A 211,777-nucleotide genomic window follows, 5' to 3' on the forward strand; every position below is an offset into this window, starting at 1 on the left:
CTGTGTTGTAAGATGTGTACATTTTCAACTCTGAATTTTGAAATATGTATACACACATGTAATCATCGCCACAATCAAGATACAGAAAATTTCCATCACCCCAAAGAGCCCCCTGCTGTCCTTTTGGAGTCAATCACCAGGCAAACACTGATCTGCTTGCTGTCATTATGAATTCATTTTTCTAGGATTTAAATAAATGGATTATACCGTGTGTACTCTTGTATGTCCAGCTTCTTCCACTCATGTTTTTGAGATTCATCCATATTGTTGCATGCATTGGTAGTTTGTCCCTTTTTATTGCTGAGCAATATTCTACCCTATGAGATACGATCCATCATATTTCAATGGATATTGTTCATCCATTCACTTGTTGAAGTACATTAGGGTTGTTTTCATTTTTTAGCTATTACGAGGAGAGTTGCTATAAACATTTTAGGAGAGGTTTCTTTGAACCTAAGTCTTTATTTCTAGGGTAAATGGCCAGAATTCATATTGCTAGGTCTTACAGTAAATATATGCGTAACTTTATAAGAATCCACCAAACTGTTTTCTAGAGTGACTCTAACATTTTACACTCCTACCAGTAATGTATTCCAGTTGCCCTTCATCTTTGTCAGCACTTAGTATTGTTAGTATTTTTTTCTGAGCCACGATAAAAGATGTGCAGTAGTATCTCATTGTAGTGTTAATTTACGTTTCTCCAATGGCTAACAATATTAAACATCTTTTAGTGTGCTTTTTGCCATTTTCGTATCTTCTTTGGTAAAGTGTCTGTTCAAGTCCTTTGCCAATTTTTTAACTGGGTTGTTTCTTACTATTGAGTTTTGAGAATTCTTTATATATATATTCTGGATGTACATCCTTTGTTGCACATATGATTTGCAAATATTTTCTCACGGTCTGTAGATGCTTTTCATTCTCTGAGCAGTGTCTTTTTGTTATTTTTTTTAAGGTGGTGAAAATACACATAGGACTACATACACCAGTTCAACATTAACGGTGTCTTTTGCTAGAGCAGAAGCTTTAAATTTGGTGCAGTCTATCTTTTTTAAAACTTCATGGGTCGCGTTTTTGGCATCATGTCTAAGAACTTTGCCTAACCCTAGATCATGAAGATTTTGTCCCATGTTTTCATCTAAATGTTTTATGCCTCACATTGAGATACTTTGAGTTATCTTTTGTGTAAGGTGTGAATTTAGGTCAAGGTTCATTATTTTTGCATATGGATAGTCCAATTGTTCCAGCCATATTTTGAAAGGACTATACTTTCTCCATTGAATTGCGTTTGCAATTTTGTAAAAAATCAATTGACCATATTTGTAGGTCTATTTCTGGATCTCTATTCTACTCCACTGATCTATGTGTATGTCCCTCTGCCAATACCACATTGTGTTGGATACCATAGTTTTCCAACTTGTAACCCTTTGCCATCAAGTTGATTCCAACTCATAGTGGCCCTATAGGACAGAGTAGAACTGCCCATAGGGCTCCCAAGGTTGTAATCTTTATAAAGCAGACTGCTACATCTTTCTCCCGTGGAGCGGCTGGTGGGTTTGAACCACCAACCTTTCAGTTAGCAGGTAAATGCTTGACCACTGCACCACCAGGGCTCCTTCCATAGTTTTAAAGTAGGTCTTAAAATAGGGTAATATGCTCACTTTAGCAGCACATATACTAAAATCGGGTAATATGATTCCTTCAACTTTGTTCTTCAAAATTTTATTTAGCTATTCTAGTTCCTTTTCCTTTCTGAATAAATTTTACAGTCAGCTTGTCTATATCTACAAAGAAAAAAAAATCGTGCTGGAATTTTGATTGGAATTGCTCTAAATCTATAGATCAATTTAGACGAATTGATATCATCACTATGTTGAGTCTTCTAATTCATGAAAATGGTGTGTTTCTCCATTTATTTAGGTCTTCTTTGATTTCTTTCATCAGTATTTTGTAGTTTCAAGCATATAGATCACATACATGTTTTGATAAGTATGTATTTTATTTTGGGGGAGCCATTAAAAATGGTATTTTTTAAATTGACAAAGTGCATAAAAATATGATTGATTTTTATCTCTCAATCTTGTATTCTGTGACCTTGCTAAACTTACTTTTTAGTTCTATAAGTTTTTTTAAATAGATTCCATGAGATTTTTGATATAGACAATCATGTCATTTGCAAATATAGACAGTTTTATTTCTTCCTTTACAACCTGCATGCTTTTTATATAATTTTCTTGCCCTGTTGCACTGGCTATAACTTCTAACACAATGCTGAATAGGAATGGTGAGAGTGGACATCCTTGCTTTGTTCCTGATCTTAGAGGGAAAGCATTTTTTTTTTTTTTTTACCATTTAGTATGATGTTAGCTCTAGATTTCTGTAGATGTCTTTTATTAAGTTGACACAGTTCCTCTCTAGTCTTAATTTGTTGACAGTTTTTATCATGAATGATGTTGAATTTTGTCAAGTGCTTCTTCTGTACCAATTGATAATGATCATGTGTTTTTTTTTCTCTTTGGATTATTAGTATGGTAGATTTCATTGATTAATTTTTGAATATTGAACCAGCCTTGCCTCTTGGGGATAAACTCCCTGGATCATGGTGTATTATTCTTTTTATACATTGACAAACTCAATTTTCTAATATTTTATTGAGAATATTTGCATCTATATTCATGAAGGCTATTGGTTTGCAGTTCCTTTTTTTTTTGTGCATTATCTGTGTTTATCTGTGTTGGTATTGATATCAGGGTAATGCTAGCCTCCTAAATTGAATTGGAAAGTATTCCTCCTCTTAAATTTTCTGGAGAGCTACTGCTTTTTTAAAAGCTGAAGTCATGTTGTAAGCATAACAACTGTACTTTTTTTAATCTATGAAATTATTCCATAGCAGAGGTTTCATTTTCAAAAAGACTCTGCCTGTCAGGAGTGGAGGCACTTTCAGCTACATACAAAAGGAGACTGACTGCTTGCCAAATTTCTGTCCTAATAGTTTTTTTGATTTAAATAATCTTGGGAGACACTAAATACTTCTTGGACCTTTGGTAAAATGACTTCCATTATATGGAATCCTAATTCTGTTAGATTTGGATTTATAGTTTTTAAAGGCCTAATATGTTTCAAAAACAACATAATCTTCATACAAAACCAAACCCACTGCTGTTGAGTCAATTCTGACTCATAGCAACCCTACAGGACAGAGCAGAACTGCCCCCATAGGGTTTCCAAGGCTGTAAATCTTTATGGAAACAAACTGCCACATCTTTCTCCTGCAGAGTGGTTGGTGGGTTCGAACCGCCAGCCTTCTGGTTAGTAGCCAAGCCTGTTAGCCACTATGCCACCAGGGCCAATCTTCATACATGCTTCAGAAAAAAATAGTTTTAAAATATCTATGTAAGAGCAAAAATCAATGGGTCTTATTATCATGAAAAATAAAATCCATGACAATTACTGTGTAAAATAATTGTTTAAAGAGTTTCATTTTTTTTTCTGGAAATGATGACACAGAGAAAGCATTCTCACACAAAGGTATGTGAAATGCTGCAGCATATTAGCGATCAACAAATACTTCCGTTTGCCCTGAGAATCGGATGTACGAAAGGGAGTAGCAGAAAATGGGCAGATTGAGGCTAAGAGCTTTGAATGATAAGCCCTTTGACTTTACTGACTACTCACTCTTAGATTTTGTGCAAAAGAGGTAATAAAAATAGTAATTAAGGGCCCAAAGTCTGGAGTCAGACATACCAGTTTCCAAACCTGATTATGCCACTTAGTTGCTGTTGTTTCCTTTTCAAGAGATTTAATTTCTGTAAACTTCTATTTTCTTATATATGGAATGAGATTATTGATAATACCTACTACAAAGAGCTGTTGTGAAGGTTAAATAAGATAATGTAATATAGAGCCTAGCACCTGGCACATAGCAAATACTCAATAAATATTAGTGACTGTTTGATTTGAGCTGTGTTTCAGGAATATTAACCTGGCAGCAGTGTGTATAATGACGTAATCGAACGGCTTTCATTCCTAAAACAGATCCAGAACCTTCCAAGGTTTGTGCCAAGAATACTTCAGAAAGCAGAATCTCTCACTGGGATGGGATGTCTCTGAAATTGAATTAACAAGATTTAGAAGCTGCTCTGACTGAATGAGGGTCAGGGAAGAAAAGAGTCATGACTGCACTACTGTTTTCTATATTCTAGGATTCCGGTATACTGTGCTATTTTTAAGCACTGAAACTGAGCTATCTTTGTTGGTTTAATAACATTAGACATAGGTCAGTATTTATTCTTTTTGGCTCCCTCTTCAAACCCTCCACCCTTCTCTTGCTCAAACCTCTTCCCCATCAATGACACCCTCACCACAAGCCCTCCCATCCCCTTTTCACCAGCCAAGTCAGTCTCTCTCTCTCTCTCTCCCAACTGGATGTGAATATACAAGCACATGCTCTCAAGACCTATTGGCCACTATTCTGCAACCATGAAGGAAGAGTTTGCTGAGAATGAAGCCAGTCTCAAGGAAGTGGAGCAGAAAAATGGAAAGAGAAAAACCAAGTCCTGGGCACATCATTTGAGTTGCTAGATCAAGCCATGCCTGAAGCCATTCCTTCTGGACTTTTCAGTAAAGTGCACCAATAAATTCTCTTCATTTTTTAGTTAGTTTGAGTAGGGATCTCTGATATTTGTATACAGAAAGTCTTAATGGTATGCACACCTATTACTTGCTAGGCACCGTATTATACCTTAGGCGATAAGATGAGTAACATATGAAGCCTTGTTCCAAAGAATACCCTGTTTAGGCAGGGGAACATTCATTTATCTATTCAACATTTACTTAACATCTACTGTTCAGGCATGATACAAAGTATGAGAGTTAAAAGTTAAATAACATACTGTCCTTACCCTCAAGGAATTTGTAGTTTTGTGGGGGAAACAACAAGAAAATCACACATACACACATGTATAGTTATCTGTATGGTTCTGTATAGGGGAGGGGCATGCAAATCAGACCAGAGGGTTAGGAAAGCTTTATCAGAGGAAGTAAAATTCCAATAGACTCCTGAAAGACGCTAAGGAATTAGCTAGCTAATTGGGGTGGGGTGGGGGGCTGGGAGGGTGAATGGAGTGAGGTAGGGCAGGAATCAAGAATGAAGGAAATATATTCCAGGAAGAGGAAATAAGTGAACGAAAATAGCACATCTCTGGAAAGCTGCAAAGACAGTTATTTCAAAGAGGCTAGGAAAAGCATAGTCACGACCAGAAAAAGTAGGAGAGAAGGGAATTCCCCTTAGCAAACATAGTCAGTTCTTCATTATGCACAAGTGATTACCTGTGACCACTTGGGACCTTCCCCTTCCACTGTTAAATGACTTCTATTCCTCATCTGCTTTAATGGCATCACCTTTTTTTTCTACATATGCTGTAGCTAGAAACTGTAGGTATTCTAAGAGGGAGTACTTGAGATATTTTCTTTCCTTCACCTGTGTGCCCAAAGTCCTCAAGGCCTGCCCATTCTATATTAGGAATGTTTCTTCAAACTCTCCCTACTTTTGGTCCCTTCTGTCTCTGCATTAGTTCAGTCCCTCATCACCTCTCACTTGGACTCTTAGGATAGCTTCTTAGTTCCCACTCTTATTCAATGTGAGGTTCCTGCTGCTTTTGCCTCACTCTGCCAGCTGCCCTGCCTTGATTAAGCCCCAGGGGACTGGCTTGGTCTGGAACAGCAGGGGTGGAATTTCGATGAGCCTATTAACCTGGAAAGCCCAAAGCCATTCTTGAAGATTCTCATTATCTGAAACATAGAATACAGTGAAGAGAAAATTTAGGTTGTTCCTCTTCATTGCTCCTTCTCCCTTTTGTAAAATCTCTTTTTGAGGTTCATGTCATCTATTCATTCATTTTTTCCACTTTCCCAATGCAATTATCTCCCAAACTCTTGGCCATTCTTCCTCTTTCCCCGAAGATCTGAAAGCACTTGGTTCATAGCTTTCCTCTCCATTGAAGTACAGCGATTGGTCTGGAGGCCATAATTGATACTCATTCTATCCTTCCTTCAATTTGCTGTTGTTGTTGGGTGCCGTTTTGAGTTGACTCTGACTCATCACAACCCCATGTGACAGAATACAACTGCCCCATAGGGTTTTCTTGTCTGTAATCTTTACAGGAGCAGATCGCCAGGTCTTTTCTCCCATGGAGCTACTGGATGGGTTCTAACCACCGACCTTTAGGTTAGCAGTCAAGTGCTAACCATTGCACCACTAGGGCTCCTTCCTTTCTCCACTATCCACTGTAAATTCCCCTCACCCTCAGTTATCACCTTAACAGGCCTTGGTGGCTTATGTGAAGTGTGCTCCTTTATTCTTGAGGATCTGATCGTCTGGTAACCATGTCTTTCTCAGGCCAGGGCTGCTATATGTGTTCATTCACAGTTACAATGGGGCAAGGGAGTAGTATCAGGAGATGCCCAAGTGGATCACATGTGTTTTGCAAAAAGCAACATTCCTTCCTCCTACTGATCAGGGTCAACTTACTCCTGCCTTGAAGTGCCCAGCAGCAACCAAAGGTTGCAGTTCAATGGAAACCTTGCTGTGTCCCCCAGCAGGAGTGCACACTCTTTGGGGACAAGAACTCTAGCCCTACAGATCCCAGAGTTGTGGGTATGGGAAGCACAAAATTCTCCAATGGGTCATTGGTAGTGAAGGTAAGTGGGGCCACTTACCTTCTTGGTAACTCCTTGGTTACTGGACCCACATATTCTTATTGAGTTCACAGAGGACTCTGATTTAACATGTATACCATCTTGAACCATAGCACCCCATTTTTTCAGAGTGGTGGCTTTATAAAGGCACTTTACCTGTGCTTTAGAAAGTCATTCCAGCTCTTTCTGAGGTCAGTTTTTATGGAAGGTGTAGTATGACCGGTGGATCCCGTGGTCACGCCCATACTCCCATACTTCTTTTACTATGCTCTTGATCAGACACTGTGTTATGTGGGATTCTATGCCTGTTGAACAGGCATCCCATAAGCTCCCATGGTGCTGGCTGAGGATCTATGGGAAAGAAAGACAAACTCTTAGCCATTACAGATATCTATCCTTGTGAAAATGAACGACTGGCGCCTCTAGGATAGAAGGGGCTCAAAGTAGTCAACGTGTTCACCAAGTGGCCAGTTGGTCTTCTTGAGTAATAGCGCCATACTGGGGGCTCAGCCTTGGTCTTTGATACTGAAAGATTGGACATTTAGAGGCAACAGTAGCTACATCAGCCTTGGAAAGAGAGAGTTCACACTTTTTGGGCTCATACAAAGCCTCCATCTCTGCCACTGTGGCCACTTCATTTATGTGCGCATCATACTGGTTCCGAGGTGGCCAGTAACCAAGGCCGATAATTTCAACTGGCTGTGTCATTTTGTCTACTTCATTGTTTGGTGCCTCTTCCCTTGTGGATATAACAAATGACACAAAAATCTTCACACTTCATGCCCAGCTTGTATATTCATCCACTTGACTATACCCCAGACCTCGTTGTCTTTTTTTTTTTTTAATTAATTAATTTATTTATTGTGCTTTGAGTGAAAGCTTACAAATCAAGACAGCCTCTCATACAAAAAGTTACACATACCTTGCTATGTACTCCTAGCTGCACTCCTCCTAATGAGACAGCACATTCCTCCTCTCCACCCTGTATTCCCCAGTGTCCATTCAACCAGCTCCTGTCCCCCCTTACTTCTCATCTCACCTCCAGACATAGCCTCATGTGTTTACTTGAGCCATGAAGCTCACTCCTCACCAGTAGCATTATCTCTCTTATATAGTCCTGTCTAATCCCTGTTTGGAGAGTTGGCTTCGGGAATGTTTCCAATCTTGGGCTAACAAAGGCTCCAGGGACCATGACCTCCAGGGTCTCTCTAGTCTCAGTCAGACCATTAAGCCTGATCTTTTTACAAGAATTTGAAATCTACATCCCACTGTTTTCCTGCTGCATTAGGGATTCTCTGTTGTGTTCCCTGTCAGGGCAGTGATCTGTGGTAGCCAGGCACCATCTAGTTCTTCTGGTCTCAGGCTGATGGAGTCTCTGGTTTATGTGGCCTTTTCTGTGTCTTGGGCTCATCTTTACCATATGTCTTCGGTGTTCTTCATTCTCCTTTGCTCCAAGTGGGTTGAGACCAATTGATGCATCTTAGATGGCTGCTTGCTAGCGTTTAAGACCCCAGACGCCTCTCACCAAAGTGGGATGCTGACTGTTATCTTAATACATTTTGTTATGCCAATTGACCTAGATGTCCCCTGAAACCATGGTCCCTAGACCCCCATCCCTGATACTCTGGCCTTCGGAGCATTTGATTGTATTCAGGAAACTTCTTTGCTTTTGGTTTAGTCCAGTCGTGCTGACTTCTCCTGTATTGTGTGCTGTCCTTTCCTTTGCCTAAAATAATTCTTGTCTACTATCTAGTGAATACCCCTCTCCCTTCCTCTCCACCTTCATAACCATCAAAGAATATTTTCTTCCATGTTTAAACTTTTTCTACAGTTCTTATAATAGTGGTCTCATACAATATTTGTCCTTTTGCAACTAATTTCACTCAGCATAATGCCTTCCAGATTCCTCCATGTTACGAGAATGTTTCACAGATTCATCGGTCTTCTTAATTGTTGCCTAGTATTCTATTATGTGAATATACCAAAATTCATTTATCCATTCATCTGTTGATGGGTACCTTGGTTGCTTTCATCTTTTTGCTGTTGTAGACAGTGCTGCAATGAACATGGGTGTGCATATATCTGTTTGTGTGAAGGCTCTTATTTCTGTAGGATATATTCCAAGGAATGGGATTGCTGGATGGTATGATAGTTCTACTTCTAGCTTTTTAAGGAAGTGCCAAATAGATTTCCAAAGTGGTTGTACCATTTTACATTCCTACCAGCAGTGTATAAGTGTTTCAGTCTCTCTACAACCTCTCCAACATTTATTATTTTGTGTTTTTTGGATAAATGCCAGCATTGTTGGGGTGAGATGGGATCTCGTTGTAGTTTTGATTTGCATTTCCATAACGGCTAATGATTGTGAGCATTTCTTCATGTGTCTGTTAGCCGCCTGAATATCTTTTTTGGTGAAGTGTTTGTTCATATCCTTTGCCCATTTTTTAATTGGGTTACCTGTCTTTTTGTTGTTGAGTTTTTGCAGTATCATGTGGATTTTAGAGATCAGATGCTGATTGGAAATGTCATAGTTAAAAACTTTTTCCCAGTCTGTAGGTAATCTTTTTACTCTTTTGGTGAAGTCTTTGGATGAGTATAGGTGACTGATTTTTAGGAGCTCCCAGTTATCTAGTTTCTCTTCTGGGATTTGTACATCGTTAGTAATGTTTTATATACTGTTTATGCCATGTATTATGGTTCCTAGCTTTGTCCCTGTTTTTTCTTCCATGATCTATATAGTTTTAGATTTCATACTTAAGACCTTATTGTCTTTGATCTTCCAGTCCTCTTCTTTCCAGGTCCCCTACCAGAGAGTCAGGCCATTGGCCAGTGCCCAGGAATGTGTATATAGACACACTTGGGTCTACTTCTCCTTAAACACAAAGTAGATGACCAGGGACAATGCTTTCAGCTCAACCCACTGGGAATATTTTCCCTCTATGCTGTTTTTCAGTGCCACTCAAGAATATGGTTATAATGCAGCCACTCTCTAATTTTAGCTTGTACCCACATACTAAGCTGACCTATCTATAAACTAAACTCAGGCTTTTCCCCTCCTCCTGAAATTGGTCATATGCTTCCCCCCCAAATATGGTAATAGGTATAAGCTAGGGGAAGAGTATTAGAGCAGTTGTGGTGGGTAACATAGGGGTCTGGGCTGTGTGGTCAGGCAGTTTGCAAGTACACTCTGGTCTTGCTTAGGTTCACTGCCAGTTGTACCATTTCGGTCTCACAATAGATGCTGCTAGGTTTGTTGGAATCAACAGAATCCATTTCATTATAAGCAGTTCTGGACACATGATTACTTGGTGCCCTGTGGTTAATGTTCTGTCTTCACCAAGGCCAAGTATCACATTAGGAGCTCTTTCTCAAAAGGTGTATAATTCTTTGCTGCAGAGAGGCATAACCTCACTCCAGAATCCCTGTGATTCTTCCACTAGGGCCTGCCATAAGCTTCAAATTGTAATCAACAAATTGTAAACTAACAGTTTACTGGAACATGTGGCCCAAGTGGCAGGGACGCTTGTGCTGCTGCAGTCTGGGCCCTCGGATGAGCCCTTGTCCTGGTCTAGGCCCTAAACCTGAAAACCTTCCGTGTCACCTGGTATATGGGCTGTAGCAGTATTGCTGGGTGTGGAATGTGTTGCCCCAGAACATAAAGAGACATATCAGGCCCTGTGCTTCCTTCTTTGTGGTGAGGGATGCAGGATACAACAATTTTTCTTTCACTTTCAAAGGATATAGTCATATCTCTGACCACTGGACCCTTAAAAACTTCAGTGAAATGGCAGGTCCTTGAATCTTTGTAGCATTTTTCTCCTGCACTGGAGCACATGTGTCTGTCTTACCAAGGCCTCAAGCATATTAGCCACCTCTTGCTTGTCCTGTCTAACCAACATAATATTATATTCTGCGGCATGTCCAGGAGGTCTAGATCTCTTCGGACTATATTATGACAGAGGGCATAGAGTTAACATAACCCTGAGGCAAAAAAAAAAAAAAATATGTATATATATATATGTATATATATATATATATATATATATATATGGAAACCCCGGTGGCGTAGTGGTTAAGTGCTATGGCTGCTAACCAAAGGGTCAGCAGTTCGAATCTGCCAGGGACTCCTTGGAAACTCTATGGGGCAGTTCTACTCTGTCCTACAGGGTCGCTATGAGTCGGAATCGACTCGACGGCACTGTTCCCCCCCGCCCCGGGGTTTTATATATATATGTATGTATTTTTTAATCTGCCTGACATGAATATGAACTGTTTCTGACGCTCTTTTCTAATCAGAATGGAAAATAATGCATCCTACAAATCACTGGCCACATACCATGAACCCGATGATTTATTAATCTGCTCTAGCAATAATATCCTGTCCAGCACAGCAACTGTGATTGGGGCTATTACTTGCCGGAGCCTGTGGTAGTCTATGGTCATTCTCCAGGATCTGTGTGGTCTCAGAGGGCAGGATGGCTAATTACACAGAGGTATGATAAAGACCATCCCTCCTCCCCCCATATCCTTTATGTTTTTAATGGTGGTACTAATCTCCACCATTCCCCCTGGTGTGTGACAATGTTTTTATTTACTATGTTGACTGGGGGTGGGAGGTCATTTTCAAGTGTTTCCACTTGGTTTTTTCTTACCTCACTGGCCAAGGATCTAATGTGTTTTTCCAACTGCTGAGTCTATCAATTCCAATTACACACTTGGGAGCTGGGCAAATGACCACTGGGTCGGACCTCAGATTTGGTGGGCCCACTGTAAACTGGACTTTAGCCAGGATTCCACTGATTACATGACTGCATAATCCCGTACTCTAACAAGGGGCCATGATGACTCTTTGAGGCTCAGGATATCTATGTCAACTCAGACCTTAAGTCTAATATTCCTCAATTTATCTGGTTATTTTCCTTTCCCCAGTGTGTACAGTCACTGAAGCAGATGTCTATAGGTCTCTTTGGAGAAGGACTGGGGGAATCATTTCATGTATACTTGCTGCAGTGCTGCGGGGTTCTTTCGAGGTGCTATGGATTGAATTGTGTTTCCCCAAAATGTGTGTCAACTTGGCTAGACCATGATTCCCAGTATTGCGTGGCTGTCCAACATTTTCTTATCTGATGTGATTTTCCTATGTGTTGTAAATCCTACCTCTGTGACATTAATGAGGCAGGATTAGAGGCAGTTAGTTAATGAGGCAGGGCTCAGTCTATAGGATTAGGTTGTATGTTGAGTCAGTCTCTTCTGAGATATAAAAGAGAGAATTGAGCAGAGAGGAGGGGGACTTCCTTACCACCAAGCAAGAGGAGCCAGGAGCACATGTGTCCTTTGAATCCGGGGTCCCTGTACTAAGAAGCTCCTAGACCAGGGGAAGATTGATGACAAGGATCTTCCCCCAGAGTTGACAGAGAGAGAAAACCTTCCCCTGGAGCTGTCACCTTGAATTCAGACTTCTAGCCTCCTAGACCCAGAGAGAGTAAATTCCTCTTTGTTAAAGCCATCTACTTGTGCTATTTCTATTAACTAAGGCACTAGGGTTCTGCCGTCTCTTAAATCAACAGGTTTAAGATCAGAAGAATAGCTCAGATCAGGAAACTGAACAAAAGATAATGACTTTTTTAGGGGGTGACCATCCTGTCTCCTGCTCTTCCACCTTTGTCTTGTACCCTTGTTGCCTTCCTACATTGTACCTAAAGATGCTATGCTCTGTAACCATCTCAGCAAGTGGGTCAAGCCCCCTTGGCTGTCACTCTCGCCAGATCTTGCTGGCTATTATGGTAATTGTGGCCTCCTGGCTTCTGGTGGCTAAGAATCACTAGCAGGCCTCTATTACTTCGTGTGGGGGGCGGTATTTCCATGGTTATTAATGATCCCAGCTCTATGACTGCCTCTCCTATTGTCAACCCAGGACTGCAGAAAACTTTCCTCTCGTCAGAACTTGGTGAATGGCGTGTCTTCTGGGCCCTTCTGTGGAACATTATCCTCTGATGGGTTTTTTGGCCTCATATAATGTCCATTCCAACATGCTCACGTCTCTCATTCTTTTTATTCATTCCTCTATCATACACCAGGGTGATTCAGGTATTTCTACTGTGCTCAGCATTGTCGGTCACTTTCTCCAGGTCTCTAAGAGCCCCCCAGCAGTGAGTTTATTCCATCCCCTGGAGTCTTTGCCAGAGTGTTAAATTCTGCGTCACAAAGAAAGTGCCCCGTCAATGAATTCTTGCTTATCTATTACATTCCAGCCCCCTTAATCAAACAACCACAAAACCCAATCCCAGGAGTCCTCCTCTGCCTTCTATGTGTATATGGTAGCTAATTCTTACAGCTCCTTTGTATAACCTCTTTCCTCCTTTATCAGGCCCACCATGTTCCCAGCTGAGTTATGCTAGGATTTATTCTAATTATTCGTCTGGCAGCCAGGAGAGGAGGTAGGGGCAACTCCTGTGTTAGCTCGTGGGGGAGAGGCTCTAAGGGGGGGGGAGGAAGTACTAGCTCTTACTAGTACTAGACCACCTCTTCAAGCTTTGAAAGTTTCACGAAGGCCTGCAGAGCTAACATCCTCAAGGATGTCCATCCAGATGTGCCATCCTTTGTTTCAGAATCTCAGGTTTTCCCAACCGGGGCCCTAACCTGCTTCAGCTGTACATTTAAATGTCTCTGGAGCTCTGTGACTCTAATTATCATGTCCTGAGTCTGTAGCTGAACGGTGTCAGCTCTTCCATTGCTGGGGATAATAGTCTTTTTGTAAGCTATTCAAGAAGCCCTCTGTCTCTCACACTTGGCCATTAACTGAGGGGGATCTTTGATTTCTCATTATCCCTCTTCAGAGTGTTAATACAATTTAGTAGTAACCAGCCAACTCCACTGACCTTATAGCCATTGTTCTCCCCTTGTATTGCCTGAAATTGTACCTGCCAGGGCTTTCCCCTCTACTGGGATGTTTTCTCTGGTCATTACTGATGAAATCATTAACAATTGGGTTGCCCACCCTGTGCGAGGAACTACTCTGCCCTCATACCACTCAAATGGCATCCTCTTGGGCTACTGGGTAGTGAGTGAGCCAAATCCTGGAACCCCATCTTATCCATTTTCTTGGGCCTCTCCTGGCACCACTTGTGTTACTTTGGGTCCTCTGAGAAGCAGTTGACAGGATTTGATGTGCAGGAGATTTATTGGGGGAAACATCTGTGAAAGATGAATGGGGAGAAAGCAGGAGAAGGTAGGAGAGTTTTCAGACCGTGATGATGTCTGACATCTACGAAGAAGGCAAAGAAAGGAGGATAGGGCAGGCAGAGTCTCAGACAGCACAGTTCACAGAAAGTTTTGGCCAGGCTTATGGGTAGTCTTCAAGCCAAAATTGCTCACTAGAGGAGCCCCAAATTTTGCAGGAATGGGCCTGCATTAGTGCTCCTGCAGTGTTCGGTCACTGATTAAAAACAACAAAAAAAGCCAAACCCATCGCCTTTGAGTTGATTCTAACTCATGGCAATGCTATTTGCTACAGAATAAAACTGCTGCATAGGGTTTTCTTGGCTGTAATCTTTATGAAAGCGGACCACCAGGTCTCTCTTCTGTGGCACTGCTGGGTGAGTTTGAATTGCCTTTAGTTTAATAGTCCAACACAAATCAAGAGGGCTGGTCAATTACTGCAGTCCCTGGGCAGTGTAATGGTTAATGTGCTTAGCTGCTAACCCAAAGGTTGGAGGTTCGAGTTGATCCAGAAGTGCCTCAGAAGAATGGCCTAGTGATTTACTTCCGAAAAATCAGTCACTGAAAACTCAACGGAGCACAGTTCTACTCTGACACACATTCTTTAATACTGAATATTTTATGGACTGCCAAAAGAATGAACAAATCTGTCTTGGAAGAAGTACAAGCAGGATGCCCCTTAGAAGCAATGATGGCGAGGCTACATCTCACATACTTTGGACATGTTATCAGGAGGTATCAGTCTCTGGAGGAGGACATCATGCTTGGTAAAGTAGAGGGTCAGTGAAAAAGAGGAAGACCTTCAACAAGATGGATTGGCAGGATGGCTGCAAAAATGGGCCCAAGCATAGTAATTCTGAGGATGGCGCACAGCTGGGCAGTGTTTCACTCTACTGTACATAGGGTCACTAGGAGTCAGAGCCAACTCGATGGCACCTAACAATAACAACATATTGCTGTTTGTTTTTATTACAAAAAATTTTTTATTGTAATAAAATTTACATAAATTTACCATTTGAACAATTCTTTGAGTGTATAATTCAGTGGTTTTAAGTACATTCAGTATGTTGTGTAACCATAACTACTACCTATTTCCAGATCTTTTTTATCATCCCAAACAAAAACTCTATACCCATTAAACAATAACTCCCTATTACTACCTCCCCTCAACCCCTGGCAATTTCTATTCTACTTTCTTTCTTCAATTATTATTTCGTGAGAGATTTGCAAGAATCAAAGCTAGTTAAACCTTCCAATATGCTTGAGCTAAAAACCTTTGCTATTTTAAAACATCTTAGAAAATGACTGAGGTAAAAAATTACACATGGGGTGAAATAGCTAACTCTAAAATATCTTTTTATGTAAATAACAAATTGTAGCTACAAGAGATAAATGTGGACAGATGGATGTGGGGGATATAACATTTAGAAAGAGTAAAGGGACCTAGATTGATTTCAAGTCACTTAGAAAACTCTTCACGTAAAGTGTATTTTCTGCCATTTACCCAGGAATGTCTGACATAAAGTGATCCTATGTATTTGTTAACACATCTGAGTGTTTTCAATATTTATTGTACTATTAACTTTACCAAACTGTTTCATTTACTTCTAGTGGAGTGGCAAGGCTTCTACTCTACAGTTGGAAAACTATCATGTTTTATTACAATATAGTTTAGACATCTGTGTTTCATCTCTAAAATAATTATGGCAGCTTTCAATTAGATGATTTTCCTTCCTCTGTGAATTTGCAGGAAAAAAGCAAATAAGCAAAATATCTAAGCATTCTAGTTCTGTATTTGGATGTAGAACTCTCATTAATGCCTAAATGACATTTCTCCAGGGAGCAAAGATCTTTCTCATCTCTCAGTATTTTGCCTAAAAAGGTTGTGAACCACAAAATTTTGTCTGTTTTATTTTTTAAAAAAAGGAAAGAGAGAAAAATACTAGTTTTAAAAATTAAGAGTGGCAATCTGAAATACTGGATTCTTTGCTCATTCACCAATTCACACATATGTTAATCTCTACATGACTAGTACACTTCTAGAGTAATAAATAATTGCTGGCTTCCTGGCTGGTGAAATACATTGGATGCACTTGGGAGGGTAGTACATGCCTTTTTGGGACATGGAAGGTTCGTGTTGTAAATCCTCCCTATCCTTGCCTTACGTGTAATTATAACAAATAAATACTTGTTCATTTGCTAAACAAATATTTCTAGAGCATCTACTATATGCCAGGTGGTAGGCTGAATAAGACACAGTACTGGTCCTCAAAGAGCTTACATTTCAATTACTTCACTTTTACATAACTGATTTCTTATCTCATTTATTTCAAAGAGACACCACAAGGTTTTTAAAATTACTTTTTTTTTTAGGTAGTGTCTACAGCATCAAGTTGCCAACTCCCTGCTTTTGCTGCTACCACCTAAAGTTCTAGGTGCTCTCTTTCATGGTTAGTCTTAGGAACATCACCTGAACCTTTTCTTCTGTCTCTCTCTTTATAAGAAGTCATCAGGACATTAACACACATTTTCAGACACCTTTTTGGAAAAGTATAATTTCTAGTTTATATACAATCAGAAATATTTATAAGTTAGACAATTACAAGTACATAAAGGATCTAGTTTGGGGATGAATTCTTACTGGTTCCTTTAGTTGGACAGTGTCTCCAGTCTGCCCTGATCATTCTGCCACAGTTCATTTTGCTCCAGGATCCATGTGTCTAGCTCTCCAAGATGTTTATGTTACCTTTGTCAGTTTCTGAGTCTAGATCATTCTCTCGTGTTTTTACTATATTCTTTCATTTCTGTCTTCAATGGCTCCCCTGGAAACCCTTGTGGCATAGCGGTTAAGCACTATGGCTGCTAACCAGAAGGTTCGATTCTACCAGGCACTCCTTGGAAACCATGGGGCAGTTCTACTCTGTCCTACACGGTTGCTAGGAGTCAGAATCGATTCAACGGCAAAGGTCGGTTTTATGGCTCCTCTATTATTTTTCTCAGAGGAACATCTGGTCCAACTTTTAATGAAACAATTATTTATCGAGCATTCATGGTCAAAACTTTATGCTAGGTGCTAGATTTTTATGACATCACATCCACTCTCTAGAAAGAAAACAAAATTTCCTTTCTTACCCATACCCAGCTACCTGTGGCTACCCTGAACTTTATATAGAGCACAAACACACTTACCCAGAAGAGTTTCCACACTGAAGTACATCCTGTGATACAATTCACTACCTTACCTGATATTAGTAGGAGCTGTAGAGCATCTTACATCCCTCCATGTTCAGGAAATATTATGTTTAAGTATGTATACCCACCCCAAACCCAGTGCCGTCGAGTTGATTCTGACTCATAGCGACCCTATAGGACAGAGTAGAACAGCCCCATAGAGTTTCCAAGAAGCGCCTGGTGGATTCAAACTGCCGACCCTTTGGTTAGCAGCCGTAGCACTTACCCACTACGCCACCAGGGTTTCCAAGTATGTATACAGTCATTTCAAAAATGCTTGTAAAGAGCAAGTGCTGTGAATTTATGACCAACGTTTATGGCCACTGTCATGGATTGAATTGTGTCCCCCAAAAATGTCTGTCAACTTGGCGAGGTCGTGATTCCCAGTATTGCATGATTGCCTACCATTTTGTGATCTGATGTGATTTCCCTGTGTTGTAAATCTTATCACTATGATGTTAATGGATTAGCAGCAGTTACATTGATGAAATCTTCAAGATTAGATAGTGTCTTAAGCCAATCTCTTTTGAGATATAAAAGAGAAGCAAGCAGAGATATGGTGGGAACTCATACCATCAAGGAAGCAGCACTGGGAGCAGAACGTGTCCTTGGGACCCGGTGTCCCTGGGCCTGAGAAGCTCCTCAACCAAGGGGATGATAAGGACCTTCCTCCAGAGCCAACAGAGAGAGAAAGCCTTCACTGATGTACTGAATGGACTTCTAACCTCCTAGACTGTGAGAGAATAAATTTCTGTTTGTTGAATCCATCCACTTGTGGTATTTCTATTATAGCAACACTAGATAATCAAGCAGCCACATTAGCAGATAAGAAAGATAAATAATACTGTTCTTTTTTCTCAGAAATGTAACAGATCCCTAAGGACTGCTGGTTGGAATTTCTGTTTAGTCTAATTAGTGCCACACATCTGATTGGCTTGGGCCCACAAAACTAAATTTCTACTGAATTCATGAAGGAAGCGAGGAAATGAATGAGAAAAACAGATATTAATACCCAAAAGGCATATCTGTACATTTTCCCCACTACTGAAATGCCTTGGTGAGCTACAAACCTAACCTAGGGCCAAGTGTAATCTTTATTTGACAGATACAGGCTGGGAAAGGTTAAGCACTTGACCAGTGGTATCATGTTAATAGCTGGAAGTGGAACCCTGGCATTTCTCCTTCAGTCTTATAAAACCAAAAAAGAAAACACCAAACCTCTTGCCGTCCACCCTACAGGCAACGTAGAACTGCCGGATAGGGCTTACCAAGGAGCGGCTGGTGGATTGGAACTGCCAACCTTTTGTTTAGTGGCTGAGCTCTTAATCACTGAGCTACTTGGGCTCCTTCAGTCATATACTGCCTGTTAAATGACTTAACTATCTTTCTTGAAAAAACAATTCATTTACAGTGTTTTTATGAAGCTGTCAAATTGCTCTTTCACCCCAAGAGAAGGCAAGCAAGAAGGCATTGTCAGCCAATTCTTCGGAAATAACAGAAAAAGCAGTGCGCAATCTGAGTCTCGAATTTAGAGCTCTGGGTTGAAATGTGTGAAACCTGTACTGGGGTGGAGGTCTAAGGAAAGGCTGGAAAAATTACCTTAATTATGCGGAAACTTGAAGATTTTCTTACAGACCAAAACCTACCAACTTTTCTCAAACAAGCCAGGGTAAGGGTTGGCTAAAGCGAATGGGCTCGCCTACGGCGCCCGCTGAGACCTACTTTAGTGCACCCCATCACTGCGCAAGTCGAGTCCTGGGGCCCTCGTCGCAGCACTGAGGACAGAGACCGCGCCAGAGCTCGAAGAGGTGAGGAGGTAGTGAGCATGCAGTTTGAAAAGAGACCAGTGTGCACTGGTTTGGATTACGGGATCCGGCGAAGAACCTATCACACCAGCGTTCAGACAACCGAAGTCTCTGTATAAGGTTCCTGCGTTGCCACTCTTGAGGGGGGAGGGGGTTCACACCTTCCCTAAAAGGCGAGCTCTCCCTCGCGACTCAGGTTCCAAGCGCCCCTAGCAACCAGCAGCCATTGAAACCGGAAGGGTGACCCTTGTCCCGCCTTCCCTGGACCAACTGAAACCTAGCGGGGAAGCACGTTGGCCCAATCACCTCGGCGAGAACTGCGACCAGCCAATAGGAGACAGGCAGAAGAAGGCGGGCTGAAGGGGTCGCGGACGCACGCGCAGTTGGGAGCAGGGCCCTTAGTCCTGGGGCGTGTGTGGGTGATTTGGGTGCTGGTGGAGTCGTGTTGGTCCTTAGAATCTCCAAGTAGCCACTGCCGCCTTCTCCTGCCCTCGCCATGTTCCTCACCCGGTCTGAGTACGACAGGTCCGTGCGGCGGGGGGAGGCTGGGTCGGGGTTAAGGGTGGGCAGGCCTGGGGCCCAGCCTTGGCCTGGGTTCTGCCATGTCATGGGGCGCCCCCAGGAACCGAGTCTGGCCCGGCCGGGGGATTTCTTGCCCTCCCCACCGTCCCCCGTGTCCCCCGTGTTCCCCTAGAGCCGGGCTTGGGCGAGTTGGCCGCACGTGTCCTACCGCTGAGTCACTGCTGGGGTCCTATCTGTGCGGAAGCGAGAAGCTCCGGTTTGTGCTTAGGGAAGAAGGCAGAGGGATCGGGATTCCGACCTTTCACCCGGAGAAGGCCGGGGGTCACTCCCCTCTCAGTTCATCTTTCTCGTGCAGAGTTTTGACTGCCTTTAAACATTTTTTAAAAAATTTGCTGCCTGGAAGAAAAAGCAACTGAAGATTATCAAATGGATTTGATAATTTTAGTTCCCCTCTTATCTGAGAACAACTTCGTTTTCCATTCCTTAATCTTGGGAATAGAGCATGCTGGGATGTATGGTTCCTTCAAAAGAGCAAAGGCATTCTCAGCTGTGCCCAGATGTGTGAAATGACTGAGTCTGATCTTATAGGAACGAGAATTTAGGGTGCTTCTCGAGAGCTTTCTCATCATGCTGATTTCATTTGACCTAGACTTTTTTTTTTACTTTTTCAGTTTCAAAGCAAGTAAATTTTAGTGTGTTTTTGAAGACCAGTCTAATGCTTTCTAAAGTCAAGATTGTGAGATTGTTGTGTTTATTAAAAAAAAAAAAGGATTTGGGGATATTGAGTAATTTTAAATTGTACATGCTCATGCTGTAGACATTTTTACTTTCAGTTTCTGTTTTGATCAGTTTTCACACAGCTATTAAGTTTCAAAAAAGCCAGGTGTTTTCTTTGTGCTAGGTTGCTTGACAAGTTGTATTTTTTGTCAGGTATACAGTTGCCCTGTCAAAGTTTTATCATCTGACTCATGAAAGATGTTTGTGAAGTTTAAAAACTGACATCTTTTCTTACAACTGTTGTACAAAATGACTTAGTCAAATTTAGCTTCCAGAGCTTTCAAGAGAATCATCTTTGGGTGATGTAATTTTGAGTTAGTGTGCGTACTTGATGAAAATTGTTATCCTTATCAGAAACACTTTATTAAGGTTTTGTGATCATTTGTTTTGTGTTACTCATCTTCGTGTCTTCCCAAGAACGCCTAAGATACAGCCCTTATTCACTTAGCTAATGTATTTGGGTGCTTGCTGTGTACAAGACATGAACCAGGTGCTGGTCATACCCTAGTGAACAAAATCAAGATCCTTGCCCTCATACAAAAGAAACTTGCTGCTGTTGAGTTGATCCCGACTCATAGCGACCCTATAGGACAGGGTAGAATTGCCCCATAGAGTTTCCAAGGAGCGCCTGGTGGATTTGAACTGCCAACCTTTTAGTTAGCAGCCATAGAACTTAACCACTATGCCGCTAAGCTTTCCTCATACAAGAGACTGTCTCTTAAAGAGCTGTTTACAAAAGTAACGGTAGTATGAGACAAACATATTAACATCATAAGAGAAACTCAGATCAACACTATAGGTGTTTCCATGAGAGATTCCATTCAATATTAGGGAATCTTGGAAGACTTCCCAAAGGAGCTCATAGTTAAACTGGGTCTTGAGAAAGAGTAGGATTTTAATGAGTAAATAGTTTTCAGGCAGAGATGGGATAAACATAGGAGTGGCAGCGGGAAAGCACAGTGCTCATCTGGGAAAAGCCCAGTCTGATTGGCACATATGAGACGTGTATGGGAATAGCAGGAGATATGGGGAAAAGAGGATGGTGCTAGATATTGGAAGGTTTTTAATATGAGCTTAAGGAGTTTGAGTCTTAGTCTGTAGGCAACTGTGTGCCATTAATTTTTTTTTCAATTTTATTTTGTTGAGAATATATACAGCAGAACGTACACCAATTCAACAGTTTCTACATGTACCATTTAGCAACACTGATTATATTCTGCAAGTTGTGCAATCATTCTCATTCTCCTTTTCTGAGTTGTTCCTCCCCCATTAATATAAATTCACTGCCCTGTAAGGTTCCTATCTGATCTTTCAAGCTACTGTTGTTAATTTGATCCCCTATAGGTAGTTCTTAAGAAACATAATGCTCAAGGCAGGCATTTTCCTAGTTAAGCTAAATTATTGTTGGTTTTGAGAAGACTTCTGGGGATGTTTTTTGGTTTATGGTTTAAAGATTAGGGTAGTAGTTTCAGGGGTTCATCTAACCTTTGTGAACCCAGGAAATCAAGTTCTCAAGTTCCATGAGAACTTGAAATTCTGTTCTGCGTTTTCCCCCTCTGGATCAGGATTCTTCTGTAGAATCTTTGATCAGAATGTTCAGTAATGGTAGCCAGGCACCATCCAGTTGTCTGGTCTCATGGCAAGGAGGCAGTTGTTAATGGAGGCAATTAGCCACACATTCCATATCCTCCTTCTGTTCCTGAAGAATTCTTCCTCTGTTGCCCCAGGGAAATAGAGACTAATTGTTGTTCCTTGAATGACTGCTTGCAAGCTTTTAAGACCCCAGGCACTATACAAAGAACTAGGAGGTAGAACAGAAGCACGAAAGGAGTTATTATGCCAGTTAACTGTGATGTCCTATGAAAGCATGACCCTAAACCTCCAAACCAAGAAACCAAATCCCATGAAGATTTTGGTTGTACATAAGCAGCCTCAGCAGCTGCCCTTTTTTTTTTTTTTTTGGTTGTTGTAATAAATACGACTGCCACACAACTTTTGCCAATATAACTTTTTATAGGTATAGTACAACTATCGACAGCAATTACAGTAATCAGCTGTGCAACCCTATCCTTAATGTGATTTTTTTCCATCATCGTTAAGCCTCCCCCTTTTCCCCTTCCTCCCACCCCTAGTAACCACTAATAAGCTTTGTTCTTTGTACATTTGCCTTTTCTTGCCTTTTTGTATACGTGAGGTCAAATGTCCTTTTGTGATTGGCGTATTTCACTCAGCATAACGTCTTTCAGCTCCATCCATAATGTTGCATGTATCAAGACTTCTTTTCTCCTCCTGGCTGAGTAATGCTGCATTGAATGAACCACATTTTGTTTATCCGTTCATCTGTTGATGGACATTTAGGTTGTTTCCACCTTTTGGCTATTAATAGTGCTGTCGTGAATGTTGGTATACAAGTCTCTTTGAGTCTCTGCTTTCAAGCCTTTTGGGTATATACCTAGGAGTGGAACTGATGGGGTATATGATAGTTCTGTTTTTAATTTTTGAGGAACCACCACACCGTTTTCCACAGTGGCTGTACCATTTTGCATTCCCACCAGTAATAGGTAAGGGTTCCACTTTTCCCACATCCTTACCAACATTTGTTATTTTCTTTTTTTTTAATCTCAGCCATCCTAATGGGAGTGAAACGGTATCTCATTGTGGTTATGTGCCATTAATTTTTGCTTTAAGAAGTTACATCATCATAATTGGGTTTTACAGAGTTTAAGTGACTGGGTTAGAGGAAAGAACGAGTCAATACCAGTTAGGAGGCTATTACAATAGTTAGGTCAAAGGTAATAAGGACATTGAGAATGGAAGGCAGAGAGTGATGAGTTACTGTGGGGGAAGAATTGATGTGAACTGATAGGACTTGACATATGATTGGATATAGGGGAGGCGGGAGGGGGAATGAGATCGTTTAGAACTTTCTAGCTTGGGGAACTGGGAAATTGAAGGTGTTTTAAAATGAAAGTGAAGTAGGAATGGCAGGAGATTAAAATGATTTTGCAGGGGTTATATATTAAAGAGATTATTTCACATTGGAAAAGTGTCCAGTTTTTAGGTGCTAAAGGGACACCCAGTGGCAATGCCCAGCAGGCATTTAGATTAATCAGGAAAAAGGTAAAAGTGGTGATAGAGATTTGGGAGTAGTTAGTGTTTGGTATAGATGAAATAACTCAGGGAGGAAGTAAAGTTGGAGAAGAGGGCAAGAACAGAGCCCATATTAGGGAGGAAGTAGTAATACCTCATTGGGGAAAAGGTACTACACTCATGTAGTACTTTGCAATTTACAAAGTTCTTTCATACACTGCAATTCAGTACTCAATTGTTTTGTGACAGAGGCAGGACAAATATTATTTGTTTTTCAGATGAGGAAATTAAAGATTAGATCAATTAAGTGATCCACTGTGTTCACTTAGCTAGTAAGCGGCAGAACTAGAACTCAATTCCAGGTCTTCTGATGGGAGGCTTCTCTCAGTGATTTTTCAACTGTTGGTTAGAGGCCTAAACTTTCTTGCAAATAACCTCAGGGGCAAACTGGAGGCTCAGGTAGAGGATTCTCCCTCCACCCTGTTTTTGCAGGAATAATTTCCAGAGACAGTATAGTGGAGTGGTTGAGAACTTGGTCTCTATACTCAGATTGCTTGAGTTTTAATTCAGCTCCACCTCTTTGTACTGAGTGGTTTTGGACAAATTATGTAACCTCTCTGTGCTTCAATTTCCTCGTCTGTAAAATAGTATCTACCTTAAAGTACCCACTTTGTATATTGAGGAGTAAGTGAGTGAAATCATTTAAAGGCTTAAAATAGTGCCAGGCGTATAGTAAATGCTCAGTAAATGTCAGCTTTTATTATCTGCTTTACATATTGGGATTGTATATAAAATTTCTTTCAAAAAAAGTTACTTTTGATAAAACATAACTTGAAAACACTGTACTATGTATCATATAGGAAACACTGGTGGTGCAGTGGTTAAGAACTACAGCTGCTAACCAAAAGGTCAGCAGTTCGAATCCACCAGGCACTCCTTGGAAACCCTATGGGGCAGTTCTGCTCTGTCCTGTACAGTCGCTATAAGTCGGAATCAACTTGATGGCAATGGTTTTTTTTTTTTTTTTTAATATATCATGTTACCTGTTACAAAGCACAGACTTTATAAGTCAAGAGTCATACCATTTTCATTCACTTGTTGAAGTACTTTTAAAGTGTCCATTGGGTGCTGGGAGGAGCCCTGGTGGCGCAGTGGTTAAGTGCTTGGCTGGTAACTGAAAGGTCAGTGGTTCAAACCCACCAGCCATTCCACGGGAGAAAGATGTAGCAATCTGCTTCCATGAAGAATATAGCCTTGGAAACCCTATGGGGCGGTTTTACTTTGTCCTGTAGGGTTGCTGTGAGTCAAAATCGACTCGACAGCAACAGGTTATAGCTAAGACCACGACTGGTGCTTCTCCATAGGGATTTCTGACAAACTAGAGCAAGAAGGTGAGGAAGTGTTTTGGAGGAAAAGCAGTCTGGCGTGTAATATGTATGTGTGTGGAGTAAATGAACAAGGTTAGGCTTTAGGAACTATACTAACCTCAGTCTATTAAGATGACAGTACTAACTCATAAAATAAGTAGAGAAACGTACCTGTGATTAACTTTTACTAAAAAGTGAGGTAATAACATCAAATGCATGCAATGAGAAGAGGGTAAGGATAAATGCATATTTTCCTGGGAATTTCCTCATAATTTGGGATGTGAAGTTACCATAAGAATTCCAGATTGATTCAGGATTGAGGCAGAGGAGTCAGTTGTTACCATCTGATCAGTTTGGGAGGAGTTTCTGGGGCAGATGAGGGTTCTACATATAGGTTCCACTGTGAACTTACAAAAATACAGACTGCAGGTGGTTGTTGCCCAAGAAGAGAATAATGACAACATGCACGTCTTGTAGCCATCTGAGCTAGATGTCAAGGAACTTGAGTTCAGTGCCTTTGTGATTAGTGTTTCTGATAATTTTTTAATGCCTTTTTTTTTTTTTTAATTATAGGGGCGTGAATACTTTTTCTCCTGAAGGAAGATTATTTCAAGTGGAATATGCCATTGAGGCTATAAAGGTATAGTAGCAAGCGGCAGACTTCTTGAAATTTCATGGCAGCCTTACACTTTGCTGGCAGAACATTTGTATTAAATGTGTTCTGGCTATTAGAATATGTTCTCTGTCCCAACCATTATTAATCATTTTAAAAACAATTTCAATCCTATTCCAACATCTATTTCAAAACTTTTTGGGCACACAGGTGACTGCTTCATAGTTAATATAGAAGTAACTTTTTCTTGGTGGAGGGTAGGGAGGAATATTTGTATTTATAATTCACTTGGGTATAAAGAAGGATGTAGAAATCTGGCGTTAGCACTTGCATTATTTTTTTACTTTGTTTTCTCAAGCAAGTTCTTTAATTGATCATACCTCTGTATTCTTGTTGGTAAGGTTGTGAATGTGTATTACGGACTTCAGGGACTGAGTAAGAGATGTGTTCTGCAATCTAGTAAGGTAAACCTGAGTAGTTCAAACCAGTATTCAAAAAACCAGTTAGAGTGTAAGTTATCTGTATCTAAAGTTAGTTATCAAGTGGGATCTACATTTGTTGGATTACGAGTAATCCAAATAGCTTTTCAGAAACCTGGCAGTAAACACTAATAGGAAATGCAGATACCTAATATCTCGAAATCTAATATTGAAAAGGAATCAGTGAAGGATTATTAAAGGTGGGGGAGGGATACATAGTTCCCACGCTAGAAATCCTGATTTAGGTTGTCTGGGGTAAGGCCCAGGCATCAGTATTTGTAAGGACACCTCCAGTGATCCTGATGTGTAGCCAGGGTTGAGAATCACTGATCTAGCCCAATCCTTCACTCTGGCTAAATCGCCACTATATCCCGAAACAGCCTCTGTTTGTATAATCTCTATTTGGAGAGCTCTAGTGGCAGAATTTTAGAAGATAGCTCATTCTACTTGAAAACAGTTCATAATGGTTTGGAAATTTATTCTTGTATTGAGTCAAAAATTTAGCTTCCTGCGGTATCCTTCAGTTTACTCTAGTTTTGCCCTTTGAACCACACAGGGTGTTTAAACCTCTTCAGAAAGATAGATCTTCACACAATTGAAGAGAGCTATTGTGCTTCCCTCTAGATTACCTCTTCTACAAAGAATATATTGGGGAAGATATTTGTATGAGAATCTGAAAAAGGACAAAGGCGATTCTGATGAGTTGACTACATAGAAGTGAAGATGGAAGCATTGTGATAGATCCTCATTGAACCTGTTGCCATCCAGTTGATTCTGACTTATAGCGATCCTATAGGACAGAGTAGAACTGCCCCATAGGGTTTTCAAGGAGTGACTGGTGTATTGGAACTGCCAATCTTTTGGTTAGCGACAGAAAAGGATGAGCCAGCCACAAGTGTCTATTGCTATTTCTGATCATCTTTGCCCTGTATTGAAAGCACACATTACTATGAAGTGTGAGACTCACAATTCCAAACTGTAGCATTTAGTTTGAGCCTTAGCTAAGACAGCAGTTCTGCCCAAGTGTGTGTGCTGAGTAATCCTCAGCTTTTTGGGTTCTGCTTTTAAGCTCCTTGGGGCTAGTGATTGCCAGATTGCCCAGAGAAGGTGAGAAGGTATCTGATCTCTGTAGCCCTAGATTGGGCTAGAACAGAAATAGTGATGTGGCCTTTAATGGGTGTGGCTTAACCTGTGTGAAAATTCAGGCTCTTTGGAGTTTCAACAACCTGGTTATGAGTGGCCAGTGAGAAAACAATTTGATAAATGTAAGGCTTTAATAGTATGAAAGGAGGTGGTGAAAGACTAAAAGTGGCTGACAAATAGAAATTATCACCTTGAGGTACCTTAAAGATAGTGTCAGATATTTTTCAATTGTTTCCTCTCATTCCCTCTCCCCAGTCCCCACCAAACCAGGGATGGGGGGATTTAGACAGAATTGTAATACTGAGATATCTAAGGGGAAAATGTAAGTGTACAAAATAAAATTATCTTGAATTTTGATTTTTTTAAAATAGCCTGTCTCAAAAATATTGACCGTTTTTTGGTGTGGAAACTTACGAGGCCGAATCACATCCTCCACAAAATAATGACAGTATCCAGGGACTGTTGACCATTTGGGCTAGATAATTGTTTATTGTTGAAGCTGTCCTGTGCGTCCTAAGGTGTTTAGCAGCATCTCTGGCCTCTACCCATTAGATACCAGTAGCAACCTCCCCACCGCCCCAGCTGCTGGACAGCTAAAAATGTCTCCAGATTTTGCCAAATTGCCTCTTGGAGGCAAAATGGCCCCTGGTTGAGAACCACTGGGCTAGATAAAATAAAAAAGTAGACATGAATTCTGTTCTGCCCTGTCTAATTGGGAGCTCAAGATCAGTATACTATATATAAAACAATTAGAGAACAACCAAGTGCTAAATTAAATTCTGTGGCAGTTGTTGCTCTTAGGTGCCATTGAGTCACCTCTGACTACTGTGACCTTATGTATAACAGAACAAAACATTGCCCAGACCATCTTCATGATTGTTAGCATGTTTGAGTCCGTCGTTTTGACTATTGTGTCAGTCCATCTTATTGAGGGCTTCCCTCATTTTTGCTGATGCTCTACTTTACCGACCACAATGTCCTTTTCAAGCAATTGGTTTTTGCTGGTGACCTGTCCAAAGTAGGCAAGCTGAAGTTTTCCCCATCCTTGCCTTCTAAGGAACGTTCTGGTTGTATTTCTTCTGAGATGGTTTTGTTCGTTCTTCTGTCAGTCCATGGTGTATATTCAGTATTCTCCATCAACACCACAATTAGAATGCATCAGTTTTTCTTCTGTCTTCCTTTTTCAGTGTCCAGCTTTCCCATGCATATGAGGTGATTGAAGAGACCATGGCTTGGGTTGGGGCACCTTAGTCATCAAAGTAACATTTTGCTTTAAAACTTTAAGTCTTTTGCAGATTTGCCCAGTGCAATACATGATTTGATTTCTTGACTGTTGCTTCCATGAATGCTGATTGTTGATCCAAGAAGAATGACATCATTAAGTTCAATTTCCTCTTCATTTCTCATGATGTTGTTTAACAGTCCAGTTGTGAGGATTTTTTTTTCTTCACATTCAGGTGTAAGCCACAGTGAAGGCTCTAGTCCTTGACCTTCATAAGTAAGCACTCTTCAGTTTGTCTTCATTTTCATTTTTGGCAAGCAGAGTTGTGGCATCTGCATATTGCAGGTTGTTAATGAGTCTTGCTCCAATCTTCATGTGATCCATCTTCTCAGATTATTGCTCAGCATACAGATTGAATAAGTAAAATGAAAGGATGTAATGCTGTCAGACACCTTTTCCAATTCTGAACCTTGCACTATACCCAGTGATAGAAGTTTCTGACTTCTGTTTTTTTGAAGTATACATGCATGTAGTTTTAGAGTCATAAAGTAAAATAGTTCTATAAACCTCATAACAAAAACAGCAATCCCTGATACCCCACTCCTTTTTCAGTTCTCCACAGGCAATACTTTAAACTCTTTTAGCTGCTAATTTTCTTGGGATTTATTTCCATATCTTGGCTTATGATTTTTTGTTTGGACATTATCCATTGACTTTTCATTAAGAAGGATGAGGATTTCAGTGCCCCCCACCCAAACACACACACTTTCCTCCTGGGGTGAGGGTGGGGCCACCCTCTCCCTCTCTCTCTATGTATATCCTATGTATCATAATTTTTTTAAATCATTATTCAACAAATTTGTTAGTATGACTATGTAAATAGTCATACTGAACCATTTTGTGTTCTCTGATTATTTTTCTGTTTCTGCACAACATTGTTTTCCTGGGGGTTAGTAATTCTCTTTTTAAAATTTGCTTAATATAGTATATAGTATGTATGTGCATATTAGTAATTCATTCCCAGAGTCTCTCCAAATTATGTAACTATCCTCTCAAAACAGTCAAGCACGTTAAGCGTATTAAGGATTCTTAAAGAGGTCTTAGAGCCTCCTGACTGCTCCAGTCAGGACTGGTTGTTCTCTGGGCCTGCTGCGCGGACTTGGGACCTTCTGTTGGCATCAGCCTAGGGATTCAGTTCACTCCCCCTGTGTTAGGTCCCATGTCATCTTCTTTCTTGATTTAGTCCCTCCATTTAGGTGAACTGCCTCATGCATCCATCCTAGTCTCTAATTCTCCAATAGTTTCATAAGAAACTATTTTTAAATTTAAAGCTAGATATTATTCCCCCTTATTAGCATCCTGTTTTTGTTTTATGGATGAAATATCTTATTTTTCTTCAAGGATCAAAAAAATTCTTTTCTCTTTCGAACTGGTCACATTCTTTGCAGCTATGTTTTTCAACTCACTAGTGGGTATTGGAATTACTGTAGTGGGTCATGAGGAACTTTGGTTTTTTTTTATAATAATTTTTATTGAGCTTTAAGTGAACGTTTACAAATCAAGTCAGTCACATATAAGCTTACATACACCTTACTCCTTACTCCCACTTACTCTCGCCCTAATGAGTCAGCCCTTCCAATCTCTCCTTTCGTGTCAATTTTGCCAGTTTCTAACCCTCTCTACCCTCCTATCTCCCCTCCAGACGGGAGATGCCAACACAGTCTCAAGTGTCCACCTGATACAAGTAGCTCACTCTTCATCATCATCTCTCTCCTACCCATTGTCCAGTCCCTTCCACGTCTGATGAGTTGTCTTTGGGAATGGTTCCTGTCCCGGGCCAACAGAAGGTTTGGAGACCATGACCGCCGGAATTCCTCTAGTCCCAGTCAGACCATTAAGTCTGGTCTTTTTATGAGAATTTGGGGTCTGCATCCCACTGGTCTCCTGCTCCCTCAGGGGTTCTCTGTTGTGCTCCCTGTCAGGGCAGTCATCGGTTGTGGCCAGGCACCATCTAGTTCTTCTGGTCTCAGGATGATGTAAGTCTCTGGTTCATGTGGCCCTTTCTGTCTCTTGGGCTCATAGTTATCATGTGACCTTGGTGTTCTTCATTCTCCTTTGCTCCAGGTGGGTTGAGACCAATTGATGCATCTTAGATGGCCGCTTGTTAGCATTTAAGACCCCAGACGCCACATTTCAAAGTGGGATGCAGAATGTTTTCATAATAGAATTATTTTGCCAATTGACTTAGAAGTCCCCTTAAGCCATAGTCCCCAAACCCCCACCCTTGCTCCGCTGACCTTTGAAGCATTCAGTTTATCCCGGAAACTTCTTTGCTTTTGGTCCAGTCCAGTTGAGCCGACCTTCCGTGTATTGAGTATTGTCCTTCCCTTCACCTAAAGTAGTTCTTATCTACTAACTAATCAGTAAATAACCCTCTCCACCCTCCCTCCCTCCCCCCCTCGTAACCACAAAAGTATGTGTTCTCAGTTTATACTGTTTCTCAAGATTTTATAATAGTGGTCTTATACGCTATTTGTCCTTTTGCCTCTGACTAATTTTGCTCAGCATAATGCCTTCCAGGTTCCTCCATGTCATGAAATGTTTCACCGATTCATCACTGTTCTTTATCGATGCGTAGTATTCCATTGTGTGAATATACCACAGTTTATTTAACCATTCATCCAATGATGGACACCTTGGTTGCTTCCAGCTTTTTGCTATTGTAAACAGAGCTGCAATAAACATGGGTGTGCACATATCTGTTCGTGTGAAGGCTCTTATTTCTCTAGGGTATATTCCGAGGAGTGGGATTTCTGGGTTGTATGGTAGTTCTATTTCTAACTTTTTAAGAAAACGCCAGATAGATTTCCAAAGTGGTTGTACCATTTTACATTCCCACCAGCGGTGTATAAGAGTTCCAATCTCTCCGCAGCCTCTCCAACATTTATTATTTTGTGTTTTTTGGATTAATGCCAGCCTTGTTGGAGTGAGATGGAATCTCATCGTAGTTTTAATTTGCATTTCTCTAATGGCTAATGATCGAAAGCATTTTCTCATGAATGATCGAAAGCATTTTCTCATGTATCTGTTAGCTGCCTGAATATCTTCTTTAGTGAAGTGTTTGTTCATATCCTTTGCCCACTTCTTGATTGGGTTGTTTGTCTTTTTGTGGTTGAGTTTTAACAGAATCATATAGATTTTAGAGATCAGGTGCTGGTCGGAGATGTCATAGCTGGAAATTCTTTCCCAATCTGTAGGTGGTCTTTTTACTCTTTTGGTGAAGTCTTTAGATGAGCATAGGTGTTTGATTTTTGGGAGCTCCCAGTTATCTGGTTTCTCTTCGTCATTTTTGGTAATGTTTTGTATTCTGTTTATGCCTTGTTTTAGGGCCCCTAGGGTTGTCCCTATTTTTTCTTCCATGATCTTTATCGTTTTAGTCTTTATGTTTAGGTCTTTGATCCACTTGGAGCTAGTTTTTGTGCATGGTGTGAGGTATGGGTCCTGTTTCATTTTTTTGCAAATGGATATCCAGTTATGCCAGCACCATTTGTTAAAAAGACTATCTTTTCCCCAATTAACTGACACTGGTCCTTTGTCAAATATCAGCTGCTCATACATGGATGGATTTATATCTGGGTTCTCAATTCTGTTCCATTGGTCTATGTGCCTATTGTCGTACCAGTTCCAGGCTGTTTTGACTACTGTGGCTGTATAATAGGTTCTAAAATCAGGTAGAGTGAGGCCTCCCACTTTCTTCTTCTTTTTCAGTAATGCTTTAGAACTTTTTTTTTAAAGAAGTGAAATAAAGCAGTAGATATCAAAATGCCTTGCCCATAGTTTTGAGTATTTTTTGTTGAGACTTCGGTTCTGTTATATGTATATATTTGTATCCAGTTGTGTGTTTTGGTTACGATATAAAATGTATTTCGTAGTGTGAATTTTGGTCAAAAACTTTGAAAACCACTGCTCTAGAGAAAACTGCCTCTTTTCATGCCTGGAAGGTATGTCTGGCTACTGGTTTCTGAGTTAGGTAGGGAAAGAAGGCTGGGTGGGTTCTTAACATTAAGTTTATAAGTTTTTACTTCATCCCCGGTTTCAGTAAAATAAGGTACCCAAGTGACGCCAGCTGAAAAGGTTGGCAGTTAAAATTCACCCAGCAGCACTGCAGAAGAAAGACCTGGCAGTCTGCTTCTGTAAGATTATAGCCAAGACTACCCCGTGGAACACAGTTCTATTCTCAAGCACACGGGATTGCAGTGGATCGGAATTGACTAGACAGCAACAGGTTTTCAGTGAGATACCCCTGCCTTCAGCTGTGTCTGGTGTCCCCAGGCCAAAAGCCCCCTGTGTGACCGTGGAGTCTTCTAGACGGAGTGGGGCCAGTCTAAAGGAGGGCCCTGGAAATGTTTCTTAAGCAGGCATTATACTAATCTTTCAGTTTTTATCTTCTCCTTCATTTCTAATTCCAGAGGTCCCTGTTGTCACTGTTTCCTCAGCCTTTTTAGGGGTCCTGTGATACGTAAATTGGGTTGTTTCTTGACTTCCCCCACTGTTACCTTAAGGATTCAAATTACTCAGTTCTGCTAAGTAAATTATCACTCAACCCATCAGCTTTCCAGCTCCTAAATTTTACTGCTGTGTCTTCTGTCATTCTCTTTGTTCCAGTGAATTTATGCCTGTCTTTTTTTGTTACATTTTGTTTTAAGCCTTTTAATCTTACATTATCAGGCTTGAGGAAGGAACAGAACTAATGTATGTGTTCAGTCCATGCCTTTAATTAGAAGTATGAACACTCTTTTTTTTTTTTTGGCAATTCATTTTCTTTTGTTATACCTGTATCTGTTGATTAAGAAAATACATTATAAAAAGCTGGTATACATTTAGTAGCACTTCTAAACAAAGGTACAGCTTTGTTTACACACTGAAAAATAATACACGTGAGACACGATCATTCAGTCTGCAGACATGTTAAACATACATAAAGATTTATGGAATTTTGAAATCCTTTGCAGTAACTGAGGCCTCCAGGAGTCTGAGGCTTGCACTTGGCAGTTATTGCTCTAGAGAAGTAACAAAATGTAATGAAAATTTGGAGGAGAGAGTATACATAATCATGGAAGGCTTTGTGAATGATGGGTGGGATTTGGATAGGTAGAGGGAAGAGTGTATTCCAGGCAAGGGGCACAGCATGAGCAATGGTGCAAAGGTAGGGAGTAATATTATATGAGAAAATGGGTGGGGCGATACCTGAGGAATTTTGTTGGAGAATAATGAATAATAAGGGTGAGAAACAAAAACGGCATTAGGTTATGAGGGTTTTGGAAGCTTATTTGGATTTTATGTTGTAGACAGTTATGTTATAGGAGATGGTTAGTTTTTGAGAGAAGAAACATAATGAGAATAGCATTTTACTAGATCAGTCAGGCCATAGTATAAGAAGTACATTGGAAGAGTTAATTAAAAATGGGGAGACCGGGTAGGTGGCTATTGACGTAATCCAGACACGTGATAAGAATCATGCTTGTTGCTCTTATGTGCTAGGCACCATTGTATGTGATAATGCATTTAATCTCTTGATGTAGGTGTTGTTATCATTATTCCATTTTGCAGATAAGGAAACTGAAGCATAGAGAGGTGGGTGATTAGGATGGTGGCATGGAGATTGAGATTGTGGACTACTAATGATTCAAGTTAATGTTTTTATGTTCGTAGTGACACTGGTGTTGATTTTTTCTGTTCTTTTTTTTTTTTTTTTAAGTAAGTTACTTTTTTTGGAGGTCACATAATTTTGGGAAATACCACCTTTCGGGATAGACCAAGATAACAGAGATGAAAAGAGATCAGCTCTAAAAAGAAATTAGAATTTGATAACTTTCTTGCCTATGTTTGGAACTTTGGAATTTCAGCCAAAAAAATATTGGCATTAGAGTTGATCTTTTTTGAGATGCTTTTAAGACCTTATTGAACGTTCCCCTTAGAAGCACAAAATTCTGTAAATTCATGCTTTTGCCATTGACAGAAACAGTACAGTCCTTATTAGGGTGTTCCTTGTTCTCTCTGCGTACTAGATGTGGCTGATTGAAGCTTCTTTCTTGTGAAGATATACAAAGATTCTTGGTGAGTATATTAGACTGTTCTTTGACCTCTACTTGGTAACCACAGCATGTATCTCTTTAGCTTGGTTCTACAGCCATTGGGATCCAGACGTCAGAGGGTGTGTGCCTAGCTGTGGAGAAGAGAATTACCTCCCCACTCATGGAGCCCAGCAGCATTGAGAAAATTGTAGAGATTGATGCTCACATAGGTAAGGAGTCAGGGAAAGCCGTTCTGCAAGGTCTGACCTGGATCTTCCATGATTAGTTTTCCATGATTGTCCAAAGGGAGATTCATGAGTTGAAAGCCTTATCTTCTTATTAACTGTGGTTTTCCAGGCAGTAGGCCAGTGTTGCATAACTATAGGAGTAGGAAGCAGCAGCAGGACTCAATTGTGTTTAAACTACTCCTGGAAGTTCCCTTCTCCCTTAAATAAAGACTTGGCAAACGGGGGAGCTGTTGAAATGTGTAAAGGTTGAATCATAGAGCAGCTCCCTATGATGGGTGGGTCTTCACTGACGCATAATGTTAGCCCTGGTCGGAAGCCACCTGCTATAGGAGCAGAGGATTTTATGTAGGAAGCTAGGGGTATCAAATGAGAAAACGGGAATTCTCAAAGCTCTTCAGAGTGACCAAAGTTCAGAGAGTAGAAGAATAATAGACTGTGAGCTGACCAGTCTTCTTCCTCTCTTTGCAGATTTATTTTTCATACCTTCCCTCTCCCCTGCCCCCTGCCTTTTTGTTGCTCTCTGTTATAATTCCTCTACCTTGACTTTTGACATCATTGTAGCATCCCAGGGTGCGTAGTTCTACTTATTTATAGCATTTTAATTGGCTGTCCAAGTTCTCTTAATCTGTTTAGTTATCTAACTAATTAAACATTGGTAAAATAATCAGCCACTCGGCATCAGAACTAAATGCACAGTAACTGAGGGAACTTGACATTATCTTTTTCATAGATAAAGAAATCGAGACATAATATTAAGATTATGTAGAATATTATGTCTACTTTTTCTCAAGTCATCTGTCTCTTGGAGGTAGGTCATTGTCCCTTCATGTAACAAATTGAGAACATACTGTGTGCCAGACATTGTGTTAGATACCAGGGATACAGAAAAGAATAAGATATACTTTTTGGCTTCCAAGAGCATACAGTAATCACGGAGGTGGACATGTAAATAAGTAAATGCAATTACGTGATAAAGGCATTAAGAAAGACTGTACTCTGTGCTCCCTAGGAGTAAAAAGGAAAAAACTAGTTTTGTCTGAGGTCAGCCGTAGTGGACGCGGTGCAATGGATCGCTTTCGTATGGCCTTTCTTACCATGGTCTTATAACTCCCACCCAAGTGATTAGGTACCCCCTTGCCAATGAGTTGATTCCGACTCATAGCGACCCTTATAGGACAGAATAGAACTGCCCCATAGGATTTCCAAGGAGTGGCTGGTGGATTTGAACTGCCAGCCTTTGGTTTAGCAGCCAAATGCTTAACTATTTCGACACCAGGGCCCCACGTGATTAGGTGGGATTGTGCAAATAAGGCAGTTGTGGCTTACCAAGGGGACTGGTCAGTTTTGCCTTAAAAGAGTGCCAATTCCAGAGCAGAAAGAAGACCCTACCATCATCAAGGAAGAATAGCCAGGAGCAGAGAGCATGTGTTTTGGACCTGGGATCCCTGCGCTGAGAAGGTCCTGGACCCGGGAGACAGAGAGCTGTAATACTGAAGACAGTGGAAAGCTGCGGCAGAGAGACAACGGGAGACGGCACATTGGGCTTCCTGGCCCATGGAGCAAGAAAGCGAGTGCCTTTGGGCAGAAGCCTTGCTGGAGAAGTAGGGGCTTCCAGGCACTTGGTGGAGCTAGGTTCGCCAACCCACAGAGCTAGAGCTGAGTGCCTTTGGGCCGAGGCTTACTGGCAGAGTGGGGTGCCTCTGGACACTTCTTGGCAGGGTTTAAAAGCTTTGTAACACTTGCCTGAGTAGGGCAGAGGCCTAGGGCCATAGAGAGGTATACCTGTGAGCACAGCTGAGAAGAGGCTGTCCTAATGGAAGAACTGTATCCTGAGCGTTTCTGAACCTGAATCGTAATCTGTTACTTCCCTAATAAACCCCATAATTGTGAGTATAGTTTGTGAGTTCTGTGTGGCCATTGCAGTGAGTTATCGAACCCAGCAGAGAAGTAGAGAGTGCCGTAGGAGGGATGGTTGGTGGTGGTATTTGCACAATCCCACCTAAACCAGCCTAGTGGTTGGTGTCAGAATTGGTAAAAATGGTGGAGAGAGGAGGCGTGCCTGACCTCCGCCTCATAGGAATCAGCCTTGGGCTGTTGATCTTGATTTTCCTTCACCTTTGTGAAGTTAGGGGAGATGACATGCAGCTTTCAGAAAAGGATCCAAAACAGGGCTTTGGGCTGGTTCTGTCCAGTTTGAATCCCTGCTGGGAATTTTCCATTTCTAACAAGTTCCAAGGTGATGCTGATGGTGGGTAGGGACCAATTCTGAGAACCACTAGTGGAGCCCAACTCTAACCCACTGCTGTCTAGTCGATTCTGACATAGTGACCCCATAAGTTTTCCAAGGCTATAAATCTCTACAGAAGCACACTGCCACAACTTTCTCCTAGCGGAGTGACTGGTGGTTTCGAATTGCCGACTTTCAGTTAGCAGTCAATTGCTTTAACCACTGCACTACCAGGGATCCTTACTAGTAGAGCAGTGGTTTTCAAAATTTATTATATGTAAGAATCACCTGGGGATCTTGTTAAACTGTAGATTCTGATTCAGTATATCTGGGATGGAAATGCAAATTCTCAGTAGGGGTTCGAACCAGAACCAACTGGTTGGATGCCTTGATTCAAAGAAGGTGGTGCTTCAGCTGAGTTGAATTCTGAAAGATAAGAACATGTTTACCAGTTGAATAAGTGTCTGGGTATAGCATGGGGAAAGCATCCTAGTCAGAGAGTAGAATGAGCAAAGCCTTGGTGATGTGGAATACCAGTGTACAAGCAATTCAGTATGACTAGGAGGTGGAATGTGGCAAGGGATGAGTCTGGAGTTGGACAGTGGAAGTCCTTTTTTACCATGCCAGAGAGCTTGAACTTGATCCTTTTGCATTGATGGGAAAAGTTTTAAGCAATGAGATAATGCGATCATATTAGACTTTTAGAAAGACTGCTCTGATAACTGTTGTTGAAGGTGATCTAAAGACAGGCAGACCAGCTTTTAGATTTAGAATAGTTCAGACAAAAAGATGATGAGAGCTTTAACCAAGGCAGTGGCAGGGGAATGGAGAGCAAGGGCTTGATGCTAGATTATTAACCAGGTAGAGAAGACACACTTGGGATCTGATTGGTTTTGAGGGCCAAGGAGTCTAGAAGGGACATGAGGTGAGTTGAGGAGTTTGTGTTATATCCAAGTAGATACAGTAAGAGGGTCATTTGCTTTTATAGCTCTGAAAGTTAGGAGAAGGACCTAGACTGGAGGTTTAGATTTATGTCACTGGCATGTAAAGTAACGGTTGTAACCGTCATCTTGGTATATTGGACCACCAGACAGACTTTCTCTCTAACTAGTTGGTTTGTGTTTGGGACAGGGAGGTGAAAAGGCTTTTGACTTTATGTTCTAGAGACTTGTACTGTAGCCCATCGCGAGGTGATTACTTTTTCCTGATTTCTTTAGTGTTTGCTTAGTTTGAAAGTGCATCAAGGTCTAGAAAGTGCACTAAAGGGATGCTTAACCCCCTGCCGTCAAGTGGATTCCAACTCCTAGTGATCCTATAGGACAGGGTGGGACTGCCCATTAGGGTTTCTAAGCAGAGGATACCAGAAAGATGTTTACCTGTGTTTTATTGACTATGCAAAGGCGTTCAACTGTGTGGATCATAACAAGTTATGGATAACATTGCCAACAATGGGAATTCCGGAACACTTAATCATGCTCATGAGGAACCTGTACATACATCAAGAGGCAGTGGTTAGAACAGAACAAAGGGGATACTGCATGGTTTAAAATCAGGAAGGGTGTATGTTCGGGTTGTATCTTTTTATCATACTTATTCAGTCTGCATGCTGAGCAAATAATCCGACCAAATGGATTATATGAAGAAGAATATGGCATCAGGATTGGGGGAGGACTCATTAACAGTTTGCAGTATGCAGATGACGTGACCTTGCTTGCTGAAAGTAAAGAGGACTTGAAATTCTTACTGATGAAAATCAAAGACAACAGCCTTCAGTATGAATTACACTTCAGCGTAAAACAAAAATCCTCTCAATAAGCAACATCCTGATAAACAAAAGATTGAAGTTGTCAAGGATTTCATCTTACTTGGATCCACAATCAATGCCTATGGAAGCAGCAGTCAGGAAATCAGACGATGTATTGCATTGCACACATCTGCTGCAAAAGATCTCTTTAAAGTGTTAAAAGGCAAGGGTAACGCTTTGAGGACTAAGGTGTGCCTGACCCAAGCCATGGTATTTTCAGTTGCTTCATATGCATTGTGAAAGCTGGACAATGAATAAGGGAGACTGAAGAAGAATTGATGCCTTTGAATTATGGTATTGGTGAAGAATATTGAATATACCACGGACTTCCAGAAGAATGAACAAACCTGGCTTGGAAGTACAGCCGGAATACTCCTTAGAAGCGAGATGGCAAGACTTTGTCTCACATGCTTTGGACCTGTTAACAGGAGGGACCAGTTCCCTGAGGACATAACGCTTGGTAACGTGGAGGGTCAGCGAAAAAGAGGAAGACCCTCAATGAGGTGGATTGACACAGTGGCTGCAACAGTGGGGTTAAGCATAACAAAGATTGTGAGGATGGTGCAGGACCGGGCAGTGTTGCGTTCCGTTGTACGTAGGTCACTGTACTCCATGGCAGCTGACACCAGCAGCCCTTACAGGAGCAGACTGCCATGTCTTTCTCCTGCGGAGTGGCTGATGGCTTTGGACTACTGACCCTTTGGTTAACAGCTGAGTGCTTAACCACTGTGACACCAGGGCTTAGGAATGTTATACGTGGGAAATAGTTTCTGTGTGTTTGATCAGCTTCTCCTCTCTACCTCCTATCTTAACAGCTGGATTTCTACTGTGTTTGTCATGAATGGTTTTTCATTTGTTTGTAACATAATTATACTTGGGTTCAGTGCAGATCATTTCCCATCTAAGCTATTGGATTTATTGCCATGTGGTTGCTGAATGGCTGCTATGGCATGCTAGTCATCTAGTGCTGCTAAAACAGAAATACTACAAGTGGATGGCTTTAATAAAGAAAAATTTGTTTTCGCACAGTCTAGTAGGCTAGAAGTCCAAATTCAGGGTATCAGCTCCAGGGAAAGGCATTCTCTGTTAGCTCTCGAAGAAGGTCCTTCTCATCTATCTTCCCCTGGACTAGGAGCGTCTCTGCGTAGGAACCCTGGGCTCAAAGGATGTGCTCTGCTCCCGGTACTGTTTTTTTTGGTGGTTTGAGGTCCCCAACTCTCTGCTTGCTTTCCTTTCGTTTTTATCTCTTGTAAGATAAAAGGTGGTGCAGGCCACATCCCAGGGAAACTGCCTGTACATTGGATCAGGGATCTGACCTGAGCAAGGGTGTTACATCTCACCCTAATCCTCTTTAACCACAGGCAGAGATGATGATTTATAACAAGTAGGAAAATGACAAAATGGAGGACAACCACACAGTATTGGGAATCATGGCCTAACCAAGTTGACACATATTTTGGGGGGATACGGTTCAATCCAAGACACATGGTGTCACTCCAGAATTTCAGTAGTTCCTGAGTGGGTGAAAGAGTTTTACAGAGATTTGGCCACCGGGTCACTGTTGTTTTTATATTGCAGGTTGTGCCATGAGTGGGCTAATTGCTGATGCTAAGACTTTAATTGATAAAGCCAGAGTGGAGACACAGGTAAAATTAACATCATCTCTCCTTTTTACCATGATGCCTGAGTTCCTTCTCAGTGTTGATATAGCTGCCTGGGCTGTATTGCTGGTATCTGTGTCAGTATCAGTTATGGCTCTCAATATCTTCCGGGTAATTTTAGGTAGAACCTCCAGTTCTAGCTCCCTGAAGCTTAGAATCTAGCCATCCAGCCTTAGCCTTAGGAAGTCCTGGTCAGTAGTGCTGACATTCCCTTGCTTCTTTTTGACTTGTTGTACTTTAATATAAAGCATGCAGTCACTGCATGTGGTTCCCTAAGGGACTTTTTGTGGGAGCCCCATAGCAGGAGGTGATCGGAGCTAAAGGACTTTCTCCCCTTGATTGCCTTTGCTGCCGGACTTGCAAATAAAAACTCTCTGTAGTGACTAAGGAAACCCTGGTGGCATAGTGGTTAAGTGCTACAGCTGCTAACCAAGAGGTTGGCAGTTCTAATCCGCCAGACGCTTCTTGGAAACTCTATGGTGCAGTTCTGCTCTGTCCTGTAGGGTTGCTATGAGTTGGAATCGACTTGACGGCACTGGGTTTGGTTTTTGGTAGTGAGTAATGATTTGTACCAGGTGACTAGTCAGGAGCACTGATAGTTTTCTGACTGAGCACCTGCTGCCTAGAGAGTAGCCTAATGAAAAAAAAAAAGTCTGATTGGCAAAATTTCTTACACGTATTTGCAAGTTTGCTGTCAGTGCTTCTGTAAGAACAAGTCACTCAGCTTAAACAGCGACAGAGTGAGAAGACAGGGCCTCTGAGGCGAAGAATATCAGTGTGTTATTTTGTGAAAAGACTAACTTGGTGCTTTGAGGGGTTCACGCAATTTCTCAAGGAGTAGTCTCTGTCATGGCTTAGACTCCTTTTGATATAAGTTTATTTACAGAGCTATTGCCCTTCCGCTCATTCAGTCCGAAGCATTTGAGTTTAACTGACCTTTCTACCCTGGTTCCATTAAGGAAAACATACTTGAGCCTTCAGTTTCCAGCCACAGTTCAAAGGGATGTGTGTAGTGAAGTGGTGAACTGCTTTACTGCCTTTCCTGTTAGAAGGGTGGACCATGCTTTGCTCTTCTTGTAGAACCATTGGTTTACCTACAATGAGACGATGACAGTGGAAAGTGTGACCCAGGCTGTGTCCAACCTGGCTTTACAGTTTGGAGAGGAAGACGCAGATCCAGGTGCTATGGTGAGTGTTACGCTTGTGTGAAGTTTTTTTTTCCTGTTCTATGAGACCAGGACACGTGTCCTATGAATATAACTTTTCCAGCCCCACTGCCCCCTAACTTTGTTGCCATTTTGTTAATACCTCTTGCTCTTTGGTTCTAGTCTCGTCCCTTTGGAGTAGCACTATTATTTGGAGGAGTTGATGAGAAAGGGCCTCAGCTGTAAGTAGCATTTTACCTGTTTTTATCTCCCCTTGCTTCTCAGGTGTTGGGTGGTGGGGGCAGGGGTTCAATTTTAATTTCGAATGGAGACTGGTAGTTTGTCAACAGAAGATTGTGGAGTTGTAAAAAAGAAGGGCTTCTAATTCTAAAGTTCAGTGGTTTTATGCTGTTTATAAAAAGACAAATTGGAGAATTCTAGGAAGAACTTCCCTACTGGAACCAGTCCTAGTTCTGGAAATAATTAGAAGTAACTGTCACTCTAGCTAGGATGCGTTTTATAGCTTTCCCCTGGAATGCTGATCTGACCCTCATCCTCATGTATTATTTAGATAGGCGTCCACAACTGCCTTACTTATACATCCCTGAGGAAGGTACTAAAAAAAAAAAAAAAAAAAGTTTTCTTAAACACTTTTAAAGGATTTGGTTTCTCCAGACATCAGACACATTTTGGATTAGTGACCCAGTGTTTCAATGGCGTTTCCTAGCTGCCGAGACAAGCAGCTGTACTTCTCTGAATGAGAAGCTTGTTACATAAAATGCCACCACCCTTAAGCATTTTACTTCATTTGGGGGTTTCGTAGGTTTCATATGGACCCATCTGGAACCTTTGTACAGTGTGATGCTCGAGCAATTGGCTCTGCTTCAGAGGGTGCCCAGAGCTCTTTGCAAGAAGTTTACCACAAGGTAATTCAGCATTTTAACAGCATTTATTGTTTTTTTTTTTAAAAAATATCAAGGTATGATAATATAATAAAATGTACAGATCTGAAGATTTCAGTTGTACTAGTTTTAGCCATGTATCCACCACCTAAAACAACATATGGGACATTTCCAGCACCCCCCAAAGATGCTGTCGCTTTCTAGTCAGTCTCTCCTCCTCCACTGCAGCCATGTTCTGTTAGTTTTTTTTCTGTTCTTATACAGTTTTATAGATAGAATCATAAGTTTATATTTTTGTGTCTGGTTTTTTTTTGTTCAACATAATTTTTATGAGATCCACTCGTGTTGTGCGTGGCACATATCAATTCGTTTTTATTGTTGAGTTGTATTCCGTGGTATGGATATACCGCAGTTTATCCTTTTACCTTCACAGCTTTATTCAGCAGTTTATACTTCCTAGTCGAGCTCTTGAAACAGGTGGGTGTTTGGCAACTTTTGTGTGAGATAGCAAGATTTGGTTTTGGATGACTCATCAGTGTGGTTGGCTGTGTGGTTGGAGGCTGCCATATTTATGAGGTGGTTCATACTGGGATGCCTGTTCACATTAACCCTTAATAGTATTGATTTTATATGTAAAGAACAAAACCAAAACCTGTAGCCGTTAGGTCGATCCAACTCATAGCAACCCTATAGACAGAGTAGAACTGCCCCATAGGGTTTCAAAGGAGCAGTTGGTGGATTCGAACTGCCAGCCTTTCAGTTAGCAGCCAAATGTTTAACCACTGCACCACCAGGGCTCCAATACAAAATGGGGTAAGAAAAGAACAGGATTTTCTAAGTCATTGGGCTAACTTCTTAGATCATTTGGGCATTCTTATTTATTGGATATCACCAATATTTTCTTATAAATTAAAGAAGAAAACTAGAGAAGTATAGCCCTTTCATCTTCCTCAAAGATTACTTTCTATACAAAAGTTGAGGACTTCGTTGTGGCTCAAAATAAGGCATTTTTTCCCTCTGAATTAGTATATTCTACATATTTATCATTTACTTGAATTCTGAAGGTACTTGTAATGCACTGTACTAATTAAGATGCTTGATTTGTCAATATTTGCTGAGTCATTTCTTCAGGGAGATAAAGGGGAAATCTTTAAAGGAAGGAGGAATTGTGCCTAATTAATGCCTAATCTTCTCACCCTGTTTGTTTCAAGTCTATGACACTGAAAGAAGCCATCAAGTCGTCACTCATCATTCTCAAACAAGTAATGGAGGAGAAGCTAAATGCAACTAACATAGAGGTATTTTTCTGTTTTATTGTTTTCTACTCACCTATCATAGTTTCCAATGCTGAAGACTGAATAAAGATAATCACATTTTTATATGCTCAGGTCTCAGTAAGTTATTGATATCCTTTGAATAAGAAACTTTATTAAGTTGTAATGGCAGAAGCCAGAACTCGATGAGTTAAAGAAAGGGAGATGATAAAAGGGAGAAAACAAGAGGACCTTGCGTTCTCAAAGGGTTGATTAGTGTCAGCAGAAGGTAGAATTAAAGGAAAGGGTTTTTATCTTTTTAAGGATGGGAAAAGACTTGAAAATAACATATGTAGACGAAGGAGAAATCTGTGAGTAGAAAAGTGTTAAAAGAAATAAAAGCAGGGGTTACAGAGTGAATGAAAAAGTTCCAGAAGAGGGAAGGCATAGTACAAATGAAAAAGTCAGTGTTGAAAAATAGCATTATATTATGTGCCCATTATCCAGGTACTTTGCTAAATGCCAGGAATACAGACACAGAAAATTCAGTTCGTATTCAAGTAGGTAGTGTACTGTGTAGTGAAGGGGGCATACAGATAATAACAGCTGGGGGGTGTTAATATAACAGCAGTAAGAACATATTGCCATGGAACACACAACTTTAGACTAGGGTATTAGGAAAGCTTCATGTGTCTGGGAAAGGAAGGAGAAAAATACTCCAGGAAGAGGGAAGAGACTCAAGAGATGTAAAATAACATTGTGTGTGAAAAGGAACATTTAAGGGTTTGTCTGACCGTTGGGGCGTGGGTTGTGTAAGTAGGATACGGGGCTGGGAAGACACCAAGACTGGAGAGGAATCGAACAGATTCTGAATGTCGTGTCCTTATATGGAATGCTAAGAGTTGATAGGAGAAAAGGAGGTAATAATGAGTGAAGATAAGGTTGGTGTGGAGGTGAATTGGGAGTGATGTCCTGTATTTCCATGGTGTCTTCTAAGAGTGGGTGAATGCAGCAATGAAATTAAAGAGAATGGAAAAAAAGAAAACAGGGGTAAGTAAAAGAATTGCTGAGCTGCATTAGAATACCAGCTGAGGCCAGAATCACAAAACAAATTGATATAAAAAGTTAAGATAGTGGTTGCTCTTGGAGGTATAGTATTTCAATTAAAAATTTTTCAAAAGGCCAATGGAAGCTGCAGTCATAAATTAGTAAGTAAACCAGTCAGCATTTACTAGGATATTTGTCAGCTGTATTCAGCATAGACTGAGAAAACAGATGAACTGGTTAAGGGCAGAAGAACGGAGGGTACTAGAGAGTGTTGTTGGGCTGATTGATCACAGGGTCTAGACTGAGTGGAGTAAAAAAAGAAAGGTAATGGGAGAAGTTGTCACATTTATTTAGAGCTTACAATGTGCTTGGCTTTGTGCTAAGTGTTGATTATTTCATTTAATCCTTATAACAGTCCCAGGGTTGGTTATTATCCTTATATAATGGATGAGGAGACCAAGGCACACCGGTTGAGTACCTTGTTCAAGGTCACTCAGTCAACTAAAAACTGGTAGAGCCAAGATTTGAACCCAGGCTGTGTAATTCTAGAACTGCACTGTTAAACATCTCCAAGAGGAAGAATGAAGTATTAGAGGTCTCAATAAATTGGGAGAACAGGATTGGAAGGCATGAGCATATGGCACAGTTGGGGTGACGTGATCAGAGAGGAAAATTTCAGAATTCAAGATTTTAGAAATGAAGCCATTGTGGTATGCATGTGGATTGCTGAGATGGAGTAGAGGAGGTCAGAGAAATGTGAGGCTAGGAAGTTGACTGGGTCATCACTGGGGTAGACAGGTCTACTGGGAATCCAGGTTGAAAATCCTCAACAGATGTGAAGATAATGAGTTTAGGGGAAGCATGCTCTCTTAGTGACAGGGACTTGGAAGAAAGAGTGGTTACTGAAGGAAAGTTGGTATTGATAATGTGGTGGGGGCAGAAGCAAGCCACCACTACCGCCTGGCTCCAGCTTTTAGAAAACAGTGGAGAGAATGGACTGTTTTTGAGAGGATAGTAAGCAAAAAAGTGTTGAGGAGATACACATTTCTGAAAAGGTAAGGAAATAGAGATCTAGAGTGTACTGGAATGCCTCACCAGTAGAACCAGCCAGGTTACAGAGTTTACGGTGAAAGGGGCAAAATTGGATGCTAAAACAAAAGTCTGGCTTAGAAGTGGGAAGGTCTGAGAAGAGTTTGAAAGAGGATGGTGGTGGGGGTGGTTGGTTTGTTCCTTGAGCAGTAATGTGAGGAAGGGGAGTTAACATGGCTCTTTAATGAAACAGCTTACTTTATAAATACGCTGTTTTTTCACCTTCTTAACAAAGATTTGGAAATACTTCACCTTCTATTTTTATCATTGGTGATTCTGCCAGTCTCTGAGATGATGGGGTACAACAAAAGCAGTGACATTTCCATTTTGACCTCCAGGAGGGATTTTGTCAGTTCCTTTCTTGTAGTACTTTACTTTCTTTGGCACTAACAAGCTAGAGTCTTGGCATTTCTATAGAGACTGTCTCCTTGGCACCCTAGAGGAATTCACATGTAGCTCTGCTGATTTCACAGTGAAGGCTCTAAGGGCTGTTTGGTCAACTGAAACTCTAAAATTCTTTTGTAGCTCATTCAGTTTCAGTATACCTACAGTGTTGCTTTGAAAAGAGCATCAAGTTAAGAGCCCGGATGCCTGGGTTGTGGCTCATTCAGGCTGTTATTAACCACATTTGGCCTTGGTATTAATTTAATCTCCCTGACTATAGCTTCTTCACAGTAAAATAGGGCATTCCTCTTGTCCATGACTAATTACTCCACTGATGTTCTAACTTACGGTTCCCAGACCTGGCTGTCCCTCAGAATCTTTGGAAATGAGGCCCAGAAATCTATATTGTTGAAGGTTCCTTAGGTGACTCTGATGGTCAGACTAAGAAGAACAGACATTTGTGAGCCACTGTCCTAGGCCTCGCGGAAACCCTGGTGGCATGGTGGTTACGTGCTACAGCTGCTACCCAAGAGGTCAGCAGTTCGAATCCGCCAGGCGCTCCTTGGAAACTCTATGGGGCAGTTCTCCTCTGTCCTGTAGGGTCGCTATGAGTCGGAATCGACTCAACAGCAGTGGGTTTCGGTTTTTTTTTGGGTCCTAGGCCTGGAAGATCCCTGGATGGCACAGTCTGTTTGCGCTAGACTACTAGCCTAAAGGTTGGTGGTTTGAATCCACCTAGTGGTGCCATGGAAGAAAGGCCTGGCAGTGTGCTTCCTTAAAGGTTACAGCCAAAAAAACCCTTTGGAACAGTTCTACTTTAACACATGGGGTCGCCATGAACCAGAATCAACTTGATGGCAACAAGTTTGGTTTTCTGATTTATACTCCAGATCCTGTCTTCCTTGCTCTATCAGTGGGTCCCTTGGATCTTCATCCTCTCCTCTCTACCAGTTGCTTCCCCTCAGGAAAATATCCAGGTTGCATCTTAAAAAACACAAAAAACCTTTGTTAATCCCTCCATCTGTCCTTTTTTTAAATACCAACTTTATTGAGGTATGCTTTTATGTATAGTAAGATGCACCCATTTTAAGTGAATCTTGACAAATGTATAACCCCTGTATCTACCACTAAAAAAAAAATAAAAACCACTAGTCAAGGTATATTTCCATCACCCCCAAAAGTCTCTCTTGTCCCTTTTTAGTCACCCCCCCACCCCGCTGATCTGCTTCCTGTCACTAATTTTTTTCTATTCTGGAATTTCATATCAATAGAGCCATGTAATATGTACTCTTTTTGTGTCTACCTTCTTTCACATAGGATAATATTTTTTAAAGATTCATTTGTTGCATGTATCAATAGTTGGTTACAATTCCATTCATCCTACCTATTTTTTAACTTTTATTGCTAAGCCTCTCCAAAACAGAAATCTGTAGTCAGTATCTCCACTGACTCACCTCTTGTTTATTCCTCAGTCACTACCATTTGTTTCTGCTTCTTGGTAAGGTAACTCCTGTTTATCCCATCTCTTGGTCACTTTTTGAACCTTTTCTTATTTTTCCTTTCTGAAGTAGACACCTCAGATTTAATAATCCTAAAACTAAACTTATTATCTTTTCTGAAAAACCATTTCCTCTTCGCATATTTATAGTCCTGGTTGATGACACCGTCAGTGTACCTGTCATCAACACCAGAAACTTGGATGTATTTGATTTCCCTGTCCCTTCACTAAGTCATATCTTTGTTCCCTTATATAAATAACTCATATTAATGATCCCTCTCCATCCCTACTTCAGTGCCAGTTCAGGCCCTCATTTTCCCCTTGCCTTGTACATTTTCGAAGGTCTCCTACTAGTCTTCATGGCTTCAGCTTTGCCCTCCCCCTTTTCAGTCCTTTTTTTTTTTTTTTTTTAAGCCATTGTGTGACTAGAGTGGATTTTCTAAACTGCATGTCTGATCTTGTTTGTTCTCCACTTTAAAAAGCTTTTCTAACTCTGCCTATAAGATAAATTCCAGACTTTTTTCATGGCATGATAATTCTCCATTCCCTATGTCATTGTGTGTTTACTCTGTTAGACAGTTTGCTAAGTAAGCATTTTGCATGCAATTACTTCTTTTAATCCTCACAACAACCCTGTGAGAGATCCTCCTAATTCCATTTTACAGGGAACGAATCTGCAGCTTTGAGAGGGCAGGACTTTGCCCAAAAATACCAGAACTGATAAATGGCGGGGTCAAGATTTGACTCTTGGTCTGATTTTAGGTCTTGTACTTTTATATACTGCCTCCCTGTGAGCTCAGAAGCCTTGCTTCTTCTCCATTTCATCTCATATCCTACAACCTCTGCTCAAGCCACGAGGAATTACTTTGTTTTGCAAATACATCATATTGTTTTATGCTTCTATGCATTTGCACATTGATTCTGTTCAGATGTCCTTCTTGTTGGCTTACCCATTCTTACCATGCCTTAAGATACAATTCAAAGGTGCTTTCTCCATGAATCTTTCTTGGACTCCTCCATCACTCTTTTGTGCCTCCAGCCTGCATGTGCTTATCTCTATTATAACACTGACATTGAAAGCATTTGGGTCTATTACCCAGAGACTTTCTTCCTCTTTAGATCTCTAGTGCCTCTTACAATCTTAACTAGCAAACAAATGCTTAATAATTGATTATTGATTGAATAAGAGAAAGAAAATATCCGTTTTACCTGCCTCACAGAAGCTTTTTAACAACAAAAAAAAAAAACCGAACCAGTTGCTGTCCAGTCAACTCCAACTCACGGTGACTCTATGTGTGTCAGGGTAGAACTATACTCCAAAGGGTTTTCAGTGACTGATTTTTTAGATGTACATCATCAGGCCTTTCCTCTGAGGTGGTGCCTCTAAAGAGATTATAAATGGAAAAGTATCTTTCATACTTCATTATATAAAATACATTCATCATTATGTAAATATAAGAGGCTATTTTTACTCATTTAGTGATGAGCTAACTTCCTGGAGGCAGTACTTAGTTCAAATCCTATTAGTGTTGATTTGCAGCCGGGTTCTATAGGACTGTTCTATTTAAAGTTTGCCCAGTTCTGTTTTTTAGTCCTGTAATGTTTTGGGAGGGCTAGCCTGTGAGCCATGAGTGATCTGACAAAAAATTCTGTGGCCTTCGCTGTCTAGGTTATTGACCTTATATCCTTCGGTCTTCATGTCACTGATCATCAAGTAAAGATATTGTACTTTAAGAGTGGTAGTAACATTTTTTTTTTTTTTTTTTTAATTTCCTTGGAATAGAACTCATACTCTACTTGGACCTGAGTAAATTATATACACATACTTTGTAAATATATTTGGGACTTTTCTGACAGTTCATGTAATTAGATGTATCTTTTGGGAGAATCTAGTGGGGACTGTAGGCTTTTTTAATTTATTTTTATTATGATTTAGGTAAAAGTTTACAGGGCAAATTAGTTTCTCATTAAACAGTTAATACACGAATTGTTTTGTGACATTGCTTGCCAACCCGGTGAGGTGTCAGCACTCTCCTCTTCACCCCAGGTTCCCTGTTTCCCTTAGTCCAGTGTTCCTGTCCCTTCCTGCCTTCTTGTCTTTGCTTTTGGGCTGGTGTGCCCTTTAGTCTTGTATGTTGTTGTTAGGTGCCGTCGAGTCAATCCTGACTTATAGTGACCCTGTGTACAACGGAACGAAACACTGCCCAGTCCTGTGCCATCTCCACAATTGTTGTTATGCTTGAGGCCATTGTTGCAGCCATTGTGTCAATCCATCTTGTTAAGGTTCTTCCTCTTTTTCACTGACCCTCCACTTTACCAAGCATGATGTCCTTCTCCAAGGACTGATCCCTCCTGATAACATCTCCAAAGTATGTGAGACATAGTCTCGCCATTCTTGCTTCTAAGGAGCATTCTGGTTATACTTCTTCCAAGTCTTTAGTCTTGTATACATGATTGAACTATGAAGCACAACCCACAAGTGTGTTATTGTTGGCACTATACCAAAACCAACCCAATCCTTTGCCATCGAGTTGATTCCAACTCATAGCGACCCTATAGGACACAGTAGAGCTGCCCCATAGAGTTTCCAAGGAGTGCCTGATGGGTTTGAACTGCCAGCCTTTTGGTTAGCAGCTCTAGCACTTAACCACTATGCCACCAGGGTTTCCATTGGCTCTATAGACCTGTCTAATTTTTGGCTGTAGGGTGAACCCCTGAAGTGACTTCAGTACTGAGTTAAAAGGGTATCTGGGGGCCATACTTTTGGGGTTTCTCCAGTCTGTCAGACCATCAAGCCTGGCTTTTTTTTTTTCTAGGACTGCAGGCTTTGCGAAAACAATATTTTAGTCTGTTCTAGACTGTTATCTTCGGGGTGTAAGATGTGTGGTAGTCTTTCTAAATTTTACCTGTGATGAGGAAGAGAATATTAAACATCACGTAACTGGGATATGCTATGTATGTCTGGCAGCTTTCAAATAATATTAAATATCAGTGATAGAGACACTCATGGGGTGCTTTAGTATGTTTAATTTTAAAGTTTTTCTTTCTTTTTTTTTAAATGACACTTAAAACAAACACAAAAGACCTTTAGGTAAATGTGAAGTGGCAGCTGTTCCTCAGTATTGCCCAAAAGCATGGAAGTGATCAGATGATGGGCAAACTGGTAGTTTTAGTTACATTTGAAACTAACCATCTTCTGACTCCAGTATGGCATTGCTTAAACAGATTGTCATCTGGACCGGTGGTTTTTACGGATATCATCAGTCACAATGGATTTCTTGTGTCAGTGTTAATGGAATCTTTTTCATGGCCAGTCTTTTTAAAAAAACAAAGCAAACCTTTTTGTTGTTAAGTTGCCACATGGACAATTTTAGAGAAAATTATACCTAGTAATAATAATTAACAATTACTTAGCGCTTATGTTCTAGGCATTTTACAGATATTAACACATTTAATTCTCACAACAACTCAATGAGTTAGGTACTACTATTATCCCATTTTACAGATAAGGTAATTGAGGTACGCAGTGGCCAAGTAAACCCAGGTCACAAACACAGGCTCAACTTGCAAGTGTGTAAATATGTTTTAAGTAGATCTCTCACAGAATCTTTAACAGAAAAAAGCACTGACCCTGTGACTTTGCTACGGCTTTTATGATCTTTATTGAAGTAACTTCAAGAAATGAGAATGACGCCAGAGATTTGATTAACTATTATGTGTGTTGGTTAACCTCAAAATAGAAAATTTGGTCAATAAGAATTTTTATTTTGGAGTCAGAGAGCTATTTTAGGGACCTGCAGCATGGAAAGGATATCCCTGGGACAGCAGATCCCTTAGTTCCTCATGAACAGCTGCTTCACCAACACGGCTTCTCCTGACCCTGCTAGAGCCATCAGCACGGTAACTGAGCCCAGCTTATTAACCCTTGCCTGTTTTCTTTCCAGCTAGCTACGGTGCAGCCTGGCCAGAATTTCCACATGTTCACAAAGGAAGAACTTGAAGAGGTTATCAAGGACATTTAAGGAAGCGTGATTCTCAGGAACTTCTCTGGGACAATGTCAGTTCTCCTAGTTGTCCTCAAATTTTATTTCCAGCTCCTATTCTTTGGGAAATCTCCAGTGTATGTGCATTTTTTTATGATGTCTGTACATAAAGCAAGTTCTGAAATAAAGAGAATTTTAAAATATTTCTTAATAGACTTATAAAGCAGTCTTTTGTGTGAAATGTTTGTGTTAGGGAACAGAAAGGGTAGTGATATTCTCTATGAGAGTATCTATTCTAAAATTCTTTTAATGACTCTTTACAACAAAAGCAGCTGTGGTATATCCATGAATCTTTAGATGTTGGCAAATGAACTCAAACTAGTCCAGCTCCCCCTGGTGGTTTGTAGATGTTAATACCACTGTAAGCCCGTTCAGTGCGGTAATTCATCTTGAGTGAATATTTTTGCAGCTTTTCTTCTATGAAGGAGATGTTACTAATTGACCATCAAAAGAACACATTTTGAAGCCCTCCCCAAAACTCTGATGGGTTGAAGTAAGCCATCTATGCTGTTGTACCTTGACAGACATTTGTGTTATATCTGTCTAGATATAGGGTATAATTTGGAAAGAAGTTTTCCTTTTTTATGAAGTTAAGCACTACAGAAGAATTAAATTCATGATCTTAGCCTCACTGGCAACCAACTGCAAGTCTCAGCTATATTAATAAGAGAAGTATGTAATTCAGAAGTAATTTATATTAAACTTTGGAATGTATTATGAACTTCCCCCATTAGAGCTGCCATCATATGATTGGTTGACATTATTTAGAGACTCAACTGTTTGAACCTCAAAAATGACCATATGAGAATGAAGAACACTAAAGACACAAGGAAAATATGAGCCCAAGAAAAAGAAAGGGCCACATAAATCAGAGACTCCCATCAGCCTGAGACTGGAAGGACTAAATGGTGCCCGGCTACCACCAATGACACTCCTGACAGGGAATACAACAGAGAATCCCTGATGGAGCAAGAAAAAAGTGGGATGCAGACCTCAGATTCTAGTAAAAAGACCAGACTAAATGATCTGACTGAGACTAGAGGTCATGGCCCCCAGACTCTTTGTTAGCCCAAAACTAACAGACAAAGATGAGACTGGACTATAAGACATAAAATGATGCTGGTGAGGAGTGTGCTGCTTAGCTCAAGTAGATGCATGAGATTATGTGGGCAGCTCCTGACTGGAGGTGAGATGAGAAAGCAGAGGGGGATAGGAGCTGGTTGAATGGACATGGGAAATACAGGCTAAAGAGGAGTATGCTGTCACATTGTAGGGAGAGCAACTAAGGTCACATAACAATGGGTGTGTAAGCTTTTGTATGAGAAACTGACTTGAATTGTAAACTTTCACTTAAAGCACAATTTTTAAAAAGTGACCATATAGTTATCTATATAGGTGGTATAGTTATCTACATAGATGAAGAATCAGGCTTATGTGCTCACAGACACACAAAAAATTAAGCTGTTGGGACTTGAAATCAGATTTTCTGGTTTCAAATCACCTCCTGTTGATTTTACAATGCCAGGGCCCTTGATGCCTAGATACCTGCTGAGTAACAGGGAGAAATCACATGGAGATTTGAAATGTATTTGTAATATCCACAACATGGTTAATCTACATGTGGATAATGCAGAATTGATTGACTGTAATTCAGCAGTGAGAACCCTACAATTAAACTTGCCGGGTTTTGTGTGTTGTCAGCATTAACATCTGCAAGAAGTTGTACTCTGATGTAAAATTAACGATTGTTTGAGTAGGCTGAATTCCTATCAAATACATAGCGTACTTCAGGCAAAAAGCAACTTGTGCTTGTATACATTTGGAAACCGCAATGACAGGAAACAAATTTGGAAGAAAAGAATTTTGCCCAGACAAACATAAACATAAGGAAAGCAGAGAACTAGCATATATTGTCACCAGTGTTCTGGAGAGTATTCCATTGATTTTAACCTGTTACGACGTCACTGAATGTAACTGATCATGAGATGAGTTTCTCTCATGATCACCTTATTTTATTAAACCCTAATAGAAAACAGCTTTGAAAAATCCTTAGCTCAACTTCTGTTTATTCACTCAACAGATATCTTGAGTACCTACTATATGCCAAGTTCTGTATTAAGCTTTGGAGATAGAGCTTTGAACATGCTAGATACGGTCTGTGCTCTCATAAAGCTTAAATTCTAGTGGGGAAAGTCAGACTATAAATAATACTCCCTTTTTACTCAGTGTAGGCCAATGCAAAAATGAACAAACCACGTGCTGCTTCTGGGAGAGGTGAGAGATACGCATCTCTCTGAATCACATGCATTATGTAAGGAAGAAAACATACTAAGGAGTAGCTCTTAGCCCATCTCAAACTGCCAACCTTTCAGTTAGTAATCAAGCACAAACTTTGCCCTACCTGGGGACCTAGCTCCAGCTTGTTTTCTCCTTTCCACTGTCTTGGGGGTTTGTACCTTAGACTGCAACTGGTAAAACAGTAAGTTTCATAACCTCTCTAATTATAATGTGTGTTCTTCAAGAGGTAGAACTTTGGTTTTCTGTAAATACTAAAAGCCTTCTACAAAGTTTCTTCTGTGTCCACCGGAATAGAATCAGAGAAACGATCTTACTAGGAAAAACAATAGTTCCGTGATGTGTAGGTTAATTGCTTTCTGTTCATCTTTCTCTGACAGAATTTATCTTGGAGAAAATTATGGTTTTTAATAAGATCAATTTATGTACTTTGGTCATGCATGTAAGATAAGATCTTATGTGCAGTATTTCATAAAGGAGAATTTACAGTGCAACTTCTTGTATTTAGTAGTGCCTATGTCATTAAACGCGGAAACCCTGGCGGTATAGTGGTTAAGTGCTACAGCTGCTAACCAAAAGGCGGGAGTTCAAATCCACCAGGCACTCCTTGGAAACTCTATGGGGCAGTTCTGCTCTGTCCTATAGGGTCATTATGAGTCGGAATCGACTCGATGGCAACGGGTTTGGTGCCTTGGGAAACCCTGGTAGCATAGTGGTTAAGAGCTACGGCTGCTTAACCAAAAGGTCGGCAGTTCGAATCCAACAGGTGCTCCTTGGAAACCGTATGGGGCAGTTCTACACTGTCCTATAGGGTCGCTATGAGTCGGAATCGATGGCAATAGGTTTTTTTTTGTTTTTTTTATGTCATTAAACAGAAGTGAATTACTAAAACAATTTACTCAACATTTTCTGTGCCATATACAAGGTAACATGTCCCCAGCAGCTGATACACTTTGAGGAAGGAGCCCTGGTGGTGCAGTGGTTAAGCACTCAGCTGCTAATCAAAAGGTTGGCCGTTGGAACCCACCAGCTGCTCCACAGGAGGAAGACGTGGCAGTCTGCTTCTGTAAACATTTACAGCCTTGGAAACCCAATGGGGCAGTTCCAGTCCTATAGGTCGCTATGAGTTGGAATCGACTCCATAGCAATGGGTGTGGGTTTTTTTGGTAAGCGTATGTTGATACCTAAAAGCAACATATTAAAAAGTAAAGGTACAGATAATTGCCACAATTGTTATTTGCATGGAATTCTTTTAATCTTTTATTAACTGTATTTGGTAATTTTTCCAGGAGATGGCACTGTTGAGTTAGCTTTCTTCTCTTCAGACGGTAAAACAATAGACCATTCATCTTTGTGTCACCCAAACAAAGAAATATTCCTTTATAACTGCTCTTCTCCCCACTAATCACATGCTACAGGAACTGACTGTCTTGTGATCTACTCCATAGTTGGCATAGATTAAAAAATAATCTGTATTTTAAAATTATTCTGACACATGGTAGGTACGGAAAGGAACAATTGATCACCAGTTTTTGTCAAGCTTTATCTTGTCAGTTCAGTAGATAAGAAGTTGGAGGGCTATTCTAGCGATTTTACCATGCTGCTCAGATGCCATTCAAAAATATTTTCCATTTCTCATGTCTTCTTATGGTTGTTCTGGGAAATGCAAATTTGCAAATCTTTTTGTTTGCAAATTGAGTAAATAGGACTTTGATGTAAACACTGAGCTGGGTGCACTGCACCATTTTGCTGTACAATGAATATACTCATCTGGGTTTACTGTCCCTTTGTAGTTACAGGTAATTTTCAGTTGCTTCATTTTTTTTTTCTTCATTTAGGTGTAATGGTATGCATATTTTGTATCTTTCTACCTTTTCCACTGATCAACTTACAGCATGCTGAAGGGATGGAGTCAGTAGAGTTGAGGATCCAGAACTGGGTTTACCTGTGCGGCATGTTCAAGAAGTCATGTGGAGGGAACAGTGTAGGGTTTTGGTTTATTTATTGGGGGCAGGGTGCTAATTTGGGGGGACTTCAAATACTGAAAACCAAACTTGTGCAATGCACTCACTGCAAGGTTAAGGCACTTTAGTAAAGATAAATGTCCATCTATGAAGTGACCATGTATAAGCAGTGGGCAACCCCCTTGCCCCTTTTTCCTGCCCCTAATGTCTAAACTATTTTCTAACTCCAGAAAAACCAAAAAGTAATTCCGCCTTTGGCCGGCCTCCCTGCAGAACAGGAGGTGAGTGAGGCTATACGTGGTGGAAAGACTTAAGGCTTGCACGAGTCACAGATGTCCTGATGTCCGTTTGCCTCTGTAGGATTAGGCCCACACAAAGTTCGCAGTCACCTTCTTGGCAGCGAGGCTGCTGCTTCAGCAGACAGTGGGCAGCCAGGTTAAAAACCTGAAGCACCGGCTCCGCCGAAGCCCCCCTTTCCAGCTGAGAGAGCTCAAGAGCTCAGGGATTCCCGGAGCAGCTTCCCTGGGCGCTGCGGCAACCGAAGAAATTTTAGGGGTGTCTCGGAGGGCTACTAACCCAGCCCCAACTTGAAGGTGACGCAAGGGGAAGCGAAGGCGATGGGCGTCAAGGCTCGCCCTCTCGCACGAAGCCGGACTCCCCGTGAAGGTGGATAAGCTCCTACGCTAACTCTGGAAGCCCAGCCCCGGAGACGCCGGGAAGGGGGATGACCTCAGCGTCTCTGCCACGTTCCAGCCAATCAGTCCCGCATCTTGGCATCCGAATCCAGGGTCCCAGGAGCCGGAGGCGACGCGAGCCAATGAGGAGTGGGCCGGGGTAGAAGGACAGGCAGGCAGCCTATGGGGGCGGAGAGGCCCGGCTGCGCGTATCCAAGGAGCGCCGGGCTCCGGCTCGGGGGTGTGGCGCGGCGCCGGCGGGGGTGGGCGGGCGCGCCGGGCGGCAGGTGTCGGCTTCGTCGGCATTCCGCGGCGATGGAGCGGCGCGGGAGAGCTGTGGCTGGCCTCTCGCGCTGGCCCCACGACCTCGGCCTTCTCCTCCTCCTCCTCCAGCTGCTGCCGCCGGCGACCGTTGGCCAGGACCGCCTGGACGCGCCGCCGCCGCCCGCTGCGCCGCTGCCGCGCTGGTCCGGCCCCGTCGGGGTGAGCTGGGGGCTGCGCGCAGCCGCGGCCGGGGGCCCGTTTCTCCGCGGCGGCCGTTGGCGCCGCAGCGCGCCCGGAGATGACGAGGACTGCGGCCAGGTCCGGGACTTCGTCGCCAGGCTGACCAACAACACGCACCAGGTGAGGGGGCCCCGGGCCCGGGCACCGCCGGGGCTGCGAGGTGCCGCCCCCGGACTCCTCGCGGCCGCCTCTCCCCCTCGCGCGGCCAGCCCACCTCTCCTCCCCGCGCGCCTCGCGTCTCTGCGAAGGAGGAGACCCCGGGCGCTCTCGGCCCTGCCCGGCCCGCGCCTCCGCACCCCCGGCCGCTGCCCCGAAACCGCGGCGGGCGGAGCCGGGCTCGGAGGGTCCGGGGACGCCGCGATCCGCACGGCTGTGTTTCGTCACAGGGGGGGCAGTCTTAGACTTTCACGGCGTTCTTTTCTTTCTTTTTTTTTTTTTTTAAGTTGTCAAAACCAAGTGAACATCATTGTTTTCCTTCTTGTATAAATAATCAGGATCCAGTAACGCTTGTTATCCACTAGGAAGCTGGAGGGATAATTACATCTTAAGTGCTTGGAGGAGAGTTGGGCTGCGCAGAAGCAAAGGTGTGTCCTTTCTGGATCAGTACTTTCGGGGTGGTTAGCGGGTGTTCAGGAATCCCAAGAGCCCATGTTAGAGGCCACTTCGATGTGTGTATTTTCGTCAAGGAACAGTTTGGAAATAGATGGCAGTGTATGTGTGTTCCTCTCTCTTACTCCTTCTGCCATGTTATCGAACTTTAACCCAGGACGACTATATCCTGTTGTAACAAGACTTCCAACAGCCAAGAAACTGATTGCAGGTGTGCTGCATTGAGCCAGTTCCTAGTCAAAAGACTTTCAAAATTGTGGCAATTCCTTTCTCCATGTGGGACCAGCAGCTCAGCCTTTGCACACGACTGGATTGATAAAGGCAGTTGTTAGGAATATCCTGCCTGGCCCCTGGCTTCAGTACAACTGGCATCTTCCTCAAATACAGGTTTTTATAAAATTGATGACTTAATTGTTTAATTTAGTTTAATTAATAGTTTCATAGCATTTTCTATTTAATATGTTTTCTCTGTTATATCCTTTCCTGTTTTCTCCGCTGTACTTTTTATGATTGTGCTCTTTTCTCATTCCAGGAGAGTTGCACATGGGGCCAGAGATGGGTCACTAGTGCTCTGTAGCTTCATTTGTCCTTGTATGACCACATTACCCATCAGCTGAGACTCAGTCTCCCCTTGGCCTATCTTTCTTCCTCTGCCTTGGGCCATACTTGTTATCTGTGACATAATTCTCAGATCTGAGGACCCAGGGGGCACTCACAGTCAAGGTCCAAGTATTCAGGGATATCTCTGCTTAATATAGTCTAAGCAGCTACATAGAGAGAGCCAAGTTAGTGCTGAAGAGTGGGACAGTTTTTTTCAGGTTGGGTACAGATAGGTTGGCATCATTACTGGCAAGTCTTCCTATTTGAGGAGGAAAAAAGTAATCGCATAGACTTCCTTCTCACGGTAGGAGGTTGAGAAAGACTTTACAACACTGAGGCTTAAATTATCCCAGGACTACTTCCTTCCTTGAATCAGCTGGACTCTGAGTTCTCACTTCACTTTTCACATTCTTCCTTTCCGGCTGACCCACTTTTAGAAATCTGTTGCTTCTCCTGGATTGGCCGCCTTAGTCTGAGTTTTCCCCAGTTAATTTGAATTGATAAGTCATTTGTTGATTTCTGAAGTAAAAGGTGAGAAAATTATTTAGCTACTGTTTCCAGTGATTTTTTTTTTCCAGTTTTCTTTCTGTGATCTAACTTAAAATAGCTATTTTTGGATTTTTTTAAGTGTCCATGGTCTTGTTTTCAGAGATGTCATCTTTTTTTGTAACTTGTATATCTAGTAAAAAGTAGAGCCATTGTTGGCTGACTTCACCTTAAAAAACCAAACCCTTTGGCGCAAAGTCGATTCAGACTCATAGTGATCCTATAGGACAGAGTAGAACTGTCCCATAGGGTTTCCAAGGAGCAGCTGGTGGATTTGAACTGCTGACCTTTTGGTCACAGGGGCGCTCTTAACTACTGCACCACCAGTGCTCCAGACTTCACCTTATCAAAAACCAAAAACCAAACCCAGTGCCATCTAGTCGATTCCGATTCATAGTGACCTTATAGGACAGAGTAGAACTGCCCCATAGAGTTTCCAAGGAGTGCCTGGCAGATTTGAACTGCTGACCCTTTGGTTAGCAGCCCTAGTACTTAACCACTACACCACCCAGGTTTCTGACTTTACCTTAAAAAAAAAAAAAAAAATTTTTTTTTTTTTTTTTTTTACCTTAGAAGTGGTTAAATTAAGTCACTCATGAGAGGTTCCACTTCCTTAACTAATTGTTATCTAGTAGTCTGTTTTGCTTTTTAGTTCTGTGTCTTTAGAAGTCATGAGTAATTATACTGAACTCTATTGAAGAGATCTAGTATTTCTGGATCCCTTTATAAACAGTATGAAATAAAAGTATCAGCATGGGAAAATGATTTTTTATCAGAGGTATTGTATACATCTGTACAGTTGGGGAAGGAAAGTACCATTTGGAGCAGTTTTTCCTCTATAAGATAAATGGAGTCAATTCCCATGAACAGTCAAAGGTTCTTGGTTCTCTTCTTGTTTCTGCTAACTTGATGCTGTTCATTTTTGCCACATTAATGTATATAATCGGTTAATGGGAGTGCCAGCCAAACACTCAGCTCTCTGCTGGGCATTGGGAGTGCCATGATAGAAAGAAAAGATCATTCAGTTTGGAGATTGGGAAGCCACCGAAGATTTTATCAAATCTCTTAGACATCTTCCTATGCCTTCTTTGGCTTATGAGACTACATTGGCATTTAACTAATCTTTTTAAGAAAGTGAAATAAAACCAAAGAATGATAGTGCTTTTACATTCTTATGGCTTTAGACCTGTGCCCTAATGACATGTGACTGTGGCTTCTTCGCTCATGAAATCCAACAGGTTATCCTCTTTGCCCTAGTCTCCCTGGTTTTCTCTGAGAGATTTCCTTTCACACCATTTCTTTTCAATCTTTTGATTTTAAATCTGATTCAAATGTATTGGGTTTATTGTGAACAGTGTATATTTTTCATATAGAAGTCACAATGATTAAATGCTGTATTTTAGGATTTGAAAAAAGAGAGGACAACATTTTATTTTCCAGTTATAGTGTTATAAATAATTTATCGATGGAAGGCAGGAAATAAAAGATGGAGATAAAAATATTGGCTGCTACAGAAAACAGAAAACAAAAGGAATGACCAGAAAACAAAAGTAGAAGGTAACTACTGAGACCCTGCCAAAAATTATGCTCCCTCATTTTGTTCTGAGGGTTTGATGTATTAGGAAAAGGGAGTATAGCACTGTGAGGCAGGCTCAAGGGCCGACCCGTCTGTATTCACATCCTGGTTCTGCCATTTATTAGCTGTATGATTTGGGGTAGGTTACTTAAGTTCTCTGTGTCTGAGTTTCTATAAAATGAAGATAATAAGTATACTTAATTCATAGGGTGGCAGTGAGAATTAAATTGGTGTGTTTATATATATTTTATATATATATGTGTTCATGGCATTTATTTACATGTATTGTTAGAACAGTGGCTGATACGTAATTGTTGTTAGATACATAATTGTCGTTAGTTGTATCAAATCGATTCCAATACATGGCGACCCTACTTGTGCAGAGTAGAACTGCTCCATAGGGTTTTCGAGGCTGTGACTTTTAAAGCACATCACCAGGCCTGTCTTCTCAGGTGCTCCTGAGTGGGTTTGAACTGCCAACCTTTCAGCTGGTAGTCAAGTGCTTAACTGTTTGAGCCACCCAGGGACTCCACAGTATGTAATTAGCACTAGGTAAATAATTATTACTTTTATTTTTAGGGATCATTTATCAATGCTCTTTTCTCAGAATCAGTAATTAGTCTTTTACCTTTAACCCCAAACTATTTTCATGCCACACTTTTAGTTGATTCTTTCCTTCAAGGGCCTAAAGTGTTAGTGACATATGTAACCTTTGTACATGAGAATAGTTGAGCAAGCCTGTAAGATTTTATTAATGTTGGTTGCTAAGTTGGGTTGCTTCAAAATATTCCTCCTATAAGCACCCCCTCGGAGGGTAGGCATGAAACTCTCCTAAACAGATGAATTGCCTTGGCCAGGGTCACAGTGGTGGCTGACATAATTTCCTTACTTCTCATTCCTGTGTTCAGACCATTTGACAATTTCCTTAAAACTTTTTAAATTTAGAATTAATAAAGCCAGGAACTGTTGCTCATTTTCACTTCTCTCCCTGCCCCGTCACTCACTACTTCATTACACATAACTTCCCAACCTCTACCCCAACATCAAAGCATCTGGCTTCTTAAACAAACAGGCCTGTAGAGAGGCCGTGTTATGCAGGGCGTCAGCTCTGAGAAGAATGCATGTATTTGTTTGCCGGCACTGGCAGGGCTGGATCCAGGCCGGCGGAACTGAATGTGCCTGTCGGAAGCTTCGAGGAGCTGCTTCACTCTGCTTGTTGTTGGGGAGCACAGACATTTGTAACACCCAGGACTCCGTAGGTCGGTGCCTTTGAATGCCCCAGAGCTTCCTGATGGTCTCATTTGTTCTGATACTTAGCCTCTCCTCATACCACCTTCCCCAGTGCCCCCACCCAGCCCTCAAGCTTATTTAATCTGCCCTTGAGCTGAGCTCTGTTTCTTCTGTTTGTTCTTGGGTCAAGGACTAGGGATTCTGGAAGGTCTCCTTCTTGGTCCTGGTTGAGCTGAGTGAGCAAAGGCCTCAGGAAAAGCCCTCGTCTGTGCAGTGCACTGGTCAGACCTTTACCCCCCAGATAGGTAGTAAAGTGGCGTCCTGCATTGGGAACTAGGAAGTGCCAGCGAATTTGATGAAGTATAATTTATGTGGGGAAAGGCAAGCCTCCATCTGAGGTTTGGTTGGGGTGAGGGTGGTGAGCCAGCCAGGTATGACATGGTCTGAAGGGAATGCCGTGGGACAATTAAGGTAGTTGTCTGCTGACTCAAATATCTGGCTCTGTGCATAGTGATTTTCAGTTAGAAATCTGTGTGCATCTCCTGTCTGTGGAAATAACTGGAGGAAGGTTTATGTTCTGGTTAATATCTGATTGGTATTTTCTTTTTAGTAATAGTAATAATAGGCTCTCCATCTGATCTCATCGTTCATGTCAGGTTCACAAAGGCTGTTAACAGTTTCTTCTGCCCTCTGTCAATTTCCAGTCAGCTCTTGGTAACATGCATTGGCTTCTCAGTGGATTCAAAGTGCTCCCCAATTCTGTCTTAGTTGGGTTGCTACCCTTGGGTGATCATCACATACAGGGCAGTGCTCCGTGGTCAGAGCAGGAAAGGAGCGTGTCCTCTTCTCCCACCCTCTCTTCCCACCCCAACCCCTGCCCCCAAATTTCTGACTTTATAGAAAGTGAGCCCTGTTTTGAGGCTGGAGAAATGATGCTCAGATGTTTTATATGAGCAGGAACTCTAGTACTAAGGCAGACTCACCCACCGAAACACATTGCCATCAAGTTGATTATGACTCATGGTGACCCCATAGGACAGAGTAGAACTGCCCCACAGGGTTTCCAAGGCTCTAAATCTTTACAGAAGCAGACTACCACATCTTTCTCCCATGGAGTGACTGGTGGGTTCGAACTGCCCACCTTTGGTTAGCAGCCAAATGCTTTAACCACTGTGCCACCAGGGACTCCTAAGCCAGACAAAAATACCACATTTGGCGTGCGTGGCGTCAGCTCCAAAAATATTATGAAATCGATACTGCATTTGTAAATTTCAATTCAGTTCCATTTTCTATCCCTTTTTAACCACTGTTTCTATTGCATATTTTACCCCTCTTCTTGCAAACTCGCTGAAGCTTGTTCTTCCCACTATCTCTGTGGCCTCATTGGTCTGTATGTAGGTGGGTTTGAGGAGTAATGGGGCTTGAGGAACAGTCTGCTCTATTTCAGGCAGTTCTTAGCAGCTCTTCTGTTGTTGTTTTAATGGTGGTTACAATCAAAGTTGGTTAGGAATATGCGACTTTGACCTAGTTGGGTTGAATGCATTTTTATGACAGACACTTCCTACCCATAAAGATTATTAGATGAATGCTGGACTTTTTTTTTTTTTTTTTGAAGAGTGAGGGTATTTTTCCTTCTCTCCCACTAAACTCCCAGGCTCAGGAGACCACAGTAAAAACAGAATCCTTCCATTCAGAACCTGTGGTGTTCTGCTAAGAAAGTTTTCAGTGAAGGTAATTTATTTTCCATTTTCCTTTCAGTGTCTGACCCTCAATTCCTCATTACAACATGAGAACTTTGGGCTGGATTTAAAATATCTAAAAAAGCTCTATGATTCATATGGAAGAGGAAGCCAGAGGTTGTGATCACAAATGTTTGTTGGTTGATTCTGAATTTAGAAGCCAATTGCGGCAGTTCGGCATCCCAGCTGAACTTGGACAGAGCGTGGACTTCACATCTGAGGGTGGTTGGTTACCACCTACGGAGCTTGCTTTGAGTGTTCTCAGAGACAGCAGGAGCGTTTCTTTCATACAATTGTTAAAGACACTCGACTTATTTGGGGGTGAATACTTTATCATCCCTTGTTGGCTGAAAAATCTAATGCTAATAAAAGCTGCTAGCTTGGATAATCCAAAAGCAAACCCGGCAGACATGGAGGTTTGTCTTCTCTTTCCCTGCAGCGCTTTTCCACAACCGGGCTCTTTTCTTCTTTCCGGCTGGCTGTGTCTCTGTGTTTGGAAATAGATGGTCAGCTTACTGTTAGTATGCTCAGTCCTGGGCTAGTTAGAAAATTACACGGGATTAATTGGCTCGGGTTCTTTTCATCAGAAGAGAATAATTTGTTCCTTTGCTCCTTCTAGGGTTTATGAGTTCTCCCTCTCTTATGTTTGCTTTTGTTGGGAGTTTTGTTCTTTTCCTCCTGTATGTTCTAAAAAAACTAAGTTCTAATATTATCCTTGAGCCAGTTTGCAAGTCTGATTGAATAGTAAGATCACCCTGAAGAACCAAGAGAAATTGAACTGGGAAGGAAAATTTTGATTAACTTTAATATTTCCTAGACAGGATAAAAAGGATAGATAAAACAAATGTTTATCTGGTACCTGCTACTTGTCATAATACTGCATTCAAAACAGATCTGTTGTATACCTAATCCAGAAGAGGTATCTCAGTACCCAGATTGGAGTCCTGGCTCTGCTGCCTCACAGACAAGTCACTTCACTTCTTCAACTTCCACGGTTCTGTTCTTTAAGCTTGAGAAGCAGCTCTTAGGATTGTTTGGAGGATCAGATGAGAAGTTCTGTCAGAATGCTTTGTTAAATGTAAAGTATTGTGTAGATGTCGTTCATTCAAACACTGACTGAACCAGCTACTCTGTACGAAGTACTGCACTCTTGCTTGCCCCCTAAAAGTGTGAATCTAGTTGGTGTCCAGGTCTGCACACAGACAACATTAAACATTAAAGATATTGACATTGGTGCTGTCTCAAGAATTTGGATGTTCAGAGATGGCTCGCTGGGAATTTGGAAGTAGACATGTCCACCACAGTACAGTGGCCTGGCAAGGCCTCCTGGATGAAGAGAGGCAATTCTTAAGGAGATGTGTGAAGCCATGGAGGTAGGAAATCCAGGACATGCTCAGGGGTGGTAAATACACTGTAAGTGGTTTATGTTGGGGAGTAGTAGTTGATGAGGCAAGAATGACTTGAGTTTTCCAGGAAAATGAGAAGTCAAGAAAGATAGCTCTTTGGGGGATGGAAAGAAAGGGGAGGTATGGGTGAGGTATCTGGCATTAGGGTTTATTGGTGAAAGTGTTTTAACAGGAAGTGCTAGACATGAGACTAGAGCTGGAAAAACCAGAGGTGGAGATGGAGAGCTGAGGTTGTGCTTTCGAAGGTGGCCCATCGCTATGGGCCTGGAAATGTATGTACAGAAAAGAGAACAGGGTAGATGCCTTTATACTTCAAGTGCTAAAGCCTTCAAGGAATACTCCCAGACTCCAGGACCTTATTGAAGGAGTCCAGACATGAGAAACCAAGGAGCTATAAGCTGTCAGACAGCGATGCCCGTAAGCAGAGTTTTCTTTCCTGAACGTTTGTGAACTCCCAGAGGTAAGGTTGAACTCTTGCCGATTGTATGCTTAACAGTTTGAATCAGAGATTGTTAGGCTGATCAGTTGGTCAAATCCCCTACTTTTAGTGATGAGGTTAAACGGCTTGCTTACAGGCCAAGAGCTGGGAGTAGAATGTAGTTGTCCCAGCTTAGTGCTACATTTGGAAGTGCCTCATAAAGATGTTTTAAATCAATGCATTTGTATTTAGGGATAAGGCAAGGTTGTGGACCTGATCTGTCACAGCTTCAACAGGGCCCAGTTGTCAGGCAAATGTTACTGATAAATATCAAGCAGCTCCAGAGGAACCTGTGCATAAAGGAGACAGATGAGGCATACATGTATTTGGTTTTATCCCTTGGCAGGGTTGGGTAACAGGCTGGGGCGGGGGTGGTGAGAATGAGAGTGAGTCAAGATTGGCAGAAATGTAAGAAGTGTGTGTCTTCTTTTTTTAACTGCCCTGATTACATCAAATTTTTAACTTGTTAGTGTGATTGATAGTTTTTTATGGCAGTGGTTTAGGGAAGAACAAGATCTCGGGTGTCAGACCGACCTGGATTCAGACTTCAGTGGTGACCATGGACAGGTTAATCTCTCTAAGAACCTTTGTTTTTTCATCTATAAAATGGGGGTAATAATACCTCCTCTGAAATTTTTTTTTTTCTTTTTCTGAGGGTCATTGTGAGGATTAAATGGGATAGTGTGAGATTTAGCATGTGTTCATCCTTTATTGAGGGTTTCTTATGACTATTTCCACAAAGCTTCCAATGTATTATCAGTTACATGCTCAAATATTTGTGTATGTGCTTTAAAAAACATTATTTTCAAAGCTTTAATAATCCAGGATTCTCATGGGCACTCGCAGGAACCAAATCTGATTTAAGAAATATGTACTACTTATGTCCTTGGATTCAGGATAAAAAAGAGGGTGGGTGAGAGAGAGACTACCTCTCCAGTGTCTTTTCTTGAAGGTATAGGAGATGGAGCAGGAAATAATATCCCACCATCATCAGATACTTGGCCATCTGGTTATAATAGTTCTAAATGTGTATTGTTCTTTACTTATACTTTTAAATAACTTAAAACCATAAAAATAAGACTACTTATAATTTAATAACTATTCTTCTCCACTAGGCATTGGTTTATTAGACTCAGGAACTCTGGTTACTTGCCTGTTTCTTCCTTATTTATTGACTGAGCAGCCACTGTTAACTTTGCACTCGACTGACCTCTGTGAAGTTTTAAGAAATATTAATGAGGGGTCTGATCTGTACATCTCAAGAACTTTGCTTGGAAGCGTAGCAGACCAGAATGCTGATGGTGTTATTTCTTATTATGTGCATATTTCTTTAAGCTAATATTTCACCACTTCCTGCCGGTGTTACCCCTCTATTTCTGTTAAAGCGACCCCCTCATCAGTGCCTTAAGCTTGTGTGCTGTGGTTTCTCCATCTTTGTTATCATGGTATTCCTTTCCAGTTGCGGCTGGTTTTTCTGTTCTCTCCTTTAACATTAACTGTGCCATGGAGTACAGCATTTAAATATAGTATTCTTTTCTTGTATTCAGTTTTATTTATATAAGCTTTATTCTGCATATTTTAAATTCCTTAAAGGTAGGGACCAAGCTTGTACTATGAATTTTTCCCCATTTGTGACTCACACAGTGCTGGAGAAAGAGTAGTCATTAACTACTATTTTGTGTAGCCTGGAATCAGACATAGGTTTGAATCCTTGCTCTGCCCCTTTCCAGCTGTGTAACTTTGAGCATATTATTTCTCTGAGCCTGCTTCTTCATCTATAAAGTGGCAGTGGGGCCTGATATATATATGTAAGTGTTCAGTAAAAGTTAAATACTGTTATTATTAATCACTAATTCAATGATTGTTAATTGAGCACCTGTCACATGTTAGCCACTGTACTGGCTCCTGGGAACTGGTGCGGAACAGAATAGACAAGATCCCTACTTTTTTTTTTATGGGCTAGTAGAGAAGATGGACAGTAAACAAATATGTAATTATAAATATAAGTGCTAAAAAGAAAAAAAAATACCTATAGGAGAATAATAGAGGTGTTTTTAGTCTGGGGCATTAGGAATGCCTTGCTGAGAAATTATTTAACTGATACTTGAAGATAAGTAGAATTTTGCCAGGTGTGTCCCAGGCAGAGAAAACAGTCTGCTCAAAGGCCCTAGGGCTAGAAAGAGCTCGGTGTGCTCCAGGACCTGGAAGAAGGCCAGTGTGGCTGCACCGATGGGTGAGGCAGAGAGGCTTTATGGTTCTGTTGTAACTCAGCCGACAGCTGAAGTGTAGCGCTCTTCTTTGAAATGGGGCTAAAATGTAAGAATTAAATGCTAAAAGTTTTGAAATTCAACTTATTTATTGGGTGTGATTGGAGAATGAACTGTTCGATGTAAGTGAATTTTTTAAAAATCAAGCTTATGCTTTTCAATGCCCCCCCCCCCCAAATTAATGGAAATCTTTCTAAAATAGTTCTCTGCCTTCTTACTCAGCAGTATGACCCTGGATCATTAAGAAGAGATTACACTATACCGTGACTCACATTATCATAATGTGGTATGGCATTAATGCCCCCAAGGGCTATTGAGATATGGAGGGTGATTTTCTCACATTTTGAATGGCCCACATTTATAAGCTTAAGCACCACTGTCTGCTTGTTTAAGTTTACTTTTTTCCCCTCTGCAGCACCGTTATCCCCCTTGTAATGTCTTCTTCCTTCTTGCTGCTGTCCCTGTCTGTCTTAGATATACCATCCCCTAATATGATTTACATCTTCTGTGAACTAAGAAAGCAGATTACTAATCTTAGACAATTCTAACAAATTTAGTAAATTAAATTAGAGTGATGGTCTGCAGGTTTCTGTTAGAGGTTGAATGCATAGATTTTTATTGCATGGATGCCGGCATCTGTTTTCCTTTCAATTAGTGACCCAGTTGTTGAGGTTTCTAGATAATGAAAGTTGCTGTTGCCCTCTCCTTTTAACATTGGAGTATCGTAGAGCAGGGAGCAGACTTTTAAAAAAAACAAAACAAAACAGGTAACCGTAAACCTGTTGCCATCAGGTCAATTTCGATCATAGCAATCCTATAGGACAGAGCAGAAACTGCCCCATAGGGTTACCAAGGCTGTAATCTTTACGGAAGCAGACTGCTACCTCTTTCTCCTGAAAACAGGTACGTAGCAGTGGAAAAGCAAACTGAGTGGTTAAATTATTGATGAGTCATAGAACTTTAAAGTTTGGAGGGACTGGAAGACCATTGTTCCAGCTCCCTCACTTCAGTGGTGATGTCAGGTTGTGCTGATCAAGTTCACCCAGCTTTCAGCAGAGCTGGAAATAAGATTCAGGTTGACTGGTTATTAGCCCAGAGCTCTCCTCTGTATCATTTTGCCTCTCAGAAAAATCTGAATAACTGAATAGATTTGAAAACTTATACAATCTTTCAATTTAGCTTTTCATTGCTAAGAATAGCCTCTATGAGAACTGGAGCATTTGTGATCTTATTTTTGGCTCGTGTTTTATGGCCCTAGCAGTGCCTTATTTAACAGTACTGTATTCTGTTACGATTTTCTTCCTGCCTGCAAGAACATCACCCAGGCTGTGCTCCAGACCTCTCTTGTTCATCATTGTGTTCCTGACTGGAGGCTTGGAAGCCTCATCCTAAATTACCATTCTTCATGGGCTCACCAAGGTCCCTGGGTGGTGGAAATGGTTCGTGTTCAACTACTACGGATTGGTGGTTCTCTAACTTACCCAGCAGTACTGTGAAAAAAGGTCTGGCGATGCGCTTACATAAAGATTACAGCTGTGAAAACCCTATGGATCCATTCTGCTCTGTACCACATGGGGCTACCATGGGTCAGAATTGACCCGATGGCAGCAGGTTTGATTTTTAGTATGGGCTCACGAATGCCTTGCCTTCGTATGTTACTTCATTTGATTCTTCCCACCCCGGTGAGTGAAAGAGCGTAATATTAGTTTTAGTCCTGAGGAAGTGGATCCCCAGGAGGGAGAATGAGTTGTGCCTACTTTCCCAACCTGGACTAGGCCTTACTCCCTTCTGTAGTTTTATTTCCACTGTACCAGACTGTCTTCTATAGATTAAGTAAATGTCTAGCGTGTTAAGCCTTAGTGTTTAGACTCCCGTAAGAAGTTTGTAGAGTATAAGCTTTACGAGCATAGACCTGTTGTCAGTTCTGTTTCCTCAGTGCCCCAAATAAGGCAGGCACACGGTGGGCTTGTTGAGTGAAGGAATGTGTGTGAGGGGTGCCATCACTGCATTCGCCCGCTTTCTTGCTTGCCAGAGAGGCTGGCTGTTCCTGACGGTGTGATGCTCCTGATGGCCATCTGCAGGTGACCTTACACTGTGGCGTGCATGTGGAAACTGACCCACTTTCACTTGAGCCAGTGTTAGTTCTTTCAGTATTTTACCTTTGATCAGGTGTGTAACTAAAGATAGAAGTTTCGCATTACGGAGTTGTTTCCCAAGCTGCAGGGACTCTCGGGACCAACTTTTAAGTTCTCCGAGCTATAGTAACAGTAATTTAATTAGGCTTCAAGTTTAATTAGATTGTGGAAGCAAAGTCATTTCCACGAAGAATGGTGTTTTGTGGCCTGCCTTCATTTCCGGACGGAACTAGGAATTATCCACATGACCACAGAAATGGACATTTGTGTTTGTTAATTCATGCTCTGCAAAATGCGTGGGCCTCTGGCTCTATGACGGGAGACAGTAAATGGGTGAATGAGTCTTGCATTATTGGCTGTCAGGGTGGATGTATTTCAGAGATGGTAGTCCAGACTATCCCCTACTTTGTAACATAACGAGTTCCTGAAAACCTATTTGACAGTTGGATGGTGACAGTAGATGCCAGCCAGTGACTCCTGCTGCCAGAGCTCCCCTATGGGGACGGTGGATGGCTGGCAGTGCCATCTGGGGGACTAGAAATCACTATTCAGCAAGTAATAAACAGAAGTCTAAATGTGGCTCTGAAAAGGTAGCTTAGGATATCAGTGAATTACGGTGTTGGGAAGTCTACTTTAAAACAAGACCACTTATGTTAGTGTGGCTCGATGTAGCAGGGGCTCCCTGGCCCATCCTGTAACCTGCTATTACAGCTGGTAGCCAGTGTGATACAAGTAAGGATAAACTGATACAGTGTATGTGCATATGTGTACTTTTTATACCATTCTTTCATATGTACTTTTTTAAAAAATGCAAACAGCTTATATAGTAATGTTCTCCAAAAAATTATTCCTGGTAATTGGGGGTGGGGTGGGAAGAAATTCATGTACTCCAGGAAAGATAAAAAGAAGTGCAAACGTTACCAGAAACTGTACCACTTAGAGACAGTGTTGTTAACTTGTCAAAGAACATCCTTCCTGTTATTTTTTTAGGCATGAATACACACACATGATTTTACATGGTATTCTGAAACCTGCTTTTTACTTAACATACTATGAACATCTTTCATCTTTTCAACTAAAACATTTTTAGTTAAAAAAAAAAAACAGCAACAACAAAAAAAGCCCTGTTGCTGTTGAGTTGATTCTGACTCATAGCTACCCTGTAGGACAGACTAGAGCTACCCCAAAGGATTTCCAAGGAGCGGCTGGTGGATTCGAACTTTCGACCTTTTGGCCGGCAGCTGAGCTCTTAACCACTGTGCTGCAGCAGGGTATTTTTAATTTTATTGCATCAGTTATTTAACCATGCTTTTATTTTTCAGCTATCAGACATAGATATAGTCATATCTCCTGGGGTGGTTATGTGGATTAAATGATAATGTGTAAAATGCTTGGCAGGGCACAGCGGGTGGCATGTAGGAAGTGGTCACATGGTGTGGACGTCTTCAGTTCTCATTCACATCACTACATAGCTCCCCAGAAAATGGGTAACAGTTTATACCTCCACCGACAGTGCACAGAGGTGTTCCGGTTTCCACGCCCTCACCGAATGCATTTTGTCATACTTATTATTAAGCTTTGCTGGTCTGAAAGGTGAAAAATTTCATCACTTTTTTTCTTCTTTGATTACTGTGAAATTGAACAGCTTTTCATATGTTGATTGGTCATTTCTTTGTCCTTTTATGAATTACTTGTTTGTCTGTCTTAGTTACCTAGTACTGCGGTAACAGCAATACTATAAGAGAATGGCTTTAATGAACAGAAATTTACTTACTCACAGTTGAGGAAGCTACGTCCGCATTCAGGGCACTGGCTCCAGGGGAAGGTTTTCTCTGTCTGCTCTGGGGAAAGGTCCTTGTCTGTCTTCAGCTTCTCTTTCTCAGTTCCTTGGCACTCTTCATGTGGCACGTATCTTCCCTCCGTTGGTGCTTGCTTGTTTCTGTGCCTAATCTGCTCTTTTCATATCTCAGAAATGGTTGGTTTAAGACACACCGTATACTGATAAGGTTGCGTAAACATGACAAATGAGACCTTATTCCCAAATGGAATTACATCCACAGGTATAGGGATTAGGATTCCAACACATATTTTGGGGGGACATAATTCAATTCATAACAGTCTGTTTTGCCTATTCTGAGGTCTTTGTCTTTTTCATATTGATTTCAAAACCCTTTCTATGTCAACCCTTTGTTGTGTTGCAGATAATTTTTCCTGGTTCTTTTTTTTTCCTCCCTCCACTTTCTCTTTGGTGTTTTGCTGTCTAAGCTTTTTTATATAGTCAAAATAATCTTTATATTATGAATTGTGGTTTTTGTATCCTTCTTTGTAAAGGTCTTCTCATTCTAATATAAAAATATTCACTCATACTTCTAGTATTTTTATGATTTCACTTTTTACATTTAAATCTTTGCTCTATCTGGAATGTATTTGGGGGTGGGAGTAAGAAAGGAGTTAGAAATCAACTTTTAATTTTTTCCAAATAAGGAGTTGTTCCAATACTTTATTCAATAATCCGTTTGTTTACCAGTAATCTGAAATGCTAGCCTTATCATACACTAAAAGAAACCTCAGTCCATTCCTCGACCCTGTTTTGCTCCCTTGATGTCTTGTCTATTCCTATGCCAGTAACCCATTGTTAAAAGAAAGAAAAAAAGAAATATATATATTTATGTATACATACATGTATATATCTACATATATGTTACGGATTGAATTACGTCCCCCCAAAATATGTGTTGTAAACACTAACCTCTACGCCTGTTATTTGGAGCGCTGGCGCCAGGGCGGTTAAGAGCTCGGCTGCTAACCAGAAGGTCAGCAGTTCAAATCTACCAGCCACTCCCTGGAAACCCTATGGAGCAGCTCTACTCTGTCCTGTAGGGTCGCTGCGAGTCAAAATTGACTGGGTTTGGGTTTTGGTTTATGCCTGTTATAATCCCATTTGGGAATGGGTTGTCTTTGTTAGCGAGGCAGGATTAGTGTAGGGTATATTTTGAGTCAGTCTCTTTTGAGATATAAATAGAGATTAAAGGAAAGCTAGCAAGCAGAGATGGGATAAGATAGATGCCAAGACACATGGAGATCACCAAGGAACCAGGAAGCAGAAGCTGAAGACACAGGGACCTTCCCCCAGAGCTGACAGAGAGAAAGCCTTCCCTTAGAGCCTATGCCATGAATTCGAACTTCTAGCCTCCTAAACTGTGAGAAAATAAATTTATTTTTATTAAAGCCACCCACTTGTGATATTTCTGTTATAGCAGTACTAGATAACTAAGACAATATATATTTTTAGATGTTTTGTTTTATGTCTTTGTCTTATTTTCCAAAATAGAAGTGCTTAAAGTATTATACCGCATAATAAATTATGAAATAATTTAATGAAATAAATGTTGAATCCCTGCTAGTTTCTAGGAGCTTGTATTCACCAAATTATTTTAGTCAAGCTGGTTATGAAAATGATTTTCTAATACTTATTAAGCAGCCCCTTGAGTCTTTGAACTCTTATCTCCTAGGGCCTTTCAAGTACTTAGAAGATGTAGGTGTCTTTGGTAAGATTGGTTGAGATCATTGGATTCCTGAGCTATGCCCCTACAGCTCTGTGCACTTGGAGTTCAAAGTCATTGTATGTCATGCTGGGACTGTGGGCATCAGTTGGGCCACAGAGCTGGCATGGGAAGCCAAGGCAAGCTGAACATGAGTAAGGGGCAGGCATTAGGAGTATGCCAGAGAGGAGAAGCATGGTACCTATGGGAAAGTACATGGACTGGTAAGCATGGCCTTAAGAGTTGGGTGATCTTGGCAAATTAAATTATTAAACTTCAGTGTTCTCTTCTGTATCATGGAGATAAAGTTATCTGCTTTGAAGAGTTCTGTGCTTCCGGTATTAACATCCTTTCCTCCTGGGAATCAGAAAACTGAAAGGAATTAGGAAACACATAGTTTCTTTGCTCTGATTCCAGGCAGTGAAGGTCAGAGACGGGATAAGGAACGGGGACAAGGCATAAGTTCTTGAATTCAAAGCAACCCCCATGTCAAGCTGAGTGCTGTGTATGTGTTTTCCTGTTGGAGCAGAAGCCCGCCTCACAGCACATGCCTCAACAGGGAGATGACAGATAGGTTAACTTGGCAAAGATGCGTGTTTGAGCTGTTCCTGTTTTAAAGCAGTTTCAACATCTTTACCTGTTGCTTCTGAGTCGATTCTGACTCATAGTGACCCTATAGGATAGGGTGGCACCACCACATAGTGTTCCCAAGGCTGTACTCTTTATGGAAGCCGACTGCCACATCTTTCTCCCATGGGGCGGCTGGTTGGTTCAAATCTCCAACCTTTCATTTAGCAATGAGTGATTAACTACTGCGTCACAGGACTCCAGCATCTTTAATTGGGGTTTCAGAACGGGTATTTGTTTCCTGCGCACAGGATGGGCAGTACATACCAGGGATTAATATGCGTCTGTAGAAGCAAGAATAGTTTCATGCTTTTCTACTCCTGATAGAATCAAGCTGATCTTTGACACAGCTAGTCCTGAACTTCCTGGTTTCTGAGCTTCCCACCCTCGAGTTTGATTAGGTAGTCTGAGTTACTGCATTTGCCCTGTGGCCTCTATGTGGCCTTTGGATTGTTAATCACACAGACAGCATATTTACGTGATTTCCGTTAATGTTGACCTATTTCCAGATCATACATTTGACCAACTACTCAGCATTACTGATAGCCAGATCATGTTCTCTAAGTGCTAAGTGAGCTGCCTCTTAGGCATACTACTTTAGAGCAACACAGCTTATGGTTTACCAGAAACAAAACATGCTTCGACTGTCCCCGTCCTCTCCATTTCAGTGGTCTTGAATACAACTAATTTATAACATCTTCTTTATAACAGTGGCTGAGATAGATGCTCACTTCTGCATTCTGTTGGCTGGACTTCCCTACTCCTAAATGTTTTTATATGATTCATTATTTTAATATTACAGAATACTTGTTGGTAATATTGTATAGGAGGTTTTGAGTTTTCTCTTCCTCAAGGGATTATTCAGCCTTTCAGTTCTCTCTGGCCACAAAGCTCTATCCTCTGCTCATATTTCTTTTATTCTAGTACTTTGCCTTGATTAGAACAATCGAACCATAAGTTATTGGTTGGTTCTATTCAGCCGTGTATACCACTGGAAACCAATCCTGTCTGAATAAGTGACCCTGTGGCTTCATCTCAGCTTACTTTGGATCCTTCAAGCAGAAAAGTACTGATCCTAAAGGATCTTTTGAAACACATTTCCTTTTCTCTATTTTTATTTTCCTTCAATACAAACCTTAGCTTTGAGTTTATCCTGATACTGAAATTCTTATTTAACCAGTGTTTAATAGCATCTAATTTTTTTTTTTTATACTCAGCACTTTACTAGTTGATGATAGTAATCGATTTTGCCCCTTTTCAAAATACATGCATATATCCTAGGATTTATTTTACCTACATACCTACCTTCCTCTGTCATCCTGTTGTTGCTTATATCTGCTCCAGCTTCTGTAAGACTTGCTCACATCTCGGTATTCAGATCTTTATTATTTCATCCTCAAGTATTTGAATTTATTTTCTAGTACCTCTAAGTTCAGGGCATCTTTGCCAGTTTTTGACAAAATTTTTGGAGTTGATATCAACTCGACAGCAGTGGTTTTTTTTTTTTTATGGTGAGAATGACAGGAGTAAGGTCACTATTGTGTGGACATCCAGGAATATGTACTATACTAGTATTTGACAGTGTTTTTGTTTTCTGGCACGAAGGGCATAGGAGTTATGCTTATTCAGCCATTATTTACTGTATTGGTGGTAACCATGATAGAAAGAAGATTATACGCAGGTCCATGATGTTGGTAGCAGGAGCGTTTTTTTTTTAAAAGAAATCTTTGTATGCCAAGTGTCTTTTGTATTTTCTTTTATTATCGTCATGATCTTTGCATCTAGTTATATAGCAGTGCTAGCAGGTTTCTTTTTAAAGCTTAGTATTAAATATCTTTTCCCATTTTAATTTTACATTATTCTGCCAAGAAAAAAAAAATTGAAATGTGTGATGGTTAATGTTATATGTCAGCTTTGCTAGACCGTGATTCCCAGTATTATGTAATTATCCTCCATTTTGTGGTATTATGTAATTATCCTTCATTTTATGTGCCGTAAATCCTGAATCTCTATATGTTAATGAGGCAGGATTAGTGTGGGGTGTATCTTGAGTCACACCCTTACTCAAGTCACAGCCTTACACAAGTATCTGATGTAAGGGCAGTTTCTTTGAGGGTATGGCCTACATCAAATATATATATGAGTGCTCTGGCAAAGTTCCTTCTCAACTCTGGATTCTGCATCTGTCTCATCATCACCTAACCTGTGGTTCTTAGAGCTTGAGCCAGCAGCCTGCCATCTGACCTGCCAAGTCTGGGATTCACCAGCTTCCAAAGCCCCATGGGCCAGCAGTCTTGCTGTCTGACCTGCAGATTTTGGGTTTGTCAGCCCCTGCAACCACATGAGTCAGGAGAGGCCTCCAGGCTAACACCTGACCCATGGATTTGGGACTTGCCAGTCTCCACAACCAAGTGAGCCATTTCCTTGAGATAAATTTCCCTCTCTGTATTTATGTATATATGGTTCACTGGTTTTGTTTGTCTAGAGAACCCAGCCTAAGACATTTAAGTATTCAGAGTGGTTATAGAGAAACAAAATTGCAAGGATGAGTTTTCTAAATTGGTTCTGAAGTCTGGCTATCTTGAAGGCACTGATGACTCTGCCTCTAGTAGTAAAGAGGGCACTGCTAATCCATGGCACGAGGAGGCAATAGAAATAGGCAAAATATCACCACCAATAGACCAAATATTTTATGAGAAACAAGGTCCTGGGGTGATTGCATATTGGATATTTTTCTATAATTTTGTCAGAATTGAGAACTATGAGGAAACTTGTTCGTTGGTCCCACTTTGGCTAGACAAAGTGGTAACAGAAAGAGGTGAGCTCAGGGCTTCAGAGTCACAGCTCAAGCACCACATAAAAAACCTGCAAGTGGCCACTTGCACCCTGAAAGAAAGCCTTGTTTCTTGTAGTAACAGAGCTGATGTTGCTGAAAACCAAACCCGAGTCTTATTCTAAGTGTGGCTGAATAACAATGTCAGTTGAATTCCCAACCTCAGATGGTGTCAGAAATTAAAGTGAGGGCATCGATTGGGAAGAAATGGGATCTTGCAACTTGGGATGGGGACATATAGACAGATAATCAGGAATCTGGGGACAGCGAACCCCTGAGTTCCACTGAATCACTCCTGTCAACAGCACCACCCCTCCAATCTGAAGAGGTTGCTCCTTCTTTGCTAAGCCACCCTCTCCAGAAAACCATTATCCCTTCTACCCCCATTTCATGAGATTAACCCATCTGTGCCTAAAGCTAAGATCTTGGCCTAGGGCATTGCCTGAGGCAGGTGCCTTACAAGATATTGTTGAATGTTGCTAGTACCCACCCCCCCACCCATTTTTGCTTCTAGACCTATAACTAGACTTAAGTCCAGCAGGCCCTAAAAGGTGAAGTACAAAGTGCGACCCAGGAGGAGGTATGTTACATTCCAAAAGAACTACTTGACTTTTCTAATATATACAAACAGAAACCTGGGGGAATAGCTATTAAGGGTGTGGAATAATGGTACAAGGGATGTATCAGTTCTGAGTTTATTGTTATGGCCCACTAAGCACAGATTCTTCCTTCAGTGTTTTAGCTCAAGAAGTTAGAAAAGGACCTGATAGATTATTTGGTTGGTTCACTGAAGCGTGGATTATGTGGTGGCCTAAGCTAAATCAGGTTGAAGTGCCAGGCCTGCCTTGGTGTACTGTAGAAGAAAGTGTCCAAAGGCTTAGGGAAATTGGTATGCTAGAGTGGATTTATCAGGTTGGACCTACAGACCCACCTGTGGAGTACCCAGAGGACACATCTTTTACCACAACGGTGAGAAACACATTTGTGAAGGGAGCTCCAGCATCCGTGAAGACTGCTGTGATTGCTGTTTTATGTAAGTCAGATTTGACATTGAGAACTGCTCTAACTGAATTAAGATACCTAACTACAATGGGGCTGATCAAACCCCATGGTGGTAGTGGCCAAGTGGTGGCATTTAATCGACAAAAGAAAAGGTGGACGTGGGTACTGTAATGGACAGCAGAGTCAAAACAGTAATCAGAATAGCCTGACTTGTATGGACTTATGGTTTTGGGTACTTAGTCATGGTGACCCTAGGAATGAAATAGATGGGAAATTTACTATTTACTTGATCTGTAGAAGCGGAAGAATCCTAGATCAATTGAACGCCAGTCTAACTAGAATTGCCAAAATAAAGAGTCATGGCCCCTCAATCAGTTTCCAGACTTGAGCCAGTTTACGGATGCACAGCTCCTTGAACGAAGGGAATACTGCTTCCCCTTGAGGAAGGACCCCACTGCACTGCCAAAAATTTATACTGTTACTGTTCCTACCAGCCTTCCCCAAAGGGACCTGTGGCCTTTTATGAGAGTGACTGTTCATAGGGGAAAAGGAAATAATCAGACTTTTCAGGAATTACTGGACACTGGCTCTAAACTGACACTAATCAGGAGACCCAAAACATCACTGTGGCCCACTGGTCAGAGTGGGGACATATGGAAGTCAGGTTATTAATGGAGCCTTAGCTCAGGTCCGTCTCTGGTGGGTTCCTGAACCCATCTGGTAGTGATTTCCCCAGTTCCAGAATGCATAATTGGAATGGGATTGGTCAATTTTGCCTTAAAAGAGAGCTAGTTGCAGAGCAGAGAGGAAGAATCCACCACCAACAAGGAAGGACAGACCAGCAAGAGAGATCCAGCAGTAGAGACCTCGCAGGAGACTGCGTGGTGGGCTTCCTGACCCATGGAGAGAGAAAGCTGAGTGCCTTTGGGCAGAGACTGAGGGTCAGGGAGAGGCATGCCTGATGGAAGAACTGTATCCTGAATGTTCCTGAACCTGAATTGTAACTGTAACTTCCCTAGTAAACTCCGTAATTATGAGTATGGTCTGTGAGTTCTGTGTGGCCACTGCAACGAATTATCGAACCTAGTAGAGAATGCTGTGGGAGGGACAGTTGGTCTCAGAATTAGTGAAGATGGCAGAGGGAAGGCATGTCTGACCTCCGCCTCATTGGAATGAGCCTTGTGATGTTGATCTTGAGTCACCTTTCCCCTTGTGAAGTAAGAGGAGGTCAGACACTGCCCTCAGGCCATTTTTACAGGGATGTATCTTGAGTCATACTCTTAACTCAAGTCACAGCCTTACTTAAGTATCTGATGTAAGGGGAGTTTGAGGGTATGGCCTGCATCCAGTATATATGAATGCTCACTTTTGCTCTGGATCCTGCATCCAGCTCATCATTGTCTGACTTCTGGTTCCTGGGACTTGAGTCAGCAGCCTGCTTCCTGACCTGCTGATTCTGGGATTCACCAGCTTTTGTAGCCATACGGGCCAGCAGTCTTGCCATCTGACCTGCCAATTTTGGATTTGTCAGCTCCTGCAACCACATGAGTCAGAAGAAGCCTCTGGCTTGACGCCTGACCCATGGATATGGGACTTGCCAGCCTCCATAACCACATGAGCCATTTCCTTGAGATAGATGTGTCTATATACATGTATACATATATGTGTGTGTATATATACTTGTTTTGCTTCTCTAGAGAATCCAGCCTAAGACAAAACTCAAGTTATTTCACTTCCATGATTACATGATTAGCTGGGTTATGTAAAACTTGGTGACTTTGTTTTTTGCCTCTGTTTAAGCAGATCCAGGCCCTAGAAAGACGGGACTAGATTATAAATATTTTTGAAAAGTATACTACAAAAATGGATGGCATGTTATTAGCCAGGTTATGAAGTAAAGATGAGGTTAAGGGAGGGACACTTTTTTTCAGAAACAGAATTTCTGAAGAGTCATGGTTCATCATTTTTTCCCAAAACGGTTGGAGGAGGGGGTAAAATCTCAACATGAGCTTCAAAGTACTCTCTGTGTGAGAGGATGGCAGTTGCCTTGCTGGGAAGAGGGATAGCTAAGTTAGACAATCCCTTCCCTCCACAGCTAGGAAAATGGAAGTAGAAATTTTATTGCCCAGTAGGTGTGAAAATGGGCTCAAGCTTGGTTGGTACTGAATTCTCTAAGAGGTTTCTTCTAGAAACAGACAACTCAGACTCTTACTCTCACTTTAGCAAAGAAGTTATTTTTCAAAGCTTTTGAGAAGTTCCTCCCCCACCCCTCCAGTGGGAAGGCTCAGAGAAGAGAGTCATCAGTACTACAACTTTCTAGGCTATAAAGAAATTCCTGAAGGTTGGAAACCCTGTTGAAGTGTACAAAGTCTGCCACCACCACCAGGACATGAAAAATCTGCTGAGACTGAAACCATCTGTCACATTTTCCAGGAAAGATGTGTTCAGGAATTTGAACAGCATAAAGGCTAGTTCAGTGATGTACATTGCAGCCATGGGGGAGAACCAGCCCATCTGGCACAGTGTGGTGGCCTTGACAAAGCCCTCAGCGGTAGTCAAATGCATGGTGGGCACAGCACCACTCAAGCCAAGTCCAGGGAACACTCTTACTCTTGTGTGCCGTTGTGTAGCAAACCAATCCCACAATGATGGCAGAAATGCCCAGGACACAGATGATGGAGAGCCATGGGGAGCAGTAGAATGAGTAATAGAGCCAGGGCACAAAGCCCCCCATAATCGGTAGGGCAGTCTCTGAATAGTCCAGCTTAGAAAAAGTACAAAAGGCTTTCTCTGAATGACAGTAGACATTTGAAAGAACAAGGAGAAGGTGAGGCAGAGCACCGCACCCAGAGAGAACATCCTAAAGACCACCTCCTTCTGTTGAGAGGCCATGAAATACATATTTGGTCTGAGCATGGTCAAGATTCCCAAAAAGAGAAATAGCTTGAAACCAAGCAGGTGGATCCAGATTTGCCAGTCTTTGTATGGATACTGTAGAGGCTCTTGAAGCAAGCCTAAAAAGAGAGCATGGATGGTCTGTGGCCATGTAGCAGGTCATCATTTTCCTTCCGCCAATTGAAGAGCATATCATATGGGATGACCCTCCAACATCCTTCCCAGACTTTATATATAAACTCCTCTATCTTCATGCTGTGGTGGGTTTGCAGGGAAAGCATCTGTACCTATACCTCCTCCTCTTCTTCCTGGGGCATTGCAAGTGTTTGCTCCTCTTCATCTTTGATTGGGTTGGTGATTACTCATTCGCCCCTCTAGCAGGGGTCCCAGTTCAGCCAGTTCCACTGTGTCAGCTTCCCTATTACCGACAGATGCCTATTACCTTGTGCTACTGCAGACCCTTTGTGAGATGACATCTGGCTTGGTACCTCAATACCCTGCAGCTTCATCTTGGGGAAGGGTTGGGATCTCTCAGCTCCATGGGACAGAGATCTTGTGATGATAGACAGGCCAGGCAGGTGGACTCTTCTGGGGCCTGGGTCTCCTGCGCTACATCCTGCAGTGCTCAACCAAGGAGCCCTGCATCTTCAGTGCTCTCCCTGCATTGAGAGGGCATGCAGCAACACAAGGTCACCTCCATAGCCATGTTAGTGTGCGTAGAATTTTGTGGAAATGTTTGTGGAGCACTTATGTATATATTAGACCTTGTTTCATTCTTGATCTGATGGGTAATATCAAATCATTGTGTCTTCCATCTAAAAATCTACAGTGTAATTTGAGAGGTAGACATGAGAATAATACCTGGGAAGAGCTGTGATAATTAGAAATCAGAATGGTTGATTTTACATAGAAAGATGGTATTTCAGCTGTCTCTCAGATCTTTTGCACTGGTTTAGTCCCTCTCTTGTGGTTGTCAAAAAGAAAATACCACCATACAATGTGGAGGAGCAGTTGACAAGTTCAGAAGGACAGAATTTTTATTTTGGAGACCTGCATTCCTTTTTTTTTTTTTTTTAAATGTGATAAAAAATATATAACAAAACATTTGCCATTTTAACTATTTTCAGCCTTAAACAATAACTCCCCATCTCCCTCATCCCACCCATCCTTGGCTACCACTAATAAACTTTAGTCTCTATGCATTTACCTATTCTAGATATTTATATAGGTGGGATCATGTCATATTTGTCCTTTTGTGTCTGACTTATTTCACTCAGCATAATGTTTCAAGATTCATCCACGTCATAGCATGTATCAGAAATTGATTTTTCTTTATGACCGAATAATATTCCATTGTGTGGATTTACAGTATGTTGTTTAGCTGTTCATCTATTGATAGATGCTTGAGTTGTTTTCACCTTTTGGCTCTTGGGAATATTGATGCAATGAACATTGGTGTACAAGCATCTGTTTGAATCTCTGCTTTCAATTCTCTTGGGTATATACCTAGAAGTGGTATTGCTGGGTCATATGGCTTAACTTTTTGAGCAACTGCCAAACCATTTTCCACAGCAGCTGTACCATTTAACAATCCCACCAGCAATGAATGAGGGTGCCAGCATCTCCACATCCTCATCAACACTTGTTATCTGCCATTTTTCTGATAATAGCCATCCTAGTGGGGGTGAAAGGGTATCTTATAGTGCGTTTGATTTGCATTTCCCTAATGACTAATGACATTGAGTATCTTTTACATATGCTTATCATCCAGTTGTATATCTTCTTTGGTGAAATGTCTATTCATGTCCTTTGCCCATTTTTTGATTGGGTAGTTTGTCTTTTTGATAAGTTGTAAGAATTGTTTAAGTATTCTGGATATTAAACAATTATCTGATATATGGTTCCCAAGTATTTTTCCTCATTCTGTAGTATGTCTCTTCACTTTATTGATAAAGTTCCTGATATACACAAGTTTTTAATTTTGATAAAGTTCGATTTATTTTTCTTCTGTTGCTTGTGTTTTTGGTGTCAGCTAAAAATCCATTGTAAAAAACTAGATCCTGAAGCATTACCCCTTTGTCTGGCTCTAAGAGTTTTAGTTCTTACAGTTAGGTCATTGATCTGTTTTGGGCTAGTTTTCGTGTGTGGCATAAGGTGTGGGTCCAACTTTATTCTTTTTATCTGGAGATCCAGTTGTCCCAGCACCCACCATGTATTGCAGAGACGATTCTTCCCTTCATTGAATGGATTTAGCATCCTTTCTGAAAATCATTTGACCATAGATTGATCAATAGGCTGAAACCTGCATTCCTAGAAGATATTTTACTGGGTATGGAATTCCAGGTTGACAGCTTCTTTTCCCAGTACTTTAGAGGTGTTGTTCCACAGTCTTCTGACTTGCATTGTTTCTGAGGAGAAGTCTGTTGTCATTCTTTGTTCCTCTATACGTAATGTTTCTTCTGGCTACTTTTAAGATTTTCTCTACTACTGGTTTTAAGCAATTTGAATATGATGTGCCTTGGTATGGTTTTCATTATGTTTCTTGAACTTGGGGTTTGTTGAAATCCTTGAATCTCTGATGTTTTAGTTTTTTATTAAATTTTAGACATTTCTGGCCATTATTTCTTAAAATATTTTTTCTGCCTCCACCCCCTCTCCTCCAGAGAATCCAATTACATGTATATTTCACTGCTAGAAGTTGTTCTATAGCTTGCTGATGGTCTGTTCATTTTCTCTGACTTTTTTCTCTCTGTTTTACTTTGAATAGTTTCTATCGTTATGTCTTCAAGTTCACCAATCTTTTTTTTCTGCGACATCTAATTTCCTGTTAATCCTGTCTAGTGTTTATTTCATCTCAAGACATTTTAATTTTCATCTCTAAAAATCCAATTTGGGCTTTTCCTTGGTATCTGCTATGTTTTTACTTAACATGCTTAGTTTATTCTCTAGCTTTTTGAACTTGTGGGGTACAGTTATAACTGTCTTAATGTCCTTGCTTACTAATTCTATTATCTGTGTTATTTCTGGGTCAGTTTGATTGATTTTTCTCCACATTATGGGTCCTGTTTTCTTCTTTGCTGCCTGGGGATTTTTTTTCCCCCTTGGGCATTAGGTGAAAGTTTACAGAGAAAATTAGTTTCCCGTTTGATAGTTTGTACATAAAATATTCCATGACATTGGTTTCATTTCCCACAGTGTATCAGCACTTTTCCCCCATTTCTGCCCTAGGTTCCCCATTTCCTTTTGTCCTGATTTTCTACCCCTTCCTGCCTTCTCATCTTTGCTTTTGAGCAAATGTTACCCTTTAGATCTCGTATAATTGATTGTTCTAAGGAGCACATTCCTCTCGGGTGTTATTGTTTATTTTATGGGCTTGTCTGTGGTTTGGGTGAAAGGTGGTCTCTGGGAATGGCTTCAGTTCCAATTCAGAAGGGTGTCTTAGGGCCATAGTCTCAGGGGTTTGCCTGGTGGTTTTTGATTAAACGTTACATGAATTTTATCTTGTTTGGTGCTGGATATTTTTGTATTCCTATAAATATTCTTGAACTTTGTTCTGGGGCATAGTTTACTTCAAAACAGTTTGCTGTTTTTTGGTCTTGCTTTTAAGCTTTTTTAGGCATAACCAGAACAGCATTTAGTCTAGGGGTAGTTTTTCTCCACTGCTGAGGCAGAACTTTTCCAAGTCTTCTACCTGGTTTCCCATGAAATAAGAGGTTTTCTCTTGGAAGCTCTATGGGGCAGTTCTACTCTGTCCTATAAGGTCACTGTGAGTCAGGGAATCGGCTTGACAGTAGTGGTTTTTTTTTTTTTTTTTTTGTCTATTCTGCTTGGTGGGAACAGGAACTATTCCTAGTCCTATTTGAGCTCCAGGTATTATTCCAATCCTGTCCTTTTCCATGGCTTCTTTCTCTGGCCTGAGGTAGTTGCCTTACATGCATGTCTTGGTCAGTACTCAGCTGAAGACTTGACAGGGTAGTGGGGGCCTCCCCTCCGCACATCTCCAGTTTTCTTTCTATGTAGCTGTCTCCTCTTTGCCACACTACTCTGTGAATTGCAGCCTCTTTGGCCTTACCAGAGTAAGTTTTCTCTCTTAACTTTGGGAGACCTGTGGACTCTACCTAAGTTCGCCTTCCTTGCGCTGTGGCCTGGAAATTCTCTCCAGGCGGTAAGCTAGGGCAATTGTAGGACCCTCCTTGTCTGTTTCCTGTCTCTCAGGGATCATTGCCCTTTGTTGTCTGATGTCTAATGTCTTGAAAATCATTTTTTCATATATTCTGTGTGTTTTTTTAAATTGTTTTAAGCATGAAGGTAAATTTGGTCCATGTTACTCCATCTTGGCCAGAAGTGGAAGTCCTCTTAGGACAGAACTTTTACATTTCACACTCCTTTCTGTCATGGGAAGATTAAGTGGGTCTGACATTATCTTTTCACTTCAGCATCTTCCTTTTCAGTGCTTCACAAGTAGTTCTTATAGAAAATTAATTCACTATTTACTGAGTGCCTACTAAGTGCTGTGGTATGTATTACTTGCTAAAATGAACAGGCTTGGTCCCTGCGCCAGATGGACTTCAGGTCTAGTGAGGGAGACAGAAAAGGTTATTATTCTATAGTTGAAGGTAATACATATTTTGAAAGATCCAAGATGCTACTACAATGTAGTGTTAACATGTACATTGTATTAAATATGGTAAATTATTTAGGCTTTAGAATTGATGGCCTTTTGCTGACATTCGGGAACTCTGTTCCCTAACCATGACCACGGTGTCGACACTTTTCTGGATATCATATTTCGTTTATTAAAGGGGGAGGGTTGAATGTATATTCTTAGTGCCCTGACTCTCCTGAATTTATTTCTTTTCCACATGACGTTTTCTTTCTACCTGAGCATTGATCTGCAGTTAGAATTTGATTTCATTATTCTCTTTTACTTTCACCAGTCTAAGAATGTTAGAGACTGAAATATAAAAAGGCTTGTTAAATTTGCTGTAGACAGATGAGCTTGATGGCTGCACATTTTCATAAGTAAAATTTGTTGGCTACTGGGAGGCAGGGGTGAAAGGGTTAAGGGTAGCAGAAAACCTCAAATATGGTTTAAAAATCTGACCCATGTTTCCAGAGGCAGTCTGAATGATGAAGGAGGACAATTATAATTCGAGTTGTTTAGGTGAAGCTGAGGATTGCTAGTGACATCTGATAATCCTCCTTCTTCTGTGATGGAACAATAAATAGGAAAGTGTGAGTAATGCCTGCCTGCGTTGACTGAATCAGGTGTGTAGAGTATTGCCTGAAAAATCAAAGTTGCAGATCCTGATTGGTTCAAGACTGATGAAGCCTTGATCAAGACAACCATGAACTCCATTGCCATAGTTGGTGGAATTTCTTTTTTTATTCTAGTTAGTTGTTGTAATCAGAACCTTCCTTGGAAATAGCCTGTGTTTAGAAGACTACTAGCCTATGTGGTCTGTCTGGTACTTGTAATAGGTCTGGCGCTTGTAGTAGGTCTGGATATTCCTCCTTCTCCTCAAGGAACTTATTGATAAAACTTCAGACACTGTTTACTTGCTCAGAAGAACATGCAGTCCTGCCCCATGTGGAATATCTTACAAGGCATGTTGCAATGTCAATTTTTAAGCTTCTGGTTCCAGATGTCTCTGGTGACCCTGTTTTTTCTCAGATGCTTGGTGAGCCTACATGTATGAATACCCTTTCTGTCCTGCTGAGGCTATGAGAAACTCTGCCTAAGCCTTTAAGAGTTAACCAGCATTTCTGAGAAAACCCTGTGTGAGGAACTGATTGTATTAGTACAAAGATTGTATAAGGCATTCTTCTGACCTCAAAGGTACTTATAGTCTAGAAGGGAAATAGCATGGTGAATTCAGAAGCCCATTCGGAAGGACCACAGGAAGAAATTAGAAGATAAGTAAAACAGTTCATGTTTAGAGTTGTTTCTTTAGATTTCTCCATTGCGATTGGTGGCTTGAGTGACCAAGTGGCTGGCATCCCACCATTTATAGACATGTTCTATTTTGAGATTGAGTTTGCAGTTTGGGGAGGATATGTAATTATTTTCAACAAATGCTTATTGAGTGTGCAGAGTATCATGGTGCACACTGGAAGTACCAAGAAGCATAAAGTTACATCCTCTGCTTCTAAGAACGTCTCATATTTGGGAAGGCAGGGCATATTCAGTTTAAAAACCTTAGTAAGATTTAAGTCTTCTTGAGAAAAAAAAAAAACGTAATCATCAGCATTTAGTAGAAATAGATACTAAACTATTAACTCCTCTGGGTATTAGGGCTTGGGGTAGGGGGGGATGAGGCAGGGGAAGGGGAAGGATCTTTACTTTTTACTATATATACTCCTGCATGGTTGGAAATTTTTACCAAGTGCATGTATTGCTGTTCTGGAATTTTTATTTTTTGTCACTTAAAAAAAAAATAGAACATTGTACATATAATGTTAACTGTGAATGACTCTGCATGTAGGATTATGAGTGATTTATATTTTCTTTTTATACCTTACTATAGTTCTCTGTATTTTCTGTTGTTGTTATTAGTTGTCATCGAGTCAGTTGGAACTATGGCAACCCCGTGTGTGCAGAATAGAACTGCTTCCTTTGTGTTTTTTTTTTTAAATTTTTTTATTGTAATATATACAACACATACAACATCAGTTTCTACATGTACATTTCAGTGACATTGATTACATTCTTCAAATTGTGTGCCTGTTATCACTCTACTCTCTTTTTCCAAACCGTCCCACCACCTATAACATACTTACAGTGTACTCCAAGCAAAACCACTCTCTTTTACCCTCCTCCTGCCCCTAGTAACCTCTAATTATTTTGCTTTCTATATATTTGCTTATTTCATATAAGTGGTGTCATATATTACTTGCCCTTTTGTGTCTGACTTATTTTCTTCAGCATAATGTCCTCAAGCTTCATAGAGTTTTCAAAGCTGTAACCTTTCGGAAGGAGGTCACCAGGCCTGTCTTCCAAGGCGCCTCTGGGTGGATTTGAACTTCAAGTAGTTGAACAGTTAATTGTTTGCATCACACAGAGACATCTTCTGTAGTGAGTACATATTTTATAAATAGAGAAAGTATTTGAAAAGCAAAACCCCAAAAGCATCTACAATGACAATTATAACTATATTTCAACATGCTTACCATATTAAGTACTCAACTACTAGTTGAAAGGTTGGTGGTTCAAGACTACCCAGAGGTGCCTCAGAACACAGACCTGGTAATCTGCTTCCAAAAAGTCACAGCCCTGAAAACCCTATGGAGTAGCTCTACTCTGCACACATGGGGTCACCATGAGTTGGAATCAGCTTGGTGGCAACCAACAACAACAGTGTTTTAGGTACAACGCAACCAACTTTCTCTATCTTATTTCTCCACTCCCTTCGCAACTCTATTGTTACTACTGTTATTATTAAATTAAAAGGTGAAACAATGGCATTTGCTTCATGCTTCTGCCCCTGTCATTTGAGTGAGTTAGCCTAGAAGCAGAGGGAATCCAGCTAATAACTATCCAGCTATACAATGGAGGGTGCCTAGAAAAATTTAAATTATGTTAATTGGGTTACAATTATGTGTGTCAGTGTGGGCTATGATCTCTTGTTTTAAATCATTCTAAGAATACTTTGCTATATCTTTATATTTAGTTCTGTTGGAGAAAAACAATTAGATAATCCCCATCTCCCCATCTGGTGCAGTGAAGAAAAGTCAGCTGCTCGACGTACTTTGTGTGAGAGAAAATTAAAATTTCCAAGTTATTTGTAATTCAGGTTAAGTAGTTAAATCCTGTCTTGCCCAAATTTTGTTCTAGGAATATATGTTCCCTTCTAATTATGAACTTAATTACTGTGAGCAGTGATAAAATTCTGAATTATTTAAGGAAATCAAAGATTAAAGGAGAGTAGATGTCATTCTTAAGTGACTTTTTTTAATTTTTATTTTTTCCCTCCCTTGTAGCATGTGTTTGATGATCTCAGTGGCTCCGTGTCCTTGTCTTGGGTTGGAGATAGCACTGGGGTAAGTATCATTTTGAGTCTCTTAATTCAGCTTGGCAAGTAGAAGATGTAGATTTTGGGGATTTAAGCAATGAACGTTACTTTCTGAAACTGTCTTCAACATCAGATGCAGAAAATGCGTATTTGCGGGACAGACTTTTAGGAAACCGTAGTTGGTTTGTTTTTGCTTTAGAACTGGGGACATCTTGAAACCACTTTCTTTTATAACAGGAAGATAGACACCTTTTTAGTCTTTGGTGGCTGCTTGGCATCAAGATGAGCAAAAAGAAGGAAGAGGAAGGAGAGTGCTGTGTGCTGAGAAAGGAGCCTCACAATACTTGGGAAAACCCCTGCATAGAAGCGGAAAAGTGTGCATTACATGCCTTGGCATTTTTCCTCCAAACTGTATTGTTCCTGTGTTCCTGCCTTCATTTAGTGTGGAGGGGCTATGGCTCCCATAGGCTCATAGTTGTTCAGCTCCATCAGTCGTTGGCACAGCCAGCATTGCGGAGTGGGAGGAGAGTCAGTGAGCTCCTTATCCCTCCTGGCTTATAGCCAGTCTCCCATTAGGAAGGGGCACTGAGTATGAATTGGCCTCAGGCATTAAACGGGTTTTGGTGTTCCCTGGCTCCATTATTACCTTGCCTGAATGAGGACTGGGGCCACATCTCATGCTTCCTGTGTTCCAGGAATGCATGTATCATAGCATTGAGGCATATGACAGCTATGTCAGGAGCCTAAAGAAATATAATATTGGTGATGAAGAACAAGCTGTAAATTTCTATTTTAATTAATTTCTAAACTTGTAGTAGAATTTCTGTAACACTCAGTTTCTTCTAAAATTTGGCTTATACCCTAATTTCCATGTTTTACCCATTTATCTAATATAGTTGGTATCTCCAAGATTTCTTGTTATATGGGTATCCAGAATGTTTTCCTCATGCATATTTTCTTCTAGAAAAAGAGTTATTTAAAAAATGAATTCCATGGAGAGCTAACAGGGAAAAAAAGAAAAAGACAGACTTAAGTGACACACTGAGTGGTTATACAACCTCTGTCTGAGCATTCACAACAGTCTAGCCTCTGTTAGCCAAAAGAAAGATGGATTTTGCCTAAGAATATCTTACAATAGTATGGATACAGAATAGTCAGATACTTCCTTTGTTGCTGTGTATAGATGGGTAGTTTTGCTTCACTGCTTTGAGTGTAGGCAGTAGGGACAATGCTAACGAAATGTGTTAGAACATCTTGTAAGTCCTGTTAACTCGGTCTTTCTTAGGTTTTGGATATATCAAAATAGAGACCACTACAAGGCAGGGCTATCAACAGTCTTGTAGATGTTTATTTAATCCCATCACATCTCAGCATGTGATTGTACTATCTTTCTACTAACTGCATGCTTTTGTCTCCCCCCAGGTCATTCTAGTCTTGACTACCTTCCATGTGCCACTGGTAATTATGACTTTTGGACAGTCCAAGCTGTATCGAAGGTGAGATGCATAATACATGGCAGGGACCTTTGACCAAGTAACACATTGTGAATGTAGGTCTCCACTTTCTAGATATGATGGAGTCTTAACAGTTGATTTAAAAGATCTACCAGCTGAACCTAAATTTTCACCTGATTGTCAAACTCAGCACACTTTTGAATATCTATTTCGCAACCAAAAGAAGCATGAAAAGGTAACTTTCCAAGGGGTTTAGGGACCTAGTTCCAAGGAGATTAGATCGACCTGACTGAGTAGCAGAACAATAAAGGAAGATGAAGGAAGGGTCTGTCTATAGTGATGTGTATTTATGTTAATTTAAATATTACTTATGGAGAAAAAGGAATAAAGCACATCTAAATGGGTAAGGAAGAAGTAAAACTATCCCTATTTGCAGTCGATATGATACTGTACGTAGAGAACCCAAAGGACTCCACAAGAAAACTACTAGAACTCAGAGTAGTAGGATACAAGATAAACATACAAAAATCAATTGGATTCTTGTACCCCAGTAAAGAGAACTATGACTAGGAAATCAGGAACGCAATAGCATTTATAATAGCCCCTAAAAAAATAAAATACTTAAGAATAATCTAACCAGGGACATAAAAGACCTATACAAAGAAAACTACAAAACACTACTGCAGGAAACCAAAAGAGACCTATATAAATGGAAAAACATACCACGCTCATGGATAGGTAGACTCAGCATTGTGAAAATGTCAATTCTACCCAAAGCAATCTACAAATACAGTGCATTGCCTATCCAGATACCAACAGCATTCTTTAATGAGATGGAAAAACTAATCATTATCTTTAAATGGAAAGGCAAGAGGCCACAAATAAGTAAAACACTATTGAAGAAGAAGAAGAAAGTAGGAGGCCTCATACTACCTGACCGCAGAACGTACTATACAGCTACGGTAGTCAAAACAGCCTGGTACTGGTACACAACAGACACACTGGCCAGTGGAACAGATTCGAGAACCCAGAAGTAAATCCATCCACCTATGGTCACCTGATATTCGACAAAGGCACATGAGTCCATTAAATGGAGAAAAGACAGTCTTTAACAAATGCTGCTGGCAAAACTGGATGTCCATCTGTAAAAAAATGTAACAGGACCCATACTTCACACGAGACACAAAAACTAATTCAAAATAGATCAAAGACATAAATAATAAACTAAAAACTATAAAGGTCATAGAAGAAAAAATAGGGTCAACGCTAGAGGCCCTAAATACGGGGCATAAATAGGAATCAAACCATAACTAATAATACACAAACACCAGAATATAAGCTAGATAACTGGAATCTTCTAAAAATTAAACACTTATGTTCATCAGAAGAGTTTAGCAAAAGAGTAAAAAGAGAACCTTCAGACTAGGAAAAAAAATTTTGACTATGACAAATCCGACAGAGGTCTAATCTCTAAAACCAATAGGAAAATCCAACACCTCTACAACAAAAAGACAAATAATCCAGTTAAAAAATGGGCAAAGGATATGAATAGACGCTTCACCAAAGAAGACATTTCAGCAGCTGACACATGAGGAAATGTTCGCAATCGCTAGCCATCAGAGAAATGCAAATCAAAACTACAATGAGATACCATCTCACCCTGACATTACTGGCATGAATCAAAAAAACAGAAAATAGCAAATGTTGGAGAGGCTGCGGGGAGATTGGAACTCTTTTGCACTGCTGGTGGGAATGCAAAATGGAACAACTGTTTTGGAAAATGATATGGTGCCTCCCAGAAAGGTAGAAATAGAAATACCATACAATCCAGCATCCCACTCCTAGGAATATATCCTAGAGAAGTAAGAGCCATCACATGAATAGACATGTGCACACCCATGTTCATTGCAGTGTTGTTCACAGTGGCAAAAAGATGGAAATAATCTAAGTGCCTATTAAAGATGGATAAACAAACTTTGATACATACACGCAAGGGAACACTACGTAACAATAAAGAACGATGACAAATCTGTGCAATATCTCACAACATGGATGAATCTGAAGGGCATTATGCTGAGTGAAATAAGTCAATCACAAAAGGACAAATACTGTATGAGACCACTATTATAAAAACTGTTGAAAACGTTTACACACAGAAAGAAGCAATCTTTGATAGTTATGAGGGAGGGGGAAACACTAGACAATAGAAAAGTTGTAGCTTTGGTGAAGGATAAGACAGTGTACAATACTGGGGAAGTGAGCACAGCTTGACCAAGGCAAAGTCATAGAAGCTTCATAGACACATCCATACTCCGAGGGACCAAATTATTGGGCTGAGGGCTTTTGACCATGGTCTTAGGAGACATCTACCTCAATTGGCATTACATAGTTTATTAAAAAAAAAAAAGTTCTACATCCTGCTTTGGTGAGTAGCATCTGGGGTCTTAAAAGCTTGTGAGCGGGCATGTAAGATACTCCACTGGTCCCACCCCATCTGGAGCAAGGGAGAATGAAGAAAAGCAAAGATACAAGGGAAAGATTAGTCCAAAGGACTAATGGGCCACAACTACCACAGCCTCCACCAGACTGAGTCCATCATAACTAGATGGTGTGGGAATGTTACCACTGACTGCTCCGACAGCAATCACAGTAGAGGGTCTCGGACAGAGCTGGAGAAAAATGTAGAACAAAATTCAAACTCACAAAAAAAGACCAGACTTACTGGTCTGATGGAGATCAGAGAAACCCAGGAGTATGGCCTCTGGACACCCTCTTAACTCAGTATTGAAGTCACTCCTGAAGTTCATCCTTCAGCCAAAGATTAGACAGGCCCATAAAATAAACAGTAATACAAATAGCTGAACCATGTATGCAAGACTAAATGGGCACACCAGCCCAGGGGCAAGGATGAGAGGGCTGGAGGGGACAGGAAAGCTGGAAATAGGGAACCCCCAATGTCAGGAAGAGGGGAGTGTTGACACATCATGGGGTTGGTAACCAAAGTCACAAAATAATGTGTATTGTTTAATGAGAAAATAATTTGGTCTGTAAACCTTCATCTAAAGCACAGTAAAAAAATATTATTTGCAGGAAGGTAGTATACTCGACAGCACTGGGTACTGGGTTAGTATGGAACTTAATCTGCTTTCTATTCATTGAGCACAGTGTTTTTGTTATATCCCTGAAATGAAAATTCTCACTGTACTTTCTAAGAGAATATTATTTATCTAACATTATGAGCCCCAAACAGATTGTTTCTCAATCAAGAGTACAAAAAGTACTTTGTAGTGTTCACATTGGTAATGATGGTGGTAACATAAGTTCTGGAACCATAGCCTGTAATGTGACATTCATGAAGCTTTAGAGTTGCCTTCTCAAAGGTACTGCTTGGGTAGATAGTAGATTCCTTTTCTTAACTGTAAGAGTCAAGACCAGTTAACTCCCAGAAGTTGTTGGTTGTCTTTTCAGCCATTTTTGTGTATCCCATTTTTCCCCAAGGGACTTAAATATAACAGAGAGGTAGATGATATAGAAACATCCATAGGACCAGGAGATCTCCCAAGTGTCATGATACTTTCCCAGGGTTGTTTATTTGACTGTTGGTCTTGGCTTAGGTGGGAGTGGAGCCATGTTGAAGCTCTGAGAAGAACCAGCCCAACCTCTGCTCTCCCATAGGTGTGATCCTTGACTGCTGCTCCCGAGCCTAGAGCCAGTACTCTGCCCCTTCAACACAACGATGTTGGCTCAAAAATAGATAGCATATCCCTTTAGGCCAAGAAAGGTTTACCATCTGAATGGAAGTTCCATGAAGACAAGGTTCCTGTTTTCCTAACTTGGGTATCTCCAACATCTAGCCAAATGACTGACACATAGCAGGCAGGCAGTAAATATTTACTGAATGAATGGATGAGTGAATGAATAAGTGCCTTGGCTTCTCTATAATTTTTAGACTGATAATTTTTTTTTTAATATGGAATTGACAGTTGTAGAATTCCAGTGCTAGAAAGGGCAATAAGAGGTTTTTTTTTTTGCTCAGAATAATGGTTGAACCATTTCAGACAAATGAGAAATTGTCCTATCTTGGGAGGAAGAGAACACATTAGAAAAAAATTGTAACTTCAGTAGCTCTTTCCAATGTTTAAGAATCCCTGTTGTCATGAAATCTTTATGATACAGTTCTTCTTACCAATTTATTCGTGTTAAAAGCAGTTGTTATTACTAGGTTCCATTGAGTTGATTTCAACTCATTGCGACTCCACGTGAAACAGAATGGAACTACCCGTTAGGGTTTTCTAGACTGTAATCTTTACAAGAGCAGATCACCAGGTTTTTCTCCCACAGAGCTGCTGGATGGGTTTGAACCACCACCTTTCGGTTAGCATCCGAGGGTTTAACCATTGCGGCACCAGGGCTCCTTATAAAAGCAGTACACCGTATTATAAAATATTTGGAACTCACCCTAAAGCTAAGTGTAATCCTAATTTATTTATAGTTAATTATCATGATTTTCCATCCAATATTATAGGAGCTGTGATGACGTAGTGGTTAAGAACTTGGCTGCTAACCAAAAGGTTGGCAGTTCGAATCTACTAGCTGCTTCTTGGAAACCCTGTTGGGCAGTTCTACCCTGTCCTATAGGGTCGCTATCGGTCAAAATCGACTCGACAGCAGCGGCTTTGGTTTGGCTGGTTTGGTTATATCATATGGCTGTATAGTCTGGGGAAGCAACATGGAGCAGCATAAAGTTACCAGGTTTTGTTGGCAAACAGGCCTGGATTGAGTCTCAGTACTGTCACTTGTAAGCAGAATGACCGCGAGTAAGTCATTTAACCTCCCTGTATCTTTTTTGTCATCTGTAAAAGAGGGATGATAATTATGCCCACCTCAGAGCTTCCGTGAGGCATGCTTTGTGGCACCTGGCACGGAATAAGAGCTTGGTGCCGTTAGCTGCTGCCATGTCAGTAGCCACAGATGGCATGTAGCCAGCATGTACTGGCACCACTGTACCAGCTGTTAAAATGAATTGAAAAACTTTCACACCACTTGGTAAAAAGTGATTGCCTGCCCCGAATGCCTCCATGGCCTCTGAGAATGCACTCCCGACCCTCGGCAACATGCAGGTGCAACTAACACCTGCCACTGTGAGCCGCATCTGTTCTGAGTGGCCATTGCTCACACCATGGCATTTTTCACATCCCCTCTGCTAGTAACCCATCATTTTTGTTAGACTGACAGACTTTACTTAGATTTAGTTAGATTATGGAGCCCTGATGGCGCAGTGATTAAGAGCTCAACTGCTAACCAAAAAGCCAGCAATTCAAATCAACTTGATGGCAATGGGTTTGGGTTTTTTTGGAGTTAGATCCTGGCTAATTTTTTCACTGTGACTAATGTTGCTGTGATAACTATCAGGCATATTTATGTCGGTGTTGTTGTTAGGTGCCATCAAGTCGGTTCCGACTCACAGTGACGCTATAGGACAGAGTAGAACTGCCCCATAGGGTTTCCAGGGAGCGGCTGGTAGATTTGAACTGCTGACCTTTTGGTTAGCAGCTAAGCTCTTAACCACTGCGCTACCAGGGCTCGACTTATGTCATAGTGGATGCTAATTGCAGTTTATTTTTAAGTAGCAGTTGAAAGCCTCCTCCCTGATTGATCCCTAAATGTTTTGAAGACTATTTCTTAAACTCCTCCTCCAGGTTGAATTATCTTCATATACCTAATTGCTTTCAACCACTTTTTGCTTGCCTTCTGAATTCACTTCTTATTTTCTATATTGCTCTTTAATCATGTGGCTAGAACTGGACCTAACAGATTCCCAAGTCAGACCCCTGGGGAGTGAAATACATTTTTATGATTTTTTTCATCCTTTTCCTTTTCAATATTGTGTTCATAATCCTGTGTTTAACTGTGTTACTGTTTAAGTACCTACCATCTGACCCAGCCCCTTTCATCTGTGTTTGTCTAGTTTTATGAGAAACTATTCTTTCCTGGTATACACTTTACTAGAGAGCCATCCGATTTGTTTCTGATATAGAATAATGTTACCAGGATCTTTTTTTTTTCCATATTGCATAGCAGTTACTTTTTTTTTTTTTTACCAAGGTCATTTTGAGCACTAATTATTTCCTCCCTGCTGTTAAGTGAAAACTGACTCCACGGCCTCTTCCAGAGTTTACGTGGAAACTAAACATGCCTTGTTGTCTCCCCAGCTGGGCTGGCCTGGCCTGAAGTGACTCATGATGAGAACACGCCAACCAAGAGACATCTGTTGCTTAAGAAATGGAAAGGGAGGGAGCAGCTTGATAAAAATGGGCCCTGATTATGCTAAGGTTGCCCAATTGACAAGTAAAAGCTGGTCACGTCCACTCTGAAGATTCTGCTGTTTTTCACAGCTTTAATGATTGCGTTCCTTATTGGATTATCTATCTCTACCAAATCTTATATGATCAGAAGTTCATTGAGGATTCAAATAAATGTTATCCACATGACTCCTGCTGTGTGTAGAACACATGAAGACTTAACAAGTATAGTGGGAAGTTGCCTCTTGCCTCTACAGAGGTAGAGGGAGTGTGCTTCTGTCTGTAAGTTATGGAAAAGAGTTACTGAAGTATTTGGGAGATAATAAAGTCTCTAGGGCTTTGATGTTTAGGTAAAATTGGGAGAATATATTAATATCTATAATTTAAAGCAGTTATGTTTGAAAAATATAAATTGTGATTCTCTGTTGAGGAACATCAATTTGTATAATAGATTACAAAAGTACATTTGTCCCTTGCAAATATAAAATTAAAAAGGAAATAAGCTAGCTATAATTAAGATGCTGATTTGATTTTTGGCAACTAAAAAATGTTTTGCACTTTTTTTTTTTTTATGACCTCTTGAGTCTAGCTTTTCAGTGTAAGATCTACTCAGTGAAACAGATGTAAGCATTGCTGTACACCAAAATTCTCTACCTAATTACACAAAACTGCTGGGCTATTTTATTTCTGATTTTCATTTTCTATTAGGAGTTGTTCAAATTTTGGAAATTAATAAGAGGATCTCTAAAAGGCTTCACATTAAAGTTTGTTCTACAGTCAGTGTAAGTTTTTCGGGCTGTTACTTGAGGTTTTTTTTTTTTTTTTAAAAAGGATAACTCATAGACATAGAGGTATTAAGGCAAACTGCAGCTAGTGCAGTAAACCAGCTTCTTCAACACATCTTGCATGACAGCCCTTTTAATGATGAGCTTGGTTGAGTTTTCACTGCAGTAGATTATTTTACAGTGACTGTGTATTTTAATTACAAGGTTATGCATTTTAATTACAAGGTTAGCATTAATTCCGTTTACCAAGTATATTTTCTTGCTTTTTTATTAAAAGAAAAAGCTCATGAAAATATGATAATTGGATTTTACCTTTAATACAACTTCATTTTTACAAATTGTGAGTGTACCTAAAAATCATGAAACCAGGTGGTTTTCATTACTTAGGAAACACTCCTATTAAAATACTTATTTTGTCAATCAAAAGCAAAATAGGACCCCAGGTAAATACTCAGATTCCTTCTGCTAAAAAGTTCTGTGATTTTATTTATAATACCTTACTCTCTTGTTTTCCCCACTTGTATTTTCAAAATTTCTACAGAAAATATGCAATGTTTCCTAATAAGAATAAAGCACAGGGAGAAAAATGTAGAACAAGGCTCAAATTCCTAAAAAAGGCCAGACTTACTGAACTGGTAGAGACTAGAGGAACTCCCAAGACTGAATTCCTTGAGATACCCTTTAAACTTGGAACTGAAACCACTCCTGGAGGTCATCTTTCAGCCAAATAATAGATTGGCTCATAAACCCTATCACCCATGAATACTGTGCGCCTTTAAATAATCATCTGTATGAGACCAAATGGTCAATATTTACTCAAAAGCAAAGATGAGAAAGTAAGGGGGCCAGGGAAGCTAGATTAATGGAAACAGAAACAACCAGAATGAAAATAATGAGAGTGCTATACATTGTAGAAAATGTAACCAGTGTCACATGTCACTGAACAATATGTACAGAAATTTTAAATGGGAACCTAATTCGCTATGTAAATTTTTACAAAAAATAAAAATAAGTAAAAGAGTAAAGCACAATAAAATCTTAAAGTAAAAACACGTGTGGTAGCACCAAACAATTGGGGGAAAAGAGACTAAGGTATTGTAAGTTAAGTTTAATGTGAATTCAAATTCTGATAATTTTACCTAGCAGCTATTTCAGGTTTGTGTTTTAATAATCTACGTTCTATTAATCTTTTAACAGGAAATCTCAATATAAGCTTTCCTAACTAGTAAAAACTACAAAACTATTTTTTAACAGTCTTCCATCACCCTTGTTGCTTCTGTGTTACAGTTTATAGTGACTTAATCATAACAAAGATGAACTAAAGGAATAAAGGAATGGTTAGGCCTGAAAGCCAACCAACCAAGTAAGGGTATCTGTGCTTGTTTGTTGAAAAAAGCGAAATGTAAGATTCTCTAAAGATTCTGTAGGACTCTTACCATTCCTTCTCATTAAATGTCTGCAGGTCAGATGTCTGGTGCCATGGGTCCCTATGTGTTGTAAATGAAAAATGCCCAAAAACAAGGGTGTAATTCTAGGCTATTGACATTTGGGTTTGAACTCAGCATGTGAGTTTTCTGGAAAATCCCCTTTCGAGTGCTTTTTACTTTGGAAACATCTTTTTAATAACAGTTAATGCATCAACCCTAACACCTGGTCCTTCCAGTTACCAAAAATAAATGATCACTTTTGCATGTATACATGGCATAAATATTTATAAAAATATGCAGATGTTGAAACTCAAGATAGTAAAGCTGGAATTCCATAATGAATACAAGTATTTTTGGAATAGAGCCTAAGACTCCAAAAGAATAAGAAACACCTAAGCACTATTAAAATTTATGTATATGTATATAAAAAAGTAATCATCACATGGACTTTTGGTAAGATATCCAAATTTCTGGTAAGATGAAGCACTCAAAAGTAGATAGTTTCACAGGATTTTGATCGCTAATTTATTATCTGACTGCTATTCACAACACTATTAAATTTCACATGAAATTTGAAAAGTAGATTTATTTTTCGAAGTGTTTCATTGAGCTGCTCTTCATGATGTATGTTCCTCATGCTGATAGAAAATAAAACTATATTTAAATAAAGTGTTATTTTAAAATATATCCCTGGACCTTAAGTGGCCTCAGCGGAACCCCTACTTAAATCCCGGCAGGTTGGTACTAGTCCATTTTGCTCCAGCTGTTTAACTGGCTGAAATACCAGGGTGTTCTAGCAGATGATTTTTTGTTTTGCCCATTTTGCTTTCTTTTTCTGAAGGACAGTGATGTGTTTGTTGTGCCAGGTTCTTAAAAAGCAAGGAGGCTTGCCAACAGGTTTGTAAAGGTTCCCTGGGGATGTCATGAAGGAGAAGAGATTTGTAAGCCAGTGATAATCAAGCCGCTGCAACCCTTTGGAAGGTTGCGTGGGCTGTTGATGATATGTACGCAGTACAGCTAGGAATTGTGTATGTACATCTCTTGGTCTGTTGTCAGAAAGATATGAACTAATCTTGTTCTCCAAAGCCAAAGCAGGGGTAATAGAGGAATCTGTTGGGTGGTGCCTAATCCCTACTTTATTTAACTAGGAGTTTTCTCTGTGCAGTGTGTATGGGTGCTAAACCAAACCAAACCAAACCCAGTGCCATCGAGTCGATTCCGACTCATAGCGACCCTATAGGACAGAGTAGAACTGCCCCGCAGAGTTTCCAAGGAGTGCCTGGTGGATTTGAACTGCCGACCCTCTGGTTAGCAGCTGTAGCACTTAACCACTATGCCACCAGGGTTTCCATGGGTGCTAGGGGTCAGGGAGCTCTTTGTTTAGGACAAGACACCAATTAGCCAAGGGCACAGGTTCAGTTTTACTATGGGTTAATTTTTTTCAAACAAAAGGAAAAACATTCTCTTTCTAGACTTCTAACTCTAGTTAATTGGCTCCCCAGTGTAGATTGCTGATGACGACAATTTCTGGCTTAGTATATCATATCATCCACTCCGGGAAAAACGACTCAAAGGCTGTGACCTAAAGACGGTGGATTAAGTTTTTATCCTTTGGGATATGAAGACCAGCATACCAAAAGCTCCATTGCTGTTAAATCCGTTTTGACTCATAGCCACCCTGTAGGACAGAGTAGAAGCGCCCCATTGGGTTTCCAAGGCTGTTTTTTTTTTAATCTTTATGGAAGCAGACAGCCGCATCTTTCTCCCACACAGAGGCTGGTGGGTTCGAACCACTGACCTTTCTGTCATCAGCTAAGCGCTTTAACTACTGTGCCACAAGAGCTTGTGTTAAGGAAAGAGGAGAGCCATTTGGACTACTTAAAGCCTTGTGTAGTTTGCTTTAGCATGCTGTCAAGGGCCTGTACGTACATACATCAGTATTTCTCTCCTGTGTATCTCCAGCTTCCTCGTAGCTGATATTTACTGCCAGGTCATGAGCAAGATAGAATAAGACCCCAGGTTGTAATAGAAAACCTCCTTACAAATAATTAAAAGTCGTCTCTAGTTTTGAGCTGGGAGTTAGAATTCGGTTGTAGTTTCAATTTTGCATTTAATTAACTGGTTGACTTTTGGTAAATTGTGTCTTCTCACACCTCCTCATGTATGAAATGAGGGAGTTATACAAGATGATCTCCTCAGTCTCCTGCAGCTCTCATGTTCTATGGGTTCTATGAGTATTTGTCAAGGCTGCTCCCAAAATCTGTACCATCCGTCAGAGAAGACCACTGCACATGGCATTTGTAGACAGGCAGTAACTTTCAATGCACAGTGGTCATCACTGATGGACACTTAAGTTAAATGAATATTAAGATTTAGCATTCTGTGTTCTGTGTTAAGAGAGCTGTACGTGGTATTAAACTAGGCAAAGTTAGAGAGCTACTGATTTCTTGCTCTTATTTCTCAAAACCTAAGCAGGGATTCAAATACCTCTCAAAGGTTATTGTTAGAATGAACTTTTAGGACAAGCTTTGAAAACCCAAGAGTTGGGACTACATTTGTTTGTTTTCATAGCCGTATTTCATGTGCTGCATGCATGAGAGACTTGTTATGTCTGACGATGGTGACCTCTAAGGGGAAAAACCCCAAGACCCCTGCTGCTTAATATACAGCCTTATCTCGAGTACTATGGATTAATAGATTAGTTAGGAGGCCTTTGGCTTCGTTTAGCAGAGATCCTAGCTCAAACTAGCTTATATAATAAGGAAATTATTGGTTTGTACAACTAAATACAGAGGAAGATTCGGCTTCAGGGTCAGTTGAATCCAGTGTTGTAGGCTTCACTTCTCTGGAATTCTGGAGTTACCTCAGCTGTGCTCTCCGTTGGATGTTTGCTTCATCCTCAAACTATGCTGTAATTGTGACAAAATGGCTAGCAGTTTTTTTTCCTTTGCATTTAGACTACAGTGTTGGGATTTCACAACCTCAGCACTATTGACATTTTGGGCCAGATAATTCTTTATGGGGGGGAGGGCATCCTGTGCATCGTAAGATATTTAGCAGCGTCCCCAGCCTCTACGTGCTAGATGCCAGTAGCACCCCACCCCTAAGTTGTGATAATAAAAAATGTCCCCAGACAATGGTAAATGTTCCCTTCAAGGCAAAATCACCTTGGCTGAGAACCATTTAGCTAAAGGAAGATAGACCATTTCATCAGATGACTATCTTAAAAATGAGGAAATATGTTTCCTAGAAGTCCCCTTTTGTCTCATTGGCTCAACTTAGGTCATGCTCTCCTACTGGGGAGGGGGATGAGTTCCCCTTAGCCTAATCAGACCCAGCTTGGAGCTAGGGCTGGAATCAGCTCCCTTGAGGTATGTAACTATTCAGGGGAGGGGTCAGTGCCCAAATAAAGTCCACAGAAAGCGGGAATGGAAGCTAGGCTGTATGTCAACGGTGTCTACTACCACTGCAATCTAAGTTTGTCCCTTTTTCCTCCTCTCAGTGAAGATTATGGAAAGAACTTTAAGGATATTACAAATCTCATTAATAACACCTTCATTCGGACTGAATTTGGCATGGCTATTGGTCCTGAGAACTCTGGAAAGGTGAGACTCCCTCATGCATATATAAAGCTTATGCTGGATTCCACATGCAGGGGCGTCAAATACTAGGACTGGAATTGGCCAGTGATAACACAGTAAAGTATTTCATTTTATTTAGTTTAAACCCATTACTATCAAGTCAATTCTGACTCATAGCGACCCAATGGTTTAGTGTTTAGTATTGCTGTATTTTAAAACTAGACATACTTTAATACCGACCACAAAGGAATGGAATTCCACACACAGATTTTTGGTTCCTGTCCAAGACGCACCAAACTGCTTCATAATTATGAGGCAGTTGTTTAGCATCACAGTGTTGAATCCCAAAGACCACGTTTAGTCTTTTGGGAAACTGACTAACCTCAAAACTGACCTGGCTCAAATTCACAGGTATGACATACTAGCTCAATTCAGGGTGGTATTTTTCGGTAAGACTTGAGGAGTGGAGTACAGCAGCTGATCTGTTTCTCTAGTTCTTCTGACTTTTGGATCTAAAATGTTCTTAACTAAGTGTCTGATAATAGTAGTGCAAGAACTTCCTGTGCTTTTATAGCACTGTATCCTGAATCTGACCTTTCCTCTTCCTGAGCAGGTGATTTTAACAGCAGAGGTGTCTGGAGGAAGCCGTGGAGGAAGAATCTTCAGGTCGTCGGATTTTGCAAAGAACTTTGTTCAGACGGATCTCCCTTTTCATCCTCTGACACAGATGATGTATAGCCCTCAGAATACTGATTGTCTCTTAGCCCTCAGTACTGAAGTAAGTCCAGTTCAGGAACTTGTCCTGTCTTTTCCATTTTTATAGCCTCAAAATACACTGTCTTAAAGAACCCTGTAGGTAATGCTTTTATATTGGTCTTCTTTCTAGTATCTCCTTATGGTATGAAGTATGTATTTTCTGCATTTTTTCCTGTTTAGTAAAGGGCACAATTTCCATGTACTACCTGTCCCAGATAAATGTGCCGTTTAGTGGCCATCAGAAGTTTTTCAAAGTGAATAGATGTGTGCTATTGCAGTAATGAACTAGAAAACTGCTTGGTGTAACCATTTTTGCACTGCAAGGATCAAGCATAAATTGTCAAACCTCTAATGTTTTCATATGGCCAAACTGCATCTTTATAATTTTTTGTTAGTTCCTCAGTATATAAAGCATGTTGCTTTCTGTCCTTGACATTCATGTATTTAATATTCAAAATTTCAGATCCCTGTATACCCCACCACATTCTCATGCTTTCCTCCAGATCAGTGTCCCTTCCTAGCCCTCCCAGCTCTCATGGAAGTTCTCCAAGGAGCACATCCAGCTTTTCCTTTCCGGGAGGACCAGTCTCCTGTCTCAAGGATGTTAAGGACCCGAAGTGGCTGAATTGCTGCACTGCAGTGATCATAATTATGCTTTACATTGATATGGCTCTCTCTCTCTTTCATCTTTTTTCTTAAAGTGTGGTCTACTGACCAGCAACATCAGATAGAATCACTTGGGGAGCTAGTTTAAAGTGCACGTTCCTAGGCCCCAATCCAGATGGAGTAAATCTATGGCTTTTGGTTGGGGGGTGGCTGGTATTTTTAAGGTGAGCCTGAGCCCAGGTGAGCCTGCACACTGAAATATGAGAGCCGTTGCTGTGATGACTGTTCTGGGGACAGAAGCAGGGTCATCAACTGTGGACAAGTCAGATGGAGCACAGGGAGTGTGAAGGGCACTGGAAGTGAGGTCTGGATTCTGGACCTTGTGAGGGTAGATTGTGGAGTAGAGGTAAGACTGCAGGGTTCCAGGAGGGGCGTATTTATACTTAGCCAAAGGACGCCAGAGGAAGGAAGCAAGCTTGCTGGGTAGCTTCAGATCTCAGAGCGACAATTCCTGGAAATTGGTCTCCAGCAACTTTAACTGAAGGCCGTTTGAGGGAGCAGAGGCCTCCACAGGAATGGACAGAACCATAGATCTCCTCTCTGGCTACCCTGTCTCCATTACCACCTATTGCAAGGTTATTAAAACAGGGTTGGCCTCAGGAAGAGGCAGGCACAATCTGCTTCTGTACCTGACGTTTCATCCAATAAAGGGTACTTTTGAAGTAGAAATAATTGTGGTGGAAAAGATGGACCAGTTTTTACTAAAAGTACAGGTGAAGAGTATCAGGCCCTTTCCTGCCTTTTTAAGTAGAAATAGGTAAATTAGAAGGTGCTGAGAGGAAGAAAAGTTATAGAAAGAAAAATGGTGGGTGGGCGGGTGGGGGAGCACTGCAAATAAATTCCACCTGGGTCAGCCCCATTTCACTTCAGATATTCTGGGACATGTCTGTCCCACCTCCACTGATGCTGGGCCCAATAGACTTGTGTTGCCATATAATTGACATAGTCTTCATCTGATTAAATCTCTGCTGCATTTGAAAGTGTTACCAAACCCTCCTTTTGGAAACTCCACTTGCTGGCCTTTTGTGACTTCACCCCTTTTAGTACTTCTCCTACCTTCTGACCATCACTTCTTGGTCTCTTTCTAAAGCTCCTTAAATGCCCACTGCTCTTTTTACTTGGAGCAATCTCTTCCACTCTGGCCACCATTTTAACTGCCACTTCAGATATGTAAGATTTGCAAAACCATATCTCTAGCTCTGGCGTCCCCCTAGGGCTGCAGATACTCATCTTGCTGCCACCAGGGTATCTCTAGCTAGATATCCCGTAGGTACCTTATCCTCAATCTAAAACTAAATTTCTTTGCTACTCTTTTCCCAAACATAACTTCTTCCCTTATTCCGTATACTAGTTAATGATACCACAGGGCAGTGCATCCTGTCCCCAGAGTGATGTCTACACACACACATACACACACTCTCCCCGCCTCCCCACCCTTCCCCACAGGAAGAGTCATCCCATTTTACTGATACTAGCTCCTAAATTCTTCCTGAGCCTATTCATCACTGCCATGGTTCAGACCCTCACTACTCCTACTGAATTCCTTCTACTAGTTATAATAATACAGCTAATGTGGCAGGTATTCATTGCTTTTCCTGCATCTAGTTCTAGTTTAGATGTATGAAATCCATCTTTCCCGTTCTCATCCAGGTATTCTGCCTAGAAAAGCAGAATTGACCATGTCGTTCCCTTTCTTAAAACCCTCCCCTGACAGAGCGTCTCATATGTAACAAAGACCACATTCCTCAGCCTGGCATAGAGGAAAGTTTCTCCATCAGCTGGCCTTCCCCAGCCTTGCTGACATCAGCTTCCCTTTTTCTTACCTTGGAATCTGTGCTCCATGAATGTTCAGCGGCCTTTAGCTGCCTGCACACGCTGCAGTGTTTTAACACATCTCTGCCTTTGCTAGTACTGGTCTCTGTTTGTGCAGTAATAACCTCATCTGCCCGTGAGCCTTCATCAGGAAACTATCCCTGCTGCAGTGCCCTGCCTCACCCCACTTCCACCTCTCCCCACATTGTAGTGAACTTTTCTCTTTTCCTATACCCCTTGTTAGATTGTGAGCTCCTTGAGAGTAGGGAGTGTGTCTTCTTCATCTTTGTATCCCCAGTGCAACATCTGGTAAGTGCACGTAGTAGGCACTTAATAAGTATTTGTTATTCTGAACTTCCCAGACCCCGGAGGGGTCCATCCGGATAACCTGTGTTTGTATCTGTGGAGCTCAGGCAGCTGGGATGGACCTTCAGTGTGTGTTTTTTCTGCCTGAATGATTGGATATGCATTATTAAAGGTCATACAAACAGCTGCACAAGATAAAGCTGAAATTTTGATAAGTCATTTATAATCTTTCAGAATGGCCTGTGGGTGTCCAAGAATTTTGGGGGAAAATGGGAAGAAATCCACAAAGCAGTATGTTTGGCCAAATGGTGAGTAACAGAAGACTGCATCTATGCAGAGCCCTAAACCTTCCCTGGCAGTGCTGCCAAACGTCACATGAGTAGATATTGAGCACTTTGTATGTGACAGGTACTCTTCAGGGTGCCCTAAAGGATACCAGAGAGGAGTATGACACAGACCTTGACCTGAGGAGCTTCTAATTCTGCTGGACTTAGTCCCACTAAATGTTAGCCTATAAAGTATAAAGCCAGGCCCGCGACTGAGCAGCTGCTGCCTGCAAAAGGTGTATTCTCCCTGAATGGTGACATCAATTGGAGTATCATAACGGACAGCTTTAATTTGGGGATTTATGTACGTCTCTCCTGCAGACTTACACTCCCTTATCTGAAGCTCCATTTCAGGAATCAGGAGGAAAGCCCTAGAGCTTCCAGACTATTAGAGTCACACAGGCTCCTCAAAGCTCCTTGGCTTCTCTGGGCGGCCCCTCCCCCACAGGCACCTGCTCTGAGCTGCTGAGTGGAGGGAGCTATTACTGGAAGTCCAGTCCCCTTTGTCCTGACCTGGCTCTGTTTCTAGTCAGTGACTTAACCTCGCTGGGTGTTAGTGTTTCCTTCAGTAGGCTCAAATAGGGGATTTGCTTGGGGCATTTGGGGGTGGTTGAGGAAGAATTGAATTAAAAACCTTCAGACCTCTGGAATTGTATAATTAGGTTCAGATCCTTGTTTAGAGCCTCTTTCTTCTTCCCCTTTAACTAATTTCAGCAAATTTGTTAATCTGGTTTCCCAGTTTATAGCAGATTGCTGGCAAAGGTGGAGTATGTGGATTGCTAGTAAGCACGTGACAGTATTAGAATTGACAGCGTGAGAGCTGGAAGGAGGCAGAAAAACTGTAAAAGCGCAGACAAACTTGGAGAATATCACAGTAGGCAGTATGAAATTATTTAGTGCTGGATCAAGAAAATACACATAGCTCAAACCTTCATCTAAAGTACAATAAAAAAAATGTATACCTAGCTCAGTCACTTCTAGTGGGAACGCAGTATTATAGTTTGATATCCTTGATGTTCATAACGATGGCCCATAGTCCAAGAAAGAGCTTAGCATTTAATGTACTCTACTTAAGATGTCAGGAAGGTATGTAATAAAAATACAGATTTGAAATATGTCTCCCAAACATAATTAAAATATAAAATATGTTGCTTAAGTAAAGCGGGCTTTTTCTAGAAAATGCTGGCTAAATGAAGTTTTTACAGCACCACGATGGTGCACATGCCACATCTGCTTTCATTTTATATATTTTAATAAATTCTTGTGTTTACACCTTATACGATCTTAGCAGGAAATAACTAATTTTTAAAGCAACCAGGTTAAGAAGCTGTTTGCTCCTCATTGACGGACCTAAAATGTGTAGAATGTGTTCAAGTAAGAATATAGTTTTCTGATTATAAAAACTCAAATTTAAAAATGGAGTTTTTTTTTTTAATTTTTGTTGAGCTTCAAGTGAACATTTACAAATCAAGTCAGTCTGTCACATATAAGTTTATATACACCTTACTCCATACTCCCACTTTCTCTCCCCCTAATGAGTCAGCCCTGCCAGTCTCTCCTTTCCTGACAATTTTGCCAGCTTCCAACCCTCTCTACCCTCCCATCCCCCCTCCAGACAGGAGATGCCAACACAGTCTCAAGTGTCCACCTGATACGAATAGCTCACTGTTCATCAGCTTCTCTCTCCTACCCACTGTCCAGTCCCTTCCATGTCTGATGAGTTGTCTTGGGGTATGGTTCCTGTCCTGGGAAAATGGAGTTATTTTTAAATGGTATTATATTTTGTATCCTGTGCAAAGCTTTTCTGCTTTTGTAAGGAGTTAGTTTCTAAAAAAAGATAACTGGGCTGCTGGATAACTGTTTGCACACCTTTTAGATCTGTGATCTCTAGGAACTTGCTGCCTAGAGTTCTGAATGAACGTGCTCAGACCCGGCACCTTTTGCTAGTGATGATCTATAAGTCCTATCAGACAGAGGCCACATCTAACTCCCTGGAAACTCCCTCTCTGTGTTACTATTGAAATGATTCAACCTCTGACCTAGTTTTCTATTGGAGATGAAAGAGCTAAATTAGTTAGCTCGTGCAAAGCACTGAACTAAGTTCTGAGGGGAAAGCAACAAAGCATAAAACTTTGTACCCGACATGAAGAAGCCAGTGGTGCAGTAGGGGGAGATGAGCACACGCCATGCAATTATCAATAACTAAACAGAAAACAGAGCCCTGGTGGCATAGTGGTTAAGTGCTTGGCTGCTAACCAAAAGGTCAGCGGTTCGAACCCACCAGCTGCTCTGGGGGAGAAAGACGTCACAGTCTGCTTTGGTAAAAATTACAGCCTAGGAAACCCAATGGGGCAGTGCTACCCCGTCCTGTAGGGTCACTAGGAGTTGGAATCGACTCGACAGGAACAAGTTTTTTAAATAGGAGACAAATGAGCGTTAAGTGGTAGGTGCAGAATGGCACAAAGCTATAGAACAGGCTTTTTCAACTTCTGTACTGTTGACGTTTGGGGCGGGTAATTCTTTATTGTGGGCCATGTACTGTGCCTTGTAGGATATTTTACAGCATCCCTGGCCTCTACCCACCCCACCTCAATTGCGAAGACAAAAAATGTCTCCAGATGTTGTCCAAGTACCCTGGGGGGAGAATTACCCCCTACTGAGAATCATTGCTCTAGACGTTTGCAGCAGAGACGCTTTCCAGCTGGAATAACAGGGAAGGCTTCGCAAAAGAGCTCAATTTCAAGCTGGAGCATGAGGGTTGGGAGGGTGAAATTGGTTATAGGAGAGAGAAGCTTTTTAGGGAGGGCCCAGTGTGAGCAAATGCAAGAGGCAGATTTGGAAGGTATAAGACCGGCTTAACCGGCTGGAAGAATTCACATAAGGAAGTAGTGAACTGTGCAAACTGCCTGGAGCCAGACTGTGGGGAACTTTGACTGTTCAGGCTGTGGAAAAATCAGATGTGTAACATCTGAGAAGGCTGTTTCAGCTACTACCTGTGGTAGAAGCCTATTAGATTTGCTTCGGGCTTTGTAGCTACCTAAGGTTGATCACATTTCATTAGCAGTCTTGAACCCGTTTCTTTTCCCTGTCTTTGCCTTATTGTAGGGGATCAGAAAACACCATCTTCTTTACCACCTATGTGAATGGCTCCTGCAGTAAGTATGTTTTAGTCCCAGAAAAGTGTGTCCTTTTGTCCACTCATGGTAGAATATTCTAGGTTGTAAGAGGTAGAGATGTAAAAGATCCTTTGATTCTCCTGAGATTTTAATAGCTAAAGCTAGCTGTTAAAGATTTTTTTAAAGCTTGAAAGTACAACCAAATTACTACGCTGTGCCCAGGTCAAATAAAAGTGTAGGCTACACATAGAGGCTGTACACTTCATTTTTGCTATGCATTTGTGTAAAGCAAATATCAGGCTACAAGCAATAATAAATTGAAGAGCTTGGTGGTGCCTGCAAAAGAGCATGGATTGTGTTTGTGTTGGTGGGAGCTGTTGCTTCCCGAACAGTGGCACAGTTTCAAAGCAGAAGACAAAATCTTTCATTTATTCCTTCAACTAATGTTTGAGCACCCACTCTATGCTAAACAATGTTTTGGGAAAGTACAAGCCATCCAAGGCCCTGTTCTCATGGCACTTAAATTCAAACAGAGGAGTCAAATGATAAGAAAACCGAAGCTCAAACAAGACAGCTTGAAACAGGATGAGGTCATTTCAAACGGTGCCATAGAGGAAGTAAAGCAAGGTGCTATGACTGTAATGCTTGTATGTTAACACTGTATTGGAATTAAGTAAACTTGCCAGGTCTTTCTGTCCTGGAAACCCAAGTGTGAATCCCCTATATCTAAAGCCGTATCACATTTATATTGTCACTTAACCAACATGAATAGGATTAAGAATTCTTTAGCTATAAAATTAAGAACAATTCTAAAATAGTTGTTTTAAACTTAGAGGCTTACCAGTAAGTAAAGTGTTAATTAATATTTGTCTTGTTTAAGAAGCTGACCTTGGGGCACTGGAATTACGGAGAACTTCAGACTTGGGAAAAAGCTTCAAAACCATTGGTGTGAAAATCTACTCGTTTGGTCTTGGGGGACGTTTCCTTTTTGCCTCTGTGATGGCTGATAAGGTGGGTATTTGCCTGTTTTGGTTCAGATGTTTCTGCGGCTAAGCCTCATGTGTTGTTGGGTGGCATTTAGTCAATTCCGACTTATAGTGACTCCATGTGACACAGTAGAACTGTCCCATAGGGTTTCCAAGATTGTAATCTTTATGGCAGCAGCAGATCGCCAAGTCTCTTTCCTGTAGTACCACTGGTGGTCTCAAACCACTGACCTTTGGGTTAGCAACTGAAAGCCTGACTATTGCACCACCAGGGCTGCTTATGCCTCATATAACCAAAAAACAAACCCATTGCTGTCAAGTCACTTCCAACTCATAGTGACCCTGTAGGACAGAGTTGAACTGCCCCCATAGGGTTTCCGAGGCTGTAAATCTTTACTGAAGCAAACTGCCACATCTTTCTCCTGTGGAGCAGCTAGTGGGTTTGAACCACCGACTTTTTAGTTAGCAGCCGAGCACTTAGCCAGTACACTACCAGGGCTCCTTATGCCTCATATCTCATTGCTTTTGAGACAATTCCAGCTTGTAGCAACCCCATGTGAGAGAGTAGAACTGCCCCATATGGTTTTCTAGGCTGTAATCTTCACGGAAGCGGATTGCCAGGTCTTCTTGTGGAGCTGTTGGGTGGGTTCAAACCACCATCCTTTTGGTTAGCAGCTGAGTGCTTAACAACTGCATCACCAGGGCTCTTTATGCCTCATATAGGGCCCTTTTACTCTTTGGTACTGACAGGGTTTCTTGTCTCTTTGCAACATTTAGTATTACTTTAAGGCTTGGGGGTGATTCTGTTTTACAGAAGCTGCTTAACTTTCTGGGCTAGCGTGTTTGTACTTTGGCCTACTGTTACCACATGAGTTTTGTTCTCTGTTTTGGGATATGTAGAACCAGTGTGTACTCAGAACTTTACTAGATATGGATATATTAAACAAAAGCAGCCCACAGGCTCATTATCCAATAATAATAGTAATAGGTAACATTAATTGGTTACCTACTATGTGCTAGGTACTGTTCTAGGTCCCTGGAATATAACAGTGAACAAAACATAAATTTCCTGCCTTTAGAGCTTATATTCAAATAGGGAGAGAGATAGTAAACAGATAAATATGATATAATATCAGGTAATGATGACTCTATGAAGTAATGTAAAGCAGACTAAGGAAATAGTGACAGAAATAGGATCATATCCTATTTTAGGTACCGTGGTTTGGATGGGCTCTCTGAGACCTGAAGGAAGCAAGAGCATGAACTCTGAGGACATCCGGGAGATGATGAGAAGGAGGAAACAGCAAGTGCAAGGCCCCTCAGCTGGAGCATTCATGCCATAGCAAAGAAAAGAGAAGGACAGTGGGGCTGGAGCACAGAGAAGAGAGGCCAGAAGTGAGGTCAGAGAGGAGGGAGCCGGGGCCAGATCATACAAGCCCTTTGAGGGTCATAATTAAGACCTTGGCTTTTATTCTTAAAGTGTTGGGAAGCTGTTAAAGGGTTGTGAGGAGGGGAACGGCGTGATTTGCCTGCTTTTTTGGCAGAATAGGTGCGTGCAGAATAGCCTGACGGGGCAAGAACGGAAGCAGTGAGAGCAGCTGTTAAAGTAGTCCAAGTGAAAGAGATGGTAGCTCAGACCAGGCTGTTAACAGTAGGTGAGGGGGGAAGCAGGAAGATTGTGGGTATATTTTTAAATGCATTGCTAATAGGATTTGCTGATAGATTAGATGTTGTTTTTATTTGCCATTAGGTAGGGGTTAGGACAGAATAAGAGGATCCAAGGATATCTTTTGAGTCTTTGGTCTGAGCAACTGGGTAAATGAATGGTGGTACTATTTACTGAGATGGCTCAGACTAGGGGAGAAGAGCAGGTTTGTGGGAAGAAAACCCAGAATTTAGTTTTGGATACGAGATGCCTACCTAAGTGGAAATGTCAAGTAAGCATTTTGGGTATGTGAATGTCTCATAATTACATGGTATTAAGGACTGTGTGACTAGATGATATCTTCTCAAGGGATGAATAGGTGGAAAAGAGGTGGGAGGACTGAGCAAGCCCTGGAGCACTCCAACGCTTAAAGGTTTTGTAGAGAAGGAGAATCCAACAAAGAAGACCCAGAGGGAGGGGCCAGCAAGGTAGGGGGAAGCCAGGGTTGTGTGATGTCATGCAAGCCAAGTGAAGGAAGCATTTAAAGGACAAGTGATCAGCTATGTTAAATGCAATGAAATGTTGAGTTAGACGAGTTCTGAGAATTATCCATTGGATTTGGCAAAGTGGAGGCTTTTGGCTAAAGCAGTGTCATTACCCAAACCCAACCCAGTGCCGTCGAGTTGATTCCAACTCCTAGCAACCTTATGAAAGCAGTGTCATTAGTGAGGTTAAAAGACTGATTGGAGTGGGTTCAGAGAGAATTGAAGATAGGGAAGTAGACACAGTAAGTACAGATACCTCTCTTGAGCAGTTTCAAGACTACACCCTCACACCAACCTGTGAGCTAATACTGCTATGTCAATTTTGTAGGTGAAGAGACTGAGTAACTTGCCCAGGGTCACTCAGTGGAAGGCCCCTGGTGAATATCAGACTATGGTTCCTGAGGCAGTCTTCTTTTTTTTATTGTGCTTTAAATGAAAGTTTACAACTCAAATTAGTTTCTCATACAAAAATTTATACACACATTATTATGTGACCCTAGTTGCTCTCCCTGTAATGCAACAGCACACTCCTCTTTTCCACCCCAGATTTCTCATGTCCATTCAGCCTGAGGCAGTCTTCTTAATCACTATACTGCAACTATCTACAAAATTAAAATTCTACTCTGTACTTATGAATTCTAGCTTCTACCTATAATAGTAAGAGTAAGATTCAACATGGCATACTGAACATGTAGGTATAAGTTAAATGTTGTGTTGTTGTTGGGTGCTGTCGAGTTGATTTTGACTCATAATAACCCCATCTGACAGTAGAACTGCCCCATAGGGTTTTCTAGATTGTAGCCTTTATGGAAGCAGATTGCTAGGTCTTTTTCCCACAGAGCCACTGGGTAGATTCAAACAGCCAGTGTTTCACTTAGTAGCCAAGCGCTTAACTGTTGCACCACCACGGCTCCTCATAAGTTAGTAAGTTAAAAGTACTTGTCGCTGAACTTTAAAGAGTATTTAACATAGGAGGCCCTGAGACTAATTCTCATTCCCTGGCTGACTATATCTCGTAGCTATTTTAAGCTATTTATCAGAGAGTAAGTGTTAATTGCCTCCTCAATAAACTCCTTTTAACAGTAAATACTCCCTGATCTGTTCCCTGTAGTGATTTCTGATTCTCCTTGGTCTCTTCCCATCTCATGCGTGTTCTCTGCGTTATGGCGATTCTGAGAGACCTCCATAGAGAGGGGTCATGTCACATCTTGACTTCCCCTTGTGATCTCCCAAGCATGGGTTTCATCTCCATTTTCTAGACTCTAATTTTCTAATTATCTAATTTCTTTGAATTATGCTAGGACTGCCTCAAGGGGAGGAGCGGTGATAGCTCAGTGGTAGAATTCTCACTTTCCACACTAAGACCCATGTTAGATTGCCAGCCAGTATACCTCAACTGCAGCCACCACCCGTCTGTCAGTGGAGGCATGATGCTGAACAGATTTCTGCAGGTCATCCAGTTTAAGACAGACTAGGAAGAAAGGCTTGGTGATTTACTTCCAGAAATCAGCCAGTGGAGACCCTATAGAGCACAGTTCTACTATGACACACATGGGGTTGCCACGAGTTGGAATTGACTCCACAGAAATTGGTACTGGTACCTAAAAGGGACCAAATTTTTATGCAGCAGTAATGATTTTAAGAAACCTGACCAAGCGTATGAGAATGGCTATAAAGCCGAGGTAATGATGGTCCCATCAAACCCCTAGCTCTGTTGAAGGAAATTGGTATGTCAGAGCTTGGCAGAGTGATTCCTTGCAGGGCCATATCAGAGTGAGGAAGCCAAGGTAGTCTTACTTTACAATAGAATGAATCATTCCATTGCCTGCGACTTTGCTAGAGGTCAGAGGTTACTTTGGTAATTGGCACTGGGACCTTTCACTTATAACACTTGTACCCCATGAGGAAATAAATAATGATAATTAAAGTTATTGATAATAATGTTCCTATCTATGTCCCTGCCATGGCATCATGGTAGAAAAATAAAAGACAAATATTGCATTTGTTCCAGGATACAACAAGAAGGATCCATGTGTCAGCGGATCAGGGGGACACCTGGAGCATGGCCCAGCTCCCCTCTGTGGGGCAGGAGCAGTTCTATTCTATCCTGGCAGCTAATGATGACATGGTGTTCATGCATGTAGATGAACCTGGGGGTAAGAGCTTTTTCACTAAAGTGGCCCAGCCTTGAATGCATAGAGATCTGAACTTTGAGCTCCACTTTGAATAGCTTTCCTTCTTACATGTCAATATTCCCTCTTACCCCTAGGAATTTTTTAGTGTCCTGCTGAATAATACCTTGTCTTGGAGATAATAGGTAGCCTCTGTTAAAAAGGCCACCTGTTTTGACAATCCAGTATAGTTTGTGTGTATGCTGGAGTCTTTTAGAGCAGTGCTTCTCAAAGAATGGTTGGTGGGCTGGTGCTGATTCTCAAGCTATTTGTCATCAGATAAGTACAGAAATTGAGAGCAAGTGTTTGAAAACTCTTAGTCATTTAACAAAGAATTTTATATCTGTTGAATCTAATAATAAAAAAGTTGGGGCTTGTATTTTTTATGTCTTTTCTGTTTCACATTTCTACTCATTTATTTTATTATATTTTACAAAGGCATCAGTTTGTTACCTGTTAGAAATAAAAAAAAAAAAATTGATCTTCGCCCACAGATAGTTTGAGAAGCATTGTTCTAGACTCTCAAATTTTAGAGATGCGTAAGTCGTGAATCTACGCGCAGTGTCTCTGCCACCAGAATAGATCTGGGAAGAGCTTTTCTGTAGCATCTGATTAATTCATTCAACAAACTAAGCATCTGTCATACACTGGACACTAAGCTGGGTATTAGAATTAAAGACGTGCCTAAAGCTCTCAAGCATTAACCTTGGTTAACTCTCAGGTCTGCGTCTACTTCACGAAGAGCAACACTTTGCTAACGTATGTATAGTTGAACTACTGCTTTCTCTCTCTCCTCTCCCGAGACTTAGTGTTTTTGTTTGCTTGCGTATTTCAGATACTGGATTTGGCACAATCTTTACCTCAGATGATCGAGGCATTGTCTATTCCAAGTCTTTGGACCGGCATCTCTACACTACCACTGGTGGGGAGACGGACTTTACCAACGTGACCTCCCTCCGCGGGGTCTACATAACAAGCGTGCTTTCCGAGGGTGAGTGTGGTTGGGCACAGCTCTCCTTCCGCCCTGCCCCTTCAGCTGGGAGTTGAAGCTTTGGGGCGACTGATGGTCCTATCCCCCCAGTAGTGTTGCTTGCTTAGCCGACATACCTACTTACGTAAATTATGGCTCCTATTTTAAATGAGTTATGGTGAATAGGACTAGGAGAGAGTAAAGCAGCAGCAGGTAGAAAGAGATTTTTTGGAGGATTCTACAGGCATACCTGATTTTTTTGTGCTTCACTTTATTATGCTTCACAGATATAGCATTTTTTTTTTTTTTTTTTTTTTCACTAATTGAAGGTTTGCGGCAACCCTGCAAGTCTCTTGGTGCCATTTTTCCAATAGCATGTGCTCACTTTGTGTCCCTGTGTCACATTTTGGTAATTCTCACAATATTCCAAACTTTTTCATTATTATTATATCTGTGATCAGTGATCTTTGATGTTACTATTGTAATTGTTTTGGGGCACCACGAACCGTGCCCGTATACGATGGCGACCTTAACTGATACATATTGTGTGTTCTGACTGTTCCACCGACTGGCCGTTTCCCCATCTCTCTCCCATCCTCAGGCCTCCCTATTCCCAGAGACACGACAGTATTGAAATTAGGTCAGTTAATAACCTTACAGTGGCCTCTTAAGTGTTCACACAAAAGGAAAAGTTGCACGTCCCTCACTTTAAATCAGAAGCTACAGGTGATTAAGCTTAGTGAGGAAGGCATATGAAAAGCTGAGACAGACTGAAAGCTAGGCCTCTTGTGCCAGTTAGCCAGGTTGCGAATGCAAAGGAAAAGTCCTGGAAGGAAATGAAAAGTGCTACTCAAGTAAACACACGAATGATCAGAAAGGGAAACAGCCTTATTGCTGATACGGAGAAAGCTTTAGTGGTCTGGATAGAAGATCAGACCAGCCACAACATTCCCTTAAGCCAAAGCCTAAGCCAGAGCAAGGCCCTAACTCTCTTCAATTCTGTGAAGGGTGAGAGAGATTAGTAAACTGCAGAAGAAAAGTTTGAAGCTAGCAGAGATTGGCCCATGAGGTTTAAGGAAAGAAGCTGTCTGTGAAACATAAAAGTGCGAGGGGAAGCAGCAAGCGCTGATGTAGAAACGGCAGCAAGTTCTCCAGGAGATCTAGCTGAGATGATTGATGAAGGGGCTACACTAGACAGCAGAATTTCGGTGAGGACGACACACCTTGTGTTGGAAGAAGAGCCCGTTTAGGACTTCCATAGCCAGAGAGGAGAAGTCAGTGCCTGGCTTCAAAGCTTCAAAGGACAGGCCGACTCTCTTGTTTGGGCCTAATGCAGCTGGTGACTATAAGTTGAAACCAGTGCTCATTTACCATTCTGAAAATCCAGAATTATGCCAAAACTACTCTGCCTGTACTGTACACATGGAACAACAAAGCCTGTATGACAGCACATCTGTTTACAACGTGGCTTACTTAATGTCTTGAGCCTGCTGTTGAGACTTCCTGCTCAGAAAAAAAGATCCCTTTCAAAATATTACTGCTCGTTGACAATGCACCTGGTCACCCAAGAGCAATGATGGAGATGTACAAAGAGATTAATGTTGTTCTCATGCCTGCTGACACAACATCCATTCTGCAGACCAAGGATCAAGAAGTAATTTCGGCTTTAAAGTCTTATTTAAGAAATACATTTTGTAAGGCTATAGCTGCCATAGACATGATTCCTGTGATGGATCTGGGCAAAGTAAATTAAAAACATTCTGGAAAGGAGTCACCATTCTAAATGCCACTGAGACCATTAGTGATTCTTGAGAGGAGATCAAAATGTCAACATTAACAGAAGTTTGGAAGAAGTTGATTCCAGCCCTCATGGATGACTTTGAGGGGTTCAAGACTTCAGTGGATGAAGGAACTGCAGATGTGGTGGGAATAGTAAGAGAACTAGAATTAGAAGTGGAGCCTGAAAATGTGACTGAATTGTTGCAATCTCATGAGAAAACTTTAACGGACAAGGAATTGCTTCTTACAGATGAGCAAAGAAAGTAGTTTCTTGAGATGGAATCTACTCCTAGTGAAGATGCTGTGAACATTGTTGAAATGACAACAAAGGACTTAGAATAGTACATAATCTTAGTTGAGAGGATTGACTCCAATTTTGAAGGCAGTTCTACTGTGGATAAAATGCTATCAAACAGCACTGCATGCTACAGAAAGGGAGAGTCGATCGAAGCAGCAAACTTCACTGTTGGCTTATTTTAAGAAATTGCCACAGCCACCCCAACCTGCAGCAACCACCACCGTAATCAGCCAGCCCCCATCAACATCAAGACAAGACCATACACCAGCAAAAAGATTACAACTCACTGAAGGCTCAGATGACAGCATTTTTTAGCAATAAACTACTTTTTAATTAAGGTACCTACATTGTTTTTTCCCCCATGTGTCTGTCAGTTTGCCATACTGTGGTGGCTTGTGTGTTGCTGTGATACTGGAAGTTATGCCACTGGTATTTCAAATACCAGTGGAGTCACCCAGAACAGGTTTCACCAGAACTTCTAGATTAAGACAGACTAGGAAGAAGGACCTGAAGGTCTGTTTTCCGAAAAAATTGGCCAGTGACAACCTTAGGAGTAGCAATGAAACATTGTCTGATATAGTGCCAGAAGATGAGCCCCTCAGGTTGGAAGGCATTCAAAATATGACTGGGGAAGAACTGCCTCCTCACAGTGTAGAGCCAACGTTAACGATGTGGCTGGAGTCAAGCTTTCGGGACCTTTATTTGCTGATGTGGCACAACTCAAAGTGAGAATAAACAGCTGCAAACATTGGAACATGGAGTGTACAAAGTATGAATCTAGGAAAATTGGAAGTCGACAAAATGAAGTGGAATGCATAAAGATTGATATCCTAGGCATCGTTGTTGTTAGGTGCTGTCGAGTTGGTTCCAACTCCTAACGAGCCTGTGTACAACAGGATGAGACGTTGCCCCATCCTGCGTCTTCCTCACCATCGTTGCTTGAGCCTGTTGTTGCACCCACTGGTCAGTCCACCTCACTGAGGGTCTTCCACTTTTTTGCTGACCCTTTACCAAGCGTGTTCTTCTTCTTCAGGGACACGTTCATCCTGATAACATGTCTAAAGTATGTGAGACGAAGTCTTGCCATCCTCACTTACGGTGAGCACTCTGGCTGTACTTCTTGCAGGACTAATTTGTTTGTTCTTCTGGAAGTGCATGATATATTCAATATTCTTCCTCGACACCGTAATTCAAAGGCATCAGTTCTTCTTCAGTCTTCCTTATTTGTTGTCCTGCTTTCCCATGCATATGAGGCGATTGAAAGCACCCCGGCTTGGGTCAGGCAGACATTAGCCCTTAAAATGACATCCTTGCTTTTAAGAACTTGAAAGAGGTCTTTTGCAACAGATTTGCCCAATGCAACGCATTGTTTGATTTGACTGCCGCTTCCGTGGGAATTGATTGTGAATCCAAGTAAAATGAAACCCTTGACAATGTCAATCTTTCCTGTGTTTATTGTGATGTTACCAATTGGTCCAATTGTGAGGATTTTTGTTTTCTTTATTTTGAGGTGTAATCCATACTGAGGAAACCCTGGCGGTGTAGGGATTAAGAGTTACAGCTGCTAACCAAAAGGTTGGTGGTTCAAATCCACCAGACACTCCTTGAAAACACCATAGAGCAGTTCTTCTCTGTCCTATAGGGTTGCTATGAGTCAGAATTGACTCGATGGCAGCAGGTTTAGTTTTTTTTAATCTATACTGAAGGTTGTGGTCTTTGATCTTCATCAGTTAGTGCTTCAAGTCCTCTTCACTTTGAGCAAGCAACTGTGTCATCTGCGTATTGCAGGTTGTTGATGAGTCTTCCACCAATCCTGATACCGTGTTCTTCATATAGTCCAACTTCTCAGATTATTTGCTCAGCATACAGGTTGAATGAGTATGGTGAAAGGAAACAACCCTGATGCTTACCTTTGCTGACTTTAAACCATGCAGTATCCCCTTGTTCTGTTTGAAAGAATGTCTTTTGGCCTATGTACAGGTTCCTCATATGCACAATTAAGTGTTCTAGAATTCCCATTCTTCACAGTGTTATCCATAATTTGTTATGATCCACACAGTCAAATGTATCTGTATAGTCAATAAAACACGGGTAAATATCTTTCTGGTATTCTCTGTGTTCAGCCATGATCCTTCTAATATCAGTAATATCCCTTGTTCCGCGTCCTCTTCTGAGTTCAGCTTGAATTTATGGTAGCTCCCTGTCAATGTACTGCTACAACTGCTTTTCATTGATCTTCAGCAAAATTTTACTTGTTTGTGACATTAATGATTTTGTTCGATAATTTCCGCATTCTGTTGGATCCTTTCTTTAGAATTGGGTTCAAATATGGATCTCTTCCAGTCAGTTGGCCAGGTAAGCTGTTTTCCAAATTTCTTGACAGACGAGTGAGCACTTCCAGCAGTGCATCCATTTGTTGAAACAGTTGGTATTCCGTCAGTTCCTGGAGCTTTGTTCTTTGCCAGTGCTTTCAGTGCAGCTTGGATTTCTTCATTCATTACCATCCGTTCTTGATCACCTCCTACATTCTGAAATGGTTGAATGTTCACCAGTTCTTTTTGGTACAGTGACTTTTTGTATTCCTTCCGTTTTCTTTTGATGCTTCCCGCATTGTTTAGTATTTTCCCCATAGAGTCTTTCAGTATTGCAACTCGAAGCTTGAATTTTTTCTTTAGTTCTTTCAGCTTGAGAAATTCCAAAGTGTTCTTCCCTTTTGATTTTCTATCTCCAGGTCTTTGCACATCTCCTTATAACACTTTGTCTTCTCAAGCCGCCCTTTGAAATCTTCTTTTCAGCTCTTCTAATTCGTCGTTTCTTCCTTTTGCTTTAGCTGCTCTACGTTCAGGAACAACTTTGAGTCTCTTCTGACATCCATTTTGGTCTTTTCTTTCTTTCCTGTGTTTTTAATGATCTCTTGCTTTCTTTATGTATGATGCCCTTGATATCATTCCACAACTCATCTGTTCTTCACTCATTAGGGTTCAGTGCATCAAATCTGTTCTTCAGATGGTCTCCAAATTCAGGTGAGATATACTCAAGGTCGTACTTTGGCTCTGGTAGTTTGTTCTTAATTTCTTCAACTTCACCTTTAACTTGCAGATGAGCAATTGATGGTCTGTTCCACAGTCAGCCCCTGGCCTTGTTCTAACTTATCATACTGAGCTTTTCATTGTCTCTTTCCACAGATGTAGTCAGTTTGATTCCTGTGTATTCCATCTGATGAGGTCCACATGTGTAGTCGCGGTTTATGTTGTTGAAAAAAGGTTTTTGCAATGAAAAAGTTGTTGGCCTTACAAAATTCTATCATGTGACCCCCAGTGTCATTTCTATCACCAAGGCCATATTTTCCAACTGCCAGTACTTCTCCTTTGTTTCCAACTTTCGCATTCCAGTCGCCAGTAATTATCAGTGCATCTTGATGGCACGTTTGATCAGTTTTAGACTGTAGAAGTTGGTACAAATCCTCCTAGGCATTAGTGAGTTGAAATGGACTGTATTGACCATTTTAAATCAGACAATCACATGACCTCCTATGCTGGGAATGACAAATTGAGAAGAATGACATTGCATTCATTGTCAAAAAGAAAATTTCCATCCTGAAGTACAGTGCAGTCACTGATAGAATATCTGTATACCTACAAGGAAGACCAGTTAATACAACCATTATTCAAATTTACACACCAACCACTAATGCCAAACATGGTGAAATTGAAGATTTTTACCAACTTCTGCAGCCTGAAATTGATCAAACATGCATTCAAGATGCATTGATAATTACTGGTGAGTGGAATACAAAAGTTGGAAACACAGAAGGATCTGTAGTTGGAAAGTATGGTCTTGGTGATAGAAATAATGCCAGCGATCACATGATAGAATTTTGCAAGACCAACTTCTTCATTGCAAATACCTTTTTTCAACGACGTAAATGGATCTCACTGGATGGAAAACAAAGGAATCAAATCTACTACATCTGTGGAAAGAGACAATAGAAGAGCTCAATATCATCAGTAAGAACAAGGCCAGGGGCCAACTGCTGGATAGACCATCAGTTGCTTATATGTAGGTTCAAGATGAGCTGAAAAGTTAGAGCAAGTCTACGAGAACCAAAATATGGCCTTGAGTTGCAGTTTTGAAGGATTCTATGGGCAAAATATTGAATGACACAGGAAACATCAAAAGAAGGTGGAAGGAATAAACAGTCACTGTACCAAAAAGAATTGGTTGATATTTGACCTTTTCCGGAGGTAGCATATGATCAAGAACCAATGGTATTAAAGGAAGAAGTCCAAGCTGCACTAGAGGCATTAGCAAAACACTGGGCTTCACAAACTGACAGACTACTACTTGAGATGTTTCAGCAAACAGATGCAGTGCTGCAGGTGCTCACTTGTCTATGTCAAGAAATGTGGAAGACAGTTACCTGGCCAGCCAACTGGAAGAGATCCATATTTGTGCCCATTCCAAAGAAAGGTGATCCAACAGAATGTGGAAATTATCAAATAATATCATTAATATCACAAACAAGTAAAATTTTGCTGAAGATCATTCAAAAGCAGTTGCAGCATTACATTGACCAGGGAACTGCCAGAAATTTAAGCTGAATGCAGAAGAGGACATGGAATGAGAGAGATCATTCCTGATGTCAGATGAATCTTGGCTGAAAGCAGACAACACAAGAAAGATGTTTACTATGTTTTATTGACTGTGCAAAGGCATTCAACTGTATGGATCGTAACAAATTATGGATAACATTGTGAAGAATGGGAATTCCAGAACACTTAATTGTGCTCATGAGGAACCTGTACGTAGAACAAGGGGATACTGCATGGTTTAAAATCAGGAAAGGTGTATGTCAGGGCTGTATCCTTTCACTATACCTATCCCATCTGTATGCTGAGCAGATAATCCGAGAAGCTGAACTATACGAAGAAGAACACAGCATCAGGACTAGAGGAAGACTTATTAACAACCTGAGATATGCCGATGACACAATTGCTTGCTGAAAGTGAAGAGGACTGGAAGCACTTACTGATGAAGATCAAAAACTGTAGCCTTCTATATGGATTAAACTTCAACATAAAGAAAACAAAAATCCTCCCAACTGGACCAGTAAGCAGCATCATGATAAATGGAGAGAATATTGGAGTTGTCAAGGATTTAATTTTACTTGGATCCCCAATTAGTGCCCATGGAAGCAGCAGTCAAGAAATCAGAGGACATACTACATTGGGCAAATCTGCTGCAAAAGACCTCTTTCAAATGTTGAAAAGCAAAGATGTCAGTTTGAGGACTAAGGTGTGCCTGACCCAAAGCATGATATTTTCCTTCGTCTCATATGCATGAGAAAGCTGGACTATGAATAAGGAAGACCAAAGAAGAATTGATGCCTTTGAATTATGGTTTTGGAAAAGAATATTGAATATACCATGGACTGCCAGAAGAGCAAATAATTCTGTCTTGGAAGTAATACAGCGAGAGTTCTCCTTTGAAGTAAGGATGGCAAGACTTCATCTCCTGTACATTGGCCATGTTATCAGGAAGGGTGAATCCCTTGAGAGGGACATCATGCTTGGTAAGGTAGAGGATCATCAAAAAAGAGGAAGACCCTCGATGAAGTGGATTGACACAGTGGCTGTAACGGTGGGCTCAAACAGCAACAATTGTGAGAATGGCACAGGATCAGGCAGTGTTTCATTCTGTTGTATATAGGGTTGCTATGACTTGGAACCAACTCAACGGCACCTAACAAGTGTCTTTTTAGACATAATGCTATTGCACACTTAATAGACTACATTGTAGTGTAAATATAACTTCTGTATGCACTGGGAAACCAGAAAATTTGTGTGACTCGCTTTATTGTGATACTCAATTTATTGCATGGTTTGGACCCTAATCTACGATATCTCTGAAGTATGCCTTACGTTCTTTAGTTTATACTAGTCTTCTCCGTTAAGAGATTTAAGCCTGGATGTGAACCACTTTCTGCTTTTTTCCTCGTAGTGGGCAGGGCAATAGCCTGCCAAGGTTCTTGCATTCTAGTCGATGGCTCTGCAAAGCTCACCTTTACTGAGGCCCAATTATATAAACACATTACTCTAAAGTAAGAAAAAAAACCTCTTAAAGTTTTATTTTATTTATGTATTTTTGATAGGAGGTAGGGCTCTTAGTTTTTATTTTGTAAAGATCTTGCAGTGGTCTGCAGGGTCTTAAGCAGTGTGGCCCCCTGTTGACCTCACCTGCAGCGCCCCTCTTCACTCACTCTCCCCATTCATACTAGCCTCCTGCCTTAGACTAAATTCCTTAAACACACCAGGTGTGCACATTCCAGGTTTAGAGATTTGCATCAGTTATCCCCTCTATTTCCCCAGCTATTTGCAAGGCTTATGCCTTCCTCTTTTGAGTCTTTGTCACTTTCTCACCAAGACCTGTCCTGACTGTCCTGTTTAGAATTCCAGCCAGCCATCCTCCACCCATACACATGGACTCCTAATTTCCTTTCTGTTGTGTAAGTTTTTTTCCATAGTAATTAGTTTCTAGCATACTATGTAATTTGCTCGTTTCTGTGTCTAGTGTTTGTCTCACCTTACTGGAATGTATGTTCACAAAGACATTCGTCTGTTTTGTTCACTGATATATTCCCAAAGGCTTAGAAGTTTCTTACAATATAGGCACTCAGTAAATGTTTATTAAATAACTGAAGTTTCCTATTTCCTTCATTTGCTTTCTTATTTCTTTTTCCTTGGAAAATTCAAGGTATGTTGTCTCAAAATTTAACTTGCAACAGCCTATATCATTAAAAATAGAGAATGGGAAAGAGACATGAGAAGGTAAAAAAAAGGCATAAGAGATATAGGATGTGGGTTAATGGAGAGTAATTAGGAATTATTAATTTAGATTTATGTACACAAGATTGTAATCTTGAGAGTCCCTAAAGTCAGATGTCATATCCTTGTCTGCCTAAAGATTAGGGTGCCTTTCCATTGTAGATTTTACCCCCAAGGCAAGTAAGGAAGAATGGATGTCAGTCTTTTAGTGTTGGTAAGGAGATACAAGGTATCTTTTTTCAGGAATATCAGTTCTAGATGGATTTTCAAATCATCTGGATCCTGTTCAAGTGGAAAGCCTTCTTAAAATATCACATTTAGAGTTGAGAATCTCCTGGAAGCCTTTTTTGTGAGTACCCAACCTGATAAGGTGTGTAAGTGCATCTGCCCCCTGCAACTCAGTAGCTGAAACGCAGTGCCGGTAACACCGAATGAGGGCGAGGTATGCGCAGCTTGACAAAGGTAAACAACGTCACTAAAACATACACAAGAAGAAAAGACTTGCTGGTCATTGCCGAGGCATATATAATTTTGAAACAACAGCAACAATAGCCAAAAAATATGTGTGCAGGTATATATGTAGACATGTATGTGTATAGGTATATATATGTGAGTATATTTAGGTGTGTGCAAATGAATATGTATATGCATGTGACTGTATGTACAAATGTTCATCTATATAATAAAGCACAGGGGGTTGCAATTGTGGAGACTTCTTAGGTGTAACCAAATACCTCGCAGGATTGGCTTCCTGGCTTTGAAGGATTAGGACTGTAGTCTTGGACATCTCAATTGGCATAATACAGTTCATGAAGTTTATGTTCTACATCCTAGCTTGGTGAGTAGCATCTGGCGTCTTAGAAGCATGTGAACAGCCATCTAAGATACAGCTATTGGTCTCTACTCATCCAGGGCAAAATAGAAGGAAACCAAAGACTCAAAGAAGAAACTAGTCTAACAGACTAACAGCCTACGTGAACCACGGCCTCATCTACTCTGAGACCAGAAGAACTAGATGGTGTCCGGTTGTCACTACTGACTGTTCTGGTCAGGGCTACAATAGATGGACCCTGGTAGAATGGGAGAAAAATGTGGGACAGAATCTCAAAGTCCTAAAAAAAGAAAACAAATAAACAAAAAAAACCCAGACTTACTGGATCAGTTGAGATTGGAAAACTCCCCAAGACCATTGTCCTGAGCCCCCATAAACCACAGCCTCCTCTAACCTGAAACTAGAAGAACTAGATGATGTCCAGCTACCACTACTGACCACTCTGACTGGGATCACAATAGAAGGTCCCAGTTAGAATGGGTGAAAAAAATACAGAACAGAATTAGGAAAAAAAAAAAAAAAAATTACTGCCTGAAAGAGACTGGAGGAACCCCCAAGACTGTTGCCCTAAGATAACCTTCTAACTTGACACTGTAGACACTCTTGGAGGTCACCTTTCAGCCAAATAATAGACGGGGTTATAAAATAAACAGTAACATCTGTGAAGAAGGTACTCCTTAGAACAATCAGCTATATGAGGACCAAAACCAAAGATGAGAAGACAGGGAGGGACAGGGAAACCAGCCTAATGGAAACGGGGAACTGAGGGAGGAAATGGGGAGTACTGACATGTATCAGGGATTGCAACCAAGGTCATGACACAATTTGTGTATGAATCATTGGAAAATGAATTTGCTTATGTAAACTTTCACCTCGAGCACAGTAAAATGTTAAGAATATGTATGAGACGTAAAGGCCAACAATTACTCTAAAGCAAAAATGAGACGATAAGGGGGCAGGGAAACTAGAGTACTAGAAAGAGAACAACCAAAACAAAATTAAAAAGAATGTTGACACATTATGAAAAGTGTAACTAATGTCAGTAAACAATTGTATAGAAATTGTCAAATGGGAACCGAATTTGCTGTGTAAACTTTGACCAAAAATGCAATAAAACGTTATTTAAAAAAAATTATTGCCCTGAAATACTCTTCAAACCTAGAACCAAAATAAACCCCTGAGGTCATCTTTTAGCTAAATAACAGACTGGCTCACAAAATAAAGAATGTCACCTCTGAGTACTGTGTTCCTTTAAAAAATCATCTGTATGAGACCAAATGGTCAATAATTACTTTGAAACAAAGATGAGAATGTAAGGGGTCAGGGGAGCTAGATTAGTAGAAATGGAACAACCAGAATGGAAATATTAAGAATGTTCATGCATTGGGAAAAATATAACCAATGACACTAAACAATTTGTGTAGAAATTGTTGAGGAGAACTTAAACTGCTGTGTAAACCTTCATCAAAAATACAGTAAAAGATTATTTTTTAAAAATGCAGTGCTTCTCAGTTCCTTAGCAACGCTGAACCGATTTGTTAGGTCGTAAGCTTGTGGGACTCGAGGGCTATAAGGTCTCAGGAGAGAGTATTTTCACGATAAACTAAATTTAATCAGATGCTTCCAAAGCATCAGGCTTAATATCATTCTTTTCCCATTCAGACAATTCTATCCAGACCATGATCACTTTTGACCAAGGTGGAAGGTGGACACACCTGAGGAAGCCTGAAAACAGTGAATGCGACGCTACAGCCAAAAATAAGAATGAGGTTTGTTTTATTGCATTTGTCATATGTATTTAGAGCAAAGCAGCTGTTCTGGTTTGCTCTTCCCAGTGCCCGGGCTTTTGAAAAACGAAGTTCAGTACTTAATTAGGGTCTATATCTTATGATGGAAAGCATGGAGGGTATTGAGATTAATTTAGAAATGGGGAAACAGGGATTGTGAAGAAAGATTTATTTACCTTTTAAAGAAAAATCTAAAGGATAATAATTGTGTTTTGCCCACCTGCTGAGTGAGGATAGAATGGACAGACAGGCTGACGATTAGTTAGGGATCAGCACGGCAAGCTGTGAGACCTTAGAAATCCTACAAAAAGCTATAGACCGGCAATTCACAAGCATTGTTTCTGTCAGCAAAACTGTGCTGGTCAGAAACAAGTAGGAGAGGCCTTGGCCTTCTTTTCCCTTCTCCCTGGGCCCCACGTGGCTCCCAGGGCCCCTGGGTGTGGGCGGTGATCTGGTTAGTGCACGTGAAAGCAGGCACGGAGAAACACAAAGGAGTGGCTGAGGGGGCGGGGAGCGGGTTCAGGGATTCCAAGAGTGACAGGTCTTCACAGGCCAAAAAAAGGAAATGAAAAACGGACGTTACAGAATTTTAGAGGAGCTTGGGAAACATTGGGAGATTTCTTATAAAACATGGCAGTTTGGTAGTTCCTGAGCCCTCCTGGGAGTACCTGTCACTTACATCAGCACTCTGTCCTGCAAGACTGGGTTTTTTGTTCTAAGAACCCCAGACAGTGTGAGATAAGGTGTATCTTCCCCAGCCCAACACTCTCTCTCCTTCCCCACAATCATAAGTGCTGTTGATTCCCTCTCTGCCGTCTCTCTTTTTTCCATCCCTCTGCCTTGGCTTTGGAGCCTGGGTGAAGCTGTGGTTAAGAGCTCGGCTGCTAACCAAAAAAGATCAGCAGTTTGAATCCACCAGCTGCTCCTTGGAAACCCTATGGGGCAGTTCTGTTCTATCCTATAGGGTCGCTATGAGTCAAAATTGACTCAAAAGAAGTGGGTTTGGTTTGCTTTGGCCTTGCCTTGCACGCCGTCCTCACCTTGAGCCTGGAACGTACAGTGGCCTTACCACCTTCAGATTCCCTGTGCCTCTCCCTCCTCAGTGCTCTTCATGGCCACCTTTTGCTTGTGAATAAAGTCTGTGCCTCTGGTCTGGTGAATGAAGAGCCTCACCTGTCAGTCTGTCTTCTGCCATTTATCATCACTGCCCACTTTATCACCAGCATACCCTTTGTTGTAACTCACTGTCATACCCTGAACACCTCTTTGGCCTGCTCACGCTGTTCCTGGGAGAAGCTGTGCCCATCCCTCCCTCCCCTAACTGTCCACCAGTGGAAATGCTAACCATCTTCAGTGCCCATCTTCAGCTGGGACCAGCCACTCCTCTTCATTTTATTAATAGTTTGCTTGAACTTCTTTTAAAGTACTTAAAGTACAAACTTTCATTCTGCTTTACAGCTCAGCTGGTTTCTGATTTATTTCTTAAAGACAGGACTGGGGCTTACTTCAAGTCACCACAGTATCTTGTACAGTGTCTGGAATCTGTTATGCATTCGTCAAGTTTATTTGGGTGGAATCACACTCTAAACATTGGTCAGAGGCTTTGGTGTGATGCAATAATAAAATAAACCAAGGCAGATTACACATGAGAAAATAATTGTATAATTTGCTACCAAATATTCTCTTGCATTTCAAAATCAAGAGTATCCCACTGAGGTCTGGGTTAAGTTGAAAGCTTTATTAGAAGGCTCTGTGAGATGAGTAAAGAAATTGCACCTTTGGTTTTAATCTAAGCCTTGTTTTCGTTTCACAGTGCAGTCTTCATATTCACGCTTCCTACAGCATCTCCCAGAAGCTAAACGTTCCAATGGCCCCACTCTCAGAGCCCAACGCCATAGGCATAGTCATCGCTCATGGTAAGAAGCCCTCCTACTCACCATCATGGACAGAAGTATCTGAGCACACTGAAACCCGGTCACAACTTTGGACCCTATAAGAAAACTACTCTAGATACCTTGTACATTCCTTTGGTACCTGGGATTCTTCTTAGACTCCCGTCGCAGACAGCAACATGACTTTTCAGTTCCCAAATCTTTGTTGTCCTTGTTAGCTGCCATTGAGTCAGCTCATGGCAGCCCAAGTACAACAAAATGAAGTGTTGCCTGGTTCTGCTCCATCTCCATGATCGTTGGTAGGTTGAAGTCCATTGTTGTGACCACTGTGTGTTTTGAGTGCCATCCACCCTAGAAGGCTCATCTTCCAGCACTGTATTGGACAAGTATCCTGCTGTGATCCATAGAGTTTTCACTGGCTGAATTTTGGGAGTAGATTGCTAGGCCTTTTTTCCTAGTCTCTCTTATTCTAGAAGCTCTGCTGAAACCTGTCCACTGTTGGTGACCCTGCTGGTATGTGAAATACTGGTGGCATAACTTCCAGCATCACAGCAACATGCCAGCCACCATAGTACAACAAGCTGACAGACAGTGGTGGTCCAAATTTTGAGAGACCTTCTTTTCCACCACAAGAGGCCATGTGGGAAATAACGAGAATAAATTCATTCAAAATTACTCTCTATGCAGCAGACCCTCTCTGTTCTGTTGCTGTTTGTGCTGATGAGACGGTGGATTGTGTTGCAGGTAGTGTGGGGGATGCCATCTCAGTTATGGTCCCGGACGTATACATCTCTGATGATGGAGGCTACTCCTGGGCGAAAATGCTGGAAGGACCCCACCATTACACCATCCTGGATTCTGGAGGCATCATTGTGGCCATTGAGCACAGCAGCCGTCCTATCAATGTGATTAAGTATGCATGAACTCATCTGCACCCACACTGTCTGCATAGACGGCAACTGTGGCAATGTCCTTCAGTTTATGGGGGGATGTTACAGAGCCCAGTTCAGATGTTTGCTTTCTGCAGAACTGTAGGGAAGGTTCTTGGAGGGGCTGAGTTTAGAGCAACTCAGATTAAATGGTTTTGCTTTTTCCTCTGACTACTTCTAGCCAATACATTGTGTCATTTTTTTTTTAAGTATTCTCTTTTCTCTCCATAAAAATAAAAGTATTCAGGCAGAACTTAAGACATCTGAAGTAACAAATTCTTTTAAAATAATTTGTTTATTGAAAACTCTTTCTCCTTTGAAGGATTTTTTAAAAGATCATTCTCTACTCTCTCTGAATGAATCCCTTTTTCTTCTCTTAACTATAGGCATTAAAAATTAATATAATTGTCAGGCAGTAAGCCATTACCTAAATATGAGGGATTTTCTCAGGTTTGGGATCACACAGCAGAGTGGTTTCCTGATGTTGCCAGTAAGCATTGGTCCTCTGTCATGATTTTTCTCCACCTGTGGTTTCAGGTTCTCCACAGATGAAGGGCAGTGCTGGCAAACCTACACCTTCACCAGGGACCCCATTTACTTCACCGGCCTGGCGTCAGAACCCGGGGCCAGGTCCATGAACATCAGCATCTGGGGCTTCACAGAATCTTTCCTCTCCCGCCAGTGGGTCTCCTACACCATCGATTTCAAAGAGATCCTTGAAAGGAACTGTGAGTGTCTCCTTTGGCATTTTCTGCCAGAAACTTGCAAGCCCATTTTCCTAAATAACCAATTTGGTTTAATTTATTTTAGCTAGAATAAGCAGATGCCCATGAAAGGGGATTGAAGTATGTTCCATGTGGGTAATTAAGCTATGGAATGGTATCAGAGAAGCAGCTTCCTCTCTGGACTAGCACTGTCCAATAGAAATATAATGAAGGCCACATTAATTTTTAATTTTCTGTTAGCTGCATGAAAAAAGTAAAAAGAAAGGCAAATTAATTTTAATGACAATTATGTTAGTGTATTCAAAATACTATTTCAACATGTAAGCAATATTAAAAATTTTTTCATGAGCTATTTTAATTTTACATCCTTTTTTTCCAAACTAAGTCTTTAAAATCCAGTGTATATTTTACCCTTGGCTTTTACAGCACATCTCAGTTTAGACCAGCCACATGTGGCTGAGGCTGCCGTATCGGACAACGGAGCTTTGCACTATTAAAGAGACCTATGTATCTTTTGTGCATCTTTCCTCCTGATTATAAGAATAATGCATGCTTGTGTTTATCTAAAATAATTTCAAAACATTTCAGGGTTTTCCAAACCCTTGATTAGGGAAACGCAGTAGAACTTTAAAGAGGAAACTTTAGGGGAAACTGTATTGCAAAACATATCTAACTGGTTGTATCACTTACTGAAATGTTGAAGTGACAAAGTGTCCATGCCAAGTATTTTGGCTTGAATGTCAGTCACAGATGAGGCTCCGGCACAGCCACCGGGGTTGGCAGGACGCCTGCACTGACCATGTCAGCTCTGTGACTTCAAACCAGAAGGCATGTTAAAGCCCCAAAGAGTGGCTTCAGAGAAGAAGTTTAAATGCTAATTGTAAGGTTTTCGTTCCTAAAGAACCACAAGCAAACCCTAATCCCAGTAACAAAGATGCTGACATTGTGCTGAAACAGAGGGAGGATAAAAGAAAAAAACTGGAGAAGCAGTGACTGCCCTCTGACCTGTAGTTACATGTCGGCATAATAGAATAAAAGACGAGTTCATGTTTCGAGACACTTGCGTTGAATTGTGCCCTGACTGTTAGAGTGTGTTGTGGCTCCGTCTCCTCAGAACGTTAGCTCAGTGACTCCTGGGGAGGCAGCGCTTACGGTTTGGACCTTACCTTTTCTACAACATATTTAAATATGATTTAATACTTGAGTGTCACTGTTATCTCAATTCCTTAAATAGACTGTAAAGGAGCTGGCTTTTAAGTTTTCTCCATAGCAGGCAATTGTACAGTTACCCCTAAAGTTTAACCCATTGTCACTAAAAGATGTGTTAACCACCTGCTCTTTAACAGGCTATATGAACTGCAAACCCAAAGGTCGGTGGTTCGAACCCCCCAGCAGCTGTGCAGGAGAAAGATGTGGCAGTCTGATTCCATAAAAATTTACAGTCTTAGAAGCCCTATGGGGCAGTTGCACTTTATCCTGTACGGTTTCTGTGAATCAGAGTCCACTCAGTGGCAATGGAGCTTTTGGTTTGCTCGTCTTCATATCCCAAAGAATGAAAACCTAATTCACAGTCTTTAGGTCATAGCCTTTGAGTCGTTTTTCCAGAAGTGGGTGATACGATATACTAAGCCAGAAACTGTCATCATCAACAGTCTACCTTGGAGAGCCAAAAAAAAAAAAAAGTCTAGAAAGAGAATGTTTTCCCTTTTGTTCGAAGCAAATTAACCCATAGTGAAATTGAACTCACGCCCTTGGATAATTGGTATCTTGTCCTAAACAAAGAGCTCCCTGGCTCGAGTGGAAAGCACTCTGGTTGCTTCCCTCTGGCAGCTCCTGCTGACAGATGGCATAGGTGTACAAGACATACAGACAACAGCCTCAGTGTGGAAGGAACTCTAGAGGCCCCCCGTCCACCTTTCTACTTCGAAGCAAATAAAACTTTTCTCAGTCCTCAAATGGATGGTGAGATGGAAAGAATCCTCTTTTGGCATGAAGAAATGCCAGTTGCCAGTAGGCTGCAGACTAATGTATCTTTTCATTTGCAATTCCAAAAGGAAGCAGTAGGCTGAATCAGACCTTCCCACTGTCCTTCTCCTTGTTCTGCCAGTAGCCTGGCAGCTGCCTCACGTGGGTGGGTTCTGTGCTGCGCAGTTTCCTGAACAGCCTGTCTGTCCTTTAGGTGAAGAGAAGGACTATACCATATGGCTGGCTCACTCCACAGACCCCGGAGAGTATGAAGATGGCTGCATTTTAGGCTATAAAGAACAGTATCTACGGCTACGCAAGTCGTCCGTCTGTCAGAATGGTCGAGACTATGTTGTGACCAAGCAGCCATCCATCTGTCTCTGTACCCTGGAGGACTTCCTCTGGTATCAGCATTCCTCAGATCCCTTCTACCGGCCCCTTTCCCATGTTGGAGAAGGTGAAAGACAGTTGTCTTATGGGGCTGAAAAAGATTTTAATCCTTCCCTTTCTTCCCCAAGAGTGGAGAACTGCTGCTGCTTATCTTTTTATAGGCAAGGAAATTGAGGCACAGATAAAGGAAACCAAAATTGTTAATAGTTGAGTAGATCATATCATATTGGATCGTTAATTATTGGGCAGAATCAGCAACAAACCCCAAAATTCCTAACTTAGCAAAGGTGGGAAAGAGAAAAGGTATATAAGAAGGAAGAGAATAAAAGAGACAAAGGCACCAAAAAAAAGTGGCCCAGGAGCAAAGAGGAAATTGGACTTTAGAGAACAGCCTGACAGCTTACAATCAGCAGGCTTTGAGCCCTCTGCAAGACTGGAGGCAGAGAGAGAGGGTGTGTTATGAGACCGGAGTGCCATCAGAATGTTTACGGTCCACATGCCTCATCAGGGTTTAGAGGCCATCAGGATGGACTCCTTAGAGTTCAGGACTGTCTAGGCTTAAGGATAAGTTACATGGCCGGCAGAGGGTTAGTTGATTGTATAAGTGCAAGGGAGTCCCTCTGTAGCTTAAGCGAGGTAATTTTAGGGGAACTGCCTCTTATCACAGGTACTAGTCTTATGGAACTCATTAACTGCAAAAGATACTGTGGATCCCAAAGGATTTGAACAAAGATGGCAGGCCAATAGCAATCACATCTTCCCATATCACATTCCCTTGGACTGCATGTGACAGCAGAATACAGGTCTGAGCAAACCACAAACCTGACCCAGCACGGTTCCTCCTTTAGGCTCATATCTGTAGGTGGAGTGGTCAGGTGCCCTCCATCTTCCATTTCCACATGGGAGAATATCACTCAGAACACCTTTGGTTTTCTGGTAGGGCTGGAGGGTATTGATATTATAAAGATAATAAAGGCTTATCTGCCATCCTATACTCCACATATGCTAGACTCTTAATTATCTAAACTTCTGCTATTTTCTGAACATGTTGTGCTTCTTCAGGGCTCCATGCCGTTGCCCAGAAGGTCTTTCCATATTCCCTGCTTGACTTCTAAGCCTGGTGAATTGCTACCTGTTGTTTAATACTTAGTTCAGATATCACCTCTTTAAAACTTTCCCCAGCTTCCCTTCGCCTGGGCTCCTACTATAGCAGTAGGAGTTTAATTACTGTTTATAGGTTTGGTTCCACCATTAAACTCTAAACTCTTTGAAGTCATATTTGATAATAGTATATATATAGTAGCAATGATAGCAGCCAACATATATTGAGCACTCACTCCATACCAGACACTGTCCTTAGTGATTTTTATTTAACTTCACAACAGCCCTGTGAGATAGGTATTGTTGTTGTTTCCATTTTACAAAGGGAAGAACTAGGCATAGAGAGATTATGACCAACTTGACTACAGTCACCCAGCTGCAAAGTGGCAGAGGTGGGATGCAAACCTGGCAATTAGGCCCCAGGGTCCACACACTGTATCGCACACACTTGATAAATATGTCCTGTGTGAGTGGAAAGGGTACTTTCCCTGAAATTTTTTTTTGAAAACCTAAGTTTTGACCAGTCATTTCTTCCTGTTATCGTCTGCATCTTTTGTTCTCGCTAGCCTCTCACCTAAATGTTTGTCAGAGCAGCCTTGAAGTATGAGCAGCATCAGTACATTCACCCAATCTTCATTAGATACTTTCTGTGCACAGAGCAGTACAAGTGTTAATGAAAAGTGTGTTATAGACTTTGTCCTGGTAAGACAAGTACGTAATTAAGATGCAAAACAAGAGGTGGTAAGTGCCATGGGGATTTAGAGAAGGGAGAGAATATTCCAACTAGAGCTGGGTGGAAGTGGGTCAGAGAAGACTTCTTTCAGGAGGTGGCACAAAGAAAGGTGCGTGTGAATAGGACCACAATCAGTGTGTCAGGTGCCACAGAGCAGGTGGTCAAGATGAATGAGACCAGAGGGGGCTCCACTGGGTATGATGACTAGTGAGCTTTTGGGACGGGGTGGCAGAGGGGGGAGACATTCATTTTCAAGATTACAGTAAGGGATGGAAGTCGTAATGCACAGGATAAAAAGTAAATGAGAATTAAATGACGTGGGACAAGCAAAAATCTTTTAAGAAATTTGTCTAGTAAGGGAGAGGATTGAGAAGTAGCAGGGTTAAGTAATTTCTGGAGTAGAGGACATACGTAGGCTAAGGAGAAGCTACCAGTGGAATGGGAGAGATTGATTGATTGCCCCACTCACACTGTCAGTGAAGCAAGGCAAGGGAGGTAGGAAAGATGGGACCAAAGATGTTGATGTAGGGGGTCAGCCACGGAGAGAAGGCAGGACATTATTTCTCTGGGGAAAACAGGAAAAGGAGAGCAGATGGGTGACACTGTGGAGAGAGGAGATGGAATGGAGGGCAGTAAAGGGCATTGGGGTTGGAGTAAGAGGCAGGGACCATCTAAGGAGCTAAGAGGGATAGAAGGGGCAAGGTAGAGAACAGTTGACATAGACCCCAAGGGCAACATGATAATGAGATCTTTGGAGGTAAAGAAATGAATTGCTAAGTCTCCTTGAATTCAGATCTGCCACAGATGGCCTCCTCTGTATCTTAGACGCATGGGTCCCCACCCACTGCAGGCTGCATTCCGTCCCCTCTCTGGACCTGAGCAGCTGAGCAGGGCTCCCAGCCTTCGGGCTTCTCGCCAATGAGCCCTAAGCCCACCAGGGTTTTTTCTTCATTTTCAATAAATTTCTCTTCATGCCTCTTTTCCTAAATGGGTCTTCTTGAGAGATGGCACAGGCCCTTCCTGAGCTATTTTGTAGCCACCTGACACTGGGATATTGACCACCCACTGCCCCACAGAAACCTTCATGGCTAGCCACTTCCTGTCTCTTGGCAACTTTGAAAGCGTCCTTATTTGTTGTCTCTTGCAGTGATTTTGGATACTTCCGTCCAGAAAATGATTCCAAGTGTGTGGAACAGCCAGAGCTGAAAGGCCATGACCTGGAGTTTTGTCTGAATGGGAGAGAAGAGCACCTGACAACAAACGGGTATGAGAGCTTCAGCCCCTGTCCCCACAGATGAGTCATCATCCCTCAGAATGAAAAGCTGCTTCTCTCCACACAGAGATCTGAGAAAATATTTCGAGCACTCTAGAAAAAAGCACTGTCCAGTAGAGCTTTCTGTGATGGCGAAAATATTCTCCATCTGCTGTGTGTTCTGTGGTAGCTGCATGCAGCCATTGACACTTGAAATGTGGCTAGTGCACCTAAGGACTGAATTTGACGTTTTATTTAATTTTAATTTAAATAGCCGCCGGATGGGACAGTGCAGCTCTAGAGGGGCCTCTTTACCTCCCTCCCCGATGAAGTTTCCACCTGTCCTGTGTTGGTTCCATTGGTTACACGCAAGACAGAAAGGACAGGCATGTCCCTGGTGGGCAGGCCAGACCTGGTTAGTTGGCTCAGCCTGAAACTTCATAAAATGCCCCCAAAACATCCCCATTGGACATCCCCCCAGGTCTAGAAGGTGGTTTAAGGATGAGAAGCTTTTCTGCAGGAAATTTTCAGGAAATAGGCAAGAGCCCAGGAATACATCTTCGTATTCTGTTCACAAGTCTTTGCTGCCTTTCAGATACCGGAAAATTCCAGGAGACAAATGCCAAGGTGGGGTGAATCCAGTTCGAGAAGTAAAAGACTTAAAAAAGAAATGCACAAGCAACTTTCTGAGTCCAGAAAAGCAGGTGTGTTAAGGCAGCTCTGGTTTAGGTACAGTGGGATTTCGTGGCCTGCCAGGAAAACTCAAAGTTACAGCATCCGGAATTTTATTAATGAATGAGCACACTACTTCTCTGTCCGGCTTACCTTTGGACAGGAAGGTATTAGGATAAAGGATGGGTCATATAACCCAATGATAAGTTCATTCTGCTGAAAACTCCTTTTCATTGGAAAGAAACAGTATTCTGTAAAGTTGATCAAGTCAGGCGCCACAGAAGCATAGAATTGAGGAAATTTCTGAAGCTTGTAGTCATTTAGGAAAAAGACTCCAGAGGTTTGGCTGTAAGGGCCGTGACTTAGGGTTTTGTGTGTGCAGAAAAGAGCACTGGAGGATGGGGAGCGGGTCCTGGTGCTGAGTCATGTGATGTGTGTGTTCAGAATGAAGAACTGAACTATAGTAATAATGGGCTGGTTTTTATTTAGCAGCAGGTTGTGGGGCTGATTACAAATCGGCAGTACTGAACCCTGGCTGGCATTTGGGGACATGGTAAAGAGGACAGCTCTTTTGATAAAGGAGCATTGGTCTGGCAGTGTGACATGGGGCAGTAAGCTTTGGGCCCCAGTTTCCTCATCTGTAAAATGAGAGGTTTAGCTGAGCAGTCTTCAGTCCCCTAGCCTCTCATATTCTAAGGGGTGAGGGACTAGCAAGGGGTGGGATTTGGAAGGCAATGGGAGAAGAGTATGTGGGTGTGTGTATTTGTAAGGCGGCAAGTTCCTCCTTCTCTGCACCCCCTGCCCTGGACTCCTTATGGCTGTCCTCAGGGCGTTTGTGTGTGTGATTGCACAGGACTCCCGCCCACAGGGACACAACTTGTCCCAGAATCTAGCTCCGCCTCCTCTTGGATACATTGAAAACACACACTTCTGTCTCCCACCCAGAAGCAGGTAGGTCACACTCAAACAATGATATAAGAAGATTTAGTTGTAAAAATATACCAGAGATCAAGTAAAAAAAATACAAAAAGTAATTCTCAGTGTCATATACTAGCCTGCCTGGTATAGCAGTGACACAGCTTCTTCCCAAATAATGGCCCTATTCTAGATTCATTCAGCCCACTATTATCATAGTCCCTCTTTGCATTTCACCCTTAAACTCAGAGACTAGGAAGCAGCGGTAGTGTGGAGCAGTCACAATTACCACTTGTCCTAGGCAGTTGCTAAGCCTCCCATGATATTGAAGCCACTGAGTTTGTAGCATTCTGACAGCTGCAGGCAGTTGCGCCTCTGATTTCCCACTACCAGCTGTGATATTCTCCCGGTGTCATTGAGATGGTTCATCGTGGGGGGTTGGAAAAATACCATCATTAAGTACCTGGGGACTTGAGATCATTCACAGAGAAACGAGGGGGATGAGCAGCCTCTTTAATTCAGCCTAGAATGTGTGCCTAATAATTGCTTTTGTGTATGTGTTTTAATTCTTTAAGAATTCCAAGTCAAGTTCAGTTCCGATTATCCTGGCCATTGTGGGATTGATGCTGGTCACAGTCGTAGCAGGAGTGCTTATTGTGAAGAAATATGTCTGTGGGGGAAGGTAAGAAACATAGAAGTTGATGAAAGGTACCGAATTCGAACCAGAAAGTTGGCCATATGGTCGGGTCTGTACTTGGCAAAACCTAGATAGTTGAAGCAATATTCCTGAAAAATCGGACCCAAGTTTTTCATATCTTACATTTTCCATCTGCCAGCTCTGGGCTTTGCTTCCCGTATGTGTGACTCATCCTGTGAGTGTATAAAACTCAGAAAATCCACACCCAGCCCTGTAAGAAACACACCCCCTCCCTCAGCGTGAGGACTGACAGAGGTTTCCGTCCCCAGGTTTCTGGTGCATCGCTACTCGGTGCTGCAGCAGCACGCTGAGGCCAACGGAGTGGAGGGCGGGGATGCTTTGGACCCGGCCACCCACACCCATAAAAGTGGTTATCATGACGACTCAGATGAGGTGAGACTATTTCTTTTGAGGGGTGGTCCAAAAGTACAAAAAAAGGGCAATTCCTCTCTTATTCATGATTGAGATATAATTGGGACAGAGGCAGAGATAAGCTAGAAGCTGCAACTTAATGGCTGTCAAACGGGACACCCAGAAACTAGGCGATCACCTTCAAAATGGGAATTCTTCAGTCTGTCAATAATACAGTGCATGCCTTTCTCTTCAGGACCTCCTGGAATAGCTCTTCACAGGAGCTGGGACCAAGCACGGATGATGGAACCGCAGTACCTCTTACACTTCCTGTGGCTCCAACTTGGGGAAATAAATTTCCCATCACGAGGGACCCAGCTCTGTTTCTGCTGCTTCCATCAAAGCCAAAAGGACCACCTACACTAAAGAAATGCGGGGCGGGGTGGGGAACTCTAAACACTCTTAAAATTGGCTCAGAGAAAAGGGGGGATCTTTAAATTGTTTAACTTCTAAGTTTTTCTTTTTTTTGCTGGGTTTTTCTTTTTTTAAGGGAAATGAAATGGAATTTGAAGGGAATGTTTCACTAACCCCAGTCTTGCGTGTTTTACATGGCGCCTGCCCCAGGGCAACCGCTGGCTCCAGTATCACAGTGTACTTGGTGCTGTCCCTGGGCTCAGCTGGCCACATAAAGCAGCTGCAGAGATGAAAACAGAGGCTGCAATGACTGGCATGGCCTGGGCAGCTTTTCTGTATCTGGGGACAGCCCAGCTCCAGGAACATTGCACACCAGCTCCTCACACGGGCACTCCCTCTCCACCCAGGGACCATAGACCACAGTGATTTTTCTTTTCCCTATTTAATTAGGCAATACTCTTGTTAATTGCCCTTTGGCAACTAACTTAACCATGTGCTTCCAAGATACTAAATCAGGAGAACTTAAAGGGCAATATGTTTAACTTGGGGCCAGGGAAGGGAGCAGCAGAGAATTGACCAGTATTTAGCGCCTGTTGAAGGAGAAATTCTTAACTTCTTCGAGATCTTTTAAGCCATGCTTTGTGTGTGTGCCAGTGGACTTGCTCAAGGACAGGGTTCAGGCTTGCCCTGGATGTCTGCCCAGGCAGAATGCTCTTCACTAGGATTGGGTTGTGAGTACACTGTGCAGCCCTGAGGACTGAACATTGTCGTCTTCCATTTCCCCTTATCTGTTGTGTTGGCTCTTAGTTGAATCATTAAAATGGCTGCATATTTGCTTCCTTTTAGGTTGCTGTTGTACCTGGATCCAGGACTAGTGATGTTCTCAGATTTGTAGGCTTTAAAAAAAAAAATTATTACCCAACTCTCCTTCTCACCTCTTTTTCCCAATTTTGCCAAGTCATTTGTTGGCATGAAGCTTTTGGCTGAATCAGTTGAAAACACACCTCCAGTCTGGACGGTGCTTTGTGTGGAACATTAAATTCATATTTTAAATTAAAGGAAGTGTTCCATTGGACATTTTTCCAAATTATAGAATGTAGTGAGGGTGGATTTTGGGGTGGGTGTGTTGTAACGGAAAGCTGCAGTAGTTTTAATACAGCTTGAATATTTGCTGTACAGAAATATAGCATAGTGAGTTTTCAGTCTTAAGTGTACCTACTGTACTGGCCACAGTTTATCCCAACAATTATGATTGGGACATTTTCCCATTGGGAGCTGCCATTTTGCCGGTAGTTCCCATTGTGGCTAGAAAGTCGGTAAAAGTAAATGTGCCAAATTAACTTTAGTCAGAATGCACGAGCAGATGGCAAAGTTCTCTCACCAGAGCGGATTCACAGCAGCAGGGAAAGTTGGGGAGGAAGCGGATAGAGAATTTTAGAGACTTTGAAACTGCCGTAAAATTAAATGAGTTGGGGAGCATCAGTTAGAAAATAAAATCAGGACAGCTTTTGTGAAGAGAGTTAATATTTCTTAGGGCCAGAGAGTACTAGTCTTTTAGGAAAAGCTCATTAAATTTGCTTGGTTTTAAAATTTCAAATAATTCTAAAGATATACCATCTCACAGATGATATAAAGTATCAGTCTTCCTCCTACCCTCACCTCCTGCCCAAAGTGAATTTAATGCCCAAAAAAGGCCAGTTTATTTACACCATATACCTTTTCTTCCATATATACCTACCCACTGTGGGGAGCCCTGGTGGCACGGTGGTGAAGCGCTTGGCTGCTAACCAAAAAGTCTGCGGTTTGAACCCACCAGCTGCTCCGTGGGAGAAAGATGTGGCATTGTGCTTGCATAAAGATTATAGCCTTAGAAACCCTATGGGGCAGTTCTGCTCTGTCCTACAGGCTCACTGTGAGTCAGAATTAACTCACCAGCAGTGAGTTTTTTTAGACCCACTGTGGATAGATACATGTGCTAGTATGTGGTAATTCTCTCATTAGTTTTAAGATGTAGAAAATACTTCTGATGGGAAAGTTACTATTCTTCTCTAGCCATAGAAGACAAAGGCTCTTTGCTTGGAACACTATGTGGGGTTTCTGTAGGACTTGTCGGTTTCCAGAGCACCTTCACTTGGATTATGTCATTTGAATCTCACAACATTCTTGTGAGACAGAAAGGCAGGGGTTACAAGCCCATTTTGGGGAGGTGGACCTGTGTGCGTTAGGAGCAATGCCAATTGGTTGTCTTCAGAGTGCATGAAAACCTTTCTACATGCAGGCGCAGACTACTTGGAGCAGGGCCTCTTATAGATGACTTGCTGGGCTTCAGGGATCAAATGTGGCATTTTCTTTCAGACCTGTACTTACTGCCTTTTTAAACCCTTGCCACCTTGTTAAACAGAAGATTTTATTCCCTTGTTTTTCACAGCTAAAAACAAATAAAAATAATGGTAATTTTGAGTATGCTTTTAGAAACTGCCCCTCACCTCATTGAGGGTCACTGTTCAAGAGTGCAGGAATGGAATCTCTCTTGATGGGTCACCATCTCCATTCTCCTTGTTTCCCATCCCTGGCTGCCCAACTCAGTTGGTTTGAGGACTGCTAACAAGCCCAGCTCATTCCCTTTATTGACTAGTTAGCTTTCTACATTAGTCTGCTCACCCTCAGCCGGAGAGTAATACAAACAGCCTAAATCCATTAGAGCTTCTAAGGAAAAAGAAATTTCTAATTTGTCCTACTGGTGTTGGGTTAGGCATATTAACCTTGAAGATAAAACAGCATATCATTGTGTAAACTCCTAGGCTTGGTGGTAGCAGACGAGATTATTTCTGGAGGTTTTGGTAATGGAATTTAGCATCATGGAGACGGGTTGGGCTTATCAGACAGTCTAAAAGGTCTGAGCTCTTAAATCTAGGTGGAGAACGCACCCATTCCTCCTGAACAAGTATCTTGGACCTGAGGGGCTTTTGGTTTCCAGTGAGACTCGGTCACTGGAGGTGTCCTGGCTCCTTATCCGGAGACGAGGGATGGATATGCCTAGGTTGTTAATTGAACAGTGACACCATTGAGAAGGATAAATGCCTTCAGAGCATTGTGGCAGCTCTAGGGTGACCTCAGGAGATTCAATAGATTACCTATAACTGAAACTTAGAATTTGCCATTTGCCCCTAAACAGGCTTCCCACTGGGTATCTCTCTTACTCTTAGGTTTGCCTCTGGGCCTGTGCTGGCCCTTCATCTCCTAACAGGTTAGTAATGTGCTGGCCACCTCCAGCTCCTGCACTGGGTCTGTGAACTGTAGTGGCTCTCCCATGGCCTTCATCACAATACCAGGATCCAGAGAGGAGTGCAGGGCGGTCCTCACCTACCCTAGGTGACAGGGCTGGCCTAGGTTCAATCATTTGTTTATTTTCCAGGCACACCATCCAGGTAGAGAGAGTCTCTTCTTTTAGGAGAGCTCTAGAGAATCCTGCCCCATAAGCAGTGGCCCAGAGCTCATCCTGCTCATTGTCGCCACAACCCCCACCCCATACAGAGCCAGAAAGCTTGGAACTGCTCAGACAGGAGGGGACTCAGTTTTTCAACTCTGCCACTGTCTTTCCTCAAGCAGGAAAACCAACATGGACTTAAACGTCCTTTGAACAAAACCAAAGTTTAAGGTTTGTCACATGACAGAGTGACAGGAAGGGCCAGAGTCAGCAGGTGCCAGACTTTGTGCTCCATCTGCCACCCATTGCCCAGCTCAGGCAGCTCGGGGAGCACCGCCCTGCGCTCACAGAGGAGAATTGAAATAGCAGGAGCACGCTGATGTTTTTGGTTACATTGCATTATAACAATGGGAATCAGAACATTTATTTGAACTTGTCTCAACAATTTGCTGTATGCATTTCTTTCACACCAGTATGTTCTTAAACATCCTTTATATAGAATAACGTAAGCTAATCTGTACCTTTATATTTATATGTGTGTGTACATATATACATGTATAAACTGTATAGTGTACAAGTTAATGATTTATTGATAGGCCCCAAATCCATGCTGTTGCCGTCCTCTGCATGCCCTCAGTTTGTGGTCAGGTGACTTCAGTGTTCCCTGATGAGCCTGCCCACCTCCTGTGTTTGGACGTCTAGGGAGAAGGGTTTTGGTCGTACCCTCCTCCTTGTGCACAGAAATGCTCAGGGTCCCCATGTGCCTGGTGTTCAACCCCCTCTTGTCTCTTGTTCCCTTTCTGAGCATGTGGTCCCTCCACATTCAGTAACTTCCCTGTCCCCCACCCCCAAGCTGTGGGACAGCCACCTTCCTACTAAAGTGTAAAGCAGTATTAAGATCATTACTGCATGTGCTCTAAAAATCTAAGTTTTCTGTTCCCTTGGGACAGAAAATTGCATGTGAGGTGGGATAATCAAGTTTCAGTGACCCATGTCAGTCCTACAACAAAGCCAGACCCCATAATAAAATTCCACAAAAGGGAAATAAAACTCAAATTTCTTTAGCATTGTGTAAATAAATCTGGATGTGTTTAACTTTGTACTGGTAATTTTCTGTATATTTGCAATATTTGGGTTAGAAATAAAGCAGACTGGACTTTGTTACCTGAGATGACTAAGCTATGGTTTGTTAATATGATAGTTTTTTCCAGTTTCCTAGCTTCAAAAATCAAACTCTGGTAACCAGAGAGTACGCCAATTAAAGAGCCAGGGCTGTGCCTTTCTAACACAGAAATGGAAGGTACTAGATGATTTATGGGGGAAGTGTCTAGCTTTTGTCTTGTGCTTTATGCTTAAAGATCTACTTTTCGATGGGTGTTTGTGAGACCAGCTATATTGTTCCGGCCCCCAGAAAGTCTAGCAGACCCACCCCACACCCCTTCTCAGGTTTCAGTTGCTACACTCTTCCTTCTGGACACAGCAGCGTGAGATTACTCTCCTGCGTTGTGTTCCTTGTAACAGGCTTGACAAATGGCACAGAGAAGTTTACCTTTGGTGTCTTGGCATCTGCCCCTCTTAATGTTTATTTTTCTTTCTGCGCTTAACTCATGGTACATCCTGATGCACGTCATTTAAGGACCTCCGAAAAGTGCAGCTTTCCTCTCTACCAAACTGTTGCTTTTAGTAGAGATTCCTGCCTCCCGCCTTGAACCTTTAACCTGGGGTATGTCCATTTAATCGTTCTTTGGCATCATGGTCTGAAAGTGACAAAACAAAGCCCTTGTTCTTGAAGAACCCACCCTCTGGTGGAAGAGTTCCTACCCCAGGAGAATATATCAGGTCATTTTATTCTATCTAAAGTAATGGTCTAAGATTTCCTGCACCAGGATCACTAGGTTGCTTTTAAAAATGCAGATTCCTAGATCTCACCCCACACCTAGTGAATTAAGTTGTGACATGGAGACCCTAGGAATCTGCATTTTAAATCCCATTCCTGCAATTACACCCTCATTGCAACAAAGGGTTAAGTCTGAAAGCCTGGGCCAGTTCCTAACCAAAGCCTGGGTCAAGAGTGATGTAAAATGGGGATGTGTTTGAGGTGACAGTCCCTGGCTACGGACTGTCAGTATTTAGAAGGTCCCTGGCTGGGTCAGGCAAGAGAAATAGATCAGAGAGGCCTTTAAACTAGTGCTGATGTGACACAAGCCCAGGCTTTTACCAGCCAGCCCCACAGGTCAACCTCCACAGCCTCCTTTGGCCATGCTAGGCCCCGGTAAGGAGTCCCTGGATGGCACAGATGGTTAATGTATTCAACTGCTAACCTAAAGCTTGGAGGTTTGAGTCCACCCAGAAAGGCCTGGCAGTTTACTTCTGAAAAATCAGCTTTCGAAAACCCTATGGAGCACAGTTCTACTCTGATATGTACAGGGGTGCCATGAGTCAAGTCAACTCAATGGCAAAGTCCCTGAGACACAGGTTCCTGGGCCTGAAGTATATCCATGCATTGTCCTGGCCCTCAGTCCCCTATACACGTTGCAAAGAGGAATTCTTGGCTTCTGCTCCACAACCAAGGTAATAACAGGCTCCTAGGACCCTGTTTTTTTAGGACCCTGTTAGGCTAGGCTGCTAACCAAAAGGTAGGTGGTTCGAACCCACCAGCCGCTCTGCAGGTCTGCTTCCACAAGGGTTACAGCCTTGGAAACCCTAGGGGGGCAATTCTACTCTGCCCTATAGGGTTGGTATGAGTCGGAATCAACGGCAGTAGGTTTTTTGGGGGGTTCTGTTGACCCTGCCCTCAAGTTGGAGGCGAAGGAGGGAATGGGGCCTATTCATTCATTCAACCACCCTCATTTTTTTTTTCCATGACAAAATACGGAGGGGATGCTGGCTTCTGGAGGTAGGAAAGCAGAAGCATGATAGGAAACCAGATTTGGATGGAGTGTGCAGCACATGTGGAGTGATGGTTTGGTAGACCTGGAAATCACGTAAGACCTTTAGTTTGCAGGGAACCCCTACTATGGACTGGCCACTGATCTAAGTTTAAATCATTTTATCCTTAATAAAATTACGGGGTCATCCCTTGTTTCATAGGCCACGATCCTGAGGTTCAGCACAGAAGTGATTTGTCCAGGGTCACCTAGCTCATGAGTAAGCAGTACAGCCACAAGTCACACCCAAGTCCTGGACCTCATGCCCCTGGCTCTCTCTACCCACCCCTCCCAAGCCCCACCCCACCCCCACACCCACTGCCTCTCAATTGATTTACACTGTTATAGGCAAGGGAGCCATGGACAGCTTTCAAAGGGGGAGTGCTGGCCTGGCCTAAAAGCAGCTTACGTTTATTCAGCACTTGGTCCACCACACTTTGCTAAGCGCTTTACACAGATTACCTCTGCTAATCCTCACAACAACCCTGTGGTTATTATTACCTCCATTTCACAGATGAGGAAACAGACTTAACAGACTGACATGTTGCAAGTTACACAGCTAGCTGGTGATAGAGCCAAAGTTGGAGCCCAGGTAGTGTGACCCCTGAATGCAGACTCCACCGCTGCACTGTGCGCACCGCCACAGGGACACAACAGAGGGAGGGATGGAGAGGATGGGGCAATCCTGTAAAGTCAAGTTGATAGGACTTTACAATTCAGTGGAGAATGAGCATTGAAGACATGAATCAGCTAGTGCTGGGGCCCTTCTTTGGGCCAGAGCACCTCGTCGGATGAGCTGGAGATAGGAACTGAGATGTCACTCGTCCTCCCAATGGAAGCCAGAGTCCCCATTTGGTCTGTGCCCAAGCTCTCGCGTCCCTCCCTAGCACTGTGTGAGGAGTGTCATCTCTCTCCCAAGATAACAGGGCCACTTCGGCGCTCCTCCTGTAGCTATTCTGGGCCACTCTCTGATCCTCCTCTCTCCCCCTAGACCCTGCTCCAGCCCTTTGCTGAGAGTAGCTGGGTGGGGAAAGGCCAGCCAGTTACATAACCCTGCAGCTGGGACCCCGGAGGCCAGGCTGGAGAGCAGGTGTTTAGGCCCGCCCTCACCACCAGCAGTGACAATCTGCAGCTGGAGGCCAGCCGTGGGTAAGCCCAGCATGGAGGCAGTGGCCACCACTCCGGAGGTCGCACTGACCCTGAAAGAAGCCAGCCCAGCTGATGCTGAATGACCCCAGGTTCTACCTCAAAAGGGGGTCCGCAGCCCCTTAGCTCCTGTCCCCTGTAGAAGGTGACCTATGGCAGTTGGTGGGACTCGGGGGATGGGGTAGGGGGCTGGGGAGGGTGTCCCTAGCACCCTGGCTGCACCTCATTAGGTGTCTGCAGAGCTAAATGACTTTATGGGATTGGCTCTTAGGATGGGGACCATTCATTGGAGCCCCCTAACCTTTTGTTAATGGATTCTTCCTTGCCGCTGAGGTGTCTTTGCTGAGTTTTTGCTTTTTAGCTGTGAGGTGAGTGAATGATGTCTGTGGCACTTTACAGTGACTAAAAAGGATCCGTTTATATTTTTACCTTTAAAAATGTCTGTCACAGGGACTGGGAGGCTCTGATTTACTAATGGCCAGTCAGGAAGGGAATGAGGACAAGATGGTTGCCGTCTGGATGAGGAGAAGGGGGAAAGTAAAAGTTTATAGCCCCTGGGAGGCCAAGTGTCATACTGCTTGGTGACACCCTGCCTCTCCCTTGGCCATGCCATAGGGCCAGGACCTACCCTAGCACCCCAGTGTCTCCCGTGGGACATCCCAGCCTCTCAGACAGAATCTGAGCTCCATGGGAGGGGAGCCCTTCTGGGAGAAGCATTTGGCTTTCCCTCCATGGTGGTTTCCATGAGCCTCTCAGGAAAAAAACCTTCTCCTGCTAGGACGTGGTGGTTGTCATTCCAGCCCCAGGCTCCCCTGCCAGCAGCCCTGCCGCCCACTCCCCTGCTGCCCCTGCCTGAGGCCTCTGTAGCTAACAGCTCTGAGACACTCACCTGGGAAGCCCCAGGGTGCCTCACGCAGGTATGTCTCCCACTGCACCTGGCTCAGCACACCAGAGATGGGACACAGAAGCCAGGTGACCCTTTTGTGGGGAAAGATGAGTGAGAAAATGGACTTCTCCCTTCTCCTACATGATAGTTGGCAGAAATAGCCACAGGGCTGTATTAAATGTCCAAGAGAGTTACCTGCACAAAGTCCCTACTTGCGCTACCTTGAAGTCTTCAGGGCAGAAGATCCAAAGATCACAAATAAGAAGCCCATGGAACCCCAGGAAAGGCAGACGTGGTGGAGAAAAGACATACTGGCCTCGGAGGCACAGATCTCGGCTCACTTCCCAGTGCTGCCTCTAGCAGCTACGTGACCTTGGGCAAGTCAGTCCACAGCTCAGCTTCAATTTCCTCTGCAAACTAATGATGAATAAGACCTACCTAGCTGAGTCGTTGAAAAGATGGTTGAGATTATCCAAAGTGCCTTGGAAGAAGCCAAACCAAGATGTGAATACATAATATAATATTGCCAAGTCAGAGGTGAAGACTAGGAATGATACCTCCAAACAGGGTTGAGAAGGGGCAGCTCCTCACCTCTTACTCATCCTAATGGAAGAGACTAGGCTTTCAGAAGCTGTTTGAACGTCAAGGTTGGAGAGCTGGCCAAGTTTGCCGCAGTGAAGAAGGGGTGGGAGGAGAGAAGCTTTTGTGAACATATCCATCTGGGGTGACTAAGACAGAAAACCAGTGTCTTCCCTGCAAAGGCCAAGGAATTAATCACAGGCAGAGGGAGAATGAGAGCCCAGGACTGCTGATTGCCTAACTTTCTCCACTGGCCCCCACGAAACCCCGGGGGAGGACCGCATCTCTCCATCTTCAGAGTAGGAACCTGTGAGCTATCAGCTCCTGACCTCCCCTGGCCACGGTCCCACAAGTGCAGCCTGAAGACCCCGTCCCTGTGCGTGGCAGCTCTGTGAACTGCAGGGCCTCAGGGCTACCAGCACCAGAGGTCACTGGTAATCAGGATGCATTTGAAGCTTTGCAAAGTATGTTTGCATCTGTTATGTGCTTGGAAAAAGAAGTTATGAATTTAAATCTTAGCTCTGTCCTATGACCCAAGACAAGTCAGTCCACCTTACTGGGCCTCCATTTTTCTCATCTGTAGATTAGGGGTTGAACTGAATCAATGGCTTTTTTCAATGCATATGGACACCTACGAAAATCTGATGAAAGCTGTGGACTCTTGCCTCAGGAAAAAGGCACAAAAAAGTTCAGGGACTTCTCAAAGCCCCTGAAGTCCACCCAGATATCCTTTAGGGTGCCATAACCTCCCTGAAATGGAAGAGGTTAGCCCATCTGCTGATTTCAGCATAATTGCCCCAACTGAGCTCCCTCTTTAAATCTGAACTGTTCTGTGTCCTCCAAACATGGGAAGCAAAATCCCGTGCCTGGGAGTAGCATCCCTGCTTTCCTCCCTCCTTGCTCCCTCCCTCCCTCCCTCCTCTCCTTCCTTCTCCCTTCTACAAATATTTATTTTGTGCCTATTATGTCCTAGGCACCAGGAATACAGAAATGAACAAAACAGGCAAAAATAACGGGCCTCATGGAGGTTACCTTCTAGTGGAGGGAGATAGACAATAAATAATAAGTAAAATGTAAAAAAAATACAAATAAATAAAGTAGATGGCAATAAATGCTTTGCAGAAAAATAAAACAAGGAAGGGGACTAGAAAGTTCTGGAGGTGGAAAGTGTGGCTTTTAATAGGATATTCAGTGAAGGCCTCACTGTTGTTGTGTGCTGTAGAGTCGATTCCAATGCATAGCAACCCTATATGAAAGAATAAAACTGTCCCATAGGGCTTCCTAGCTGTAATCTTTACACTGTGTCAGAATTGACTCAACAGGAATGGGTTTGGTTTGGTTTTTGGAATCTTTAGGGGAGCAGATCACCAGGTCTTTTTCCCGCAGAGCTGCTAGTGGGTTCAAACAGTCAAACTTTTGGTTGCAGCTGAGCCCTTAACCATTGTGCCTAACAAGGATATTTGAACAGCAACTTAACAGAAGTGAGAACACAATGTATGCAGATGTTGGGGGGAACACTTTCCAAGCAGAGGTGGCAGGGAACACAAAGGTCCTAAAGCAGGAGTGAGGGGAGAGTGGGGTCAGAGAGGTAACAGGGCCATTCGGAACACTTTGGTTTGACTCTGAGACAGGTGGGCAGCCAGTGCAGCGCTCCGAGTAAGGACTGACAGGATCAGATGAAGGTTTTAAGGACTTTTCTGGTTGCTGTTTTAAGAATAGACTCTAGGCAGGCCTTAGACACTAGCAAGGTCATGAACTAAGAATAAGAATGAGGAAGGACGTATGGAGGCTTGAGGAGAAGGTATTCAGTAGTCATGCAGGAGAATAGAAGATTAAATTAACTAGGGAAGTCTAGTATAATTGCCAGGTCCACTTGGATTAGTGGTCCCTGTTAGTGGCCATTAATTTAAAGTCAGCATGTTACTGTTGACAGTAACAGAAAGACGGAAGCAACCAAGGTGTCCATGAACGGATGAATGGATAAATAAATTATGGTATAGTCACACAATGGAATACTACACATCGATAAAGAACAGTGAGCAATCTGTGAAACATTTCATAACATGGAGGAACCTGGATGGCATTATGCTGAGTGAAATTAGTCAGTTGCAAAAGAACAAATAATGTATAAGACCACTATTAAAAGAACTCGAGAAATAGTTTAAACATAGAAGAAAATATTTTTTGATGGTTACGAGAGGGGGGAGGGAGGGAGGGAGAGGCGTATTCACTAATTAGATAGTAGATGCGAACTATCTTAGGTGAAGGGAAAGACAACACACAATACAGGGGAGGTCAGCACAACTGAACTAAACCAAAAGCAAAGAAGTTTCCTGAATAAACTGCTTCAAAGGCCAGCGTAGCAGGGGTTGGGATTTGGGGATCATGGCTTCAGGGGACATCTAAGTCAATTGGCATAATAAAATCTAATAAGAAAACATTCTGCATCCCACTTTGGAGAGTGGCATCTGGGGTCTTAAACGTTAGCAAGCGGCCATCTAAGATGCATCAGTTGGTCTCAGCCCACCTGGAGCAAAGGAGAATGAAGAACACCAAAGACACAAGGTAATTATGAGCCCAAGAGACAGAAAGGGCCACATAAACCAGAGATTACATCAGCCTGAGACCAGAAGAACTAGATGGTACCCGGCTACAACCGATGACTGCCCTGACAGGGAACAAAACAGAGAACCCCTGAGGGAGCAGGAGAGCAGTGGGATGCAGACCTCAAATTCTCGTAAAAAGACCAGACTTAATGGTCTGACTGAGACTAGAAGGACCCCAGTGGTCATGGTCCCTAGACCTTCTGTTAGCCCAGGACAGGAACCATTCCCAAAGCCAACTCTTCAAACAGGGATTGGACTGGACAATGGGATAGAAAATGATACTGGTGAAGAATGAGCTTCTTGGATCAGGTAGACACATGAGACTATGTTGGCAGCTCCTGTCTGGAGGAGAGGTGAGAGGACAGAGGGGTCAAAAGCTGGCCAAATGGACACGAATACAGAGAGTGGAGGGAGTGTGCTATCTCATAAGGGAGAGAGCAATTAGGAGTATATAAAAAAATTAGTATATAGCAAGGTGCATATAAATTTTTGTACGGGAGACTGACTTGACTGGTAAATGTTCACTTAAAGCACAATAAAAATTATTAAAAAAAAAAAAAAGAAGTCAGCATGTTTTTTGTTGTTAGTTGCTGTGAGGAGGATCTGACCTATGTATGAAACATTGCCTGGTCCTGTGCCATCCTCACAATCATTGGTGTGTTTGAGCCCATTGTTGCAGTATAGTTTTGTGTTTTTCCCCAGTCACGTTTGGCTGTGTGGATGTAGGCACTGAATGGGTGGGAAGTATGTATCTGGAGTTGGGTTTTGTTAGGAGGGTGCAGTGATGTGAAAGAGGGTTAAGGGATTGGCATGGGTATGCAAGGGAATGATTATAATGGTGAACCGTGGAATCTAAGTTGGGTGAGGAAGGAAGTGATGACGTGAGAGGGGTGATAGATGGTGAAAAGGTGGTGGGGTAATGGGTGATAGATCTCAGGGGTGCTGAAGAATTGGTGTTGGAGCATTAGCAGAAGTGAGCTGAAGGAATAGGAGATTGTATTAGTGAGGCTGTGCTAGTTGATGAAACAAATAGGCCTCAGAATTTAAGGCTCAAACACAATAGATGCTTATTTCTTACTGGCATAACAACTCAAAGCAAATATTCCTGCAAAGCAAATAGTTCTCCTCCATGCAGTAATTCAGGGATCCAAGCCACTTCCACCTGGTGGTTCCACTATTTCTTAGGGCTCCATGGTCATCGGCATCCAGCTAGCACTTTCTAAAAGCCTTGGCCCAGAGGCAGTTCCCATCATTTCCACTCACATTTCATAGAGCAAGGGGTGGAGGGGGGAGGGGCTGGGAAGTATCCCTGGCTGGGCAGACACTTCTCAGGGATAACTATATTATGGAAGGGAGAGCATAAATTTTGGTGGACAGTTAGTCCATCTCTGTCATTGGGGCCCTGGTGGTGCAGTGGTTAAGTGTTTGGCTGCTAACCAAAAGGTCAGCAGTTTGAATCCACCAGCTGCTCCTTAGAAACCCTATGGGGGCAGTTCTATCCCATCTTATAAGGTCAGCTATGAGTTGGAATCAATAGCAACAGGTTTGGTTGGTTTTTCGGTCATAGGTAATGAGAGTGGGATGCTTGAAATTCAGATTAAAGAGGGATTACAATTATTGGTCTAGAGAATGGCCATAGGAACGAGTGACTAAGGTAGAGGTGGACACAATACTGGAGGAGTGGCAGGCAAGAAGCTGAGAGGCCCTGCCAGAGTTGGAAGGATGGATGTTGAAATCGCCAAGAATTATGACAGAGTTAGTGTTGGAAACAGTGACAGTAAGTCAGGGCCGTCAATCATGAGGGGAAGAAGGGAATAAGGGGAGGGGAGGATGGAGTCTTTTCCTCAGGGAAATGTTGCCTACTCTTGTCCCCACCCCACCTTTTTTTTTTTCAACCTTAGTTTCATGGTCTTTAAGGAGGTGATACTGTGGTCCTTCACAGGTACTCCCAAGGTCACCGTGCTCCTTTCCCCTCACACTTCTGCACACAGGTGTCCGAGGCATCTGCTAATGTTTCCGTTAAGAGATGCTGGTACTTCTTGGATCCCTGTGAAATCTAGGATTACATTTGGAAGGATAGCAGGGCTGTGCACTCGCCTTCTTGGTAACCATCCACTCACACAGAAATGTGCATGTACACACACACACATACACACACACACGTATGCACACAGACACCCATGCATCTGTACTCATACACCTGCACACATGTGTATGCACACAGTCACATGTGTGCACTGCATGCACACAGGCATGTACATATGCACACATGTATGCCCATGTACACAATGTGCATGTACACAGACACATGTGCACACCTGCACACACCTCCACCCTGCCAATGTGCCTACCTTATTTGTTCACTCTCCAGGTCATAACTGAGAACATCAGTCTAAACTGTGCAGCCCTTGGAAAATTGCTGGAGGAAAGTCTCTAACCACGTGAAAGAGAGGATACAAACGATTTCCCATGAGAATAGAATAAGGAAATGGGGCATAAGCTTTAGCAGAATGAAATTAGGGTAGATATTAGGAAGAACTTTCTAATCGGGAGGAGTCGGGATCTTTGGGCTTTAAGCAGCCTCTTCTAGTGATTTTGAAGAAATAATTAGACAGCACTCTGAGAGAAATATAACACAGAGAGCAATACAGCTCAGAAGCAAATGGCTCTCAGAGGACTTTTCAAAATGCCTTTTCCCCAAGATTCTATGAAGGCAGAAAACCAAAGTGTGGCTGTCGCAGACCTGGTCTTAGAAAACCTAGGCTCTGCTTTAGGACTCTAAGTATTGGTTCACATCCTACCTGGCACCTGAGGAGGAAGCCGTGCTTCCCAAGGTCTGAAGAATTAACACTTCCCTCAACTGTGGACGTGTCAAAAGAGATGCCCCAAGTGAGCCCTGCTATTAACATTCTCAGCAAAGGGTCAGATTGCTCTGTGCTGGGCCTGGACTGGGTGAGAAACGACTGGAGGACTTGCTGGTGACCAGGCATCTGGAGCTGTCAAACACTTCTCTGAATCCTCCAGCACTCTGTCAGCTGCTTTAGTCTCAAGCCCATCCTCTGCCCTCCCACTGGAGGCCTGGAAGCCTGCTGAGAGCAGAGGCTTCACACTAATCCTCAGAGAGATGGAACATTCTAGTTTTTCTCCTATCAATTTCTCATTTTGTAAGAAAATCCCCTTAGGTCCCTGGGTGGCACAAACAATTTGTTCTCGGCTACTAACAGAAAGGTCGGTTAGAGAACCCACCCAGCACCACTGCATTAGAAAGGCCTGGCAATCTGCTTCTGTAAACATGACAGCTAAGAAAACCCTATGGAGCAGTTCTACTCTGTAACATAAGGGGTCACCATGAGTCAGAAACTACTCAATGGCAATGGGTTTTTTTTGTTTGTTTTTAGGGAATTCCACTTACAAACAGATAACTGGTAAGGGAGAACTGGGAGGAAGAGACCACCATTTTAGCTGTCAGCCTTTTTCCTCTGTCTGTCTGCCCCAGCTGGGGTCTCCTCTAGATTTCAAGAGTCATTCCTCCTCCTAGCTTTCCCACCTTCAGCTTATGTTCCACATAACCCCGTTTCTCTAATTTTTCTCTTTAGTTCAAGTGAAAGAATGTTAATGTTTTCCAAGGTATTTTTCTAAGAAACAGAAGAAAAACCAAGTGGAAACAGACATGTATATCAACATGCATCTGTCTATATTCAGTTTCCTACCTGAGGCATAAGTAGAACAGGGCCCAGTTGGCCCATCTTTCAGGCGTGAAGGTCTAGGTTCCTTTCCTAGTCTCAGCCCATCTCAGTCCTCGTGTGTATCGCTCTGCCTTTTCATTTTTGCCCCTCCCTCCAGAAGCAGAGCCCTGAGTTTGGCGTCCAGTCCGAGGCAGGTAGGTAGCTCCATGCTCAGGTAGAGAAAGGGTCTTTAGCTAGTGGGAAGGCAAGAGTCTTGGGAGCCAGGCACAACTTCACAGCGAGCCTTGAGATCTTAGATAAATCAATTTCCATCTCTGAGCCCTTCTTCTTCCAACTTTCTCATTTCTCTGGGTACTCACTCACCAAGGTCCTTCCTAACTGATACTCTGTCGGCAGAGTGAGGGACAGCAGACCCGCCTTCTTTCCAGACCCCTCAGCAAGTGCAAAGGGTTATTTCCTGAGCCACCAAGTAGAAGAACTCAGCCCAACAAGTTGAGGTTTTGACCCTCATTCCCAATTACCACCCTCTTTTTCAAAAAGCCCTTAAGTAATATGAGCTTGTTCTCAACTCCTTGGTTGTTTGCCAAGATGGCCACAGGAGAGAAATACATCACACAAACACTTCTTCTGTTCTTCAGGCCTTGGCCTCCCCCTGCAAAACCACCCAAGGCGAAGAGAGGGCAACCCAGAGTAGGGAAATCAGCTGCCTGGGGCTCCTTTGCTGTGTTGTTCTCAGTGAGGCATCTGGCCCTGAGCCGCACAGGGAGGAGGGAGCTGCGGAGCAGTCCAGACCCTTTATCACCTTGTTCCTGCTTACATCAGGCAGGGATGAGGTGCAGGTGGAGACAGGCGCAGCCCAGGTGAAAGCGTAAGCCACACAGCAAAAATGGAAACTAGATAAATATGCACTAAAAATATAACACGCATTGTATATTTTTACTTATATTTGTTTACAAAGGACGAGTGCTCTTGAGATTGTGATGGGGGGTGACTGTGGGGATGAAATGCCTGGTCTCTAGACAATCGTCTAAGAATAGATTATAGGAAGAACACAGTAGAACCTCCATGTGTTTTATTTTCATTTCACATTTAAATTTTTGAGTTATATAACGTACATATTTAAACAGCTCGATATATAAGTAAGCATACATATATTGGGGTGAATGCTCAGGAACACATCTGTGGGTAAATGTATGTGCCATGACTTCTGACACCAATTACCTGGAGTTGGGCCAAACCTCACACAGGTTAAGGGCACTGTCCTCCCCAAGACTGCCCTCACCTAAGACACCAGCTGCAAGCTTGAAGGTCCCCAGGCCATCCTCACTTCTGACAAGCTGGCTATAAGTTGGGGGTTTGGTGGCACAGTGGAGCCCTGGTGGCACAGTGGTTAAGAGCTTGGCTGCTAACCAAAAGGCAGGGAATTAGAATCCACCAGCTGCTCCTTGGAAACCATATGGGGCAGTTCTACCCTGTCCTATAGAGTCTCTATGAGCTGGAATTGACTCGATGGCAATGGGTTTGATTTTTTTTGGTGGTACAATGCTGAAGCGCTCAGCTGCTAACCGAAAGGTCGATGGTTGGAACCCACCAGCCGCTCCATGGGAGAGACGTGGCAGCCTACTTCTGTAAAGATTTACAGCCTTGGAAACCCTACGGGCAATTCTACTCTGTCCTATATGGTTGCTATGAGTTGGAATCTACTAGACAGGCAACAAGGTTTTTTTTTTTTTTTGGTTTCATGTTTGAGAATTCACTGGAACGTCTCACAGAACGCAGGAAAGCACTATACTTACTTTGACTGTTTTACTTTAGCAAAAGGATACAAAACGGAACCAGCCAAAGAGAGACACAGGGTCAGGGAGGATCCCAAAAACAAAGTTTCCACTGTCCTCAGGGACACGGGGCCCTCCTGTCACATCAGTGTGTGACAATACACAGAATATTGTCAACCAGGGAAGCTCACTCAGGCCTTGGTGTCCAGAGTTTTTAATTGAGGCTTCATTATGTAGGCGTGACTGATTGAATCACTGGCCACATGACTGAACTCAATCTCCAGCCCTTTTTCCCCCCTGAAGATTGATACCACATGACACCACATGGCTCAAAGCACTAACCCTCTAATCACATGGTTAGTCTTTCTGGTGTGGCCTGCCCCCATCCTGAGTCATCTTATTAGCATAAACTTGGGAAATTCCCAGGTTTATAGGCCACCTCCCCAGAACTCGGAACGGGTCAGAATAAATGCTTTATTACACAGCATGTGTATCCAACTGTGGAAAGTATACGTAATCAAAAAAAGTGTGGAACCCACTAGCAAGCAGTCGTGCTGTTTGCCACAGGAGTGTGCTGGGTGTAGAGCTTTTCAACTGCCTGGTATGAGCTGGGGGTGGAAGGGAGTTGGCAGGAACTGAGACAAGGTCACATTCTACTTAAGAAAACAGCAGCAGGGGACTGTCTCTGTGAGACTGGAAGAGATAGGATCTTCTAGAAAGCCAGAAAATTTTAGCCAGGCCCCCAGGGGAACTAGATGGGATATTTGCAATTTCTGGGTCTAGGCAGCCTGAGAGAAGAAAAATTAGACCTGGTCATTCTCCAAAACCGGAACCCTGGTGGTGCAGTGTTCAAGAACTAGGAAGGTTGGCAGTTTGAATCCACTAGCTGCTCTTTGGAAACCCTTTGGAGCCGTTCTACTCTGTCCTATAGGGTCATTATGAGTCCGAATTGACTTGATGGCAGAAAGTTTGTTTTTTATTATTATTATTCTCCAAACCCTACACTCAGCACTTTCACGAGCTCTCCTATCTTCATCCTGGAAGCCAATAAACTTAATCTAATCTTGCTTTTTGCTGATAGGAGGTGAGCAGTGGACCTAATGTTTCCCAGATTTTGTTTGTAGAAAGTGATTCTCCACAGACTGGAAGAAAACTACACAGGCGCCCTGGAGCTGGACAGAGGAAGGCACCCAGACACTCAGCTCCCTCTGCAATGACGTCAGAGCTGTCAAGGGTGTTGACTCTGCCTGCAGAATGGAAAGCATTCTACTGGAGCCTGGCACCAGGCTGGGGGGTGGGAGCAACACTGGGGAGGTCAGGATTAGCGTTGAAAGGGGCCTTGATAAAAGAAGTGTTACGAAAGAGAAATGCAGAAAAGGAGGGGAAAGACAAACCACACTGACTGGACTGGTCTGTGTGTCCACAGGAAAAAAAATGATCTCTGTTGATAAAAAGTCACTAGTCGAAAGTTATAAATTAAAAGAAATGAACATCACGCTTGCGCTCCAATGCTCTTTCTGCCAAGATTTTGATACTCTCCAGGGGATCTGTCGTCAATCCCTCATCCCCAAATGGGTGCAAACTCTTCATTCTCTAAGGAGAGGGATTTATTTGCTGAGAAATGCCTGGGTTACCCTCAACTCCCCCACCCTCCCACCCCCCACACATAGAGGCACAGCTGGATGCAGGATCTAACTTTAGCTCTTCTCTTCCCATCTGGAGGTTCACTATCTCCTGTTCTCTCTCTTTCTATTGCTCAGAGCTTCCCAACATCTGGCTACCTCGGGCCCTGAGGCAGACCTATATCTGCAAGGTTGGGGATGCAGTAAACCTACTAATCCCATTCCAGGTGATCATTCTGGGTCCATGACATGACCAGGCTTGGACTTTAGATTTGGCAGTGGGGCAGTTGTCATAGCCTTGAATGGAAGGGGGCATCATCAGCAGAAGTTTGAGGCCAAATGACTCTTCTACTCTGTATTCCTAACAGCAGGTTTGGGTTGAGTCAGGTTTGACCCATGTGATGATGTACGGGCTCATCCATGCCCTTCAGCCAGCAGATCTGGGGACTCTCAGTTTGGAGTGCTCTTGGAAACTTGCAGGGTATTCAGTTGGTCCGAGTTGCCCTGGGTGTCCATGACCTAAATTCCCAGAAGACGATGGACTCAATACCATTCCCCTTTCCCATGACCCTTATTCTGTAGCTAAAAGTAGGAAGTTGCCTGAGAGAATCCACCAACCTCTAACTCAAGGCATCTGCAGCTACAAGTCAAGTCACCATGCAGACCTGAGGTGGATTTGACCCCTGCCGCAGCAGTGAGGGTCAATGGGGCCTCTTGGGCTGCTCGTGGCCTTAGCTCCACTTCACAGGGCAACCCCAAACCTCAAGTCAACTGGACACGTGATGGCTGTGCATTGGATGCCTGTCGTGTGAGTGTGCAGAATGTGGAGAAGGACTCTGTCCTCTTCATCCGAGAAGCCAAACGTGCTGACTCAGGCCACTACCAGCTGAGTATGCAGCTGGATGGCCTGGAGGCCACCGCCACCATTGACATCCTGGTGATTGGTACGGTAGGGGGGAGTATGGTAGGGTGGTCCTCAAGAGCTTCCTCCCCAGGCTGACAAAGGGCCATCTCAAAGAGCTGGGGAAGCTGGGGTAACTCCCCTACACTGAGTCTTAGACACAGTAGTGGTGGGCGAGGGGGCAGGAAGCTACAGGAAATAGACTGGCTTAAGCAGAGAAGGGGGCATGGAACACTCTGGAAGTGATTTCAATGCATATGGGTTGTTCCATGCCCACTGCCATGGCTTTGCCCTTTCAGAGAGGCCAGGCCCTCCTCAGAATATCAAGTTGGTAGACATTCGGGGCTTCAGTGCTACCCTGGAGCGGACACCTCCCCAAGACACAGGCAATACAGCACTCCTGGGACACACAGTACGGAAGGCTGACACAAAATCTGGGGTGAGGTCCTGCTGGAAAGAAGGGAGGAACAGGGCATTCTGGAGTGGGGCTCTAGTAACTCCAAGGGGTGGCCTGAGGTGGACTGAGTATACAAACCAGGGGTCTCAGTTATGGCATCTTCTTGGGACCCCACAGCTGTGGTTCGTGGTGCTGGAGCATTATCACTGCACTGGAGCATTATCACTGCACCAGATACACTGTCTCCAACCTTATCGTTGGCAACTCATATGCATTTCGCTTCTTTGCTGAAAACCAATGTGGGCTCAGTGAGACAGCCCCCGTCACTTCTGACCTTGCCCACATCCAGAAAGCAGGTAAAGCATGGAAATCCCAAACTGGGAAAGGTAAAGGATGAAGAGCTGAAGAGGGACAGGGATCTCAGACACTATACCATGTCCCATCCTGGTCCCCTCAGCTACCATTTACAAGATTGAGGTGTTTGCCCAGCGAGATTTCTCCGAAGCCCCAAAGTTTACCTAGCTTCTGGCAGACTGCTCTACAGTCACTGGCTATGACACCCAGCTCTTCCGCTGCGTCCCTGCCTCTCCCAAGATGAGTGGGGAGTTGTGGAGTCTTGCTGCTCTGCTTCCTGCTCTTGTCCTAACTGTAGCTATGGTGCAGAGCATTCTCATCAAAGCATCTGCTACCATCACCATCATCTGCCTCAACAGCAAGTTACATAGACACAGTCATGGCACTTGGAGTCTAAGACAGGTTGATGTAGATGATGCTTCCAGTTTTCTTAATGTTTCATTCCTCATAGACAAAGATGTCACTTAATGGCTTGCTGGCAATTGGACATGAACTTCAATTTGTCTTTCTGGAAAGGGTGATGAAGTCCCCGTGGTTTTGCCTTACTTACCCACCTGCCGCTCTTCTGATCAGGGACATGTACATACAAGCTGCCTAGAGTTCTAGCCTTTGGCCACGAACTTAAGCAAGGCTCTTGTCTATTTACATTCCAGTCCTTGTACTTCAAACATGGGCTAAAACACCATTAACAACATTTACCAAGTACCTTTTGTGTTAAGAATCCTGGACCAGACTACGTGGGGATAATATCTCAGAAATAGACCATTAATAAGCCCACTCTAGAAACAACTCTCTAGCCAGAGGGGACAGGAATGGCTCACAAGCCAACTGTGGGAATAGAATATAAACGACTCACAATGCGTATATCTATATATAAAAGAGACGATACCAACGTCCAGTATTGATGCTTCATGAAGGGGTTGCTTGCGTAGGAAGGGACAGCAGGAGGAATCTGAAGGAGATGAAGTTTCAAGCACTGGAGTTTCAACCCAGGGAAGAAGCTTGCGGGGGCCGATGAGGGTACTGGAAGGTGAACCTCTTCTTGCAATGTAAGGAATGGGGGAGCCTTCCCAAAGCCCGATATCTCCTCTAGATCCTTTTGCCATCTCTCTTAAAGTATCCTACTTCCTCCTGCTCCCTTTGCTGGTCTGTCTCCAAGTCTTATAGGCAAAATCCCAGGTACTGAACCCAGGGAGTGGAGAGCTGTGGGGGCTGCGCTGCACTGCGTCCTGCTCTTGTTCTGACCGTAGCCATGGCTTATGACCCCTTGCTGCCCCCTCCTCTGTATCTTCCAGCCCAAGATCATCTGGCTGAAGAACAAGCTGGATATGCAAGGCAACCCCAAGTACAGAGCCCTCACTCACCTGGGAAATCTGCTCCCTAGAAATCTGCAAGCCTGGTCCCTTTGATGGGGGCATCTACACCTGCAAGGCCATTAACATCCTGGGGGAGGCCTCTGTGGACTGCCCTGTGGATGTGAAAGGTAGAGGAACTAGTGTCTGAGGGTGCCGATTATCCCCTTTCTCCACAAGTGGAAAAGTCAGGAGACACAAACCTAGATAGGGAAAGGCTTGGTTTCCTTCTCCCTTCAGGGCCGCTCATTACTGTCATCATCAGGATGTATTTAGGAGACTTTTTTTTTTTTTTTAATGTATTTATTGTGCTCTGGAAACCCTGGTGGCGTAGTGGTTAAGTGCTACGGCTGCTAACCAAAGGGTCGGCAGTTTGAATCCGCCAGGCGCTCCTTGGAAACTCTATGGGGCAGTTCTACTCTGTCCTATAGGGTCGCTATGAGTCGGAATCGACTCAACGGCACTGGGTTTTTAATTGTGCTTTAGGTGAAAGTTCACAAATCAAGTCAGTCTTTCACACAAAAAACTATACACACCCCCCTAATGAGACAGCACATTCCTCCTCTCCACCCTGTATTCCCCGTGTCCATTCAACCAGCTCCTCTCCCTCTCTTCCTTCTTATCTCGTTTAGGAGCCATTTTTATTACCCTCTATTTTATTTCTCCTCACAATTCTGTAATGTAGGAAGGCAAGAATTCTTACTTCCATTTTGCAAAGGAGAGACCTGAAGCACAGGGGTGGTCATCGGTTTACCCAAGATTTCCAGTGCTGGTTCATTGCAGAGCTGGCACTATGGTGGCTTGGAATCCCAAGACTTGGCTCAAATTCCTGCAACTTACTACCTGTGTGGCATCCCTGGTGGTACAATTAATGCTCTTGGCTGCTCAGCGAAAGGTTGGAGGTTTGAGTCCACCCAGAGGTGCCACAGAAGAAAGGCCTAGTGACCTACTTCTGAAAAATCTGCCATTGAAAACTCTATGGAGCACAGTTCTACTCGGCTGCACATGGGGTCACCATGAGTTGGAGCTGATTGGCAGGACTGGTTCAGTTTGGTTTGATTTTTTACTACCCGTGTGACCTTGAGAGCAAGTCTCTTCGGGTTGCTGGTCTGTAATACTTTGTAGAATTGTTATGCAAATTAAATGAGATGATGATCATGAAGGTGCTTTTCAAATTGTAAAACTCCATACACATTCTTATAAATATTGTTACCCCAAGTCCCCTGGTCCTCACCCAGATTGTTTTTTCTGTAAACTAAACCATCTTCTGACTCTCGGCCCAGGAAAACTGCAACTGTTTGTTGGGTTTTCTCCTCTAGTTTGTTTAAAGGGAATGTTACACATCCTCTCAACCTCTTGAACGTATTCATTCATTTGTCCTTTCCTGTCACTTTGTGCAGATCTCCACCATTGCATTTAGTACATTTTTGTAATTATCTATTCACCTGTCTGTATCCCCATCTGGAGGGCATGGGTAGTGTCTTATTCACCTTTGTTCCCCCAGGGTCTAGCCCAGTTTCTGACACACAGTGGACACTGTATGAATGATTGTCACCTAATCAGGAATAAATGAGCCATTACGTTCCTACTCTTCCGTGTGCATAGACTGTAACTAGCACCATCAACCTGTTGTTGTCAAGCCGATTCTGACTCATGGCAACCCCATGTGTGTCAGAGTAGAACTGTGCTCCATAGGATTTTCAGTTGCTGATTTTTTAGAAGTAGATCATCGGGCCTTTCTTTCGAGGCACATCTGGGTGGACTTGAACCTCCAACCTTTTGGTTAGCAGCTGAATGCATTAACCATTTATACTACCCAGGGACTCCAGCTAACACCACGGACTCCCCCCAAAGACCCAGGATAGAATATCCCCTCCCAATGGTCTGATAGAGGGTTTTCCAGAAACTTCTGAGATGATAATATTGAGAAATGTCTGAATTCTTGCAGCTCCTCATTGAAGCTACCAAAGAGGACATGGTCAACTCTGAGGAAGGTAAGGAAAGATGGACAGGGTGTCTAAATGGACTCTTCCATGTTTAGGGCTAGTGTTGTTGAATCTGGGACAGATGTGTTCTCCTGAGCCATCTAGCCACGCACTTGCTCATGACCACATCTAAAAAAAAAAAAACCGTAATAAGCTAATACTACCATACCTGTAGAGGGAATTTACCTAGATGAAGCATATTTTTGTCACTTCCTCTATATCTGTCCTCCTCAAGTTGATGATAGGAATTGAACCCAGTGGTCCTTTGAAGAAGAATGATACCATCTACCTAAGCACAAGGGGGCCTTGTGGAAGGGGGATGGGCAGGTACTGCAAGAAAAGATGCCAAGGGAACAATTAACAGTGAGGAACCCACAAGGGCACCCCCACCACATGGTAGCAGGATCGACAAGAAGAGAGGATGCTGTTCCTATCAATTAAGTGTTTCTATCTCAGTATTAGGAACATGGTAAAAAAAAAAAAAAAGATTAGTTTTTGTTTGTTTTTTATGGACTCCTTCCTGTCCAAGAGAAGAAAATCACCATTATATGCCAGTGATAATGTAACCTTTGGGTATGTGGCCCCAAGCAGCACATTATTGGCAAAGGCCAACTCAGATCATTATTTAGTATTTGATGCCTACTTCAGATTCCAAATCATTAACAGCAGAAATGTGTACAAACTGATGAGTTAGTTAGGTGAAAAAGCAGCTCATGAGAGAATTAAAGAGATAGTCCCCAGTGTGAGTCGGAATTGACTCGATGGCACTGGGTTTGTGGGTTTTTGGAGTCCCCAGTGGGAAGGACCCCTGCTGGCAGAGTGATTAAAAGCTCGACTGCTAACAAAAAGGCTGATAGTTCGAATTTACCAGCTGCAAAAAAAAAAAAAAAAAATTTTTTTTTTTTTTTTTCCTTGGGAACCCTGTGGGGCAATTCTACTCTGTCCTGTAGGGTTGTTATATAGACAGCAACCAAAGAGGTTTTTTGTTTTTGTTTTTTTTACAAATACTCCCCAGTGTGAAGGAGCCCTTGTGGTACAGTGGTTAAGAGCTTGACTGCTAATCGAAAGGTCAGGAGTTCAAATCCACCAGCCGCTCCTTGGATGCCCTGTATGAGTCAGAATTGACTCGACAGCAATGGGTTTGGTTTGGTAGTCCCCAACGTGAGTGAACCCAGGTGGCGCAGTAGTTAAAGTGCTTAACTGCTAACTGAAAGGTGGGTGGTTTGAACTCACCAGCTGCTCCACAAAGAAAGATGTGGCAGTCTGCTTCCATAAAGATTACAGCCTTGGAGACCCTATTAAAAAAAAAAAAAAACCCATTACCAGCAAGTCATTTCTGACCCACAGCGAGTAGAACTGCCCCATAGAGTTTACAAAGAGCACTGGTGGATTTGAGCTGCTGACCTTTTGGTTAGCGGCTGAGCTCTTAACCACGAAGCCACCAGGGTTTCCATGTGGGGCAGTTCTTAAACGATCCTCTAGTGTTGCTATGAGTCAGAATGCACTCCATGGCAGTGTTTTTTTTTTTTTTAAGTCCCCACCATCCCCTCTGATTTGCAGCTCCTGGCTGATAAACATTGAGAATAAATTTGATCCTGCAAGCCATCTATTCAGCCTGTCATTGATATATAGGAAATCAAAACCCTCCAGGATGAATTAAAAGCACAGACTTCTCCTCAGGAGAGCTCTCTGCCAGTTGGCTTGCAAAGACAGCTCTCTCTACACCCCTCAGTAACCTCTCTGTTAGTATTGTTTGTTGCCCTTTATCTCTCCCAGCCAGCACCCAAGCAAGGAAGCAGGGTAAATAGGGAATTCATAGTATGAGACCCAGGGACTATGAAGAGGGATTGCTCAGGGTCCTGAATGTGTTCTAGCTGTTTCCTGTTGTGGCCACAAACATACCCTCCTTTTTCTGTGCCTTCCGAAAGCCTGACTGTAACAAGATTGTATTCTTAAGGAGCTCCAGCACAATGTCTGATTTGACATCGAAATAAATGTGTGGATCTTCAATGACAACGTGTCCATCTGTTTGAGGCTTTCTATATAGGAAAAATGTTTAGAAAGTTGGAATCCTTTGCCAGACCATATGGAATCCCAGGACCCTCAGATTTCTCTTTCTCTTCCCACATCTACATTCCTTTCCTCACTGTCTTTTTCCCTAGAAAATCTCTGACAGAACTGAATTAAACTCTGTACAGACCAGATGCTGGAAAGAATGCTGAAGATGACTTGTTCTTCCTATATGGGCTTTCCAAGGTAAGTCGGGATGACAGGATGCACATCCATCACAAAGACACAGACAACAGTACACATAAATATGTGCATAGCTGATTAAAGACAGAAAGCCAGTCCTGAGGGCTGGGACGATACTGGAGAAACAGGAACAGAGTCATATTAAGCCCCGGGGGAAGAATAAAAGTGAGGTGTCCTTCTTACATTTGTTTTCATTCTTTGAACACCTAAGAGATCGGAGGTCCTCTGTGGGTGTGCAAAAGATGGCCGCCAAGAATTCCTCCCTTCGTTGTATGGCATGGTGCTTTTCCCTTTAAGAGATGGAGTCTATTTTCTGTCCCATAGAATCTGGGCAGACCTGGTGAATTGCTTTGATCAACAGAATGGAGCAGAAAAGGATGTTGAGCCTAGGCCTTAAGTGGTCTAGTAGTTTCTGCTTTTGCTCTTGGAAGCCAGCTGCTATGTAAGGAATCTCAAGCTAGATCACTTATGAGAGGCCACATGGAGGACAACCAAGCATCCCAGCTGACAGCAGGCACCAAGGCCCTAGACACGTGAGGTCACCTTGGACACTTCAGCCCCAGCCAAGCCTGGCTGAAATCTTATAGTGATAAGTCATCCCTGCAGAGCCCTATCCAAACTGAAAAATCCTGAGCAAATAAGCGGTTGCTGTTGTTTCAAACCACTACGTTTTGTGTGGTTTGTTACACAGTAATAATGCTTGAAACAGCCTTCTATGCATCAGGCTCTGAACTAAGAGCCTTATCTCGAGTAATCTTCATTTTACAAATAAAGAAATTGAAGCTCAGGAATGATAAATTGCCTCCAATCATGCAGCTATTAAGTAGCAGAGCTAGGATTTGAATCAGGCCTGTTTGACTCCAAAGCCTTCCCTGTTTCATCTCTTTCACCCAGTGACCCCCACCATAGTGAGTCTGGTTTGAGTCTGAAAAGATTTCCAGAAGGCAGTAAATATTAAGCAACATTTTTTGGAGGAGGAGGGATGTTATTTGGCTGAGAAGAGTGTGGAGGGCTTTTCTGTTCAGACCAGTGGTCTATTTTCAGTTGAGGCAAAGTATCTATTCCAGCCCTTCTCAACTGGAGTTCTATGAGGGAATTAACCCCCGATGCCCTCTGCCTTATAGGGCCGCTATGAGTCGGAATGGACTTGACGGCACTGGGTTTTTGGGGCCCCAAGGCATCCATTGTATGTTATAAATTAACTTCTTCCTCTGCATCTGGAATGTTCCTAGTTATGTACAATCCTTGGGAAAACTGAGAAAATATTCACGCAAATCATTTTCTGTAGGTTTTAGTGCACTCGCGGAAACCGTGTTGAGAAAGTTTGCGGTGGGTCAGAGTCTAGAGCCAGCAGTCTCATAATAGTGAAGAGGCTATTCTCCAGCTGAAGCAGGGCCTGAGGAGCCTTCATGGCACAATGGTTAAGCACTCTGCTGCTAACTGAAAGGTTGGTGGTTCGAACCCATCCAGCTGTTCTATAGGAGAAAGACTTAGCAATCTGCTCCTGTAAAGATTACAGCCTAGAAAACCCTATAGGACAGTTCCAGTCTGTCACACAGGGTTAATATGAGTAGAAATCTCATGTGATAGCACCTAACGATGACAACGATGCCTTAAGAACCAGGTGGAGCCCCAGTTTCTGCCCACAGCCCCATGCCTCCTCTGCTGCTTACTGAATTACTCAAGGGCCACCCCTTAAAGTTCCTATATTCTCAACCTTCATGGTTCAGAAGCTAAATGTTCACACTTGAACAAGACCTCCAGTCACAGTTAATCCTGCTTTCAAGAACTGCACTGGAGTCTTTAGTTTTTTTCCTTTATGGATTCGACACTTACAGAGTGCCTTCTGAGCTAAGGCTGACTATGTACCTGGGGGTGGGTGTAATTTCTTCATTAATTCATTGTTTATCCAGGATCTTAAACACCTGTTCATACTCATCTTTTTGGAGTTGAGATGAGGGACAAATAATTCCCAGATTAGTGGCCTGTTGCCTGGTGAAGAATTCTTGTGCCTGAAATTCATACTTTCTGGCTTTGCTGTCATTCTGATGAAGAAGTAGTTCCATTGCTTTTTTTTTCTGGTACCGCAAAGCTTTCAAAACCATAATTTGGTGATAGAAAACTGGAGATGAGTTTCCTTAGGAGAAACTAACTTCCAATTTGCTAAAACTTCTTTCCCCACTTATCCTAGGGTAAAGAAGTATAGATTTCTCCTACTCAGGCTTTTGTTGTTTGTCAATTCCAACTCATACTTGCAAGTGTTTTCTGTCAAGTCAGTTCCAAATAATAGTGACCTCATGTATGTCAGAGAAGAACTGCTTGCTAGGGGTTTCAAGGCTGTGACTCTTCAGAAGCAGATGTGCCAGGACTGTTTTCTGAGATGCCACTGGGTGGGTTCAAAAGGCTACCTTTTTTGGCTAGTAGTCCAGGACTTAACCATTTGCTCTATCTAGGGTGAATGAACGCAGTCAACTAATAGTTTCTTTCCTTTTGATCTCCACTTTGCCACTATCCACCTGGAGAGAAGGAAGCTATTGGCTCTGGTTTTGCCACCCTCCACAGACCCCGGATCCTACAAGCAGTAACTAAAACTCCACCTTCGCCAGCAAGTCTGCAGAGAGAGGGGCAATCTTCTCTCAGCTCTTCCTCACATAAACTTGCAAATTCCGAGCTTCTCCACCCTTTCCCTCATCATTCACCCCACTAAATTTCAAGGGTTCTTTGCTTCCTATGGTATTTATTATAGTAATCTCTCACCCCCACAGACTTCTCCACCCTCAACTCTACAGCTAAAAACTAGGAAGTCAACAGAAAAGCCTATCACTGGCCAATATACTGCTCAAAAACTCTGGGGACTCAAGCTCAGGCTCTTTGTTGATGGGAAAGCTCCCCAACCATTCTCTCAGGACCTTTTTACTTTAAAATTTTAAGAACATTTCTAAGAAGCTGTTAACTGGTGACACACCCTATTCACAGGCAACATCTAGAACAGAGAGGAAAAAACAAAAATCCCTAGTAATTATGATTAAGCATTTTACAAACACGGCTTTTAGTTCAGGGACAGCTAGTTATAAATATTCCCTCAAAGCCCTTAAGAGTACGCGGTGTAAAATTTTATATTCATAATTACCCTGAAAGCATGTTGACAGGTATTACCATCCTCATTCTGTGGGTAAGTAAACAGAGACTAAACCAAACCAAAACCGTTGCGGTCCAGTCTGACTCATAGGGAACCTATAGGACAAAGCAGAACTGCCCCATAGGGTTTTCAAGGAGCGCCTGGTGAATTCGAACTGCCGACCTTTTGGTTAGTAGCCGTGGATCTTTACTACGCCACCAGTAGAGAGGTCAAATATGCTCAAGCTTGCCCAGATTGATTTGAACCCAAATATCCCAATCTGAAAACCCCATTGTTTTCAACAGCAATTCAAAAGATCAGACAGGAAAACTTAGGGGGCAGTGAGTTTGTTACTGAGCGAGGAATAATTCGGAAAAGGAGGGTAAGAATGGTTGCGCAACTTGAAAAACGTAACGGTCGCTTAATCGTCCATTTAGAAATTGTTGAATTGGTCAATGTTCTGCTGTGTACATTCTCAACAAGAAAAAAGTCCGTTTTTTTACACCTTGCTGCCTCAGATTCCGAATGTTCTTGCTTAAGAAGGAAAAGGAGAATGTACATCTTAACCTCAATATTCCTAAAGTATGTTTAGGTGCTTCCGTAAAAGCCCAAGTGAGGAACCCCAGGCCCGCCGTGAGTTGTAGGGCCGACGCCGGCGCGGGGCCGTAGGTAACCAGGCCTTTCCATCCGCCCGCCTCGCCTCGGCCAGGCCGACCCCCGACGGAGGCCCAGCACCGCGGAGGCGGGAGCCAGCCTCCTCTAAGCCAGCCGTTCAGCAGTGCGGGAGCAGGAGGAGGGGGCGGAGAAGAAAGGGTGGGGCGCGACACCGACACTCATTGGTCCGTTCCCTCGCGCGGCTCCACACTCTGCTGGGGGCTCCGCTCGACTCTGCTTGCTGCCTGGGAGCCAAACGTGAATCTCCAGGACACTCAGACGCTCCCCCAGCCTCAATCAGCCGCTCCGCACCGGCCCGCACGACGGAAACCCCGCCCCTCCGCTCTGACTTCCGGCCGGCAGCCAGCTTCGGGCCCACCCCCTGGGGCGGGGAATATCGGATTCGCCAATCGCTGTGCGCCTGTGGTGGGAGTGGGTGGGGATTAAGAGATTTGAAAGGAGCCCCGCCCCTTGGTAGCAGATTCCCGGTACTAGATTGTTGGGCAAAAACACCTTCCGCGGGAGGTGAGGTGGACTGGGCATGGGAGCTGCAGGTGGGCTGAAGGTGTGGTGTGGGTGTGGTACCGCGGGGAGCAGAAAAGTCTGTGGAGTGGAAGGACCCGGAGAATAGTGGCGGAGAGGAATATGGGGCGCGCAGACCGTCCTCAGTGAGGGGAGGCCAGGGCGCAGGGGTCAGGAGTGCAGACTGTGAGGGGAATGGGAGTGTACAGGGAAATATTCGGGCCCTCCAGGACTGCCCTGTGGGAACAGGAGGAGGTAATGGGGTGGTGGTTATAGGGGCAGGAGCTACCCCTGGGGTGCTTGCTTTGTCCCCAGCAGGACCCCCAGCTCCTGGCTTGCACCCTGAGTCGAGCTGGGAGCCTTGGGCGGGGTGGACCTGAGGAAACGTGGTTTTCTCTTCAGCTCGGGTCTAAGCTGACTCTTGCTCCTGCTGGCTGGGACATGGAGGGTTTGGAGGAAGGTAAGGAAACCCTGGAGGGAAGAAGGAGGCCCTGCAATAGAGAGTCGTGCCAGGGACCCAGTAGTGGCATTCATTCTTCTCTCTCCTTCAGCTGTAAAGTTTATTGTGGATGAGACCTTGGATTTTGGAGGGCTGTCACCATCTGACAGGTACCAGCCTGTTTATTCCACTAATTTTCGTCCAACACCTCTTTGTCTCTAAACCCTTCTTTACTGCTGAATTATTGGCCTCTGGGGCCTGGGTTGGTAATTTGACAAGGTTTGGTGCACAAGGGCTGCCAGGTGGCTGGTTGACTTGGGTCTCTGTGGCACATTTGGGGAGGGGAGAAGAAATAAGTCTGTAGTGAGATCTCAGGGTGTTAAGGTGGGAAGGGTAAGTGAGTTTGCTGCATCTTCATCCTGGCAGAATTCCCAATCTCAGTAAATGCTAAAGGCCCATTAGGCCCCATAGACCCAGGCATCTCATCACCTACATGCCAGGTCTCACAGTCAGCATGGGTGTCAGGGTTTGGGACTATGTGCCTGGCTCTGTTGTGGGTTTTTTGCCCAGTCCTCCTGAATTTTTGCTTGCTGTGTGGATCTACTTACCTAAAGAGGCAGAAGGAGGCACAGTTTTAAATTGTCCTTCTTCCTCTAGCCCATTTGTCACTCAGCTGAATGAATCTCACCAGCTGGGAAGAAATGTGACCCCCATACCCCAGGCTCTCCTCTTCATCCCCATCATCACCCTCTCTTTCATGTGGGCATGGTGCCTGGTTTAATTTTCTGTCTCAGTCGTGAGGAGGAAGACATAGCAGTGTTGGCGACTCCGGAGAAACCACTCCGACGGGGCCTCTCCCACCGAAGTGACCCAAATGCAGCGGGCCCCACCCTCCAGGGTCCAAGGTTCAGCTTAGGTCCCCTCAGCCCAGAGAAGCTGGAGGAGATCCTTCATGAAGCCAACCGGCTGGCGGCTCGGCTAGAACAGTGTGGCCTGCAGGAGCAGGAGAGCACAGGCGAGAGCCCGGCGCCTCGCCAGGTGAAGCCCAGTCCTCGGCGGGAGACTTTTGTATTGAAGGACAGTCCTGTCCGAGACCTGCTGCCCACTGTGAGCTCCCTGACTCGGAGTACTCCCTCCCCAAGCAGCCTGACACCCCGACTCCGGAGCAGTGATAGAAAGGGGTCGGTCAAGGCTCTTCGGACAACATCTGGAAAGAGGCCCGCCAGTGTGAAGAGGGTGAGTTTAGAGGGTTGGGTTGGGCGCGTGCCCCTAGACACAGGGCATGACACGGTACAGGGGTAGAGTGGTTTCCTCATTGGCAAAATGGGGATGGTGATGTCTACCTCATAGAATTGTTGGGATTAAACAAAATACCACAAAGAAATGATTTAGCACAGTGCCTGGTCTATAATATGCGCTCAATAAGTAGTATTTGTGATGGCGACGATGATGATGATGATAATGTTGACAGCTAACTTCTGCCCTGTTCTCACTGGAATCTAGGCATCTCTCCATCCCTATCCTTTAATAAGCCAGCATAACAGATTTTTTCCCTATTCCAGTCCTTTTTTTTCTCTTTGTATTTCAGGAATCGCCCACTTGCAATCTGTTTCCTGCATCAAAAAGCCCAGCATCTTCTCCCCTTGCCCGATCAACTCCCCCAGTCCGGTCAGCTCCACCAATCCGATCAACCCCTCCAATCCAATCAACCCCTCCACTCCGATTGGCCCCTCCAATCCGAGGAAAAGCTGGGCCCAGTGGGAGAGCAACAGCAGGTGAGAAGACCTGGACAGCAAAGCTGTGGGAGAATGGGAGTGGGAGGGTGCGGAACTTACCCTGAATTCCTCTACTCCTCTCCATCAGGCCCAGCTGCCCCTGCCAGGCCAGTCCTGGCCCCACAGCCTTCTCCCAGCAACTCTCAGCGCCTGTCCCGGCCACAGGGTGCAGCTACTAAACCTTCAAGTCGACTGCCCATCCCCACGGCCCTCCCTAGGCCTGCCGGCCGAATGCCACTGTCCAGCCGGAGTGTACTGCCCTGCAAAGGTGGCCTACCTCCAGATTCTCTGCCAAGTCGGAAAGGGCTTCCGAGACCAAGCGCTGCAGGGCACAGAGGTGGGGAAGTGTGGGCACAGGGGTAAGAAATTGGGAAGAAGAATACCTGCCCTTGCCCAGCGTGCTCTCATCCTCTCAGAGCTGGCAAGAGTGATCACTTCCTCCATCTTCATTAAAACTCTCTTTGAAGATGGGGAGACTAGGTTAAGGAAAGAATGTGAAATTGGGCAAAGAGTCTGAGTCTTGGCTCCCAAACACCTGTTGTCCTTTACCTTGGGAATAAGGGGTGCCAATCCCAAACTCACTCTGCCTTCATCTGATATCTCTTTTTGAGGTCAGTTGAATGTTCTGCTAACTCATTTATTTTGTTTACCTCCATCAAGTTCCTGTTTCCCAGCGACCAAATCTCCCTGTCACTGGTGCCACTCGCAGCAGTCTGCAGCCCCCCAGGAAAGTTGTAGTCTCAGGATCTACCAGGTCAGTCTGATTGAGATGCTTTCTGTCTCCCCTGTCATCCCGGGCTTCTACACTGTCATCTACGTCATTCCTGAGTCTTCCGTAAGCCCTGTGGCAAGATGGGGATGAGGAGGAGAGCCTGGGGTGTGGGTGTCCCCTTTCTTCCCCAGCTGGTGAGACTCACTCAGCTGGGTGACAAACGGGCTAGAGGAAGAAGGGCAATGTAAATCCATGCCTCTTTCTGCCTCTTTAGGTAAAAGATCCGGACAGCAAGCAAAAATTCAGTAGCCAACCACTACAGCCACTGCCTGGACATGCCTGGACCTGGCCTCCCAAGCCCTCTCGTTGGAGGGAGGCCCTGACTCCAGCAACTTCTGGCCCAGGGACAGGTGGAAGAGATACTGCCAGGGCTGGTCTCCCGGGAGCTGAGACCTTAGGAGATGGGGTGGATTAGGGTTGAGTTGGAGGGGTGTGAAACTCTCTGGGTTGAAAGCAGGTTAAACAGGAAAAAGAGGTTGCCTCCCAGTAGTGAAATTAGCAAACAGAAAATGAAAAATGCAGGAAAGTGGTTTGTCCATATCCATCCCCACTCTTGCTTTCAGCCCTAGAGAGTTTGATCTTCCAGGTGTTGATTTGCTGGATGTTTACATGTGTGTGGCCTCCTAGCTAACCTCCTTGCTCTCTGAGGAGAGGCCTTCCTGAATCATCCTCTACAGGACTCAGGCCAATTTGGAGAGGCAGCGGCAGGCACCTGGTCTCCAGAATTCTGTGACTCCTAACAGGCCAGTTTATGATAAGCTTACTCTACCAGTCTGCATTTTTTAAAAATAAAGTAAATGTATTTTTATATTGTCTGAAAGTGGATCCTGCTGCAACTTCGAACAATGTTGGAGTAAACCTCCATGTAATTCCAGTGAGGGAGCCAGGATGGGCTTCCCAGGCAGGGACCTGAGTAGGCCCTAGGGCCTTGTGATTCCAGCTCACCAGACTATAATTGCCCTCCTTGTTGGCATTAGATGAGAATAGGCTGCCTCTTCCTAGGATTCATGGATTGTTAGAAGGTCCAGATCAAAGTTAAGTATAGCTGAATTCACCATGTGTGAGGCTGTGAAGCCAGGGTCTAGGAAAATTACTATTTCAAAACTTGAGTGTCCTTCCCTGACAAGAGAATGGGGCCTCCTGGAGCATCCCAGCTTCTTGTTTGCTGTGCTGATGGAATGAGAGACCCTTGATGGGCACCCTGGTGTTGAGTCTCCCTGACCACTTCAGCCAGATGATGCTGGAACATTTCATCATTCGCTACATCATTAGAGTTGTCTCTGGTCTCTTTTCTCCCCTACTAGACTTGAGGGCTGGCACCACGGTTTATAAACCTGCAGTGCCTAGTGTTGTGACTCATGCCTGGTAGAGTTTCATTCATTTATTCAGAAAACATTCGAGTGCAAGATGGTGGATGTTTGTTGAATGAATGATAAAGACTCATTTAATAGATTCAGGATAGTGTCTCTCTTTTCCCTCAGCCTCTGACTCTTGCATCCAGAACCAAGTCAATTCTTTGTGAGTTTTGAGAGAAATTCCCTCCTTGGAAACCAGGCCACGACTTAAGGAAGCTAGCAGGCAAAGGGAAGTTGGACTGCCAGCTGCACCCCTGCCCCTCGCCATGGGTACAGCTGCCGTACTTGGTCATTGAAGTGCCCTTCCCCTGTCCACGGGGCTAGCTGTTCTCCAGTGCTTTCTTCATTTTATGGTTGATCTTAAGGTTCGTTTAACACATTGACCTGTTTAACAATGGTAGTTGTTTAGACATTCACCTTTTCCTGAGCCTCTTCTTGAAACAACTCCTGCAGCCTTTGGGATTCCGAGATTTGATGTGGGGGAAAGAGGTGTGGAGACCGACAGCGAATATTCGGCTCTGGAGAAATTAGGCATAAAGGCAAGGAGATCTCAGGTGCAAACTTCCCATCTTCGTCCTGCACTGGTGTGGCAGGGCCTGTTGAGGGCAACGGGCAGGGCCTGTTGGTGATTTCCGGCTCTGGAAGGCCAAGAAACACACCTAGGTGTGGCCAGCAGGTGGCACATTTGTGTGAGCTGCATGCAGGCCAGGCCTGGAGAGGTAGAGGCCAACAAGCTGCAGAGCCATGTGCTGCTGCCATCTGGTGGCTGGAGAGGACACAGCGTGTTCTATTCATCCTCCTGGTCAGTCTTGAGTTTTGTTCCCGTCCCTGCCCCCCCGCCCCCAAACTACCTTAAGCCACAAATTTAGTAGGCAGTGCCAGCCAGGAGGCCTGCCTGCCATAGCTGCCCTTCTTGTTCAGCTACCTGCTTATTCCCTTCCCTTTGGGCCTGTCTACTTTCTCTATGAACTCCACTTCTACCTCCCCCCCAGCCACCCCCACTCCCCAGTAACAACAGCCAGGGAACCCAATGTTTATTGGCCTCTTACAATGTACTGTGAACTGTTCTAAGCACTTTACGTGTGTTAACTCATTCAATCCTCGTAAAGCTCAATTAGACGGATGCTATTATCATCCTCATTTTGCAGAGAGATGAAGTCAGTCAGGTTACAGGGTTTGTGTTCTTAATCACTACCCTACGTTGCCCCTGTGTTAACCCTGCGTCTAGTTTGTCAAACAGGCCTTTAAACACAAAACTGGGGAAGAGAAGTAATGTCACAGAGCACATAGCTGGCCAGAGTAGGAGTGGTTGCTTCAGTTTCCACCAGTCTCAATTCACCCCTCCCTGCCACCTACATTGTGCCCCCAGGAAGCAAGTGCCTGTCGTTCTTAGCCCTTAGGAGCTGAGCTGGAAACATGTCCTATCCGTCTGTGCAGCCCCACCAGCCAGACAAGCCCTTCCTGTCCTTGTGAGGCTGACACTCACCTGCCCACCCGCCCTCCACGTCTTCCTGGGAAACGCCAGGACATGGGCTTTGGGCTGGTGAGGCTATCTGGGGAGCACTACTGGAGATGCCAGGGGAGGGCCAGGAGAGGGACTAGCTCATCGGCGAAGTAGCATATGAGTCCCCCTGTCCTGTTGGAGGCTTCCAGAGCTTTCAGGGCTCTGCTTGCTCTTTTGTTTTCCAGAAACCAGGCATCACAGAGAAGCACATGATGACAGTACTCGACCCGACCCGCACAGAACTAGTTTATTCAGTAGTATGGGGAAATGAAAACAAAAACAACAAACCCCTACCATATTTACAGTTACAATCAAACTGTACAATCTGATGGTTAGTATCAAGTTAGCATCCAGCATCTTTTTTTGTTTTTTTTTTAAGTCAAGTCATCAGTAGTAAAAACCAGTTAAATTTTTAACCCTTTGCAGGAATTGCCAAGGGGAGAGGGTAGGGGGAGAATACCATGGCAGAAAACCCAGAGACCAGCCTTACAAATGAGAAACAGGAACATTTTTTTTCTGCACACAGCCTCTTTTTCTTGCCACCTGCCCCAGAAGGAAAGTCAGTGTGACAAGTCTGGAGCATGTGCTTGGAGTAAATGGTGACTCAAATGAAGTGCAGTTGGCAAAACGGAGGAGGGGGTTGGAAGAACGGGGAAGAGGAGGGATGACAGCCTGGACTGAGGGAAATGGCGCCAGGCCCCCACGCCAGGGCTGCCGGGTATACACCCAACCTGTGACGGCCACATCAGACCCCCTGGGGCTGGACACAGACCCATCCCAACACAAAAAGCAAATAAATAAAAAATATATATATATTAACTCTCTCTTCGCAGGGACTGGCAGGGGGTAAAGGAGAAAGTAGAACAGGACCTGGTCCTTTGAAGAAGAGAGCCAATTCCAAGAAGGGGTTAAAAATAGAACATGTCTCAGAGGCCACAGCAGGTCAGACAAAGCAGGGTCTGTCTGATTTTCAGGGGGTGGGGGGGCGGGCGAGTGGAAACCAGAATCCAGACTTGAAACCTGTGCTTGAGGCCACTCTGTATTTACTCTTCCTCCTGATCCCACCCACACAACAGCAAAGAACCGCAACTTAACACATGACTGGCCTTCCCCAAGTGCAGGGCGGGCGGAACAAATGAAGCACTTTTGGGTCAGCAAACTGAGCAAACGTCTGGGCTGTAGCGCAGGGCCAGAGTCCAGGAAAAGGAGAGGGGTTGGGGGGCCCCGCCCCCACCTGGGGGCACAAGCTCCCCTCAAAATGTGTTCATGCAGCATTTGGGGGTCCGGGGGCACTGAGTCCTTCTGCCCCCTCACAGGACAGGGCTTTTTCAGCTCCTGGGAGAGGCAGTATACCCGACCGACCGCCTCGCCATACTGAGGTCTGCCCGGTGCAGCCTGCAGGGTTGGACACCCTGGGGGCATGTGGCTTTGTCCTTTCCTTTTGGTGATGGCAACTGAGGGGCAGACCCCCCCCAAGAGTCCCTCTCCTCCCAGAGGCACAGCAGATGGGAAACTGAGGAGAGGCTGGGGCGCGTCCTGGGAGGGAGGGCCTATCCTCTTTGGGAAGGGAAAGGGGAGTCAGTCTCCAGCATATAAAAACAATGAATCCCTGAAGTCATGAAGAGTGGAGATCCTTTTTTAAATTCTTTTTTCCTCTTTTCTGAAAAACTTTTGTCTTGGAGATGTTGGCCCCAGGGGTCCAAAGTGCAGTGAGGGGGGTGGTGGGGGAGGGAGTTGGCACTAGTTGGCCTTGGGTGGGGTAGGTGCCCCTCCTGGCAAGGCTCGGGCTCCTCAGATGGATGTTTCCTCACTGCTGCTGCGGGCAGGCGGTGGGGAGCGGGGAGCAGGATAAAGCACAAGACAGGAGTAGGGGCATGAGTGCAGCTGAGGAAGGTGGGGGAGCCTCAGGTGTAGGGACCACCGGCCCAGGGTTAATGCAGGAAGTTAAAGAAGAGAAATCTGGAGAGGCAGGAAAGGAAAGTAACAGAAAAGGCAGACAGAGGGTTAGTCAGAACGGAGAGGACAGGGAGAAGCTTCCACCAGAAGAAGGAAACAGAAAAGCAACCCAGCTCCCCACCCTCCCTCACCTTGCCCTAGGCCAGACTGGGATGTACAGAGCCCAGGAAGGGGGTGCACCACACCCCATGGCCCATGGGCACGCTGGTTTGTGGGCATATCCTTATAAAGGAGCTGGACTACACTCTGCCCATTCGTCCTCTGACTGGCATCCAGATAGCCTGGGGAGACCTGGAGGCAGTGCTGAGTCTAGCCAGGGCCTCAGGGGCTGCACTCTGTCCCACCCACCAGCCACACTCACTCAGAGCCTGATGAGTCCTCATCAACTGTGCCTGCCTTGATGCTCATGGCGATGGGCATGACCCCATTCAGCTGCTCCTGGAGACTCTGCCGGGGAGGTGGGCGGGGAGGAGGCCCACCCCGGCTGCCCTCGCTGGCCGAGGAGCACTGGGAAGACGCTGTGCCCTGCTCCAGGGGTAGCCGTAGGAGGCTGCTCTTCTCACTGATGGTGGGCAGACACTTCTTCTTGAGAATGCCTGTGGGCCAAGAGGGCAGGCGCCATGAGGAGAAGCAGGCAGTAGGAGCATGGCACTGAGGGGCAGAGCATGCAGGTAGGGGTGCTCCACTCACCTTTGTGCGGTTGGGCAGAAGGGCCTGGAAGAGGGCCCAGGGACCCCTCCCGAGACAGGGCATCTCCATTTTCCCTCAGCCGCTCCTCGGGGGCCCCACTGCCTCCACTCTCCTTTGTTGTGGTCCCAAAGTCTCCTGGCCAGGGGGCCTTCCCGGGCCCTGGGCCCCCATCTGATGAGGAAGTAAGCAGATGAGGCCCACAGAAGGCAGACGGCTAGGAGAGTCCCCATCCTAATCTTGCTTCCCAAGCACCCCAGGTCCTCTGCCCTCTCACTGCCCCACAAAAGGCCACAGCCCTGGCCCACCCTTGGGGGTACTGTGCAGGGGCAGTCTCTCAGCGCCAGGCCCCAGCAGGCTGTCCCAGCCCGGCTCTCCAGGGAATGCTGCCTCCTCCTCCTCTGCCTCTTCCTCGCTGTCTGACGAGTGGGTCGAGGCATAGGAGCCACTCTGGTCGTCTTCCAGGGACAGGTCACTGTCAGAGTCTGTGTCAGGATCTGGGGGGTTGGGGAGAGATCACAGCCGGCCCACTCACCTCCACCCACCCCTCAGCCAAAGCCAGGCAGCTGCCCCACTGGCCACTGGAGGCTTCCATCCTCACCATGCTGCTGGTCTTGACCTTCCATGAATAGGCTGCCTGGGTCCCCCAGGCCAGGGGGCCCTTGGCCAGGATTCAGTGTAGACTCCTCCCTAAGAAGACAAGACCATGCTGGAGGGGTCAGTTTGGCCCCTTGCCCAGTGTCCTGTCATCCTCTTCTCTCCCCTGGTGTTCCCAGTCCCTGTCTCATGTCCCTTACTTCTTCCAACTCAAGCTGCCACCTGTGTCAGCCCTGGTGTTACAACTCAGCTCCCAGCATCTGGCTGGCCTCGGTCTGGCATCCACAGTCTTTTCCTCCCCTCCCGCCCTCCCACCTCCACGGTTCACCTCAGCAAGAAGGGGATGTAGCTGGGCTGACTCTTGCCGGAGCGGCTGGCGCTGTGCAGAGAGCCGGCTGAGTCTCCGTAGGGCTGGTACAGCCGCCCATCTGCGTAGGGGCTGGGGCAGTTGTAGGACTAGGCAGGGAACAGAGAGGCTGGTATGTGGTGGAGAGGCAAGGGCAGTGGAGCGTGGGGTGGGGCCTGCCCAGGCTGGGATGTGGAAGGGCGGAGGGACCTGGCCCGAAGTTCTACCTCCCACATGCCCAGCTCCGAAAGAGGGAGGCCCTGAATCCCTGCTGTCCCCCTTCCTCCATCAGGGTCTGGCAGGTGGTCATAGTTCTGCCGTGGCTGTGCACCCTAAGTTCCCTGGACTGGGCTGTATAAGAGCTTGTTAGTAAAAAATGGTAAACAGAATTGTCAACTGAGAGCATCCTGGAGAGACACAGGAAACTTATCGAAATTTACCCAAACTCAAAATTACTGGTCATTTATTACCCATCTCCACCACTTCCTTACTATACCCATTCTCAGGCCACACATGACTGTTCAATCCCCTTTTCTCCTCCCAGAAAGGGATGTAGAGATGGAGAAAAGGAAGGGGGAAATGGAACAAAAAGTACAGAGAATACTTCCTCCCTCCCTACCCACCCCCAGACCTCAACCCTGCATCCCCTAACCCTGGCTCTCTCACCGAGGTCAGGGTGGACTTGGTGGTCAGAGCAGGGTCGGGGCTGGGCTTGCGGCTGCAGGCAAACTTGAGTGCTTTCCGGACCTCCTTGCTCAGCACCACGTAGGACAGGAAGATGAAGGGACCCTGGCAGTGCACAGGCAGTGAGTGACTGAGAGCTTATCCAGCGCCCACCGCCCAGATTCTCATCCTCCTCATGGGGCGCCCCACAAGGCCTGGGTCCTGTCCTTCCCCAGCCATACCTGGATGCAATTGCAGGCAGCAAAGAGGTAGTGGAAGAGGAGGGTGTCACTGTTGACGGAGAGCAGGGCCAGCAGCCAGGCGGCGCTCAGCAGCAGGAGCACAGCGAAGGAGGGCCGCAGACCCGAGCTGGGGAGGGACAGCCATGAGTCCCGCCACGAGGCCCCTAGACCAATGCAGCCCACTGCCCAGGCCCCCACACCCTATACTCACACGGGGCCTTTCTTTTCAAAGCCCTGCCGCTGGGCAGCACAGGAGGCCCGCGCTGCCAGGATGTACAGGAAGACACTCATCTAGGTAAGAGAGGGAGAGGGGTGAGGGGATTACCAGGGAACAGATAGCTCCTACCCACCCCATGGGGACCAGCAGCCTCAGCTGTTTCTAAAGGGGATCTCGAAGCCACACTCAGCTGACTCACCTCCAGCCACTTCCCTGAACCTACCGACACCGCAAAGGCCACAGGGCCAGCAAAGCTCCAGATGAGTGTGTCGTAGATGGACAGCCAGCAGAAGTCAGGGTTCCCGTAGCCCTCGGGGTCCAGGCCCACAGCTAGACCTGTGAACACAGTGACAACAGCAGGTGAAGGGGTGATCAGGGGCTTGGGGGTCAGGGCCTGGCAAGGAGCATGGTAAAGGGGTCAGGCCACTATCTGTCCTTGCCAGCCCCAGGGATGGCTCTGTGCCCCAGGGTGGGGGCCTAAGGGCGGGGGTTAAATTGGAGGGATAGCTCTGAAAAAGTTCCCCTGGGGCCTAGGGCCTTGGGGTGCAGAACGCCAAGGTTCAGACAGGGTGGGGTACCTGTGATGAAGGCAGGCACGCCCCAGCCCAGCATGTAGTAGAAGCGCATGGGGCCAGCGTTGACGTCGCGCACCTCAGTGAGCGCCCGGTAGAGGTGCAAGGCCTCCAGCAGAGCCCAGGAAAAGGTGCAGAGGTACAGGAAGTGCAGCAGGATGGCGATCACTGTGCAAGCGAACTGAGGGCCCAGGCCAGGTCAGTGACAGGGCCACCCCCAGCACCGTCTCCTCAGCTCAGGAGGGAAGGAGGGCGGGCCAGGGTGCTTCTTGGGAGCTGCTTCAGGGGACATCTGGGCCAGAAGGTGGTCCCTATAAGGTGCTGGGCAACAGAGAGGGAGCTAGAGAAGAGGAAAGCAGGTGCCGAGCACTGGGCTCCCTATCGGAGCTAAAGCCCCAGGAGCAGGGGGACTGGAGTGGGGGCCTGGGGAGGGTTCATGAGGGAGCCTGAGAGGGCTGGAAGTTGGGGAGGGTCTCTGGGTGAGGAGGGGCATCTTACAGGGAGGTCAGCCTGGTTGATGCCCAGGAGGAAGACCAGCTGAGCCAGGCCCAGGGCAGCCGTCAGGTTCCGTCGGATGCCATGCTGGTTGGAGCGCAGGGTACGAAGGGCAGTGAGGAAGACAAAGGTGAGCAGCAAGGCAGCCAGGGTGACCCCCAGGGCCCCGTATGTCAGTGTCTTCAGTGGCAGGATCTCCCCATTCTGTAGAGCAAGTGGCAGGGACCAGGAGAATTAAGAAGGGCAGGGCCTGGGCCCCCACCCAGAGCTCTGCAGCTGCCCATGGGTCCAACCTCGCGCCGGGACACGTCCATGAGCACAGCAAAGCTCGTCATGTGGTTGCACTGGCAGCTGACGTGGCTTTCGTTGCGGAAGACAACTTCACAGCCTCGGGCTGACCAGCCGCCTGTCCCACTGACCCTGCATGAGGAAGGAAGGGGTCAGAAGGATGGAGGGTGTGGGGGAGCCCAGAGGCTTTCAGCCCAGAGCCTCAGAGGGAAGGACAGTGGTGACAGCTCACAGAATCGAATGGTTCCAGAAGACACAGATGGGCTTGGTCCGCTCCTCTGTCTCCAGCAGCCGGAACTGCACGGTGACTGGCTTATCCAGGGCACGGGGCAGCAGCTCCTCGTCATCATGGACACTGATGCTCACCACAGGTGTGTTGATAACAGGGCGTTTGGGAACTCTGATGGAGGGGCAGGAAGGTACACATCACCACGGTGGATGGGAGACACTCTCATCCCTCAGAGATGCCCTCAGTCCCTCGCCGCTCCATTCCTCAGCACTCGCCTCCCCCATCTGCACCTCCTGTCTCCCAGCCGCTCACCTCAGGCTGCGCTTGTCTGGGTCATAGTTATGGGGCAGCAGCCCAGCTAGGGTGCGGTAGATGATGACGCTGGCCACAGCCTCTCCCTGGCTCAGCTCTGGGTGCCGCCGCTGCCGCCGTGCCAGCTCCTCCGGCTCCTGGGCCTCTCCGGGGCCTGCTGGCCTGACCGCAGGAGGCATTTCTGGGAACAGGACACTGTCACACTCAGCTGGGCCCTGCCCTCTGGGGAGTCTGCACAGATGCCCCAGGGCCCCAGCCTCTGACCTGCCCCTTGGCCCACCACTGACCTCTGAAGACTGACTCAGGCAGAATGACCATGGTCTCCAGGTCTGGGGGCCGCTCCCCACGCAGCGCCTCATAGCGGGGTAGCTTGGCCCCAGCAAAATTCCCCTTGTCCAAGCGCACGACGGAGATGACTGGGAGGAGGGTGGTCCCAGGTCAGACCCCGTGAGGTTGGCAGGTGCCCAGCACAGTTGCCTTCACCAGGTGCCCTCTCCACAGCCCGCCCCCAGCCCTGACACCGGCCTCACCGATGTTGGGCGTGACGATGGTGAAGGGGCTGAGGTAGGTGTGCCGCATGTTCTGGGCCAGGGCGCTGGCGTAGGCCTCATAGTGCTGCAGCAGCCAGGCAGTGCCGCCCTCCGTCTGCTGGATCAGCTCCCAGTGCCGCTTGTTGGCCGCATCCAGGAGGGCACTGCCCACCCGCAGCAGATTCTGGAATGGGCGTGGCCAAGATCACAGCACACTTTCCCATCTCCTCCACCAAGCCCCACCCTGTGCCAGGCCAGCCGGCAGCTCCCTACCCACCATGCCCTTCCCTCAACGCTCACCCCACCTCTGGAAAGCACCCCTGCACTACACTGCACTGCACTGCACTACCCGTTCCAGTCACGGATGCACTACCTCTAACCTTTCTTTCTAGACACTCTCTAAATAAGAGCTTCCCAGCCCCTGCACCCGGCTCACACAGATATTGTGAGATCCTGACTCCTCCCAGCTGTTATACCAGGCCTCTGGCTTTGAGAAGCCTGGTCAGCCCGTGCCTTAATACAAAATTATTATTTCCTATGTGCACCTTGATGTGAAAAAAGTTGGGAAGAGGGTATCTAAATTACCCAGGTGCTGGGCTGTGTTCAGGTGATTTCATGGAGGACTCATCCCAGCTGGGAGGTCCCCAAAGGCAGGGACTGGAGGTGCTTCCCACACCACACCCCAGGTTCCCAGGATCAGTCCACTCACTGTGACCCCCACCTAACCCACCAGCCTTGCCGCCTCCAACCCCCACCTCGGTGAAGTGCACGTCCTGTGTGGCAGACAGCCCGAAGCCCCGCTGGGTGCTTTCATGGGCCAGCAGCCGTGTGGCCAGCTGGTAGGCCACCTTGACGTCGCTGCCGAAGTAGCCAGCTGTGTGCTGTGTGGCATTGCGCAGAAGCAGGGCCAGCCACTGGGAACGCCCTGAGTCCAGACCTGACTCGTTACGCTGCAGCCGCTCAGCCTAGGACACCCAGACCAGATGGGAGGGGGAGGGACAATGTGGGGTCAGCAGGAGGGTGGGAACAGGGCACCCAGAGAGTAGAACCGGAAGTGTGGAGTAAAAGGGCCTCAGGAGAGGAGAGATGTCGCCTTTCTAGGTGGGGACCCCCTGAAGAGTTCCAAATTTCTCTTCTCAAAGTTCAGGGGGCAAAGTGAGACTCAGAGGAGACAGCCACGAGGGGTTTCACTTACAAAGCCCTTCAGCTCTGAGAAGGTGACTGATGTGCAATTGAAGAGGTTTGGAGGCAGCCATCCCCTGTGCTCGTCACAGTGGCGCACGGCGGTCCCTGGGAAAGGAAGCCAGCCTCAGGCAGAGACGTAGGAAGCCCCCAAGGCCTGGCTGAGAAGTACTGCCGGGTTGGCACCTCATGAGTCAGAGTCAGGGGCACAAGTGGATCAGGGCCCTGCCCTCCTACTGCTCAGGTAAGAACAGGGAGACAGGTGCGTTGAACACCAGAGCCAAATCTCTGCAAGGGCAGCCCAAGCAAGGGCGAGGGGAGCACAGGGCACAGGGCGTTCCTGAGCCCCCAGACACCCCTGCCCACTCTAGCCACCACCTCATGCTCTTCTGCCACTTCGCTGCCTATGAGTTCTGCTGGCTGTCAACCCAGAACCAGTGCAAGCCCCCATCCTGGGCTGGGTCCCCAGTGACAGCACCCAACACCCCCTCCTCCCCAGACTGCCTGTCTTTCTAAGGGCCTAACTCCAGTCCTGAGCAGTGAGTTAGTTGAGGATGGAAACCCTGTGTGATTCCTTTTTGAATCCCTAGTACCCAGCCCTGTGCTGGGCACAATGCAAGCTTTTCAGCACTTCTGTGAAGAATCCAAAATGTAGGCACCCCTAGGCAACCGTGGAGGACAGGGAACAGTGAGCCAAGGAGGGGTGGGAGATGGGGTCTCTAGGACCTGGAGGCCAGAAAGCAGGGTCCCAGGATGTGTAGTCAGGGGTGGCCTGCCCTAGCCTCCTTCCTCTCAGCCAAGTCCTCAATGTTACACACTAAGCCTTGAACACCTACCAAAGGAGCCTTTGGGGCAGGGGGCTGCAGCGGGCAGCCCAAAGCGGGTCCGGGGCCACCAGATCCCAGCCTCGATGGCCCGTGGGCAGCTGTCATAATTCACTGCAGGGGAGAAGATAGGGTCACCCAGGAGTAGCATCTCCTGTGCAGCTGTGCCCAGGCTCTCCCAGCATCCCCAGGCCTGCAACCAGCCCTGCTCCTTAACCCTCAGGGATACAGTGGGGAAGGCAGCCCACCTTTCCTGGGATTCCTACCTTCACAACCATTGGTGGTGACCTCAGCAAAAGGGTTGTCACAGCGGTCGCACTGGCGCCCGATGACACCCGGCTTGCACGGGCACTGGCCATCCTCAGGGTCACAGACTCGGGACAAAGAGCCCGTGGGGTAGCAGTCACAGAGTAGACAGGTGGGGCTGCCGGGAGGCCGGTAGTGGTTCTCCTGGGAGAGACAAGGCAGTATGTGTCACTCAGGCTCAGGTGCTCTTCCCCAGATGCTCACGGGCCATTCAGCTGTGTCCCCTCTGCAGAGGGGCTCCCCAACCTCGGTCCCTCCCTCCAGGAGTAGATTCACAACATTCAACAACAGAAAATGACTTGCAGCTAATAAGCAAGTAGTGAAACGCAAACCAGCCAGAACAGGCGGCAAACTGCTGGTACAGCTGACCCAGTGCTCACTGGTTAAATGTGGGTCATGGGTCCCCCGGACCCAGACACATGAGGACAAATAGCTACTTCCCTTCGCCATTAGAGCAAAGGCACATCCTCTCTGCACAGTCTCCCTTCTCCAGAGTCTCCCTCGAGGGCCTGAGGGGAAATCGGAGGCCTAGGTTGGGCTGTCACCTTGCAGTGGCACTCGCCGCTTGTCTTGTTGCAGTCCGGGTCAAAGCCTTTGCTGACATCACAGTTGCACGGGCCACACATGGGGTGTCCCCACCAGCCACGGGGGCAAGGCTGGTCAATCCTGCAGAGAGGGGCCCAGGCAGGTGTGAGCTCGATCTGCCACTCCCGCCTGGTGTAGCCACATGCAGCTCTGTGAAGCTCCTGGGGCACTGAGGCACACACCAGAGACAAGCAAGGCCCCTGGTACACTCACCTAGTCTCACAGTATGGCCCAAGGTAATTTTGAGGACACTCGCAGGTATAGCCGTGGGGGGCATTGGGCTTGCGAGTACACACGGACTGGTGCTCACACGGGTTCAGGTCACACACGTTAGTACAATTATCACCATAGTAACCTGGAGAACAACAGGAGAGGCTCAATCCTCTCCCTCCCCTGGCACTGTCTTCCTTCAAACCCACCTTTATCCACTCCATCCACTCTGAGCATCAGACCAGCTAGCAATGGCTCTGTGGTGTAGGAAGCTCAGAGAGATGATGTCATTGGTCTAAGGTCACATAGCAGAGCCAGGGCAAGACCCCAGGCACCCCCTAACCTGCCCCATTTCCCTGGGTCCCTGTCATACCTGGATCACAGCTACAGGAATAGCTGTCCCAGTCATCACTGCAATAGCTGTTGGCAGGACACGGGTTCGAGTCACAGGGATCTGGCAGGCTGCAGCCTGGCTCCACATTGATGCTTTCCCCAAGGCTGGGATCCAGACTGCTAACACCTTCGGTTGTCTCGCTTACCCGCACACCCTGGGAGGGACAGGTGCAGTGCTGGCCCTCAGTGGGGCAGCCTCCAGGTGGTGGGAAGGGTGGAGGGCAGGGAGGATGCTAACCTGCAAGCAGCCCCGGAAGCCGCGGGCCACACCACTGGCTGGCCCAGGCACTCCGCCCACTGTGATGTTGCTCAGGTGCAGCCCGTGCAGCCGGGGTCCCAGGTTGCCCTCTGTCTGCTGCTGCCCATAATCGAAGGACAGGATGGCATGACCAGGGCCCCCGCTGGCTCCCAGTGCCAGCTGTGCATGGTGCCAGTCCCCATCATTGGCCCGGCCTGGGTCTAGCCAGAGAGACGAGGCCTGGAGCCCTGTGCCCTCCACGCTCAGCACAACATGGCCCTCTCGCAGCTGGAAAGAAAGGAGGGTTAGTGGATCACCTTAGTTTGCTCTTCTTCCAGTCCACTGTCCCCCTTCCTGGACCACCAAACCTATGCAGAGGCCAGAGAGGAAAGTGCTATTTCCCTTGAGCCCAACAGATGGCAGCACTTAACCACCAAACTGATCCAGCTGCCTCCTCATTTCTGAGAAAGAAAAGACCCCGCCCAGCCAATTCTCCATCCAGCACCCTGGAGACCACTCCCGGCTGTGCCCATAGCCCAACTGCCCCATTCCTACCCCAGGCCCACCTGCAGGGTGATGGTGCTGCGCCCCCTGGTGACGGCCTGCAGCAGGACGCCGTTGGCCTGGCGTGTGCGGAACATCAGGCTGAGGTGCCAGGGCTGGGAGATGGGCAGCGAGAGGCCATGCCAAACCACCATGCTGCTGCCTAGGAAGCGCTGCGGACTGGCCATTTCTGGGGAGGCAGATACAGTACGACTCTGAGGGATGGAGCAGCTGAGTGTCCCAGGGGATATGATGCCCAGTGATAGTGGTTCCATGGCAGGCAGGTGCTGCCTCTCCTAGTGCCCCACTCTGTGCTGGCCCTGCCCTCTAGCGTATTTACCTGCCCTGGGCCCACCCCACACTGTGCCCAGGCCTGCCACTCACTGGGCCCTTTGTCTCCTGTGCTGCCCTCTCAGGGCTCTGCCCAGACATGCTTTTCCACCCACACCCGAGCAGCTGAGCCCTGCCCAGTGCTGCCAATGCTGCCGGTGCTCCCAGCATGGCTGACAGCTCCCAGGTCCCGGCCCCTGATGGCTGCTCCTCCTACCTTGGGCACAGCTCTTGCCCCCGAAGCCCAGAGGGCACTCGCAGCTGAACGCATCCCACTGGTTCACACAGGTGCCCCCGTTGTGGCAGGTGTTGCTATCACACACGTTCTTCTTGGCCAGGCAGCCTGAAATGGAGAGAAGGGGGCTCAGGGACCCCAGGATGAGGCTTCCAAATAGAAAACTTGTGGCAGTGCCAGGAGGGGTCTTTGAGACCCGCACATACCAGGCGTGGCCTCTCCTCTCTGCACTGGGCTCCAGGCCTTGCCCTTACCCCCAGGCCCCCATACCAGGCACAGTGCCGTTGTTGGCGATGAAATTGGCCATGTCCACATGCCGGCTGTCCACCTGCAGGTTCCTCATGCAGCCAACAAAGTGCCGCGTACGGATAGGGAAGCTCTCAGGAAGGTCAGGCACCCCACCCAGCAGCAGGGGCCCTGTCAGATCCAGAGACCTGCCGTAGCAAAAATGGTGGCATGGTGAAGGAGGAGGCTGGAGCTTCTGGCTCATCCCTCTCTCCAAGCCCTGCCACCTGCCAGAGAAGGGAAGGGACTAGGCAGGGGTCCAAGAGATGCCCCCAGCCTAGAACGGCTCTCACCTCATACCCACTCTGTCCCCAGACTGCCCCAGCAAACCGTGCTCCAATTCCCCAATCTTGCCTCCGCCAAGGCCTGAGCAGAGGCTGAGGAAGCACAGAGAGGAAAGGCCCCACCTGGCTTGGTCCACACTTCTGAGCCCCCTAGCGCCCGTAGTCTACACCTTCCCTCCCTGCCCCTCACCCCATGCCCTGGCCCTCCCTCTCCCCTGCTCACTTCTTGCTGCCGCCCTGGGTGCCCTGGGCAGCACAGGAATAGTTGCCCAGCACAGCTCCGAAGCGCAGGGCCACCCCTGTGTCACAGCCATCCACGGTCACCACGGCCACCTTCTGCTCGGATGGGCCCTGCGGGAGCCCTGTCTGGCCCAGCAGAGGCTGTGGACAGGGATGAGCACAGAAGAGAAATAGTGGACAGGTGACCCACTAGGTTCATAGGCCAGGCACAAAGACACACCAGCACACAATGACACGCTTTTGTGTATGTTTACACACACGTATGCATAGGTGTATACATACACACACACGCTACCTGACATGCCTTGAACTACCTTTCTCAACATCCATCCAAGTCTCTGCCCAGTGGAGTGGGAATGCCCCAGCAAGGTGGCAAGTTCCCATGCCCTTTCTCTTTGCCAAAAGTGTCATGCCCAGTTCCCCACCCCCTGCCAGAGGCAATGTGTCCCAGGTCTGGGCATAGGGGGAGCACCTGAATCAAGAATACCAAAAAAAAAAAAAAAAGTCATTGAGTTGATTCCAACTCTGAGCAACCCTATAGGACAGAGCAGAACTGCCCCCAAATGTCTCCAAGGCTGTAATCTTTATGGAAGCAGACTGCCACCTCTTTCTCCTGCAGCGCAGCTAGTGGGTTGAAACCCCTGACCTTTTGGTTAGCAGCTTAGCACTTAACCACTGTGCCACCAGGGTTCTTTGAATCAAGAATAGAAGACTCCAGCTCCTCTGTCCCCTTCCTGCACCCACCTTATTGTAGTACTTCAGCTGCACCGTGTGCCACTGGCCATCACTGACCCCTCCAGGCACGAATGGGGACACAGTGGTGGTTGACTCCCCTGGGGAAAGAACAGGTGAGCTGGAACACCAGACAAGGGCTGGGAATGGGAAGGGGGAAGCTCATGGTTGGGGCTGGGCTGGGAGAGTGTGTGGCTGGGGAAAGTGGTCAGAGGCTGAGACATGGGGCTTTTGGGAGAAGGGCAAGGACGAGGCTGACTGGGTTCACCTGCAGAGAAGGTGAGCTGGACCTGCTCCTGGATCACCTCGAGGGCCACAAAGTCATGCTTCTCATTGAAGCGCCCATTGTACAGCAGCAGCCCATTGCGCTCCCTTGTGGCAAACCTGATCAGGAGTGGGAGATGGGGCACGAAGTTGGGTACTCACCTGGACCCCAGCCACCTAACCAGCACCTGATCCAACCCAGGACTCTCCAGAGCACCGACACCTTGGCCAAGAGTATATGGCTCATGGTGCTAGAATGTGGAAAATGGGCCCAAACCCAAACCCTGGCATCCTGGCTCCCCATCCTCGAGGGTGGGGTGGGGGAAGTGGAAGGCGGACCTCGGTGGGCGAGAAAGGTGTGCTGGCAAAATGCAAAGGCAACTCTGAGCACAGACTTGGCTCTGCCAACAACCTGCTGCGAGGCCTTTCTGGGTCTTAGCTCCCTCTGCCTGACCTCTCACCTTGTCCACTGAGTAAGAGGCACCTCATGTTCCCACCTGCACTCCCCCCCCCCGCCCCGCGATGCTCAGTCAGAATCCAGCCACTCACGAGAGGGCCAAGGTGAAGTGGAAGCGCTGGCGTAGGCCCCGGAAGGTGATGAAGGAGCGGGCGGGGAAGCTACGCGTGGTCACCTGGCAGTAGGGCTTCTCAAAGTCTCCAGATGGGCAGTCACACTTGAAGCCGCCCACCAACAGGTTGACACAGGTGCCCCCATTCTTGCAGACACCCGGAGTGCAACGGCCTGAGCGGGCACTCACCTCGCAGTGCTCACCTGGGCAAGAGAAAAGGCAGGGTGAGTATCAAGCACCCGAGGAGGGGGAGGGGAACTGCGATCATCCCCCTCCCTTCCTGCCAGTGATAGCTCCTATGGCAGCTTATGACTCCCATACACCCCCAAGACTACCCCAGGCATCGCCACTCCCCCTCTCTGAGATCTATGAAACCACAGCCCTGTTCCTCCCTGGGGTTCTGTTTGGTCCACTGTTCCATTCTCACCACAACCCTGCACACCACTCCCCTGCAAGTTCCCTTGAAGCCCCCAGTCCCCTCCATACCCTTGCCTGGGTCTCCTGAGCACAGGCCTGCTGGAACCCCTGGTCATGAGACCCCAGATCTTAGTACCCTTTGGTGTCATGGCTACCAGGCAAGCTAGGGGACACTCTGCCCCTGCAGGGGTGATTGTGGATGGAGGAGAAGGGCCTGCAGACAGCAGTGCAGCCCCCGCTCTGCCCATTGGTGCTTTTGTCCCTGTCAGGCAATGGATCAGTTTCTCTCCCTGGGGATGGGACCAGGCTTCCACTGGGATTTGTCTGAGTTATGCGAGGGTGGGGGAGGGAAGCTGGGGATGCCCCAGGAATGGGGCAGGGAGCTCCCACGGAGACTTCTGAGCACTGGGGTCCAGACTAAGGACCTCTGTGCACTTGTAAGACACTTAGAGAAAGACTGAGCCCAGAAGCAGCTTGGATTCAGTGGAAGAGCTGAAAATTCCAACATCAGATGGTGCCTTTCTCTCCTTCACTATTCCCAGATTCTAGAGATAGGTTCTCAGCTCCTGTGCCTAGTGACTGGCTCTTGTTTCCATGGAAACTGTTGTTCGCCTACTCTAAGCCCCCCTTCCCATCCTCCTGGACAAAGACTCCCTCTCCCCTCCCCCAGCACACCCCTCCCCACCCACAGAAGCAGCAGCAGAGAGGAGTCAAGTCAGGCAAGTTCTGGGCAGCAGACAAGGCAGTGGGACCTGCCTACCACGAATTTGCTGCCAACATCACTCCCAGCATTGCAAACAGAGCACATGGGGCCTAAGACACCTGGAAGGAAAGGGGCCATGGGGGAAAAGGAGAAGTGGTGTCCTGAGGAAAAACAGGGGCCTGCAGGGTGGGGTCAGGAGCACAGAGCAGAGGTGGTGAGTGTTCCTGGGAGAGGCTGGGGACAGAGACCCCTGTGTAATGACCCCTGCTCACAGACCAACAGAGAGGCCTCCTGGCCAGGACCCTCTTTACCGGCACTTGGGTAGGTGTGCAACTATTCTGCTGAGGGCCACCCAAGTACAAGAACCTTCTAGAACATCCAGTCTATCCCCTCACCCCAACAGCTCTTCTGTGCCTTCTCCTCAATGTTTGGGGAGAAAAGCACTTGTTGCAGCTCCAAAAGGTAACTTGCCCAGCAATGGAGAAGATCAGGTTCTAGGCCCCGCCTCATCTCTAAGCAGGCTGTGAGATGAGACCTGGAGCGAGTCACCTAATCTCAATGTTTCCTTAAATCACAGCCAACGCTTTCCATGTACCAGCTCTTTACATGTACTAAATTAAATTAGCCGTCACAATCAATCTTTAGCATTATCTTCATTTCAAAATACTGAGGCACAGAGAGGTTAAGTAGCTTGCCCAAGGTCACACAGCTACTAAGCAGCAAGGCTGGGATACAAACCCAAGCAGACTGGTTCTAGAGGCAGCTCTGACCTTTTAGTTACACAGGAGCCCTAGCTCTTCCTCCTCAATAAAACCAGTTTCTTAGAGTCAGTTTTGATCTGCGGTGGCAGAGTAGAGCTGTGCCCCATAGGTTTTCAGTGGCTGATTTTGTGGAAGTAGATCGAAAGCCTTTCTTCCCAGGTGCCTCTGGATGGACAAGAACCTCTAACCTTTCAGATGGCTGGGTGCATTAACAGTTTACATCACCCAGGAACACGTTCCTCACTACCTTATTGTAAAAGAGCAAGCAGGGTCTCTAAGAGAGCAAGCAGGGTCTGTAAAAGAGCAAGCAAGGTCTGTGCTAGGTAGCCTGTACCTTACTGCTACTTAGCCTGACTAGTGTTTGCACTGTAGTATTAATCCTCTATGGAAACCCCCCAGAATCTCCTTCCCTTGGCTCACCAGTGTAGCCCTCACGGCAGAGGCAGGTGTAGCCACCCTCGTGGCTGCGGCAGCGCCCGTGGGAACCGCAGGGCCGTGAGTAGCAGAGGTCCACCTCGGTCTCGCAGTAGTCGCCTGTGAAGCCGGGCGGGCAGCGGCAGCGCAGCCCCCCGACCGGGTGGATGGGTCGGAAGAGCACCGAGGAGGAGGCGATGAAGGGCGCGGACGAGTCGAAGCGCAGCACAGACACGCAGCGCATGTAGTTCTCGCAGGGCTCACGCAGGCAGATGTTGTCGTCGAAGGGCAGCACTCGCTGCGCCGAGATGGCCGTCAGCAGGCTGCGGTTCAGGTACAGGCGCTCCTGCAGGTCCTCGGAAGGCAAGAAAGGTGGCCCGCCCCCGGGCCCGGGCGGCTGGCCCACAGACAGGCTCACGTTCAGGATGTGGCCACCAGGGGCGTCGGTGTCGCGCTGCACGTTGAAGACCACCACGTGGTCTGGGGGTGTGGCCAGCGTGGCTGCCACCGCCTGGATGAAGAGGCCCAACAGCGGCGACAGGAAGCGCTCTGGCGACATGTCTTCCAGGCGAAGCGTGATGCTGTGCGTGAGCATCTCGTCAGTGATGATGGTGACGCGCAGCGCGCACTGGGCCGTCACGCTGTGCACGCCGTCTGCAGAGAGATCAGCAGGGTTAGGACCTGGCCTGGGGGTGGGGAGGGTAGGAGTGCAAAGCCATAGACCTGGGCCCTGGGTTGGGGGGGCAGGCGCACTCGGAGGAGGGAGCCAGTTGGAGTCTGAAATCCAGCCCACACACTCCTGCACCAGCGACCCAGAAGGGGCTCCCATGAGGGATGTCAGTTGTGGGCAGGTCGCTCCTTGAGGGATCAGACCCTGAAGATGCTTAAGAGGATCAGATTTTCAGAAGTTCTGTTTATATTCTTTTCCAAAACTGTTGTGAAGTGGTGTACCATTTAATGTTTGTGGTTCTCTTTCCTTCCCAAGCTGTACCTCTGCTCCCTTTTCCAGAGCCGGGCTTCCCTGCACTGGACCCCTATTTTGTCTTTTAACCTCTTTACAGAGCCCAAAGCACCAGGAGAAAAAAAAAAAAAACAGGAGAAACCCACAAAAATCACCCTCGCGCCTCCTCAGTCTCTCCATCTCAACACTCCATAACCCTGATCCTAGCTGTGCATCCCCCCAAGGGAGTAGGGAGCCTGATGAACTGGGTCAGTGGGCCACCCCTTCCTCCTCCCACTGAGCCCTGTGGCTGCTTGGGCGCCAGCCCACTATCTCCATGGCAACACCCCATACAAAGCATTCTTCCAGCCCAGCTCTCTGGCTGCTGAGGGTAGCCTGGGGGGCCCCACCCCAGGAAATCCAGCTGAGCCACCTTTACCAGTGGCTGCAACACCCACTGCCCTGATGCTGGAGGCAGGGGCGGTTCGGAGGTGGGGCCAGAGTGTGGGCAGAGAAGGAAGGCCTGGGCAGCTCTCTACCCAGAGACCCCAGGGCCCAACTGGGCTGATCTCTCCCCTGGGCCTAGGGCCTCTAGCTACTCCTTGCCCACTTGGCTTACTCCATTACCCCCAAATGTCTGCCACATCCACCGGGCCACACACTCACTTATAAAAAGCGAAGTATTAACACACACTCTCGATGGTATCTCACTCGTCCCATACACCCACCGTCAATATCTAGGCTCAGAAATGCCACACACACCTGAATGTACCTACACAGCAGAATGGATTTTATTTAGTGCAAAAGTGAAAGCTAGGGCCCAAGAGGAGAGGGAAATGGCTTGGACTTCTATAAGGGATATTTATATTTTAATTTACTGCGATGTTTTATACATAGTAGGTGTTCAGGAAGCTCTATGGTGTTATGTGAATCCATTCTGTCTCCATAGTGAAGAATTGGTCCTTAAAACTCAGCAGGAGGGGCCTGGGATAAATACAAAAAGGGACTCTCTAGCAAGGTTGGGGGTCCTCTAGTGATGTAAACAGTCAAGTGCTCGGCTGCTAATTGAAAGGTTGGTGGTTTGAACCTCCAGAGGTATCTCGGAAGAAAGGCCTGGCAATCTGCTTCTGAAAGGTCACAGCCATGAAAACCCTGTGGATTAGTTCTACTCTGTAACACATGACGTTGTCATGAGTCAGAATCAACTTGATGGCAATCAGTTTGGTTTTTCTATTTTTTTAGCAGGGATGGGCAGAAGTCAGTGTTTCTGGGGTGGTGTAGGTGTGTAGGAGAACAAGGAATCTGGGAATAGATTCCGCTTCTATGTGGCTGACTATACCAGGTGGCTCAGTTGAGCCTGAGAAGGCTGAAGGCAGACACCCAGCTCAGCCACATTCTCGGCCCACAGCCCACCAGCCCTCCAGCCTCATTGCCTGAGACTGCATGGCCCGCTTTCTCTCGCCAACAAGCCTGCTTGTCATCACCCCCCTCTGCTCCTCCTGCTCTTGGCTAGAAGCTACGCACAGGCTGCTTTTTACCTGATCCACCCAGACACTAGCCCATAGCCATCCTAGTCGTCTAGCCTGCCCTACACTCACCTACTCCAGGAAGCCTGCCCAGATTTATGCCCTCAGACTCTACAGTCCTCTCTCTTTCAGAACCCCTTACATGCAGGTTAGCTGGCACAGGGCCCGTGTGTACCTGATGCATCTGCCCAAAGATTCCTTGATGGGATATTCCCTCTAGGCGGAAAGCAGTTCAAGGTTCCACGCAGTGCTCTTAACTGATTGGAGGTGGGGAGGGGGTGGTCAAGGCCAATGAGCAGGGAAGCCTCACCACCCCTCAGCTCTGGGGACAGACACTCCTCCCTGTGTCCCCCCTCCAGGCCCCGCCTATGTCCCTCACCCAGCAAGTCTCTGTTGCTTCCCATCTGGTCCACCATCTGTAGCCACCGGCCCCCTCTGCTATTGTCCCCCATCCCGAGTAGTCAAACTACTGCTGACTGCTCTCTCCTGCCTCTTTGTTCCTCTCTCCTGCTTTGACCTGGGTCACCTCCAGGTGCAAAAGCAGTGGTGCAAACAGGGGTGTAGGGTACATTGCCTGAGCCATCCTCCTGATCAAAAAAGAAGGAGTTGGGATAGATTCCAGCCCCAGGAAACACTACTTGTTCCAACACCCAGACAGCCTCGCCTGGAAAAGAGCCAGGTCCCATGGTGGGGCAAAATTAGGCTCCAAGCCTCTCTTCCCGGGCAGATGTGCCACTGGAGGCTGTAGGCTGGGAGGGGATCTGATGCTGTGGGGGCCAAGTGGCCATGGGCAGGAGCTCTTGTGTGTCCTAGCAGAGCAAGAAAGAGCCAGGAGAATTCAGGCTGCAGGAGAGCCATCTGGCCCAAGCTGGGGCAGCTGCAGCCACGGAGAGCAAGGGAGGAGGAAGACAGAGAAGCATAAACACAGAAACCAAACAGCGTAAGACAAAGACCCAGAAAAAGAGCCAGGCTGGACGGAGAAAGTGGGAAAGGAGGAGAGACATACACAGAAGATGGGGAGAGAAGGCCGGGAGGGCCCCCCCCTCCCCCCGCATGGACAGGGATGCAAAAGAAAGAAGAGACAAAGAATATGAGAAGGTACACAAAGGGGCAGTGGGAGTCAATTCTCCCTCAACCAGCCTCCGTGAACTTTGAGGTTGCCGTGGTGATTGCCTCCAAGGGTCAGGGCTTAGGAGAGAGGGTGGGGCTAGAGCCGAAGGACAGAAGGGCTGGCCAAGGCCCTTGGTGCTGCCCCTGCCCTTACCTCCATTCTAGGGGACCCAAGGTCTGGGATGGAGCACCTCCTCTGCCCATCTCTGTGTTCCTCCATACTCATCTAGGGCAGGCTCGGGGTGGAGGACAAGAGGGAGAGGCCCTTCCTTTCCACCTTCTTCCCACCTCAAGTCCCATGGCATACATCAGGATAAGGGACACAGGAACTCCAGTCTTGTACATCCTCCCCACGCAGGAGAAAATGAAGCATCAAGAAGTACAGAGCCTTGTTCACAGCCCCTGAGAGCACATGCTCCCTGCCTCTATCTATGTCCCCTGGCCAGGGGCAGGCCATGATGAGTGGGGAGGGAGCAGAAGCCAGGTCCAGACCCATGCCTGAATTCTGGAGTGCGCCTCACTCCACCGGGCTCACAGGCCAGGTAAGACTCCCCGGACGGGTAATGGAAGCCTGCCAGGTTCTTTTCCTCCCTTCCCTGATGCGTCTAAAGACTGAGCTCCACTCAGCTAGAGTAGGGGGACCACAGCCATCCTCAGGAGGTGCACTTAACAATGTGTCCCTCATGAGTTGTTGCTGCCCCTTAGTTGTTCCCAGGCTTGGGGAGGGGTCTCAGCTCCCTGTGTCTGGTCTCTTCTTCTGCGCTGCCTCTCACTTCCCAGAGCTGACAGAAAAGATAGCATCTCCCCCGCCAACTGTCCTCCCCCAGCCCTGCTGTCCAGGGAGTCTGCAGGCTGAGCGCTTGGGCAAGCAGCAGGAATGCCCCAGCCTGGGTCCTGGGCAGGCTCCCACGCTTCTGGGACTCTGCTCTCTCCCCACCAGATCAGGTGCCCTGGGGTGTCCAGCAGTCCTCTGACTCACCCTCGTCCCCACACCCCATTCCCTGAGCCTGAGCCTGAGCCTGAGCGAGTCACAGCCAGAAGGGGAGGCCTGGCATCCTAAGAACAGCCCATGGCGGGTAGCAAGGGGGCCCAGAATGCCTCAGCCTGCCCCTGGCTTTATTGCAGCCCCTCCCTCAAGCCGGACCCCGAACCCGGGGCCTCTGACAGTGGGGTCTGTTTGGACAGAGACAATGAGCTCTGGCCTCACTTCCTGCAGGAGTTCTGGAGGGGTAGCCAGGCCAGGCTCTTTCTGCCCGGAGGGAAAAGAACGCGCTAGACAAAGTCCTCGTCAGCCGGTCTGCGGCTCAGCCGGGAGCAAGAAGGGGCCAAAAGAGGCCCGACTGCAGGGTCCTGACCCCATGGCGGCAACCCTGTGCCCCTATGACCCTCAGTTCTGCTAAAAGGCTCTATGAGATCACAGGAATAGCCTGACAAGGGCGTGAAGGGGTGCTGAGGGGGCCTGGCAGCCTCTCCTCCACAGGCCTCTCTACCCCTCCCCCAGCTCTCCTGGCCCCCAGTCTTCCACCCGCCTTTTTCACAATTCTTGGCAGCCACAGCCAGGGCAGCCTCAGAATACTTCCCCCACCGCGTCACAGGCTGGTAGGCTGGGGGCAGCCAACCAAAGCAGCCTAGCCCAGCCTGGGGCAGCAGGCGGGGCCTGCACCAGCTGCCAGGACTTCTAGGGCTTTTTCCCAAACTGGTTCTGGCCCCCTCAACCTCTGTGCCAGGCACCAGGCAGAGAGGTAGGTCAGCAGTTCCTTCTTGAATGGCCCCCTGCTTCCAATGGCTGCCCAGACCCTCCCCTGAGGTCACCCTCGCCCCAAGACCCCCCGGGCCTTTCCTTACCTGACACCAGCACGCTCATGATGGCCTCCAGAGGTCGGTTGTTGTCCAGTGCCCGGCTCAGCCTCAGCTCCCCTGTGGAGGCATTGAGCAGGACGAGGCTGAGTTCATTTCCGCGCTCAAAGCTGTAAGTTAGGCTGTCAGAGATGTCAGGGTCATGGGCAGGCACGCGGCCGATGGCACCTCCGGGAAAGCTGCTGGAGCGATTGGTCACATAGTTGTTGAAAAGAATCTCAAAGTTACCCAGCACTGGGGGGTTGTCATTGCGGTCGAGCAGGCGGACATGGACTGTAGCCCGGCTCACCAAAGGAGCTGACGTGGCCTGGATGACCAGGATGTACTCAGGCCGGTCCTCATAGTCTAAGTCCACCAGGGCGGTCAGCTCCCCCGAGAAGATGTCCAGTTGAAAGACCTCTGGGATGTTGCCCTCCACGATCTGGTACATGATCTGGGCATTGGTGCCTTCGTCAGGGTCAGTGGCTGTGACCCGGGCCACAGCCAGCCCAATTGGGCTGTTCTCCTCCACAAACACATCAAACTCGTCTTGCTCAAAAACAGGTGGATTGTCATTCACATCCAACACAGTGACCATCACTTCCATGGGCGTGCGGGCTGGAGGCATCCCCTTGTCCACTGCATATGCCCGCAAAGTGTATTGCGCTACGTTCTCACGATCTAGCCTCCGCAGCGTCCGTACAATCCCGGATGTGGACTCTACGATAAAGTCACCATCTCCATCATCGCCCCCTTGGAAGGTGTAGAAAACCCGGCCATTCAGGCCAGAGTCTCGATCAGTGGCTGAGATCTGCAGGACACTCGTGAACGGGGGCACGTCCTCATAGATGCTGCCCTGGTAGGAGTCCCGCAGGAACTGAGGGGCATTGTCATTCACATCGTTCACCAGGATCTCCAGGTAGGTGGTATCAGACTTCTGGGGAATGCCGTTGTCCCGTGCGGTGATGGCCAGTGTGTAGGACACCTGGTCCTCGTAGTCCAGCTCAGCTTGGGTGGTGACAGCCCCTGTGTCTGCATCAATGCGGAACTGGGGAATGCTGTCCTCCATGAAGTAGGTGATGCGGGCATTCTCGCCTGTGTCCTCATCTGTGGCACTGATCAGCACCACTGTGGTGCCTGCTGGTCGGTCCTCATTAACATTCACTGTATAGTGGGAGCTCTGAAAGACAGGTCGATGGGTGTTGGCATCGGTGACATTTACCACAACCTGTGCCGTGTCCTGCCGTGTGCCGTCGGAGGCAGTGACAGCCAGCACGTACTGCCGCTCAAGTTTGTAGTCCAGCGGCAGGGCAAGGGACACCAGCCCACCCCCACTCTGGCTGGTGATGGAGAAGCGGTTGCGGGTGTTGCCACTGGTGATCTGGTAGGTGATGACACTGTGAGCATCACGGTCCACAGCTGATACCGTCACAACGCTGGTGCCCACAGCTGCATCCTCATTGAGCCGCACCGTGTACTCTGGTTGGGTGAAGGTTGGGTTGTTGTCATTGACATCCAGGATTGTCACACTGACACTGGCCGAGGCAGTGAGTGCTGGGGTGCCATGGTCTCGAGCTTCTACCCCAAAACTGTAGAAATCAACCTCCTCCCGGTCCAGCTCAGCAGCCACAGAGATCCAGCCCGTGCCGTTGTTGATAGAGAAGGGGAAGTCATGCCCAACCCCAGCGAGGCGATATTCTAGGCGTGCATTGTCGCCAGCATCAGCGTCAATGGCCTGGACATGGAGAACCAGGTAGCCCAAGGGGACACTCTCCAGAACGGTAGCCTGGAAGGGGGTGCTGACGAAGATGGGGGCATTGTCATTAATATCCAGGATCTGCACTGTCACCAAGCCAGAGACGTTGGAGAGCGGAGGGCGGCCGCCATCCTGAGCCCGCACACGTAGTGTGTACTCCTTGGTTGTCTCATAGTCAAGGGGGCTCACCACATCCAGAGCCCCAGTCTGGGCATCCAGGTAAAACTGGCCCCGAGCATTGCCACTCATGATGCTGTAGTGCACCAGGGCATTGCTACCTTTGTCTCTATCCGAGGCTGTGACCCGGAGTACTGGGGCCCCCGGGGCCACATCCTCCCGCACCTGGACCACATACCGCTTCTCACTAAACTGAGGGGCATTGTCATTGTCATCCTCCACAGACAGGAAAACAGCTGCTGTGGCGCTCCGTGGACCTGGATCCCGACCCTGGTCACTTGCTTCCACTGTCAACTGGTAGGATTCCACCTCTTCCCGATCCACAGGACCACGGGTTCGGATCACCCCAGAGCGAGGGTCAATTTCAAAGACTTCAGAGGGGTTGCCCCCAGGCCCCTCCAGCAGGCGGTACAGAATATTGGCATTAGGAGGGGCATCACCATCTGTGGCCCTGACAGTGAGCACTTCATAGCCAACCTCCAGGTTCTCCCTGAGGCTCTCCTTGTATTCCTGCTGCTCAAAAACAGGGTCATGATCATTGGTGTCAGTCACCAAGATGGTCAGCGTGGCCAGGGCACTGCGACGGGGCATGCCATGATCCTGAACCGTGACCCTGAAGACATGGGTGCTCTTGGTCTCACGATCCAGCTCCTCAGCTGTGGTTACAGCACCAGTGACTGGGTCCAGGGAGAAAAAGTGGTTGGAGCGGCTGTCGAAGAGGGCATCCATAGTGTACTCAAGCCGACCTGCCTCACCCTCATCTGGGTCTATGGCTCGTAGGGATGCCACAGGGGTACCTGCCGGCTGGTTCTCAGGCACTGTGGCCTGATAGCTGGGGGGCTGGAACTGGGGGGCTGTATTTACATTCCTTTTCCGACGCCCGCCCATGGACTCTCCTGCTGACCCTTCCCCTGTCCCCTGTCCTGGGGTCTGTGCTAGTTTGCAAGACTGGCATCTCAGCTGTGGGGCCTTTAAGCATGGGTGCTCGTGAGGCAGAGTGAGCTTGCCCTGTGGGGAGAGATGGCCTCCAATACCCAGGAGGCGGCAGCTCCAGGGGCAGCCTTCAGGGGCCGGCGGCAGGGGAATGTGGGCCCCAGATTCGGGACACCAGACTCTCAGGCCATCGTGGTGGGGCACCAAGTGGCCAGTCAGCTCGGTCCCCGCAGCTCTGCAGCGGCTGGTGTATAACCAGAGGTTCGAGGAGGAGGCTGGACAGAGCCAGCCCACGGGGGCGCAGGCTCCCGAAGAGCCGCGTCCCCCAGACCCCAAGGAGCGACAGGGCCCCACTTGATCTCCCAGTAGTGGCGGCGGCGACAGCAGCAGCAGTAGCAATAGTAGCGGCAGCGGCAACGGCGTTAGGAGGGGGGCGCGAGCGGCCCGGCCCCGCATCTCTCCCTGCTCCTGGCCGGCCGGGTCAACGGCGGCGGCGGCTCCTCCTCCGGCTCCTGGCGGCCCCGCCTCGCCTCATGCCCGGGCCGGGGCGCCGGTTCCCGGGGGCCGCCCGTGCGCCCCACGGGGCCTGCGCCTCGATGGCTCGGCGGGGCCCGGCGCTGCGCCCTCCGATGCGCCTGGGTTCCCACAGCTCTCGAGCCGGGCCCGTGCCCGGGTCACCCCGACCACCGCGGGCTGCCGCCGCGCTTCCACCTGCGCGCCCGCCTCTCTCCACCTGCGCCCGCGGGCTCCGCGGCGCCCCTGGCCCTGCCGGCCCCCTGGCTCTCAAGCCCCGGGGCGCCTACTCCGCCCCCGAGGAATCGCCCACCTGACCCGCAGAGCTGCCTGCCCCGACCCGGGCCCAGCCCCGGCCGCCCCAGACGATCCCGCGCCGCCCGCTCGCTCCCCGAGTCCCTGCCGCGGCTGCTGCTTGTCGCCGTAGCCCCGGGCCCAGCCCCGCGCTCCCTCGCCTCCCCGGCGGGCTGGCGGGCGAGCTCTGCAGAGCGGCGGCGGCGGCTCATTACCATAGACCTGCTCGCGCGGCCGCCGCCCTTAAAGCGGCGACGCCGGGCCGCTCCGGAGGAGGTGGGCCCCACCCCGCGCCCTCCTCCGCAAAGAGGCTCTAGAATTCCCGCTGGCCAGACCCTTCATCCCACTTCCCCCAGGCCTGACCGTGGGCCGTTGCCGGATCCCTATTACAGCCTAGAGAGAAATTAACAATCGGAAGCCAAAGTGCAGATAATAACAATGGTGGCAGTACCCTAAGTGTGCGTAGAGGTTTTCAAAACGTTTTGAAGGGCTCTCGGAAACCGAGTCTCCGCCTCACACTCCCCTTAATGGGCTGCTGCTAAGAGCCCTCATTGCTGTCCCCTCCCACAGGTCCCGGTTCGGGCTGAGCTAAAAGTCCCTGGTGACACAGTGGTTAAGAGCTGGGCTGCTAGCCAAAATGTCAGCAGTTCAAATCCACCAGCCGTTCGTTGGAAATCATATGGGACAGTTCTACTCGGTCCTATAGGTCCCTATGCTTCGGAATTGACTCAATGTCCACGTTTGTTTGTTTTTAACAGTACAAAACCCCCTCCCCCCCTCCCCCGATTCCATAGAGACACCCTACTCTCTTGGGAAGCCACAGGAAGGTCCTGAAGCACCTGACCCCTTAGGGAAGTGAGGATGTGGTCTGACAAGGACACCTTTTGAGGTCCAGCTGCTGGGTAGACACCACTTGGGCTCTTCAGGGGGAGGCAAGCTAGGATCCAGGATTGTCAGAGGAGGTAGAAGCCAACTGGTATAAACACCCTGAAGTGACCAGGTTCTGAAACCCAGAGAAGGCAAGACTTGCACAGGGTCACAAGGCCCCTGAGGGGTAGAGTCAAGTTTTAACTCAGGCTTCCTGAGTCCTAGGCCTATGGCTTTCACTGCCACATAAGGTCTCCTGTCTGGAGAGACCACCTCTTACGGCTACCTTGATCCTCATCCATGTCCATCTCCTTTCGTAGCTCTGTGACCAGCAAACAGCTCTGCCCACAGGGCTCCTGAGTCCCTTCACAGTCCAGGGCTCATAGGCCTTCTATTTGAAAGGGCTGTGTGGGATTCCAGGGGTCCTCAGGGGAGTCCAGGCATGAAAGCTGGACCAAGAAGAAAAGCCAGACAGGGAAGGTGAAGGGTGATCCAGAAGAGGCTTCCCTCTCTCATACCCCATGCAGGCCTCCAGGACTACAAGGCCACCTGGGTGAGCAGCAAGGGCCTGGTCAGGTGGTAAGAGGGCTGGCCTGGGGAGAAGGCCTGGGCTTTAGTCCCAGCCTTCCTACCCTCCAGCAGTGTGACCTTGGTCAAGTTCCTGTGCCTCAGTGTCCTTTTTTGTAAAATGAGGGAATTGAATAAGACAAATGGTCTTCAAACTTTTACTTGGCAATAAAACCCTATTTTCAAATAAAACTGATGGAAGTGGTGCTGCTGGGTGGAAGTAGAGGGTCAGGCCCACCTAGTTTACCCCCCTCCAGGCACACTGAAATCCCTGGGCCATTCTGTGGAGGAACCTAGTTTGAAAAGCCCTGGACTAGTCACCTCTAAGGCCCTCCAGTCACAGCAGTGTCACTCTCCATGGGTCGCAGCAGGGGCTGAAAACCCTGGGAACTTCTGTGTGACCACTCAGAGATGCCAAAGGTGAGAAATCAGCTGTTCTCTTTCTTCCCAGGAGAAAAGATAAAAAGATGGGTTTTTTAGATATAGCAAGAGAGATTAGAGTTAGACATTCCGGGCAATGGCGGGTGGTCAAGATGGGGAGAAGGAAGTGGGAGGAGGGCCTGTGCTCAGGGAATGCCCTCCCCTTTGATAAAAGATGAGCTTTCTTCCTCTCAGCAAGGCTGCAAGGCGAAGGGCAGCTCCAGAGGCAGGGGGATGGCTTAAATGGCCTACCCAGGGGCTCTCCCTCTCCAGACTTCCTTTGACTCTGTGATTTGGGAGGATCTAGGGGCTGCGTGGGCACTGCTTTTCACCTAATAGCCATGTGGAGTGGGGAATGCTCGGAAATTATACCATCTGTTAATTATGCCTTGAACTGAAGTTGGGCAATGAGACTCTCATTTCTGATGAAGTCCCAAGCAAACACACGGAGGAACTACAGCTCTCCATTCATCTCTCTCCCTTTGGAGCTAAAATAAGCTTTCTGGGTGGGAGAGAAAGCAGCCTTGGCTCTGGATCATGAAATGTGGTTCTGGAGCCTGGCGCCGAGGCAGGGGGATGCCGGGAAAAGGCACTGACATAGGGAGCCTCCCTCCAGGGGAGAGGCCTTTCTGCCCAAGGGTAGACAGGTTAGGGGATGCAAGGAAGCCCTCCCTTCATCTCCAAGCATGTCTGGCAAATGGTCTTTAATGCTCTCCCTCCCTTCTCCCAGGGCCACAAACTGGAAGGCAGCTGCTGGGGCCTCTGCTCCCATACACTCCTGTATCCTTGGCTACTTCCACAGGAAGGAAACTCAAACTCGGGGTTGCCCTGGTGGTGTCCTCCTTGACCCCTGTGGGAAGGGCTGCCTACTTCCTGGGACTTTCCAGCCCTAAGGAAACTTAGCCCTCCCTCCTAAGAGAGGTGTAGCAAGTTCCTGCCTCTGTTAAAAGAGTCTTCCTGCTCTTCTAGTCGAAGCTTCTCACTTTACAGTAGAGGCTCAGGGAGGGAAAGTGACCCTGGGATAACCCTGGGGCTCTCATCCAGCTCTGATTCTTCACTCCTGTTGTTTCCTGAGGCTCCCCCAGGCACGTGGTGGGTACAACCTTGGAAAAAGTGTGGCTCTGGCTCTCAACTGAACAAGGTAGCAAGTGGGAAGTGTTCCAGAACGGGTTAAAGGAATTCAGAGGAAGGAGCAGTGAGGATGGAGGAAATCCCAGAGGGCCTCCTTGAGGAGGTGGGTCTTAGACCGCATCTTAAAGAGTAAGGAACCACATTCTTGGCAAGAGAACTTCATCAGCAAAGTCACATAGTACACATGAAGCATTTTCTCCCAGGGTACACAGCTAGTAAATGGCAGAGCTAGAATTCAAACCCAGGCAATCTGCCTCCAGATGGTCTAAGCATTATATTATGAATAAATGAAGTGAATAAATGAAGTGTGAGCTTTTCACCATGGCTGAAGCTGAGATTGGGGTAGGAATGCTGTGGCTACATGGAGAAGAACCAGGTGACCCTTGTTGTGTGGGTGGATCCAGAGTTTCCGGAAGGGACTCAGGCCTTGTGGGCTGAGATTCTGGGACCAATAGTCTGCTTGGAAGGAGGGGTGTGGAGGGAGGCTGCTGGTGGCAAAGGTCATGGTGACCTTCGGTGGGTAGGCAGGGCTGTTTCTCAGCAGCCAAAGGTCAAGAGGGAGGGGAGAGAAAGGAGAGGATCCTGGCACCTCGTCCTGTTTCTGGGCTCAGTGCTGCTTTATAAAAGGCATGGAAATGGGGAGAAGAGAGCCTGGCCATGCTGACCCGGGGCAGACCAGAAACCTGAGTGTCCTGTCCCACTTACCCCAAGTGCCCGGTCTTCTTGCCTACTTTTCTTGGCAGCTGGAGGGTGCACTCCTTGAGGGTGCCCCCCCACCTCAGGTCTGGCACAGGGCAGGGCAGTCAATCAGGGTTTTGTGGATATTTTCTGTGGTTTCTTCCCCTCCAAACCAGTCTCTGCTCAGCAACCTGAATAATCTTTTTTTTTTTTTAATTAATATTTTTTAGGTTTAAAAATATTCTTATCTTGGAAATTTCCAGCATACAGAAAAATTAGGAGAATGGTCCGATGACTAACTGGATACTCTCCACTAGACTCAATCATTGTTATCATTTTGACCCTTTGCTTCCTCTCTCGCAATATGCGGAGAGTGATGTGAAAGTGAGGTACAGACGCCACGGCCTCTCACCCCTGCACCTCTTAGCGTGCTTCTCCTAGGAGCCAGGGTCCCCCACACCCACAGAACTGCTACCAAACCCAAGAATATGGATGAGAATTCCCAGTATCACCCAATAGCCAGTCCAATTCAAATTCCCTAACTGTTCCCTCAAAGGCCTTTGACAGTGGCTTCTTTCAAACCAGAAGTTTGTACATTGTATTTGGTCATTATATCACTTTAGTTTTCTTTTTCCTTTTATGTGATATTGACTGAAGAGTCTAGACAAATTTTCTTGTTGAATGTGCTATATGCTGGACTTATCTGATTAAAGGATCCCTCATGAAGTCCTTCACAGAGTCACGTTGCAACATCTTAAACCTGAGCCTGTCACTCTCCTCCTGAGACCACTGCACTGGGCTCCTCTGTTGTACCTTGAATAAAATCCAATCTCCTTGTATTGGTCCACAAAGCCTGGTATGGAGCACTCCAGCCAGCCTGTTTTTACAAGTCCTTGCCCTTCACTCTGTTCTGGGCACACGGGGTTCCTTCCAGTTGTTGAACACGGCAGTCTCGAACATGGCATGTATCATCATTTGTGATTACATGCAGTACTTACTTGTTCATTGACTTGGTTAACTAACATCTGTCTTACCCACTGGTGATAAGCTGCAGGAGCAGGAGGACCACGTGTGTCTTGAACACTTAGTACCTAGCACAGTACTTGACTTGATAAATACTGACCAAATGAATGAATACACGAACGAAGAGTGGGTGGATGAATGAATGAATGGACAAACAGCATAAAGGGGTGACCTGCTGGCCCTCCATGTCTGGCGTCACCACCTAGCAGGCCAGTGGGTCTCTACGCTGCTCTTTGAGCAGGCCTGAACTCATTCACTTTAACCACAAAACTGCATTCCCCTGCCAGCTACAGCCAGGGGTAGGTCTGATGTTCCAGCCCCATTAGACAGGCTTACTTTGGGGCTTGTTGAAAGATAGCATTGGACACCTTATCCAGGAGAGAGGCTCAACCGACAGTGCCGGCTGTTTGCCGAGGGTGGCTCAATAGGCCCAGCATCCCACCCTGGTGTACAGTCCATCTAAGGCTCAGTCGAGATCATTTTTGGCCCCTGAGCACAGAGGGGAAGAGACAAAGCCTGGGGCTGAGCTGCAAGCAACAAATCCCAAAGCAACATCTGCAGTAACTTAGTTGTTAAGCTTATCAGAGGAGACCTGAGATTGTGTGGGAGGTGAGGAGGAGCCGTGTCTGGCCCTAGCCATGTGCCAAACCCTGGGCTCCGGGCTCAGAATGAGAGGTACACAGATGAACAAGGCTCTAGTTCTGGCCTCAAAGAGCAACCAGTCTAATTAGGGCTTCCTTCTTGGGTTCCTTTGAACCCCTGCTGAGAATCTGCATTTCTAACAAGTTCCCAGGGGACCAGTTCTGAGAACCACTAGCTGAGCAGTGGTTCTCAAAATTCATTATACATAAGAATCATCTGGGGATCTTGTTAAACTGTAGATTCTGATTCAGTATATCTGGGGTGGAAATGAGACTCCTCAGCAGGGGTTCCAACTGGAAGTCTAATGGGGACTGAGACAAATACTGTCACAGAGCTTTGTTCAGAGCGTTCTGAGAGCCAAGAGGAGACAGCATGGATATCTGTGTGTGTGAGGTGTGGGGGAGGTGTTGAGGAAGGCTTTATAGAGCAGGTGGCATTTGAAGGGTGAGGAGGAATTGCACAGGCAGGCAGGAGGGAACAGCAGAGAGAATAGTGTGAACATATATAAGGGGCAAAATGCACTGTGAGTGCTGGGACACCTGAGCCGTCTGGTGGTGCTGGAGCACAGGGCACATGGTGGGGACAAAGGAGAAGAGCCAGTTCATCTGAACTGTGGCCATATTTTGATGAACCAGGACTCTGGCTTAGAAGTCTGGCTTTTTTTGTAGGTGGAGAGGGCCATCCGCAGTGTTTTGGCAGGGCTGTACCATCTGACTGCTCCTGCGCAGTGAGGAGGGTGGATCTGATGGAGCGACTGAGGTCTGGCAGACCAGCAAGGAGACGGTTGTCATAGTCCAGGAGGCGAGACCTGTGTGGAGGCTGAGGAAGAGGCTGCCAAGGGGGCAGAATCCAGTGATGAAGGGACTCAGTGGCACTGTAGGGCAACCCAGGACGAGGAGGAGAGGTGACCAGGATGACTCCTAGTGTTTGTTTTGGGTGGGGTGAAGGAGTAGACACAAGATTTTGGGCTTTCAGTTTTCAGATTCTGGTGGAGATGCTAATGGTGTGTTGAGGGTTAGGGAGTTGGGTCTGGAGATGCTCGGAGGAGAGATAATGGATTCAGGAGCTCTGCATGTAGAGGTAGGAGAGCGTGCAGAGGAGAAGCAAGGAGAGGCAAGAGCCCTAGGGAACCAGCATTTAGAGTCAGATACTATTTCCTTAGGGGCGGTGGTGGTTCAGTTGTAGAATTCTTGCCTTCCATTTGGGAGACCCTGGTTGGGTTCCTGGCCAGTGCACCTCACACACAGCCACTATCCACCCATCAATGGAGGCTTGCATTTCAGTGAAGCTTCCAGACTGCCATGGACTGAATTGTGTCCCCCCCAAATATCTGTCAACTTGGCTAGGCCATGATTCCCGGTATTGTGTGACTGACCACCATTTTGCCATCTGATGTGATTTTCCTATGTGTTGTAAATCCTGTTTCTATGAATTGCTATGATATTAATGAGATGGGATTATTGGCAGTTATGTTAATAGGGCAGGACTCAGCCTACAAGATTAGATTTCATTTTAAGCCAATCTCTTTTGAGATATAAAAGACAAGCGAGCAGAGAGACAGGGAGGCCTCATACCACCAAGAAAGCAATGCCAGGAGCAGAGCGTGTCCTTTGGACCTGAGGTACCTGTGCTGAGATGCTCCTACACCAGGGGAAGATGATGACAAGGACCGTCCTCCAGAGCCGACAAAGAAAGCCTTCTGGGGCTGATGCCCTTAATTTGGATTTCTAGCCTACTAGACTGTGACAGAACAAACTTCTGTTTGTTGAAGCCATCCACTTGCGGTATTTCTCTAGTATTCTGTACCTAGATAACTAAGATACAAGCTAAGACAGACTAGGAAGAAAGGCTTGGAAATCTACTTCCAAAAAATCAGCCAATGAAAATCCTGTGGATCTCAATGGTCAGATCCCATTGTGCATGTGGTCAACATGAGTCAAGAGCTGACCTGAGGGCAGCTAACTCCAACCATCTCCTTACCTTGCCCACTTCTCTGGTCTCAATTCAACTTTTCCCTCACTCTCTGAATGCCCACCATTCAGGCATTCTTCTTGCCCCTTCTCTGTATCGCCTCTGGGCCTTTGTACGTGCTGTTCCCTCTGTCTCAAACAGTCCACCTTCCTTCTGAGGGGTCGGGAACAGCCTGGCCAGGAATGTTGTTAAGGTAGCAGAGCCAGCAAAGTGTCCACTGTTCCTTTATCTTGGAGGGAAAGGGGGCAGATGGGGTTGTAATTTGTTGAGAGAGAGGCAGGCTGGCAGGAGGGCTGTTTTAGGATGTGGAAAATATACGCATGTTGGTACTTTGAGGAAAACGGTGGGGAAGGGAGGGGACGGGAAAGGGAGATGGGAGGTTGAGAGAGGGCTAGCTGAGGAACAAGGACTCAGAGGACATAAAAAGTCAGTGAGATCCAGGGCACAAGCAAATAACGGCTGGTTTTGGAAAAGGAACAGAAAAAAAAATTTTTTTTTTTTTTGTCTGACACAAGCTGGAAGGAAGAAAAGACGAACATTATTCCATTAGGGAGCTTCATTCTTTCGTTTCTTCAGGGCTTATAAAGCAAGTCCTCCTGAGGGGGTCACATCATCTATCAGCAATTTACACCTCGAAGAAAATAATTTCCGAGACCATTTCTCACCGGCATATTTTGTGCAGGGGGAGGGGAGCCTGCAGTCCTAAGGAGGAACACGACCGGCTCTCCAAAATGCAGGGCTTGACAACTAGCCAATCAGAGCCGCTAAAGAGAGGACCTTCCCCTCCAGAAAAAGGGGCTTTCTCAGTATCAGAGGTCCCTGGGTCCCCTACCTCTGTCCCTCAGGTCTTGGGGCCTGGAGATTGAGAACTAGAGGGGTTGGTGTTCAGGTTTCCTTCTTTCCTTCCTGGTCGCATGGGAACTGCACATTTCTGGATTTCTGCAACAAGAACCTGCCCGCAGCACCCCCGCCCCCGGGGAGGAGGGACCTCTTAAAAGGGCGATGTCAGAGGCGGTGGTATTACCCCACCAGGACCTGACTGGGTATGGCTACAAGGATGCGCTCCCCTTTTGTGTGTATCTGGGAGGAGCTGTTAGGGAACCCCATGCTGGGAAGTGGCTGGGGGAGTGGAGCAGGCCCCTCGTCTGGCACAGGCTTCGACACGCAGACATTTCTCTGGGGCCCATCCCAGTTCTGTCAGACTCATCCTGGGAGTGCAGCCAGGGCCGCCCGCGGCCGGTGGGAGGTGTGGGGATGGGAGAGGACTTCTCAGAATCAGGGTAAACCCTGAGGAAAGAAAAGGAGGACAAGCTGCAGGGAGAGAATGAGTTCCCAGGAGTGAGGTTTCACCACCGGGAAGTGTTAGGCTCTGTCCTGGCTGATAACTGCTAAGTGGCTGGCCCCTTAGCCTCACAGGGGGTCACCACACAGCTGCCTTGGCTCTTTAAACGTTTCTCCGGAAGTTTGTCTTCTAGTTGTCCCCATCTCTTGGTAGAGGCCAGACACTATGCCCTGGTGTCCCCTCACTCTCTCCTGATTCCTGAAGCACCCAGACCTAGCATTTGGGCTCTGAATTCCTGGATGTGGGAACCAAGGGTTGGTGAGAGACCCAGACGCTGACTCACTCCACCCCGCTGTGGAGGTTGTTTGCTGAGGTAACTCGGAGCTGAGGTTGGAGACGGGGCAGGTCAAGGTGCCAGGGATGAGGACATCAACTGTGGGTTGTAGAGGCAACTGCCAGGGTGGAGTCAAGGCATCTGGGCCATTCCCAGGTGCTCAGCTTCCAGCCAGCCCATCCTCACCTAGGATTACATCAGCTCTGTCCCACTGCTCCAGGCAGCGAAAGAGTCTCATTTTCAGTTCACTCCAGAGGACGGCAAGCCACACCTTTCCCAAAGGACTAAGTTCTTTGAAAGCAAGGACTGTGTCCCACTCTCTCTAGAACTCTTGCTCCTAACTGTGCCTAGCACAGGGTAAGCACTCAGTAAACGGTGTGTGTCCGTCTGCCTGAGTGTTCTCATGTATGACGTGGGGGAGGGACCTCAGCTACAGGGTCACCCTTTCCTTTGCTGATTATTTTTTTCTTCTCTGGCTTCAGGGAGAAAGGGGTGTAGACCTTCTGCTGACAGACCAGTTGTCCACACACCATTCACTGGACTATTTCCATGCCTCTGCTCATTCCTTTCCCACTAGTCAGGCTCCCTGGCCAGTTTACATTTACCCCAGCCACAGGGCAGGTAGGGGAAGGCTGGAGTGGGGAGCTGGGCTCCGGCAACACAGTGCAGGAGGCTCTCCCTGCATAAAGCAGCAGGGAGTCTGGGCTCTGGGGTCGGCCACTCCAGAAAACTTGGGTGAGAAGAGGGTTAAGTCAGCCAGTGCAGACTAGCCAAGAGCTAGGCCTGGGCCCCCAGGGGCTCAGAGCCCCAGCTTCTGCCCTCCCACACTGCTTTCATGGCCAAGGAGAAAACTGGTGCCTCCTGGTGGCAGGAGGGACACAGGTACTGTGGGGCCAAAGAGGGTAGGGGTAGTGACCTCTGAGGCTAGAGCGAAGACAGACACAGGGGTGTCGAGGGCTCTTTAAGTTTCTAAGCCCAAAGCCAGATGGGTTTTTGAAACCAAGGAGAAAAAACAGCCTCCTGCTCACTGTGTAAGCTGCCTTTCTTCAAACCAAGTAGTTGAGGCTACAGGAATGTGCATTTCTGGCCCTTACAAATGACAAATGAGAACAGCTTGCTCTTTGCCCTCTTGCCCTGGTTTGTTACCCCAGAGCTGAGGGGAATGGACTATTGTCAAGTCAGGCTGGTTGAGCTGCCCTGTGGGCCCCATGCTGGCATGGCCAGACAAGGCAAGAGGTCCCCTGTGGTCACCCTTTCAGATGGCCAGTTTTGACAGGGGTTCCAGCACCAAGGTTAACAGGATCAGCCCCAACTCCCAGTGGAAAACCAAGTCCATTGGCCTCTTCCCTCAGTGCCAAGCTTCACAGGCTCAGGGAAACTGCTGCTTGGGATGAGTGAAGCTGAGAAGAAATAGAGGCTCCTAAGTGATGGACCAGTTCAGCCTCCAGACTTCTTCCTGGCCATGCTGTCCCATCTCCCTTACCCATCTTGGACTTCTGCCTTCCAAATGCTGGAATGGGTATAATCATGACCACACCCTACCTTCTCAGGCTGTCACAAAGATAAAAGAGATCATCTCTAGGAAGTATTTTAGGCTCCTAGGAGAAAAGCACTAACATAAGGTGCTATTAAAGCAAAGTGTTTGTAGACTGTAGGATGAAAGGCTGCAGTAAATCAAGAGCCTAAACATCACCCTCCCCAAAGAGAGTGAACTATTAGGACAATAGTGGAGCCCCAGAGAAAGGGTTAAAACTTTCTCCTCCCCCTGCCCTTCTGGTTATTTCCAACCTTTGCAGCTGCACCACAAGCTGCTAAGCAGTTGGTGTCCCCACTCTGGGAGGACTGGAAAGAGAGACACAGCTGTAAATAAGGTCCTGACCCTTGCCCTTGAGTCTAGGGGCTCTTTCGAATTGAATATAGTCTCATCTACTTTGAGGCCTTACAGCTTCCCTCCCTATCCGGAAGCCCTTCCCAGTGAACGGAAGTGCTATGAGCTTTTCATATCAATTCTGGTCTCTAAGTTAGTCCTAGGAACCCTGTTGGTGCAATGGTTAGGAGCTCAGCTGTGAAGTGAAAGGTTGGCAGTTCAAACCCACCAGCTGCGCAGCAGGAAAAAAGACCTGATGATCTGCTCCCACAAATATTAGAGCCTAGGAAACCCTAAGGGGCAGTTCTACTCTGTCCTACCAGGTGACTATGAGTCACAATAGGCTCCACAGC

General features: G+C 45.0%; 5 protein-coding genes and 1 pseudogene across 9 annotated transcripts; 4 read left to right on the forward strand and 2 right to left on the reverse strand.

The window, feature by feature from the left end:
• Positions 1-19,316: 19,316 nt before the first annotated feature.
• PSMA5 (proteasome 20S subunit alpha 5) lies at positions 19,317-51,683 on the forward strand. The gene is made up of 9 exons (XM_049880153.1): positions 19,317-19,472; positions 25,277-25,343; positions 34,338-34,464; positions 40,092-40,159; positions 41,255-41,362; positions 41,503-41,561; positions 42,143-42,245; positions 43,433-43,519; positions 51,437-51,683. The coding sequence occupies exons 1-9, from the start codon at positions 19,444-19,446 to the stop codon at positions 51,512-51,514; spliced, it is 726 nt and encodes a 241-aa protein (XP_049736110.1). The 5' UTR covers positions 19,317-19,443; the 3' UTR covers positions 51,515-51,683.
• Positions 51,684-56,732: 5,049 nt separating this feature from the next.
• Positions 56,733-143,484, forward strand: SORT1 (sortilin 1). Of its 2 annotated transcripts, none has more exons than XM_049880127.1 (20): positions 56,733-57,092; positions 88,438-88,497; positions 89,892-89,965; positions 101,940-102,042; positions 102,632-102,796; positions 105,793-105,866; positions 108,990-109,039; positions 109,881-110,011; positions 114,188-114,332; positions 115,183-115,338; positions 126,713-126,819; positions 128,651-128,753; positions 129,474-129,642; positions 130,196-130,386; positions 132,563-132,752; positions 135,720-135,836; positions 136,420-136,528; positions 137,987-138,093; positions 138,378-138,501; positions 138,716-143,484. In XM_049880127.1, exons 1-20 carry the CDS (start codon positions 56,784-56,786, stop codon positions 138,728-138,730), a joined length of 2,499 nt encoding a protein of 832 aa, XP_049736084.1. In that variant the 5' UTR covers positions 56,733-56,783; the 3' UTR covers positions 138,731-143,484. The 2 variants fall into 2 exon arrangements, with proteins under 2 accessions (XP_049736084.1, XP_049736085.1); XM_049880128.1 differs by having other exon boundaries at positions 109,884-110,011.
• On the reverse strand, positions 79,847-80,933 carry LOC126073464 (adiponectin receptor protein 1-like; annotated as a pseudogene).
• A 9,840-nt stretch (positions 143,485-153,324) lies between the features above and the next one.
• Positions 153,325-160,727, forward strand: MYBPHL (myosin binding protein H like). Its single transcript, XM_049875579.1, is given in 10 exon segments — positions 153,325-153,396; positions 154,288-154,324; positions 157,666-157,754; positions 158,276-158,471; positions 158,728-158,867; positions 159,003-159,047; positions 159,049-159,181; positions 159,283-159,417; positions 160,473-160,549; positions 160,551-160,727. Coding segments are annotated over 10 exon segments (1,056 nt in total). The 3' UTR covers positions 160,683-160,727.
• Positions 160,728-168,982: 8,255 nt separating this feature from the next.
• On the forward strand, positions 168,983-172,817 carry PSRC1 (proline and serine rich coiled-coil 1). Of its 4 annotated transcripts, XM_049875999.1 has the most exons (8): positions 169,060-169,106; positions 169,466-169,523; positions 169,615-169,672; positions 170,297-170,738; positions 171,091-171,277; positions 171,366-171,614; positions 171,938-172,031; positions 172,264-172,817. In XM_049875999.1, the coding sequence occupies exons 1-8, from the start codon at positions 169,083-169,085 to the stop codon at positions 172,265-172,267; spliced, it is 1,116 nt and encodes a 371-aa protein (XP_049731956.1). In that variant the 5' UTR covers positions 169,060-169,082; the 3' UTR covers positions 172,268-172,817. The 4 variants fall into 4 exon arrangements, with proteins under 4 accessions (XP_049731957.1, XP_049731956.1, XP_049731955.1 ...); XM_049876000.1 differs by lacking the exon at positions 172,264-172,817 and having other exon boundaries at positions 168,983-169,066; positions 171,938-172,128; XM_049875998.1 differs by lacking the exon at positions 172,264-172,817 and having other exon boundaries at positions 171,938-172,128.
• Positions 172,818-176,779: 3,962 nt separating this feature from the next.
• On the reverse strand, positions 176,780-201,007 carry CELSR2 (cadherin EGF LAG seven-pass G-type receptor 2). The gene is made up of 34 exons (XM_049880170.1): positions 196,979-201,007; positions 191,564-192,211; positions 189,243-189,465; positions 188,698-188,813; positions 188,442-188,530; positions 187,681-187,838; positions 187,159-187,322; positions 186,871-186,996; positions 186,347-186,513; positions 185,781-186,068; positions 185,523-185,697; positions 185,153-185,294; positions 184,900-185,020; positions 184,315-184,498; positions 184,061-184,162; positions 183,238-183,332; positions 182,798-183,007; positions 182,043-182,226; positions 181,800-181,928; positions 181,513-181,693; positions 181,204-181,371; positions 180,977-181,103; positions 180,687-180,887; positions 180,195-180,369; positions 179,840-179,952; positions 179,611-179,690; positions 179,400-179,526; positions 179,161-179,283; positions 178,477-178,604; positions 178,153-178,241; positions 177,860-178,048; positions 177,555-177,725; positions 177,226-177,460; positions 176,780-176,867 (listed from the first exon to the last, which is right to left on the reverse strand). The coding sequence occupies exons 1-34, from the start codon at positions 200,289-200,291 to the stop codon at positions 176,840-176,842; spliced, it is 8,769 nt and encodes a 2,922-aa protein (XP_049736127.1). The 5' UTR covers positions 200,292-201,007; the 3' UTR covers positions 176,780-176,839.
• Between the last annotated feature and the right edge of the window lie 10,770 nt (positions 201,008-211,777).

Source organism: Elephas maximus, chromosome 3 (genome assembly GCF_024166365.1).
Source record: "Elephas maximus indicus isolate mEleMax1 chromosome 3, mEleMax1 primary haplotype, whole genome shotgun sequence".
NCBI classification, from domain to species: Eukaryota; Metazoa; Chordata; class Mammalia; order Proboscidea; family Elephantidae; genus Elephas; species Elephas maximus.

Coding starts and splice junctions, on each gene's coding strand:
- PSMA5 (XM_049880153.1), top strand. CDS start 19,444: ATGTTCCTCACCCGGTCTGAGTACGACAG. Junction 34,465..40,091: donor AGAGATTGATGCTCACATAG/GTAAGGAGTCAG, acceptor TTTATATTGCAG/GTTGTGCCATGAGTGGGCTA. Junction 42,246..43,432: donor TGCAAGAAGTTTACCACAAG/GTAATTCAGCAT, acceptor GTTTGTTTCAAG/TCTATGACACTGAAAGAAGC.
- SORT1 (XM_049880127.1), top strand. CDS start 56,784: ATGGAGCGGCGCGGGAGAGCTGTGGCTGGCCTCTCGCGCTGGCCCCAC. Junction 114,333..115,182: donor GCATGTAGATGAACCTGGGG/GTAAGAGCTTTT, acceptor TGCGTATTTCAG/ATACTGGATTTGGCACAATC. Junction 136,529..137,986: donor TTCTGAGTCCAGAAAAGCAG/GTGTGTTAAGGC, acceptor TAATTCTTTAAG/AATTCCAAGTCAAGTTCAGT.
- PSRC1 (XM_049875998.1), top strand. CDS start 169,083: ATGGGAGCTGCAGGTGGGCTGAAG. Junction 169,107..169,465: donor GAGCTGCAGGTGGGCTGAAG/GTGTGGTGTGGG, acceptor TTTTCTCTTCAG/CTCGGGTCTAAGCTGACTCT. Junction 169,524..169,614: donor CATGGAGGGTTTGGAGGAAG/GTAAGGAAACCC, acceptor TCTCTCCTTCAG/CTGTAAAGTTTATTGTGGAT.
- CELSR2 (XM_049880170.1), bottom strand. CDS start 200,291: ATGCGGGGCCGGGCCGCTCGCGCCCCCCTCCTAACGCCGTTGCCGCTG. Junction 182,227..182,797: donor AGGACGTGCACTTCACCGAG/GTGGGGGTTGGA, acceptor CGCCCATTCCAG/AATCTGCTGCGGGTGGGCAG. Junction 181,372..181,512: donor CCAGACAAGCGCAGCCTGAG/GTGAGCGGCTGG, acceptor CCCCTCCATCAG/AGTTCCCAAACGCCCTGTTA.